This window comes from Arvicanthis niloticus, chromosome 7 (assembly GCF_011762505.2).
Source record: "Arvicanthis niloticus isolate mArvNil1 chromosome 7, mArvNil1.pat.X, whole genome shotgun sequence".
Taxonomy (NCBI): domain Eukaryota; kingdom Metazoa; phylum Chordata; class Mammalia; order Rodentia; family Muridae; genus Arvicanthis; species Arvicanthis niloticus.
Window position 1 is genome coordinate 71,927,072 of NC_047664.1, and position 288,358 is coordinate 72,215,429.

The 288,358-nt window shown below is 36.0% G+C and overlaps 1 protein-coding gene across 2 annotated transcripts; it reads right to left on the reverse strand.

The window, feature by feature from the left end:
• Positions 1 to 27,849: 27,849 nt before the first annotated feature.
• Positions 27,850 to 145,446, reverse strand: Gabra2 (gamma-aminobutyric acid type A receptor subunit alpha2). 2 transcript variants are annotated; one of them, XM_076938622.1, is made up of 11 exons: positions 145,187 to 145,264; positions 144,663 to 144,718; positions 144,110 to 144,197; positions 141,509 to 141,624; positions 89,463 to 89,530; positions 72,978 to 73,198; positions 71,270 to 71,352; positions 66,617 to 66,760; positions 65,247 to 65,399; positions 39,529 to 39,731; positions 29,608 to 30,049 (listed from the first exon to the last, which is right to left on the reverse strand). In XM_076938622.1, the coding sequence occupies exons 3-11, from the start codon at positions 144,178 to 144,180 to the stop codon at positions 29,753 to 29,755; spliced, it is 1,356 nt and encodes a 451-aa protein (XP_076794737.1). In that variant the 5' UTR covers positions 144,181 to 144,197; positions 144,663 to 144,718; positions 145,187 to 145,264; the 3' UTR covers positions 29,608 to 29,752. The 2 variants fall into 2 exon arrangements, with proteins under 2 accessions (XP_034365187.1, XP_076794737.1); XM_034509296.2 differs by lacking the exon at positions 144,663 to 144,718 and having other exon boundaries at positions 27,850 to 30,049; positions 145,187 to 145,446.
• Between the last annotated feature and the right edge of the window lie 142,912 nt (positions 145,447 to 288,358).

The following is a 288,358-nucleotide window of genomic DNA, read 5'->3' on the forward strand; positions in this document are numbered from 1 at the left end:
TTCATGTCATCTGGTAGTTGAATCTTTGTTGTTTCACCTTTTTGGGCTAATCTCCGCTTATCAGTGAGTAAATACCATGTGTGTTGTTTTGTGATTGGGTTACCTCACTCAGGATGATATTTTCTAGTTCCATCCATTTACCTAAGAATTTCTCAAATTCATTATTTTTAATAGCTGAGTAATATTCCATTGTGTAAATGTACCACATTTTTTGTATCCATTCCTCTGTTGAAGGGCATCTGGGTTCTTTCCAGCTTCTGGCTATTATAAATAAGGCTGCTATGAACATAGTGGAGCATATGTCTTTGTTATTTGTTGGGGCATTTTCTGGGTATATGCCCAGGAGTGGTATAGATGGGTCCTCAGGTAATGCTATATCCAATTTTCTGAGGAACTGCCAGACTGACTTCCAAAGTGGTTGTACCAGCTTGCAACCCCACCAACAATGCAGGAGTGTTCCTCTTTCTTCACATCCTCGCCAGCATCTACTATCACCTGAGTTTTTGATCTTAGCCATTCTGACTGGTGTGAGGTGGTATCTCAGTGTTGTTTTGATTTGCATTTCCCTGATGACTAAGGATGTTGAACATTTCTTAAGGTGCTTCTCGGCCATTTGAGTTTCCTCAGTTGAGAATTCTTTGTTTAGCTCTGTACCCCATTTTTTAATGGGGTTATTTTGTTGTTTGGCGTCTAATTTCTTGAGTTCTTTGTAAATATTCGATATTAGCCCCCTATCAGATGTAGGATTGGTAATGATCTTTTCCCAATCTGTTGGTTGCCTTTTTGTCATGTTGACAGTGTCCTTTGCCTTACAGAAGCTTTGCAATTTGATGAGGTCCCATTTGTCGATTCTTGATCTTAGAGCATAAGCCATTGGTGTTCTGTTCAGGAACTTTTCCCCTGTGCCTAGGTATTCGAGGGTCTTCCCCAACTTCTCTTCTAATAGTTTCAGTGTATCTGGCTTTATGTGAAGGTCCTTTATCCACTTGGAGTTGAGCTTTGTGCAAGGGGATAAGAATGGATTAATTTGCATTCTTCTACATGTTGACCTCCAGTTGAGCCAGCACCACTTGTTGAAAATGCTGTCCTTTTTCCACTGGATGGATTTAGCTCCCTTGTCAAAGATCAAGTGACCATAGGTGTGCGGGTTCATTTCTGGGTTTTCAATTCCATTCCATTGATCATCCTGTCTGTCTCTGTACCAATACCATGCAGTTTTTATCACTACTGCTCTGTAGTACAGTTTGAGGTCCAGAATGGTGATTCCCCCAGAGGTTCTTTTATTGTTGAGAATAGTTCTTGCTATCCTAGGTTTTTTGTTATTCCAAATGAATTTGTAAATTGCTCTTTCTATCTCTATGAAGAATTGATTTGGAATTTTGATGGGTATTGCATTGAATTTGTAGATTGCTTTTGGCAGGATAGCCATTTTTACTAAGTTAATCCTGCCAATCCAGGAGCATGGGGGATCTTTCCATCTTCTGAGATCTTCTTCAATTTCTTTCTTCAGAGACTTGAAGTTCTTGTCATACAGATCTTTCACTTGCTTTGTTAGATTCACTCCAAGATAATTTATTTTATTTGTGGCTATTGTGAAGGGTGTCATTTCCCTAATTTCTCTCTGCCTGTTTATCCTTTGAATAGAGGAAGGCTACTGATTTGTTTGAGTTGATTTTATATCCAGCCACATTGCTAAAGTTGTTTATCAGGTTTAGGAGTTCTCTGGTGGAAGTTTTAGGTTCACTTAAGTATACTATCATATCATCTGCAAATAGTGAAATTTTGACTTCTTCCTTTCCTATCTGTATCCCTTTGACTTCCTTTTGTTGTCTAATTGCTCTGGCTAAGACTTCCAGTACTATATTGAATAGGTAAGGTGAGAGTGGGCAGCCTTGCCTAGTCCCTGATCTTAGTGGGATTGCTTCAAGTTTCTCTCCATTTAGTTTGATGTTGGCTACTGGCTTGCTGTATATTGCTTTTACTATGTTTAGATATGGGCCTTGTATTCCTGATCTTTCCAAGACTTTTAACATGAAGGGATGTTGAATTTTGTCAAATGCTTTCTCAGCATCTAGTGAGATGACGATGTGGTTTTTCTCTTTGAGTTTATTTATGTAGTGGATTACATTGATGGATTTCCGAATATTGAACCATCCCTGCATTCCTGGGATAAAGCCTACTTGATCTTGATGGATAATTGTTTTGATGTGTTGTTGAATTCGGTTTGCGAGAATTTTATTAAGTATTTTTGCATCAATATTCATAAGAGAGATTGGTCTGTAGTTCTCTTTCTTTGTTGGGTCTTTCTGTGGTTTAGGTATGAGTGTAATGGTAGCTTCATAGAATGAATTGGGTAGTGTTCCTTCTGTTTCTATTCGATGGAATAACTTGAAGAGGATTGGTATTAGGTCTTCCTTGAAGGTCTGAAAGAATTCTGCACTGAAACCATCTGGTCCTGAACATTTTTTGGTGGGAAGATTTTTAATGACTGTGTCTATTTCTTTAGGCGTTATGGGACTGTTTAGGTGGTTTATCTGCTCCTCGTTTAACTTTGGTACCTGGTATCTATCTAGAAAATTGTCCATTTCCTCCAGATTTTCCAATTTTGTTGAGTATAGGCCTTTGTAGTAGGATCTGATAATTTTTTTTAATTTCCTCTGTTTCTGTTGTTATGTCTCCCTTTTCAGTTCTGATTTTATTAATTTGAATGCTGTCTCTATGCCCTTTGGTTAGTCTGGCTAAGGGTTTGTCTATCTTGTTGATTTTCTCAAAGAACCAGCTCCTGGTTTTGTTGATATTTTGTATAGTTCTTTTTGTTTCGACTTGGTTGATTTCAGCCCTGAGTTTGATTATTTCCTGCCGTCTACTCCTCTTGGGTATACTAGCTTCTTTTTGTTCTAATGCTTTCAGGTTTGCTGTCAAGTTGTTGATGTATGGTCTTTCCACTTTCTTTTTGTGAGCACTTAGAGCTATGATTTTTCCTCTTAGTACTGCTTACAATGAGTCCCACATGTTTTGATATGATGTGTCCTCATTTTCATTTAAATCTAAAAAGTCTTTAATTTCTTTCTTAATTTCTTCCTTGACCAAGTCATCATTGAGGAGAGCATTGTTCAGTTGCCAAGTGTATGTGGGCTTTCTGTTGTTTTTGTCTATGTCAAAGACAAGTCTTAACCCATGGTGGTCTGATAAGGTACTAGGGATTATTTCAATCTTTTTGTACCTGTTGAGGCCTGTTTTGTGACCAATTATATGGTCTATTTTGAAGAAGGTACCATGAGGTGCTGAGAAGAAGGTATATTCTTTTTTTTTTAGGATGAAATGTTCTATAGATGTCAGTTAGGTCCAATTGGTTCATAACTTCTGTTAGTTTCATTCTGTCTCGATTTAGTTTCTGTTTCCATGATCTGTCCATAGCTGAGAGTGGGGTGTTGAAATCTCCCACTATTACTGTGTAGGGTGCAATGTATGCTTTAAGCTTTAGTAAAGTGTCTTTTATATATGTGGGTGCCCTTACATTTGGGGCATAGATGTTGAGAATTGCAAGTTCCTCTTGGTACATTTTTCCTTTGATGAATATGAAGTGTCCTTCTTTATCTTCTTTGATTACTTCTGGTTGAAAACTGATTTTATTTGATATTAGAATCACTACTCCAGCTTGTTTCTTGGGACCATTTGCTTGGAAGATTGTTTTCCAACCTTTTACTCTGAGGTAGTGTCTGTCCTTTCCACAGAGGTGCGTTTCCTGAATGCAGCAAAATGTTGGGTCCTGTTTACGTATCCAGTCTGATAGTCTATGTCTTTTTACTGGAGAATTGAGTCCATTGATATTAAGAGATATTAAGGAAAAATGAGTGTTGTTTCCTGTTATTTTTGTTATTGGCAGTGGAGATATGTTTGTGTAGCTACCTTCTTTTATGGTTTTTAGAAGATTACTTTCCTGCTTTTTCTAGGTTGTAGTTTCCCTCCTTGTGATGGAGTTTTCCACCAATTATCCTTTGAAGTGCTGGGTTTGTGTTGAGATACTGTGTAAATTTGGATTTGTCATGGAATATTTTGGTTTCTCCATCAATAATGATTGACAGTTTTGCTGGGTATAGTAGTCTGGGCTGACATTTATGTTCTTTTAGGGTCTGTATGATATCAGTCCAGGATCTTCTGGCTTTTATGGTCTCCTTAAATATTTTCTTCACAGAAAGATGTTACTTCATTGTTCCCCTGACCCACAGGAAGCATATGCATTTCTGGATTTTGTTTCTATTTCCATAGATTTTAGGAAACATATAATTCTGAGGAGTTTGTTGTTGTTATTTGTTTTTGTTTGCTTGTTTTTATTTATTTGTTTGTTTTCCATAATCATTTGGCTCTTAAAATAATTAATTATCCAATTCAATAAGCAAATCTATATTTTCAAGAGATTTTAGAAGTGCAACTGTGGACATTGTATAGACTATTTAGGACCAGCCTTCTATCAATGCTTTCAATCTTTTCAATAAATGTATCTTTCAATCAATCTGTGCTTTCAGTAAATTTGCTTAATGGTTAATGAACAAAAACAATTTGAAATAGTCCTCACCCTTGCCTTCAATATGTGCAGGGTTAAAACTGGACTTCTACAGAGGAATTAACAAAGATGCTTAATGTGTTTAATAGCTAGGGCAATATTGAAGACTCTTTGCTCTCTTGGAACATGCTACAAAAATGGCGTGGTAGAAACCACGTTTGGTCACTTTCTCTTTTCTCTGCCTCAAAGAGAACCACTTTAGTCAGCGGTTCTTATCTTGTGGGTTGAGACCTCCTTTGGAGTTCAAAGGTCACATATCAGATGTCCTGCATGTCAGATATTTACATTATAGTTCATAACAATGGAAAAGCTATAGTTATGGAGCAGCAATGGAACGAAGTTATGGTTGAGGGTCATCACAGCTTGGGAAACTATACTCCAGAGTTGCAGTATTAGGAAGGCTGAGAACTATTGATTCAAGCAGTGGCCAGTCCAGTCATCATGTGTTATCCTAATCTGAAACTCAAACACATGTCTTTAACAACTTTAGTCTTAATTCTGAAATGTAATCTTGATATAAGACTTAAAAATGTGACACAAATAAACTCCTTTCTCTTTATGCCTCAGGTATTCTGCTATTACATCACAAAACTGGCTAACAATTGGTATTATGAATCACAGATCTGTCTTACTGAATGAATTTCAATCTCCATAATCACATGTTCTTTCCTTAGTCTTTCTCAATGTGGTAGATAAAAATTAATGCCCCAAGCCTTAAATGATTGACATATATAACTTTAATCAATTTTATTTCTATTCCTTGCCCTGAAAAATAGCATCAAACATGGCTAACTGTCTTATGTGTAGGATGGCATAATGAAATGAGTTGTAAGTAAAACAATTCTTCGATGTCTACTATAGCTTCCTTCTTTGTCATAGGATATTTGTCACATAATTTTGATGATTATAAACCTTGTAATCTATTTGAATCAGATTTTTGTTTGTTTTGCTCTAGGTTTTTGGCCCATCCAGCTTCTGGTCCCTGGCCATTCAGGTGGTGTCAGGCATGAGACTATACTTAGACCAGTTGTTGACTGACCATTCCCACAAGCTCTGAGCGTCCATTGTACTAGCATATCTTGCAGGTGGGACAAGTTGGAGGCTGAAGGTTTAGTGGCTGGATTGTTGTTGAAGTTCCATGACTGGAAGCCTTGCCTGGTTACCAAAGCTGGCTGGTTTAGGCTTCATAGTCTCCATTACCAGGAATCTTCACTCAGTCACCCTCATAGGTTTCAGGAAGCTTCCACTGTAGTAGTTTTCTACATCTATCCAGCCAAATGACCCCCAAATTCTAATTGTGTCTCTTTGTACTCTCTCTCCATTCCTCTCTCTCCTCCATGTGATCCCTCTTGTTCCCATCCCCAACTGTCCCCAGTCTACCTGCAAAATCTATTCAAAGGGAGATCCATGCATCTCTCTAGGCCCTCATTGTTACTTAGAGTCTGGTGGTCTATAGATTTTAGCATAATTATCCTTTACCTAACTGCTAATATCCATGTATAAAAGAGTATATATTATATTTGTCTTTCTGGTTCTCTGATTCTATCTGCTGTACTGAAACTCAATCCAAAAAAAAAAAAAAAACCATTTGTTGCATGTTTATTGATGCTACTGTATTTTCATGGTTTCTTTTCAGATTCCCAAGGACCTAGAATATTGGATTTCATTTAGACTCTGTCAAATAGTTAAACTTACACAACACTTGAAAATTGAAAACCCAGAGGGAAAAAAAGGCTTCCTATGCTTTTCTTGTTCATATTTTGCAAAGCATGTTGGGTAAAATTTGTTATTACTTGCTGGTAGTAAGATCAGGAGTCTGGTGCTTCCAGGACTTGAAAGTAATGGCAAAAATGTAAATTTTACTAATTTTCATTTTGGCAAAAATATCACATGTGTTTCTACATGTAGACATATTAGTCTGTGATAGTGATGGTCAATTTTAATAGGAATATTAGTGCCACCTCCATTATAAAAAGACACTATCTCTGTTTGGGGTCATGCTGCACTTCTTTGAGATTGTCATAACCTCTCCTTTTCATGGCCTATCAATGATTATGTAATTCCTCTCCAGTAAACCACGTATTTACGATCAAAATTGAATGAATACTTTCTTTTTAATATAAAATCTTTTGGGAAATGAAATTTTTAATGGATTTTTAAGCTTATGGTTTCTCATGGAAAAGAGAATTTGGAGTTAAGTAAATTAATTCAACTTTAAGTCACCAATGTTCATTCAGTGTAAGGTCAAAATGTGGATAGCCTGTGACACTGAAAGACAATTATGTAATTGGTTACTTAAAATCCCAAATACAAAAGAAATTCTTTTAATTTGAAGACTAAATATTCATGTTCTATATTTTAATTTAGGGTTGATGTAAATGAAACTAATTATTATCCAGACTATAAAAGACAGATAATCCAGGTATTTTTTTTTACAACTCTTAAGCCTAGATTGGGCAAGTTTGGAAGTATTCTAATGCATTTCCCAGTCACAATGTCTCTTGTTACTTGTTGTTTTTCTGGGCCACATGCTCATAATTCATCTCCTTTTAAGGTGGCTTCCTCCAATTTTATGTTCTTTCTTCTCCACATTTCTCTCCCTGCAACCCTCTCACTTGATCCTCAAGTCCCATCTTTCACCATCTATTGCCCAATCACAGGATCTAGCCTTTTATTGACAAGTTAAATTGAGGAACAAGGTTTATACAGCATGACTTGGTGTATGTGAGAATCTTCTCTTTGGGGACAACCAGATCTTGAGAGGCAGAACTTATCATCAGAATACAAGGTGAATAGAACCAACCCACTACAGGTTGTCCACATATTAGGCAAGTAGTTTTCAACCAGCTATCACACTGATCTGCTTTAATCTCCTAATTGTATAATATCACCTATTTAGACCTTATAAGAAAATAACTTCATGTATTTTAAAAGCTATCAACTGGCGAGATGGTTCAGTAACTACCAGCAGTCACTGCTCTTGTAGAGGACACAGGTTCAGTTCCCACCACCAACTTGATGGCTTACAACTGCCAATAACCTCAGTTCCAGAGGATCCAATTCCCTCCTGTAGCTTGTGCAGACTCATTCATGAATGTGGTACACATGACCTCATACATTAAAATAATACATTAGAACTTTAAAATTTTCCAAAGATGCTGTGATGCTATAACTCTTTTATTCTATGTACATCTTTTATTTTATCAGTATCATTGCTGTTTTTATTTTGCTTTGTTTTCAAAATTATTAGTGTTAAATTTTAGTGTAAATAAACTTTAGAAAGTTAGCTCAACATAGTCTTTTGCTTATTAATAAAAGAAAATAAATTTCCTGAATAACACCATGCTTATACCTATAAACCAATCCTCAATTACTGCAGACTAAATAAATCAAAGCAAGAAAGGAAACAAAATAAGACAAAACAAAGAAACAGCCATAACTACAAGAAAACCTCAATAAGTTACATTTTAGAAAAAAATAAACAGAATACTCAAGCTTAGGGATAGGAATGTTCTCTGATGAATACCACACTTTATTTTAGAGAAAGGTTTCATCCATTATACAGTAAATAAGTAGGCATGGCTGCTACTTTTATCTTCCAATGGCTGTTCACAATACAAAAATATTTTAATTTTTATTGGTTATTTTATTTATTTACATTTCAAAGGTTACCCTATTCCCTATTCCCCTTCTCCTGCTTCTATGAGAATGTTCACCCACCCACTCCTGCCTCCCCTCCCTCACATTACCCTACACTGGGGCATCAAGCCTTCATAAGACCAAGAACCTTTACTCCCATTTGTGCCCAAAAAGGCCATCCTCTGCTACATATGCAGCTGGAGCCATGAGTCCCTCCATATGTACTCCTTGGTTGGTGGGTTAGTCCCCGGGAGCTCTTGGCGGGTCTTGTTGGTTGATATTGTTGTTCTTCCTATGGGGTGGCAAAAACCTTCAGTTCCTTCAGTCCTTCATCTTACTCCTGCATTGGGGTCCCTGTGCTCAGTCCAATGGTTGGACTATATCTGTATTTGTCAGGCTCTGGCACAGCCTCTCAGGAGACAATGATATCTGCCTCCTGTCAACATACACTTCTTGGCATCAGCAAGGTGTTTGGATTTTGAGCCTGCATACGGGATTACAGATTCTCTCTTCTCTTTGTTGGGTATCAGCTTCTCGCTCTTATACCATGTAGATTTCTGTTAAAATATTCTACAACTGTATGCTACCTCAGTGAGACCACTGATCGGTTTGACCAGCGGCTCCGCATCCACCTATTTAACTGGTCTCAAGCAGCATTAAATTGAGGATGTTAAAATGATCTCTACAAACACTCCTCATATTTACAAGTCATGATTATTTAAAAATTCAGCAGAGGAATGTTTAAAGTGATTACATCTAATGAATCAATTCTGATTTTACTTTTGAACTAACTAGAATTGTTATGCGTAATTTTAGAAGGCAAGATAGAAATGGGATAAGCATTGCTCATTGATATTCTGACTATAGTCAATTGCCAGAATTTTAAATCATGAAGGTTTTCTGTGGGTTAAATATTCATTTTTATAAAGCCTTAATAAATATTAAAGTATAAATATTTCATAGTCTGATCAACACATTTTACAGCTAAAGACTTAACAAAACTGTACAATTTAATGTAAAGAAAATATTAAGAACATAGTTTTAGAAAATCATCTGCCTTTTCTCAGATTACACAAAAGACAGACCAAAGACATGGGAACCTCAATAAGAGGCTAACAGACAAGGAAGATATTGGGAGAAGGTTCTATTCCATATGTACAAAATAGTAGAAAATGAGTGTAGGTATAAGAGAATGCTTTCAAGAAGATTGATGTAGCTCTGGTCATTTAGAATACTACAGACTAATGGAGAAAAAAATGTTCAGTGCTTATGAACAGCATGGAAGCACAGAAATAGTTCTGGACTAGGCAAGTACAAGTTTTAATAAAGGTGACTTTGAGCTTGATTCATATTCCATATGAATGGCAAGGACATGACTTACCTTTTATTTAACTTAATTTTTTATAGTTATTCAAGTTGCTTTTATTATCAGGATGATAAAATGCCCTAAAGAAAAAACATAAGAGAGGCAGCATTGATTTTACTTCTGTCATCATTATTAGCCTAGTACTCTGAATAGATACTATAATCAAGACAACTTCCAAAAATCTTAATTGAGGACTTGCTTAAAGTATCAGTGAGTGAAACTGGATAACCACCATGACCAGAATCGTGAGAAACATGGCAGTAGACAGGCTGCCATAGCATTGTAGCAGTAGCTGAAAGCTTGTAGCTAATCTTTATACTGAAGGAAAAAAGGGAGGAAAAGAGAGAGACACACACACAGACATGGAGACAGAGAAACTGAGAGAAAGACTGAGAGACACAGAGAGACAGAGAGACAGAGACAGAGAGGTAATAGTAGTAGTAACTGAAAATAACACACCTTTTAATACCTCTAAGCACAAGCCCAGTGACACACCTCCTCTAACAATATCCTACCTCTTAATCTTTCCCACCATTCCTCAAATTATAGATCAAATACATGAGTTTATAGTAGCCATTTATGTTGAAACTACCACACCACATCTGTAGTTATATTTCTTACTTTTTTATTAGATAATTTATTTGTTTACAATACAGACACTTTCTTCATTTCCCCTCCCTAGAAACCCACTATCCCATCCCCCCTTCCCCTTTATGCTTGAATCCCATTTTAATTACATGCATGTATTAAAGTCAGTTCTAGGTTGAGGATCTAGCAATACAATCGATGCTAATAGTCAAGGAACAAGCAAGACAATAAACAAAAATAGCCAAAGAACAAGCAAGGCAATAAAGAAAATTCTGTTAACACTCCCATGATCACTGTTTCTAAGGGCTTATAAGGATGACCAAAGGATCTGAGCCTACTTCCCTGTCCTAGCCAAAAGTCATTTTCATGTCTGAAGCCTACTACCTTGTTCTACCCTAAAATTTAGATTCCTGTCTGAAATTACTTCTTTGTTCTAGCCTAAGATTTAGATTCCTACCTGAAATTACATCTTTGTTTTAGCCTAATGTCAGATTCCTGCTTGAAACCTACTTCCTTGTCCTTGACCAATGTTATCTTCCTGACATGCAACCCATTTCCTTGTCTTTGGACCATGTCAGTTTTTTGCCAAACAACCCCAAAGACTCTCCACATCTCCCTCTTTTTTATTTCATTAACAAGACTAAGCCTGTCTTCAGTTGGTCTGACAAGAATGCCTTTCTTACCCGTCATGGAATATGCATTATCAAAAGCAATGTACTTCTGTCTTCTCTAAGGCTCTGTGCAGAATCTTACTCGTCCTTGGCTTGCCAGCCTGTTAATAACTCTGTGTGGGGGTGCATTATCAGGTTCAAGCCATGTAATTTGGCTGGCAACATGTTGATGTTGTTAAAGAAAAGCTTTAACACAATGGGCAGGAATAAAAGTATTCCCAGGACAAAAAGGGGCTAGCATGATCATGCTATATATACCATTCTCAAAGCTTAACCAAAATAGAAATACTTACCTCAGGCCATGAGTAATTTTATCTGGAGTATCAACCGCATCAATGCTCAGCAGAACTGCATTCTTAAAATTCATAAGCTCCCTATGTATCACTAAAACATCCTGAGAGGTGTTAGAATTATACCAAATACATTGCAACTGTCATTAAACTTCTTCCTAATTATAATGACTGCTACTGTGAATTGAAGAACTAACATGAATCCAATGGTATTTGGCATGACACTCAAGATGGCTCCTTACCCTTAAATTCTGAACCTTTTTTTTCCCAGTAATGTGAATAGGATAAGAGTATCAATCCTTTCTTCCAAATGCTTATCTAAATCCTCTTGTATATTCAACACATTAGTAATATTTTTTTCCTGAATTATTAACAAATGTAGCTGTCTTAACTTCTTGTGTCAGCAATTGCAGAAGCAGTGGTACTAGCAATTAACATAATTAAAGCTGTTATACCAGCAAAAATCAAGTCCACTACCCTCTTGCCTGACTCATTTCTTCCAGTACTGGCAAGCTATCCTTAGAATACCAAGGTTCTGTGATACTCACGGCACTAAAGTAAAAGCTGGTTGATAGAACTCTATAACTGACATGCCACATTTCAAAACACAAACTGAATTAGAAGGTGTACAATCAATGCAACTTAAATTAATTACTGTAGAGAAACAAAATTATTTTTAACTTGACAATTAGAAGAGCCTTAACACATGTGCTAACACCTGTTTGAAATCAAGATCCTATCCCAACCTTATCTCTTGCTAACATAACATCATAGAGAACTGCAGCTAATTTTCACATATGTCTCTGAAAACCAGACTTCCAAATGAAGACTGTTATTTCCAATATTGGATTGATTTCTATACCAGTCCATGATCGAGTCTGAATATCTGCTCACATTTAAAAACAATAGAAGAGGCATTAAAACTTTTCTTTTTTCTCTTTTCCATAAGGTCTAAGAACTTGAGGCAAGGCAGCCTGTCCCATTGGGGGTATAGGTAAGCAATGGTGGGTCAGAAACTTATGTCCAATACAGCTTCCCATTCACCATTGTCAGGGCACTCAGCAAGCTCACAGATCAGCATCATTCTTTGTCCTGGCATCAGCATGTCTCACCCATTGCTCTGTTGGTCACCATGCTTCTTCAGCATCCTGCAGAAAAAAAAATACACAAACATGCCCTCATCCTCATATTTAATACCTGATCAGTATCATGCCTTATGCCAGTAAGTGGATACTTCCCTTTCACCTATGCATAAGTATGCCTAGTTGTAGAGTGCCATAGTCACTCAGCAGAAAGTTTCTTTGCATCCAATATTTTTAAAAGACATTTAAAATAAAAAGTACATGATATAAATAAGTTTGTGGTGGACAGGAATCTATCTTCCCCTTTTTTATTTTATGAAGATCTTGTTTTAAAGTTCCATGGGCCTATTCCACAGTCTCTTGTCCTTGACAATTGTAAGGAATCCCTGTAATATGTGCAATGTTAAATTGCTGCTACAAGGTCTCAAATGTTAGACTGCCATAGCCAGTTCCATTATCTGTTTTTATTTGTTTGTTTGTTTGTTTGTTTGTTTAATTGGGTACTTACCTAGTTACATTTCAGATGTTATTCCCTTTCCCCATTCTCCACGCCCAGAAACCCCTTAACTCATCCTCTCTCCTCCTATTTATCTGAGGGTGTGCCCACACCCATTCACCCACTCTCACCTTCCCTCCCTTGAATTCCCCCTCACTGGGGCATCCAGCCTTCAAGGGACCAAGCCCCTCCTCTCACACTGATGCCTGACAAGTCCATCTCTTCTACAAATACAGCTACAGATATGGTTCCCTCCATGTGTGTTCCCAGGCTAGCCTTTTAGACTAAGGGAGCTCTGGTTGGTTGGCATTGTCACTCTCCACATAGGGCTACAAACCCCTTCAACTCCTTCAGTCTTCTAACTCCTTCACTGGGAACACTGTGATCAGTTCAATGGTTAGCTGAGAATATCCGCTTCTGTATAGGTCAGGATCTGGTAGTGCCTCTAGGAGAAAGCATTCCTGTCAGCATGTACTTCCAGACTTCCACAACAGTGTTTGCATATGGTGATTGCATCTCAGAGGGATCTTCAGGTGGGGCAGGGATGGTCTCTCCTGCAGGTTCTGCCCCACACATTGTCACATATTTGCTCTTGTTAGTATTTTGTTACCATTTCTAAGAAAGAATGAAGCACCCACACTTTGGTTTTTCTTTTTCTTGGGCTTAATATGGTCTGTGAGTTATGTCTGGGTATTGTGAGATTTTGGGCTAATATCCACTTATCAATGAATGCACACCATGTATATTCTTTTGTGATTGAGTTACCTCACTAAAGATGATATTTTCTAATTGCATCCATTTGCCTAAGAATTTCATGACTTCATTGTTTTTAATAGCTGAGTAGTGCTCCATTGTGTAAATGTACCACATTTCTGTATCCATTATACTGTTGAAGGACATCTGGGTTCTTTCCAGTTTCTGGCTATTATAAATAAGGCTGCTGTGAACATAGTGGAGCATGTGTCCTTGTTATATGTTGGAGCATCTTCTGGGTATATGTCCAGGAGTGGAATAGCTGTGTCCTCAGGTAATGCTCTGTCCAATTCTCTGAGGAACTGCCAGACTAATTTCCAGATTGGTTGCACCAGCTTGCAATCCCACCAACAGTGGAGGAGTGTTCCTTTTTCCCCACATCCTTGCCAACATCTGCTGTCACCTGAGTTTTTTATCTTAGCTACTCACACTGGTGTGAGGTGGATCTCAGGGTTGTTTTGATTTGCATTTCCCTGATGACTAAAGATGTTGAACATTTCTTTAGGTGCTTCTCAGGCATTCAAGTTTCCTCGGTTAAGAATTCTTTGTTTAGCTCTGTATCCCATTTTTCAATAGGGTTATTTGGTTGTGTGTAGTCTAATTTCTTGAGATCTTTGTAAATTTTGGATATTAGTTTTCTATCAGATGTAGAATTTTAAAGATCTTTTCCCAATCTGTTGGTGGCCGTTTTGTCCAATTGACAGTGTCCTTTGCCTTACAGAAGCTTTGCAATTTTATGAGGTCCCATTTGTCAATTCTTAGCTCCTTTGCAAAGATCAAGTGACTATATGTAAGGGGTTTCATTTCTGGGTCTTCTATTCTGTTTAATTGATCCTCTTGCCCATTTCTGCACCAATACATGCAGTTTTTATCACTACTGCCCTGTAGTACAGTTTGAGGTCAGTGATGGTTATTCCCCCAGATGTTCTCTTATTGTTGAGAATAGTTTTTGCTATCCTGGGTTTTTGTTATTACAAATGAATTAGAGACTTGCTCTTTCTATCTCTGTGAAGAATTGAGTTTGAATTTTGATGGAGATTGCTTTAAATCTGTAGATTGTTCTTGGCAAGATGGCCATTTTTACTATATTAATCATGAAATCCATGAGCATGGGAGATCTTTCCATCTTCTGAGATATTCTTCAATTTCTTTCTTCAGAAACTTGAAGTTCTTGCCATACAGATCTGTCACTTGCTTTGTTAGATTTATACTGAGTTATTCTATATTATTTATGACTATTGTGTTGTGTATCATTTCCCTAATTTCTTTCTAAGCATGCTCATCCTTTAAGTAGATAAGGCTACTGATTTTTTTTAGTTATTTTTATATCCAGCCACTTTGCTGAAGTTGTTTATCAGGTTTAGGAATTCTCTGGTGGAAGTTTTAGGGTCATTTGGTATACTATCTTATCATCTGCAAATAGTGAAATTTTGACTTGTTCCTTTTTAATTTGTATCCCTTTGACCTCCTTTTGTTGCCTAATTGTTCTAGCTAGGACTTCCAGTACTATATTGAATAGGTAGGGTAAGATTGGGGAGCCTTGTCTAGTGCCTGATCTTAGTGGGATTGCTTCAAGTTTCTCTCCATTTCTTTGATGTTGGCTACTGGTTTCCTGTATATTGCTTTTACTATGTTTAGTTATGGGCCTTGAATTCCTGATCTTTCCAAGACTTTTACCATGATGGGATGTTGAATTTTATCAAATGCATTCTCAGCATCTAGTGAGATGAGCATGTCATTTTTTTCTTTGAGTTTGTTTATATAGTGGATTACATTGATAGATTCCCAAATATTGAACCATCTCTGCATTGCTGGGATAAAACCTACTTGATTATAATGTATGATTGTTTTGATGTGTTCTTGGATTTGGTTTGTAAGAATTTTATTGATTAATTTTGCATCAATATTCATAAGAGTGATTGATCTGAAGTTCTCTTTATTGTTGGGTCTTTGTGAGGTTTAGGTATGAGCATGATTATGGCTTCATAGAACAAATTGGGTAGTGTTCCTTCTACTTCTATTTTGTGGAATAGTTTGAAGAGAATTGGTATTAGGTTTTCCTTGAAGGTCTGATAGAATTCTGCACTAAAACCATCTGGTCCCAAGTTTTCTTTTTTGATGGAAAGACTTTTAATGACAGCTGTTATTTTGTTAGGGGTTATGGGACTGTTTAGATGGTTTATGTGCTCCTGATTTAACTTTGGTACCTGATATCTGTCTAGAAAGTTGTCCATTTCACCCACATTCTCCAGTTTTGTTGAGTATAGGCTTTTGTAGTAGGATCTGATAATTTTTTAATTTCCTCAGTTTCTGTTGTTATGTCTCTCTTTTCAGTTCTGATTTTATTAATTTGGATGCTTTCTCTGTGCCCTACTGTTAGTCTGGCTAAGGATTTATCTATCTTGTTGATTTTCTCAAAGAATCAGCTTTTGGTTTTCTTGATGTTTGTATATTTTGGTTTTGTTTGTTTGTTTTTTTTTGTTTGTTTCTACTTGGTTGATTTCAGACCTGAGTTTGATTAACCTAATTAAAAATTTATATAAAGCCCCCTACCTCAGTTTTTTCTTATCCATCCCATATCTTCCCATATTCTATAGGATTGATGTCTGATAGCATAGAAATTGATGCTTAATATTGTCATTACAAGTTCCATAATGTATATACTAAACTTCTCAGCAGAATGTGACATTGTAAGATTGAGCTTTTGGCACACTATAATGTAATGTGTCTTGAAAAATGCTAATTGCTTCCAGGATCATGTTCTGGCCTATAATAGGATTCCAGATGAGTCTCTGAGCACAAAATAGAGGACAGGGTTTATTACAGACTCATAGAAGATGGGCACTGCCAATGGCCAAGGGACTGTTGAAGACAAAAACCCTCTCCCTGTATGGCAATGGGGAGCATTGACAAAGGGAAAAGTGTGCCATCTACTTACTATCTTCACATTGAGGATAACTTTTAAAATCTTCAGATCAACACATCTTCCTCAGGGATATTTTCTGTCAAAGTGGTTGACAGATGTATTTGGATTAATATTTTCTGGTAGAGGATAACAGTATTGGTTCTTTACAAAAAAGTCATTGTTTTACCTCGGGCCAGAGAAACAACAAATATAACATTTTTTTAACCAAAGCATTATATAAAAGAGTGGATTTTTAAAAAGCCAAATGAATAAATTTCAACATATAAAAAATATCTGTTTCATTAATGTCTTACCAGAAATAAACAATGTTCCCTTATTTGGTCTTGAATAATGTCATGTTACCTTAGCCTTACTCCCTCTCATATGATATTTAAATGTCTCAGAAGGGAAAATTGTGATACTTCCACTTTTTAAAAATTACTGTGTTAACTAAGACAGATGAAATGAGTCTTAAATTGCTTAGGAGGAGAGATTCCCAGCCTCAAGGAGCTTCAAGATGGCTAATCTCAGTTAACTGCTGAATAAATGAAACAAACAAAAACTAGTATAATGTATTTTAAATAGTAGATGAAGTCATTATTTGTGTACCAAAATTAGAACTACATTATCATTAAATAATAATAAATACAAAATATATATTTAATGCAATAGATTAATATTGAGACTAAATTCCAATATCTAGCCATGAAAAGCATAAAGTAAATATTTTGAGTGATATTTCTTTTTACTCAGGTCACACAACCAATTATTTAATGACTGTTTTCTGTTACTGTTTTTACTTTTTTTTTTAAAGATTTATTTACTCATTGTATATATATAAATACACTGTAGTTGTCTTCAGACACATCAGAAGAGGGCATTGGATCCCACTGCAAATGGTTGTGAACCACTATGTGGTTGCCAGAAATTGAACTCAAGACCTCTGGAAGAAGAGTCAGTGGTCTTAACCACTGAGCCATCTCTCCAGCCCTATTTTTTTCTTTGATAATTTTAGAATAAGGTTGTTTTATAATATAAATAAAATATAAGTACACCATTTTCTTCCTTCTCCTTCTTTCAGTTCCTCCCTGTGACCTTCCATTTCATTCCATTTAAGATGTATGACCTTATTTTCTTTAATTATTTTTGTTCATATATATGTATGTGTGTGTATATATATATATATATATATATATATATATAAAAATTCAGCTGTGTCCATTTTCTGTTGCTTGTGTGTATGATTTTATGGCTTCCCACTAGTACCAGAAATCTAATTAGGAGACTTACTCTTGTGGAAGCTTAATTCTTCCTTCTTTAAGCAGTTTTTAATTAGTAGTAGCGCTTCATCTAGTAGCAGGATAGCATGAGATTGCCTTTATATATGTTAGTATGTCAAGTATTGTTGTCAGTGTTAAATTCTTGATTCAGTAGCCATATTTTTGAGATTTCTTGGGCGCATCTTCCCGGTCTTATCTAGAACACACAATACTGCCGCAGTCTTTATGACCCTCTGGCTCTTACAACATTTCTTCTTTTTCCTCTGTGATGTTCCCTAGCACACACATAATGTATATGTGTATACATATATGTATACTATATCAGCTGGACCATATATAATACATATATGTATTATATACAATATATATGTATAATTATATGATATATATCATATATATATGAATGATATATATATATATATATATCAGAGCTGAACACATTACAATTAATTTTCTTTATTTTGGCTAGTTGTGAACACATTACAATTAATTTTCTCTATTTTGTCTAGTTGTTTCTTTGGTTACGGTAAGAGCAACATTTCTCTGTGGTTATAAAGATCCACATAAAAATACTTAGAAATTTTAGAAATTATACTCATTTAGAAAAATGGTTTTAGTAGGCTTTCCTGTAAGATCAATAATTTCACTACAACAATGTTGTGTTTATTTCTCACAGGATTTACATATTATTTTTCCCTGACATCACTGTGACTAAACAGAAAACCATGAAAATAAATAATACTGGCACACTGAATATTCTTGTTACACAATAGAACATTCATTTCCCTTGTCACAATGCCTTCTAATCCTCATCCAGTTCTGCTTCTTTTCTTAGCCAGGTTTCTAATATTACTACTTGTTGATTGTAATTCATGTGCAATATTTCTTTTCTTTTCTTTTCTTTTCTTTTCTTTTCTTTTCTTTTTTTCTTTTCTCTCTCTCTCTCTCTCTCTCTCTCTCTCTCTCCCCCTCCCTCCCTCCCTCCCTCCCTCCCTCTCTCTCTCTCTCTCTCTCTGTCTTTCTTTCTTTCTTTCTTTCTTTCTTTCTTTCTTTCTTTCTTCCTTTCTTTCTTTCTTTCTTTTTCAAGACAGGGTTTCTCTGTGTAGCCCTAGCTGTCCTGGAACTCACTCTGAAGACCAGGCTGGCCTCAAACTCGGAAATCCGCCTGCCTCTGCCTCCCAAGTGCTGGGATTAAAGGCGTGTGCCACTACTGCCTGGCACAACATTTCTTGCCAAATAACTTTTTTGACCTTAGATGTCTACATATTGTAGCCCTGGATTTGACAGAATAGGAAAGGATGCCCTCTAGAGCCTTGTCTACTAGTTCTGACCTCTTTGGTTGAGCCCCAAACACCTTTCATATTTTTGAAGTGTCTACACTAACATGGTTCAGTGTGGACAGATGTTCTTGTGTAAATAAGGACTTTAAAATTGAAAGTACACAAACCATTCATATACATACATCAAATTATAGGAAATATAATACAGGAAAATTAAATACACAATTGCTTTATGTCATTATTAAGTAATTGACTTGTGTCAAATAGAAACTATGTACATTTGAGGTTTGGCGGTGTAGTTTCTTCTTACCATGTTTTCAATTTTCATTTTCACCTTTGGAATTTTGCAAAATCAAAACAAAATATGTTTTTAGTATTCTACTCAACATTTCTAAGTATGTGGAGCCTTTATACTTACTTTCTTAGTGGACATTGTCTCTCTATGTGAAGGAGTGACCAAGTGCCTACCCATGTCCTCTTTATTCACGATAATTCAGGAGATTGGACCAAACTACTTATATCAAGCAATGGATTTTATTATTTGATTTCAAACATAAAGTCCACAACCTAATTGCATTCTCTCTTGAGCTGTAGAATTTCCATTAAATTATACTTACATGAGGTATCTTTTTTTTTTAGGTGACCTTTTTTCTGTGTTTCAATTCATATGAGATTTCTCCTACTTTCCTTCTATAAGTAATGGGTAGCATAGTGAAGATCAGTAGACAACATATGATCCGAAGTGAAGCCTTCTCAGTATTTTTAACCTTATCTGAGAGAGTCATGATATTCACTGACAGTAGTCATATTTACTATCATTATATCATAATAGGAATACAGTATGTGGCATAATCTGAAAATAGAAATTTTATATTTAGAATAGTTGGTTAGATCTCAGAATGCCATGGGCTTTTCATCTTCCTTCATGACCTTTATTTACAACCAATAAAATCCTTCTGTGTCTGAGGTTACAGATAGAGTGGTTTAAATACAAGGAATACTGAATTTTGAGTATTGACATTTGCTTTATTTTTCCACTTATTTGACATTTCATATATATTTTACAATGGAAGTAAAGACAGTGTTATGGTCTGGATGTAAATTGTGTTAAATGGCTCAGACATGTAAGCTTGGTCTCACATTGTGGTATCATTGAGAAGCAATTATTTCAGGAGAGTACATATACCTCATCGAAGGGTTAATCTGTTGGTGAGTTTTCAATAGGTTTTAAGAAGTGCTTGCTGACAGGAGCTTGATATACTTGTCTCCTGAGAGGCTCTGCCAGAGACAGACAAATGCAAAGGTGGATGCTAACAGTCAACCTCTGGACTGAGAACAGCGTCTCCAATAGAGGAGTTAGAGAACGGACTAAAGGATGGCCTTGTTGAGAATCAATGGGAGGAGAGGCCCTTGGTCCAGTGAAGGCTCGATGCCCCAGTGTAGGGGAATGCCAGGGCAGGGAAGCAGGAGTGGGTGGGTGGGTGGGGGAAGACCCTCATACAAGCAGTGGAGATGGGATGGGGGTTTCTGGTGGAAACCAGGAAAAGGAATCCCATTTGAAATGTAAATAAAGGAAATATCCAATTAAAAAAAAAGATACAGGGCATAGACAGAGGGAGCAAGTCACAGGATCTGAAAAGTCTGTCTTATTTGTCTTATCCCCAGACACTTCATCTCTGACATCTTGCTTCTTTTGTATCATGAAGCAAGCATCCTTCATTTGCCATTTTTTACTTTACTACTGACTTTAAAGCAGTGGAGCCAGTGGACACATGGATTAAAGCTTCATCACCTCAAGTGAAAATACAACTACAAGTTAAATTTTTAAGTCATTAATAGAATAGTATGTTCCACAGGTGAGCACAGCTAATGTTAAATTCTTAGTCAGTTACTGATGCATGAAAGAACGTTCTCCTACTGAGGATTTTTTTCATAAAAATGTTACATTTTCTCATCAGAGACTGTACCCCCATTACTTGTTTATCTAGATTTCTCTGTGCACCTGAAAATCTCTCAAAGGGAAAGGGTTCAAGGATATAAAACCTTTTTAAAATCAACCTGCAAGCATTTTCATGGTGTGGTTATTGTTATGAAAGTTGTATTCTTTGTATCAGGATTTTCTTTGTCATTTCATCTGAAAGGTGTTACAAAGCTTCTAACCCCTCTGAAAACCTTGAAGCCTTGGGTTTTCTTTCTTTCTTTTTTTTTTTTTTTTTTTTTTTTTTGAGTTTTTCAGAACAAAGGTGACACGAACTTTTCTATTTATAGCACACTAATAGTTAAATGATTTAAGAAAAGCTAGACTGAAAACCGATGTTACAGAAATGAATTATATTCTGTGAAATCTTTTCATTTTAAGAAGGCTGCAAAATTTACAAAAATTTGAATTTGGGGATAGTAATTTCTCATTTCATTATTTGAATTGATTTTGATTCCAGGAAAATATTAGCAAAAACATGTCAATGTGACTATTGAAAATGTTTGATTAAAAGTTACAGGGCAAGGAGGACAAATATATTCTCAAACTGTTCATATTGATTATTAGCTTTATTAAACACAAAGAGTGAGTGAGAAATTTCAATGGCTTATTAAAAATAAAAACTAGAGCTAACGTCATCCCTTTGGGTCCTGGGAGCCTCTTGTTTTTCTGGCATCATGGACTTTCTGGCTGCTACCCTCAGTAAGCTTAAATACCCAACAAAAGGGGAGAGAAAAACCTATAGAGACCATATCCAGAGGTCAGGAACAGCCCAGGTTGAAGGATGGGGGACTAAGCTATCTCAAAAATATTAACTCAGTATTGCTCATGTCTAAATGAACTGCAGGAACAAAGTGTGGACTTTGGACTGAAGGAAAGGCTATCCAGAGACTGTGCCATCTGGGGATCCACCCCATATGCAGCCACCAAATCCAGACACTATTGTGCATGCCACGAAGTGCTTGCTGACAGCAGCCTAATATAGCTGTCTCCTGAGAGGCTCTGCCAGAACCTGACCAATACAGGTGTGGATGATTGCAGCCAACCATTGGATTGAGCACGAGGTCCCCAGTGGAGGAGCTAGAGAAATAGCTAAAAGAGCTGAAGGGGTTTGCAACCCCATAGGAAGAACAACAATATCAATGAACCAGAAACCCCAGAGCTCCCAAGGACTAAACCACCAACCAAAGAGTCCACATGGAGGGACTCATGGCTCCAGCTGCATATGGAGCAGAGGATGGCCTTTTTGGACATCAATAGAAGGGGAGGCCCTTGGTCCTGTGAAGGCTTGATGTCCCAGTTTAGGGGGATGCTCAGGTGGTGAGACAGGAGTGGGTGGGTAGGGGAGCACCCCCATAGAAGCAGGAGGAGGGGGATGGAATAGGGAGTTTTTGGAGAGGAAACCAGGAAGGGGGATGACATTTGAAATGTAAATAAATAAAATAACCAATAAAAAAAACCTACAGGAAACTGATTTGTTATTATGATTTGATTGTACATCTTGTTGACTGTATTATGTTAAAACTTATATCTATTTATTTATTTACATAATGTACCTTTCCTTACATAGTATTGACTTAACCAAAATCTAGAGATTAGCAAATGGAGGTCTTTTCATATTAGAAAGAACTGTTACCTACATGTCATAAAAGAAGGCACATAAAATAACCTGTAGAGTGGAATTCCTGGGGAACTTTTTGTTTTGTTTTATGTAATTTTTCTGCTTTTCTCTTAAAATTCTGAACTGGAGAAGCAAAGCTGGAGGATCTCCAAGACACAGGGCAACAACATGCTATCTGGATGGTTTCCCTGTGAAGATCCAGTATTGACAGAGTAGCAGAAGGCAGAAGCCTCTAACCAAACCAAAGACTAACGTGATGAACATTTACAAGTAAAGCTGTGTAGACAAAAAGGGTGTCCTTTATGACACACAGAGACACAGCACAACCTCCAAGGTTAGACTGTTTGCTCATCTGTTTTTTGTTGTTGTTGTTGTTGTTGTTCGTTTGTTTATTTGTGTTGTGTTTCTCTGTTGTTTTGTTTGTTTGGTGGGGAGGTTGCAAGGGCAGAGGGGTGACATTGAGGAGCAGGGAGATGAGTGGGGTGTATGATGGAAAAGTCAGGCAGAGTCAGGAAAAAGTTACAAAAAACTCAGCAGATTTTAACAACCGTCGTTAAGAAATGCTCTGAGGAATTTAGCAAGTTAATACCGGTCATTTTGTCTGTCTACATTTTTGATATTTGTAAATATTTTATTGAATTGATCTTAGCAATAATGTTTTATCCAAGACAGTAAATGGTTTAAGTAAGATTGATTTTTAAATTAGATCTAAGAGAAACTGACAGGTTTCTGGGATTCCATACAGAAAAGAAGATCTTTAGTGTGTTGTGTGTAAAGGAGTAAAGGACATGTTCATTTTATTTTTATATGTTTATGCAAACCTGGTAGTTGATTGTAGAAGGCAGCCAATTTTCTGGGTAAACTTATATTTTCATAGTACCATTTTATTTTTAAATTCAAACTACCATTTCATAATTTCCCTTCAAAAAATTAGAGGGAGAGTTATATATTTTCTCACTGCGTAGCTTTTAATTTTTAAAAGATTGAGAAACTTATAACATTTAAAATCACTATTATGAAGTATGTTATATTTCAAAACAAAACCATATTTACAATAAATTATATTCTTGTTATCTACTCATATAATAACTAGGTTATAAATAAACATGAATTTCAGATCAAATGTATTTAAATAAATGTTACTGGATATGAAAATAAATGCTTAGCTTAAGTTGTGTGTAACTATTATTTTTTAAGACATTGAGCATAATGACACATTCAATGCTGAACAAATTGTTTACCAAATGTGTAAAAAGCCATGTCCTTTTTCCAATAATAGTAAAGACACTAATTACATATATTGATTAGCTCTTGAATATGTTCTCCATCCTGGAAATCAACTCTTGAATTGCAACACCCAGAAAAATTAAAGTACATGCAGTTAGTAAGCATTTTTAATTTTGGAGTTTTATGGTTTGTTCTCCATGTATGTATACATGTGATTTTTATATTTGACTTGAATTTATGATAATGGTGGTAGGGATAATTATTGATAGAGGAGTACCTTCATTTACAAATATTTATTTTCTTCTATCCAAAAGAAATGGCTGGTGGATATTTAGACTTAGCTTAGTAAGCATTAAATTAAACAAAAGATATATCTCAGGGACAACTGAAAAAAATAACAAAAATGTGTAAACTTTCCATGCAAGGCTCCTCCTAAGAGGGTTCTGCCTTAAAGCTTCTACTCCTCTGTGAGAAGATCACCAATGTGTGCGAATTTGTATCTGCTTAGGAAATACTCCAAAGCAATAATACACTGTCAATAAACATCAGACAAAGAAGGACAAAGACACTAAGGACCAACAAGGAAACAAAGACAGACAAGTTTAATCTAGGACAGTGGCTGCTGAGTAGTGGAAAGTCATTCTCTTTGTTCATTAATCATCTTGTAGATTTAAAGTCGAGCCCAACTTCTGCCTCTAGTAATATAAGGACAAGAGGAATTGGAAACAGACATGTGGCATTGCTTCCATAATAATTCCTTCATAGACATCCATTAACAGTGGCCCACACATGGCAGTCTGTTGTAAGGAAGAAAATCTACATAGGCAGGAAAACTAAAAGTACCATGCCAAGAGAGACAATCCCACTCCATAGCACAGGTAGAACATTCATTTGGGATCTCAATTTAGGCTTTGTTTGTTTGTTTGTTTGTTTCTACAAATGATGAGTTACAACAAAAGGATTGATAAGAATAATACAAAATCCTTTAAGTCCCATAGGTCTGAACTTCACAAAACTAACAATATGGAAAACAAAAATACTGCCAAAATTAGGAAACATAAAGAAATACACAGAGTAGCACTGGGCTTGAGAAGTTTTAAAATACTTGATGAATACCTATGAACCAAAATAAGAAAAATTCAAGAGTTTCTTAAGAATGAGTTAGTAACCAAGGTTTAGTGCATGGGAAACTTCATAAACGTGGATGAAAGATATATTTTCCTTGATTTTTTTTACATTGTAAAGTATGTAGAGGCTTCAGAACTGGATATATAATCTTTAAAATATAGGAACATAAATGGAAACCAAAGGGGGAAAACCCTACCTTACTTTTGTTAATTTTCTCTGACCATATATGTTGACTGGTGTATTTATCATATAAAATTACAGCCTTGCAGAACTTCTTATCAGATGGGGATTGCAGTTTTGCAAATATTGAGTGGAGTAATAGGGTAATATTTGGTGTGTGTGTGTGTGTGTGTGTGTGTGTGTGTGTGTGTGTGTACGTGTGTGTGATTTTCCACTTTCTTATGAGTTAAAGGGGAAAGATACTTCCGTTATTTCAATTAATAATGCCCTCATTTTTACCTATAATATTTCTTATCATTCTGCTTTTTGAATTCGCTAAAAGTATGAACTGTTAAAAACTAATAGAAAATGTAATAAATTCAACATAAATATTAATATTATTTTTAAATCAATGCACGTTTTCATTTTAAAACATAAAATTAATAGAGAAATATCTCATAATTTGCCTTGTACACATGGCTGTAGGTACCTTTTGTGCTGTGTTCTTGATTGTGAATATACATATGTTAAAGGTTGACTGTATGCCTCCTCATTTTGCACTGTCTTCTTTAAACAACTTCAGGTGGGGAAATTTCTGGGTATAAATTAGTAACTAAACCTTGTGTTTATTGTATTGATATTAATCTTTGCAAATCGATCTGTCTTTTTTATATGAGATAATAACTTCATGTGTCACATTGTGCCATAAACTGTGTCAATAAAATATAGTTTACTGCCTTTAAACTAACAACAATACCCTCAGGCTAATAGATGGAAATTGAAAAGTATTAATGAGATATAAAATGAATAAAAATAAGTGGTATTTTGAGTCAGCATATTATTTTTTCATGCTTCCCTTGATATTTTGAATCATTTCAAATGAAAATGTATCTAATAATTGCTTCAAAATGTGGAAATAAATATTTGGATCTATAAGCTTTAATAACAGGTATCACATATTTAGGATTCTGTATCAAGATTTCAGCTATGTAAGAAATGTCTCTTTCACGGGTCAGTGTCTAAGGGTATAAAACACACATGAGCACACAGAACAAGTCCTTTGCAGCTGCTGAGACACCATCACTTGACAAAAGGGTACATGTGGCCTTCTTCTTTCTCAATAGAATGATGACAGGCCATCCCAAAGAGCAAAGTATCCACACAGCTTCTGAGAAGTTGCACCCAGCAGCTGACTCAGACAGATGCAGATACACACAGTCAGACTGTAGCTGGAGTTGTGGAAGAACAGGAGGAAGTAAGTTCTGAAGGGAATAGAAACTCTCCAGGAAACCAACAGACTCAACTAACTTGGGCAGTCAGGGCTTTCAGAGGAAAAAAATGCCAATTAAAGAACATATAAAGTCTGGACCTAGGCCTTGTGGCTCATATGTAGCAGATATGCAGCTTGGTCTTCATATGGGTCTTGAACAACTGGAGTTGGGTCTATCCCAAAAGCTGTTACCTGTACATGAGATATGTTCTTCTAACTGGGCTGCCTTGTCTGGCATCAGTGGGAGAGGATACACTTAGCCTCACGAAGACTTGATGTGCCAGGGTGGGTAGGTAGGTACATAGATAGATGATAGGTAGATAAATAGATGATAGATAGATACATAGATAGAGATGGATATAGACTTGATGAAAAATAATAGCCAAAGAAAATGTGAGTGAAATAATGTTTTGTTTATTTTAAATAAATTGTGAACTATTGAAGGGGATTACCCAAGAGTTTAGCTATCCAGATGTGTTTGAATTTGTAATTCTTCCCTGAAGTTATCTTGGAATATTAGGATTGTCAGGTAAAAACAAAGGATATTTTATGTTCACCATTTCTCCCTATTTTATTGTTAAGGGAAGTAGGAGAAAAGGAAGCACAGTCCCATTTTAGCAGGTATATAGCTCATAAACTTTCAGTATTAACTTAAATGACATCTTTATATAAATTAGGTGTTTGTAATAAAAAATTATATGTTTACCTGGAGTCTGTGTCTGCAATATGACAGATATTTTCATATCAGAATATATAAAAAATACACCAAAGTCAGAGACCCAATAGGAAATTCTGAATAACACAATTGGGAAGTCTAATCTATCAAAATGTCATCAGACTCAAATATGATTCTCATGACTGAAATGAAAATTTTCAGCTACATTATTTCAATGAGTAGCAGTAACATTAATTTTCTCCACTGACTGCCATAAATAAAAAACAAAATTAATTAAAAATATAGCGTGAGTACTACCATCAACGGAATCCCTACACTTTGTTGAAGATACAAATGGATCTTTTCTGTTTACCTGTCAAAATTATTTAGAACTCTTTTTATATATGTACATATTTATAATAATGTAACCTATAATCAGACACTGAAAAAGTGGGACAAAAGGATAAGCTACTCATTTTAAAGATTTATTTTCTTTTTATCAATTATGTTGGATTATGGGGTATATTAACACATGTGTAATGCTATCCAAGGAGTCCTAAAAAGAATGTCAGCTCTCCAGGAGCTCGCATCACAGGTAATTGTGAACTACAATGTTGGTGCTGGGAATTTGAAATAAAGTCCTCTGCAAGAAAAATATGTGCCATTAGCCTCTGAACTCTCTTCTGCCACCCTAAATTGCTCTTAAAGTATTGACAACATACACAATAGAAAGCATCTTACCACTTCCCTTCAAATGTCACTTCTGCACCCGTTCGGAACCTATCCACAAGAGCCTTTGATGTACATACGTATTTAAGAAACCAGAGTATATTTCATTTCACTGAATGGGCAATATTCACACTCTAAAACTCATTCAGATGATAAAGAAGATGTTACTGAAAGGGAATTAACAAAATGCATTTATTGGCTCATGTAATATTTTTATTAGGGTTGATGGATTACTTTTTATTTTTGTGAGGAAGGTTTTAAGGTCAAGGCTGTCTTCATAGTGAATTCTGTTAGTAAGGTGAGGCTGTGACCCTTGTATGGATACAGTCATGCAAAGCACATAGTAAAAATCACACTAGAACAGAAAACGTAGAAATCGAATGAGGCAAAGAACAGCGGGTTTTTGTTGTTGTTGTTGTTGAGAGTTTGCTTATTCCCAGAAGATGCCTCTTTTATTGATTTTGTGAACAGACCTGGTTTGCACTATACTCAAATACTGTACAAAATTGCAAGAAATGCCACAATTTGACTACTTAATTTCTACAAAAACATCATCGTGAAGGTGTGTTTAACTTTAAAAGTCAACTAATAACTGCTAATGTACACATCTGTCATAGGGAAATTTAGTTTTGACAGAAACACACTTAACTTTAGCCTCTTTCAAGGGCATATTTCAGGGGTGTAAATAGTATTTAATATATTAAAAGAAAAATGAATTTTACCCATTAATAATCAGTAATTTTATAAAATTGAAAATCATGTTTTCTAATTTAGCTACGTGGGGTGTGTGTGTTTGTGCGTGCGTGTATGTGTGTGTGTGTGTGTGTGTGACATAATCCATAATCTGTTGATGATGTCTTAAATTCATTGTTTAAAAATGTTCAACTCTTACCAAAACCTCTTCTGGTATACAAAGCTGCTGTAAATTGGAGTCAATGAAATTGAAAGTTGTGATTTACAAAAGCGGATTTACATTAATTCTTGTCTGAAAAAAAGCTGCTTTCCAGACAGAAAAATGTGCCAATTAACTGCCCTTTCCTTTAAAATTAGCGGCTTCTGAGCCCTGATGAGAAGAAGCCTTAAGGCAGAATTTGCAGTAAACAGGAAAGAAGAGAATCATATAAGTGCTCAACTGCACCTGGGACACCTATGAATTCTCATTGCTTGGAGTTTTTGGCACAGCTTTCTAATCTGATATGAGTGAACTTTGCTCCATTGCAGCCAAGACGGCCGCTTTCTTCCGTTCTCCAGCACCAGAAAAATTCAACTGACAACACATACCTGGAAAAACTAAGTCCATATATCTTCTTCTTAGGTATTTTTTTTAAATGTTAAATAGTTTCCAGTGATTGAAGTGAGCTGAAAATTTTAGTTACTATGTTCAAATGAACTCTGAAGCTAAAAATATAATGACTGTGACATTCCAATAGTTATTAAATTTAAGCATAATTAACATCCGTCATGGTGACTTATAGTTATTTGAGCTTGTCATGCTTGTAATAGGTACATGGCTAAAGATGTGCTACATAGTAATTAAATGCTGTTTTCACATCTCCAGCTTTCTCCTTATGTGTGTGTCAAGCTTCCAATTACACTAGCAGGGATTCTGAACACTCCCGAAGCAACCAGGCCAGAGGTTTAGCTGTTTCGTATATTTGAGTGGCAATATTTGATCATCCTTAGGCAACAGTAGAAATATTTTTTCGATGTAATATCTAAATCAAAGGTATCCCAAAGTGTGACATAGGAGCCCAACTTTCATCATAATTAGAATATTAATAAATAAATTATGGGATTTGAAATCCACTTTAAACTAGGTCCTAGGTAAATGTGGTAAAAAGGCAATGGCTCTTTTGGCACGGGAAGTTTTCTGCCTGTATTTCCATGAGTTAGCAAACGCAGGTCTCCTTTAGAAGTCTACTGGTAAGCGCTACCATTATATACATACTATACATATTGGGTCATAAATTAGCAGTTATTAGTCAGACTGTACAAAGCAAAAACAAAACTAAAAAAACCAAAAACCAAGTGTAACATTACTATACAGCCTGAAAGTAACCAATGTCTAGACTCATGGACTGACCCCTAATACAGGCTCCCGGTTTAAATAGGTTGCCCAATAAACTAAGTTAAAAGTACCAAACAGAACTGGGAATACTATTCTTGACATTCTGTCAATTTTGCTGACACTGTTGAAGGTTTTCTTGGCTTCAGCTGGCTTGTTCTCTGGCTTCTTGTTGGGCTCTGGTGTCGTTGCACTTTTGGAAATGGTAGAGAGGACAGGATCTTTGGAAAGGTTCGGGGCATAGTTGGCAACAGCTACCGCATAGGCGTTGTTCTGTATCATGACGGAGCCTTTCTCCTTTTTCTATTGGAAAATACAAAGGTTGATACAATGTGTGTTTAGCCTGCATCTTAAAATTTCACAAACTACAGTTCAAATTCTAAAATAAAATATTACTCAAACATGCATCATTATTAGTAGGCAAGAAAAATTAAGGGACGTAAACAAAACTAGTTTAATAAATCCTAAAATCTCTGAGTGAAGAAACTTATAGAGCACAATACGAGAACTGTTTTACTATAAAACAAATTTCTGTAGTTTACATGGAAAATGAACACTAAAAAATATAATTTTAATAAAATTTTAATAATAGTTATACCTTAAAAGTCACTCATCTTTTTAAAAACAGTGAGCAAATAAATAAATCTAAAGATTTTAAAGAAGCATTATGATCATCAACAATGAATGTCCACAAATTTTTCCAGGTAGCAGAAGTCCACTCACCTTATGGTGACCTTATAAGTCAGTGTTTTAAGACTGCAGGAAATTGTAACTTTATGTAGAAGTTAACAGATATAGAAGAGGAGTAGCCTGCAAACCACTAATGTAATAAAAAGATATGAATTCTATATTTTCAGCTTCCCTAAACCCACCATTCCCTTTCTTATTAATGAAGAATTTTTAGTTCAGATGGCAGTAGCTTTTGTTTTGGTTCCTATCACTTACTCCAAACAAGTCCCTTCTGTGTTCTTTTACTTTGGCATAACTCTTTCCCGTCATTAGAAACTATTGCTACAGGGAGAGACTTAGGAACCAACTTAGAACCCAAGTCCTAAGCTTAAATCTCTCCAACAGAAGCTCATGGAATGTAGGATATAAACAGCATCTTTTAAAACAATTCTTCTCTGTGTTCACTATGTACAAACCCCTGTGACATAAGTTTGGTGTTCTAAGTATTTGCCAGCTAGGGAGCCTTGGGGCATCTCATTTATTTTCATAGGTCACCCTCAATTTGAATGTAATCCACGGAATGCTTTGTCTAAAATAAACGTTGTTCCCTACATGGTCCATCTGACAGAACTTAAATTTATTTCTGTCATAACATTTATTAAAGTATATAAGCACTTAATTTGCCATGTGATTATTTAACTGACATTGTCTATTCTCATTAGGATCTAAGTTAAATGATGGCTGAAGGAATCTCAGTCTTCCTGACCTTTATAAACTTAGCACACAGCATGAAACTTTCCCACAAATATCTTTTGTGGGGTGAGCATAGCATACATATGACAAAAGGAACCTGAAAGTATAAATACTGTTCGTCCTTTTATTCTAATATAAGTATATTATGATTTAGCTACATGTCAAAAACTGAGCCAACAATGAGTTACCCAAAATGGAGCAAGCATTTTCCACTTTAGCTCCATGCTATTAGTTTAGGAACAGTGGTCATAGCCATCTTAAAACATGGTAAGGGGTCCCATCTATGAAATAATTGGGAAAAAACTCATAGCAGTTAAATATGTCAACCTCCCAAACACCTGCAGTGAGTTTCTGTCTCAAATTTTTGTTGAAGTTTGAAGTATTTTTCCTCAAAAAAAAAAAAAAAATCTTAGTTGAGGATTATATCATTATGCCCAACTGAAGGAGGGGCTGTCTAGAGACCATTCCACCTGGGTATCCATCCCATGTGCAATCACCAAAGATAGATGCTGATGTGGATGTCAGGAAGTGCATTCTGACAAGAGCCTGATATAGCTGTCTCCTTAGATGTCTGCCAGAGTCTGACATATTCAGAGGCAGATGCGCACAGCTAACCACTGAACTGATCAAGGGATTCCCAATAAAGAGTTAAAGAGAAGGAGCTGAAGGAACTGAAAGGGTTTGTGGCCCCATGAAGAGAGCAAAAATACCAACCAACCAGAGCTTCCTGGGTCTCAACCACCAGCCCAGTCTGGGAGCACATAGGGACGGACCCATGGCTCCAGCTCTATATGTAGGGGAGGATGACCTTGTTGGGCATAGGTGGGTGAGGTGATCCTTGGTCCCATGAAGGCTGGATGCTGAGTGTGGGAGAATTCAAGGGTGGGGAGGTGGGAGTGGCGGGGGGTAGGTGGGGACACATCCTCGTAGAAGCAGGAGGAGGGGGTATGGGATAGTGGGTTCCTGGGCAGGTGGGAAATGTGGTAAGGAACTAACATCTGAAATGTAAATAAAATATCCAATAAAAAATAAATGTAAAGAAAGAAATATTTTTACTAATGATCCTTCTTTACTAAACGTTACTTTTACTCTTAAATGTATAAATTAATAGTAAAGTCATTTAAGAATGAAAAAAGTGTGCAACGTCCAAAAATAGCAAATATATATATAAAGATCTCTGCCAGTAGGTACTAACCAAATATCAGCACTGGGAAATTGTGTGGCACTGTTTGTTTGATCTCTATTTATAATGTACAGTTTTTAAAAAACCACAAACCACAACCACAACAATCACAGCTACAACAACAATGACCACATCAAAGCAACATTTCCAATATGTATTTGGAATTACTTTGCTCTAAATATACAAAACAGTGATATTTTCAGTATAGAAAATATGGCTTTGATAAATATAGTACAATTCACAGGAGGTCTAAATGTGAAACAAATAGTTGGGGTGACTTCAAAACACTCCCTTGGACATTAGAAACTATCATTTTCCTATCAGCAGCAAGGAAAGTCTAACAGTAACACATCCAGTCTTTCCAGAAACTTACTTCTGCCAGGCAAACTCTAAAAAGTTCACTGAATTAAGTGCAGAGCATCCATATGACGTCACATCTCCTCTAGCTGAGCCACAGCAGAGCACAGCTTTCCTGACTCATGATATTACAAATTCTTATTTAAAGAAAATTGGTTCCTCTCGGTGCACTTGAAAAATAACAGTGATTCTAAATTCCAACCACCCCTCTTTGTTTAAAATTAACTGTACAGACAGAAATATGTTAGTGGGTTCATAGCAGACTTATAACATGAAGAAGCTTTAGTGAAATTAGATTCGCACTGACCAGGAGAACTCTTCCTTCATGGCTAGTTTTCATAGTGTTTACTATTGATGAAGAATTTGTCTCCCAGGGAGGAACATACTATTTTTACTTAGATAAAAATTTATACTATTAAATGTCCTTCTACATTTTTATTTTGATGCCCAGAGTTGTGTGCTGCTTTTAATATTAAGTTTTTTTCTTTGTTTCATGGTCATTGATTAATGCAGAGACTCATAATTGATCAAAATGTTGAGGCTAAGTGAACAGGAGTGTTGATTCTTAAATGGGGCATCTATATCAAATCTTCTTTTCCAGGACTCAGGCAATATCATAGAAGAAAGGAGGGAAAAACACAGAAGTCACTGGATAGAGAATTAAGGGACGTAAACAAAACTAGTTTAATAAATCCTAAAAACTCTGAGTGAAGAAACTTATAGAGCACAATACGAGAACTGTTTCTTCTTTCTTTCTTTCTTTCTTTCTTTCTTTCTTTCTTTCTTTCTTCTTTCTTTCTTTCTTTCTTTCTTTCATTTCTTTCTTTCATTTCTTTCTTTATTTTACTTCTTTTTTCTTTCTTTCTCTTTCTTTCTTTCCTCTCTCCTCCCATCCATCCCTATCTTTCTTCTTTCTTTCTTTCTTCTTTCTTTCTTTCTTTCTTTCTTTCTTTCTTTCTTTCTTTTCTTTCTTTCATTTCTTTCTTTATTTTACTTCTTTTTTCTTTCTTTCTCTTTCTTTCTTTCCTCTCTCCTCCCATCCCTCCCTATCTTTCTTCTTTCTTTCTTTCTTTCTTTCTTTCTTTCTTTCTTCTTTCTTTCTTTCTTTCTTTCTTTCTTTCTTTCTGTTTTGTTGGTGTTGGTGGTGGTGGTAGTTTTGTTTTTGTTTGTTTTGGGGTACTGGAAAGTTGATTACTTATAAAACAAAACCAGCTTCTCTGACCAGAGAGTGCTTTCATTAACTGACTTACCATCATGACCGAGAACGTTTATACATACAGGAGAGTGTGTGGAGGTTAAATGGTCCATCTGCTTTTTCCCAAGTACTGTAAAGGCTTTGCATGGCGTAAGCTGAACCATGAGAAAACATCATACTTGGACCATACTAGTTTAGCTCCTTGAAGAATTGCCTTTAGTGAATTGGGTGTAATATAATGCCTTCACCTTACATTAAAGGGACTACAATAAACATTAATATGAAGTTCATTGAACCATTTACTGTGAAATAGTTGGTATCACTTGCTAAAGCAACCAGATCACTCTATCATAAAAGCAATTCTAATACAGAATAAATATTTTCTTTATGAAAGTTTAATTTTGCTCTTTTTGATTAAAAACATAACTCCCCAAACCCACCTGCAGATCTGTTGAACAACGACCTTACAATGTGAAAGGCTGTGAATTCTTATCAATGAGCCAGCTAATAGAAGATAGGTGAACTTAGTTTTCTTTGATTCTAATTTCCTTCTTCTCCTTTATAATTTTATTATAAAATATTATAATTGTATTTTATAAACTCTTTTAAAGTCATCTGAAAATTATAAATTTTTTTTTGAAATAAGATGTTGTCAAAATGTGATGAAGGGACTGGAGAGATGAATTAATGATTGAGAGCACTGCTACTCTTCCAGAAGACATGGGTTCGATTCCTAACACCCACATTGAAAAGAATAACCACCTGTAACTGCAGTTCCAGGGATATCATGTGTTCTTTGGTCTCCCTGGGCACCATGCATCCACTGTACACAAACATACATGCAGACAAAAATATACATAAATAAAACAAAATAAAAACTTTAATTTAGAGGTGAAAAACAAATGAACAAATACACTTTAAAGTGTGGTGTTACCTGCAAATTATTAGGGTGGATCAAAGAACAATGCCTCATTCCATAAGTTTGTGTAATACAATGTTATATCTGGGTGGTTTATTTATTTATTTATTTATTTATTTATTTATTTATTTTCTGCGTGTTTTCTGCTCTGTTGGCCAGTTTGAACTTAATGTGTGGGATTTATAAATGAAAACAATCTCAAGAAATTGAACTGAAGCAAACAACGCTTAAACACAGAGCTAAGAGCAATGTGCTAGACAGCATGGTAGGTGACAAAAATCACAATCACTAACTGTTGCAATCGAGTGGTAAAAGCAATTATTTACAATAAAATCATGATTCAATAAACTGGTACAAATGTTAGTGTCAGTCGTTCTTGGAAAGCAATGAAGGGGCTCAATTTATGTAAATCTGGAAATGTTGAGGTCAAGATAAGACATTTTAGGTAATTTGAAGTCAGAGAAGAAAAGAGGCTATTGCACCAAGGAGGGGCAGCCTGTCTGATGTTAGAGACATGAAGACACATAAGATTTCTAGTGATTTAACTATGATTTGTTATATGAAGAGTTAGAATATGAGCACCAACCATGGAGAGTTTGTATTTCAGTTTCAACACTTGTAAAATGTGTGTCCCTGACCAAGTAATTTTGCTAAAATAACCCTAGACTTAAATTAAAGTTGTTTACAAGCATATAAATGCATAACACTTTTAGAAATTCTACTTATCATTCATCATATAAATAAATCGATGAGAAAACTACTTATGTGTCCATATTAGTCTTGAAATTATACCTTCAGCAGTTGACTATAGAACTGAAAAGAAAAATGATCTACACTAATGTTTTAGGTTGCCTTAAGATGACAATGTGCATTTCAAAAAACATTAAAAATAGGAGGCAGTAAATGAACTATAAACTAATAGTGAGATACAGCATAAGGTTTGTAAGAAGGATAATGAGTATAATTAGTAGTAGATACTAAAAATAAATGTCCTGTTTGTTGGAATGTGATATTTTGTCATGCCCCTAACTGAGGTATCAATTGCTGGTAAGTACCTATATAAAAACAGAGAAAAGACAAATAAGGAGATAAGGTTGGGTTTTATTTGTTTTACTGTTGTTGTTGTTGTTGTTGTTATTGTTGTTGTTTTCTGTGTCTTCTGGGGGAAGGCAGGGTGTAGAGGTTGATAATAGCCATGATTATTAATTATTACATTATTGCCTAATTATAACAATTTTACAGACATCGCTGTTACACACTAACACTAGGAATTCCAGTGTTTCAGGACTCCTGAGTTAATCTAGGCTGAGGTTACTGGTACACTTTCATTGTTAAGAACATTGAGTCAAAAGACTTACCTATGCTGGACAGTTGGCCAGACACATAGCACAATCAGTTACCCTGTCCCAGCTTTCTAAGTCCTTGACTTTTTAAAATTAAATATTTATTTATTCATTTGTCCATTCATATTTTTTGTATCTGATATGTATGGGTGATATTCTACATATATACAGGTGTACTGACTGTGTTTCCAGGGCCTGCGGGGGCCACAAGTGGGTATCAGATCTCCTGAGATTGCAGGTTCAAAAAGCTGTCAGCTAACATGCAGGACCTGGGAATCCAAACTTTGTTCTTCTGGAAGAACAGCCAGAACTTAACTGCTGACCCATCACTTCAGCCCTAGTCTTTGACTTTTTAATCAGAAAATTTGGAAATGATTTTAAATATCTGAGTGTGGGCAGTTCTCAAGGACTGCAATATTAAATCAGCATAGGTACTTCTCAATGATTGCAATGTTAGATCAGGATAGGCGGTTCTCTACTGGTGTGACATGAACTATAAGGCAAGAGTATTGATATTTTAAAATATTTAAAATTAATTATTAAAATATGAACAAGGCAGGTAAATGGGAGCAATAGAACAAAAAAGTAACAATGGAGAAAGTCTGAGAAATTCTCCCACCAAAGAGGCTTCAGCAACAGAAGCTTAAGATTAGTTTGGGGATAGAGAAGAGCCAGAGGCTATACATTGTTTTAGAAGTACTTGGATGCTCTGTAAAAAGACACTGTGTGTCCTTTTAGAATATGACTTTTTTCTTTTTAAAAAAATTTTTATTGGATATTTTATTTATATTTCAGATGTAATCCCCTTTTCCCATTCCCTCAGCAACCCCTATCCCATCCCCCTCCACCTGCTTCTATGAGGATATGCCCCCACCCACTCTCCCACTCCCATTCCCACCCACGATTTACCCCACACTGGGGTGTCCATCCTTTACTAGACCAAGGACTTCCTAACCCACCTATGCTTGACAATGTCATCCTTCCCTAAATATAAAGCTGGGGCCATGTGTCCCTCTCTATGTGCTCCCAGGTTGGTGGTTTAGACCCTGGGAGCTCTGGTTGGTTGGTATTGTTGCTCTCCCCATGGGGCCACAAACTCTTTCTGCTCCTTCAGTCTTCTTTCTAACTCCTTCATTGGGAACTCTTGATCAGATCAATGGTTAGCTGTGAGCATCTGCCTCTAAATATGTCTGGCAGACCTCTAAGGAGACAGCTATATCAGGCTCTTGTCAGCATGCACTTCCTGGCACCCACATCAGCATCTAACTTTGGTGAGTGCATAAGGGATGGATACCCAGGTGAACAGTCTCTGGAAGACCCCTCCTTTCAGTTTTGACTCTTTGATCAGATGTATACTTTTAGAATTAAGTTTGCTTTGCTAATGTCACAAGTGAAGCTAAACCTGATATAAAGGTCCATCAAGATCCTAGAGCTCAAAGTAGCTGATGCATAAAGATCTTTCAAGATCATTTGTTCATAATCTTTCATGTAAAGCCCTGATTCTAGACACACAAAATTTCAGTACACATTTCTTGTTTTCAACACATATTAAAAACATGTATAACTAAGTATTTTTTTAACATGGCAAGCTAATATTTTATTTCATGAGTCATTGAATGAGCTCTGGATATTCTCTGTATTGACTGACAACAAACCTGCATTCTCTTGAGTTATAAATGCCGAGAGGAAGGACTGTCCACAGACAACTGACTGTGAAAAGACAAAACCTCTGTATTTTATTTTCCACAAACTATTGAATCTAATAAAATCTGAATGGCGTATTCAGAAAAAACACTTATGAGGTTTTAAATCTTTTCAGTTGAGATAAATAAATTCACTCATCAATGTACTACAAAATTTATAATAAAAACTTCAGTCAACCAAAACTCTGAAAGAGCCTGTGGTGCACTGTCATAGTCAGGTCATCTACAGAGAAAGTGTATGTACAACCAAATAGCTAAAGAGAAGTAATCACATACAAAGAAGAGGGAATTCACTATATTGGAAATGAAAGCAGCAGAGATCAAGAGTACTGGAATCAACTAGAAGTTAAGCATAGAAAATTGAGAAGTCTCACTCAATATCTTATACCTACTCTTGTTAGTAAGCAAACACAACTTACAAACAAACTAGCAACTATAATTAGAACTTCTATAGCTTATAACTGAGAAAAAAGGACAGGTGTCTTAAACTCTATCATTAAACCTTTGCATGTGCAAACTGTAAAATAGGTAGAAATTAAATATATAAATATTTATATTCATTCAAAAACAAATCAAAAATAAAACCACAATAATGGTGTTCCAAAATTTATGGGAAATTTTAGATACTATAGTGTTTAATGGAACTTTCCAAATAGAAGTTTCTTCTAGTACTTAAAATATTTATATCACATAAAAAATATGTACAAAGTTGTTTCCTAAGGCAGATATCAATTGATAAAATTGGACAGGAAGCCACCAGTGTATCTATGCACAAATATCTCATTAGCCTAAGGACTTGAAATATGAAAAGATATATATATATCAATAATCTTAAGGATTAACACTGAAAGTGAGTTTCCCCGATTAGACTACATGACCAACTGAAAATCCTTGGATATTTCAGTATTTATACATTTATTTCATATTACATTAAAGAGGAAAATTCTACCTTCACTTTTACAAAGCAGTGACAGAGATATGACTATGTGAAGAGTTGTTGACCCATTAACAGAGCCATGAAGTCTTCACTAGATAAAATTAATGCCCATTGTACTTTCCAAGGCCCTATTATAATATATTGTTGGTGGTCTGAAGGCATAAACTTTTTCAGAAGACAGAACCGGGTTCCAGTAAATGTACTGGTCAATTATATGAGCTGGAGCAAGTCAACACCTTTGATAAACTTGATATTATTCACTGTGGAAGATTATAATTAAGAGGAGACCCTCCTTACTGCAAAGATTGAGGGAAGTCATGTGTGAACCCACAATAATGTTGTACACAGAACTCCACAGAAACTGAGGAATTGATTTAAAAGGTGTCACTATGACAGGAATCCTTAAAGGATTTCAGGCAAGAACAAACTTCTCAAAATTGATACTTAATTTCATTTTTTTTTCAAAAAAAATTTTGTAATGTATTTATTTTATATGTGAGTACACTGTTGCTATCTTCAGACACACCAGAATAGGTCGTGAGATCTCATTACAGATGGTTGTGAGCCACCATGTGGTTGCTGGGAATTGAACTCAGGACCTCTGGAAGAGCAATCAATGCTCTTACCAGCCCCCGTTAATTTCAGTTTTTAGGAAGGATTCTTCAGCAGGTCTGAATACATTCAAAATTCTCTTAGATAAGATTAGAAGGGGCTCTCACTTACCTTGTCATTAACTACACTCTTCCCATCCCAAGCCCATCCTCTTTTCGTGAAGTAATTAACGGTTGCAAATTCAATTAGGGCAGAGAAGACAAATGCATAACAAACAGCAATAAACCAGTCCATGGCAGTGGCATAAGCCACTTTGGGGAGGGAATTCCGAGCACTGATGCTTAACGTTGTCATTGTTAAAACAGTTGTTACTCCTGTAAACGAAGAGACAGACACCAGAGCACAATCAGTGATTGGGAGAGAGACTAGCCCAAAGTTATTCTTTTCTTTCCCTTGAAACAACTTTTGTTGTCATTTCTAATCACTAGGCAAGTGTTAGAAAACAGAGCAAGACCATTATTCTTAGTTATCATACGTCTTGAAGCAGAGACAACAAACAGACCCTGAAAGTGCCTTTATTTTTTAACTTCATTCTGTATCAACTCCACTTTCTCTTAAGTACATTTGTTATTTTAAAAGACTGGTAGTACTAAAAATCACTAATAATGAATAATAAAAACCATTAATTATGATGACATGCAGGCACTTCCGAGTGACCTGTTATTCATCAGCTCAATTCGTATTAAAAACTCATCCACAATACCTCACAATCTGTTTTTTTTTTTTTTATAGATGAATCATGCTAAGGCACCTGGCCAAATCCTCACAGTTATTATAGCATAAATATGATTAGAAGCGTTTAAGATGTTTCTCCTTTAAGGATGGCTGTGTAAGTGTGGAATTAACTCTGCTTGCTGAGCTTTGAGGAGGCGGCTTCTTGCAGCATCACTTAAATTTTGTCTGAAATAAGACAAACTACTAAGCCAAAACTTTGTAAGATAGAAATATCCATTTTAAAATAACCATAAAGCCCCATTCCATGGCAAAAAAAATTTCTGGGAGTCAATTGCTATAGAAAAAAGAAGAACCAGACTTCTCCAGGAACAAGCTCCTGACAGGTAACGCAATGTATGTGTTCATTTCTAAACACATACATATATAAGCAACACAAAATTGACTCAACAGGCTTTCTCTTTGTGTCTGTCTTTTGGTTTATATATAACAATGGTTTTAAGAATCATAAATTTGAGAGGAAGTGGTGGACATAAGAGGATTCCAAAGGGTTAAAAGGACAGGTAGAAATTATGGAAAAATAGTATTCATGTGTGAATTTTTAAAAAACATAAATTAAAGGATAGTTTATATATTTTGGTTCCTTCTTTCTTCCCCAAAATATTTCCTTTCTCCTAAAGCTCTTTTTGCTGGTGTCAAGCAACTCGCATTTATGGGAGAAAGAGAAGACAGTAAGCACTCAAATGGCTATAATCAACTCAAAGTCCAAAAAAAAGTTTAATTGCATACATCAGGGATATTTGAAAGAAAAAAAAATGGCTTGAATATTTTGCTCAGTGATACAGTAGTTAAACAGCATGAATAAGTCCACATCACCAAGAAAACAGCTAAGTAGTATGCGAGATAGTTTTATGTCAACTTGACACAAGCTAAAGACATTCAACAGAAGGAAACCTCAATTAAGAAAATGCCTCCATCTGCCTCTAAATTGGGAGGGAGAGAGGGAGAGTGGGGAGGGGGATCAGGGATTCAGGATCAGGTGTGGGAAAGAACAGGTGAGATGGCTAGATGGCTATGAAAATGATTGGAAATGTGCAACTGATAGGAGTGAGGAAGTGGGAGGCATCTCCACAATGAGACAGATATCATCATGAGGTATGAGATCAACCCAATAATCAATGGGTGACCTTAAATGTGACTCACAACATTGAGTATGTGGAACATGAAGAGGCCACCTTCTGTAGCTAGGCAGGAAACTTAGTGAAGTGATAGAGACACCAACCCACCCACAAATTTTCAACCCAAAATGTATCCTGTCTACAAGAAATGCAGGCATGGGATATGGAGCAGAGACTGAGGAAATGACCAACCAATAACAGGACATCCCATGAGCAAGAACCAATCCATAACATCATTAATGATATCCTGTTATGCTTGTAGACAGGAATATGTTGTTCACTGAGAGGATGCCTGAGCTGACTCAGACAGATGAAGACATCCACACCTAAACAAGTGGATGGAGCTTGGAGATTCTTATGAAAGAATAGGAGGAAGGATTGTAGGCCCCAAAAGGGATAGGAACTCCACAGGAAGACCAATGGAGTCAACTAACCTTGATGCTTGGGTCTCTCAGAGTCTGAACCACCAATATAAGAACATAAAGAGCTGGAGCTAGACCTCCAAGCACATATGTAGCAGGTGGGCAGCTTGGTCTTCCTGTGAGTCACCAACAATTAGAATGGGGTCTATCTCAAAAGTGGTTCCCTGTATATGGGATATCTTCTAACTAGGCTGCCTTGTCTAGCCTCAGTGGGAGAGGAAGCTCCTAGCCTCACAGAGACTTGAGGAGACCAGGTAGGGGGATACCTAGGGGGCCCCATCTGCTCAAAGGAGAATGTGAGAAAAAATGGGGGAAGAATCATGGGACAGGGTAACCAAGAAGGGTATCCACAAGATGGTTGAAGTGTTGGAATCTCTTGGAGAAAGGATCAGTTTGACAATGACTGGACCATACAAATGTTGCTCACCAAATGCATTAAAGTAATGCATATGAGAGTTTGACTGAGACCAAGCCAGAAAAGAAAAAAGAAAATAGGCAAGCAGAACAAGTAAGAGAAAGGAGAGAGGAGAGGGAGCACAAGACCCAGAAGAGACAGAGAGTTCAAGGCATGTCCTTGAATAGCCCTGGCTTTCTGTCTCACTATTGATTTTATCAGGAAGCATTCTCAACTATTCTGATGTCATATGCCATTAGTCCCTCACTAGAAGCTAAGCAAATGGACCCACCTCATCTTAGACACTGAGACATCAAAAATGAACTCTATATTTATAAAGTATATGGATGCCCATTTTGTTAAAAGAAACAGAACATTTTAGCATTTTATTTTGAACTATTTTCATAGCTGTTATCTTGGGCACTAAAATTTATAATAATATAATTTACATTAATGAAAACTAAATATCAACAGCATACACATTTTGTCTTACTGTAATTCCATCACATATGATGCCAATATATATTTATGCTTGTTTCATAGGAATATATAACTCTCACATTGTGTATTTCTCATTAAAATCTGAGTAAAACAAGATGGCAAAGAAAAAATATATAGTTTAACTATTTTTTTTTACATTTCTCACATAGCAATGTTCACTGTTAGTTTTTTTATTTCTGTTGTGGATTTGAGTTATTATCCAGCAGGTTTCCATTCAGGTTGATGATATTTTACTCAAGTTTTTCTAATAACAACATTTACTGAACTTTTATATAGATTTCTGAAGTTAACTAGATGCTGAGGATAAAATCTGATACATCATACATATATTTACTTCATATATTTTCACTCTTTTTATTGTTGTCACTATTCTGATAAGAGCAATATTTGAATTTTTAGTTAAATTGCAAAATTTAGTTTTGAAAATTTAGAATTATTGGGAGACATTCTTTCTTTCAACATCCTGACCATGAGATCTGAATGTCTTCTGGTCTCTATCATTACTTACAACTGTTAAATGGTAATTATGTTGAGTACCTCTTTCATGTCAACATCAGTTTTGCTTTTTGTTTTTTAGTGTATTATCTTAACATCATCTATTTGTTTGTATTCATGTCTTAGTTTGGGACACTGAAGTCTGTTTGTCAGCTTGGTGGACACCTATCTTATGAATGCAAAGTTTCCTAGAATGCCTAAAACCAGAAACACTCTAATCTCTCCCAAGCATCCCCATGTATAGTTTAATACATAAACACTGTTTTTCAACATTCAAAGACAAGTGTTCTTCTTGTGTAGACTCTTAAAGTAAAGCAGAAATTAGAACATCTTTTCTTTTTACAGATGACTCCTAAGTATACATATAACCCTGGCAGTATGTGACCTTACAGACTCTAAGAAAGATGACAGTGTTAGTTACACATATTATGTACAACTTATTCTCAAGCCTTCCTTCACAATATTTGTGATTGATTCATGGTTTGCTACAATTATTTTTTGTTGCCTTGAGGAATTCTAAACCCTAAAGCCTATGCCTGAAAATATTTTTACTGTATATTCTCACCCACCAGATTCTAAATTTGACATCAGGAAAGTTTTGAGTTGGGGAAACAAATACACAAAGACCCCTCTGGAGTGGTCTTCCAGGGACTCACTATGAAGTATATACAATGCTTATCTCTTTTGTGTATGAATAGGTGTGTGTGTGTGTGTGTGTGTGTGTGTGTGTGTTGTATGCATGTATTCAATGCACGCGCAAATACCTTTGTCTGCACTATGGAGACAGGTAGATACCTTAGATGTCTTCATTTAACTTTCCCCATCCTACTTGATTGAGGTTGGGTGTCACATTGAATCTAGAACTCATCAATTGTCAAAAATGGATGACCAAAAAACCCATATAAATCTTTTTGTTTCTACCTCCCACCACTGGACTTTCAGAAACTTTCTTGATGCATGGGAATGTGAATTCAAGTTATCTTACAACAAAGATTGTATTCACACAGCCATCCTTCCATCCCACTCATTATCTCTGAATGATGTTTTACTTTCTCTAGCTTGAAGAAGGCAGATTGTTAAATTTATGGTTCACATTTAGCTGGGATGTGAGCAAAGAGACCTACATACCATACATTAGCTCAAAGCTTATTATTCTCAACAATATCTATTCTTTCTTCCTTAAATAAGTGTATCCTGGATTGCTGCTACTAGGTAATTTCCAAAGTTCTGCAAATGTTAATTTTCATGAATTTTGATAGTTCTTTTAAATGGTTTTTATGAATAGGTATAATTTCAGAACTCCTTTCCATTGTTTGTAGTTGTCACCTCTCCCAACATTTTAAAAGAAATTACCCTGTGACATTTCCTTCTACTTCTAGATAGAACAAAGCCATGTGGATCACTGTTTCAGGAGGCTAGGCACTCAGATGGCCCCACTTCTTAACCTTGTATTTACTGTTTGTCACCAGTATGGCTCTGATAAAGTTATATAAAAAAGTTTATTCCTTTTTCTTAGGTAGAAAACAACTATAATTTTAAAATATTTCAGTGTAATATGGTGAATGACACATCACAAAGTCTGGTTCACTATGTATAAATGCTACTTTAATGTTTATTTTTCATAATATAATAATCTTAGACCAATATGTATTACCGATATGACAAAAGGATAAAGCATAATTAATTCAGGAATACAATTGTATAAACAGTTCTTTGAAAGAAAAGACAAATTGACCTTTAAAAAACAGATATTGAAAAATTCTAATTTATTTATAATATGAACAACAGGACATTGTGGCAATGAGGATATAGAGCTACAAACTGATTATGTCCATGAGACAGTTTGGTTAAGGAAGTGATACTAATTAAGTGTAATGAGAGCATAGTCAGTTCTGTTTGTATGTTGACACAGATATGTCTCAATGAACTCAGTAAAAGAAATTAGACTGAACACACTACAGAAATTATTTTAGAAAAGAATACAATACCCCGATTTAAAGTAGAAATGAAATATATCTGATATTAATATTGTAGTACTTTTTATATTATCACATATATTTAAATACTTCTACTAGATAAAAACAAATGGACCATATAATTTTTATACTAAAACGTAAGCTGAAAGTCATTGTTAATTTGAATATTCACACATTTAATTTTATTCTTTTATTAAGAATTTTAAATAGAATATACCTTCATTTCCCTCCTTCTCTTTTCCCTTTCCATGTTCCTTCCCTCAAATTCCTCTCATGTCTCACACTTCACTTTATCATAAATTGATGTTTCCTTTAATTATTATTGTTACATGCACACATATATATGTAATTATGTATAAGTCATATGCATATAAGCCACATACTATTAGATTAGAAGCATACATATGATTCTAAAGATATAAGCTTCTAAATCTAGTAGTGTATGGGTTGTTCATATACGAGTTAAGGTTTGATGACTCGGAATTGGATGAGTAACTAGGTGCTCATGCGTGGAAGAGGCTAATGTTCCCTCTAACAATTTCTTAGTTGCCCATAGTTTTATATATATGTGTGTGTGTGTGTGTGTGTGTGTGTGTGTGTGTGTGTGTGAAATTACTTAAGATTGCTTCCTTCCACTTCAGCATCCTAGTGATATTGTTACTGTCCAAGTAATTTTTAGGCAGCTGTATTGTTGAAGAATCATGGGTACAACTTCCTTGTCATTTCTAGAAGACATGATTTCACAGGACATTTCCTGGTTCTCTGGCTCTTACAATCTACCTCTCCTCTCTCCAGGGATGTTCCCTGAGCTTTAGGGATTGGAGTTATGCTGAAGCTGGGTTTCCCATGATTCGTAGATCTGGACATTATGATCTATTGTGGTTTCTGTAACAGTCTTCATTTACTACTATGAGAAGCTTCTTTGACAAAAGAAACTCTTATCTATGGTATAAGCATGCATTGTAAAATGAAGCTAAAAATTATGCTGGTCTAGAAACATGCTAGTAAAAGATTCTCCTCTAAGATCTGTGACCTCTTCAGCCCTGGATCATTGGCTAAGTTCCATATCACTCATGATTTCTATCCTGTTGAGCAAGCCTTAAGTCTAAATGACTACAGTCAGTTACCATCAAGATATGATTGTCCCTGTTTTACTCTTAGGGTTAGCTGCTCATTGTTATAGCTCCTTGTTTTAGTGGTGTAGATCTGTTGATAGCTTCCCTTCCTTGTCAGCTGACATAGTACTTTTTGCTACCATGGAAGCCACAATGCAGGAAGGAGGTTCTCAGGTTAGATCCAGGTCAAATTGTCTGAGTTCTGTGGTTGAAGCATGTGGTTTCCTCAGCTATAGGGACTTACTTTCAGCCTATAGTAGGAAACTAAGGGAAACTACAGTAGAGTATATTATTCTGGAATCCATGTGGGCTAACCTGACTTATAATTCCAGGGGAAGCTTCTCCTGCCTGACAGTAGAGTTTTTGGTAGATACTCCATGTCTTTGGGTCAGCCTATGTGGCTTATGTTCAATTAAGAAAAATATACACACAAACACACCACACCACACCCACCCAAATACACACACACATACACACACACGTGTGCACACACACACAGAAAGAGAGAGACAGAGACAGAGACAGAGAGACAGAGAGAGAGACAGAGAGAGAGAGAGACAGAGAGACTCACAGGTACACACAGGAAGATAGATAGATGATAGATAAATGATAGATAATACATTTATATATAGAGAGATAATAAATAGATCGTTTATAGAAACAGATGGTTGATAGATGATAGATATAGATAGATGATACATAGATTCATAGGTAGGTAGGCAGATAGTTATCTCCCAGTTAGACCACACATCCTCATTTTTCCCATTTTCTTTTTATGCTTCTAAAATAAAGAGAGGAACTGTAGAGATAGGTCAGTAGATAAAAGTATTGGTTGTCCATCCAGAGGACCAGAGTTCAGTTTGTGGCACCAACATAACACCTCATAGGCATTTATAACCCATTTCCAAAGTATTCCATGCAATCTTCTGGCCTCCATGGGCACCAGATATACATGTGGTCTCATATGTACAGTAGGCAAGACATTCAAACAAATAAAAATAAATAAATAATTAGACATAAAAGTTAATATAAAGTAAAATATTAAACTCTATAAAAATAGATTATAAGAGGATAACACTATATATTATATTTTATATTTATTTTTATAATTCTATAGAAATGTATTAATTTTATAACTTTTCTGGCAGTGATCTACTTTATATTGTGTTTGTTTGCTTTTTGATTTTGTTGTTGCTATTAATTAGAATAAGTGAATTAATCTCAAAATGGGCATTTGATCTCATACTTCATTTCTAGTTAAGTATAACTCCTGACAATTAATGGATATGTTAATATTTACTAATGCTAAGTTTATTTATTGCAAAACTCACTTAGCTGTAAAGAGGTTTGGGGTTGTACTAGAGAGGGAACTACTGTAAAAGTGGTACGGAGGGAGAAAAGGGAAAAACTGAAGAGGGAGTCTTTAATTGGAAAGTTGGAAGAAAAGTCAAATAGAGGAAAGGAAGAGGTACAGATTACTCTATACTGTTAGATTAAATCTCAAAAGTCATAATTTATACCTATCTAGAATGATATAATAGAGGACAAATGTGCATATATTTATCTATGTGTGTACATAAACATATATAGCTACACATGCCACATAAGCAACTCATATTTCACACAAGAGCCTTCACACGAGAATAACAAAACCTTAGTACCAGTCATGAGAAATCTTCCTTCAAACTATAGGTCAGAGAAGTTCGCTTAACTTATAAAATACTGCTGTTCTTTGGTTGCCTGTCACAGATTGAAGGTGAGCTTCTATTATGGAAGAAACCACATACGTCAAACATAGAGCTCAGAGATTTGACCTGAATCTCATCTAAAAGCCCCTTTCCTGCAGTCTATCTCCCATAGTCCCAGAAAATACTGTGAGAGTTGCTAAGACAGGAGGTCATCAACTGTTCTACCTTGTTAAGACATCAAAAACTATAACAATTACCATCATGGTAAGCTCTCCCTAAGGATGCACCCACCGGTGACATTCTTTCTAGGACTTATGTTTACATACACAGGAAAATGTTTCTTTCACCACATGTTAAAGAAGCTCCTCTTTGCAGTAAATAAAGACTATTATAGAAAACCACAATAGGTCATAATGCAGAGGTCATTGGAAACCCAGGCTTGGTGGATACACCAACAAGAACTCCCACACCTAAGGCTTAGGTCACCTCACAGAAGAGTGAACATAAAGAATGTAAGAGCCAGAGAAACAGAAAATCAACAGGGAGACTGTTTTTCCTAGAAATGACAACGATGTTTTACCTATAATAACTCAACAATGTGGTCTCCCAGACAAGACCTAGATAATAGCAATGTCATTGATTTGAAATTCTAAGTTGAAAAGAGGAATATCATGTGTACTTACCTATAGACAAAGAACTACAGGCAACTAAAGACTGCTAAGAGAAGGAAAATTGGACTTTACAGAGCATGAACCCTAGTTGGTTATCTAAAAAGAATGGTCAACCCTAAAATCATATGCCCATAAGTCAGACTTTACAAATTCTGAAACATGTAATTATTTAGTTACACACACACACACACACACACACACACGTACCCACAATAATTAAAGGAAAAGTGGATATTAAATTTCAAGGAAGTTTGGGATGTGTCTGTAAGGGTTTGGAAGGAGAGGACAAGGAGGGGTTGGGAAGGAGAAAAAGGAGGGAAAGTGATGTAATCATACTTTATTAATTTTTTTAAAAAACTAAGTATCATTCAAATGACCGAAAATCATAAGCTTAATTTTCTTTCAAAGCTTGTACTCATAGTTAAATCTAGTGTCAGGTCTATTCACTGAAGTGAATACCCTGTGACAGCCAATTCAATATGAGTCTTCCATACAGACATTAGCTTTTTACCGTATTCAAACATTTCCCCTATGTACCTTTCATTTGCTTTCAGAGGGTTTTTGAATTTGACAAAGACAGTGTTCACTTCATCTGCAAAGTGCCTTCCTCTTGCCCTCCCCCAAATCTCTTCCATTTTCCCTTTCACGAGAAGGATGAGATTTTCATATGCCAGCTTTTCTGTCTAATGGTTCAACCCAGATGGTTCTCATTACAATGTAAACAGAAAGAGCAGAACATTAAGAAGTGATGCACTTATCTGGAAAGCTCAAAAAGTTTGTAGTGTCTTCCAACAGTGTCATCTTGCCAGCTCATCATGCCCTCTGTAAATGACTGTTCTCATAACATCACTTCAGCGATCTTCCTTCTCACCTTGGTGTGACCTCTGCAATGCACAGCTAGTTCTCTCTCTGGGAGAACTAAATGTTTCTCAGTAAAACATGAAGGCAAGGACCTTAAAGTGCTTCATCATTTAAAAATCTCTGCATATACGTGAATATGTGAGTTATCCTGGTTTCGTTTTATGTAATAGTATAAGTAGTTATAGAAAAATTGTTAACTTGAATTAGTATTCTAATTCCTGAGTTTAATAAAAGGCCTCTAAGCAAGGCAACCCTAAGAGCTGGGAGAAAATGTATGTTGAAAGAAGAAAGTTAAATCTGAGAGAGTGGTTTCAACACCACTCAAGGACGAGTTACCACTGCCAGAGTTGCAAGCTGTGATTTTGGGAGATTTTTGTTGTTGCTTCTTCTTTTGTTTTGATCCATTTCTTTATTATTTTTAAGTAAGGATTTTACATTGTGCTCTAATAGTGTTGTCATTGAAACCAAATTAATGAACAGAGTGTGAAGCTGGGTCTTCTAATTTCAAAAGATATATCTGCATATGAAGAAAGAATAAGAACCTTTAGGTGAATTCAAGAAATTAAATAATGTAAAACTAATTGTAGTGTGTGTGTTTGTGTGTGTGTGTGTGTGTGTGGTGTGTGTGTGGTATGTGTGTGTGAGAGAGAGTGAGAGAGAGACAGAGAGACAGAGACAGACAGACAGACAAGGAGAAAGGTAGACAAACAGGAAGAGAAAGAGTGGGTAAGCAAAGGGACAGATTAAGAGAGACAAAGAGAGAGGAAAGAGGAGAGGGAAGAGGGTTGGCATGTGTAGCACAAGTTAGAAAAAGAAGTCCCAAAAATCAGAAGCAAAAACTGCAATAGAAGATATGTAAAATTGTTTGATACCACCTGCTGGCTACTACTAGACATCGCAGAAACAAGAATCTGGTAAAAAAATGTTTTGATTCTGTCTTTAATCATCACAGTGAACAAAAAAAAATACTCAAGTCTTATTCAAATATAATAATGTTCTGTATATTATTTTTAATTTCTATTTATTTATTTATTTTTATATATATTCATTTATTTATTTTTGGTTTTGGTTTTTTGAGACAGGGTTTCTCTGTGTAGCCCTGGCTGTCCTGGAACTCACTCTGTAGACTAGGTTGGCCTCGAACTCAGAAATCTGCCTGCTTCTACCTTCCAAGTGCTGGGATTAAAGGCGTGTGCCACCACCGCCTGGCTTTGTATATGTTACTACCACTGAGAAAGTTACAATTGAAACATAACATAATAATGTTTAGAACACATTACTATCACACTGAGAAAGGTTACAATTATAACTTACAGCTCCTCTACAACTGTCCATTAAAACACTGAATCTTCTATATCTTAGAGACAATCAACACATTTATCATTATTTAAAGCCTACTTATATCATACTTTCTTAATCCACACTTTGTGAGAACACAGAAACAATTGTGGCCTAGAAGGTTCTGTTTACAGCTTGTGCAGCTACAATATGGCCACAGGAATGACATGTTGTGCTTCTGGCTTATATGAGCAGGTCACAGATTTATCATATCCAAAACTCATTTCCCGACTCACATACTTTGCTTCTTAAAGGTCTCTTTTCAAGTGACAGTGACTGCAATCTAAATGACACCAATTTCAGATTTTAGCTTCAAGGGCAGACGCATAAATGTTTTGTCAGCTTGGGTAAATGTACATACTTTTGCTTGAACTGTATGTTTTCTCTTTCCTCTTATGCACTTCCTTTACATTCCTGTCCTTCACTTTTGATAACACATGCACATTCTTGTAATGAATTATTATTGATAATTACTGAATTTTAATTTGTAGTCACTTGTGAACACACAAGTTAATAAAGAGCAAAGTCTCTTGTCTCTGTAGGAGCCATGCTATGAACACTTCCCTTGCATTCTTTTCCCTGAGATCATCTGTGACCTGTGTTGTACGTCCTTCTGTCATTGTCTGCCTTGCTCACTTTACACTCACTTGCACAATCCTATTCCCCAGTAAACAGTATGGATTATAGCCCATCTGTCTTCTCTCCAAAAATGAAAACGAAAGGGAACAGCTACTGGAATGTAGAAACTTACTCCACAGTTATTGAATATATAAATAGCTATTTAAACTGCTCTCTAGTGATCTAGAATGGAAAAGCATACATTTATTAGCATAACATCAAGACACCTATCACTTCTTTCCTGAAATAATCCCCACATTTTGGACACAGTGCAACAAAACGAGAACTCTCCAAGAGATATTAAAATGTGACAACACAGATGTTTCCTATGTACAATTGGGCAAGCTGCTTGATAACCGATAATAGGTTATAAATGCTTTTGCTTTACTGAAGTTTGAATACTTACGGAGCTTGTTTTTTTGTTTTGTTTTGTTTTTTGTTTTTTTTTTTTAAGGTACATATCATTCTATGTAGTTTTAGCTGGCCCAGAACTTACTTTATAGACCAAACTGGTTCAAATTTGCTGTGAGCCAACTAGATCTCCATCAGGTGGAGCCTGGGCTCTCAGATGTATAGCATCACACTCGGCTTTCTGAATGTTCTTCATACATTTGTACTTATTTCTGCTCTTGGGGCTTTCTGAATGTTTTTTGTGGTTTGGTCTGTAATTAGCATTCCTAAGTTTTCAGCCATTATTATCTCAAATATTTATTTTATATTTCTACTTCCTTTTTGTCTTGTGTTCCAACTCTGAATATTTAGGATATGTTGAAGTTGTAACAGTTCTCCAACTATTGTTTCATTTTATTTGTCTGATTGAATTAAGCTGTCTTAACTTTACAATGATATGTACCTAGAAACTCAGTCGTCTTTCTTTTCTTCAGTCAGCTTACTGCTGAGCTTCTTCCTTGAATCTCTGTTTCCATGCTGTGTTTTAATTTCAATGGTTCCTATTGTTACCTTTTTAATTTTCGCTCTATTCTGGGGAACTCATGCATGCACACAATAAAATCTATGTTTCCTTTTGATTATTACTTAGTTACATCCATCTCGGCCTGTATTACTCAGCTCTTTCTTGTCCTTTATGCTTACCAGCAGATCCATTAAATATTAATGGCTGTACCAAACAGTTAAACTTTCCATCCAACGATTCCAACAACTAAATCATGGTTTTGTGTTGGCTTCGCCACTTTTTGTTTCTATTTTTATTTTACCTTCTGTCATGTCATGCAATTTTATTGTTATTATTGTCACTGAGTTGGGAATGGGAACTTAGGTGACCTTGTAGTGCAGGATTTAGTTAATTGTTCTCCTTTAGTTTAAAGTTTGCTGAGTTGTGTTAATAATGCTTGCTGTACTTATAAGTGCCCACTTGCCATGAATTCCAGTGTTCTGTTTTGTTCTCTTATAGATCGTTGGAGTCCAGAACTGCTGTGATTAGCAGCTAAGGGGAGGGCTCTAGATATTCACTGCATCTCTCTGCTAGTCAACCTGTGTCCCAGGTTACAATCCTCACAAATATTTCTCCATTGCCCTAGCTGCTCAAATTGCTACAGCATTCATAACAAATTTCCATGAATCCCTGATGGACAGACTATGAATCATCACCGATTTTGGCTTAAGTCAGAAAAGTTAGATGGGCTGGATAAAGAAAGCTTAATTTTTATCGCGAGGGAGAAGTTCTAGCTAACCAAGTTTGTTTTTCTGAAGCTTTTGATCTGAATGAGGTTTGGGGAAAGCTCTTATATATTAGTTGCACTGACCCTGGTATAATTCTCAGATCCTCTTTGAGTATCTAATAACAGTATCTAGTTAGAATCTATGAACCTGTGATGCTTCAGGAACACTATAGCTTGTTAAGTGTCTCATTCTCACAGTAATGCAGATTCAGTCCTGAGCAATTCATCAAAATTACTATGACAATGTTCCAACCAGCATATGGCTCCCACAGCTTCTCTTCCAGGTAAGAGCTCTTGGCCATGTCTCTCTGAGTTTGCCTGCCTCTTCGCAATTTGGGATGACACTTTGGCTGTCATCGTAGTTCACTGTGAATCCAACGAGACACCTTAGTCTTCCTGTTGTTCAGCTTTGGTTTGTTTTCAGAATAAGAGAGACAGATTCCAAACTCTGCACATGTCAGCACTGAAATATGAAGTGTTCAGCCTCATAGCATTAGCACATGATTTTAAATATAAGACCCCTATTATTAGTCAGATGCCTATCATTCACTTCTGGGGGATTTCATTTTGTTCTGGGTATTCATAGCTGATTTGCAATCAGAAAAGCTGTATAAATGCTTACTAGCATAATACACTGATATTATATAGGCAACCTTTGAGAATTAAAGAGGAGGCAGATGTAAGTTATAGTAAGAAAATGCAAAAATACCCCGTCATGGTCTGAAAATTTAAGTAAGAAACTTAGATATTCTATTGTACCTCTGTGTTCCGATATCTTACTTTTAAGAAACAACCCGTGAAAACAAGTAGAACTGGATGTCAGTGAACTATAACCCGTTAGAAGGTTGATCTATAACTTTTCCTTTGCTGTTTTCAAATAATTATCCAAAAAAGAAAATCCAAGAATTTGAACTGTTTAATAATTATGCTTCTGATTTAATCATTAAACTTGCTTCAACCTCACTTCAAGCCCCAACCCTTAACTATACTTTGTGAAAAGCTACGGACCATAAAATTATTTTAATGCTTTAATGCAACTTTTAACAAAATTATAGTAAGATTGAAAGTGCTAATAAGTTCATACAGATATATTATTTAGGTCAATTTAAAAATCAAAGCATGTAGCAACTCTTAAATTTAAGATATCAAAAGATTTTTCAAGACAGAATGAAATTCATTAATTAATCCACAGTATATTTGAAACTAAAAGTGCATTCATACACATACAGATCCATGGCTATTGTGAGCTCAGACATTGGCAGAGCCTCAGATACCTGATGAGGTTAGGGGTGGGACTCAAGTTCTGCAGTGAGAGTATTTGGGGTTGTCAGAGAATATTTTTCATATTAACAGCAAAGTTAATCAAATGTGTAAGGTATCTTTATCTGCCCCTCACTTCAAACAGAACACCAACTCTCTGAGGACAGATATCTCAGTTTTGCTTACTGTTACTCCTGAAAAGCCCATCAAAGTTTGTGGCAAGCATAACTTCTTTAGATTGAATAAATGAATAAATATAATATTTAATGCAGAGGTATCTACTTTGTGCATAGAGATGTAGAAATCTATAAACATGATGACTATTGCTTTTCCCAGAATTCATTGTGTTGTTCAAACATACCCTTTCTCTCTCTCATACACACACACACACACACACACACCCTCACACACTCATGCACATGCACATGCACACACACACAGAGAGAGAGAGAGAGAGAGAGGAGGACAGAGGGAGAAAGGGGAAAAAGGGAGAGGGAAGGAGATAGTCTTAGAAAAGAGGAAGAGACAGGCAGAGAGATGAGAGTTTACAGATAGTTCAGTAACCACAGATAGATGGAAGGCACACGGGAAAATTCGAAGGTTTTGGTCAAAGGAATCAAGAAGAAAGTATTTTTGTGTTTTGTTTTCATTTGTTAATGTAACATCAACACACCACTAAGATTATCTTTAATCCATTAACTGATGCAATAACTATAATATATAAGCAAGAAAATTGAAATAAATTGAGGTTCAGTATCTTACTGAAAATCAGAGCATTATCAAGTAGTAAATGTAAGACAAAATTCAAATAGCCTGACTTGAAACTCCACAATTCCTTGCCACATAGTTTAAAAAGCTGGTTTCTTACAATATTAGTTATAAATTAATATCATTTTCTAGAAGTACATTTTACTGGTGAAGCCTGTAAGATCTCTATTATGTTAAGAACATAGAATTGTTGGGACAGTTGTAATTGCTTAGGAAATGGGTATCCTTAGGGGAAAAATGAGTTTTAAAGCTGAGTGGGACTTTTTAAATCTTCTAACTGCTTCTGGAGAGTGACAATGGGGTTTAATTGCATCAAAATATAAACATCATTTTAACCTACATAAGATGATGGCTTTTGCGCAGCACAGCACAGCACTCCACAGTAAACCTTTTCACCTGAAAATGGAACTGATGTTTTCTTGGATTGCTGGGCTAGGTAGTGCAAGCAATACATCTGGCATTTGCACTTCCTGAACAACTATAGAGCTCTTCTTCCATCGTCCTTTTTTCATACTATACCTCATTGACATTCCTCTACAAAGGTGATTAAAATATACAGTGTATAGACTTTCAATGACAAACAAAAATAAGCCACATAGAATCTGTCTAATGCAGATTTCTATAGCTTCTGTTTGTTTGTTTACTGTGCTCCTTAGGCCCCCTAGATAAATGATGGATAAAGATGCTGAGAATGCAAACCAAGGATGTAAGAGTCCCATCTAGTGGTAGACTGCAAAAAACCAAAGAATATTGAATTACATAAACGGATTAAAAAAGACTCAATCGTTTTATTTTTCACCTATTCATTCTCCTCTTGGTGGAAAAATTACCATGTGTCATTAGAAAGGAGAAAGGGGGGGGGGAGCAGTTTCTTCTCCATTCTTTCATTGTTTCCACAAATGTGAGAGTCTTTTCAAAATAGATCTGTAATTCTGGATTAATTAAACCTTTGATATTCATGACTGAACTACTCTGTCCTTAGATGTCTCAAAGGACATGATTCAGCTCTTTAATTAGGCATAATTTGATAACGATTTGGATCCTGAAATGCCATCATCACTTAAGACAAAGCTCTTGCAAACATAACCTGCCAACTTCTAGTGTTCCTTATCGAAAGTGAAATTTCCAAATTTTAGCATGGCTCATGGCTAATCTCAGGATTTATGAAATGAGGGTTGTTCAGAACTGTCTGCACTAAGGTATAAAGTTGGATGCACAAATAGTCAGAAGCAGATGCCTGAGACATCTGTTTTCCTTTATCTGATATAGTCAAACTTGGTGTGACTACTCCTGTATTTCACAGTAATATTGTAATTTTTTTGAGTTTAAGATAAAGTAATATGGTTGGCACTATGACAATATGACAATAAAAGAACAGCAAAAAGAGCAAAAAGAGCTCTTTTCTGTACAAACTCCCCACTGTTATCAAATCCATTTTTCCTCCATTCTTGTAAATTGCATTGTCAAAAAGTGTAGGTTGAATGTTGAAATGTTAATCATTTGGGAGACTTTTTGTAGCTCCCAAAGGTGATTTAGCTGGGGAAATATTTTGTTATTTGTGATGAATAATGTATTAGAAAAATTTTCATCACAAAACTCATCCAATTAAAAACTATTTTTTTGATCTAACATTGAACATAACTAGTAGCTTTTATAATATTTATAATGACAACCTAAGAATGCACACTCTTACACCTACCAAGCAGGGGAAGAATCAAACCAGAGAAACTATTGTTCTCTACATTATAATTTCAAAGTGTAAGAACTGTAATTAAAAGATACACTTCAAAACCTAAGTCAAGGTAAAGCCAAAAGATACATCAGATATTTTGGAGGCTTAAGCAGGAGATAACATCCTTCATGACTTACCTGCTCTGCACAATACAGCCTGAGTCAACAAAACAAACAAAATTACAGTGAAAAACATCTTAGATACTTGCAGTCTTTCTCATACATTCTGTAATATAAAGATCTCATAGATGACTTTCAAGACAGAATGTATTGTACAAACCTTTGAGAACATAGTTGATACAACAATCAAATTAGGCTCAATTTATACTGAATTTCTAAGTGCTTTTCTGATGCAAATATGAGTAGATAATTCAGGATAATTTTGCTTTAAAATGTAAACTATAACATTTGGACAGGACAGATGGGAATGTGAAAATCTATTTTACTCTATCAGTCCTAGTCCACTAGTAGTAAAACTTCATCTATGGTTCAAAGCACCCAAAACTCCTCCAATTTCATCTGCTGAAAGCTAACAGAGATGATGAGAATACAGTTCTTAATGTTGGACTCAAGTTCTGACAAACTATCAATAACATGATTCTCAATAGGAATACACACACACATACACACATCTACAGATTGCTGTTTCTGTGATGACCTGATATTGGACAATAGAAAAATAGAATTGGACAATAGAAAAAGTGTAATGGAGAGTTTACAGAAGTTATAGGGCCTCAGAATAGCTCCATGGGTCAGTTTTCTGGTCTGCACATAGGAAGGCAATGTTATTATTTTAACTAAGAAATTGTTTCAAAATTAAACCACAAATAATTTTGATATACTAACCTCAGCAATATAGTATAAGTAGGGTGTTATACAGTGGTGTTTTTAGTGTTATTTCTGAGCTACAAATAAGAATAGCTTAAATGTCTTAAACAATTATGACTCTATTATGTTAAATTTTACAAGGCCTCATCAAAAAACTCTATATTGAGTTTTTTATATTATGCATTATATTATATATATATTATATATTATATATTATATATTATATATTATAATATATATAATATAATATATATAATATAATATATATTATATTATGCATTATATTATGCAAATGAACCAAGTAAACAATAGCATTTACTGAAAGATGACAATAACTTATTAACATTGAGGAAACTTTGGCAGGCCAACTATATTCCCAACAAATCATTTCAGCCCAAACTAGAACTGGAAAGGCTCTCCAATTTTCCTTGCCATGGCTTATTACTGTATTTTGCTTCACTCCCTTTCCTAATTGGCAGTGGGATGGCTGGGATGAGACTGTGGCAGCAGCAGGGAGAAAGGCTGCTGGTGGGCTGGCAGCTTGCATCTGATTAGCATGTGCTGCCTTGTGCCAAAGTCAATTCCGAGATGCCAGGTATGCCTCCTGTTAGCACGCACAGCCGGTGCCTCTTGGAAAACGGAGATTGGGAACAAACTCTGAAATTATCTCTGCCATGTACAGTCTTCGTGTTCATTATTTTCATACCCTGCCACCAACCACACATTCTACTTCCTCTAGCAGCTTCTTGTGAATTTTAGTGAAAATTATCGTTTTCCTGATAAGACTGCTCCAATTCTTTAGCTGCACAGACTGAAGTCTTTACTCATAATGGTCTCATTCCCAGATATCCACTTTTATTTTTTTCTTCCTTCCTTCCCTCCCTCCCTCCCATCCTCCCTCCCTCTGTTTTTGCCATGAAATTCTACAGTGCTCTTTCCTATAGCTGCCTGCTTTCATCCACAGACTTTAAATTAATATGTCCATGGAAACTAACCAGGAAACAAGCTGGGTAAGGTGAGAACTACAGTATTGAGTCTGCAGTAAATAAAACTGTAAGCTTACAGTAGAAATTTACTCTTCACCTTTAATTCAGTCAAGAGGGATTGGTGCAAAAATATGAGTCCTTCTACATTTAAGAAAAATCTTATTTTCCCCTTGTTAAAAATATTAGCACATAAGACCAAACCAACAACCAAAGATCATGCATGGACTGACCTGGGCCCCCTCCACATATACAGCAGATACTCAGTTTAGTCTTCATATGGTCCCTTACCAATTGGAGTAGAGTGGGGGCTGTCTCTGACTCATACTCTGTTGCTTGCATTTGGAACCCTTTGTCCTAGCTAGGCTTCCATGCCTGGCCTCAGTGTGAGAGAATGTGCTTAGTTCTGATGCAACTTGATGTACCAGGGCAGGTTGATGGGGGTTAAAAGGCTCCCCTCTTCCTTAGAAGAGGGAAGGAGGGAAGAGGCATGGCTGGGTAGCACTGGGAGGAGAGGAGGGAGGGGGTGTGATTGTACAGTGTAAAGTGAATAAATAAGTTAATGAAAAAATTAGCACACACACACACACATAGAGATGCACACACGTGTGTAATCAATACCTGAGTTAATTTTGTCTAGCTAACTACTACTACCCATAAGCATCTTTCACAGCCCATGGTACTCAATAGAATTTGCAGATATACTGATATAGAAAATATATGTTGGTCTTGCACTTGTTACTTCATGTATCCTTCTAGCATTTCCCTAATACAGATAGCATGGGTTTCCATTTACACTGGAATCAGTCTAGCATGTACAGAAATTAAATGGATTTTCCTAGCTAGCAATGGAGGCAAAGCAACACAAGCTTTCTTCAGGACGGGTATAATATTCTGTCCACAATGTCATCAGTCTTAGTATTGCTTAGTCTATCAGTAAATGATAGATATACAGATATATGTATGTGTATGTGTGAAGAAACATGTGTGTGTTTCCTTGCTTCAACTCCTCATGGTATCTTTAGTAAACTGCAATAATGTCATTATAAAGAACTTTCAGCACGCATACTGATTTCTCACAAGTTATAACCGGTCTTTCACTTCTACCAGTGATCTAATCATGTGCCTTGTGTGACTATGCCGGGACCCTGGATGCTTTTAAAGATTACATGCAAATGGGTGTGTTTTCAATACATAAATTCCATAGTAAAGAAGATATTTTTAACTTTGCATTGCTTCTTTTTATTAATGATGACTAAATATCGAAGGCACTGGTGATATCAGAGATGGAGGATTAGGTCAATAGTATTCTTATGCAGGTGAGAAGGCCACAGATAAGAGGGGGTGGCCACACAGGAACATTGGTAGCAGATGTTTTTCTGTTTAGCAGCTGAGGGGAAGGAACCTATGAAATTCCAGGTAGGTCTGCATTTAGCTTTTTCATTCTTCTTATTCAAGCTAAAAGCCAGGACAAGGCCAAGCTCAGTTACATGTAAGTGAGATTTAAGACTAGGTCATGAACCTATGTGTTGGTTCCTTTCTCTAAAGCAGGCTCCAACTATCCTTTCTTTCTGAGGAAACATTCAAGGTAATGAAAAACATATAGAGACTGATGATTTGCTGGACTCACCTGTTGTCTAGGAGGATTGCATCCATTCTGAGCACAGGGGCTGTAGCTAAAAAATGAGATTCAATGGTGGTGTTTCTTCGATGGTATGCATTTTCTAAAATCATGCTTCTTACCGATATTAAACTGGCCCATGGCTACTAAGAATGAAGTAAACAGGGGCCAAGAATTGAGTTGAATTAAATATCCCCCATTGAATTGAATTTCTCTAATTGTATTGAAGTGAATTTTGCTACTTGAATTGTACTACCACACTAAAGTGAATTCACATGGCTATAGTCCACACAAATAAAGACTGTCAAGGATTCAGACATGCTCTTCAAAAAACCCATCCTCTGGTGATTGGATATCAAAGAACTTAAATTCTAGCTCAGATCAATTGTTGCTAGATCTCCACAGTTTATGATTCCTCAAAGACTCTGTCTCATGAAGGTGAGTACTGTTAGTCTATTTCAAATGGGCTGGCCGTCTTTTACACATGTCTTGACATAAAGAAGAAAGCTGGGTCAGAAACCAGATAATAATGATTGCAGATACTTACACAGCATTTATCCTATGCTACAAGCATGGTTAATGTTCTGTACAGGCATGTATATGAGGGTATTGTGTAGTGCTATTTCCCTAGGCTCATCTATAAAGATACGATTATTACATGTACAGTTTTATGGATGGAATAAACTAAGGTACAGAGGAGCTAAGAACCCTGCCAGGAGTCACTCAACAATAATAACAAGGAAAGGCCTGAGCGAGATACTCTGTATCTAAAAATTAAGCATTGCTCATCGCTTTGAAACCTTTAACAACTATGTGTTTTAGCTTTGACAAAACATACCAACAAATAATATAGAACAAGGCCATCCAAATCAACTGAGCAATGCTCATATGAACTCACATAGACTGAACTAGCAAACACAGGACCTACATGGTTCTACACCAGGTCTTCTGCATATATATTATTGTTTTCAGTTTAGTTTTTCTATAGGATTCCTGCAAATCATGTATTTTTTTCCTCTCTCTCTCTCTCTCTCTCTCTCTCTCTCTCTCTCTCTCTCTCTCTCTCTCTCTCTCTCATCTTTGTACCTCTCTGTTTTTTATGTGTTGGTATAGGTATGTGCTGGCAAAACATATTTATGCAGGTGTGGATGGATATGGTACATGTGTGTAGAGGCCAGAGGGCAACATTAGGTGACATTCCATAGAGACTTCTTTTATTTACTTTTCAAATATTTAATGTGTGTGTGTCTTTTTCCAACTCCTTTAGTATTGCTTTTTTATTTTATATTTTACATTTAGCACCAACTATTAAAATATTTGTATACTTTTCTAGTCATTTTACATAGTGCATTTTTATATTGGCAGCCTTAACACTAACATATTTCTCTGATTTGGAGTTGAATATTAAGGTATTCATTATACATATATTTAAATGGGTATTTTGTATGGATTTCTTATAAAATCTGCAAATCTATGTTTTATGCTATGAAAACCTTGTATACACATTAGAAAAATATCATTTTCCTTATAATCTGCACTAAACCAATAAACTATAATGTATTTTAGACAACCTATCACATATTTATATAAAACATCTGTAGTGTGCCTCTTGTACTTCCTGGGTTCTGTTTTCCATTACTATGTTGTTATTCTCAATATTCTTCAATATTTTTCTTTGAAAGTTATACAGCCTAACTTTTGAAGCCATTAACATGGCTATTTCTGTCTATTTCTGGAAACATCATGTTTTTTTATTTTAATTTGGTAATTTTCAAAATGGGAAATGCATATCTGAGAAAAAATTCTCTGCATCTCAATTCTGAGAAATAGGTGGTTTTCTAATTCAGTGTTGGCTTTGTTCAGTCATGAAGAGGGCCAATGGCAGAGCTACAGAAGCTTGACTTGCTTCACCACTGGATCCATCTGGTAAGGGAATTTTCTCTGTTTGATGTGTCCAGTTACTTCCTGAACTTATTTCCTTATTCTTAATTTCCTGAGATTGTTTTTATGGGGTTTTTGTTAATTTGTTTCGTTTATCCCTACAAATTCATGCCATCCACATTTTGTAACTTGTTGATATGGCCATGTCATGTTGTTCTCTCATGCTCTGTTTACATTCTATAAAGTTGAGAGTAAAGTCTCCTTTGCTTTTAGGTTTCTGTTTTTATTTTCCCCCTTTGACTGCTGGTTTGCCAATATTTAAAAGCAACAGAGCTTCAGATTCTGGTAACTTAAGCTACTGCCTTTATGTCATCTGCTTTTTATTTCTTCTCTATTCCTATTTACTTCACTCTAGATGCATTTTGTTTAACTGTGTTTCTTTTCTGATCTTACATGGGAATGCATATAATTTACTTATTTGCATCTTTTTCCTTGTTAATACAGATATTAATTACTATGATTTTCCCCTGAGCATTGCTTTTCCTGAATTCTAAAATGATAATCAAGCCTCAATACACTGTGTATGAATGTTCTCCTCTCCATACATAGTCTGATTTCTTAAGTGGCTCACCATTTGTATAGCTGGTTCTTTGAGTATTTGTTTCATTCACACATATTTCCAATTTTATTGTTATTTATTAATTACTGTGTTATTGATATATTTGGAATAAGGTACTTACAATGATTTCATTCACTTCCTACATATTGAAAAGTGATTTGTAAACCCAAACTTTACATCTTCTATATAATATTCACATATACTTTACAAAAGTTTGTAACATTCTGTAGGATAGTGATTCCTTTAATTTTTCTTTATCTTTCTAGTTTGCAATTTATTATTATTCGTTTTCACTACTTCATATCAGTTTCTGTATCCTTGCCCATTTTTTGCTCATATTGTTTCCATTTCTGAAATGTTCTCTTAACTATTTTAACATATCTATACTTTATAAATAAATATCCTCTTTATAATTTTTCTCATGAATAGTTAATGTGGTTTTCTTTCACTTTTTTGGTACTCAGAATATCTACTGATGCTTGGAACAGAACACTTTCTTGCTCTGATTATGTGTAAATATACTGTGAGTTTAATATCAAGGAACTTTTGATTATTGTAAATTATGTTAATATATACTATTTATTTGGTATACATTTATCATGATCATGTAGAACACGTGTTCCAAGCCCTATGTCAGAAAGAATGTGCACCTACTTTTCAAATGACACATGAGACATGCTCAAAACTAAGTATAAGTGTATTGATATATGACTGTGTCATGATTTCATATATACATACACACACACGCATGCACACACACACACACACATACACACACATACACACTATACCAAAAGAGTAAAGCAGAAGTCTCTGTAGTCTACAATTGAGTTGCACTATCAGTGAACTTCTAGACTATATATAATATAATTTTTCACACACCATGTAAAAATATTGAACTAAGTTTGTTTTTGGAAAACAAGCAACTTATAAATCAATTTGCATAAACCACTTCAATTGTTTGTAATAAAATGGAATTAATAATAGCACGTAATATTATTGCAAAGAAATGATGACTGACATTAAATAACATGTGAATAATTTTAAACCGCAATTGTTTCTGTGAATAAATCTTGATTTAAATTTTATCCTCAAAAGATATTTATTCAAATACATATACATTTTAAAATAAAAATTGCTTGCCCATTCTATTTTTGCTTACTCTTTTCTTCCTTTAAGTTTTAGTTTTTTGATACAATATATTTTGATCACAATCTTTGCACTCCCCTAATTAGGTCTTCTTCACCTCAGTACCCATCCAATCTATGTATTCTCCCTCCCGTCTTCCTTTTCCCAAGCCAGTATCTGTCAAATATAAAAACAGCAAAAAGTAAATAAATAAATATTTTTAAAACACACACAAGAAAACCATAAAGAAGAGAAGAGATGAAAGAGATGAGGAGGGCAATAGAGGGGAGAGAAAGGAAGGAAGGAAAGAAGAGAGAGAAACAGACAGAGAGAGAGAGACAGATACAACAAAAAGACATAAAGAGAATAAATCAGTAAGACAAATGGTACCATACCAATAACATTCTAAGGAAACACTCATTTCTAATTGGCTAACCCAAAATAGTAATTGACCCTATTCTTAGAACATACTGTGTTTAGTTCTTTCTAGAACAGTACCATAAAATCTAAAGAATGTTTTACTATGATGGGGTAGGCTATATCTCAAGAAAAGATTATATGTTTAGCTCTTTATATGAACCTGTTTATGACAGGGTGAAATTTTATTTCCTCCTTATTTCTCTGTTTTTTTTTAATTCAGTTTTTTAAAGTTTCTAAATTTCTTAATTTATGGTGGATAAGGATCCTTTTCCCTTACCCTATATTCTCCCAACTGATTTATCTGCTATGTAAATGCAACATCCATAAATTCTGTTCCCTTCAGTAGAATAATGTAAGTGGGAGGAGGGGGTGGTATCAAGTACACCACTTAAGTAGATGATTTTCTAGGTCTCTCATATAAAATCCATAGATTACATTTCTTCATTTCAAAATAAAGCCAAAATAAATATAGAAAACCTAAAAACATGATATCCTCTACTTTACATTTTAAAAGGTCCATTACCTTTTAATGAAAGTAATGAAAATCTAGCTCAACATTTTCCTTGTTTTCTAACTTGTAGAACTGACATTACCTTTGTTCATTAAAAAGGGAAAGTAAGAAAAATTATCGTAGGGAACCTTTAACTATAATATTCTTCTCCTCTGAATTAAAATCTAACAACAACAATTAAAAAAACAAAAACTTCTATTTTCATAGAGATAAGTGCTAAGTGTAGTGTGATTAAACAGAAATTAATAATAAAAAGAACAAACAAAAATGCTTCTAAGTATAGTTCTAGAGTATTTCTGTAGTTTATGCATGTGCTTAATGTGTGGTACTGATTATAGTTTACCATTCTGTTATTCTGTTTTATCATCCAAAAGCTAGAACCAATGTTTCCTGCATAAAGCATAGAGGTGACTAGCATCAAGAGAGAGAAACTTTGAAACAATATGTGCTGTATTGCAGCCTCTCACTCACCAAACACAGTTCTTGCTGGTACTGATTCTCTGTTCAGCCAGAATGACACTTGAGAGAGAATGACAGTCATGATGCAAGGCAGATAGGTCTGAATCACAAAATACCCAATTTTTCTTTTCAAGTGGAAATGAGCTGTCATTACAGTATATTCACCTGGAAGGAGAATTTAAGAAGCTTAAGGAACTGTAATTGTCAACATTCAGAACAATTTGGAAATGGAAGGGATTACAAGAAGAATCCCTGATAAAAAATAAAAAGTAGAAGAAAGAAAAGATCACATACATTTAATGAAATCCAGAAATGCTTTGCTAGAACAAGATTATTTTAAAAAAGAATTACACAGTATCAACTACATTCTACTGCTATGCCCCCATGACATGGTGTACATTTTTCTCTTTAGCTCATGCCCACTCCCCAGCATGATTCTAAAGACTCTGGTAATGATTATCTTATTGGCTTAGGTGCACCATGCTGTGGCAGTAATTAAGTGAACTCCATCCTCCTGGGTCTCCAAAGCACTGGGACCTGGAGTCATCATAGATGCTGCTCTTTCATCCCAGATTTTCACTTTTAACTCTGCCACTGATTCTGACTGTCTATCTGCTTTGCACCTGCTGTAATTTGCTTCAGTCAGTTTTGTCTAATTCTCATACCTTCCATCTTGGGTTTTTTCCTTCTTCCACAATTTTAATTAATGCCAGATGTGAGATAATCAGTCTACACAGGTGCCCTTTTCTTTACTGAGGACAGCCTCAGAGAGGTTTACATGCAGGCCACTGGCAATTACCCAGAAACCAGGGGTTGAATAATCATAAACTATCCACAATAGAAAAAAATTAATGAGAAAACTAGAAAATATGTTATCTCCGCTTTGAAGATAAATGCTAAAGTTGACTGATCTGAGAAGACAAACATTTTTGAGTATATGATACATTTTGTTTTAAGACATGGCTTCTCAAACTTGCACATACATATGGATCGCCTTGGAATCTTGTTAAAATGCAGACCTGCTTCAGTAAAGGAGTGATCTAAGATTATGAATGTCTTAAAAAGCTCCCAAGAAATATGTGTTATTAATCTATATATCTCAAGGGTAAACTGTTTTCAATCATATACATTTTTAATGATTAATTTTATTTTATTTTATTTTTTATTGGATATTTTATTTATTTACATTTCATATGCCATCCCCTTGCCCCATATCCCTCCCTTAGAAAGCCCCTATCCCATCCCCTCTCCTCAGTTTTACTTTTATACCATTTTTAATTACATGCAAGTATTAAGGTCAGTTCTAGGTTGAGGAACTAGCAATATATCCTACTAGATTTGGGGCGGGGAGGCATTAGATTTATTTTTAAAAGATTACTAACCTGTGCTGGATTTAATCGTCTCCTTCCCAATTGACTGGCCCAGCAAATCATACTGATTTAACCTAGAGCCATCAGGGGCAACCTGAACGGAGTCAGAAGCATTGTAAGTCCAAATATAAGTGACTTCTGAGGTTGTGTAAGCATCTGTCATGAACAAGGAACAAATGTTGGAAACACTTGAATGAGTAGCACTAACAGAACAGTTCATCTACAATTGTAGATTCCATACAATCACTGTTTCCTCACAAATTAACATTTAGTGATCGCAGAGTTAGAGGAAAGAATGTCCCTTGAATCTATAACTGTACAAGTATATTGATGAAGAGCATCAAGAGAGCCAGTCACGAGTGAAAAGACTTTCATTGGTACCATTTTGAGAGTTGAGTAAATTTCTATTTCTAGATGGTAACAGACAATTTTTTCCAAGATAGTTAAAACATTTCCTAGGTCCCCAAAGTAGCAGACAAAGACATTATGAAAACAAGCAATGAAGTTACTTACACAATTCATTTTGAAATAGTGACCACCCATGAACTAAAAATTATGATCCAAACATATATTGCTCTTTGAACATTGAACTTATTTAGTTAAGATCTAATAACTTTAGTAATCATGTATAAAGGCATTTTGTTAGTTAGGACAATGAGAACTAATTATAGACATTAAAAATATAACAGAATATTATGTAGTACTGTCACATTATAAATGTGTTTTTAAACATATTCATTTATAAACTAACCAATGAACACCAAGGTACTTGTATAGAATCCCAGACAAGATGAGTATTAACAAAATGGAGAAAGGTAACATCATTGTATTTGAGCAAAAATGGTGGACTTATCAGAAGTGAGCCACCTCTGTAGTTGATCAGTGGTCACACATTTGGCATTAGCAGTTCTCTGTGCTGATATTTCCTTTGCCTCCTGGGTCCTGTTTTGGACCATCTAAGTCTCCCTGTCCCTATGCAGGATGTCTCTTCACAATTACAAATAAAAATAGAGATAATTCTGCTCTATTGTGAGCTTTTGGAGAACTTATTTGTAATTTTGTTTATATGGCTGCTTAGGAAACAAAACTTAGCATGGTAGTGAAGTGACATCTTAACTAGGAAGGAAAACTAGACCAGTTTCTTCTACCATTATCTCTGCCTTCGGTTCACCATGACTCTAAATTAGTTTATTTGTTCTGTTTAAATATTTTGCACAAAATACCAGGGTACTAACATGGCCCTCCTACTGAAATTAGGCTAAGGTCTATCTATTATGAAATTGATTTCCTTTCAGGTATCAGGTGCAACACATTGAATGATAATATGTATGCTTGTCATTATCTGTATGATCTTTAAGTGATATTCGTTATATTTCTTTCTGAATGCTGTTACTAAAATCATTATAAGAGAAGATATTCCTTATACTTATATATGGATTTATGCATCCCCAAATAAATTATGTTATGTAAAACAATTTTTAAATTGGGATTCTAAAAATAGGTATAGATACGAATACATATTTATAAATGTGGTTGTAATACTTTCATAGAGACATATTTATTTGCACATGTAAATTCTAGGTTTTCTAGAGTCTAAATTGCCAATTAGCTAATTTCAATTAAGGAATCACTCATTCTGTCACTGAAAACATTAAATAATAAGTTAGCAATGTAGTTAACTAAGCACTCATTTGTAGATCATCAAGTGGTTTGCTTTGTTTCTCTCATGAGTAAACATCACGACCTTTTCCACAATAGCATTCCCAATGCTGTACAATTGAAAAGACCAAACAACCATTGTTTGAATCTTCTTATTACCACTCACACATAACTAACAGAAATAAAAATTTATAAAAGTGATGATATTCTTATAAAAAAATTATAAGATACATATGGGAAAAGGATATTTGAATAATTTTGTAACTATTCACAATTTTCCTGTTCAATTAGTAACTGAGATGTATATATTACAGTAAATCTGTAAATCCAACAACAGTCCATGAACACATTATAGAAAAATAAAGTCAAATGAAACACTACAAATAATGAAGAAAATGAGTGGTCTTCTATTTGTCTATTTTTAAAAGCATGTACTGCATTTCATTAATTAACAATCTATATGATCTGGTTTATATATTGTTTAGGGTCCTGAGAGGACAAGAAATAGAATGCAATGCAGTGTATTCAGAGATACTTCTTTTCGCTCAGACCCACAAGTGAACCAGAGGGATCCTATGTTGATCAATAAAGCTTAAATGAAGAAGGGAGGCGAGACACATGTTCATCACTTAAGAGCAGGTACTACTCTTGAAGAGTACCAGCATGTGGTTCTCAGCACCCACACTGCTAGGCTCACACATTCCTGAAACTTCATCTTCAGGTGGATCTAATGCCGTTTTTTGCTTCTGTAAACATCTGCACTCGTGTATGTTTACCCCATGCTCCACAAAAGTATTTTTTTAAAAAAGGCAGAAGTCAGTCTGCTTTACAAGTTGCTTTACAAATCCCACTTTGAAAACAGCACTTCACAGAGTGCTTTTATTTAATTTAGTGAAACAAGCTATGTTTGAAAGCTATTATGCATTATACACATGTATATTCAGACTTAATACTCAGTAATCAATAAATATATTCCTAAATCACTTTAGACTACTAACTTTTAACTGAAAATGTGAGTTTTCTATTTCTTTGAGGCTAATGTACAGAATCCCACTATGCTTACATACAAGAACATTCAAGTCAATTTGAAACGTTGAAAACATAAAGATGTAAGGTGATCAGAGTAAAACAGGAATGGATTTTAAATTGTGCAAATACAGAGAAGAGGATTACAGTATTTGAGGAGAATGATAAAGTTCCAGAAATTCAATTCTTTTTAGGGTGATGGTACTTGTAAAATAGATAAAGAAATAACTTCACAATAATGTCATGGTTGCTTCTGACAAAATTGTTCTGCTCCAGCACATTAAGGTTGTTCTCTCACTTCAGAACGCTGTCCACACTGCTAACACAGATGCTTCAATCCTTGCTATACACTAAGACAAGCAAGAGAATGAATAAACTGCTTGTGCCATGTGTCAGAATATGAATGTGAAGGAAGAGAAATAAAATAAGTAATAATTACACAGAGAAAGAATAAGGAACAGAGACTTGTGTGTTAACCATATGCATCCCTTTGCAGAGAAAACTGTAATAATCTCAAGCACCCGAAATCCCATTACTTTGTAACTGCACTCTGTGAAGCTTTTAATTTGAGATCAAACACTTCCAAGCAAATTCATTTCATTTTCAGTATTGAGGCATCTTGCCACTGACATCTGATGTCATAGTAACAATACCTCATCTACTGAAAACACTTGTCCTTCCCATATCATTACTGCTTCTTGCATAAATTCTTTTTGGTGCCAAAGCTTCTCAAGTTTTCCTTTAATGTCACTTATGCAATGCAAATGAGGTTCTCTTCTGCATCTGCTCTGGTTTTCTCAACACTGTGTTTACGTTGTATAACATGATTGACTATCTTAAATAATATTGGAAGAAACACCAGTTTTAAAGAGACGGTTCCCATGACAATAAAGAAAGGCTTGTGGCTAAGCTCAGAGGATACTCTCAAAGAAAATTGAGAACTGACACCTGCTATAAGGACACACAAACCAAACAAGCCAGAACCTCTCAGCAAAAACATCATCCTTAAACATCAGCTGAATCTATATTCTCTCGGTGACCATTCTCTTTTCGTTTGTAGTTTGTGAGAAGATGCACTCTTCTTCAGTCAGTCTTACATTTAATCAGGTTAGAAGTGGGCACTTCTATTTAACAAGAAAAAGAAGAGCCTGAAGCTGCTCAGAATGCACGAAAATGATATGTCAGAGACAGCACAGATTCTAAAAAGGTCAGGGATGAAGGCGTGTTCAGACAGAAGGAGGCTGCCTAGCTGCAATGATGAATTAATCCTGAGCCTGCCTGGAGTGTCCTGTGGGCCTGAAAGGATGACCTGACTTTGCCCTTTCCATTACTCCATGGTGTGAATTCTTCTACTTGACATATCAGATAAAATTCAATGACCTAGAGAATGGCCAGAGGCACAGAAACTTTTAGAAATGTTCTAGGTACACTGAAGACACTCACGTGGAACCATCCAATTTTGCCATCTTCATTAAATGTATTCTAAGGAGAAAAAAAGAACTTCTTCCATCAGGGTAGGGATAGACAGACAACTTTACAGGCTTCATGACTTTTTCTAACCTTTGTAACAGATCAATAGGAATTTGTCATATATAATTCACTCTAAGCTGAATAATAACTTATTTTACATTTTTAACATGCTAGCATGAGGAGAAAATATGAATAAATTATGGTAGTGACTCTACAACAGCCCCTGATTTAGTTTTATGCTCAAACTAAAACATAGTGTTCTTTGTTAGTAGTGAAACAAAAATAATATAAACTCTAAAATAGTACAAAAAAAATAAAATATTTGAGTGAGCCTTAGGAGATTCCAATTAGTTCCTACAGGACAAACATCGTAGCTTTCACTTCTGCATCTTATTAGTTCATTATGAAGCACTGCATAATATGAGAAAAATAAACCACATGATCCAACAGAGATGTTGTCTACTGGTGATGTTGTTGATTCATAAGATGTATGTTTGCTGTTATACTTACAGCTTCCAAATTTCAGTGGGCACGAGTGAGCATCCATTGGAAAATCCTCCAAGTGCATTGGACATTCGGCTTGAACTGTAAGTCTAGAAACCAAAATTCCACTCTTGGTTTAAGTGGATTTGCTAGTCAAGATACATCACTTGATACAGTTTTAAACAGAATTAGAGATTTATATTAGGCTTGAAAAGGTTTAAACACAGTAAAAATAAATTTTATATGTATTTGAAAAATGGTTGCCATTAGCATCACTATAAATATTTAATACCTGATGATATTTAAAGCTTTATTATGGAAAAGGCATCTTTTTTATTATCATCTTATCAAATATAGAGAAAAGTTGATATAATACATTAGGATTCGCTTCCTTAAAGAAATGCCCCTTTTAATATCTTCTGTATATATAGGTAGATATGTATTTAGAAATAGACACAAATATAGACAGATTGATGTATCTCCTAAAAAGTATGTTGTTCACATACGTTGCTTGCTAAATTATAGATACAAGTCCATAACCATCAAAAATATATTTTCCGTATCTGAATATAATATAATAAAGTATAAACACTGAAAATCTGTTATAAAGAACATTTCTAATTACTTCCATTTCACATGAAAACAGAGTAAATAAACAGGAAGTAGATTGAACTCAAAGAAAAATCTTTACTAATTGAGCTGAGAAAAAAGTGGTCATCAGCCAACTCTGGCATAAACTTTTAACACCATTTAAATAGAACACTTTGTGATTGTTCCTGACAGTATATGATACCTGAACTTAATCTATAGGAATAAATGGTTTAAACATGAAGTCATTTAGTCTGTACTAGCTAAGTTTTGCACTATTCAGGAAGAGGAAAAAGAATACCCATGGATCTTTTTGCACTGTAGCCAATGATTATCTAGAAATAAGTCCTCCACCCTTGTATCTCTTGCTCCCACCAGGTACACGAGAAGACAATGTTAATTAATAAAATCTAATTCTTAACTTTGCATATGATGTTATAAGATCCATCAGATGTTTGGAACACAGTATCTGTACATGTGCAGTGCTAATGGCAGTGTTTTGTTTTTAAATCCACCATTAAGCACTAACACTTGATTCTACATCATCTTATTAGGTATAAAAATTTGAGTTCTTATGTAATAAAGTTAATTTGTTTTAAAATATTCATGAGACTACTTAAAATGTAATTGTAAGTGTCAACAACTACACATATTTCTGTATTTGCAAGAAAGGATAGAACTGCACGAAATTGATATTATGTGACTATTTTTAATCATGAAATAGGAATTTTATATGGTTTAGCCTAATGCATGATTTAAGTTAGCCAGTTTAGTTAATACAGATAAACTATGTTAATACAGATTAAGATGAGTACTTAAGGTCACTTAAAATTAGATGGCTACTAGTTAGGATACAGAAAAGCAAATTACAACCTTCGGCAAACAAATTGATAGTCATAAACTAAAATGAAATGGGAAGAGTACCAAAAAATCAGTTTTTAACAATCAAGACATTCTTTAACCTTAAAAAGTAAATTCATTTTAAATTCACTTTTTACTCATATGCCCAAACTTTTATGAAACCAAACATAAAATAGTTAGCAGTTTCAAGGAAATTTTCCAGCTGAGCAAATATTTACCCATATGTTCCCTGGCTTTTCAATGAATGATTTTGTAAGGATATCTCTAGTCTCTCACAACAATGTACCTCATGGTGTACAGCAGCGTCCCATCATCCTGGATTCGGAGAAGCTTGTTTGGCATCGTCATATTGTGAGCCACTGATTTTTTCCCGTTGTGAAAGAAGGTATCAGGAGTCCAGATTTTGCTAGCCATTAAATTGTTAAGTCGAAGGATATTCATAGGACCTTTAAATTTTAGACGCTCGTCTTTCCATTTTTGCCGAAAGAAAACATCTATTGTATATTCCTAAAATATAAATGTACAATTCCTTTGAAAAGAGTACACGTTTTAGAAATAATTAAGGTCATAAAATTCAAGGGACATATTCAAGGGAATAGCTTACAGAAAACTATATTGAGAGATACACATACTTCATAAAGATTAGTTACTTAGGTTATTAAGAAATGTTGCCTCTTAGAATGGTATAGAGTATATCTATTTGCATAATTAGCTACACATTCTTGAGAAAGAAGGGAATAAATTTATCTTGTCTTTTCTCTCTCAGTTGAATACTATAAGTAATTGCATTATGAGGTGTACAATTTAAAAGTGCTTCCTGGGGGTGCATGCATGAGCAGGTCTATATGGATTGTTTTATATTACTCCGAGTGATTGAACAGGAAGATTTTCAGTAGTAAACATTAAAAAGATGTATAAATATTATATATATATGTATATATATATATATGTATATATATATACATATATATATATACATACACATAATTTATTGTCAGATATTCAAAAGCCATCATTTTCTGCTGACAGTGAATGTGTAAAACATCATTTTTAAAGTTCTTAACCAGTGGTGATGCATCATAATGCTAGCCAAGTATGGGTTAGTAAATGATGAATTCAAAACATAGTAAACAATTAGTAAATCTGTTGAAATACAAAAATTTTAAAACATTAGACCACCTAGACTCAGAAATTTTCAAATAAAATTCATGCGAAGCATGATTTAATGCACCAGGGCATGATTACTGTTATCAGTTTTCAACATTTTAGTTTTGCTGAACTGTGTGCCTCTCAAATTCTCACTTCCCTCTCTTCTGATTGCATACTCTCATATTCTCTCTCTCTCTCTCTCTCTCTCTCTTTCTCTCTCTCCCCCTTTTTGCACATCTCTTTCTGACTCTCTTTTTTCTGTCACTCTCACTGTCTCATACACATACACATAAGATGAAATACACAAAATGGTGAATATAATTATTGATAATCTGATAGATTTTTGTTTTTTCACTATCTGTATGTTTGTGCAAACATATATAAGTAATAGAAATGTTCCATTATACTCCACAAATTGTAAACTCAGAAACAATCTATTATGTGTAAAATAAAATCATCATATGCTTGAAAATTAGCATTCAGAAGTAATGGTTTTACTTAAAGTTATCATTATAGTAAAGGATAATTAATAGGATCTTATTATACAAATATATTGCTTAAACTAGTATAAACCAACTGAAAGTTGCCTAATGATTCATCCAAGGGTCTGGTTGAGGATGGTAAGAGTCTCACATCAGAACACCAACAACAGATGAATAGTAACTCATATTCAGGGGAACAGTGCATAATAAAAAATTACCATAACTCTATCTTGCCTAGAAACTCACTTTTTAATGTGGAATTTCATTTAAATGAAAATAGGAAAACTATATTAAAAGATAAGCATTTGCTTTATGATAGGCATCCATGCAAGTATTACTTTCCAAACACATTATCTAAAATTCCTGAACATGTGACATCTAATTTTTTTTTTTTACAAGAAATGAAAGACATTCTAAACTTTCACAGAAAACTTCAAATTTAAGTTTTCTACTTTTGGAAAATTGAGGTATGTTTTATATGATTCTGCTTTTTGTTTTTATGGTTTTTTTTTTTTTTTTGAATGCTTGTCGATGTGGTGATCATATACAGGAACCAACCCAAAAGGAAGTATTTAAAGCTTACAAACACAAAGTGAAAGGATGGCTTAAAAACAAGACATCATAGCATACTAAATTTTCTCATCCAATCTATCCAATAAGTAGAATATCTTGACATTCTTGCTTGCATTTCCTGAGGCCTGCCAAAACTAGAGGCAACAGTTGAGACCCCTACCTCTCAATCCCCTAACTTCCAGGACCACCTATGGCATGTCCAGCTGGGGTGAGAAACACCCTATCCCCTGCACTTCATTCACAGCCCATGACTCTGTCTGCATTTGCATTCTCACCTGCCACCACCATAGACTCCTCACACAATCTCAAACTTGCCAAGTTCCCCTAAAGCACACACAACAGCTATAAACTGCACTCTGACCCCTGAACTCCATTTTCTGGCCCACAATGTACCTGCATTCCTGGAGGACTGCCTGCATTAGGGACAAACAGATGGCTAAAGGTCAATATAAGAACCCAATCAATAAGAGCAAGGTCAATATGTCACCACCAGAGTTTACTTACCATACTACATCAAGCCTTGGATATGCTAACACACCTAAAGCACACAAAACACTGACCTTAAATCTCATGTTATGAAGATGGTACAGGCCTTTAAGGAGGAAATAAATGCCTGAAAGAAATACTAAAAAATATTTTCTCTGATCGGCTGGAACTAAAGCTGTTCTCTTTACTCCTTTTCAAAACTTTGCAGCCTTGAAAGACAATGTCCACAATAGTGTGTATTAATTAATTAATACTATGACAATCACCTTGTAACTCTCGTTAGAAAGACTACTAAAGGCTCCCTGCTTTGATTTACTCATTCTTAGTTATGGTCCCCTGGTTCTGGGAAGAACAATTTATCTTGAATTTGGCACTTAATATCCCATGTATGAGCTTACAGATGTAAAATAAATGTAGTCACAATTTAAATATTTGTACAAATTGTGTTCTTACATATATCATTAGCAGTATTAACTTACAATCTACAAATCACTTAGATTCATATTTACTCTGATAAAGCACTATGTTTGAACATTAGTTCATAACCTAGACGTCTTTCCTGGTCCTTTCATATTTCCTCTATTTATGGACGGTCATTGTCACAAACAATCTCACTGTAAAATTCTTTTTCAACCCTACCATACATAATTTTGAGGGCTGGGTACATGACTAATGTAAGTGCCTTACAGCACCACTGGTAGATGTATATAATTTTTAAATTAGTACAGTTCAATTGTCTTTTAAAATATTTTGATATTTCATTAATTTTTGCTTTCTTTAACTTACTTGTTTCTATTGCATGTTGACTGCTTTTTATAGTGGTCTAAAACCAGTTTATATACGTTATGTTATACAGCATCTGAGAGGATATATAACTCAAAAAAATACTTGAAAGATTCCATTTGACTTTTTGTAATTTTATACTGAAAACATTAACATTATGACTGCATTTTTGTATTTATAAACATTGGTTTACCATATTTATTTATAAAAATATTTATTTATTTACCATATGTATTTATAAACATATTGGTTTATTGATGATTTATAATTTATTTTAATTTTATTACAATTGACATATGAGACTAACAAGAATTTAGAATGTACTAAAGATTTTAAAATAATTTTTTGTAAAATCTAGTCATTTCTATTTTTTATGATGATTCTGTCCACTTACATTTATTGTTATATTAATCCTGGGTATATTCTTATGTAATATTGCTTTTAATGGACACAATTGAAATAATGAGACTAAAGAAAGACATAGGGTCTTTTTTAGTGAGTAGTAAAAACAAATAAGAGAGATATCAATAATATAGAAAAAGAAACATAAAAGAAATCACACATTCATGTGTGTGTGTGTGTGTGTGTGTGTGTGTGTGTGTGTGTGTGTGCATTCAGAGCATAGATGGAGTATTAGGCTACCAGAAGAGTCTAGAATTCCAAATTTCCATCCATTAAAATACTATTGAAAGATAAGGTAAACCTTAGGATTAGAGAGTGCAGATAATTCTGCAGCTTAACAGACTAGGTATTGTTCCTGGCCCCATAGTAATGAAGCATTGTGGGGCACCTCTTTGATTCAGCCTCCAATTGATGTGAGCTGGGATTCCCTTTGTGGAGCAGAAAATCACCTGCTATTAAGACTTTCAGCCCATAGGAACACACAGACAGCTCAGCTTGGACTCAGGTATTTCAACATTTCTCATCCTCTTCCAGGAAGCATGGGTCAGAGAAGATTATCTCCTTTTTTTATTTTTCAGAACAATGGCAATAATAAAAAACAAAACATGAAAAACCCATCTATCATTCATGAAATGATTCCTGGCAGATGTAAGTCACACACTTGAGTTGGCTGACAAGCAGAGTTAGAAACGACTTCTCTCAAGAGGGATGAATATATAGTTGAGTATGAGTGACATAATCATATGCGAAAAACTAGGACCAATAGACACTCTTCACAATGTAGCACAGTAGGCCTTTGAGAGAATAATAATAAAAAGATGCTGGTGAATGGATAGTTTGAGGACATCTGAAATCCCAATGCGGTCCACATGTTCTAATCTTATAGACACAACAGAGTATGAATGAGTACATGTAACTTTAAGCAAATGAACTGTATCTAAATAAAAAGCAAGCCTGTAAGCAGGAGTAGGGCAATCCATTTAGAATGGTGGTATATGGGTTAGAATAGGTATTTTTATTTTTACATTGTATGAAAAGATAAGAATTTTATTTATTCTATAGCATTAAGAATATATACATTTGTATGTGTGTGTGTGTATGTGTGTGTATGTATGTAAAGATTATATAACACATTTGCAAAAGATGACCATAGTGTATTTTCTGTAAGACAGGACCAAAAGTTTTACTGTATTTATTATGTTTTGATTGTGTTTACAAGCTTATCCATAGAGGAAAGAGGGCAATAACTGAGAATGGTTGAGTGATGTTCTTCCTTTCAGTGAACTGTGAAAGTGCCCAATTAGTTAAATTTACACTACATAATTTTGATTGAAATAACTCAGTTGAAGTGGAAAAAATGTTCTTTACAAACTAAAATTAAGACATCATAGCAGAAAATATTAATTAATTACATTTGACAAGTAGAAAATACAAACGTATGCTAGGTTTGTGCCTTCATAAGACACTTAAAATGATAAATGATCCCTAAAATGTATAAGTGTACGTTGTTAATGATTATCAATGATACTATTCCATATATAGGTCTCCATACAGTGTGTTTAAAGCTAAGTTTAGTTTTAAAATTAGTTAACCACAAAACAAAGCCATTGCAAATAGCAAGTTATTTTAAAATCTAAGCATCTGGAATGTGAAGACAAACACCTAAAATTGTTGGATAGGTGTTACAAATGTGCATCACAGCTCAGGAGCCAGAAGCCACTGCTGGGTGTATTCAACAATTAGGAAGAGAAAAGGCATACACATGTTTAGCACTCCTACAACTGAAATACGAGAGAAATGTAATTGAAGGTTGAGTAACAACACAGAGCTGAAGGTCCATGGTGACAGGGAACTATACTTATAGGAAACTCAATCATTTTATAGATGAGATAATAGATGAAGAAAATCAATTTCTTCTTTCTAAACTTTCTATGGGTAGAAGCCAAAATAAAAAAAAAAATGCAGTATACCCACAATAATTTTACAAACACTAAAATTCTCTATTTACTCAGCAAACCTCTTCAGTGTTATTTCCATAATTGGTCCTGCAAACAAGGAAATCATTTTCTTCAGCAAGTCTGTTATATAAACATAATTTCAAGGATACATTAAACTTAGAGAGGACAGCATATTCTTCAGTACATAACTACATTAATTATAAGTCAATGCTCATAGGCAATGTCTGAAGATTACATCTAGTCACTACAACAAGCAAATTTCAGGACTAATGGCAGAATGATTTCTCATTTACTTGGAATTAATAAATGTATTTAAGAGTACTAAACTTATTTCATTATCCCCTTCTTTTGCTACTGAAGACTAGCTCTTACTGAGTAAATCCCAGTCAGTATTGTGGCTCCCATGATGAAAAAAATATGTGGCTTATAGATATATAATAACTAAAAAATAATCCTTGAAATATACAAGAATATTTAAGCTCAGAGTCATGAGTTTGTATTTAAATAGACTTAACCAGCAGACTTGACAATGAATTAATATTACAAACACTTCAACAAGTAGGACACTTAAGATCATCAGAATGCCAATAAAACCAGTTAGCAGAGCTCCATATATAAACATGCTCAATTAAACACAAGTTCCAGAGCAGCACAGCTGTTCCAACAATTACAAAGGTGAAATACTTGGCTTTCCTTTTGCAGTTAATGGTCAGGTAGTTTAAGTCATTAATGGGAAAGAGATTCAGCACTGTTAGATCCTTACATTATATTATTAAAACAGACCCAATGAGAGGACTCCAAACCAGTCATCACTTGCAGAGATCCAAATCATTCAGAAACATTTCATATCATGTAAAATTTGTATTTGCTGTATTAAATATTCAAGTTATCCCTAATACTTAATGAAATGTTTCCGCAGCAATATTCAAATTTTCAGAATTCTAAATTTCAATTCAAACCCGATGCTTCCAAATTTTATAGACTTGTCAATTATATCATATATATATATATATATATATATATATATATATATATATATATATAATCAACAGTTATTTGAGGCAGGAAACCACAGTTACTCTTTCATCATGGACCAATAAAGGACCAGTGGTCACTGATGAGGGAAAATTTGAGGATTATGGGAAGTTACAGGAATAAGTACTGAAACTTGAGTTTTATAATCTCTGAATAGAAAATCTCTTTCACAATTTTGTTTTCTTTCCAGTGTTGGGGAAACTGGAAATACGGGTTCACGAGAATGAAAAGGGTCCTTCTCTTCCACCATAAAGAAGAAGTAATTTCAAAAGAGATGAGTGATGTGAACAAGAAAACATGAAAGTGCAAAATTTCTAGGGGAAAAAGAAAACTCAGGAAATCAACTATGGTAGACTGTTCTTCTATAAAAAATAATTTATTATCTAATACTTAAACAAGAAAACTCAGGAAATCAACTATGGTAGACTGTTCTTCTATAAAAAATAATTTATTATCTAATACTTAAACAATGTGCCAAATATTTAAGTTAAAAACAAATTTAAATATAGTTTAGTATATTTAATAAATATTGTTCAGTGCCTATATAATGTATAGATTAGGAAAAACTATAACTCAAGAACAGAAGAACACCAAAATTTAAATAGATGTCTAAAAATCCTAAATGTTGAGGTTTTTTTATATAAAATAGTAAAGATGGCTTACAAGTATATCAAAGGTCATTTAATATCATGAATCACTAGAAAATGAAAATCACAAAGACATATGAATAAGAGAGGTTATAAAAAAGATGATAGGTCATTGTTGGCTTAAATATAAAGAAAAGGAGCCCTGTCTTACACAGTATGTGTGAGGGATAAAATTAGTACAGCCATTTTGGTAAATAGAATAGAGTTCCTCACAAAAGATAATTATAAGTATCATCACAGTACATCATGGAAAGGTATCTTACTTGCACACCCAAAAGAAACTCAACTACTAAATGAAAAATTATAATAGTGGTATTTAATATGAAATGTATGCTAAGAACAGGCTCTTAAATTAGGTAGAACAAAGAAAATACTGGAGAACAGATTATTTATTCTGTTTTTATTTCAATTGAATTTTGGAAAAATATGATAATAACAGAACCAACCTGCTAAAACTCTCTAAAAAGATAAAGTGTGATATATGGAAATTCTGGGGAAAAGTTTGATATCAGGGACATCAACTGGCACAGATCACCTTTAAAATAGAAGCCTAAAAAGCCATAGCAGAAGTGAATGTTGACAAAGCAAAGGACCAAGGGTAGGGGCTATGTAGAACACATCAATAGAATCCTACCAGACAACATGTAGTTGACATTAATTTTTACAATTAACAGCAATCAGAAAAGAAGTCCCATCTGTGCCCAATATTTATATAAAAGATGTCTATTATACAAACATTAATTAATTAATCACTAGTAGATTAATCACTAGTAGAATCAGAGAAATAAGAATAGATTCTCCCCTTCTTTTTAAGCTTCCTTTTCTTTGCCTTCATTCTGTATCATCACATAAGATGAGAAGAAACATGGGTGGCCAGCCATTCCTCATAGTACATCCCTCATGTGTGGGAAAAACAGGAGTTAGAGAGTACACATAACATCTTGATGCATACACACACTAGCCTGATCTCCCTTAAGCTGTGGGATGGCTTGAGATGCTGTCACAGAGTGGGAGTATTCTGAAGAATACAGCATTCCTGAATTTGGTCATTTGAGTGCACAAACACTATTACAGCCCCCAGGTCTCTATATTAAATCTTCCTGCCTTCTTCAATCTTGCTCAACCAATTCCCTCCTCACACACAGCATGCAAACACATTGCACGTCAGCAGTATTGACATACACTCAAGCTTTTTGATGTGTCGTCAAGATTCCCTATGCTAATTCATTGGTAAGTGTCATCTTCACTCTTTGTCAGCTCCTTACATTTGACCATCTCCTGCACCATACTGAAAGCACAGTGAAGAATTTCCTTTTCATGACTAGGTTAACAATATCTAGCCAACTGCCTGGCTTACTTGATATAAACAAAAATTACTCCCTGGATGAATGTTAAGTGGATGGATGAGTGAATGAATGAACGAATGAATGAATGAGGGAAACCATGTGAAGTAAAACATACGGTAGTGAGGTCCTGAGCAGATGACAATGGCATCAACACAAGCAGATGTGAAAAGATAATGCAGATGTTAATGCAGATGTTCTTCCTATGTACAGAAGCCCTAATCTGTAATCCCTTGAGAAGTCCACGGTACGCACATGTGTATTTTCATATTGATTTCATGTGTCTCCTTTAAATGAGCCAGATCACACATCTGAATATGAACACATGACAAGTAAGCCATGGACAAGCTTGTTCTCTGGAGTCTGAAATCTATTGTTGTAAAGTTCTATTTGGAATATTTGCATACCTTCTGGACCTCATTTAGTTACAGCAGCCTTCCTGGGCAGACTGATGACTTTCCCACGCCATCTCCCTTGTGTACAGCTCTAGTAGTAGCGAACTTTTCATTTCACTAAATGTGGAGGGCTTCTACAATTTGTAATAAAAGAGTCCAATCCATTCTTCAGCTAAAAATTCTTCTGCTATACTTCCTTCCCTAGAAACCTTGAGAATTCTGCTCTGTCTGTATTCCCTCCACTAACATGCCTACCAATAAATTCTTTGATACAACCATTATCATACTATTTTAAGTTAATTTTTGAACCCTCCCATTACTCAGTGAATAATTTGAAAGCACACCCTAGTTATATGTCGATACCTCTGCTCTCAATCCTGTCATGGACACACCATCTACTTTTAAAAAATCTGTTGAAATATATGGACACAACTATGCCTTTTCACAGTCCAGACTGTAGCAAACAAGACAATGATATTTACAACACACACACACACACACACACACACACACACACACACACACACACACACTCTTAACAAAACTAAAAAGTGAAGTACAAGGAAAAGAAAAATTACTATTTTTTAAGACCTCCCCCCCAAAAAAGCACTAGAGAGAGTTAATTTTGATATTAGCCTTGATTACATTACAAAAAAAATCCAGTTGGCAAAGAAGTAGATCAGAATAATAAGTCTGGAGAAAAATATGCACAAGGGCAGCGAGCTGTTAGCAATAATGGCATGTTCAGAGAACAGTGAGAAGTTCAATGCAATCTTTAAAAACAAAAGCCTCATTGTGAGTTACAGTGCCTTATAACTGCTGTCCTCTGTGCCATCTTCTCAGCCATGCTGCTTAAAAATGTTGCCTCCACTCTCTCTCCACTTCCTCACTTCCCACATGCCTCCACCCACTGCAATCTGGTTGCTTGTACCACCATCAGCAAACACCTCCTTGTTCTTAATCTAATGACATATTTAAGCATTTTTTCCTCAGCTTTGCCATAGAAAAAGAGATAGTTTTCATCTCACTACTTAAGCAATATTCTTTAAGATACATCTTCCTCTTCTTGTTACTACAGTTGAGATCCCACCATAAGCTCTGAGACCATCTCATGCACCAGTCTATCTATAGGATATGCCTGAGGAAAAGTATGGGTGTTAACAACAATGGGTAAATTTAATTCTTCTTAATCTATACATGCAATTTCTGGATCGCTGGCCTAAAAACAAAGGTTCCTACAGAATTGAAATCTAGGAATTAAGCATTCTATCTCTGGATTTTTATTCACTTCTTTATGTTTAGAAAGAAAGCATTTATTTTGACTCACAGTCACAGGGTAAAGTCCATCATAATGGAAAAGTCCTGGTAGTCAGAGCAGAAAGCAACTGATGGTATTGTACCCACAGTCAGGGGGTAGATGCTGATGGGAACCAGTGTTAAACTCCTTTTCAGTCATGTCTAGATTCCAGTTTGTTTTAAATATGTGCATTTTGTAATTTATGTATATGTGTGAGTGTCTGCCACCCATATATCCATTTTTGCAGAGGCCAGACGACCTCTTAACTGACAACCCATCTCTCCAACACATGCAAATTTTAGTTTAAAAATCACTCTATTTCAAGAAATTTTATAGTATGTAACTTACACGACAGAATAGGGAGAATGGGAACTTTCACTCAGTCCATAGGAAACCAAGACATTTAATACAGATATTCTAAATTTACACACCCCTCACTGACCCCTGAAAAGTAATAGGTGGACTCGTTCTAAACTCATCTTCACTTATCCTCTTTATTGGATATGCTACCTAGTCCCCAGGTGTTCATTCTGTATTTTTTCTCTAATTTCTGTATCCAGTAGGTCATTCAGTCTTCAACTGCATGTGTAGTGAAGTTTTAAATAACTGCCATATTTCTCTTTTACTACCACCATTCCATCCTGTCTCACCTCAGCTGACAGTCATTTCTTGGGGGAGATAGTCTCTGACTAGCTCATTTTTGCTTCTCCCAACATCTCTGATATTTATTACAGGTTTATGTGGACCACACAGACTCTAAGACACAATCTACCAATGTATTATACTCTCAACCTAGTGCACATCAATTTGGAGAGGGACCTGGGAAACAACTACTTTACTGGAAACTTCAGACTATCCCAGTAAGATATTTATAGATCTTATTTTGAGAAGCATGTTTACATATGTGTTTATGGGTCTGGAAATATGTGATGTGTGAAAGTGGTCTTCAAGTCTAACCTTCTCACATCAAAGTACCAAGAATTAGCTTGAAACTAACTTTTTTTTCACTTACTCATTTTACATCCCACTTACTGCCCATCTCCTAGTCAGCTCCTCCCACATACTTACCCCATTTCCTTCCACTTCTCCTCTGAGGGGGTGGGCCCCCTCAGGTATCTCCCCATGCTGATACTTCAAGTCTCTGCAAGGCTAGATGCCTCCTCATTCTGCACTGAGACCAGACAAGGCAGCCTACCTACAAGAACATATCCCATATACAGGCAACAGCTTTGGGGGCAGCTCCTGATCCAGTTGTTTGGGACCCACATGCAAACCAAGCTGCATATCTCCTATATCTGTGCGGGAAAGCCTTGATCCAGTCCATGTGCATTCTTTGGATGGTGGTTCAGTCTCTGGGAGCCCCAAGGGAACATGTTAGTTGATTCTGTTGGTCTCCCCGAGGAGTTCCTCTCCCCTTAGGGGCTGCAAAGTAACTTTTAAATGCCAATTTTAAAATAGGCAAAAATCATAACGACGTCTGATACACAGTGCATCCTAAGCCCCCTAGACCAACTACATCAGAAAATGACAATGTAAAGAAAGGTTAACATGCAAGCCCCGTGTGAGTTTTTCACTAGACACTAGTATCTTAAGGTTTTCTGTACTTCTGAACTACACAGGACTGCATTGGCTTCTTGGGATTTTTACGTTGTACTGCATGTTTACAGAGAGGAATAAAAATATGACCCCAGCAGATCAATGTGATTAATACATCAAGGTCTCACTCACCCGAATGTCTAATAATATAAAGGATAACACAGTAGATGAGAACTCTACAAATTCTATTCCAAAGTTTCCAGTTCTGTAGCACTAACACTGAGCTAGGAACAATCACCTCAGCTGTGGTTCTTTGTACAGTCCCGGGTACATTTTGTAGCTACACTGCTAATGTCCCAAAATATGCACATGCAATAAAATGTCCACCAATACCGAAAAAGAAATTAAAACATGTATATGTTTTGTAGACGACTATTTATTTATATGGAAATTCATGAAGGTAGGTCAGGCATAAGAGAAATTGCTGTAGTGTGCACGCCTACTGCAAACTTTGCCCATTGTTAACCAGCAGTACATTCCAATGCTTAATTACCTCCTTACTCATTAATTTTTAAATGTTGAAATTAAAGATTTTTAACTTAACTGCAGACACTGTAATTAGAATCATTAATTATAATTCAGATCCACAACTTTCTTTGGACAATTACACTGGTTAATGAGTTTGTGATCACCAAGCGTGAGCATGTGTCTGCATGTTTATGTGCATGTGCACATGTGTGTATATGTGTGTGGTGTTTTTTTCTTTGGTTCTTAATTCTTTGTGCTATGCTGCTATTTTCCCTCAGGCTAGTGTCAGAACAAATCTACATCACTGACTTGAACAGGAGGACCTAGAAGTTTAGTTAGGTTTTGCTAAAGATTATGTACTACATAGAAAGAAGAGCAGTTACACTACCAAAAAGAAAATGAAATATCTCCATTATTTGTTCTTATTAATTAAATGTTTTTAATGAGCCATGTGCCTCCATATCTTATTCTACATGTAGGTTATAAAATGGATGTGCATTTCTTTCCCATTTGCTGCATGTCTGTTTAGATTACGTCTGTTTTCAGTAAACACAAGTTCAAACTTGTCCTCCTTATTTTTCTTACTTTTCAGCAAAAGGAGTATCCATCAAGAATAAAACATTTCGCCGGGCGGTGGTGGTGCACGCCTTTAATCCCAGCACTTGGGAGGCAGAAGCAGGCGGATTTCTGAGTTCGAGGCCAGCCTGGTCTACAGAGTGAGTTCCATGACAGCCAAGAGCTACACAGAGAAACCCTGTCTCAAAAAAACCAAAAAGAAAAAAACAAAAAAAAAAAACAAAAAAAAAAAAGAAAGAAAGAAAGAAAGAAAAGAAAAAGAAAAGAATAAAACATTTCATCTTGTCATCTTGAAAACTGAGTCATTTCTCATCACAAAGTTGATGAGGTCCTTTTTTATATTTCACTGCTTTCTGTTTTCTACTTTTATATTTTGGATAATTTCATACATGAGAGTTATATTTATATCATTTCCACTTTCTTTTACATCAGATTAATCTAATCTAGCAGACTTGGAGTGTGAGTATGTATCTTAATGTGATCTATAACTTGTATATATGTATAGTTTATTTATGTAGAATTACAGATAAACAGATACGTGTATGTATATGTATAGAAATATGTATACAGAATGCTTTTAAAATAAATTTTCTCTAATTTCATATTACTCTCCCGGACCTGGAAGTATGACATCAAAGCTTATCAAAGATTAAATTGACACTTGACCCTCACTTTAAATCATCTTTCCATCTTATGCTATTTTGTGTCCTAGTACTCAGTACTTTGTCTCACCTCCAAGCCTATGCCCTTTTCCCTTACTTAGATTAGGAGATGGATTATGTCAACTTTTGTTTTTGTTTTTGCTTTTTCGATTGTTTGGTTGGTTGATTTGGTTTTCTCAGTTATGTAGTGCCAGGTCCAGTCATATGAAGTATTTGAAGAAACAATTCAATGTCATGTGAAGAAGAGGAAGCTTTAGTTCCTGACTCTTTTCTGGTGTTTTTCTCTGGCAAAGTTTTTATGACTGGCATGCTGGTAATTTTCAGCACCAGGCATGGTAGTGCTGGGAATCATACATCCCTTCACATGTTTCTTCAGAAGCTGCATGCTAGGTTTTTTGACTGCTGACCCTCTTCATTGAGGATTACATTCTTGATCCTCCATCATTCCCTGCTTCAAGTAGCAGCTCCATGTGCATTCTCTTATTCTCAGTTATTTTGCTTTAAGTGCTGCTTTAGCCCTTTAAGTATTTAACAAACCTCTTGGTAGTTAGTAATGCTTTGTATGATATTTTCCTGTTCACATTGCTCTTATAGGTCCTATCTTCTTAAAATTATGTTTGAAATGGAAACAGGATTGCATCACCTTCCCTTTCCTTCCCCTCGTTCCTGCTAGCCTCTCTCAGGTCCACCCCCTTCATCGGCTCACATGAATCCTACATACACTCTCAACAGCCTCTTTTTTTCCCTCAGTTATTATTGTTACATAGACACACATATACATACACAAATATGTCTGTGTAGGTGTGAGTGTGTACAGAGACAACAAAAAATCCCTGCTATTTCTGTTTTGTGGTTGTTGTGTATATGATTTCCAGGCTAACCACTAGAATTGGCCAATCAGTAAGGGCATCTATGCCTAGGGAAGGCTGTTTCTTCTCCCAAGAGTCAGTAGATCTTTGCCTGTGAGATTTCATTAAATTTCAGGTGAGATTCCATTAAATTTCTCCCTTCTACGTGAATATTCTCATTGGTATTTCTACTGGCAGAGTCCACCTCTAGTAGACAGACAGGGTTTCAAATGGAGGGACTGGGTTACTAATCTATGATCAAAATTTCTGACCCAGAATTGTTTCTGCCTAAAAGAACTTCAGTGACAAAAATGGAGAAGAGACTGAAGGAAAGGCAGTCCATCTCATTTGGGGGTAGGGGGCGGCACCAAGGCCGACACTATTACTGGTACTATGATATGCATGCAGACACGATATGCATTGCATCTTATGAGAGGCCCTACCAGCACCTGTGAGTAATATAAATACACCAACAACTGGACTCAAGCTAGAGACCTCTGTGGTTGAACTAGAGTATAGAATGAAGAAATAGAAGGAGAAAGAAACCTCATAGGAAAACCAGTAGTCTCAATTAACATGGACCCTTCTGAGCTCTCAGAGACTGAGCCACCAACCAGACAGCATACACTGGCTGGTCCAAGGCCCTCAGAACAGGTATAGCAGAGGACTGCCTGATCTGGCCTCAGTGGGAGACGTGTCTAATCCTGTAGACACTTTTGAGACTTCAGGGAAGAGGGATGCCTGGTGGAGTGGTGGGAGGGTGAGTACCTTCCTGGTAGAAGGGGGAGAAGGAATGGGATGAGGAACTATGGGAGGGGAGATCAGGAGGGGGAACAAAGGCTGTAATGTAAATAAAATAATTTTAAAAAGTGAAAAAAAAAAAAACAAAAAATAATGAATGAGCATGTGTATGCCTGTACATTCACACACACACACACACACACACACACACACACACACACACACACACTCACTCACATACACACACACACACACACTCACATACACACACACACTCACACACACATACATACACACACACTCACATACACACATACATACACACACATACACACACACTGACACACACACACTCACACACACACACACACATACACACACATCTAAAACATGTTTGCTCCCCAATATACAAAGAAATCTAAAACAATAAAAACTGATACTTTATTTAAATAGTATCAATTAAGAGTTTATCTCATTCCAACAACTTCCCTCTATTATACCTGCCATTTTAAAAAAATAAACATCAATTCAACCAAATCCAGTGATTTCAACATTATAATTTTCTTCTTTCTTTCTTCCTTCCCTTCCTCCCACCCTCTGTGACTTCCTTCCTTCCTTCCTTCCTTCCTTCCTTCCTTCCTTCCTTCCTTCCTTCCTTTTCTTGTTGGATGGGTTGATTTGGTTTTTCAAGACAGGGTTTCTTGGTATAGCCATGGCTATGCCAAAACTTGCTCAGGCTATGCATGAAGTCATGTCTGAGTACTGGGATTAAATGGGTGCAGTGTTACCTGCTTAGCTTCAACACTCGAGTTTTCCTAGGATTGATTTGCATGCGTGTCTTGTGTGTGCAAGTTGTATAATAATGAAAACACTCTTCTTCGTGACTGTGTGGATATTTTCATGTAACACTCACCAACCTTGTTGCAAAGCAACTACCCATAAAACTCCTCAGGCATATGGAAAAGTCATCACTAATAATGTAATTGTTCTTAAATATTAACTCTATGCTACTTTGCAGCTAAGTAGGTAAGTTTGGGTAGAAAAATGTGTGTGTCTGTGTGTCTGTGTGTGTCTGTGTGTGTGTGTGTCTGTGTGTGTGTGTGTGTGTGAGAGAGAGAGAGAGAGAGAGTATAGAGAGAAAGAGAGTTTATTTAAACATGGAGGTTGTGTTCCACAGAGCCAGAAACATATCCTCAACTTACTGTTGATGTGGCTAGAAACATCTTATATGCAGAAATCTATAACAATAAAATATGGACTTACTATAAATTACTGTCATTTCCCAATAGGTTAAAAAACATATTTTATAGTTAAAAAAAAGTAAACTCACCATATCTGTATCTGAGACAGGGCCAAAACTTGTCACGTAAATGTTAGTGAAGACTTCAGTAATACTGTCTAGTAGGAAGAAAAGAAAGTGGTCAGGATTTTACACAGTGAAATCTGTATAGAAAACAAAGTTGAGAATATGGCATAATACAGAGGTGAGTGAAAAGGCAGTACTGAGATACACTTTCCAAGCAAGCTTCACAACTAGCAGAACGTATGCCTAGAAGTACTTTGAGATTTTCCTCTAGAAAGACGCTTGATCAGAATTCATTTTTAAATATTGCATTGCTAATTATGAATAGCTTCTTAAAAACTGTCTTATGTAAATCAGTCAAATTTTTATCATTAACACTAAAAATAGAGTGAGAATTTTGTTTGATCTTATAAATCTGATGGTTAAATTAATATTTCAGATGCCATTTTGGTTTGGCTGAGATTAATAGTTTGTATACCAGATAAATTATTTAGCATAAAATCAATATCTTTCCATAAATAAAATAAAAACAAATTGTCCATTATTATAAATAAATGTGACTCATCAAATATATATAACCATATTACTTAATAGCTTATGAAGAAATAAAAAATAATTAATCCATACTGAACTATTTTTAAAAATGGGTCTATAAATGTCTTTACAACTTCCTGAAATGCTAGTGTTCAAGTGAATTGGATTCTAAAAATATATAAAATATGAACTATAGAAGAATTAACATTTATCAATTATCAGGAGAATTTAGACATTCAAAGTCAAATTAAAAGATAAAGACATCTTTTGTAAAGTTTATATTTTCACATGAATAATATAATAATATCTTTCCTATCTAATAATGGGCATTAATTTACAAAGGAGTAATTTATTCATAGAATTTTGAAACAAGAAGGCAATTTTTAAGTAAAAGAATTTTTAATACACAGACTTTTACAAACAGTTAAAACTTTTACCGAAACTATTCTTCAAAGGAATTGATATAGAATAATTTTCATGTCAAAGCTATCAAATAGATTCTCTGTTACATTCCTGTGGTATATACAATGATTCTCAGTAAATTATGAAACATTACCAGAAGACCCACACCAAGTATAGACAGAGTCCAGTTTTAAAACCCAAATACTCTGATTTCTGAGTCTTCTGGCTAAACCAAGGGATTGTACCACAATGGACAATAAATGAGAATAAATGTAGATTTGTATTATCTATATATTTCCATTTGCTGTATGGTCTATATGAAAACATGGTGAAAGTGCATCAATTAACGTATTTATTCCCCACTATTTTGTATACAATTTTATTGCTTAAATCTATATTTATTAACTCTATTGTATTGTACTTCAGCACATAAATTAATGAGTACCATTGTTCTTCCGATGACACCTGTCTGAAATACATACATAAGATCAAGTTTCTAAGAATCCAACTGTGCAGAAATACAAGGTCCCATACTTAGAAATGTTCTGTTCCTGAAATATTCCTCCTGCTTTATTAAAATTGGGAACTACTTTTTAACAAAGGTCAAGCATTGTCACTTTGAACTGAACTTTCTCAAAATATGTTACAATCACTGTATTATCTCCTATGTATCATCATGAAGAAAACCTAAAATTAAACTCAAGATTTGCCTGTAAGACATCAATCATGCTACTGCATTTATTCAATATATGAATGACATAAACTTCAGATATTATAAACATCTAATTAAAATGTTCCAGGGAAGAGAAATTAAAGTATTAAGAAGTTTTTGCTCTAACTAGGAAATATTGTTCCTCTTAGTCTGAGTAGCAAATTTGGGAAAGAGAGGCAACAAGAGTGTGCAATGCTAAAGATGTGAATATAATCTTTCTTATGTTTGTGACAAGCAATGGGTAAAGGGGACAGTCAGCATCTGGTAGCTGTCAAAATCTGCTGGCTAGGAGTAGGAAGGTGAAAATTAAAATAAGCCCCAGAGCACTATGTATGTAAGAGAAGCAAGACAGTCGTGGAATATAGGTGTATAGAGTTTCCTGAAAAAAATTACTTTATACTTTTATGTACCTTGCCAAATTATATATGCATTTGAAGGGATTGCCTCTGACTATGAACATTCAGGAAAAGGAAAGTCAGCAAAGGAGTCTCTGATGTTGAGTGTTAAATGCTTATCCATGTGATATCTGAGCCTAGGAAATGTGGCGTTGGGGCAGAGGTTTGTGCATTTTGGTGTAGATAAATGTATTGAGGTATAAACTACCAATGTGGATTAATGATATGCTTTGATGGCAATGGCAAAATGTGATACATCTAACAACATCTTATGATTCTTTGTCCAGATATCAATGTGTGCTTCTGATATGATCATCTATAAGATACGGAGGTAAGAGAAACAGAGTAAAAGAGAGATACAATTAAAGGGATAAAATTACAAATGTGTCATGTGACACTGATTTGTCAAAGGCAGTCTGTGTATTATTTCATGTTTTGTTTGTTTGTGTTTATCGATTAGAGCAGGGTGAAACTGAGTTATTGATGTATATTACAGTGTTTTCATTCATTAGACTGCGGATATCACAAAGTAAGCGAAGATACTTGCTGGCTAGCAGAAGCCTTGATTTCTGCATTTTAGGAACCATGAGTCATCCTCCCAAGTCCTCGGTGTTCATAGTGAACAGCCTTGGTGAGGTCCTGAGTCAGCCTGCACACTGGCATATATCCTTCCTCACTCAAGCTTGACTAATTGCTTCTCAACCGTGATGTCTCTATTTAACTGTTTCTCCTCTCCAGCCATGGGTTGTTAAAGAGGTTAACAGAGCCAATCATGAATTCCCCTCCTAGTGAGAACAATTGAAGTCCAATTAGACAGTGTTGGTTACAATGAAAATAAAGGTGCCACTGCAGTAGTATTGGTAATCTTCTAGGTCACTGGTGTGTTTGGAGGATCTACAACTGGGTAGGAATTTTGATTGCTTTCTCCCTTGGCAGCTTGCAATGCACATTTGGATACTTTGAGAGCGAGCTACTCTTTAGGGAGGAGGATTTCAGCACTGTTTTGGATTGATTCCACCAAGTTTGGTGTCAACACTGTGGGCTATTTTCCAAAGTAATCTTAACTTCTTGTTCAGGGACACAACCAAGTGCAATGGAGCAATGACATTTCTCTATATTATTTTTGGAGTCCCCGAGGATCCACTGACAAACTCACAGGCAGGTTTCTCTGTCTCTCTCTGTATCTATCTGACTCTCCATCTCTGTCTGTCTCTCTCTCTATCTCTCTCTCACACACACACACTTAAAGTTGTTTTAAAAAATAATGATTTCCCTGTTTATTTTCGCAGATGCTCTTAAGCGTCTGTTGCCTCTCCTTTATCCTCCTCCCTCTGAATTTTCTCCCTCTCACTCCCAGGAAAAGACAGCGTCTTTCTCAGTACCATTTTCATAACACATGTGCTTCTTCTCCCCCAGCACGCTCCCTTTCTGTTTTATATTTCCTATAGTTACTTCATGTTATTTACTTAAATGTAAAGAATTTGAGCAAGGATCCATTAAAAAAAAGAGGGAACATATGGCAATTGTTTTTCTTAATGTGGGTTATTTTACTCAGAACCCTTAAACCTAAGGCTCAGAGGAAAAAAAATCACACACACAAAAAAAGAGAAAAGCAAATATTATGAGAATCAGAGACCCAAGATGCTACTGGGAGGATAGTGTCTTTTAAATATGGCTTAGAAGCTGCACCCAAGAAATTTCAACAATATGGTGGTCTAAATAGCAGAGGTAACCAATGACTGATGATTGATGAAAAATTAGTTGTCTCCAGGGACAAGCCTCTTGTTTAGTGAGCCAATCCCAAGTGGGATTTTTAAATATATGGGTTGGTGGGGAGTTAGAGAGAATCTGGGACAAGTTGAAAGGTGAGAAACCATATACTACATGAAAATAATCTATTTCAATTTAAAATTTTAAAAATAAATAAAGATTGACATCTGAGAGTAAAATGTGTACAAAACAAAATGTCTCTGAGGAATGTACATCATAGAGGACAGAAAAATTAAAAGTTGTAGCATCAAGACAAGGTCACGTTTACCAATGGTAAGAGAAGCATTTAACAAGAGATATACAAGTGAGTTTCAGTCCTTTTGATGTTCATTGTGGAAACTATTCTCTAAGACAGCAAAATGAAGGGAATATATTTGAGATGGAATATCCCACATGCAAAGACAAGTCCAGCAAACACTTAAGCTACTCTCATGAATATAATCTGCTGCATATGCATATGAGTGCAACATCACACAGGAATAAAAAGCTGAAGTTTGTGTCAAAATAAGAACTGATCAACTATAATTAGGAGAACAAGGTCACTGTATTTATGGCATCATGGAACTGCCAGGAGGAAATCGAATTGTAGAATAGTATCTAATTGGAAATGCCATCTTCCCTATATAAATCTGGCTAAGCTGGGTCAGAAGAGTCTCTGTACATTCTAATCACTGCAGAAGATGTTCAGAGAAATAAATGAGTTTGAAAATAAGAAAAGTCAAAACAAACAGAAAGCCATTTTTTTTTAAAGTAATGTTAGTAAAATTGACTTTTTGATCTGACAACTAGAGACAGTTTTTCGGGACTGAAAATGAATGATTTCTGTAGATCTGTACCAGCATAAAAACAGGAGGCATGGGAAGTAAATGGATGCTGAGACATCAGGAGAGAAAGTAAACAACACTCCTTTTAAAAGCTTGTCAAAAGGATTTCCAATGAACTACTAGTTGTAGGCTTGTATTGTATAATACAGTATACAATACCACTCACTCTTGAAAAAAGAAGATACTTCTAACACATGGCAAGAGCAAAACCATGTTTTTCATAAAAGTTTAATAATGTCTGGGTGATTGTTCTCTGTAATGTCTCCTTTCCCATCCTTCCTCAACAGAAACAGATGAATTCAAAAATTATTTTCTCAAATAGATAGGATAGATTCAGGACTAGAAATAGTAAAGTGTAATAGCATAAAACAGTTCTGAGTGCTTTAACATACAGCAAATGAACTTACAGTCAGCAACTCTTTAAGCCTGGCCAAACAATTAACTCAGTGACACTGAAGATGCTTACTCCCTCACTTCACTGTTTTGGAATCTAGGGAACCTGGCTATATGTAGTTGAACCAGAAAAATTCATATGTACCATTTTCCAAAATGCATATTACAGCTTTTACACTTCTAATCTGTTACTAAATTATTGTTAACCAAATTTCAATAAATATTGAACAGTAGTGAACATGGAAGAATCCTGTTCAGCATAGTTTTCCATTTCATGATAACAGAAATATTTTCAGAATGGACACTTCCAGAAGTGTGTTAACCCTAACTGATGAACATAAACCAATTTTCTATAGTCTGTTGATAAGTACCTGTGACTGTAGATTTTGTAGAAAGTATTGTTTTCAGTCACTACAGAATTTTCCTTGGATGGACTATGAGGCTATTGTTATTCTCTCCCCTTCATGTGGCTGACACTACAGTCTTACATTTTAAAGGGTTTGTGAGGATCTAAATGACTTATCTAATGTGAAGTAGGAAGACTAGAAGGTTTTACTTACTTAAACATAGTGTCATTCAGATGTACATATAATGCCGGTAAAAGAGAATGAAGATGTAGTCCAGGGCATGCATGTTATGAACAGTAATTCTCTCACAGAAATCTCTAAAGACCTATCATGGGTTCCCACGTTACTACTCCAGAGCAATCGTCATAATGATACGAATACTGTTTCCATTCCTCTGTATTTATAGTCTACTCTTTGACTTTTAGTAAAATATTTATAGAGTTACCACTTAAATAACATGAAATTTGCCCTTTAAAATTGCACGACTCAGTGTTTTTCAGGGTAGTAGAAAGTCATACTTCTCCCTTCACCAAGGCTCTGAAACAATTATTATTTATTCGTTGATTGCTCTTAAATCTCTACATATATATTTTTTTGGGCATAAATGAAATTAGGTAGAATTTCTTAAAACCCCAGTTGTTTTTTTAGAGCATTTGTAAAATGAAATAAATTTAATAAATTACTTTTTGAGACAAGGTCTGCATTGCATCCCAAGCTGGTCTGGAACCCAGTATTAGATGAAGTTGCCTCTTAACTCACTACAATCCTCCTGCCTTGGCTTCTTGAATACTTGGGTCACAGGTGTGAGCACTGCTACAGTAATAAATGCATTTTCTCGGTTATATGTTCATTTCACTTATATTCAAATTATATTCTTAAAACTCCCATTTACTTTATTGCTCCAAATTTTGCCATTATATATGCTGAAAATGTATTCATGTGTGTGTATGTGTGTATGTATGTCTTTATGTGTGTGTATGTATGTGTGCATATGTGTGTGTGTACATGGGTGTGCCTCTGTGTGTTCATGAGTGTATGTGTGTGCATATGTGTATGTACATGTATGTTTACTTGTGTGTATGAAGGTGTGTGTGTGTGTGTGTGTGTGTGTGTGTGTGTGTGTGTGATTCAAACACCTAGGCACATGCATGGGTGTTTGAATGGGACTTCCTCACATTCTCAAAATAGTTTTAGTTTTGACTTCTAATTTTAATCTATTATGGCTAAAAAGTACACTACTTGTGATTTTTTTTTAATTTATTGCATGTGACTGTTGGTCTAAATTTAAAGCACTTAGAGAGTGATCCATGTAAGGAGTAGGTGATTGTGTATTATTATCTTGAACATGGTTATGTCAAAAACCCTAATGGTTCAGACTTATTGGAATGGCCAAGCCTTCTCTAGATCAGACTCTGGGGGGGGGGGGGGATGTGGAAACTACCTCAGTAAGGATGAGTAAACATGTTTACAACCTTTGATATTTAGCTAAAACCAATGTATGCAAACACTATAGGTAGCTTCCTGTCACTCAGATGATGACAAACTGAGTCAGCTCTCCTATAGAGACCTCCTATGGAGATCTAGCCCAGCTCTTTCCATTCTATGTAACAAACCTGAATAGTTTCCAGGCATCTCTATTAGAGTTCAAGGCCCACCAGATTCCAGCTTCTTTGGCATTTCCTCATTCCTGTTGCTCTAAGCTGTGCAGATCACGGATTTCTGTGCATTTAAATTTGCACTGTTCGAAAGTCTTCTATTTCCTTGGTAATTGCCAAACGTGAGAATGCTATATTTTAAATATCTTTTTTTCTCTTCTTAAATGGTTTCCTGGTGTGTCTATGATTAACAATTCTATTTTTTATTACAGAAGTAAGTTAATTCCATGTCTATGACAGAATTGTGAGTTGTTTCATTAGTTCTCAAACAGGATATTATTACTTTAGCCTCCTTAAAATTACTTAAATGGAATTAACATCAAATGAATTCTAATAATTAACAAAAGTTTGTTCCACTGACACTTTGCTTGAGTCAGGGAGCCTGCACGTTTGTGTGTCTTCAGATCACTAACTGCACAGCTCTAAGTTAAGGTAACTCGTTATGAATGAAATAGGAATCATTTAAAACAGAAAATTGTTCACTCAACTATTGTCTCAGCTACATAACAACTTTTTATTTGCTTTTAAGTGTGTGGAATGTTAAGTTGTTGTCTAAAAAAAAAGTGTGATGTCAAAGCCTCTCAAAGGTCAGTTTATTTTGTATATGAAACTGTTTCTCTGTTTCCTTGCATGGATTGAAACTTGACATTTTAGCTAATGTAATAAGGTAACTAAAAATTAGAAATTCACTCCACGCTAGCATTTGCTACTTTTACTTCTTTTCTGTTTGATATCTTTATAAGACCATTTCTACAAAGCTTATATTATTTTTACTGTGCATTTACTAAAATGTTAAGTCTCTTGGTCCAAAGATGGTTTGAGAGTTCATGTAGGAGATTCAATAATGTCTTCAACTCTACTGTGTGATTTATATCTCTGCCTCAGCCTTCACTTCCAGTTTACACAGAAATCAAGGCCACATTGAATGAAAGATCAAAACCTTGCCAGATTTTCCCCAAACTATGTGAAATAAATCTGCCTCTTTGTATGGCAAAGTCTCAGACCCAGAATTGTTCCTGTCTAAAAGAATTGCAGGGACAAAAACGGAGAAGAAACTGATAGAAAGGAGGTGCTGGGACTGGCCCAAATTGGAACACATCTAAAGGGGAGGCTCCAAGGCCTGACACTATTACTGTTGCTATGGTGTACTTACAGACAGGTGCCTAGCATGGCTGTCCCAACAAACAGCTGAGTGAGACAGAAGCAGATACTTGTACCCAACCAATGGACTATAGTCAAGGAACTTTGTGGTTGAATTAGGGAAAAGCTGGAAGAAGCTGAGGAGGAGGAGGGCAACCTCATAGGAAGATCAGCAGTTTCAACAAACCTGGACACATGAGATCTCTCAGACACTGAGCCACCAACCAGGCAGCATACACTAGTTGGTCCAAGGCCCCTGACACATATACAGCAGAGAACTGCCTGATCTGACCTCTAAAAGAAGATACACCTAACCCTCGAAAGACTTGAAGTCCTAGAGAGTGGGGAGGCATGGCAGGGTGTTTGGGGCTGTGGGGGCGTGGGGACATTCTCTTGGTGAATGGGGGGAGGGAGAATGGGCTGAGGAACTGTTGGAGGACAGAACAGGAGGAGAATAATGACTGGACTGTAATAAAGGATTAAAGATAATTAAAAATAAGATTTTCAGGAATATAAGTGAAGTTTTAAGTCCCTGTTCCTCCAACTATTATCTTACTTTCAGTTCCTTTTCTTTTCTTTTTCATTTTCTTTCCTATTTTTTTTAAATCATGTTCTTGTTTACTCCAGATGGTGTCTTTCATAAAATATCTGTAAACCAAAACAAAAACTACTGATTTTTTTTCCTGACACGTGTCTTGAGAATAGTGCTACCTGCACAAAGACTGAAGCGCCGAGTTAAATGAAGACAAATCCTAAGAATGGCAACACAATCGAAGAGCAACAATTCTCTGGAGATGGTGGGTTTTTGTTTGTTTGTTTGTTTCTTTTGTTTTGTTTTTTGTTTGTTTGTTTGTTTTTAAGTAGCTTCGTTTCATTCTGCCCCTGCAGTAATTTGTGGGATGTTGAATTTCATGATTTGAATAGTTACAAGGCTGGTAGTTTTCAAATTGAGCATGTAACACAGATAAGTAGACAGAATGATAAAAGTAAAAATGTCAGAGGAAACCAATTGATTTATTGTAATATATACATTTTTTTCTAAATAGTACTGGGATTGTTGCAAGCCTCTGATTAATATCTAAAGGTCTCTTAAAGCCAATTATATAATTTTTGTCACTGTTCTTGCCACTGTTTTTGCAGGGGAAGATTTCTTGACGACCTTATTATGCCACTCCACCAGTTTTTTAGCTACTGTCTCTTTTTAACTCAAAAATGAGACTGTGTCACTTCACTTTATGACCACCTAGAATCTATGTCTCTCACTGGAACCTAAAGTTATGCCCTTTAGATTACTAATGTATGCAACATTTGATGATCATGGGGTCGCCTTTTCTGGATTTCTGCTACTATTCATTGTACTGTTTCATTAATTTCCAGGATACTCATCAAGCATGGTTGGTCTTTGCAAGCATCTGAAAAATCATAGTTTCACATTTATACTTTGCTCTCTAACTTCACTGAAGTATATTGTGTTCCCTGTTTATTTGAATGAATATTTTACATGTCAGCCCATTTCTTAAAACTTAGCAAAATAATATTTTGAGCCTTTTCTCAGACATCAGACTCTTTTCACATTGAGTCATAACTTAGCACTGTAATTTAAGAAGTACCATTTCTTTATTGTCATTACTCCATTACTTTCTTCACTTTATAATATGAAAATTATACTTCCCAACATTTTGTAAAATTTGCTTACATACTACATTCACTGTTTAATATGAAAACACAAGAAGCAGTTGTACTTCTACCTTGTATGTTACAGGGTTTCTGTGAAACTTAAGGCTTCTAGCAGGATAGAGAATAAGCTCTTGAGGCCAGTTCACAGTGTCTAATGAGGTTAGGTCCCATTTTTTATACCATTATTTCATACTAAAATGGAGTCTGAGAAATGGATTGATTAAATCAGAGAAAGGTCCAACATAGAAAAAGAACAAGATTTCAAAATTTAAAGAAATCAGAAAAAAAGCCAAGAAATTGGATCAAGAAAGAAAATTCAGAGGTGGAGTAAAATAAAAAGCAGTACCAAGTATTGTACCCCAAAAATTCTGTGAACAAAAGTTCCAGGAAAGCGCTATCACCTCACACAGAACTTGCTACAAGCCAATGGACAGATGAGGAGAATGATGTGTAGAGGAGGCAATGTTGCAAATTCAAGTGCAAACTATATTAGGCTCTTTAGTCCACCTCTATGTCTAACTTAACATCCTGTGACTGTGGTCAAGTCAGTATGGAATATACAAACAGACCCCTAGCTTCCACCAACCCAAGGGCTAAAAACCTCATCACTTAGCATTTAAAGTCATTAACAGAGATTCCCTTAGGTTAAGCTTGGAGAACCCTGAAGAAGAAGAGGAAGAAGGACTGTAGGAGCCAGTAGGGTTGAGGACACCAGTAGAACACTTACCCCAGAGAATCAAGTAAGCAGGTTTCACAGGAGCTCACAGACATTGAAGCAACAATCACAAAACCTGCTATACTAGAATATATACTAGACTGCAGTCTGAGAGACACTGTGAATGGGACTAAAGGGTAGATATGAAGCTTTCTATTTATATCATAACTAGGCCTCCAGACCTCAATGAACCAATGAGATTGAGCCTCATTCCTACTTTGTCCAATCCCATGATCCCAAGTATACAACAGACAGACAACCTGTTCAGTGCTTTTAGATCTCATGTGAAACTTTGGATTGGTACAAAATAACCTGGCCACTGTTCATCAGGCCTCTACCTCACCTTCCCCTCCCTCTACCACCTGCCCCTACTTTGACCAAGACTAAGCTTTGCTTCACTGAAGAAAGAACTTTCCATCTTCTGAATTATAAACTAAAGTCACCCAGCTGGCTAGCAAATCAGTGTGAGAATATATAGTGGTGGGGTTTTTGCTTTGTTTGTTTAAGGTGTATTATAACTGAGCATACAACCTATAGACAGGGAGACTGTAGTAGACAGGGGAAGATCAAATATGTAAGGACAAAACGAGATCAACGACAAAGGATGACTCCTAAGTAAATCTCCATGACATCCATCACAAGATATTGGTGAAAGATACAGTGAGTAGAGGAGAAAAGCTTGATCCTGTTAGAGATGAGTAGTAGAAACAAAGCAGGTATTGACTATCAACTGACTATTAGTAAAAAGTGCCAAGAGCACAAATGGAGAGAGAATTGTTTCTTCAATCAATCAGATTAAAGGAATTGGCAAACTCTATGTAGGAGAATGAGCTTGGACTTTGTTTAAACCCTGACAGAAGAGACCACTCAAAACAGACTGAAGCCTATAATGATAAAATATCTAAGAGATAGGATCCTGTATTGTCCTGTATTCTCTTATAGATCCCTATACACAATCAACAATAGTAAGGAACTAGACACATTACCACACAGCTAAAAGCGACCTAGAAAAGCCAAGGATCAAATGGATTCACTGATGAATTATGAAAATTTTTTCAGATATTTAATACTAATTTGTCTTAATTTGTTCCACTGTGGGGAGGGTGGAAGGGATGAAAGTGAGAGAGAGAAAGAGAGAGAGAGAGAGAGAGAGAGAGAGAGAGAGAGAGAGAGAGAGAGAGAGATCATGCTATGAAGCCTCTATACATTATCCTGTTACCTGAAAGTAAAGACAAAGTAAAATACAAAGTAAATTAGAAAGTATTAAAGGTAAAGACCAATTTCTCCAAAGAATTCAAATACAAAATGCACAGCAAAATACTCGCTAAGTAAATTAAAAAATACATTAAGATGTCCATGTATCATAACCAAGTGGGCTTCATTCAGGAAATGTACAACAAAGTTCAACAAGCCTTCTTGATGAAAGTCTGAAAAGTATTAGGAATCAATTGAACACATCTGAAAATAGTAAAGGCTGCATACAACAAAATTACTATGAACATTAAAATCAATGGATACGAGCTGACGGAACTTCCTATGAAATTAGGAAGCAGACAGGATGGCTACTCCACAGTCTCCTATTGATAGAGTGCTCAAAGTCTTATCTTCAGAAATTAGGCAACCATAAAAAGTTTTAAAGGGGATAAAGGGGGTCAATTTTTTTTTTAAAAAAGAAGACATTCAAAAAAAAAAAAAAAGAAGAAGACATTCAGGAGGCTGATCTTTGTGAGTTCAAGGCTAGCCTGGTCACAGAGCAAGCTCCAAGACATCCAAGGCTACATACTCAGAGAAATCTTGTCTTGAAAAACCAAAACAAACAGGGAGAAAAAAAAAAAAAAAAAAAAAAAAAAAAAAAAAACAAGAAAAAAAAGGAGGAGGAAGGAACAGAGGAAAGGAGGAAGAGGGAAAGAAAGGCTATCTTTACTTGAAGATGAAACAATTCTACACGTAAAATTTCATATAGATTCAAAGTCTTATGACTAATTAACACAGTAAAGTCACAGAATAAAAATTAGACTGAAAAAAAAGCTAACATCTACATATATACTAATAATTAATTCTCAAAAATGAAATTTAGAAAACATTATCAATAATATACCAACAAATAGAACCCAGAAATAAAAAGAAGTGAAAAACAGGATGAAAGAAAAGAAGTAAACAGATTCAGCAAAGAAAATTTCAACACATCAAAAGGAGAAAGAAACGAGGTACTAGACAATAAAACAATCTTCCATGCTCCAGAATTGGAAGAACCAGTATCATGGAAGTGGATAAACCAGCAAAGATAATTTACGGATATAACACAGTATTCATCAAAATTCCCATGTCACAGTTCACAGATATAGGAAAACAATACAAGAATTCATATGGAACCACAAAAGAGCAGGAACATCCAAACTATTCTAAAGAGCAGAGCCGGACGCATCATGATGCTTGACCTCAGATTATAGTGACACAGATTATAGTGATAAAGGCAGCCTGGTGCCAGCATACAAACAGACAGAACAACTGAGCAGAATAGAGGACCCATAAATAAACCGAAGAAATTTGTGTTAAAGATATAAACACATAAGAAGATCAAATGATTTGCAAGGTGTACAACAGATAAGATGTTTGTACCCAGAGAGATATTATGAAATTCAGGCATAACAGAAAGAAAAAAGTAGTAGGTTTAAGATGAGAAAAAAATAGACTATACATTTCTTCCACAAAGACATAGGATAGTTAACAGTTATAATAAAATATAATTATCATCATAGAAATACATATAATGATCATCAAAGAAATGCAAAACAATACCACAAGACATCCTCCCACAGCTGTTAAATGGATATTATCAGACATATAAGTTATAATAAGCGTTGACAAGGATAAGAAAAATGGGGAACTATAATAGTCTATGGTAGAAGTGTAAATTAATCAGAAATTTGGAAAAATACGTAAATTTCTTAAGAAATATATGTAATCCATCACATCGTGCTCTGAAACATCTTTGGTTATTTTTTTATCAAACAATAGATTCTTTTTAAATAATTAATACCTTTAGCCTACTGAAAACATGCTACAGACAGACATTAAAGGTAAACTTAGGCTTGAGAGTTTAGTCCCATATAATAATGACTGTCTTTGAAATCTGTGCCATTCTCCCCTTTTCTCCTTTCTCTCCCTTTCCCTCTCCCTCCCCCTCCTGATCCCTCCTCCCATGCTGTGGTGTGTGTGTGTGTGTGTGTGTGTGTGTGTGTGTGTGTGTGTGTATGCTTACAACAGTTGGAAGACTATTGCCATGCCCTGGAAATGCAATATAGTTAGAGAAGAGGGAATGTTTTATTCTCCCTGTGAAATCAGTCTAAAATGTAGATTCAGCCTACTGGTGAGGGAGTTATATTCACAGACCTTCCCAAAGCAACAGTGAAGGAAATCCAGGAGGAAAGCCAGAAGAGATCTAGCACATATTGTTTTGCATTACCAATGTAATAGGACCATTTAGTTCCATTTGGTCCAATTAACAAATATCTACCAAGGGCTTACTTAGTTTAACACAAAGACATCCCCTGCCTGATTGTCAAGGCAGAGAACACTTTCACTGAGGAAAGATGTATGTGATATAACAGGCCATTTAGAGCCCAGAAGGCATTATTTTATCAATGATTTGTGGCTTCTTCAGCCTAGGCTTTTACAAGCACAGAAATTAGGTTGTTTTAGGAACCCAACTTTTTAATATTAGTGATACTCTCCTGGAAAGAGTTGCTAGTGACTGCCATTCACCAAGTTGTTACAGATAAGATCTTGAGCACATACACTAAGCTACAAACCTAGTGGCCAAAAGATCAGTCAGAATAACAGCTACAACAGGTCAAGTGCATCTGGGTTTGATAGTAGCTTATTTATTAGTGCTGGTTTTGCCACTCCCAAAGACATGCTAGTAGAAACTAGATTAACAACTGAGTAAAGAGGATTCAAACATAAGATCTATGTTGACATATATTTTACCTGCCTCCAATATTCATAATAATGAAAAATATTTTGAATAGCCAGTATGTAATAAGGATTCTTATGTAAATAAGATGATAAAATATTTTACAAATCAAAGCACACTGGAGATCTCAAAGTTCTAAGATCCACAATTATTTGATGCCACTAATGTCAAGGGTATGTATACTTAGAATGTACACTAAGTAACGTTTATAATGTTTTCATTATGCCCCCATAATATTACCTCTAACCACATCTCTGTCTAGCTTGAAAAAATGTTTATTTTCAATGCTTGAAAGAGTTCAAACAATACAATGCTTACCACATATGCATGAAGAGCAGAGTTCATATGTTCAGTACCTACATGAATATTGGGTACATTGGTATACCACTATAATCCCAGTGCTTGGGACAAGGAGAGAGGAGGATAGGTAGACAGCAAATCTAACTGAAACAGCAAGCCCACTACACAGTCCCAAAGCAAGGTGGAGACTGATTGAGAAAAACACCTATTGCTACACATCCTACTAGATAGCATACAATAAGCATAGCCTTAGTGTTGAATGGAAAATCTCAGTACACAAGGCTGACTAGGCCACATAGACTATTTGCTGAGCTACAGGACAAATAAAGATGATATCTTAAAATTAAGACTGACTGCATCTAAGGAGTTACAGAAAGGCTGCTCTTCGGTCTCCACATACATGTAGGCATGGACCCACCATCATTCACAACACATAATAAGTAAATAAATCATTATTGAATAATACAAAATAATGTTCTAAGAAGAGTCCTTTTCTTTCCAAACTTCCTGTCTGAGGTAGAGTATTCCTTTGGATTTTCTTCTTGCTGGATAGTATACTCTAATCAAGAATAAACAAGAATTGATTAAATGCAGGAAAATTGTTTTGATGACAAATTGCTCATCTTGTGAAGTTGGGAAGAAGTCATCTTGGAAAAAAAAATCTTTTAGTGATGGGAGTCTAGTACCTAAGTGATCAGGACCATAGGTTTTAATGGCATTTACTTTGTTTCAAGTAGAGCTGAAATTTCACATTCAACAACCCAGTGATTTTCATATCTAGCTTGCCAAAGAGAAATGCATGCAGAGTCTTGTTGGCAATATTAAAGCTGTTGCTATCTTTCCCTGAATCTCCTGGATCAGCCTCTAGAAGAAACTGTGCTCATAACATGGTGCCACGGAGCTTATTGACATTCTCATTTGATGATGTTATCACTTTCTCCTCAACAGTAACTTCAGCTTAAAGAAACACAAAAGGAAAGAAGCTAGGTGTTGAAGTAATTAACTTCAACACATACTTCGAGATGCTGTTTCCTGGAGCTATGTATGTTGGGAAATATTATGAATACTCTATAGCTAATATGTAATTAGGAACTTTCAGAACCTTAAGTCACAACTCTGCGTTCGTCATATCTGCTCAATACCCAGTGTGAGATAACAAAAGAAATCTGCCACCTCTTAAGCTTTTCGAGTATGCTCTGCTAAGTTAAATTTATTTCTATCGTCACCTTATAAATTGCATGTCATTGTATTTATTTTATCTCTTTACAAAGTTAATAGGTAAAATGGGCACAGCTACACTGAAGTGTAGTACTCTTGATTTATATTGAGTACTCATAAGCACTACAGCAATAAAAGGCCATTTTTAAACAACCAGTAGAGGTCTGGAGATATTGGGTACTGGTAGCACACTTGCCTTACGTGCACAAACTCCAACATTCAGTCTGCAGCATCACTTGAAATTGGAATGATGCAGGCTCCTGTAGCTCAGTTACACAATTAATGTTCATTTAATGTCTCAAGCAAACTTCCCTCTTTTCATCTCTATGTAACGTAATAGATATCTAGTTTATGCTTTCAGCATTTATCTAAAGAACACCTTTGGAGGGTCCTTGTCTCATATGTTGTGCTATGGCTTTTTTGTTTGTTTGTTTGTTTGTTAAATCTTATTTTATTTTATTTTATTTTATTTTATTTTATTTATATATTTTTTCTCTTTTTGCCTTGTAGGTCCTGTGGGTATATATCATGGCTTCTTGTTTAGTGGGGTTTTTTAAATTTATTTTTATTGGCTATTATATTTACATTTCAGATTTTATCCCCTAACGCCCCTTCCTTCCACCACCCAGGAACCTCCTATCCCATCCCCCCTCCTCATGCTTCTATGAGGATGTGCCCTCCCAACCCCCCACTCCCATCTCCCCACCCTCGAATCCCCCCTCCCACTCGGTGTTCAGCCTTCATGGGACCAAGAATCTCCTCTCCCACATATGCCCAACAAGGCTATTCTCCCCTCATGTACAGATGGAGTCATGGATCCCTCCCTATGTGCTCCCGGGCTGGTGGCGTAGACCTTGGGGAGCTCTGGTTGGTTGGTATTGTTGCTCTCCTCATGGGGCTCCTTCAGTCTTCTAACTTCTCCATTGGGAAACCCTTGATCAGATCAGTGGTTAGCTGTGAGCATCGGATTCGTCAGTAAGCAAATAAATGAGTGGGTCTCTGCATTTAACATCTGTTTCTTACACCTATTCTTGGGTTCTTCTTCGTCTGTTTGTTTATTCTGTCAATTCTGAAGTGTTAGTTTTTTTTTACCTTGTTATTTTATGTTCTTTCATTATTATCCCTTAGAATTTTACTTGTTTACTAATTAATGACAGAGAGTGGAGGATGGGAGGGGGTGTGGGGAGGAACAGGGACAAAAGAGGGAAGGAAATACGTAATCAAAAAATATTATATGAGAAAAAATTCCATTTTCAGAAAAAGAAAAGAATAAAATAGTGAACATATTTTAAGATATGTATTATGAATTTATAAAATATGTTTAAGTATAATTATAAATATATGCCATTTTGCTCTTAAAATATAAAGCATATATCTATGTATAATATAGATATGATTCATATGTTAATTTTGGTACTGAATTGCCTCACATTCAAATAAGAACAACTATAAAATTATTTAACCATGTAATTTCTCAAGAGTGACAAGTATATACAGAGATAAATGAATGATCTTTTTTATCCTTTTATTCCTATTTTCTTTCTTTCTTTATAAATAAATAAATAAGCAAACAAACAAAATCCATTCTGAATGCCTGTCATACTCTTCCCTATCTTAGATAAAAGACAAAGAATGTAGCATGTGATCACCAGGATCTTCTGAGGGTAAAGAACCAAGTGAATGCATTAATGCCCATAAAGTATACACAGATATGTAGAGAGTTGACATGGGAGGTAGAAGAGAGGTGTCAAGTAAACAGAGATGTAGTGAGCCAAAGATTGTGCAGAGCTAGGAAGATAAAACTCAGACACACACCCCACATTACATACACCACCACACACATGCAAAGAAGGAAAGAAAACAAAACAAACAAAAAGAAAAATTCAAGGAACAAAACACCCCCCCCAAAAAAAAAACAAAAATAAAAAACAAAACACACGCAAAGAAGGAAAGAAAACAACCCAAACAAAAAGAAAAATACAAGGAACAACAACAAAACTCCCCCCCCAAAAAAAAAAAAACAAAAATAACAAAACAAAACAAAAAGAACTTTTGAGTTGAAAGCTAAAGAGACACCAGAATAGGTAAATAAATACTTCCCTTTACTTACAGTATATGCTCCTTTTATAAGAAGAAAAATTATCACCTCTCCTCATTTACAGAGTTATCATGGTTGTAGCTTTGTAAACAAAGAACAATGAAGAGAGAGGGGAAGGAAGGGGAAGGGAAGGGAGGAGAGGGAAGGAGAAGGGAGGGGGGAGGATGAGAAGTGACTCATTCTAAATTGATAAGCACATATGGAGAACTCCATGAGATTTAAAATTCTACATAATGAGAAATCCTCAAACGTAACATCTGTGCCTGAAATTGAGTATTAAAATTAATAGGAAAAGGCTTAACCACAACAACAAAGTTTTTACATGTCAGGGAGAGGTGAATCAACCTAAACAAGGTAACTATGACGTGGACATGATAGTGGGATCCTGGAGAATCTTCCAAACTGTTGTGGGACCCACACCTGGATAGTATCACCAAATGCTAATATTGATTTAATGCACATTCTCAAGCTCAGTAGTCTTCAGCTAATACACATTCATTTCATTCTTTCTTCCCTTTTAATTTTAACTGATAATTTAAAATTAAATGGTTTTAATTTTATTTTTGAAAATAAAGTATATATGGATCATATCCATCCTCCATTCCTTCTATTTCCCCATAGAGCCCTCTCAGCCTTCCCCCTCTACTTCTTATTCTCCTTTTTATTGTTATTGATAACCTCCAAGTTCAATTAGTTCTCCCCATATAAACTTGGGTGTGTAGCTCTCCAGTGGAGCATGAGTAAGCTGCCAGCAGCCACACCCTCAAGGCAGATGAGTATCCCAGCCATGCAGCCATCAAGAGTTAGTAGCTCATGAAACAAGGGTGAGGCTTCAGGACCTCTCTCCAAACGTTGCAGAGATTTTGACTGGCTTGATCTGGTGCAGGTAAGCAGAGGTGTGTTGAGTTGATGTATACCAAAAGCTATTCCTGAAGTCAACATTACACTGCTGTCCTCACCTACTATGCTGATTATATTAAAGTATTTCCACCCCATCTTCTGTGAAGTCCCCTGAGCCTTAGAAGGCAGGTTGTTACTGGTGACCTAAGCACAGCTAAGCAGTCAATGTTAAACTTCTACTTTTTTCTAAAAAATATATTTTTAAAATTTATTTTTGTCTCAGCTCTTCAGAACAATAATTTTCATTTTAAACATTTTCCAGTAAAAGGACTAGAGAGATTTGAAATGTGTTTTTATAAACAATATTCTCAAATTCTCAAAAAAAAAAAAAAGTCATAGTATTTGAAAAGACAAATGAAGAATAACATTCAAGACTGGTCCATGGAAAACTGATAATCAAAGAAAAATATTGCTTGAAATTTTTGAAAATGTTTTCTATTCGTTCTTCTAAAACCTCAATTTTCAGCTGCAGCCGTCTTATAAAATATTTTGCTGTAAATAGTCTTGTTGTTTTGCTCTTGTTTCATTTGCTCTTAAACTTTCATTTCTTGTTTCATTTCATGCTCAGATAAACAATAAAGTATTAGACTTTTCTCCCTTCTCATATTCAGTTTGCAGCATCATTTCTTACAGAAATGTTTACTGCTGTCTACACTTGTAAATTAATATGTTTGGGGTTTTACAAGAAGCTAATTCCCACCTGCTCAGTCCTGCTTGTTTGTGCCTACCATTCCTGATAGTCTTTTAAACTGAGATTTCAGCTCTCCAGCTAGTTTTTAAAGGGAGCTGTGCTACAATCCCAGCTCACAGATCAAAGTCTTTCACCTCATGGTTGCCCTCACTGCATGCAGAACTTGGAACTATTTAGGCTTTGCTGTAAAGGTGGAGAATCACTGTCAATGAGCCTTTGGTACTCAGGCCATCACAACATATCTGGAATACAGCTCAGAGACAGTAACAGCTAAATCAGGCCATTCCATTTGTGCCCTGGTACTTCCCACCCACAGCTCCTGCTTGGAAGTGACACTGCAGCTCTGAACTCTATTTACAACTGTTGAACCTCCACGATTTTGCTTACATTTGTGACTTTACTGATAATGAAGGGAAACAAGTTAGGAAAAGTGAGATACATAATTTATTTTTCCTTTCATGGTCCCAGAAATAATAATGCTTGCTTCTCCTCTCAGAGTGAAGTATTTTATATACTCCATCTATAAATATTCACAGGGATATAAATCTGATACAGAAATAAAACTTTTCATTTCCTGGAAGCATGGTGGCAGTTCTCTGTAGATTGTAAGGATATAGCACCACAAGAAGAGGAAAGATGAGATGCCTTTTTTGTCTAGGGAAGAAAAATTTTAGACAGATGTCTAGGGATTTATTTAGTCAGGTAATTTCACCCATTGTCCATTTCTATGTAGCCAGAGAAGAGTGGGGCAACATAACTCTCAGTGCTCTTAAAGTAGAGCACTGTGTGAGATCGCAAAGGCTGTGCCAGCCATATTGATTCTGGTGGGTGACTGATGCAAAGTACCTGAGAGGGATTTTTAAGAGAAATGAATACACAGAGCCAAACCTTAGAACCTAGCAAAGGTTTTCGTGAAAGTCTTATTGTGCTGCTGTCTACTGTTTACTCTGAGCAGAATCGCAGAATCATCTCCATATCATTCAATCCTACAATCAGAGTTTATCTAACACCTATTCTGGATAGATAGATAGATAGATAGATAGATAGATAGATAGATAGATAGATAGATAGATAGATAAATTGAATGTGTTTCTTGAAAGTTGAAAAATGGTTAAGCTCACTGTTTTATTGTTACTATTGTTTGGTTTTGCTTTCGAACTGTGCAAATCCAGAAGGCAAACATTATAAAATAACATTAATCATATTTCTTATTACCCTTCTTGGACCAATTATCTAATTAAAGCAATTATCCTGGACTTTCCTCTTTCACGAATATCCATTCCATGAAGTCTGTTGACACTACCGTCAAAATCTACAAAGGATACCCTTGCCTCTCCAGAACTCAACCACCACAGTGTCTCACCTGAGGATGTGTGGCATGTGCACGAACCCTCTGCTGCTTCCATCTTTACTCTGTGCCAATAATGTCATCATAATATACAAGAGTGGCTTCATAGGATGTATGAAAATCACACGAGGCTGCACTTGGTGTTCAGAATGCTGCTGTGGTGTACCACTTCACTGAGCAGTAAATGTTAGATTTCTTACAGTGGCCAAGAGGGTCCTGAGTGATGAGTCACACTCACATGGACTCAAGTCCTATCTATCTTGCTTTCCATCATCCTGGCCTCTTTTCCCTAGAAATACATTGTACACTCTTAAAATTGCCTGTGCTGCCTGCCATCCCAGAGTCCAAATCACCTTGCAGCCACCCTTAAACTGATTTCTTTAACCTTCAATTCCTAGTTAAAATGTCAGTATTTCAATGAGACAAACAGGCCCATGTGAACGGAATATCCTAATTCCATTTTTACCACTACTCACCCTCTGCCTTATCTTACATTTACTTTTAGTTTCCTCAAAGCATTTTTCACTCTCCTACAAGCCATGTATTTTACTTCTTTCATATGCTTACCGTTCTGTTCCATTTACCAAAATGTATAAGAGAAACAGGAACCTGTTTTTGCCTCCGTCTAATGGAGTTCAGTGGATTGAAAAATGGCATATACTTGGTGCTGCTCAACAGATACAAGGTAAGAAAACATGGATTCATTCTCTTATCTCCTCTCACAAAATATGTGATGGAAGTATTGTTCTTATTGGCTGCTATAGAAACTGATATTCTACATTTTGTTTGTTTGTTTGTTTGTTTGTTTTGGTTCAAGGTTGCACAGGATGTAAGTGCCATTGGCAGGGCAAGAAACTCACCCCCCCACACACACACACGAGAAAGCTAAAGCTTGGATATTAACTGTGTGTGATATGCTGTAAGTAGCAACTTGTTTCTCTACACAACTATGCATAACTATGAGACTGTTATGTGTAGAAAATAGTTTAAGTTTTAGACCGGAGAAAAAAAAGAAATTATCCAGGCTTATGTTATTGCAGACTATAATCTATATTTGGAAACATCTTTCCATGACACTGGCTCATAATTTTCACAAAGAAAGGCAAATAAAACACAGAGAGCATGGATTGATTTTAGAATAGATTTACATTTGTTGTTATCTTATTTCTCTCTCTCTCTCTCTCTCTCTCTCTCTCTCTCTCTCTCTCTCTCTCTCTCTCTCTGTGTGTGTGTGTGTGTGTGTGTTTGTGTGTGTTTGTATGTGAGTGTGTGTGTGTGAGAGAGAGAGAGACAGAGAGAGAGAGAGAGAGAGAGAGAGAGAGAGAGAGAGAGAGAGAGAGATCTTGTGTGTAATGTATATGTGTATGGTCCTTGAGGGCATTGGTTTTCCTGGAGTTGGAATACAGTGGGCTGTGAGCTTGCTTCCTGAGGAGGAACTGGTGTCTGAAAATGAGTCCACTGCAAAAACAAGAAGGCTCTTACCTACTGAGCCATCCTTCTAGCCAATGAATAAATTTTTGGTTTATTATATATTTTCTAATTTATTCCATCCTATCCTTATTCTCAGTTGTCCCACAGAGATAATTCCTAAGAATATCTAAGACTTGACTTCAATACTTCAGGATCATATAACCCAGCTGATTAATTGACCACCAGTAAGTGTTACTGGTTTCTGACCAGTTTGACCAGAGTCTCAAGAATAACACTTGAGCCCTTACTTCATAAAAAACAGAGTCTTTAACTTCCCCAGTACAAAGAGTAATGTAAGCACTTGCCCCTTTATACGCATAACCTTATTTCAAGTTTAAATTTGTCATCCAGCTGGAGGATAATTTGTACCCATCTGTGTCATGTGTCATTCCTGGCTCCATTTATGTCTTAGATACCAAGCTTCCCTGGAAGAGGGGCTGAATACAATTAGACATCCTAACTCTCTTTATACTGACCTCACAGGCAGCCATGTACCACGTAGACTCTTAATGTGTGCATTCTGATAAAAATATCCTATCTACTCCCTGCTGAGGCACCCTCCACCCACGCCAACACTTCACTTTCTTTTTCATTTGGTGAGTCATATCAGTGCTAGCAATTTATATTAAATGCTTCAATCCCAATTCCTGACTCTTCTTTTTCTCCACTTTTTTTTTCTTATCTTAAACCTGAAAGGCCTCAGAGTGGTAATTGTTCATGGCTCTGGATAGAAACATGGAGAAATCTATACACACTAAACAGACTTCAAGCACCTCAATGGACAAACATCATTTTCTTGTTGAATTAAACATTCATCATGCTTTAAAAATGCCCCAATGGATTATCTTTCTAAATGGCTCTTTAAGCAGCAGTTGTCCCTTCATTTGTAAGTTCTGTGAAGACATAATACATCCTGTGGGGTCAAGCTAAGTTCCATTTTCCCTACAGTCACCATTTTAACTACAAATAACGTTTCTTAAATGTATCCTAAACTTTCTTTTTTAAATCAGAGTTATTATTAAATTAAACAAGAGAAGATTTCGTGTGCAGGAAAAAAATTACAGAATGAATAGCTAAGCTACCTGTAGGGAAGCTCTTTTACATCTTCAAGGCATCTGATTCTACCACTGTCAAAGATATTTTTGAGCACATGATCTAAAATAACCATGCCTATACAGCAGACAGAACTGTCTCGGATTTACTGGAGAAAATAAAGCAAAAATGAGCTGCAGATCTTCATGTGGTTTTCATAAACTCATTACAACAGTTCACATTCCTTTAGAATAATACCGAACTAATTAAAATGTCAATTATATAATAAGAATCTCTAGGGATCTTTAGAAGTACATGCTCTATCGGTTTCTTGGATGACTGGAGTCAAATGTGATTTAACATAATTGTATTTATATTTTCCAACTATCAGGCTCACTATGTCACCAAGATTTTACTCTATCCAAGAGACACTGAGCTTATCTCCATCTTCATTAAAATTACTATAATGTTAACTTTCCTTGCTTTAAAAAAAAATATGCCAAGGTACCTGTATCATGGTACTTGGTGCCTTTACCTCATTAGTTTTATAAGAATGTCATTTCCCTCTCCAATCCCTTCTTAAAGTCAATTTCATCAACCACTGCTCTCTCTTACCTTCCTCAGAAAGTTTTCAAAGTTCCAACATCCTGTCTGAAATCAAGTCCGATGATTCCTTTTGCTCTGATTAGCATCTCTTCCCAGAAGAATTCCACTTTGATCCTCCTATCCAGTCTCTCTCCAGATGTGCCAAAGTAAATCCTGATGCTGGTGGTCTACCTGTTTTCTTAACTGCCATCATACCCCCTGTCATAAGGGAATTTATTTTCTAGTAACTATCAGTAGGTCTAAACAATTCACTGAGTACAAGGCAATTACTCCCAATGTTATCTCTCAAGCTCTTGTGTCAGAATTTGGGTCCCTTTGTGAACTTATAGTTCACACATGAAAACCATGTCCAAAGTCCACAGAAATTTTGTTATTTCAGAGGTGTCAGCATATGATCAAGAGAAAAGCTCAACGGCTCTAGGCTTTACATATTCCACATTATGTGATATTAAATGAAAGAGTAAGACACACCTATAGCCCTACAAAGATAAGGCTTAGTGGGAAACATTTGTTTTCATTCTTGATATATTCATGGTTAGTTCACCTCCCTAGGGTGAATGTTGCTGAAGTAACTCCCATGTCTACTCACCAATTGTCCAGATATCTCTGAGTGAGCAGTAATTTATGACAAGGAAGTTAGAACAGAAACTGAATGTGATCAGCTCTACCTCACCAGCATGCTTAGGATCTCTGCCCAGTTGTGATTTTTCATTTTTGCTTCTTGTAGTAAGAAATCTGTTTGCATCAACTTGTCATCCAGAAGAGGTCTGTAAGAGTATACCTCCTGGATGTGTTATCAGTACTCTGCATATAAAACAATGGTCAAAAACAGGCCTTCATCAATCTATACCATCCCTGGGCTGATGTATTCACTATTATGTAGAGTTTAAACCACACTCTCTAATCTAGCTTTATCAACAATAAAACTTAAAAAAAAAATCTCTACACTTCCCTTTTCTGTGTCTAGTTGGCATTTGGGATGTTAGTATTGGTAGTTGGACTTGGGTTTAGAAAACAAATTAAGGCACTTGGATATGGGCCCATGGCCTCTCAAAAGTGAATGAGACAGTTATGAATGTTTCTTGCTCTGCATGTTGTAGTCTATGAGAACCTCATAAAACAAGTAGTCTTCCATCTAAATATTAACCTTTTCCACTAATGTATTTACAACATTGAGCATGTATTTAAACTCTACGATATTTAGTTTCTTAGACATGAGGAAGGAATATTCAGATAATGTTTAACAAGTACATATAGTACATTATGCACTGTCCTAGAGTTTGGGGTAAAAAGATGAATGACCTTCTCAACTTTACATAATTTTCCACTAGGTAACATTGAAATAGTCCTATAACATAAGATCAATATAAATACCACATGGTTTAGTATATGAATACCTGGAACAAAGTAAGCTTTCAGCGAGTGCTAGTGATGATGAAGATGAAGATATGGCTGTGACTATAATGGTGATTACAATGATGGTGATGATGGTGGTGATAGATGTGATTATGATGATGACAATGTTGATAATGATCAATACTTCACTGAAGGAAGCAAATGATATCTGAGCAGCAATAGTTATTAAAGTAATTATTTGCTGTGATTTTTCTCTGAGATTGGGGACCACCTAAAATATTTTAAAACTTTCCAGCTTCTTAGAGAAGATATTTTTCAAGGAATGTTGTGTCATGGGAGAATTATTTTCTGCCTTTAGAGGTACAAAGTGTTCAATTTTAATTTCATTTGTTTGCAACATTCACATAAAGTACCTGCTATATGATATATTGTGGTTTGAGTTACATTGTGATAGGAAATATTAAATACTTAATTTTCACTGTGTTGGTTTTTAAATAAGAGGCTACCACTAATAATTGTACTTATTTGTCATGAGGGTGGGGGCACTTACCAAATCTTATTTGGCCTGTTATAGTCACAATCTCAATCACAGCACTGGACAGATAAAGATTTCAAACTTAAGTGTTTATTACTTTACAATACAGTGTATAATTGTCTGCACCCCTGACCTTAGGTCCATGCAAGCCTACTGTCTCCATCAGAGTGACCTTTCATATGTGTATAATGTCAGCTGTAATGGTCTCATGACCTGGCTTAGCATCCTGGTACAGTCACTCTACTTAGATTCTATCTATCCATTTATCTATCCAGCCCATTTATCTCAGTCACATTACTATTCCATACAGATAAGAAATGACAGATTATATGTACAAAGAATCAACAACTATCAGCAAGCTCATTTATTTATCTATTCAGTTGATCAATATAAATATGTGTCTTTTATTTATCAAATACTAGAATCTTCAAATTCATCTTTATTTTGAAACAGAAAATCAAAACAAGAGTTTAACTATATGTGGCTTATAAAAAGAATAAATACCAGATAAATTAATCAAAATATATGCTCCAGATATTATGTTTTTTAACTACAGACATCAGACTGAAAAATGTTTTCAACATCTGCCCAATTATGTTGTAAAATCCATTAAAAATTTATTACTCCAAAGTTAAGATGATATTCTCACTCAAAATCTTTATGGAATCTAAAAGTCTCCAAAACATTCATCCACTAAAAGTCAAATAAAATTCACTAACCCAAAATAAACAGATATATTGATGAATAAATCATATGTTTGGGAGAATTGTGTGTCTGTGTTCATGTATGCATGCATTGTATATGTTTATATATATATATATATATATATATATATATATGTGTGTGTGTGTGTGTGTGTGTGTGTGTGTGTGTGTGTGTTCATGTGTCTGAGTGTTCATGTATGTGTGTGTGTTCATGGATGAGCACATGTTATGTGTGTATCTGTCTGTCTCTCTGTCTGTCTGTTATTGGTTCTTAAGATAAAAGTCACAGCATCATTCATGCTATTTATGCACCTGACAGCTACACACAGAGAAACTAAACTCTTTTTTTACACTAACATTTTAGATTCTAAGTTCCACTGTGGATGTTTATGTTTAGAATACATAACATTTTCTGGACTTAACAAAATAAGCAATCAGCCCATCCTAAAATTGTGAAATATAACATAATCACAAGTGTTGTCTTCCTTTATTTGAAAATTTGTGACTAACATATCTACTATTATCATACTGACAAATAATATTGAAACATTTTTGCTGAGACCTCTAGCTTTGTCCTAGAAAACCAATTATCTTTGACTTGAAAAGGGCCTCTACTGTAATTAGTGATCTTTACCTCTGCATTATAATGCTAAATAAACCAAAATTCTCAAGATTGTAAGAGGCATAGATGCTCTCTCTTCAGAACAAGTAGAGCAAGTGAGATAATGAATAGAAGAGCCCCATCATCTGTCCAGCTCATCAGGGAGCCACACAAATCTATGTCTTCTAAGTCTTCAGAATTGAATTTTACTAAAGGAATGCAAAGACTTCCCAGCTACAATGGGACTTCTGCATCATAGTTCCTCACAACAAGGCTTATTGACCATTTCAGAATAAGCAGCAGAAAATTCTTAAGAACCAGAGTACCAAGAAGACTGATATTAAACATTGTCTACTGGACAGGACACTCATGAGCATAACAGTTGTACTTATCTGCACAACATTATCCCAGTTAACATTCCATCACAGAGGGGTATTCTAGCAAGATTTCTGATGAATAAATAAAACACTATGGCCAAAAGCAATCTGGAGAAGAAAATTTTATTTGGCTTACAGTCCATCATCGATGAAAGCCAAGGCAGAAACTCAAGTCGAGAACTATAGCAGAGGAGTACTTCTTACTGGCTTCTTTATTGCCTTTGTCAGCTTGCTATCTTAGACATCACTTATACAAGACCACCTGCTCAGGAATGACACTGCAAAATGGGCCATGCTCTCCTACTTCAATAATAAAGAAAAAATTCTAATGATATGACCAGAGGATGAATCAATGAAGGTAAATTCTCAGTTAAAGTTCTCTCTTCACAGATAACTCTAGCTTGTATCAATTTAACAAAAATTAACCAGCATAAGGTAGGAATGTTTCAAAGCTCTTATAGACAACAGTGAACCCATGATCATATTCACAGTGCAAACTTGATATATTGGATTATAAAAGTATAGTTATTTTTTTTCCTAAATGGATGTGAAGTTGGGTGGAATGGAGGATAGGACTGGTGGAATGGAGGCTAGGACTGGACTTGTGATGAACAGGGAAAATAATGAAAGTATAAATATTATGAAAATTCATTGTATACATATATGAAGTTCTTAAATGATTAATAAAAATATTGAATTTTTAAAAAATGCAAAACAAATAATGATAGCAAAGCTTACTTTTCACCTCGATTGTGGTATTTCTATACTGGTATTTTTGTGTGATTGAATTCATCAGAATATACAAAAACATGCATTTTGTAATAAGTTCTACCACAGTCACTTTAGGTAAGAAAGGCATACATGAATATAAAGTCATTAGTTTATAGAGGAGATCTTAATTGACACTCTTAACATGAAAAATCACAATTTATATATATAAATATATAAAATTCTCAAAGAATAAATAAAAATTATTTAAAGAGAAACTAAGGTGGGTAGAATCATATCAATAATACTGAACTTTTGATCTTACATGAGATTCAGTCTTCTCCCTTTGTAGATGCCACTACTTAGTCTGAGGTTTAGACCTGAATGTCCTCCAAAGAATCACAGATCATAAATCCTTAAATCCACTCCCCACACTCCTAGCTTGGTGCCATAGAGAAGAGGCAAAACCTTTGAGAGGCGGGGCCTCCTAATGGTCTTCCTATCAACATAAGAGTACTTGGAGTGGAAAGGAGAAGAAAGAAGAAATAAAGCCAAACAGCAATACCTTTGTGTTATCTTAGTTTCTCTCCTTTACCTCATTTAGTAAAAGAAGTTATAATTCTACATTTCTACTACCTCCAAATTATTACCCAAGGTTTGTGTTTCACAAATATGCATTGATTACAAATAAAATCAATAATGAGGGCTTGGTATGTGGCATGGCTGCCAGAGTATTTGACACCCAGGATCACCAAAACTAAATCACACAAACACACACACACACACACACACACACACACACACATACACAATGGAAGGTAGTGACTAAAGAGGGAAAGAAAAGAAAGAATAAGGAGCAAAGAAGAGGTCTGTGGCACGTGAGATGTAGAGCTGAGGGAAGTACTTATTAAGTACACCTAGGAGATGTTTACTCTCGCAGAGCTCAAGTGAAATTTCTAAGCTAGAAAAAGATTCTTAAATCATGGACCCAGGAAGCAACTAGGTATTTAAGAAAAGATGAGACTGCTGAAAATTAAACAGATGAAGAGTCATCAAGGAACAAAGACAGAAATATATTAACCAAAATTATGATGAGATAGTGGCCTGTTGGAGAATATAGAATGATCTATAACAAGCTAATTGAATAATTTTGCAAATAAATGCTTAAAGAAAAACTAGATTTTGTTAGATAATATTTCTAATGTGTGGTGGTTCAGTCCTTTAGCTATAGAGTTAATATTCTAAGAATATTTAATGACATATTTAATAAAGGCTTATAAATATTAACAATTTATAAATGCCTTTAAGAAACATTTATTGAATGTAGGAAAAGTAATAAAAATAAAATTTAACATTATAAATGTATCAATAATATACTTTTAAAATAAGCCATTTGTACTATGCAATTTCAGTCAGATAAATGATAGCTTTGAGCTTTAATTGACACCCCAAAATTATTGAATTTAATTCAACTTCTCTGTGCTATTTCAAAAGGAAAATTCACTTACACACAACGATTGAAAACTGTAATATCCACAGCTAGTAATCTTATCACATAAATACCAAATTAAATTTCTTTCTTTTTTCCCAATGAGCATTCGGAAATATAAAGAGCAAGACTCAGTGCACAGCAAAATCTGACTCTGTAAATGACATTTTATAACATCTATAAAATATCTGTCCCTACATATTTAAGGGACATGAAATATACCAAGCCTTAAAAACATAGAAGTCAAAATTCAAATCTGAATCATATACTGATAATTTTGTGTCTGCAAATATTATCTAGATTATATGAGTTTAATTGTTTAATGTATTAAATAGTTTAAAGGATTAAAATACCTATACTATAATATTTTTAAATAATTAAATAAGGTGATGTTTTTAAGTTTATTAATTTAAGCATTGAAGAAACATGACTTTCAAAAGCTATATTAACTGTCTATTGCTCTGAAACAAACTAGTACACAGTTACTGAAGAAATTAGTATTCATGTTCGGTAGGTCAAAAGTCCCCTAAGGAGAGACACTGTTCAGGATCTTAGAAGGTTGAATTCATGGTTGACTGGATTGTGTCATTTCTGAAGCCTTGTGTGGCTGTTGGCAAGTCAGCTGATACACCTTTAGATGTAGAGTGTTCATTTCCTAGGTAGATTTCAGGTCTCATTTCATAAAGGCTAATTGCATTTAGCATCACTTGTCCTCTATCAGTGATGAAGACTCTGTCTGTGTCTCAATTATGTCTGATTTCCCTTTTTCTGACCTCTACATTCAGTTTAAAAGCCTTATATGATGAGGTCAGGCCCACCTTGGCTCTTCTTTCTTTTCCAGACACAACTGTGTTACATGGTGAATGCTACCTATGAGACTGTAATTGTAATCAAAGTCCTCGAGATTCTGCGAGACCTTTGAAAAGTCTATCAAGGACGAAGGGGTAACAAGGCCTTTGAATACTGTCTATCACAATAGTTGTGATAACAATCATCATAGTTCTCCAGTGGATAGTACCTCTAAGCAATTTTAAAATTATCTTACCTAAAGTTTGAATAAATGATATATGATTATGAATGGAACTTAGTTTATGTTTTTATATATTTAATGCTTAGTTTTAGATAGATACATGTATAGACACAGCAGGAGGCTACGTTTCTACGTCCTAAAAAAAAAAAAATCTACTGTATACTTGCCTTTCTGATGATTTTTAAGAAATCCAGTTTTGGTTCTAATTTATATAAATGTAAGCTCAAAAACTAAAAAAAAAAAAGCCTTTTAATTCTGATGTGAGACAAGGACTCCTGTACAAATCACAGATTTTATGAAATGTTCATTGATAAAATACCACTGGAAACAGACCCTGTTTAATTACAGGTAACTCTTGAATAAAGACTTACACGATGGTAACAAAACTCTGTGAATACCCTTAATAAATCTATCCATGTGTCCTGTTTACAAATGACCACTGCTTTTAATGCACCACTTCTTGAACTAAGAATAGGTCTCTACATTATCAGAAGTGACCAAAATTTAAGGGCACATAGGAGAAAGCTGTGAATGTACACTTATAACATGTTGCCTACCTTCATTACTTTATTAGAATTTTACATTAGAATATTACACACATTTCACCTACTCTTTGTAACCTTTTTGATAAATGAGGTTTTAATGAATGGAAAAGCTAAGGCTTAGAGGAGTTAATCAATGTGTATAAATGTCCAGCTAATCTGGACTCTAAGCAACAGGCAGAGATATTATCATTTCTATTCATTACCTTTGGTAGATTTAGAGATTATACATGAAACTTTGGGTAAAGAGACTTTAAAAATATGCATTGTGTGGAATGCCAACTCTTTTTAATAATAGCTTAATGACAAGAGAGAATTGATCACTACTTTTCACAATCTCTGGGAGGTTATCAATTTACTTTTCTCAAGGGATTTACAAAGAACAAATCACAGATATTTAATATTGCTCCTAACACCCAAAACATATGAAATTATAACATTAATTTGATATTTATATTATAATATGTAATTACATAGTCTCTTTATGCATAAAACTAAAAATAGCTTTGCAAAATCTCAACACAGGTACACATTTTAGTCTTGGATTCTGAATTCTGGATTCTAAAACACACTAGTGAATATAATTTTTGTTTTCCATCGTGTTCAACTAAGGACACTTCTATATGCTTCCTGGTTGTGTTAGAACACTGTGATGAATGCTCTACAAACAAATGAAGCCATAGAGTCTAGTATGTGATTATTGATTACATGTTCTGAGACTCTGTAAGAATAAAGGAAGTGAATTTTACCACCTGATTATGTTAAATTCAAGATCATTCTAGTGACTTTTACATGCTATTGAACATAATGTTAAGTACAGTGATTGAGCTCATTACAGTAATGGACATCGTTTCTAAGAAGAATGCCTAATTCCAATAAGTATCAGAAGTTAGAACAACCAAAATTTAGAAATAAAATTTAATCTTAATAGTCCAAATATCTGGAAACCTAATAAATCCAAAGTAGGTGTGCCATGAACGTTTTATTCAAATAATTATTAAGAAATAGTAAATGCTAGACACCTGTATGTTCACACTAAGAGGACAGGAAATGACAAGGAAAGCATGATCTCTGTTTCTCTCCACTCTAACTCCTCTCTCCTTGGGAATTATTGGCACAAAAAATTGAAATTTTAGGCTAACAATTAAATTATTTCCCTGAAAAATGACTTTGAACTCATATGCAATTGATTGTGCCAAAAGTCCCCACTATTTTGTAAATCCTCTATGTATTTTATACACAAATAATAGTTTTGCAAGTACAAATGCTCAGTTGAAATACCATCTATGTCACCAAGCAGTGTGAATGGTTTTTCATTACCAGGGTGTCTTAGAGCTTTACTGCTGTGAAGAGACACCATGACAAAGGCAACTCATAAGGACAACATTTAATTGGGGCTGGCTTACAGGTAAGGAGGTATAGTCCAGTATCATCAAGGTGGGAGCATGGCAGCATCCAGGCAAGCACAGTGCAGAAGTAGCTGCGAGTTCTACATCTTCATCTGAAAGCACCTAGGGTGAGGGTATTTAAGCCCATTCCCACAGTGACACCACCTATTTCAACAAAGTCACACCTCTTAATAGTGCCACTCCTTGGGCCAAGCATATACACACAGAGCAATGGGTGGTTCATGATAATTGTGACAAACATCAATCTACTTGCCAAATATTCCCATTTCTACTTCTGATTAAGGGTTCTCCTTCTAATTACAAGGTTCCTCATTTCTTCTCTGTCAAAGTTAATCATATTTTATGATTTCTATTTAAGGAATGTCTCCATGTGTCTATAGCTACAGTCACCAGGATTTAGTGAGATTCTGAATGCTCCTGTCTCAGAGACTGTAATATGACACTGTATAAAAGAGTCCAGTTGTAGACATTCATTCTGTCTCAGTGAGCAAGTCTGGGTTATACACAAGTTATATAAAACAAAAGAGAAACTAAAACTTTTTCATTACAGCAAAAACTTGTTTTCTATGATGCATTTGTCCTGTTAGATGAATTACGTCCACATCCATATGAAACTGAAGACAAGTTCAGAAAATTGGAAGTCAAAGACTACCTGGGCAACAGAGGGTATTTCAAGCCGACTTTGTCTGGTAACAGATCATGTCACTATCCACAGTGACTTTTCTCCATTACTTAAAAGGATACAAATAAAGTACTTTGAGAGGAAGAGAAAAGGACAGCACAATTTGGAAACATAAGCCTGGGGACAGATGACAAGATCCAGAGTTCAGACCATGTATGTGAAATTCAAGAACACTGATGAAGTATGGAATACAGAACCAAACATGTATGATAATATATCCAAAGATTTGTTAAGTTTCCATTTTAAAAGTTTGCTAATTGATTCTCACATGTCCTTTATGGGAAAAAAATTGCTTTCAAGTCAGAAACTAGAAACGACTTTTCAGATTTTTTTTGGTTTGTTTGTTTGTTTGTTGTTTTCTGGGATTTTTGTTTGTTTGGTGTAGGCCGCCGACCTGACTTGGCTGGCCAAAAGGCAAGGCCGCCGACCCGACTCGGCTGGCCAAGATGGCCCCGACCTAGGCCTCTGGTATCAGCTACCAGTGCACTGCACATGAGCAACTCAGTTTGGAGGCAGCCCCTCCCGAACGGGGTATGCTAATGAGGTACCAATAGGGTACCATGATCCTGACCAATCACCCACTCCCGGGTGAGGTATGCAAATATGGTATGCTATGAGGCACTGCAAACTGACCAATCACGCACCTCCACATGCTTCCCCCCCTCCCCCGCCCAAGGCTGAGGGTATATAAGCAGCTCACCCTGGGCATTTGAGGTCTCTCCCTGAAATCTAAAAGAGCGCTTCTACAATAAAGGCTGTTGAGAAGGATCCAGTTGTTCGCATCTTCCTTGCTGGATGAGTCGGGCGCAACAGTTTGGATTGGCGTTTTTGTTTTTTATTTTTTGGATTTTTGTATTTTGTTTGTTTTGTTTTTCATAAGACTGGGTTTGTTTTTATTTTATTTGAAATTTGTTGATATTTGAACTAAGTCTTCAGGTCAAAGAGCTTGATCATCACAGAAAGACTTACCTGAGGACTTGAAAGTGAAACAGCACTAGTTTCTACAAGTTATTTTTTGATCTCCAGTAAACCTCCTGTGGCAGACACACCAGACACACACACACACACACACACACACACACACACACACACATATTATCAAGAAGAAGGAGGAAAAGTGAAAGAGAAAGAGACGACAATGATAATGACATAAAAACCGAGACATTTTTTCAACAAAGTAAAAATTTTCAACAGCTTTTGACTACAGAAAATCTGACATCAAAGATATATTTCAGCCCAATCAGCTAGACTCAGCCCATTCACACTCACTAGCATATCCTTCATTTATCCTGCCTCCAGAAAGCTCAACTCAGCACATTTTTGATCTGCTCTTGGGTAGCAATTGAATAGGCTCTCCTTGTTGTTATTAAATGCTATATCACACAGACTGGAGATTATACTCCAGGGATAACAAATTGAGGAGGAATTCTGAGTCTGGATTGCATAATTTAATCCAATTTAAAAATATGGTAACATGAAAACAGTCATGGGTTTGATGGATTCTACCTCAGTAATTCTTGGGGCAATATAATATGTGATGGTTGAGGGATTCTGACTGAATTAGATCTCTAAAATACACAGATTTCTCTAAGAACAGAAGATATTGCCCAGTTACAATAAATTACTGTCAAGAAAAGTTATATACATATAATGAATTTTTTTAAAATGAGGCAAAAAAAATGTGCATTATTGTCGGAAATATCCTGATGTCAAATTTTGTAAGTTAATTATTTATTTAAACTAAACAGGCCAATAAAACAAATTGATGCCTTAAACTGTAGACTAGCTAATTAGGACGAATGACGTGTAAGAGTAATACAAATGGAAAAGAAAGGCTCTTCAGAATTGCTTAGTTGTTGTAGCTTGACAACTGCTAATTCCATTGACAACACAAAAGCGTCATAACAGGCAACGTGCTTTCCACTGTAAGTATGAAATTCTCAAATAGAGATGTTTAAGGGGACGGATTGAAGGAGCTGACGAAGATGGCAACCCATAGGAAGAACAATAGTATCAACTAACCCAGACCCCTCAGAGCTCCCAGAGACTAAGCCACCAACCAAAATGGGCTGATCTATGCCCCCCCACCCCCCGCACATATCTAGCAGAGAGGACTGCCTTGTCTGGCCTCAGTGGGAGAGGATGTGACTAGTCCTGTAAAGACTTGATGCCCTAGGGAAGGGGGATGCTGAGACAATGAGATGGAAGTGGGTGGGGATGTAAGGAGCACCCTCTCAGAGGCAAAGGGGAGGAGAGTGGAGTAAAGAACTTCAGGGAGGAGGGAACAGGGAGGGGAAAACATTTGGAATGTAAATAAATAATTTAATAAAAAACAAATCAATGGTCCTCCATGAAAAACATATTAAAAAGATATGGTCTTCATGCTGATAATCAATAAATTAATATATAGAATTAAAGATATTAGAATATAAAATACTTGAAATAAAAAATTCTGAGTAGAGCATATGAAAGTTGCATTGGAGAAATTTACATAAGAAACTAGGCAACTGATCTTTGAATCCTTCTAGTCAACAAATAATTAGTGTCTAACTTTTAGAAGCATGCAAGCTAAGGATAGAAAAGTGGACAAGAAGTAAGAAATTTCTGCATTTAGGTAACTTGTATTCAGTATAGGAAATATCTTTACCAAGAGTAGGAACTCGGTGATTTAGTCAAAAGGAGTTTGTGGATTCAGAGTGCTGTTGGGAGTCCAGGAAAGATTCCCAAAGCAGTGGCATTTAAATTAGAACATGAAGAAAAAAGACATGCTTGAAGCAAAAACAACAGCTTCTACAAAAACTCAATGAATAAAAAAAGCAAAATATACAAAAAACAAACACTCAGAGTCCATCAGTCTGGACTAACAGCTAAGAGTAGAAGAGATGAACAAAAGCCAGAGGCTATATGGACCACTTTAAAAGTGTTCTATACTTGATCCTGAAAGAAATGTGGGTAAGAAATCAGGGGTCATTTAGACAACAATGAGCAAATATATATCAGAAAATGGTGTGTGAACTAGTAACTAAATTCATTGAATTGGCTTCTCATTTGTTATTATTTTCAGGTAAGGGCTTCAGTGAGATTGTTCTGGGAATGTCCTTGAAGTACAAAACCTCAGCACTCAGTTAAGATAAAGGAATAGATTAAAAAAAAATCAACAAATCTAGAGAGGAAAGTGGAGAATGAAAAAAAATGAGAAAAAAAAAAGAATCATTTTTGGGGAGATTAAGGAAGTCCAATGGAGCCTGGAGGTAAAAGGGTGAGCTTGGGAGAGATGCTGCCCTTCAGATCACATGCCTGTGGGGTAGAGCATGATTTAGAAACATAAAGAGTGGTAAGCGTGACTTGATACATTTATCACTAGCTCTAACAATCACTTCTGCTTCAAATTTTAAGGAGATCTGAGAACTCTTGGGTTTCATTGTTATTCAATGGGGGTTATGTATTTTATACAAACTCCTGGTAGCTAAGACTCAAACAAGGAAAGCAAACTGTGTGCTTCCAGCCTGAACAGGCTTCAGAAGATGAAAGCCTTATTCTGCTTCCTTGTATTGAGACACATATTCTCTTTCTGTTTCTCTTCAATGAAAGAAAAACAACCCTTTGGATATCTGTTCCAAGAAATTTATTTTCTACTCTATTAGCCTTAAACAAATCTAAAAAGAGAGAAACATTTTAGATGAAGGAAACATATTCAATCATTGTCTATAGGTCTAGAATCTTCATGTATTAGAAACCAAGACACAGAAATAATAATGATTTATTAAAGCCTGTTGATTATTTGATATATGCTTTTTGCATCTAAGAATCTATCTGTTTTGTTTAGTACAAAAAGTACTAAGCACAGCTTTAATAAAAATCATTTTATTTTCTTATACAAGGTAAGTGGGTTTTAAAATATATACTTTTCCATCACAACTACTTAGATCAAATGAAAAGCCTGTATTTCTCCAAATTCTTGAAAATAAAAATATAATTAGTTCCTTACCAATAAAGAATCATCCAGGTTCAAAACTCTAGTTTCTTTCATGCATTCTAACATAATATATATATTATATTTATAAAACATCATTTTTATTTCATCAACATGTAAAATTGAACCAGTGTGACAGGAATGGAAAAGAATTTTAAGAGGCTAAACATGGTGGCATTAACTATAGTTCCAAGTAGACAGAAAGCTGAGAAAAGAAGATTGTTTGAGTCTAGGCATTCAAAACCAGATTTTGTAACTTAGATTCTTTTGAAATAATAATAATTATCATTATTTTCATTTTCAAAAAGAGCTTTCTAATTACCTGTTGTTTAGATTATATGTGTGTGGGGGGGGATATCCTGTATAGCATAATTCTATATTTAGTATTTCAGTCATTGTAGTTCACTATTTATATAAATTTAGTTCCCAACATCAATTTTAATTTTAGTTAGTATCTCCCTACTTAGTTAACTACACTAATTAAAATATACTCATCAAAAACCACCACCATATCATTATATTTAAAACTAGATCTCATGTATTTCAAACTGATTTTGAACTAACCATATAGTAAAGAATGACCTTGAACTTCTGATTATCCTGCTTCTACCTTTCAGGAGCTAGGATTGCAGGCATGTGATAAATTGCCTGGTTTATGTGGTGTTGGGTTATTGACCCTAAGACTCTGTGAACACTAAACAAGCACTTGGCAACTAAGCCACATCTTCAGCCTCAGTAATATTCATTTTAGTTTTTCAAGACATGTGTCAGTTGTAGTATAATATATAGCTATGTGTATTTATGACTAAATAAATTATATTTTATATTACATAAATTATTCACCTAAATTAATGACCAATCTAACAGTTACCAGCACTTTGCAAAATACTAGCATAGGGAATGAATATATCTATGATTATATTCAGATGAAGATGAAGAACGAAGCACCAACTTTTAGAAGGAGAAATTAAGAATATATAACGTCAAGGGGAAAAGATATTAAAAACAAAAAATAATAACATTTACAAAGCGCTGAAGGCACCTCTGTATTTGCATCATATTTTTTCTGAGTACCTCATGGGATTGTGAAATGCAATGTAACATTTCTTAAACTCAGCCCTTTGGGAGCTTGAGGCACTTCCCCATTCTCAAAATGTCAGCCAAGACTGACAGAATGGGAATCATGGAGACCTTGCTGGAAAACAGAATGAATCCAGGAAACAGAGTCCAAGACATTTACTCATTTTCCCAGATATCTTTCTACCTTTATAAAACTACAATCAAAGTAGAAATCAGCTGCAAGGGAAAGATTTCTCCTGACAATAGGAACAGAGTTGTTGATTGGTCCCTTATGCAGTCTGGGTAACTATGGTGGTTAGGAGCTAGAGCTCCTATAAAAATCCTGAGATCAGTGCAGAGTGGGCTGTTAGGCAGGAAACTCTACCCCTAGTCAAGAATCTATTGGCAACTGAGAGCTGCTGAGAAAGTAAGGGTCAGTTTTCATTAAGCATATAACACCTATAAGTTTACCACACTCCAGTGGAAGGCTACACATTCAAAGATATTGAGCAGCACAAATTTCCCTTAACAGGGGAGTAGAGACCAAAAAGTTATGTGGCAATGGAAAAGGAATGAATCCGAAAAGTGTTAGGAAGAGATGGTATAAAATTCTCAAAGAAATAACAATGAAGAAGATGATGATGATGATGAATGAAACTCTGAGATTATGAAGAGCCAAAGGCAATTAATGACAGCTGAAAGAGGGAGACTCAGTCTTCCCAGAGATAAAATCACCAATTAGGGGTCCAATACGAGTAGTCAACTTTAATAATATATGCATACTACAAATTAGAAATACTACATAGACTCAGCAGGTTGTATTTATATATTTATATGTATACATATAACAAGAATAATTAAAGAAAAATAAGAAGTAGTGCATTTAAGGGTAATAGTAAATACTAAAGATGAAGATTTTCTCTTTAGAAACAGGATCTTGTTTTATACTCCCAGTCCTAGCTGACCTGGTATTTACTATGATGCCCTGACCATCTCCCTGAAGTTCTTATGTGCCGGGATTATGAATGCACAACCACTCCTCACTGAGTTTGAGCTCTTTATAGAACCTTTGAAGAATAGATTGGTGACAGGAGCCACCTACTACTATGTTTCTTGTTTGTATGAAACGGATTTCCACAACAAAGTCAATATAGATCAAGTTTGTAAATATCAGGTTAGCACACTATTAATTGTCAAAGGTGACCATGATTTCATTCCTTCTCCTATATTGGATTATCAATTTCCAATGCCAGTAAGATCTTCCCCTTCTTTGCAATTATCTTTAAAGATGTAGTACAAAAAGCTACTTGGGAATACCATGTCTTCTGATGTCTAAAGACAGACACATCTGAATGTCACAGCACCCTATCTAAGTGAGTGAGCAAATTACAGAGATGACAGGCCACAACACAGCTCCCTGGAGGAGAAAAGTTTTGATGAAGAGCCATCTGTTTTCTGCCCCACTAACTTTTAGATATACTCACTTAAACATACACCTGCCCACTTCCGCATCTGCTGATAGATTTTTGTTTCAAGACAGCTGTTTCAAGACAATGACAACAAAAGCCGAAATTGCAGCTGCCTCCTGCAACTGGTGGCAGTCTGGGAAAGAGATGCCTCTGTTAGACACTGTTACCAAAAATGACAAAATCCAAAATCGTGTGCAGCAGTAGATAAAAAAGCACAACAGGCCAGTGATTTTACAATTCAAGAGGCCCCAACATGGAAATGTCTCCATCCTGAGTCAACAGCTAGATCCCATGAGACGTCATCACCCGTGTGTTCCACACGTAGTAATGTAAATCCTAAGTGACCCTCTCTGTTAAAGCTATGAGTCAAACCCCCAGCTTGGTGACAGCCAAAAATATCTTCAAGAACCTCACGGATTATGTGGGATGCTGAAGGGAATGAAAGCTAAAGGGAACCTTCTGTTAAAGCAATATTCTGCTCACTGTTCCATCTGGCTCATGCTCTCCTTTAAAGGATCCAGATACTTGGACCTAGGAAGATAGTTCAGATGTTAGTGCTCGTGCTTGTCTTGAAATTACAAGGACCTATGCTCAATCCTCAATATCTACACATGCACACACACACACACACACACACACACACACACACACACACACACACACACACACACAGGCATGATGGTGCACACTTGTAATCCCACTGTGAGTGAAGATAAGTGGATCTCTAATGGTCATTGGCCAACCAGTCTAGGTTAACTACTGAGCATCTAGTTAATGGGACTTTTTTTCTCTCTTATACACACATGCACACACACACATACAGAGAGAGAGAGAGAGAGAGAGAGAGAGAGAGAGAGAGAGAGAGAGAGAAAGATAGAGAGAGAGAGAAGCATGAACACATACATATAAGCATTACTGATAATATGGATTTATGCAGATTTCCTTTGATCCTGTCTCTTTCCTTTTATACATAGTTACTTTTGATCCTCCAATCCTGTAGATTGTACTAAGTCAAGAGCTCCTGGTAATCAAAAGATACCTCATCTTAATTTTGACTCATCAGTTGACATTGTCCTCTTAATGATATTTTCATTACTCCCTTGGCAGTGACCAGAAATCATTCACCCTCTTTCTCTCATAACCCCATCCCCACCTAAGCTTGCCCCATACAGTTTTCAAATACGCCAAGTATTTCCTTACTCATGTAATCATTTTTATATTCTCCCCAGTATAATCCCGTTTCACAATTTTTTTGCTTCAGTGATTACCCTTACATGCCCTAGATAACTAATTAAATCTACACTCCCATATTCCCTTCTACTCGACTGAAACACCAACCTTGAAATTCCATTTTCTTTTAATTAAGACTTCCTTTCTGGGTATGCAAATTTTAATCTTCCTTGTAAACCTGTCGGGTATTTTAGCCCACTGTTTCATTTCTTGGGAATCTGAAGAGTTCATGTATGTAATTAAGGTAACAGAAATGAATTCACTCCATTCATCACAATTTTCTCTGCCTGGCCTGCTTAAATTTGGTGTAGCAACTTCTAAGAAATTCATATAATAAAAATATACTATAGACCTCTAACGCAAGGACCTTAGTAGTAGTCCATCATATTTAGCTTTGAAAGTCTTCTTACAAGTGATTGAGAATAGATCAAAAACCCTTCCTCTCTTTTTAACTATCTACCCAAGACATAGATCTTTGCCTTCAAAACCACTCCTACAGTTCAAGTCTGAAGTCCTTCTCTGTATCAGAGACCTTTAAATACACATCACACATCATTTGGAGAGCAACCAAACCTTTGACAGCCTTTCTGCTTTTCCAACCAGGAACTGGCCCCAGGATATTGTGCATCCCTGATTGTTGCATAGCACATGTTATCCCTGAATTTATTCTGTTGTTCAGACTAAACTTGAACTCAGGATCTTCCTAGTTCAGTCTCCCTAGTAGCTGCGTTACAGGTCTGTGTCATCGAGCCCTTTGTCCTCAAATGCTTATCCACATTCATATTAGATTACTCAGACATCACCACCAAACACAATCTAAGCAAATGTTTGAAAATATTATTAGGATATACTATTGATTAGGAACCCTGTTGAGACATACAGAAATATAACCCTTCTATCTTTTCTAACTTGGCTTCTCTAATTACAGGTAGGGTCTCATTGCCGTGTGCATCATTCCAAATGTTTGAAACACTCGAAGAACTCTTCAGACTTTATTGCCCATCTTTACAAACAGTTGAAAACTGTCTCGTGTTAGTTTTCTTACTGTTTTATGGGTATTCATGCAAACTACATGTCAGCAAAGGAAGATTTTTACCATTTTATTTATTAGATTTTAAATGAGGCATCTTCATTCTTTATTTTTTTCTTCTCTGAGCCACACAGGATAAAGAATTGTCTTGGGCCACATGCCACATATCAAATCTGTTCAGTAATACTCTAATCAAACAAGATTTTTTAAAGAACTCTGAAATGCTTCATTCCAGACAATGTCACCTCAGGTAGTGCTGGAACACATTGTAATTATTCCCTTAAGAAGCTGATGATATTCTGAATTAAATAAAGATATTTATTTCCCCCTTTCTAAACAAAAAATGCTGTTTTAATATAGGACTGCTTTTGAAACTTTATATTTAGCATTTTGTTGCCTTTAAAATGCTTTAAACACTGATCAAAAAATAACAACTATAAAGAAGATTTAAAAATAAATTTTACCTACTACCAAATTAAGATGTAGATAAACCTTCTTTTCCTATGGTGGGCTTTGAAATTATTAAAGGCATGATAAATATAAAAAGCATATCAAAGCCACTATATATTGGCAGTTGATAAAATTGTAAGATCTAATGAGAATTTTGAGAACTATATCTTGCAATATATTGGTAAACTAAATTTGATGAGATCTGTATGAAATATGTGTAAGTATTAAGTTCATTCTTACAGGTCAGTATATGAAAAGAGCTCTACCTTAAAAAACTGAGAGTATTTCAATATAAAAACAAGTTTTCAGGATTTTATGTTGTATCAAAACTCAGAAAATCAAAAGAAATAAACAAGCTGTTTAATAAATTGGTTCCCCAGTATTTGTTTTTATTTTACACTTCTTGCATAGCTATTTTTCAATGTTCCTTTAGATCAAAACAACTTAAAAGAAAAGAGGACATGTGTTTTCCTTACTGTAAATGAGGAGTATGCAGACGTTTCAAATGGAATTGTACTTGACTTAGTATCTGTAAGAATCAGTCTCTAAAAGAGAATACTGTAGAACCTAGAGTTAGGTTCTAGAATAGAATTCTGTCTATTGAAGACAGAACAAGACCTGCTCTCTGAGGGTCGCAATGTTCTGCAGGTTCTTAGATTTCAGATTGGCAGACAATGCACAAAATTTCACTCTATCCTCCTGAGAAAGAACTTCTTCAGAAAGGAAAATACGTGATTCTACAATATCCTTAATTAAGAAGATAAAGGGGCAGTTTTTAACAATATATACCTAGGTATGAGAAAAGAATGATATCATTTTATGCAAAGCCTAGGCTTTGCTCATTACAATACTTCTAGCATTTAAATATCAGAAAATCCTCATAGATTAATATGGATGGCTAAACTGTATGTGTAGCTACAGGTTCGCTCAGCTCTATGTTATGAGCAAAAAAAAAAAATTGATTTGTCTTGATTTGTCTGGACTTTAGTAATTTGTCCTTTTCTTAGAAACATGTGACACTCAGAATAATTTTAAGAATGGTAGCACACATGTCTATTGTGTTCCCCACCCAAAGGAACCTCATATCTATGAGACTACCAGCATCTTTAAATCCTGGGATTTCTTTTCTATCGCATGACTTCAATACACATTAAGGAAGAAAATAGTAAAATAATTACATTTGATCCTCTCCATTAAACAGTATTAAACTGCTAAAACTATTCAACTGGCTATCTCCACTGATTCTGATATTTTAAAATATGATTCAGGTAGAGTAATAAAATGTACCATTAAAACAAATGGGTGGTTCATGTGTATATTCACTCAATCCATTGGAGTGTTGACAAGGGAGTGGGGAAGCTTTTACAGTACTGCACCTAAGTGCTAGAAATAAATAAATCTAGTAAGTAAGGTGTGTTTGGGACTTCAAGAAGCAAACTAGTAATAAATAAAGCGTTAGTAGTATTTATGGGTCTTGTTTTTCAATGATGTCACCCTCTGAAAGCACCATGCTACCTAGTCTAACACACACCATTGCTATCATTCATTTAGTAAGCTTTTTCTGTAAATAGTCATAAGCTGTGCAAAAGAACAAGGTTACGTAAAACTCTGCACCCACTTATGAAGTACCCTGTCTTGTCACCTTCTTTCCAAGATGTAAACAACAATGCACAGTGTTACGGAGGGTATCCAGAAATGCTCTGATGCTGTCTAGTTATACCTAATCAATTACTAAAAAGAATGCAGAATGTTGTATATAACATTGCCACTGTTTTTGTTTGAACCTAGCATACATTGGGATACATTTGCCCCTAGCCTTGGCCCATACAATACTGAGAGACCCAGGAAGGTCCTAGACAAGACTGAAATGATGTCCAGAGTAGGCATCTACCTAATGGAACTGCACCACAGGAAGCTAGAGGCTTAGGCATTCTACAGCCTCCTACAAAATCTTTTAAATAGAGAATAGATGATGAATGACTTGATATCCTGCATATGCCTGGGCTTTAAAGAAATTGAAAGGATGCATATGCTACAGAGAACAAAAAAGGCTCAGAAATCTTCCTCAGGCTTATTCTGAAGGTTGTCCTATTAGAGGCTCTCTAGGAGTCTCTACGAGTCTCAGTCACAAGCAAAATCTGGCCAGATACATGATTCTACTGTAGAAGCACTGGACTCAACCTCAACTGTATCGGGAATGAAGAGGCTAAAGCCAGACTTCTAGGCTTTTTTAAAAAAAGCAGAGACCACTGACTTCTGTAGTTTACACTGTTTCTAGCTGGGATTACAACTTTTTAAAAGACCAGCTAAATCTCCTTTTTTTCCACACATACTGCAACCTATCTTTCCTCTGTCTTCCCCTTAACTCTTCCATTCCATATGCTTGGGTCTCAAACCATCATCACCACTAGGCATGTTGTGAGAACCAATGCTTTCCATTCAAGTTTCTGATACTACCAAGGTTACTTTAGACTTGGCAACTGTCTACAACATTATTTAATGAGCTTTGTGTGAATTCAACCTTTTTCATAAACAAATCTATTTTCATTAATTGATTATTCCACATTGCTACATTTCATGATAGTCACAAAACCATCAAAAGAGAAATTTCCTTTTATGTACTGTTTTGTTTCTAGAGACAACTTAAATATACAAAAGTATGTCGACAAAATAAGAATGAATGAATACTTAGGAAACACACGTTATCTTCTTTCATTACCACTGCATAATATCTCCAGGTTAGACATGGTGCATTCCTTTAATCCCAGGAATCAAGAGACAAAAGATCAAGGCATGATTGTCCTATACACCAAGATTCAGGCCAACCAAGACTGAACAGTAAGACCTTCTCTCAAAACCAAACCAAAACCAAACAAAAAATTACATTTTATCTGCTCAAAAGTAAATAAGTTTTACAAGTCACGTATCATCCAAAGCAAGTATAATACTGAATATTGTCTGCACTGCATATGAAATACAACCAGTAACTATCATACTATCAACAAATATTGACTCCATCCTCTTAACACTGCACAAAGGCCTCAGATGTACATAATAAAATAAGCCCCCAATGGACAAATATGTCATTCATTTTATCTCTGTTTTAAAAAAGAAACTTCAAGGAAAGGTTGAGTACCATACCAAAAATTATTCAGGAAACATCTTATGACAACAGAATTCAGAACCAAGGAAAAGGGATTATCTAGGTCATTATTGATAAATAAGTAAATACATACATACACATAAATATATATAATAAAATCAAAATGTACTATAAATTTTTAACCCAAGGACCTTAGTAGTAGCTCATCCTATTTTGCTTCTAAAATATCTTTACATGTGCTTGATAATAGAACACAAACCTTTCATTTCTTTTAAATTGTTCCCAGAGTCATAGGCCCTTCCCTTACAAACAATCTTACAGGTCACTTCTAATGTCCTCTCCTTTGAATACACATCACACATCATTCTGAGAGCACATGAACCGTTGCTACTAACAACCTTTTTGCTTTCCAATCAGGTACTATACTTAAGGTATTGGGAATCTCTGAGTTATACTTCCAGCCCTGTATTTTTTAATATTTTTATTTTACTATATAGTTTTGTTACATAGAACAGGTTATCCCTGAGTTCATCCTCTTCTCCAGACTAATCTTGAACTCACGATACTCCCTGTTAGCCTCCCTAGTAGGTGAAAAATATCTCAACTTTTTTTCTGTATAAGTTGAATAGCCCATGTTAATTTTTTTAATAAATTCTAAAGTAACACGATTTATAGAAACATGCTATCACAAATCTCTCTGCAGTCTAAGGATAAGACTGAACTTATAAACTGACATTCAGGCCTGAAATCAATGACTCGACCGCACGTCTTTCATAACTGCTGACACTAAACTTCTTATGATTTCAGATCATAAAATAAGAACCCTAGAAAAATATGTTCTAGTCGAGCTCTTCAAAACAACTTTTCAAAAATGTAGTTAAGCATGGTACTCAATCTAGATTTCACAGACTGCATTCATAATTTAAATGTCAAGGCTTGTCATTTCTAATAGTTATCATTGCTGAGCAGCTCTGTGACTGTTAACTGTCATGAATATATGAGGCCTGTCTACACACTGCTTCTGCCAATGACCCCAGACAATTGATCTAAAAACAAATGTTGGTCTTTTTAGTAGGTTAACAATTTGAATGATTCCTCAGAAAAGTAAAACTATCAGTTTACCTAGGTTGCTATCTCCAATGTCTAACACAAAGATAAAGGAGTAACTTTATTCATGTACTAGAAAGTGCTGGTTAATTTTAATGTATATTCTTGATTGACAAGATTATGGACAATTCTATCTTGGGTCTCCAATCTTGTAAATAAGTAAGATTGCAAATTTTCAGGACCTATAATTATTTCATTGGTATGTTTTTTTTTTTCAAAAAATATCACCTCTTAAAAGATAGACTTCATGAAGAGATGACTTCTGATATTTATACAAATCCTAATGTGCTTCCCACTGCCTCCCAGAGGTATGTCATATGATGCTTTTTAAAGACTCTATGGCTAGCTTACCCATAAAACATATATGTGAGAGAGAAAGTCGATAAATAGGACTCCATACCCCATCTCACAGATGGGAAATAAGGCTAGATTGAAGACAAGACAATCATTTCAGTTCATGCTTTTAGCTTCTTAAAGAATCATTTGGTTTTGAATAATGTGGTAGCAAAACTGCTCTGACCCACCTAATTGTTCTGTAAATATGTTGATGGAAATATTGAAAGGACAATATGGTAATCTGTTTGAAATTATTGCATTTCTCTTAAGGGTAAAAGTAATATGTATAGGTAATTATTTTTCTAATTCATTGGAATTAAAGTTAATTCAAGAGATTCACAGGTGCTTATCTGAACCATCGTTCTGAAAGATTAGGACAGATATAACAGTAAATCATGCAAGAAAATTTGCAAAAAAAAAAAAAAAAAACTTGACAATCTACATGTGTCTTAAAAAGAGACACAATTAGCAATTAATTTGCAGTAATAAATAAATTAGCTTGTATATTAAAGTGTCTATGGAATAACGAAAGTAGGTAAGAGCAATCAAGATTGATGGGATAGTCATGATATAGGACGTATTAGGTTAGCCACAGAAGGTGATATCAATGAGTATCCCATATGCAAAGAAAACACCAACAAAAAATCCCCCACAGAGTGTCCTAATGTGTTCACAGAACAGAAAGGATGGCAGGGTTATGGAAGAGATATCTACAAACAGGGAGCTGTGTGAGGTGAAGTCAAAGAATGAATGAAAGTTAGATAGATCACTCAGGGCTACATAGATATCCAATGCAGGATGAACAGGGTGTGATTGCAGAGCTCAGAGCAGGCAAATATGATCTGACTTAAATTTTAAAAAGAATCTACCATTAATTATTAAATCCATTAAAAATGTATAATCCAATATATTGCATAACCTGTGCCTTGTATCTTAATTTCAGTACACCATCCTTCTCTCAGAATTAAATATGACCACTTACTTCAATTTAATATCACTCCCCCCCCTTAAAAATATCAATTCTTGGAGAGTCTAAGAAACTTCTTGGTGTGAGATCTAGTAGTAAAGAGAGCTGAATAACTTTACTAACTTATTGTTAAAATATGACTTCTCTTTAGATAGATAGATAGATAGATAGATAGATAGATAGATAGATAGATAGATAGATGTGTTATAAAAGGATAAAAGTAGCACTTATGATTAATTTTATCTAACTAGCTATCAATGAAGATGTTCATTTTAGTGTATTATTATTGAATTGAATACAGACCATTTCCTATATTAATTTATGGAATGTGACACATTATTTAACTGAACTTTCTATTTCAGGTGACTTTGTACATTCAGGTTAAGACTTTTAGGTAGAGAGGTGATTAGGCAATAAATAGTATATGCTATTCTCAAAAGAGGACAGGAGTTAATTCCCCAGCACCCAAAAAGCCTCCTGTAATTCCAACTCAAGGAGACTCTGACATCTCTGACCTCCAAGAAGACCTGTACTCAGGTGCACACACACCATCCAGACATAGACATAATCACAAATAAAAAGAATATACATTGCAATGTAAAAGTAATCATGATAATTTAAGTTTGCAAGAGTCTACTTAGAAAACTTTCACTGGCCTTCAATTATTTTCAATCATTTTTTTTAGTTGTCAATATGTACACCATTCTGCAATATGCAATTATATATGGCATCATACTCAACATTTGTCAGAACTGTGACATAAACCTTACTTTCAGGAATAATAAGTGTGCATCTACAGAGGCAGAATATTTAAAGTTTACACAAGTGCCGAGGACCAGAAATGGTATGTTAAATCTTCTGAGCAAGAGGCTCTTTTTCCTCAATGAGTCACACTGCTATCCTAAGTACTCATAGCTACAAAGGCACCTAGGTACAAGTATTCCCATTTTCCAGGTGGCAGAAACTTAATCAAGAAATCAACATTTATTTTATGGCCACAATATGCTAATTAATATTCAGTGGCAGAAACCACAGAGGATTTATGATACAAATCCTTACAATCTTTAAGATAATAAGAGGCACATGGAAATGAAATAAATAATACAATAAAATATGTAATAAGTGAGATATAGACACAACAACTGTTAAAGAAATTCAACAGATAGAATTGAATCTCAATATTTCAATTCTTTCAAGAAGGTCTGCACTAAAGATCACTAGTGTCGTAACATATTTTACATGAATGTTAGGCTTTCAATCAGCTGAGAAGAGGAATAAATGTCACTCTAGTAACAGGAGAGAATATAGTCAAGGGCCAAGAGAGCAGATGGAAATGGATTGTAAAAAGAAAATGGTGAAATCTGAGGTGCCAGATAGATGAGAACTGACTTAACATGAAAAATGTACCCCGAAAAGCAGACTGCAGGAAACTTGTTTTTCTTCTTAATGTGTTTGTGTTATTTTGTTTTGTTTTTGATCCTATGACAGAGAGGAAGAAAATAGCATTTGCTGAAATATTATGTAGCTGGTGTTATTGTGCAACATTCAAGTTATAAAACAGAAAGGTACAAACAGTGCCGATACACTTTTAATCAGAGGAAACAAGGCTTCTCTGCTCTGGCACCTTAATAGGTGGGGCATGGAGAACACCACTGTAGATATAGGTCGACCCTCAGCCTATGAATGCTCCATCCAGTATCATCAACAGTATCTATCAAATTGGGAACCATCGAAAGTATGGGATTGAGAGAAGAGAGTGGCACACATAAAGCAGTGTCAGGTAATAAGAGTAATCAGATCTTGCAATATTAGTACATAATCATTATAAAGGGATTGAGGAAGAAAAAGAGTAACACAAGAAATGAAAAAAAAAATATATTCCATTGAACCACGTGCCAAGACAATTGGAGTCTATATTTAAATGTGAGTAAATGGAATTTTAATGTAAGAGATCATATTTAAAAATTAGGAAATATTTGAAAGAGAAAATAGGTAGCTTCTCCAACCCAGCCATGCAACCCAAAAGCAAAATCATTTTTGAACTGAAAAACAATGAAGTTCAAGGTCTAGCTTTTATATTTTACAATTTATTTTGCACCAGGCAATTTATTTAAATATATAATTTTCTATGTTTGTGATAAAAGAGGGGCTCTTGTGCAATCCGTATCATAAACTAGCATTACAGATTAGGACAGTTTTGTGTTAGACTTGTTTCTCTAGCATAAGGATGGTAATAGTTTATTGGCATATTTTCTACCAAGATTTCTAAGCTGTTATGTTCCAACTAATTAGAAATATCTAGTATGAAGGAAAAACAGTCTCCCTTTTTATGTTTTCTGTTAGAAAATTAAGTGTTTTTCTTTTTCAAGTTTTCTCCTAAAAAAAAAAAAAATCTCTTGGAAATACAACCTATCACTGTGTCATTTTTGAAATATTGTTCTTCCCTGGGCCCTCTTTTAAATTTGAGGTACCACTCAAGAATTCACGTGAATAATAAAACAAAATTAAAAGACATTTTGTTTAACAAGTTGGATCTGTTTGTCTGTTTTTCTGCCACTGTCAAGATATTCTGTAAAATTTCCAAAGATATCCTGAAAACTAACAACTGATCTTTATTGAAATAATTACTGATATAAAAATTCACACATTGATTTAACATAAAGTTTTGATTAAGTCACAGGTACCCCAGGCTAGACCAGAAACTCCTTGTGTAGCTAAAAAAGGCTTTGAACGCCTAATCAGCTTACCTCGATCTCCCAAATGCTGAGACCACAGGTGTGTGTCACCAGGCCCAACTTAGTACAAATCTTATCAGCAGTGTTACAGAGCTGTAAAAGCTGCAGCCACCACAAATTGCACTGACCATTGCCTGGCATGGAATGTTCAGCTAATTTGCCTTACTTTTGAATCGATTAAGCACGGCAATAACTATGTGTACATGGACATACTTATCACATGTAGTTTCATAGTAGCTTTTTAAGTAACATATCTATATCTGTACAAATAGATAAGCGTTAAGCATTGTTAAAACTCATGAGTAACAATCCCTCGGCTTGGAATATTTTTAGCAGTCCCACCTGCATGCTTACTTGTATCTAAGTAAGACTTTAGTGTCACTTAGCAATCCTGAAGAGTAATTGTCATTTAACACACTAGCCGCCTCTAATTTCCTTTACTTTCTCAGATTTAAAAGAAAAATTTTTTACTTGAAAATTATTGTTGAAGCTTCAAATTCACCTGTGTGACAACTCTGTAAAGTAGGATTATAGCCACTACATATTTACAATATCGTTATATCTCATGTTATTGTGTATCTATGCTGATCTGAACATGAGCATTTGTAAAAGTGGTAATTTAGTAATAATTGATAACTACATAGGCACATCAGATAAATAATATAAACAGATATATTCTCTGCATAGAAAACAGGATGTTTCCAATCAATTAACTATAGAACTGTTCACACACACACACACACACACGTCCCTATATGAATATGGGGCATTCTACCATTCTACACAATATGTAACTAAACAGGTTAGACATGTACAATGGAAATTTATAATTATTTTGTGTTTTTAATTTCCATTATCTAGGACTTCAAATGCTTGACAATTCCTTCATGCATGAAATGCACTGAGATGAGAATACTACCTTTAACTTGTAGAGTCATTGTTTTTTGAAGGTTTAACATAAAGGAGAACTATTTTTACCTCCCAGTCCTGGTCTAAGGCGATTATCGTAACCATCCAGAAGTCTGTCTAGAATTCTTGTAAAGATGGTGATGTTATTTTTAGCCTCATCTTCTTGGATGTTAGCCAGCACCAACCTAAACAGATAATTTTACATATTTATTTATATCATGTATGTACAGACAGTGTTTGGCTAAGGGTCCAAATGATCTTTCTCCTTGATCTGAATTTAACTAAATTTAAGGCTTCTTCAGCCATTAGTGACACACATTTCTTTCTCTTTTTTGCTCTATAAATAACACTAAATTTATAGGGAAGGTAAGCATACTGTGTCAAAAATGAACAGTAAATACTAAGATATCAAAAGAACAATGGTAACACTTTTGAGACTTCCAGCACTTGACATTCTGTATGAACTATAATCTTAAAGTCTATTCTTTTGAACACACCATGTTTGTAGATTCTCATAAGCAGAAACTATCAGCAAGATTGTTTTGCAGTTAGATTGATAAAATAACTAGAGAATCTTCTGAAGTAATTCTTCAGTTGTTCTGAATATTACTTGGAAAATAAACTGTTATCTTAGTGGCACAAAATTTCTCTATCATTTTCGTACATAGCATTATTGTTCTCTTATGTCTTTCACATTTTTAGAGGAAGGTAATTTCCTCACTTAGGGTATACCTCCACCCAATGGCCAAATATAATATAGACATCAGGGGAACTCCACTGGCAGGTTGCCAGGCTCCAGTGTAGCCAGGAGATGGAGGTGGGTCCTAAAGGCAGAAGCAATACACAGCCTCACAGACACTATGAAGGCCAGGTCCTTTGAATGGTCTCAGAGGAGTGATAAGGGGCTACATAAAAATGAAAGTGTCCAGTTACCCTTTCTCTGGTGATAAATTTGTGGCAAGAAAAAGAGGTCTTAAAACACCCCCAACAAAGCTTTGAGACAGGGCTTTTTGTCCATTATTTCTGTCATAAAGAAACCTGATTTTCTGACAGCAATTTGGTTCCAAAGAAACTGAATGTATAAAACAGAGTGTCCCCTTTCATTGCCACTTTTTTTCTCAGAATGATTCAGAGATTTAAATTACTGTCCCCAAAAAAGAATCATTTATATAATAGAATAAAATACTGCCATGAACATTATTGGTCAAATATAGAACAGAGAATGAGTAGACTGATATTTAGTTAAGCTGTCAGTGGTGGTTCTTGATGCTTATTAATCCATAAATCGACTGTCCAAACCTTTAAAGTCAATGAGCATTTGCGCTTACATCCTCGTCAATATATCATGGAAAACATCACTGACAGAGATCATTTACATTTGCATGAGTGCAGAACCGGAAGGTAACAATACTCATATTACACAAAACAATGGCAACAAACTTCAAGTTTGCATTCTGAAGAGCAGAGTGAATGTTGAAGTGTGGACAAGAAGACAAACATCCTCAACTTACGTAAGAATATCAATTCATACACTCTGCCTTCAGAAGTTTCTCATTCTGATTTTAAAGCCAGTCCCTATGACAGTCGCAAAAGTCTAGCTGAGGTGTTTCACCTGGAGGTATTTGTTTCTCAGTCATATTTCAGATTCTCCTTATAAAGTCAATATACAGTCATAGTGGGCACTTTCTAATTAAGTGAAGTATTTCCAAATAGATTTCTTTTCTGTTCCAAAATATCTTAAACATTATTTGGTAAAAACTCATAAAGGGACTAATAAAATGATATAACACTCATTTAAAAGTAATGGCTACAGAAGAATTCTAACAAAATTTGTATTTTAATTTTTCTTGCATTTAAAACCATTCCCTACATGCATTCAATAAAATATACCCACTGCTGGTTTTATATAAAAAAAAAAAATCAGAGAAGACGATGATCACTATTAAATTACTTAAAGCAATCAAACTAATTTCAGTGTAGATAATAGGCAAAAGAAAATTCACACATTTGAAGTAACCAATCTTTTTATCACTAACCATCTAAAAAACAAAATATCTCTAAATTAACAAGATGAAAAAGTTGGTTCATAAATTAGCTTTTGCTTTATTGTCTGTGATTGTCAAGTTGTATGCTGCCTCCACCTAGAGGTCTCAGACTCACATATCAGTTAGGTTTTCTATGTTGTCAATAGAGGCCCCACTGACTGAGAACAAAATGCAAAGAAAGAAACAAAAAGAAAAAAAAAAAACTAAGTTGCCACTTAAATGATTTAGCTGATTTTTTTGTTTGTTTTTTGTTTGTTTGTTTGTTTGTTCCAAGGAGAGTTTGGCCACTTTACCAGATTTTGGTATAACTATGTGTACCTTAACTACAAACATTCTTTGGACTAATATATTCCTGATAGGGTAGTCTCTTCTTCAATCAAATGTCTCAAACAGGAAAAAAAAAAAACTTTCACTTTTGTGTTTGGTTGCTCAAAAAGAAAAAAAAAAAAAAAACAATCAGCAAACTTTTTAGAGTTGCAGACACTTAGTAGGTCAATTTCCTGTACAATCTATTTCCACTAAAATTAATTCCTCAAAACACCTAGTCTTTTAAGGAATGTGTATATGGTTATGTCACTTACAAATCACTCCTAGACCTTAAATGAAGAAATCAAAAACATCTCACCTGGCTGGGTCCCACACTAGGACAACAAGCAGCAGAGACCATATGTTGCAGGTGTTCAATTTTGTCTTCATCTTCCTTGTTGGCGAAGCTATGGAAGAAAAACAAAATTAAATTAAATTTGTTCTCAGTCCTGCCAAGCAAGTTACCCAAAAGAATTCTATTTCAATTGGGGGTGGGGGGAAGGGAGTGTTACTCCTGTCTACTAAGTGTAAGGCTGGATGACAGGGAGGGAGGAAGGATTTTCTTTCTTTCTTTCTTTCTTTTTTTTTTTTTTTAATGGCAAGACGACACCACTAATACATTTTCCTCTGCCCGTAACTTCCCCCCAACCCCATCCTCTGCAAACACTTCGCTATGCACATATGAAATGACAACACCGGGACTCTAAACTGACATAGGAGCTTATGAAGGAAAAGGTTGGAGGAGTGAGTGCGAACGAGGTGGAGAGACGGATACTCCACGCCTCGCCCTCTCAAGGAAGACCACCTCCGCAGCCACAGCAGGAGAAGCTGGCAGCAAGCAGCCTACTTTTCCATTAGTATCTTTTCCTTACAGTGAATTGCGGTCCTCGCGTCTCCACTTTGCTCAGCAACAACCACCACCCGCCCCCTGTCAAAAAAAAAAATAAAAAATCAAATCCAAGTCATTCTCCCTGCCCTTCCACATTTGCCCACGTCCATGTTCAAGAGGCAGCAGGGTGGAAATCAAGTGCTGCGAACTCCGTTTGACAGCTGCTCTGGAGCCAAGACTACCAAAAGAGCGTGAGGCTCAGGATCAGACGCCGAGCAGGCAGGCAGCGCAGCCGGTGTGTGCAAAGTTGGAGACTGTAAAAGAGCCGGGCCAGCGTGCAGCCGCCACCGGACTGGCTCTTGGATTTTTATTGTAGTTGCGAATATACGTGGCTGGGGAGGGACATTGGAATTAGATTTTGGAGGCTAGAGAGAATAGAAGAACCTGAGCCTCCGTGTGGAAGGAGCATGAAGAGTGGAGTGGGTTGGTGGGGTGGGGGTGGCATGCTGGCGAAGCAGAGGAGAATGAGCAAAGGTCCCCCGCTGCCACCAATATCTGCGACCCTACCTGAACAGCAAGCAGAAGTAGATGTTTTCCTCCAGTGGCTCTAATTCTGTCTCCACAGAAAACTTGAGAGAGAGAGAGAGAGAGAGAGAGAGAGAGAGAGAGAGAGAGAGAGAGAGAGAGAGAGAGAGAGAGAGAGAGAGAGAGAGAGAGAGAGAGAGAGACTGCAGCAGCCTAAAGAGCAGGCAGCGAACCGATGGGCTGGTGTAAGCTGGAGCAGAGCTTGAGGAGTCGTGGCCGCGCGAGGAGTAGGCGGCGAAGGCGTCCGTAGTGGCGGTGATGGGCGGAGGAGGAGGAAGAGGAGGAGGGAGTTGCGATCGCAGGAGCAGGGGGTGGGGGCGCGGAGGCGCGATGCGCGCAGGCAGCAGCGGGCACGAGCCCCGCGCCTGGAGGAGGAGGAGCCAGCCTAAGGAAGAGGACTAAGGAGGTTCCCGAGAATAGGGGACCCCCTACCCCCCACCCTAATCCTGACCAAGCGACCGCCGCCCTCTGGGCACCTGGGGTAGCACAGCCGGGGTGGCGCGGGGCACCCCAGTGCGCCTGGGAGAGCCGCTGCCCGCGCCCACACCGCGCTGGAGGAGTGGAGCCCACACCCCGCCCGGAGCTGCTCTCCGGCGGCAGTTAGCTTCCTGGTGTAAGGGTTAGGGGGCGGCTGCTGGTGAGTGTGGGTGCTGAACTGTGAGTGGCGTGTGTTTGAGAGGCCCTAGTTCCCGCGGGCCGCTCCCTGCCGCTGGTCCCCCTACATCATCCTTAGTGGAGCAACGCCTGGAAGAGGTAACGATGTATGGCTCCCACTGGAGGGCGAAGGGGCTAATCACGCCTTTACTTAGTCATCAGCGCATCCACGCAGGACCATGTTAAACGCACGTTACGTGGAATTACACAGCAGGAAGTTTCTTTGATTTCCTTAGCCCTCTGGATGTACCTCTTTCCTCAGTGTTTTCATAATTAGGACCAGTTTCCCCTCAAGCTAGGAGGTCTGGAGACTTGCCCATAACAGATCAGCGAGGGCCTTGTGCTGACCTTACACTTCGTGAACCCCTCTGCCTTCTTTCAGCAATGCTTTTGCCTAGTCTCTTTGTCCAGCCATTCTCCTTACCTGCTGATCAAGATTCAGTCAAGACTCAGCTATAAAAAGTTTACATTAGCCCGGAGCAAAGGAACCCGCTGCCTTCTTTCCATTGCAGACAGGAGCGAGATGGAGCAGTTTGAGGTTTCCCCCTTTAGGGCTTTTTCTTGGCAGGGACTTGTAATTCCAAATCTATCATACACTTTGAGAATTCTGTGTTTGATCTGTCTGATTTTTTTTTCTTCCGTTTTATCTGGTGCGATGAAATCGAACCGTGCAACTTGAACAGAAAAAGAAAAGGGAAACCAATGAAAAAGAAAAGAAAAATCTTTTCCTTTTTGTACTGTGCAGGAGACTGAATCTTAGGAACATTCTACTCAGGCAAACCAGAGCCGCTCTTTATCCTTCTCCCAGAAGTTTTTTATAAATGTGAGATACCATAAAAGGAGAAAGGGGGAGTTTAGTAAGCTTGTAACGACTCTATTATTTTAAATTCAGAGTCAATATGTGCCAAATATATCATTTTAGTAGTTGGGCACACAAAAAATCAGATGTTGTTTGCTAGACGGTGCAGTTTTCTTAACAGGCAGTGCTACTATACAGTACATTTAAGCTTTGCTTCGAAGATTATGGGAAGAGAGGAAGACAGTTACAATAGAAATATTTCAGGCTGTTCCTTTTTAAACCGTCAGCCACCACTTCGCCAATGAGCGTTTAACATCTTATAGCCTAAGCAAACATTTCTTCTTATTTAGCTGGTCCTATGAAGAAAGGAGCAACATGCAGCCTTCTCCTCCTCCGTCATTAATATTCCTTTCCTGGCTTGTCCATTGAGGAGCCTAATTGAAATTCACAGAGATAAAAGACATGCCATTTAAAACCTTGCACGCAGGGAATCTAGAGCCTTTTACTTGGTGAGTACACTCCCTACTGCCCCTTCCTGTTCCACTCCTACGGGTCCTTTGCTCTTAGGAGAGCTCTACGCTGTTTACATCCCTGCTAAACTGTTTATATATTGATCAGGGCCACCATATTTGCCCTATCTCCCTAAGATTTCTCTTTCATGAACTTCAGTCTTTGTAAAGATGTTCACATAGTATTCTGAAACTTACTTACTGCTATTTTTTTTTCCTCTTGATGTTGATATGGGAAAAAAAATAGACTCCGATTCTAACTGCCCTCTTCCATTTTAAAACTTTTATCAACTGAAGTGATTTGTTTTGTTTTGTTTTTTTTTTAAAAAAAAAAAAAACAGCTTTGTCTGTAAACAGCCTGATTAAACTTGTAATCTCACTCACATACAATCTGCATTTGAAAAACGTTGTCAAGTTCAAGCAGGCTGATCCGGGTAATTCCTTTCCATCACTTAGTTTCTGTGGAAGAGTGTGTTGAAACAGTTCAAAGATGTGGATATACATTTATGGGATCTAGAGTATAACTAAAAATCTTTTAAGTCATAAAATTTTGATTTTTAATATTTCCTCCCAGAAAATGTTTTATGATTTCTATTGATGTTGGACACCTATGGTTTACACTTCAAAGCACATTGAAGGAATTGGAAATCAGAAAACGCTGATGGTAGATAACAGTCATCTGCCTCAAAGCTCTATTCACACAGATATCTCCCTGTAGTCTCCGAATGGTCCAATCTCCTCAAACATCTGCATGCAGCCTGGTTTCCCTCTCAGCTCTTTATGGTAGTGTGTGGATAAACAGCCTGAACTCGGAGAACCTGACCTGTGGTTGGTGACTAAGATTTTTCTACCTATTTCCTTTGGAACAAATCCTGGAGAAGCTGACACTGAAAAAAAACGATAGCTAATTGGTTGCCAGTAAATCCATTCCCATCCCTGCTTGGCCAGTGCAGAGCCTCCTGAGTTGAACCCATTTGATTGACTTGTCCAAATTGGATTGGGGCAAGAAGAACATTACACGTGCAGCATCCAAGACCTTGTAAAGTCCAAGAATAAAAGAAAGCAGGAGAATCTGAAGGTCTTTTATTTATGTTGCATTTTTCTTATATCTCCTAATACTGTATGATTTTTTAATTTGTTACAAAAATGTTATTTTTCCATTTCTACAGACCAAGTTGGGCACTACTACTCCAAACCCTCCACATGCCTTAAGAACATCACAACACTTGAAGCTTTCTTTTAAGAAAGCAAATAGTATATGTGTCTGCATGTATAAACATACATTAAGAGTGTAATGCAGAAGCTTCCTTTGACAGTATAGGGTAACCCATATAGAGGCAACTGGTCAACTTGCAGAGCATGAGACTGTGGAGTGCAGGGCTATAAACAGGCCAGCTATATCACACCACTCGTCTCAGGGACAGTCACAGGGAGAGCGTGGAAAGACTGTGAGAGCCAGAGGTAATAGAAATCTAAATCATCAGAGTATTTTCTGAACAGGACAAGACTATTGAACATATAAACTCACAATAGCTTTGACTGCAAACACAAGACCTGCAGAAACAAAATACTAGCTTTCATTTTGGAAGGAGAACATGACATGAAAGCCTTCTCTGAAAAACTATTGGCAATTGATAGCTGCCTGTAATGGAGATTAATTTTTCTCACGGATTAGATGCCTAAGAGACTATTCGTGCTGAAATAGATGGTCCTACCACCAAGTATATACAGATCAGCATTAAGTGGATTAATGGATACAGTCGGTTAAAGAAAAATAAAAGTTCATATGAAGTTAGGGAGAAGAATTGGCTGGGGAGACTGTGAAGGAATTGAAGAGTTGGGAAAGGTGAGTGGATTTGATTGAAATATATCACATTCGTGTACAAAATTGCCAAACAAGTTTTCAAAAATTATAAAAAGAAAATATATGAACTTTAAAGCAATTTATGTGTAGTAAACATCTATGTTGGGTATCTGAATAAATAAAATCAATAAGAACATTTTAATGTCATTTCTACAAACTTCAGCTTTCCATTTGATTCCCTATACTTTGGAATAATAAACCAGAATTACTTTATTAAGAATAGCATTGTGCCATATGTAAAATGTTAGTGTAAAATAGCATTTTATTCAAATGGGGATACGTGGCCTGTTGAAACTGTTTATCTGACATGAGGAAGGATAAGGACATGGTCTTGAGTTTGATTTCCAGGACCAAATGGTAAAAATGAGAGAAGCAACTCCCCCATGTGCATAGCATGACACATCCCCTTCCCCAAAATATGTAAGAAAACTGTTTCTTTAAAATATATAAATACCCAGAAAAACCTCAGGTGAGGATGCAAGTCAGGAACTAAAGGATACAACTTTGTTTACAAAGTGAAAGACTTTTCTACATGAGTACCTTCATAATATCCAAATATTCTTTGAGTATAAATCTGTTTTCTCACATTAACTGAGTTAGAAAAACCAAAACAGAAATGAAAGGAAAACTGGAGCAAACACCCATTTGGCAATTCTCAAGTCAAAATTGTAGCTTGATCAAACTCTATTTTCCTTGAAAGCTGTATTTAGATGGATGGTTAGACTCCCAGTTTCTTGAAAGAAAAGCAGCTGTAAAGTGGGAGCAACTAGTCTTAGAAAGAAATAAACTCTAAGCTTCTCCCTCCCACTAATGTATCTGGGTCACATTTCATTAGAGCTAAATGTATCCTGATATACTAGCTAGATTAAGCTGTACACATTACTGTTTTCAAAGATACTCTGTAAATTTTCATAAAGTAGTTTTACAAATTCTTATCCAGCTTTCAGATAGAATGTACCAACCATTTAGTGTATATTGGTGGTTTCTGGTATTTTTAAAGCTGACTTCCATACAATTAAAAACATATAGAATAGTTTGTAAGACATTTATTGCTATCTTTCTGTGGAATTGTCAATAAATTTCTTTTCAGTTCATTCAACTGTTCTGAAAACACAAATAGAACTTCAATAACTTACCCCAAAATGTTCCTAGAAAAGTGCACTATGAATTTTGTTCAGTCTTTGCCTGGGAATATATCTGTAATTACTAATGAAAATAATGAACTTGCAGGAATTCCATTTGTAGAACTGTTCATTTTATTTAAAAATGCTTTTACATATCAACACATGTAATCTTCAAAATTTTATGATTTCAAATTTATGATGAGAAAACTCTGAGTTTGCATTCTTAACTACTGTAGAAAGGACATGCATATATATTGAGGGGGAAAAAACCCACAACCAGGCTATGAATATTTTACATCAATCAGAGACATGAAACAGAAAATAGTAATCAATTATTTCTAAGAAAAAGATAAATAATCCATAGTAAGTTAATTATGGATATTAAATGATTTCATGTATAGATCATCATCCTTGGAGATTCATTGTATCTGCCAGAATGATTTGCTCATAGTTGCTCTTAAATAATTGCTGACATTTGTAGATTTAAGTCCTTTGAGATACAGATTAGGAGACTTCATACCAATATTAAAGGTGCTATGACCTTGGTTGTCTCATTAGATATGAGCATATGTAATATATGCTTGTGAGTCCCAAAAGTCCTTTCTAAAAAATGTACTGGCCATTACTGCTTAGACATCTATTTTTCTTCAAGATATTTCATTTCTATGTACTGTCTTCTATGTGCCATCTGACTTATGCCTCCCCCAATCTGCATCCTGAAAATTCTTGCTTTTTTAACACCCCATAATCACCACATAGGCACATTGGTTGTTGATGACAAATTGTTGATTACTGTTGCTATCCGTTGAATCATAACACATTACCAATTCCATACCCTTCACAATTTCAGCATTGGCTTGAAGTCTTTCAGTACCAATAAGTAGTAGGCTTCCATGTACTTTCTCTCTTTCTGCTGCATACTTCTCTAGTATATCTTTCTAAAGCCAAGATCTTGCTAGTACCAATGAAAGTGCCATTTGAGTCATTTAGAAATCTGTTTAAGAAACAATCCAAGTTAACAAAACTGTTTTGCACAGCACATTGGAATCTAGCTTCAATTCTTCCTTCCCTGCACTGCCCCAGTATATTAGCAACCGTTTTGTCACTGTGATTCGAAGCATGAAAAGAAACTTTAAGAAGAATTTTATTAAGGTAGCATTTTAAAAGGATAACATTGACTGCAGTGGAGGAGAGCATAGCAACCAGAGTGTCTTTGCAGCTATAGTAATGAGAACTTGTTTACACTTGTTAGGATCAAGAAACAGAAGAGGGGGCATGATGGCACTCAGCTGATCTTCTCATTTTCCATTGTATTCAGGCCAGGACTCAGCCCTTGGGTTAAGGCCTGCAATCGTTTCCCTTCATGTAATCCTCCCTACCCTAGAAATGCAAATGACTTGGCAGAAATAGTCAGAGGAATGCCACACTAATACCCTAGATTTTATTTAATCCAATCACATTGACCGTCACACGTGTACATCTGTGTGCCTGCAGGTGATTCAGACATGAAAGATGTCATCATTGTTCCTCCAAGAATTATCTCCTTTCAATATGCTTTGTATCTTCATAGCTCATGCCATTTCTTTCAAACACTAGTATTTCATATCCTTATGCCTCTGGTTCCCACTGCTTTATCAAACATAATCTCACTTTCACACTGTACCTGGTGAATAGCCCATGCTTTAGCCCTATAAGTTATTTACTATGTCTCCAGGAAAAAGTCATACTTGCATTTATAACCTCAATCAGTATAGCATAGAAACTTAGCATTGGACCCAAAATATTAAACTTAATTATTCTATCTCGTTTAGTGATGTTATAAAAAATACCGTATCCCAGAAAGCCTTTAAGCAAGATATCTCATGCCTACATGGTTCTAGAGGCTACAAAAACTAACACTGGGGCCAATGTAGTAAATATTTGCTGAGGAGCTACTTTCTTCTCACCATATCTTCACAAAGTAAATCATGATAAAATATAATTCCTGGGACCTCTTTTAAGTGGACCTAATTTCATTTGTTTAGGCTGAATTCACTCCCAAGACCTGAATATCTTCTCCTCAATGATCCCACCTCCAACTCCTTAGAGGGTAGATATTCAGTGTGTGAATTTGAGCAAGACACAAACATTCGTACCATAAAAGAGGCTTGTTGGCTCTCGTCTTGTCTTCTCCTTTTCCCATTGTATTCAACTCATGACTCAGCCCAGAGGGCAGTGCCTCCAACATTCTACTTGTATGCTTACTTTAGATGACTTCATCAAATGTCCTTAAAGGTAGGAGTCTTTTCCCAATCATCTCTTTCTTTTGTTTGGAGCAGATTGAAGCAGATATTTATGGTTTCCCAGAAAAATCTTGGGGAATAAATGAAATAAATCAAAGGATAAACAACCTACTGAATGAATGAGAGAGGACAAGAATTCTCATGCTTACATACATACATACATACATACATACATACATACATACCATATATATATATGTCATCAAACCTCTTTCAGTGACACTGAGAGACACTAGTTGTGCTAAGAATTAATAACCTTCTAATACCTACAGGAACATCTTACTGACACTCTTTCCTAACCATTCAGTTTGAGACAAATTCTTTAAATCCAGTGTCTTATTTTTCATTCACAAAGAATAAAAGTAGTTGCGAATCCTATTTCATTTGCTTGTCATGAAGAGTCTGTGGGTTGATATAAGTGCACAAAATATAACCAGCGGCTAGTAGGCAAAAGTACACAGTCCTAGGTGTTACTACAGAAGTATTTGAAAGCTGTTAGTTTCTTGTCTCTACATTTAGAAGATGGGATTCAGTTTTACTCACAGCCCTTGACTACACCAAATCTTTTGATTCTATCTTTCTCATGAGTATGTGCACATCCATGTTGTCTTGCCCACAGTGAAGATTCAACTCTTACAGAACACTCCATCAGAGTCCAACACATATCCACAGATTTTTCTTCCTCACGACTATAGTGTTTTCCTCGCCCACTTTTTCTACATTTTTCTCCTGCTCCTCTCCTTATTTAGTACACCATGCTCTCTTGTTGTTGTTTTTACCCAGCTACCCTGCATTTCCATCTTTTTGTCATTCTCTAGTGGTTCCTTTCCTTCACCCTTCCTCATAAGAATTCATACATAGCATGAGTCCACACTTGTGCAAGTACTTGTCTTTGACATGGGAAACACCATGTGCTTTGGAGGCATGCAGATAAGGTGTTTAAGTAAATAGGATTTGTGTGGGTGTCTGCTGCATGGGCACATGAATTCATGTCTATGTTTCTCTATGTGAGTCTCTAAATGAAATACACTCAAGTGTATTCTACTAACCTATTGCATTAAAATTCAGGTGATTATTTTTATTTGAATCAGCCATTAATTTTTCTAAAATAATATAATTGCCACAAATGAGATTTGAGGAAAGGGAAATAAGACCCATATTTGTAGATTTCAAAGAGTCAAAACCACTTGGCAACATAGAAGCATCCAGCTGTCCTATCCTTGTCACATCCCCAAATTAATGTGACATTTGGAACAGCAATGTACTTTCTGATGTTAACTTACAAGAGAGACAGGGAAATCTTCTGCATGAGGAGTGGGTATTTAACAACTTATTCATACAGGGCTTCATTTTTGAAAAAGGAAGAAAGTCCCTGAGAGAATAATAAAAGTTATTTGAGCTCCTCAGAAAATTTTGTCAACCTAAATATACAAATACCTTCTGTCTAATTGCTGCCCTTGAAATTAGAGGGGCCAGTAGAACTCAATCTGACCAGGATATGTGAGCACAGAAGAGTGGTTTCTGGTGTGGATATGAATCAACATGCATTATAACTTCAAACATAAACAATATATTTTAAAAGAAGAAAAATAAATAACACAAAAATGTATTAAAAAAAAAAAAAAACAAAAAACAAAAAAAACAGGGAGCTGGGCAGTGGTGGCACACGCCTTTAATCCCAGCACTTGGGAAGCAGAGGCAGGCGGATTTCTGAGTTTGAGATCAGCCTGGTCTACAGAGTGAGTTCCAGGACAGCCAGGGCTACACAGAGAAACCCTGTCTCGAAAAACAAACAAACAAACAAACAAACAAAACAGGGACTAGAAAAAGAGGCTGAACTATGACAGCAACTCCTAACTAAACGAATAAGAAAACTGGATCTGAGTAGAAAATAAAGTGAAGGATATAATCCCATCTGCACTACATGGAGGAAAAACAAAGGAAATCAATTCTAAAGTAAAAATTCAGTGCAAGCACTTGAAGCAATTTTTATAGATGTCTGACAAGACAGAAAAGGCCAACCAGTCACAGGTTTAATATGAATTCTATTGTCGTCACACGATTCACTGGAGCAAAATTTTCTCACTTTAAATTACTCTTAGCAAGTCAATCAGCATCGTTCAAGTACAAGTCATTGCAGCAATTTAACATTCAAATTACCAGAAGAAAAGTTTACTTATCTTTAATAAGTTCTTGGGGGAGCCAAAGATAATTTAGATCTCTTTCTATGCTCTATATTGCTTCTCATGTGAAGGACACCCAGTAAATGTTAATCAATGGAAAGATGTTTAAGTGACTAAAACATATAAATAAATTAATAAGTGAATGCCACATTGTAAAGAAACCTTAAAAATTATTTACAAATAATCACATGTGTCTCACTTATCTGTCTGACGTTCATGCCACTCCAATCCTTAAAGCTCCAGTGCCCATCAGGTTAAGACCCAAATCTTTATCATAATAAAATCTCATATAATTTAGCTACTGCCTTGGCCTAGGCCACCAGTTCCCTCATTCCATCAACACTAGCCTATTTTTGGTTCTTAGAATGTTCCAGCTTCCTGGCTGCTATTTCTCATCCTGTCACAGGATGTTGTATCACTCTTCTCCTGTGTTGGAAGGCTCCCTCCACCTCTTTCATTTCAGTTGTATCTACTCATCCATTCTCCATTAAAAAGGAACAGGAACAAGAAGCACTTCTCAAAAACACCTCCCCAGCAGCCTACATCCACCTCTGCCCTGTTCCTATGTGATGTGTGCTTCCTTTCTGATAACTTCTCTTTGTTTTGTGATATGATTAGCATCTGCCTACAAGATACATATGTTGCATAATTTCTGGTCCTGAGCTTATTTTTGGATAACATTGACTCTCCTTAAATGTGTACATCAAATGATTCAGAGTAAACACCAAATAGATAATTGCTGGGGGGAAAAAAGAACAATGGGATACAAGCACTGCATTTGTTATTTGCAAGGCCAATCACTCCTAGTCCTAAATTTAAATCTATTAGTTCAAACACTGAGATAGTTGCCACAGTGACAAAGAACGTCTGCAGAGTAAAAAGAGGAAGACCATGACACTGCTTTTGTGTTTATGTAAAATGAGAAAGGATACATTGTGGTAGTAGCAAGTTCATGTGTAGATCCAGGTGGGACAGAGAATTCAATCAAGGTAGCCAACAAAATGAAGTATTTCACAAACTGGAAGACTTAGTCTTCAGGTATAAGTTCCTGATCCAGGAGATGAATAGACTCCTTTAAAAGGTAAGGTGCCATGCAAGTCTTTGTCAGTGTTCAGTGAAAAAACATGCTTTGTCATTTGTGTCTTAAAGGGGATGATGTGATGTTACTTAGCAGGAGTGTAGATTCATACAGACACAGGTTTAAAACTATCTCTAAATAGATTGGCGCTAGGAAGGAGTGGTGATAGAAAAACCAGAAATTAGCATCTTTGTTTTTTTGTTTGTTTGGTTGTTTAGTTTTGATTTTTTTTTGGGGGGGGGGTTGGTTTTTGTTTTTCTTAAAGTGTTTCTCCTTATTTTTAGGAAATTAAAATGAAGTGTGCTATGATACTATACAAAAGAAATTAAAGGGAACATTAAGTATCTAGGAGGACTCAACACCAAAATTTCTAAAATCTAACTGTAAGTAGTAGCTACTCAAAAAAACTACTACTTGTATTTAAAAAAAATACATTTTCTCTACAAAAAACCTTATCAGCTATACAAAAACCTGCACCAAGTTGGTACTGATGTTAATGGTGAGCTGCACTTGAATTTTACATTCTTAACAAATAATAAATGATGATAATAATAATAATTGATATATTCTCTCATATGATATATCCAACCAGAGTTTCCCATCCATCGAATCCTCAAAGTTCCCCCTACCACACCTGTTCTCCAGATCTGATACTCCTCCACTGCCCTTTAAAAAAGTGAAACATCCCAGGAATGTCAACTCAACATGGTGTAGCAAGTTACAAGAAGACTAGGCATATACACTCATATCAATGAATGAATGAAGCAACCCAGTAGGAGGACAGCAGTCCCAAGAGCAGAGAAAAGTGTCAGAGACATCCCTCAACCTAAACAACCATAGCATGTATACAAAGGACCTAGTGCAGTCCCATGCCTGCTCTTTGACTGACACTTCAGTCTCTGTGAGCCCCCATGAGGTCTGCTTAATTGATTCTGTAGGCCATGTTCTCATGGTGTCCTTGACCCCTTTGGCTCCTACAATCGTTCCTCCTACTCTTCCATGGAGTTCCTTGAATATTTGGCTTTGGGTCTCTATATCTTCTCCCATCTGTTTCTGGATGGATCTTCTGTGATTACAACTGGCCTAGGCACCAACATATGAGTATAGCAGAATATCATTAGGAATCATTTCATTGACTTTTTTTTTTTTTTTTTTTTTTTTTTTTTTTTTTTTTTTTTTGCCAGTCATGTTTGGCTTTATCATAGGTCTTTGGGTTATCTAGCCTCTGGTTTCTGGCCATCTAGGCAGTGTCAGGCATGGGCTCCCCCTCATGGAGTGAACTTCAAGTTATACCAGTTATTGGTTGGCCACACCCACATGTTCTGTGCCACCAATACTGCAGCACATCTTACAGACAGGTCAAATTGTAGGTCAACGACATTGTGTCTGAATTGGTGCCCCAATCCTACCACTAAAAGCCTTGCCAGGTTACAGAGGATGGCCACTTCAGGCTCTGTGTCCCCCATTACTGTGAGTCCTCTCTAGGGTCATCTTCATAGACTCCCAGGAGTTTCCACTGCATTAGGTTTCTACTTCACCCCCACAAAATGTCCCCCAATTATAGTCTCATCTCCCTGTACTCACTCCCTCTACCATGCTTCACCTGATTCCTCGTGTTCACATCTTCACCCACCCTTAGTCCACCCTCCAAATCTATTCTATTTCCTGTTCCCAGGGAGAACCATGTATCTCCTTGAGCCCTCCATATTACTTAGCCTCTCTGGATCCTTGGATTGTAGCACGGTTATGCTTCACTTAACAGCTAATATTCACTTATAAGTGAGTGTATACTGTAATGTTTGTCTTTCTGGGTCTAAGTTACCTTGCTCAGGATGATTTATTTTTTTTAAGTTCTATTTGTCTGCAAATTTTATGATGTCATTTTTTACTAGCTGAATAAGAATCTATTTAATAAATGTACCACATTTTCCTTATCTATTCTACAATTTTCATTCCTCCATTTTCCTAAATCCTAAGCTCTTGCAACTGATAAACTATTTCTCTGCCCCATATTCCTATAAATCTTGACACATACTCAGAGAAATGTGCTAATATTTTATAGGTGCATAAGTGTTTAAATGAATACCTAGACTCTGCACACACACATATACAACATATACATAATATATATACATACATATATAAACATACATATGTATATATATGCATAATGCACACATGCATATATGCATATATATACATATGTATGTTTATATACATATAACATATCTTATATATACATATATATGAATATATATGTTATATCTTATATATACATATATATGAATAATATATATATACATATATATGCATATATATGTATATATAAGATATATATGAATAATATATATGTATATATAAGATATAACATATATATTCATATATGCATAATGCACACATGCATATATGTATATATGAATATATTATGCATATATATCTGCCTGCATGTATGTATGTGTGTGTGAGTGTGTGTGTAGAATAATAAATACTAGTCAATTAGGCCTCAAGACTGTCTGTAGCCTTTTTCTTATTGATATAAAGCATTTCAGGACCAATGTTATTGATATGAAGCTTTTTGTGACCAAAACTATGTTCCTTTTGAAGTAAAATTGTAATTTAAGGGGTATTTGCATGATATAATGTCAGAGCTCGGTATCTCTGAATAAACCTATATGGGCCAAAGAACCTATTCTATTTCATGCTTCCCCTCAAAGTCAACAAATTCACTACGTTCTGGACTAAGTAAGGCTTAGGTATAAAATCTGAATAATGGATTAGAAAAGTAGTACTATAAACACAATCATTGTTTTATACATTTTAAACATTTAGTATTTAAAATTCTACAAAGAAAGTTATTATACAATTAGTACCAATAAGGTCTTGGTGAATCAGAAATCTTTTTTTTCTGAAAAAGGAATAAAACTGTTTTTATATAAAATTTGTAAAATATGAAATGATATGGTATATTTTAATTTAGAATGGAAATAGAATAAACTAGAGTTACCACTCAAGAAAGTGTTCAGTGAATGATTATAAAACCTAAACAAACAAACAATCACAACCACAACAACACCACCTAAGGGAAAAGCTCTAATGTACATCCCTGTGAGTTTGTATACTTTCTTTATATTGTCACCTGCTCCTTTGCCTGCACTGTTGCTCTATTGAAATGATTGACATCATTCTCCCCAATGGGACATGAACTCCTAGAGAGGAATAGCTACTAATTTATTCCTGTGTCCTTTCTGTGTAGCACACTAATGGATTCTTTACTAAGAATACTTTAGAAAACAGATCCATGCATCATTGACTCGGTCTAATCTATGTTGCTGCTGAACATGATTACTTCAGCCCCAGTCAGAAGATCCTGAAACAAGTTGACCTTCAGAGGCAATCGCTTCTATGTTGGAGAGAGATATGTGAGCATTCATATTGATGCTCCCTCTTCTTTATTACCTACCTTTAGCAGAAGAACATCTTTGTCTTTCCAACCAGTGTATTTCTGTCACACAGTTATTTAAAAATTGTTCCACTATTTAATTCACAACTGAAGACCAACTACAGTTTATATCAGTTGATTCTTATTAAAGTATATTAAAGCAGATAAGTTGAAGTGAAATCTAATAAGGGCAGACTGGATTGTTTTAAGTGACATTGCCTACCACTTGGGAAGCAATCACTTGACTAGAAAAACAAACTTCAGTGTGTCTAACCAAATCGCTTAGATGAATGCAAAGTCTCAGCCTTTGATTTTTATTTTATTGTATGTTAGAAGGAGTGTGTTTCTGAATAAAGCAAAAGAGTTTTTGTGAGGAACTGACAGAGATACAGAAAGGGAGTCATCAAGCTTCTCAAGATATATACTATGACTGTAAGTTTGCAGGTCAATATTAGAGTAACTAACGGTATGGCTTCTTAATATTAGTTAAGAAAGGGTAAGACTTTGGGGAGAGAAGACTAGACAAATAATAGGAACTATTGCTTGTAGGTCATTTATTTGCATCCAAGAATGGATCCTACCCTGGGCTCTTAAAATAACTAGAGCAGAATAATGCAGTGTGCCCTGGAAACAGTTTAATGGGCAAATCTCAAGTCAGCCTGACTGTGATTTCTCTCTGAGCTGACCTTTTAGACATAGAAACAGAACATTTTGGTTGACATGAATCCTAACCAATGCTGGATTTTGATGAGTGCATGTTTTTTTCTTCCACATCCAATTCCTACTGTGGTTCACTTATTTCTTTTGAGATGTGCTTTGTCTTTATGCTCCTGGGACTAAAAAATACGGTCCTGAATTCTAAGTCCCTGTAATTCTCTTCTCATATCATTGTTTATTTTCTTATTTTGTATTCTCATAAGGTTTTTATTTCTTCAGAAAAGTAATAGTTTAGTCTATTAAACTGGGAAATGAGTTGATGTCATATGATGTCTAAAAAATTTTGACTTTAGGGCTTCATATACTGGAGGGTTTAGAGGGTGATTACGTGCCATTTTAACTTACCCTTCCATTCATTTATACTGAAGATAGTGTCTGACCTGTAAAGATGACCATTGCCAAAATACCACTAATTTGGTCAACACATAATTTAGGAGTTCTCTGAAGAACTCTTGCACCCTCAACAAGATAGTATATACTTTGTATTTTTTAATGGAATTAACTTTAAAATATTAGTATGATATATGAATATAGATAAGTTAAATTTAACTAATAACTTTAGGGAGCTTAATTAATTTAATAAAATTTCAATGTGAATCATATACTTTATGTTAATTATTTAGCATAAGACCTGTGAGAAATAGCTTTATTAAAAATTATATTGCGATTTGAGGCATGTGAAAAGTTGTAAGAAGTTTAAGAAGAACCAAATTCTTTTCAAACATAAGAGGAAAGGAGGGCTCATTCAAACAGTTGATTTGAAAACAGCCTTCAACCAGATTCACTAATAAGGCCACAACATCCTCTGATTCAAACCTCTAGTAGCCCATTTAGGATAAAGCCTTCTAGAACATTGTTGGTGCATTCATGGGCCTAAGATAAAAGAATGAAATTTTATAAGAAAATTCCATGGTTAGATGCTTTTTAAGCCTTTTCTGCTTTTCAACAGCAGGCAATTTCATAGTGAGACAAATGTGGAAGAAAAGAGACCATCTCTAGCTGAGAATGTTCGTGGTGCTCACCTGGCAGTTAGTAAAGGATCAAGTTAGCTTTAGCATTCTTGGATGTTCCAGATATATTAAAAGTAACTGAAAAGTTAGAAAATGAGAGAATGAAGAGAAGGTGCCGTTTGACAGTGTATTAGGGTTTCATGGTTTCCATAGGATGAAAGTGCCTGTAGTGTACATGTTGACTGGAATCAGCATAGAAAGAAAAAATGTCCTCACACCAACGTCTACCCTCTTCTGATAGATATGGGAGGGTGAGCTGTTTATACTACAACTAGATGAACTTAGAACAGAAAAAAAAAATTTAAAACAATTGTAGTTTATATGAAAACAACTGTTGAACATCTTTGTTGGATTATCAAAGTTAAAGCCTAGGAATGTTTTAGTTACACATTCCCCCATTAATAAGATGGAAATGCAAAGAAGATGGATATTGTAGCCCTGAACTAGAGAAAAAAGCAGGAAAAGAAAGCTGAACAGTTAGTAAGTGTAAGCTGCTGGCAAAGGAACCATCAGGTTCTCTTCTATCCTACACTGGGAGTGGGAAGACATAGTTAATGACTTCATAAGAATGCTACAACGTTTAATAATAAGAAAATTAAGCAAATCATTACACCATATGGCCTTGTGAAGATATGTAGTGCCTTCAATTACAGATGGACACTTTATAGCAAATTCTTTTTGAGATTAATGCTCAGATCCTTATCTCTCTTCATGTACTCTTCTCTCCAATAAAAGCAAATAACATTGGAAATGTTGCCTAATTTTTATATTTTTGCAAAAACTTTACCTGTCATCAATATATGTGACACACTAGATTGCTAGTTTCTTCATTCTACAATTCATAGTAGAAGCAAAATGTTTACAAGCATTCTCTTCTCACATTAAAGCATGTTTTCTACAGACACTTTTAAAAATCTGGCAAAAAGTATTCAGGGTGAGAGAGATGGCTACGGGACTCAGGATCAATTCCTAATATCCATATGGCAGTTCGCAATCTTCTCTCACTACAGATATAGGAGATCTGACATTCTTCTGATCTCCGCAGGCATTGCATACACACCAGTATCTTTAGATATGTACATGCAGTCAAAACATGCACACGCATAAAATAATGTTTTTTAAAGAGAAATATTTCCCTGCATTTAGGTAATGTATACATGATATTAAAGAGGATAGAAGCTAACCATGTTTCTGGTTCTAACTCTGTAATGAAATTTTCACTTTAGGTGGTAGACAGGTTCATGACAATATTTTTTAGTGAAATAAAAGTGCAAAATCTAATGAGAAGTTCCAAATGGTGACGTTAACTATTCAAAGTTTATGGAGCTGTATAGTCATTGTTTTAGATAATTTTGGTATTTTATCTTTGCTGTATGTGACTTGTTTTATCATAATGTTTAAAAACACGATAAAAGGTTTGATTTTTCACTCACTTATAAAACATTAGAACACGAATAAACATAAAGGAACAAAAATAACCCATGTACTCTTTAGCTCCTCATCTGCCAAGAATACCGACCAAGTTTAGCTTCGTGCCTAAGGTTAAACTGTTAACTTTGCAAAGGCAAGAATTGTATTCACAAGAAATAGATGCTACACAAATTTGCCAAACTCACACATTAGTTTCCTCCAGGAGCAATGTAACAAAAATGTCACCTTAGGTTTTATGTTTGTTTTTTAAAAAACCTTTTTGGCTTTGGTAATAGATCCAAATTATAATGGTCTGCTAAGATATTATCTCTGCTTCGAAGATTAGGAGAACATGATGTAACCCAGATGTTATTCCAAGTGACTCATTTGAAATGACTGAGACACTTCCACTGAAGCCTGAGAACTTCTGCCTTTGTAAAGGGCCACTTTCACTATAAAAAAAAAAGGAAACATAGAACTATAAAGTCGATCACAGTGTAAGCTGTATCTGCTGTTATATGCTCAGTATTATTACATTTGAATATTTCCTTTGGATTTTCAAAGAAACTAGCATGTTTCTGTGAGATCCTAAAATAAGTCTATATTCTATTGTGCATGTTTGCAGTGATTAAAATGTAAGTTGATCTGCACTCAGACTGAAGGACCAACAACATATTGGCCCTTCCACAGATTGCCTCTATCCTCAGCCACACCAGATTACAAACATCACGGTATTCCTCACCTCAAATATTATTAAAATGTTAACATAACTACCTTATCTGCTTAAATTCTACAAGCTTATAGGAATCAGAACACCAATTTCTTCTCCTCTTTCTGGAATATAATAGCTGGGGAATCACAGAGGAAACTGACAAGGTCTGGAAGTGCTTTCTCCAGAGTCATTGAAAGTCTTAAAGCCACAGAGAGGACAAAGATACCTAACCCATCTTTATCATTCATGTTTTCATTCCTGAACTAAAAGTGCCTGCAGGTGCATGCGGCTATTTAAAGGAAACTGTAAGTCGCTGTGATATCGTCCTAATAGAGTCAGGATGTATAAATAGTTGCATGTGTCAGATAATTCATTTATGCCAACACATTATTGTGCTTAGGAGCATCTGGGTATCAACTACATGGCTAAAGAGCCAAAGGATGTTATTGCTAACAAATACTACCAAGTAATTGGCAAAACACTTAGAGGTGAATATTTAAGTGACAAAAAGATTATGTTAAACTCGAGAAAATGAGTATGATCCATTTTTTAAAAAGAAAAGTCACAGAAGCAGACATTAAAAAACAAGTTATGCTTCATATGAAGGTTTCTTTGGACTTTATCATTTTAATACTTTCTTATAAAATAATACAAGTTAATAAATGCATTAAATGTTATATAAAGGTCCATGTATAAGTATAATTTGTAGCCTTATTATGCAGGCTATAATGATACATTTGTAGAAGACAATGTAAACAACAATATTTTACACATTTTCCAAGAGAAGTTTTCAGGTGCATAGTTGATTTAGTTCTAGTATGCTTTCAGTTCTTTCTTTTGTCATAGAATGAACTTTGCCCATTTTTGGAGACTGCCGAGTTGTCTGCCTTACCGACATTCTGGCTCCTCATTGCTTTGTTCTGCTTGATCATTCCTAAATGCCTCTTGTGACATTGAGACACAGTGTCTATTTGGGGAGAAGTAGAAAGTTATGCAATGAACATTACTCCCAAGTCTACCTCTAGAGAGGCATCAAAGATTCAAGGCTAAAGTTGACTTCAAATCTACATTGGTAGACGGACAGAGGGTCAACATCCCTATTCCAAATGAGAAAAACAGAGGACTAGAAAGAGTGATTGGCCCAATTTAAGACCAAAATTATTAAATCCTCCAACCCCAATGCCATCATCTGGTGTATATCGACTGCAGTGGAACATAACATCTTAAAACTGTGGACAGCACTTCCCCTACAGCTTGGCTGGCTGAGTGCCACATGGCAGCTCTCACAGGCTACTTTTGCACATTGCCTTAAACTTTCCTTGGCAGCTGTTGTATGTTGCTGGCATCTGTATCTTCCTGAGGCTGCATTATAATTTCAACCTTCTCTTCCATATACCGTGAATCACTTTTTTCATGGCTATTTACACAGAACCCACCAACAGCACACTCCCTCCATGGATAGGACTTCTAAAGTATTCCACATGCTGAAAGCTGTTATGACTTCACTCGTTTTTGAATAGCATGTTGACAAAATCATCACTGTGCAGATGAAAACAAAGTCTACCCAGAGAGCTGTATATAAAAACCTACTATTCAAATCACAGGTAATTTGACCTCTGAATGTCTTAACAAAGAATATATTAGAATTTGGTTGAGTATAGGCTTTTGTAGTAGGATCTGATGATTTTTTTTAATATCCTTGCTTTCCATTGTTATGTTTCTCTTTCCATCTCTGATTTTTATTAATTTGGATATTGTCTCTGTGCCTACTGGTTAGTTTGGCTAAAGGTTTAACTATCTTGTTGATTTTCTCAAAGATCCAGCTCCTGGTTTTGTTGATTCTTTGTATAGTTCTTTTTGTTTTTACTTGGTTGATTTAATCACTGAGTATATTAATAATAGATTAATTATTTTCTGCTGTCTACTCCTGGACATATACCCAACAGATGCTCCAACAGATAACAAGGACACATGCTCCACTATGTTCATAGCAGCCTTATTTATAATAGCCATAAGCTGGAAAGAGCCCAGATGTCCTTCAACGGGAATGGATACAGAAAATGTGGTACATTTACACAATGGACTACTACTCAGCTATTAAAAACAATGAATTCATGAAATTCTTAGGCAAATTGATGGAACTGAGTGAGGTAATCCAATCACAAAAGAACACACATGGTATGCACTCACTGATAAGTGGATATTAACCCCAAAGCTTGCAATACCTTAGATACAACTAACAGACCCATGAAGCCCATGAAGAAGGAAGACCAAAGTGTGGGTGCTTCAGTCCTCATTAGAAGAAGTAACAAAATACTCACAGGAGCAAATATGGAGACAAAGTGTGGAACAGAGACTGAAGAAAAGGCCATCCAAAGACTGCCCCACCTGGGGATCCATCCTATATACAGTCATTAAACACAGACACTATCGTGGATGCCAAGAATTGCATGCTGACGGAAGCCTGATATAGCTGTCTCCTGCGAAGCTCCACCAGAGCCTGACAAATAAAGAGGCAGATGCTTGCAACCAAATATTGGTCTGAGCACGGGGTTCCCAATGGGGTCCTCAATGGACAAGGTAGAGAAAGGACTGAAGGAGCTGAAGCAGTTTGCAACACCATAGGAGGAGTAATAATATCAACCAACCAGACCCAATAGAGCTCCCAAGGACTAAACCAGAAACCAAAGAGTACATATGGAGGAACTCATGTCTCCAGCTGCATATGTATCAAAGGATGGCCTTTTCAGGCATCAATGGGAAGAGAGGCCCTTGGTCCTGTAAAGGCTCAATACTCCAGTGTAGGGGAATTCAGGGGCAGTGAGGTGGGAGTGGGTAGGTGAGTGGGTGAACACCCTCCTAGAATCAGAAGAGGGGGCATGGGATAGGGGTTGGGGGGCGGGAAAGAGGATAACATTTGAAATGTAAATAAAGAAAATATCCAATAAAAAAAGAATATATTCCAGAAATCAATTTTCTAAGCAGGAAGTCCTGAGTGAAGAAGGTGCCAATTAAATGTTTCACAAAAAAAAGAGAGAGAGAAAAAGAAAGAAAGAAAGAAAGAAAGAAAGAAAGAAAGAAAGACCACTCTGAAACAAATCTGTATTTCTATACTTGTATGGATTAGTTATTTGTATTGTCACTGTGAAAATACCTGTCAGAAGATACAAAACCAGAGCTCATTTTGGTATACTATATATAGGATACAGTCCATCATGGTGGGGAAAGCATGGCAAATATGAAGGCTCCTCCCAAGGTATTTTGTAGGATGTGCCATTCACATCTGGACAGAGTAAGAAGCAGAATTTGAACTAGAAGGAGAGCTGTAATGCTCAAGGGTTGCATTCATTGAGCCAATTTTAGCTTTTCATATTGTTTTATAAACTCAGAATGCATTGCTTTTAACTTGGAACAAAGGGTTCACACACATGAACCAGTGTGAGCCATTTTATATTCACAGGATTACAGGGTGGCTTTGCAGATTCCTTCAAGGCTGGCCGGATATTTTTCTATCTTATTCAGTGCAAAATGCTTGTATCCTTTTCAATAAGGTGAAACTTCCATATCCCCTGTGGATGCCCTTTTACATGTGATTCTTTTCTAAACAATCTACAATATTACAAGGCTTTCTACAATGCTCCTTTTACTATGAATCTCATAAATTTGGCTATGAGTAGCTAGCATTGCTTCTCTTTATTCAGAGAAAAGATGACAGAGTTTTCTACTGTCCCATATCTTAAGCCTTTAGTTGCCTTTGTGTTGATATCTGTATGGGTCATTTGATGTAAGTCATCACCCAGCTTACGAAGGGCTTTGGATCTAGTTCCTCATTCTTGTATCCTTAAAGTACCACTCTCATAACTTGGACTCATGGATACTATTTTGTCTAGTTAAGTTTTGACATCTCTGGCTACGACTCCTCTGTCTTTTTTTCCACGAGCCTCCATTGTCCATGCTCTAACCTCGAGAGTGCTCAGGACTCTACCCTTCACACTGCAATTTTTTAGCCTACACTCACTCATTGGGAAATTATACTCATTTGTATGTGTAAATGCTACCATTATTTCTCAAGTCTAGATCTCTAGTTTTGACTTGGTCAAGTGTTATAGCCTCATTATAATCAAGTACTTGTTGGATTTTCCACTTAGAAGCTTATTAGGCAGAGCAAAACTATCAGATCTACATAACTCCTGGTTTTTATCCTGAAGTCTGTTCCTCTTGATCTTCTCACATTTCCATAAACTGATAGTTTCCTTCCTCATGGTTCTGCAATATAAATGAGACAGCGCTCTCTGATGACTCATCTTCTATTGTATGTAATCCACCTGATAACCCTTTGTTTCTGCCTCAAAGCATATGCAGATCTTTCTCAAAAGGACTAGGACTACTTTAATACAAACCTGGACCTTTTGGTTGGGATTAGAATAATTACTTCTAAAAGAACTCTATGTGAAATCTTCCACTTCTATCTCCATCTGTATGAGATTTTGCTGAGCTAACTGCTTAATTTATGTCATGTGACAAGCAGTAGACACCAGTTGTCTAGATACCATCCTGATAGCACATGATGTTTAACTTACAAAGGGAAATCTTGGTAACCTCACTGTAGGGTAAAAATATGGTATGTAGAAATATGGTATGTAGGTATCTAAACTAATGAGATTTTAAAACAGAGTAGCACATTGTAGCAGAAGAAAAATTTGTTAATTCTGAAGATTTTGTGTTTTATCAGGATCCCAGGTTCATTGCCCCTACCCAGGACTGGCAGAGGATACCACATCACATATTACAAATATAAAAAGGTATAAATTTTCAAACTCTGAAGTATTATTACAACCAAATATTCTGTATTTTAAAGGCAGATATGTATTAATCCAGGGATGTCCATAATATTCAACATTTTGGATAACTTAATCATTTAAGGTAAGTTTTAACCAGTGTTATGCTTACACATTTAAATATTATAGAGATCTTTAATTAAAACTTAAACCACTTATCTAAGATCATAGTTGCCCCATCTTGAAGAAAAGACATTATTTAACCCATTAGCTGCCTTCCCAAGCAGCTTTCCTCTCTAAATACAAAGATAAAGTGAAAAGCACACACAATGTCCTGATGAGCTTTGAATCCCAACATTATCCATAGTTCCTGCTACTTTATATGAAGAATTATATCCTTATAAATCAGCTCAACTTTTCTCTCTCATGGGCCTCTGTGTTTTTACTTCTAATTCTTGTTGAATCCATAAATGTTCACAGATGAATATAGTCTGTCAAACTTTTTGTACTAGAAGCAAAATAACATTTCTCCTGATATTTAAAGCATTTCCTTTTTGCAAAATTTTTCATTGCCTTCTATCATTTACTCTGTGTTCAAATGTTCTCTCAAGCCCAATGCTAATAATTTTCTTGATACAGTTTTTTTCTTACTGTTTCCTTTTCACTGATCTGGTGGTAGAGACTTCACTCTCCTTATTTTGAGTCGGATAATGTGATTTGGGACAAGAGGATTACATTTCACCACCTGTAACACAGAGATAGGACAAATTTATATACTGTGCTTAGAAACTGTGAGGATTAAATGAGGATCATCAACTAAAACTTTACCAAAAGGCATAAAGACACTGTTATCATCATTACCAAAAGTATAATGCCCAGGTTGAGATGTCAACCATCTTCACATGGCAAGCTTTAGTAGACAGTAGTTTTTCCATCAATCCTGCTTACTTGCCCCTCTGTGTGTCTAGTTAGAAAACAGTGTAGAGCCTTCAAAGCAGACTAGTCTTTCTACTGTGAAGACACTGACTAAGGCCTAGACTGTTCAATAAATGTCATTAAATCTTCTATGTAATCATACAACCTCATAGTTTAGTCCTTTTTATGAGTTGTAGTTTCATGTATTCAAGGTTGGTCTCAAACTTCTGATGGGAGTGCCTTTGTACCCAAGTACTAGAATTACTAGCTTACAAAGTACTGGGAGTCAAATTCAAGATTTCTTGAATACTAAGGAGCTACTCTAAGAATGAGCTTCATCCCTATACCAGTCTTATATTTTGAAGGCCTTATTCTAAATTATGGCATTATTGGAACCTTAAGGAGATAGAGCTTATGGGAAAGAAGTTGAGCCACATGACTATGTCACTAAAAGGAACATTGGGAAGCATATTTTTAGGAAGAGAATAGAAAACTTTTTACACAAAATTGTAAGGCCAATAGAAGGCTTTTTATTATAATTCAAAGCATTTGTAGGTTTTTGCATAATTGGCCATTCTAGAATAAATTGCTTTTCTGAGCCTGTTATCCAATCTAACAGAATCAATCCAAGCATCTGGACCATCCCCCTACATCTTCTACAAATACAAGACAAGACAGCTAAGTAGCTGATAGGATCAGAAACTCACAGTGCACAGTGCATGACTCAGCACTTACACATTGGCTGATTGACTTTAGTCCAAATAATTTCAGTATTAGTTTAGATCTCTTTGGCAATATCATTTCTTGGGTCTTATGCAAAAAGCAGAGCCCATCACCAACTCCCACTTGATTTATTTCAATAGCTGCATCCTCTGAGCTATGGCTGGTAGCTTCTGTTTCAACCCACACATATCAACTACCTTCAATCACAGACCTCTCACATTTCCTCCATTCCTTTTCAATAGTTAATTACTAGATGTATCCACTCTTTGAAGTCACTGATTTATACTTTGAGACATTACCTACAGGTATTCCATCTAAACTTCCTTTCCACTCACCAGAAAAATAGAACTAGAAACTAAGCATATCTCAATCATCTATTATTGATATCCTAGTCCAAACTATACCATTGCATATCTGAAAAACAATAATAGCTTTGTATCAGTCTGTTTTTAAATCTATCCACTGAGCCATTTATCTGTCCACAATAAAAACTACTTTCCCATTTATATTAAACTATTATCTACATGTACTAATTTATGAGTCCATAGATTCCCAATGACATCCATGGACTTACAATGTCAGGCGAAGCCATACTGTTTTCAAGGTAGCACAATAACAGCATCTATGCTGCCTCTTTGCTACCACAATTCCTGTTTCCTCTCAGCTATAGCAACCAGAATCCTCTTTTCCTTACCATACTACATACCACTTCCACATACCAGGCACATGGTATGTGTTCTGCCTTGGTCTCTCACCTTTACTGATTTTTGCTCAGAAAATTCTATCTCAAATATCTGCTATCTCTGATAACTAGCACCTAATTTGATATTCTGTCACCATATATACTTTGCTTTTCTTCATGACATCACAACCTGACATTATATTATGTATCCAGTCAGTTATTTATTTACTTTCTGTGTTCTATTCAAGAAACTGCAAGCTAAACAGCATGAATGCATTACTTTGTTCTAGACACTGTTGTATTCATTAATGGATCCCACATCCTAAACCAGTGACTTATATACAGTACACATCGAATAAATGTGTTTGAGTAACTAAATCCAGAGATAAGGAAGTAGAGACTGTGAGAGCATTCTCAAAGTGCACACTGAAGTCAAAGGAAAGACATAAAGATAGACCAAGTGTCATGATGTCCTACAGTTATCTCCTTTCATGGCAGTGCAGTATGACTCCTATTGTTATGGAGAAGCTAGAGTAATTCAAAGTTAGGCACCAAAATTGAGCAAGCTATTTCTACCAGCCATTGGGCACACAGTGTGAGCTTAGCACTTGCATGAATATTAGACACACAGACAGCATTCAGAAGTGAGTTCTAAAGGTTTGTAGTTTAAGAGTATCCACAAATAACTGTGGTGCACTGTGGTAAGTAAAATAATTGGTGTGTGAGTCTCATAAATACTTTGTAGAGACTCAAATTAGGATGGGAATCACACTGGGCTAGAGGGAGGAGCCTGGGAGGAAGCTTTACAAAGGATTATTTTGTCAAATTAGCCCTTGGGCCAAAACCTGTACTCAGTAAAAGTCTTCTAAATTCTTACAATATGATTTTCTGAAAAATCATAATTTATTCATAGAAATCTTAATTTATTCTTTGAAATGCCTTATTCTAATTAGTATTTCTTCCTGACAGATTAGAGACAAATACTCTTATCAGTCTATTCAAAAGAAATAGAGGAAGGAATAATATGGTTAGTCAAATAGAATACATGTCAGAAGCCTGACATAATCTAAGTTTAACCTTTTAATGCTGTTCACACAAAGCTCATTTAAGTAATTCTGAACACTTCAGTAGCACTGGTGGCTGCATGTGTAGCAAAAAACTCAATTAACCAGATCTTATATATTGAAACTGATTTTAAGCGATCAAATGAAGAGTGGAAATATTTTAATGACATCTTATTTTCTGCAATCTTTGAGAAAGCATATTTTAGGGGGAAAAAAGCTGATCAAAAGCAAAATTATTGCCAAGTGTCTTAAAACAGTGATTAAATTTTATTGTCAGCTGGCTTTGAAATTAAGATGGAGACACATCTCTGGCCATTACTTAGTCTGTTTCCAAAGAAGTTTTACTGAACGTGAAAGACTGACCTGGAATGTGGGTGCCACCATCCCATAAAATGAAATCCTAAAACTGAATAGAAAGTGGGGAATGGGGGCTGGATTCATGACTCAATGGATAAAAGTACTTAGTGCTCCCAGAGGATAGAAGTTCAGTTCAATTGCTTGTCCATCTCCAGGGCACCAGATGACCTCTTTGGCTTATATAGTCATCCACATACACAAACATATGGCATACACCCTACCCTCCACATACTCATACATTAAAAATGTTAATTTTCTTCTTTTGACACTTAATGAAAATATAATTGCATAATTTCTTCACTTCCTTTCCTCCCTTCAACAAAGGGAGCTGAGCATCCATATGTCTTCCCTACTGCAGATACACTAAGGCACTGATAGACTGTATCCATTTTTAAAACCATGAGATAAGTTATTTCTGTCAGACTTTAGGTTGCTTCTTGCCATGTAGTAGGTCAAAGCAATAAGAAAAGTAACTATTGTATACTCCCACTGCACATTTTCCTGAGTACTTGCCTTAATCATTTGCAGTTAGAGGAGTTTTCTTGAGGAGTTGTAGCAAAATCACTATATGTGCCCCTCCCTCTCAAATACAAAGGAAGCTAACACAGCAAAGAAAGGATCCCATGAAGGTGTATATAGGTGAGGCAGTATGTTTATACCGGGAGTATTTACATTAATGTGGATAACACTCAGGCAGTTGCGCCATCAGATACTCCTCATCCTCACCAGGAATGACTCAAAGACAACTACACAACTGAAGAGTCCCAATCCCTGCCCTCCATACCCTACCTCTTTCATACTCTAGAACTCAAATGAGCATGGTCAGGAGGAAAGTAATGATAGAATTTCAGAACAGGCTATTTTGATCCTTACTCCTCCTTACAAGGATGTTCACAGCCTCATTACTGTTATCATGGACTTGTCCATCATCTATACTGTTTTTATTTCATTGTCATGACTTCAGGTTAAGGTCTTATGTAGGTCATAACAACCATTGGACCTTTGATGTTGATGGTCATTTTAGGTCTGGAGGAAATGTGTACTATTGTTCTTAAACTTCTACAAATTGATGAATAAAGATACTAAATATGAATGTAATAAGGATAGCAATGCAGAACATTTGCCTTGTCAGGTGTGGTGGTGTATGCCTACATACTTAGTATCTAGGGACGTTGAAACAATAGTGCTGCAAATCTGGAGCTAGCTTGGATGAATAGCATGTACACTACCTTAAACTCTTAATTGAAATATTTTCAATGGTTTCATACTTATATTGAACAGCTTGTAATGGCAACAAACCTAGGATTGTTCAGTAGCAGGTCAGATAGTATCAAAGCTTGAAGATAGATCACTTGGTATTAATTGTCTCCATCATAATCAGCAGCTTGTAAAAACAAGAACTTAACTATAGAACTCTCATTCCTGGTTAAAATAATGCAATTTAAACTGTGACTTGGGCTCTAGGTAGAGACAGGATATTCTAAATTGCTTGGAAGTTCTTAGAACTTTCTAGTAAAGAACATAGAAATACATTTGCCTCCTCCAGTAAAACTCAATAAATATGGGCCTGTTAGTCACCTAGATAAGAAAAGAGCCTTCTTGAAAACTGTTTATTTTGGGGAAATCTTACAAAAAAGTAGAGGAATATCATACATGAGTGAAGTAGCCCAGAACTAGAAAGACAAACATGGTATATACTCACTTACAAATGGATATTGGCTATAGAGTAAATGACCATTGTGCTAGTGTCTGCAGACCTAGAAAGCCTAACCAACAAGGAGGGCTTCAGGGGAGATGCAGGGATCTCCCTGGGAAAGAGAAATAGAATAAATTTCACTGGTAGACAAGGAATAGGTGTTGGGAACATGAAGGATCAGGTGGAAGGGTGAGAAACTGGGGAAAAGGGCTGGAATTGGGCAGTATTTACCAGCCAAGGTGGAATAGAATCTATGGAATCCAGGAAAGCAACCCTAACAAAGACTCTCAGTAATGGGTGGCATAGATCCTGAACCTGCCATCTTTTGTGACGAGGTATGGTCTCAAGTAGAGGGACTGTAACACAGAGCACAGCTAAAAAAACCTTCAATCTATGGTTTATTCTGCCTGTAGAGTGTTATGAGACCAGAGCCTAGCAGAATTGTCATCAAAAAGACTAGAGAGACCTCATCAGGAAGTGATGGAAGCAGATTCATACATCCACAGCCAAACAGACTGAGCTCCAGGAGTCTTGTTAAGGGGAAGTGAATTAGAAGAACCAGAAGGGTCAGGGACACCACAAGAACATAGACTACTCAATCAGCTGACTGAGATTCATGGGGCCTCATAGAGATCAGGGACCCTGTAGGGGGCTTACCTAAGTCCTCTGCATTTATGCTATGGCTGAGTAGCTTGGTGTTCTTGCAGAAATCTTAACAGTGAGAGCAGGGATGTTCTGACACTTTTGTCTACTATGGGACTCTTTTCCTTCTATTGGGTTGTTTCATCTACCCTTAATGTAATGGTGTGTGCCTGATCTTATGGAAGCTTGTTATGCCATGTTTGGTTGATGTGTGTAGTAGTTCTGCTCTTTTCTGGGGGAAAGACAGAGGGAACTGAATCTGGGGAGAGGGGAAGTAGGAGGGAGGAGCTGGGAGGGAAAACCATTTAAGGGTATAACAAATGAGAGACAGATTAAAACAGAATGGAAAAAGGGAAGGAAAGAGGGAAGAAAGAAGGATAAAGGAAGGAGAGAAGGAAGAAAGAAGGAAGGAAGGAAGGAAGGAAGGAAGGAAGGAAGGAAGGAAAGAAGGAAGGAAGAATAAAAGGAAAGAATACAGTCTCATTGAAAGTGATAATTGGAAAATGATTCCTTCAGTCATTTCCTAGTCTTACCCTTGAAACTTTCATTTTACTCTGTAATACACTCTTTCTTTTACAATACAATTCTATGTGTTTTGCTGAATTTTTTCCACAGAGAGATTGCCAGGAACAGAGAGCCAAGCAGAGCTTAAACTGAGAGCTGGTAACAGTCTCTCCCACAAAAATATAACCTCTCATAGTTAATATGTAAAATTTCAGAACATCATACAAAGGTATCCTTTCTATAGTTAGATTTTCTTGTTGTTTTCTTTATTATTGTTGCCCATCTAAAATTTTCATTTTTGAGAATTTCATGCTTGCATACTTTCATCAGTTATTATATTTCTATCATGTGAATCCTCTTCTGTACCTTCAACTCTTCCAGTGCCTCCTCCAACTCCCTTTGAAATTCATAACTATTATTATTATTGCTGTTGCTTCTGCCACCGCTGCTGCTGTTGTTATTACATTATTTACACACACACACACACACACACACCCTACAGAGTCCAATTGTTGTTGCTCATACATACAACAGTCCATAACATGGCTGACCTCTTTAACTCAACAAACTCTCTGTAATTTTCTTTCTTGAGAATATTGATTCTCCCTCTCATTGCTGTTTACCACATAAAATTCTTCCTTTACAGTTGGGACCTTGTGACACTTCCTGTCCACATTAGCATTTCAATTGGTATTGTCATTCTGCATGTCTCCTGTAAACAACAATATTTTTGAGATTTCATAGGTGCAACTTCCCTGTCATGTCTGAAGATACCCGTTCACTGAAGGTATTCTGGTCTTCTGGCTCTTACAACTTTTCCACCCCCTTTTACTTTATTCCCTCAAGTCAGGGGTTTGGATTGTGGATGCATGCATTGGGGCTGGCCACCCTATGGCTACTTACTCTCTGCATCTTGACAGTGGTGGAACTCTTTAATAGTTTTCATCCTTAGGGTGAAAACTACTTTGATAAGGAGTGAGAGCTATCCTTTCCTGCTGTGCTAAATAGTTTTATATTAACTCGACACAAGATAAAGTCATCTGAGAATAGGGAACCTTAATTAAGAAAAATGTCTCCAAAAGTTTGGTCTACAGGCAAGCCTATGGGGCATTATTTTTAAACAAATGATGGAAGACTACTCAGCCTAATGTGGATAGTGCTATGCCTGGGCTGTTGTTCTGGGTTCTACATGAAAGTTGGCTCCTGATTCCTGGTTTCTGCCGTTTGAGTTCCTGTCCTGACTTCCCTTAATAAGGCACTGTTACCAGGGCAGTGGAAACTGAAATAAACCATTTTCTCTTCAAGTGGTTTGGTTGTGATGTTTTATGGCAGCTCTAACTAATAATACTTAGCTCTAACTTATAGTAACTCTAACTAAGATAAGTATTTAAAATCTAATTAGAAATCATATTGGTTTGAAGACATGGCAATATTACCTTCTACTCTAGAGTCTATGACACTTTCAGCCAGGCATAAATTCAGTCCTATTTCACAGGGTTTAGGTGCAGATAGAAAGCAGTTGGTTTCCCATGGGATAAAATTTTCACAACAGCACCTTTTCAGGCTTTAAAGCAGGACCAATCCTTGTTATGACCTGAAGGCTTTTGGGATATCCTATCCCTACACATATTGTATCAAGTGGCTATGATCTTACATTGTAAAATATTCACCATAATCAAAATAGTTTACATTTCTTACTTTTGACGGTTACTTTTAAAATATAAACAATTAAAATCTGCATCTTAGCAAATTTTAAGTATACAAAAAATATTGTGATTGTGTATATTCTCAGTCAAGCCCTCTCTCTCTCTCTCTCTCTCTCTGTCTGTCTCTCTCTGTCTCTCTCTCTCTGTCTCTCTCTGTCTCTGTCTCTCTGTCTCTCTCTCTGTCTCTCTCTCTCTCTCTCTGTCTCTCTCTCTGTCTCTGTGTGTGTGTGTGTGTGTCTCCTATCTCCCTTACCTGTACAAGGGCATGTACATAACCTTACTTCAAACAATAAATGAGAATCCTGCAGGCTTCTAGCCTCCTAAACAGAGACATCAAAGAAGAGAGTGTTCTGTTCCCCCACTAGACATGGACATTTTCAACAAAGGATTAGATCTGAAACCATCATCTGCATCTTACAAAAGACTTTACCCGGGGCATTACAGAAAGATGGAAGGAGTCTTGTTCCCAAAGGTGCATTGATTTACAAAATTAACTAAGTCTGAAATCGCTACAGATCTCTTAAGTTTTCCCTTTGTCTTTCACATGACAAGACTGTTTTCTTATTACTAAAGCCATTTCTGTTATGCATAGCTAATATCATGTTATCTGCTTTAGGCTCAAAAGGAAGCCATGTGAATTATCAAATTGTGAAGGATACAAACTTCAATTCTATTCACTACATATCAAGCTGAGATTTCTTTATCTCTATTTCTCACACCCAGATAGGAAAAATATACTGCAAACAGGCTGCAGCTGCTGAGTGACTCAGCCTGGCAAGTTTCCTGCCTAGAATTATGTGCTGCTATGAGTACCTCTCATCAATGCTCACCCCAGGAGCAGAAGCATGTGCAGTCAATAGACATTAAACCCACATAGACAAATGGAGACTGTGTAAGACAGCAGGCAGTGAAAACCCAGTCTCTGTCCTTGGCTCTGACCATCAAAATTAAGCAGAGCCACATGAGTAAATGAAAACTAAAAAGACACAAAAAGAATGTCAAAGTCAGGAAAACACTGACTGCCAATAAACAGTGTTACAAGGGAACTTGTATGAGATAATAAAGGAGAAACATTTTTGTTATAGGAATCAAGAAAGAGTCACAATTTACATCATTAAAGCAGGTTGGTGATGAGTAGAACTAAACTGATTGATTGAGTAGACGGTTGTGTTAAAGAAATTGCATCATTTTTTATATATTGCAAGTTAGTAAGTACAGATGATGGTATTTGCAGCTTGTCTATGGGCCAAGTAGAGCAGGGAGGAAAAAAGAAAGACTTCTCATTGGTGGTAGATTCACATGGTATTGTGGTGGACTAAGAAAGCCCTGTTCATGGACCATGAAATGGAAGGAGAGTATAAGAGAAGAGTCAGTGTCAAGGGAGCATTTGTATTTGGGTTGACTGAGCAAACCTTTGGGTACTAGATGCAGAAGTAGTCACAATTTACATCACTATGCCAAGTTGACACTGAAAAGACTTGAGCAAATAGACAGTTCCATTAAAGTAACTTTAGTGTTTGGCACATTGCAAGGTAGTCAACAAGATGCTGATCAGTTTTGCCCTTTGGAAAATAGCCATTATTGTTAATAAAGCTTCATGTCTAAGATACGAATTTCCAGTTGGTCCAAAATGGAAAATAATTGGCTTAATGCTATAAATTCTTACACTTAACTGTTTTATTTTATTGTGTATATTCAAGGAAGGCAATATGTAATTTTGATGTATGTATGTATGTATACATGCATGTATGTATAGTTAAGTAGTAATTACAAATAAGATAATCCAAAAGCACCTACAATCTGCCTTTTAACCAAACTCCTAAGTCCATTGAGTTATTATAGACTATAGTGTTCAACTTAGACACTAACTCTAATGCTATTCCTCTGTGTAGCTATAATTGGTGATTCCTTGATCTCTTTTCCACTCCACCTTAGTTTCTGCCCCCTGACAACCAGCATTTTTCTCTCTGTCAGTGTTCAGTGTTTTAAGATTCAATACGTAGCGGGTATTAGCCAGCATTTTTGTTCTGAGTTTGGCTTAATTCCACAATGAGAACATCTACCAGGCTCATCCTCCTTATAAAAGCAGCAGGATCTTTGGCTGTGAATACAAATGAGATCTCAGTTTTCATATGTAGCACAATTTCTTCAATTTCTTTCCCCATTCAACCATTGAGAGTTCTCAAGTTATTTAATAATATGGCTACGGTGAGTAATGCTGAAAAGAACAAGGGAGGGATACAAATATTTAATAGAGCAACAATTAAGATTTCATATTAGATGATATACCCAACAAAGAGGGTGGTGGATCTCTACGGTACTTTCATTGTTAATTTCAGTTAAAATCTCTATGCTGGTGTACTGCCTGGTTTTATGACAAATTGAACCACCTCGGGTCATCAGGGAAGAAGGATCCCCGGTAGACAGAAAATGCTTACATAAAATCCAGCTGTATGATTTTTTTCTTAATTGATGGTTGGAGGGCCCTGCCCATTTTGGGTGTACCAACCCTGGGATAGTGATACTGGGATCTCTAAGAAAGCAAGATGAGCATGTCATGAGGAAAAAAACAGTAAGCAGCACTTCTCCATGGCCTCTGATTCTGCTTTTTCCTCCTGAAGCCTGCTTGCTCCAGTTCCTGTCCTGAGCTGCTTTGGTGATGAACAACACTAGGGAGGTATAAGCTGAATAAACCCTTTTCTCCCCAACTTGATTTCTAGTCATGATGTTTAATTTTAGCATAATAATAGCACCAGGACCCGTCCTCAACAATAATGTACACAAACCAAACGCTCTTTAAATGATCACTGTTATTTCTTTCTCACATCAGTAAGACTCAACCCCAGAGCATAAAGCAATTTCTTATTATGATTTTAATGTGCATAATCCTAATGATTAGTGATTTTTGAGGATCCTTTTTCTATATATGTTGGACATTTTTACATTTTCTTTAGATAAATTTTATACAGGTCATCTGTTTATAATTTTTCTTATTTGGAATATTTAGTTTTATTTATGTTTTATGAGTTATTCTGATATTTGATTTTAAAATATCCCCCCATTTAATCAGCAGCTCTTTTAAAGTTTGTTGATTTTTTTTTTCTATACAGAATTTTTATTAGTTCAATACAGCTCCACATGTTTATTGCTCTGGAGCCTGATGTGTAGACAGGCATTTTGTTTGTTTGTTCGGTTCTGGGTTTTGTTTTTAATATAGGGCAGACCAATTTTAGGTTGAAAATTGTCTATTGTTTTCTAAAACGTTTTTGCTTTTATGCTTCATGCTTGGATCTTTTAAATGTCTTCAGTGATTTTTGTTGATTCACGAATGTAGATGACCCTCACGTACTTAAGCTGAAAGCAATTCGTTGTTCTATTCTTACTAAATACAACTCACTGACAAAGCTGGAAAAGAAAAATGTTACTTCTTCCATTTGCTCAGATTTTCTTTATATTTTTGCAATTTAAGTTTAATTATTTATCTAAACATCCATTCACTCATTTATACCAGTATTCAAATATATTTCATAAGTGCTAGCTATTAGGTACTTATCAATAAAGACACTAAAGCTATCATAAAGAAAGATGCTCTTTTTCTCCTTGACTTTCAGTCTTTGAGGAGGACCTAGTGAGCAGCTGGATCTCACGATATGATATGATTTATAATAATAAAAATGCAGGTTATATTGGAAGGAATACTACTCTAGATTTTAATTCTCACCAAAGATAATAGTTCTTCTATTCCTGAACTCCCATGTGATATTAAGCTGATTAACTAAGCTCTTCTACATAAGAGTTCCTCCACAATGGGATTCATGTAGAGTGAGTTTGCCTATCTGGTAACTGCTACTTAACAAGGTAACCTCTCAGTGCCTGTCAGTAATCACTCCAATTATTAGTTTTACTTCATCATTGTCATAACTACCCTGGATCATGGAAAAGAAGCCAAGTTTGCAGAAATAGCAAGGCAATATAATAGAAAAATCACTCTATGCAGATGAAATACTAGGTCTAATAGAGTAGTTAGATCCTATTCAGGAAAAAAAAAGTGTTTTCTAAGATGTCTGTTCAAAACCAATGTGTGCTGAGCAGCACTGTTTGTTTTCAAGAGTTCACTACTTTCTCATTCCTTACTAATTTTCCATTCCATGTAGCATGTATACAATGTATTTATTCCCCAGGCAGCACCTCCTGTGTCTAATCAAATAGTGTCATTAGAAGGCATGCTTAATCATGCACCCATCCTGGTAAGAAAATGATTCTGGTTTGGGGTTGACTTTAAAATAAGCTCTCATTGGGTAAAAACTTGAATGCCAAATGCCATTCTGTACATTAACTTAATGAGACAACTGCCACCTCAAACAGCAGATATTTACAAATTGCATGGAGGTGTAGTTCTCCATGTACTTTTAAACGTTTTTTTCTTTCTTAAATTTGAACTAGGGAGAGACAGTATTTTCATCACTTTTTCAAAGAGCTCTCCAAATCTCTCAAATTTTCTGTAAAAAAGGATGATAATACTAATCCATCCTTTAGTATATCCTCAGCAGCTAATTCATACATGTCCATACATTTTAAAATGAGTTATATGTCTTTTTATATTTTTAGATTTTTATCTTATGATATATTTTGGTGTACTGAATTCTACTAGGATATGCTTCATTATGAAAAGGCATCATTTCCATTTTTAGTAAAATATTTGGAACATTAATTTATATCTATAATTTATACTGTTATCATAGTTAGAGAACATATTTTCAATGAGAGATGACCTGTGAGAATCAACATATTTTCCCTCTAATATATTACATAGTAACACACTTTCAAAATAAAGATTTTTAACTATGTACTTCACAATAGGTAAAAGATAACATCAAAACGTCAAAATCTTATAGAAGTTGGAAATGAAAGAGACCTCATCAGTCATTTACATGAACTATGCAAGATGTTCCACTTAACTTGTATAGGAAATGAGGAAACATGATAATTTCAAAGGGACCCCTAAGACAGTGGAAAAGCGAAAGTGAGGAAAGAGAGATAATTTGGAATGATTGCTCCAGATAGTGTGCTTGCACAAGGCTAAGATGGAGATGATCTTCCTTTCAATGCGAATCCAACCAAAGCTAAACAGCAGAACCAATTCCCAGAGTCATCAACATTAGGAAAATTCCAAGTTGATTACAGGGAGATTCCCTGAGTCATCCTTGGTGTTACTAGGTAATTAAAGACTTTCTGTAGATGAAAATGAACAAAATTATGTTTGCATTACACTTCCAAATAAATGTTCAATATGATTATACAAGCATAGGAAATGATTCACAAGCTGTATCTATTAAACCACAAACCTCAGTTTTGAAATAGTTTACCTCTTTCACTGGGCTTTGTTAAAGGCAGACTCAAATCCCCATATGGCCATAAGAACACTTTAGCAGAAATTATCAACTAGAGAGAAATACAAAGCAAAATAAGCACAGTAACCTGATCAAATTTTGCCATAGTCTATTTATATCATGGTAAATTGGTTTATTCTTATGCAGGAGACCTACAATGTTAATGCCTCTGTAGTAAGGCCTGCTTGGAGAGTCCCATCTAAAAGACAGCAGACACTAGCTTACCGTCTGTCCTCCCTAAATTCTGTGGCTTCCAACAGTCTTGAATTCTGTTAATATCAGTTTTATTCTAGATACTCAAGCAAAGCATCTTATTCAGCTCTCTCTCTCTCTCTCTCTCTCTCTCTCTCTCTCTCTCTCTCTCTCTCTCTCACACACACACACACACACACACATACACACCAAAAACAAAACAAACAAACACAGAAAAAAATAGTAGTTCTTAAATGTTTACCATGAGATAGGCTTTATATAAACTAACCTGTTGATTTCTTCTGAGTGTGTGTGTTCCTCTCCATGAGGAGAAACACAGTATAGAATTGTAAATGTATGTACATGTACATATATGTAGATATTTGAAGTCTATCTCTAGTGTCTTTCCTCAGGAACTGTCCACCTTGGTTGGTTAGTTAGTTTGATTGATTGTTTGTTTGTTTGAAACAAGTTCTTTCACTGGCCAAGAGCTTGACTAGTAAACTAGGCTGGTTGACCAGAGACCCTAGGGGATACTTCTGTCCCTGCCCCTCCCCATACTGAGATTACAAATACACAGGACTTCACCTAGCTTCTTACATGGGTTTTATAGATTAGACTCTGGCTCTCATACTGGAACATCAGGCATTTACTAACTGATTTGTCCTCTCAGCCCTGTAGGTATTTATCAAAACAAAATTCTCAAACACTTCTCCTGATAATATTTCTACAGCACAATACAGAAATTCATTAATGAACAAAATCAGAATTTTGTAACCAATGCTATGAATCCTCATTTGGGTTTACTCTGCCTTCTCAACAAAACTCTGTCTCTTTCCAGCCATGCAACCCACACTGTAGCCAATAAAACAATTCTGCTTAGAGCCTAATGTATGAGCAAAAGCTGGGAAGTGGCGACTGTTTGCTGGAATTGTGAGTCATGACTGCAGAGCTGTAGGGTGAGGCTGGAAAGGGCACATGCACAAGATCACAAAGGGATCAGAGTCTAAGACAAAGAGTTTGATTTCCATCTTAGCAATGGAGAAGATAAGGACTACAGAGAGAAGTGTGTATTTCTAGGAGAATGCTTTTATTCTCACAATATTTTAATGACATTCTCTATAAAGAAACACACTATCTTTGGCTCTTTTTTTTTAACATCAGCAACAATAACAAAGTTAGAACTTATAGCAAAATCAAGCCTTTTTCTTTCAAGACCTAGAGAGTTAGTGGGGATTATGAGGCAGTCTGTAACAGAATCATTTGATTTCTCATTTTAAGGCATATGAGGCTGCAGAAAAATGTCAAAAGAATATTTTGGAAATTTTAATTAAAATACAGTTACTCATCTCTCTCTTTCTTCCCTCCCACCTCTTTCATGTCCATCCCTCCCCTTCCTTCCAAATTCGCTACATCCTCTTCTGTAACCATTGTTGTCACATAAACCCACGTGGGACTCAGCATATAACTGTAGCCTGCTGAGTCCCTTCAGTGTTGTCTTGCATGTACATGTTCTAGCCTGGACCATGTGGTATTGGATAACAAGTCAGGGGGCTCAATTTCCTGGAGAAAATTAACTCTTCTACAAAGAGGCTGATGAGATGGTTTACTGGGCAAAGGCTTTTGACAAGAATTATAATCGGAGCTCGATCCTCAGTAACCACAGGTTGGAAGGAGAGGAACACATACATTTCCGCGTGTTGTTTTCTGACCTCTACACATGTGCTATGATGTTTGTGTATGCACACACATAAATAAGCAGATATAAACCTTTAAAAAAGAAAAATACAATAACAGTCAACCCAATATGTTATGAGGAATTACACACGATACACCAGTTGCTCTATTAAGACATTTGGGGATTTTATTTAAAATGTTTCTCATTATGCAAAGGTAATTTTATTTGAGTTTATCAGTTCTTTGCCTTCTTAGTAAACTAGGGTATAATGAATATATTTTTGCACATATTTATGTTTATGTTTATAAAGATTGCAAAATCAAATGAAAATACTAAAATGTCTCCATTAATGATCAAAATCACATTTTTTGTCTTAAAATATAAGCCATGCTTTCTTTCATTTTAGGTTCTACAAGTTACCAACACACTGGTAGAGTTTATCAAAATGTCTTTCATGGAATCATTTCTCTTGGATTATTTAAAACAACATCCACACACATTGCAGAAGAGCATTGCTTACCCTGCATTTCACACATGTGAGAAAGACGACTAAGGCCCAGAAATGCCTGGATTTGGGAGTCAAAGAATCCGATGGGCATGACATTTTCTACCCAGTTAAAAATACACATGCATATGCCTGCATGACTCATTCTACACAACTCAAAATTGCTGGAGAGTGGGTGTAGCTATGAATATTACTGCACAATGTAGCTCTCAAAGGAAAATAAAACAAATCTGGCAGTTTCCAATCATCCTGGGAAACCAGATTAATTGAAGTTTCAATTAATAAAATATGTATTGAAGGTGTGCCAAATGAGAGAAATTAAAAACACATAGCCTAGGTAAAAACTATTGGAATGTGGCACGAATCTACCTATTGGACTATATTATAACTGTTAGGCCATGTCTGGGACAGTGCATTAGAATTGTTCGTTGATGTCATATTTCATTGTCTCTCAGATTCAAAGTGTGATATACCTGAATTGTCTAAATAGTTATTACCATTTCAAGCATGCTGTATGATTTTGACAAATTTATTAGTTATAAATGAACAAAGTTCTACAAATATAATGAAAGTTGCAATTGTGGGTTTTATGTTTTTTTATAATATCAGATACTATTATAAATGACTTTGCATTATGATAAACTAGTTTTTTACTATTCATATTTTTGTAGGTGAGAAAAAGACAAATAATATAGCATATTACACAGAGTTAGCATTAACAAAACTCAAAGTTCAGCTCAGTCATTTGTGAAGTTGGACCCTGTGTTATAACTGCTACCTTTTTTTTTTTAATGTAGGAAATCTTCTTAATAATACTCCAGTTATTCTGTATTTAAGGGCAACAATTGACAAATGAAAACTCATTAAATTAAAAGGCTTCTGTATAGCTAAGGAAACAATCAGTTCAGTAAAAAAAGAAACTCCAGAATATAAGAAAGATATTGTGAGCTATTCATCTCACACTGGAATAACATCCAGAATACATAAAGAACTCAAAAATAAGGAGTCAAGAAAGCAAATGGTCTAATAAGAAAATGGTCTGTGAATGGGAACATGGAGTTCTTCATAGAAGAAATATAAATGCCTTAAAAATACCTAAAAAGGAATTCATCATCCTAAGCAATCAGGGAAATACACATTTAAAAAAAAAGCCTGAGATTCCATCTCATCACTGTTAGAATAAACAACAACAACAACTGACAGCAAATGGTACAGAGGATTTGGGGAAAGGGAAGCCTTGTTCATTCTTAGTGGGAATGCAAACTTCAGTAACCACTCTGGAAATTAGCATGGAGAATCCATAAAAGGCTAAAAATAAATATATCATATGATCCAGTTGTACTGTTGTTGTTTTTTATAAAATGAGGCCCTGCCAAGGTGTTCCCCCTGAGGAACCAGTCATGTCACAGACACAATATAAAGAAGGCCTATTGGTGGGATGTGAAGGGGACCTGGAATAGAGGTGGGGCAAGGAAAGGGATAGAGACAGAGAAAGGAGAGGGACAGAGAAGAACAAAAAGAGAGAGGAGAGAAAAAGAATAAGTGGTCACCCGGGGGACATGAGGAAAAGAGGGAAAGAGAAACAGAAAATAGATAGATAAGGAGAGTGGTCTTATATGCTGGCTCCTGGCTCATACTTAGCTGTCTCATACTTAGCTGGCTCATACTTAGCTTAGCTGTTGCTAGGTAATTGTTGGGCAGAGTCTAGAGGACTTGCTAATAACCACTACTTGGCATATGCCCAAAGGACTCAACATCGCATTCCACAGATACTTGTTTAACGTTCATAGTCTCCTAGTTCGGAATAGCAAGAAAATGGAAATAGCCTCAATGTCCTTTGATAGATCAATGTCTATGTTGATCTACACAATGCAATAGACATTCAGCTGTAAAATAATAAAACTTGCAGGCAAATGAGTGGAACTCGAGAACATTATATGGAGTAAGATAGCACAGGTGTCATGTCCAAAGAAGACTCCAATTCCCCAAATACCAAAGACAGTCCACGTATCCAGAAATGGGCTCAGCTTGGCTTCTAGGAAGATTTCTAGGGGTTAGATAAGAACCAGAGTCCCTCAGCAACATGTGAAACCTGTTCCCCATGTACCAAAAGGAGTCATTTACCTAAGTCCTGCAAAAGGCTCTCAAGGTACATATACCTGTGGTACCTATCAGTATAATCAATGTCCTCCTTGCAACCTTCCAGGCTCCCTCAGTCCCTATGCACATGCATTTGTTATACATTTCAAAGACCGTTTCCCTGATCCTTCTCTCCCCTTAGCTACTTAACCTTCTTATAACCCAGCCTCCTGCTGTCTCCCTAGTTTCCTGCTTTTATTAATCTCATTAAACTTTCTCTATTCTCTCTCTCTCTCTCTCTCTCTCTCTCTCTCTCTCTCTCTCTCTCTCTCTCTCTCTCACACACACACACACACACACACACACACACAGATAGCCCAGACCATGTCTATTCTGCTGGCCATATGCAGTCTACTTTATGTCTCTGATTTGGATTCCTTGAGATGTCTCTGGCTTCTCTCTCTCTCTCTCTCTCTCTCTCTCTCTCTCTCTCTCTCTCTCTCTCTCTCTCTCTGCTACAATACAACATTCCCATACTATGAAGCAGTCATGTTGACAGTTTATACACTAGATGCAGAAAGACAAACATTATGTTTTCCCTCATCTACAGTTCCTAACTCCAAACCTTCTGATTTGAGCATATAGCCTGGACTAAATGCAGACAGACGAAAAATAAAAAAGGGATCTTTGTTATGTTTTATTAAATGGCAGAATGAGGGAGGCGTGGCTTGGCAGGCTCTGCAAAGGTTTCCTGCTGAGCAATCAAGCCATGAGATAGGCATAATAGAAAACGAAGTTTATTTGCGACCTGAGAACAGAGTAGAAGCAGAGGAGGTAGGGAGAGAAAGAGAGAAAGAGGGAGAGAGAGAGGGAGAGAGAGAGAGAGAGAGAGAGAGAGAGAGAGACCTTTTGTACTATGAGTTTGTACTGTGAGCCAGGTTTGTACCTGGCTGTTGCTAGGTAACTGCTGGGTGGAGCCTAGAGGAAACGCTAACACTCTTGGTGGGGGAGTAGAATGTGAATAGTAGTATTATGTGATTTGAATGGGGAAACAGGCAAATAGAGAAAGGTCTCTAATGAGAGTCACTACAGAACAAAGGGAACCAGGGATAAATGATATCAGGGATGCTTGATAAAGCCCCAAAGAATCATATTATTATATACATCCCTGAAATTTTATACGTGTGTGTGTGTGTGTCTGTGTGTGTGTGTGTGTGTGTGTGTGTGTGTGTGTGTGTGTGTGTGTGTGAAGTTATGCCAGTTGAGTTGACAATGACAAGAATGGCAGACTATCCGATCACTAATAAAAACTCGAGTGCTAGTCATGAGAAATCTCCATTGAATTATTGGTCAGGGGAATTCAAGTGACTCTCAAAACAATATAGACTATTTAGTTAAGTTGCTTTTTGTTACCTCTCAAAGGTAGAAAGCAAACCCCTATTTTAAAACACACTTCAGACTACAAACATAGAATTCGGAATATTTGAACTAGATGTAACCCACAAAACCAACTTCTGAGGTCTAGATTTCACATTAGACAGCACTATACAAGCTGTCAAGGAAAGAAATTCTCCTATCCTACTTTGCTACCAATGAACTTTAGCACTGACAATACAGAAAGCTATTCCTAAAGATGCAGTAATGCCACTCATCTCTTTACAGAAATCAAATGCTATGCAATTAAACCTGAGACCCACACAATAGAGAAGGCATTATGTCTTGTTCTAGAAACCTTGTGAGCTACAAGAGGCTAGTGAAATCATAGACCTTAGCAGAGAACACACAACGGTCACTTTATTAGACTAGCCTCCTTCCTAATTGCATTCTAAAATGGATGCTTGTACTCACAGATGAATGTTGTATTTACCCTCCATCAAAGAAGTTTCACTTTATAGAACATAGAAACCATTAGAGAAAACCACAATTTCATAATGTGGAAATCAATAAATCATGTGGAGGCCGGCTTCAACTGATACCTCTACACACAAAATAACTTCTGATATATCTACATACAACATAACTTCTGGTTTTTTTTATTTATTCACTGTACATCCTGATGGGTTCACACCCCTCTCCTGGTCAACTCCTGCTAGAAACTTTCTCCCAACACCCCCCGCCCCCAGAGGGTGCAGGTGCCACTGATGCCAGACAGGGCAGCCCAGCTAAAAGAACATATCCCACATACAGGCAACAGCTTTTGGGATAGCCCCCACTCCAGTTGTTCAGGACCTACAAGAAGACCAAGTTACAAATCTGCTATATATGTGAGTGTGGGAAAGGGGCAGTGTTCCAGCCTGTGTGTGCTTTTTGGTTGCTGGTTCAGTCTCTGAGTGCTGTAAAGATCCAAGTTCGTTGACTCCTCCGTTGATCCTCCTGTGGAATTTCTATCTCTTTTGGGGCCTACAATTCTTCCCCCAAATCTTTCATAAAAGTCCCCAAGCTTCAACCACTGTTTGGCTGTGAATCTCTGCATCCTTTTGAATCAGCTGCTGGATGGAGCCTCTCAGAGGAAAATAGTATCATTAATAGTGTCCCATGGATTGGGTCTCTTGTTGGGCTGGTTATTGCTGGTCATTTCCTCAGTCTTTGCTCCAACTCCAGTTCCTTCATTTGTTGTAGATAGGATAAATTTGGGGTCAAAGGTTTTGTGATAGGGTTGGTGTCCCTACCACTCCACTGGGATTCCTGCCTAGCTAAAGGAGGTGGTCTCTTTAGGTTCCATATCTCCAATGTGATAAGACACAACTAAGGTCACCCCCATTGACTCTTAGGTGCCTCCCCTATCCTCCCCTAACAAGAACTTGTTATCTGACAAGTTCTTGAGATCCCCACCACCTGCACATCCCATCAGTTGCATATTTCCATTCCTTGTCATGGCCATCTGGCCATCTTTCTTGTCCATCCCTGCACCTGATCCTGAACCCCCATTCCCTTCCCCATCCCCTCTCCCATCCAGTTCCCTACATCCATCTGCCTCTTATAACAATTTTATTTCTCCTTCTAAGTGAGATTCAAGCATTCTCAAATGTGCCTTCTTCTTGGTTAGCTTCTTTGGGTCTGTGGAGTATGGTATGAGTATCCTGTATTTTATGGCTAATATCCACTTATAAGTGAGTACATATCACACAAGTCCATTTGTATCTAGGCTACCTCACTCAGGGTGATATTCTCAAGTTCTATCCATTTACCTGCAAAATTCATGAGGTCTTTGTTTTCAATACCTAAATTGTATTCCATTATGTAGATATAGCACATTGTCTTTATTCATTCTTCAGTTGAGGGATATCTGGGTTGTTCCAGTTTCTGGCTATTATGAATAAAGTTGCTGTGAACATAGTGGAACAAGTGTCCTTGTGGGATGGTAAACAATGTTTGACTATATACCCAGGAGCAGTATAGCTGAATCTTGAGGTAGACCTAATCCCAGTTTTTGGAGAAAACAGCAAATTGATTTCCAAAGTGGTTATTCGAGTTTGCACTCCCACAAGCAATGGAGTAGTGTTTCTCTTGCTCAACATTCTTGCCAGCATGGTTATCACTTGAGTTTTTTATCTTAGCCATTCTGATGAGTGTAAGATGGAATCTCATAGTTGTTTTGATCTGCATTTCTCTGATGACTAAGGATTTTGAACATTTAAGTGCTTCTGGGCCATGCAGAATTCATCTGTTGAGAATTCTCTGTACTCTGTTTTTAATTTGGTTAATTGAGTTGCTGGTGTCTAAACTTCTTGAGTTCTTTATAAATTTTGGATATTAGCATTCTATTTATTGTAGGTTTGGACAAAACCCTTTCCTTATCTGTAGGCTGCCATTTTGTCTTATTGACAGTGTCATTTGCCTTACAGAAGCTTTTCAGTTTCGTGAGGTGCTATCTATCAATTGTTGATCTTAGAGCCTGAAACATTGGTGTTCCACTCATGAATTTGTCTCCTGAATGAATGAGTATATCCAGCCACTTTGCTGAAGGTATTTTGTTTATCAGCTGTAGTAGTTTTCTGGTAAAATTTTGGGGGACATTTATGTATACTATCACATGATCTGCAAGTAGTAGTGCTTTGACTTTTTGTTTTCCAATTTGTATCCCCTTGATCTTTTAGTTGTCTTATTCCTCTGTCTAAAACTTCAAGTACTATATTGAATAGATAGGGAGAGAGTGGTTAGCCTTTTCTTATCCCTGATTGTAGTGGAATTGCTTTGAGTTTTTCTCTATTTAGTTTCATGTTGTCTATTTGCCTTCTACATATTGCTTTGATTATGTTTAGATTTGTGCCTTGTACCCCTGGTCTCTCTCTAAGACTTTTAACATGAAGGGTTTTTGGGTTTTGTCAAAGGCTTTTCAGCATCTAATCAGATGATAAATGTGATTTCTTTTTTTTTCAGTTAGTTTATATGGTAGATTTCAATATATTTTTATATATTGAAAATCCCTGTGATGATCAGAGTGAATGATGTTTTTGTTTTGTTCCTCGATTCATTTCACAAGTATTTTTTACTGAGTATTTCTGCATCAATGTTCATAAGAGAAATTGGCCTGAAATTCTCTTTCTTCTCTAGATCTTTGTGTGGTTTAAAAGTATCATGATAACAATGGCTTCATAATAAGCTTGGTCAAGTTTCTTTTATTTCTGTTTTGTAAAATAGCTCTTCTTTGAAGGTCTGGTAAAATTTTGCACTGAAACGATCTGTCCCTAGGCATTTTTTGATTGTGAGGCTTTTGATGACTGATTCTATTTCGTTAGGGGTTATGGGGCTATAACATAAGTTCTTTACCTATAGTTCAGGAAACATTAAGGATGGTGGGGTGGAAAGATTGTAAGAGATGACCAAGAAGTCTGCAGTAAAGTTGTGCCTCCTACAAATGACTGGCAAGCCACACTCATGATTTCTAGCAATATAGCTGCCTAAAGAAAACCTACAGAATGATACTATCAATAGACATGATAACATTGAAAGGGAAAATCTCACAGGGACTTACCCACAGAGAAAGAACCACAAGTAACTGAGAACTACTGAGGGAGGTACAATAAGCCTTTTCCAGGGATAATTGCTAATTGGTTACCCAATGCAAAATCATCAGTCATTAAGTCATATGTACAAAGCCACACTAAAGAGGCTTAGCAGGTTGTATTCATATACTACGCATATATCTTTATCTCTGTCATCTCTATCCCTATCTGTGTCTCTATATACACATCTCTACATATCTAACAATAACAATCAAAAGAGATCATTACTTTGAGAGGAAGTCAAGAGAAAGTCTTGGGAGAAATTGAAGACAAGGCATATGGAATAGGTTGAAGAATAGCAAGGGGAGAGGTAAATAATGTAAATATATTTAATTAAAAATGTTAATAAAACTTAAATACATAGATATTGATATACATTAGTTCTTTGAGAACTTAGTTCAACCTATTTTAATAACATTCACACTTCATCTTCTCCAAGATCCAACCACCTTTCCATATTTACTCAATTTTTTATTCCTCTTAAAAGAAAACTGTCAAGTCTAGTTTGTGCTTCTCAAAAACTCTTGGATGTGGTGCCATTCCACTGGAACTTTGTCAAATGGTGCACTCAATGTTCTCTTGTGAAATCGTTGTTTCTCTTAAGCTGAGAATGTGGGCCCATGAATCTCTCACAAAGTGAGAGAAATAACAAAAGCACAGTTTTACACTTATATGTGAAGGTTAGTATAAATCATTATATCTATATAATCTACATCTATATCTATACCTATATCTAAATACAGATATGTAGTTTATGCATTGCATATTACCATTGTATATAATTTCTCATATAAACATTATAGGTAAAACAATATTAGTATTCTTTATTTTGTTTAATAAAAGTTTTCAAAAACATAATAATGCAAATTTAAGAATCTGCATTGGAAGCTAATTGGAAAGGTTTTTTATCTTTTAAGTTGTGATCATTTTTAGCTACAATCCAGGCCAGGGCATGACAGATTTTACTTTAAGAACATTTTTTTTTAACCAGATGAATTCAAAGGGTAAAGTGAAGCCAGACTGATTTTGAAGGACCCTACTTCCTGAGATGATGACTATGTGAAGTAGACAAAATGATGGCTTCTCTAAATACTGGCAAGCATCAGTGAGTCATTTCTGTGCCTGCGAATTGTCAAGGCAGCTTCTGCAGTGTTGGCTGAGGCTCTTGACCATGAACTTGGCATCATAAGCCATGGAGGCAATCCACACTCTGCTCTCATCATGCCATTGATTTAAGCACAAGGAGCCCCAATCAGCAAATATTCTCTTTGTACACACTGAACAGAGCGAAAATCAATGAAGCAAGCATTTCATCCCTTCCTCCCTGGTACTGTGGTCTTCCACCTTAGCCTCTTTCCCTGCTTTCACAGACTCATTGATGATATTTGCCTTTGACTCAAAACTGTTTCACTTTGATCAATCCAATGATCACCAGTTGCATATATCTCTCTATATCTAAACAATGATTATAATTTCTAATTTTTTATTTTTAGTGATTTTTTTCTCTGTGTTTCTCTTTTCCTCTCTCCTCATATAGGAAATATGTCCCAGATGGCAAATATAAGCTTTTTAAGAATAATTGATGTATTAAATTTACTTATTTTTCATACATTTGGGAATTATTTCACTTATTCAAAAAGGGTTATTATTGAGATATTAAGCAGCAGTACTATAACCTTTTGTTCTTTAGAAATAACAAAACATTTCTTATTCATATCTTCAGATTGTTTTCTGTAAAATATCTAAAAAATTAAAGTGAGCTGTAATTGTGATGAATGAAGAATGAAAAAAAAATCCCAAAGAGTTTCAAAATATGACCTGAAAGATACCCAGGAAATAGGGTTCCCTCATATTTTACAGCTTTGGTAAATGTTCAACTAGACAACAGAGCCCTGTTAGTTTCAACAAATGGTTTATTAAATATTTTATTAAAAATAAGTTACTTAAATGATTTGGAAAATAGGCTCCACGGGTGAATATGTTACTTTCTTTGCTAAGTTGATGTACTATCAAACTGCCTTTTGAATTCTTACTGTTTTGATACTAATCCTAGGGATAACATGAACAAATATCCACTCATGCCAATACAGAACTAACAACATAGGGTACCACGAAAGTCCAATTCTGTGAACCAATTATTTCATTGGGGTTGCTTACAGTAGTATGAATGAAAGTATGTAGAGGAAGAAATGACTCAAAGATAGCTGCACCTAAAATATACCCCAGCATGGGTGAGCTACAGCACAGGAGCTCACTACATGACTCATTATTATCAAAATATGTCAAAGAGTGTCTTTACCAGGCAACTCAGGTCTCCTCTCGAAAGTTTGGCTCAATTCCAATTTTCAGTCAGTATAGTTAGTACATATAACAGGCAGTTTGGGTGGTCTGCCTCTCCCAGGCTATTCATCTTATCCAGCCCCTTCTGGGTTGCTGAGCTTGCCTAGGAGTGTTTTCAGTGTTTCAAAGTCATACTGTTTGTATGACTCTGGGGAGTGAGAGGCCTAGTAAACCCTGGTGAACTTCATTCACCTACCTCCTGAGCCTTAATGAGCTTCCCAGTATGATGGAATGCTTCACCTCCCCTTTGAACATCCTGAGTCTTAAGGATCTTCCCTCCTTTATAGAATGTTGTATCTCAGAGTAAACTGATATGTGACATATAATTTCTATGCTCATAAAATAGAACAGATCTCAGACTCATTAGGAAAGCTTCTTTCTGCAGTGAGCAGTGGTTAATACAGAGACTCACAACTTGTTCAAGTATAGAGAATAGAAGTCGATGGGAATACTCAGCTCTAAATTTGTTATTTATATCATCATCCTGGTTCTAGGACTCTAGAAACAAAATTCTTAGAAAATAAAACAGGGAGATTGTAAGAAACAGAGGTGGTGTAAAAGGGGGGGGGGGTGCTTCTTTTTAGCCACTATAAGACTGCTACTGTCATGAACTCAACAGTTTCTGTGGTTGCCTACCCAGCATTTGCATAGGATCTAAATGAAGCCCCTTCTCTAACTGAGAAGCTGTTGACAGCTGATAGCTGCTGAAGGCAGAAGTGGGTTGTTGGGGGTTTTTTTCCCAGTGATATAACCCTTAGTATATTGATTGCCTTCATTGGATGGTTTCAAGCCATGCATATTTGGATAGAACTAATTTTGAACTCAGTGACTTATAAATTAATTTATTTTTTAAAGAAAAAAATGAAGTTAGTTGGAGGATTACAGAGATATTGGAAAATTTGGAGGAGGATTAAGGGAAGAATATGATCAGAATACATGTATATATGTATGAAATTCTCAGCTAATGAAGTTTTTAAATTTTTAAACAAAATTAAGCTTTTAAAATAAAAAAATTCAGTTACTATATATACATACACACACATATATGTGTGTGTAGATATTTGTACATGTATACTAAACTGTATTAAAAATATCATGAATGATTCATTTGGAAGTGGGGATATAAAGGGTAAGGGGATCAGAGACCGGAATACGAATGTGAGAAGAGCATTCTTTGACTACTGATGACTCAGGGTCAGAGTGATTATGACTAAAGCAATTCTTGTTCATGAGAAGTCAAGAGCACAGAGAGAAAAACAAACATCAAATACAAGAATTCATCTTGTTTATAGAAGCCAAAAGAAAATTAAATATACTTACAAGTGAGTAAAAGTAACAAATGTATATGTTTGCAGTTGGTGTACAATGACTGAAATTCTCTCTGATAAACTAGCCTACTACTGTCATCTTTATTATGTCTTATATTATATTACATGCCTATCTATCTATCTATCTATCTATCTATCTATCTATCTATCTATCTATCCATCACTTATATTCTATCTATCTGTCTGTCTGTCTATCTATCTGTTTATAATGAATTTCCCATTCATATATCTTTCAGTTACTTATCTATACATTTATTCATCTATGTCATCACTGAAAGAATGTAACATATGACATTCAAATTCTGATCAATTTTAATTTATAAACATTTCAGTGTCATTGGGATGAATCCTCTACCTTAATATGTTGAAGACACAGTTACCAACTTCTACTTCAGTCTTCCTCAACCACAAAAACATTATTCTGTGAGACAAAGATGTATTCTAGTCACTGATTTCAAACTCAATAGTTAAATATTTATATTCCATAATAAGAAATAATTTATAGTTAAGGTGTACATATTAAATCATAACATGCCCCTAAATTTACAAAACTCTTAAAGACATTAGTCATGTGTTTTAGTCGTGTTGAATTATTTACAATAGGAATGCAAAATGTAGCAATTAGAATGGGTGTAGACATTGAATTAAGGTTATAGTAAAATGAAAAGAATGCATTTTCTGTGAAATACAAATATGATGTTTTATAGCTCAGAAAGACCTTTCTAAAACCATCTTCCCATGATAGACATTCTCCTATTGATTATAATTCTCTCATTTATTATTTCAATTACAACAAACTTATTAAAATTCTATTATAATTAAAATAATTTATTTTTTTACTGCAAAACAGTAGTACATATACCTGCACAAGAGCAGAATATTTTCAAAGAACAGTTTTTTCATAGATTTTTTTCCTGTTACTCTTTTAGCTCAAAGTGATTAGGGACCATAAATCTTAGAAAGCACAGAGCTGTTGATTGCTGGGTGCATAGCTCATTCATCAGTTAATAATACTCGCTGCTCTTGAAGAGGACATACTGTTCTCTCTCTCTCTCTCTCTCTCTCTCTCTCTCTCTCTCTGTATACACACACACACACACACATATATGCCCATACACAAAAATTTTAGAAAAATAAAGTGCTGATTATTATCATTAAAAGTTACTTGAACATGAAAACTTAAATGATTTCTTGAATGTATGGAACTCAATCTCTATAGATTATAACTTGAATAATAGCCTTTAATATACCTAATCCTTAACTATTTTATTAGTCTTTAAATACTGTAGAATTTATGTTCTGTACATCAAAAGTGTATGTTTTATCCATTAGTTTATAAACTACTACAAAGTAATAGTGATGATGTTTAGTAATACAGTATATTTGAAAGTTTCTTCAGAGGATAGAACATAAATCTTACAACATACATATAAGTGATAATTATGTAGAGATGATAGATCATTAATAAGCTGGGTTGTGGTAATCATTTTACAATGGAGATGTGTATGTGTGTGTGTGTGTGTGTGTTTAACACTTTAAACATGTAATTTTCTGAACTGAGGAGATAGATCAGCTGTGTTTGCATTGTGAGGCCTTGAGTTCATTTCTCAGCACCTAAATCAAAACTCCAGGTCCTGCAAAGTGACTTACAGTCACAGTGCAACAGGAAGATAATTGGGGTGTGATGGCTATCCAGGATAGCCAAATCAATGTGTTCCAGATTCAGTGAGAGACCATCTCTCAAAGATTAAAATGGAGTGAGTGAAGTAGACATCCAATATCAACTTCTGATTTCAAGAAAGCACATGCAGACATGTGGACACATATATACATGTGTATAATTATCATGTTGATAATATTCTGATACAGCTTCTCTAATATACAAAAATTGTTCTCCTCTCAGCATGTACATGAAGTTGTTATCTAGATCATGCAGAAGTCACCAGAAATCATATTTGTATTTAAATGTAAAAAAGGCTTAAGTATATTAAGTCAAGCCATGCTGTCGCTGTCAGTTTTTTAATAGCCAAGTTGCTGCTGCTGCTCAGTTGAAATGGATCAAAGAACAATGGCATGCTGACTCAATATAACAGACAAGGAGGTATGCTACATAGTTAGTAGGTAGTTTACAATGCATATGAAAAATATCAAATGAAAGAACTCATCTTAGTGACAAATGCAAACAAACATTATGGTGGTTTATATATGCTTGGCCCAGGGATTGGCACTATTGGGACTTGTGGCCTTGTTGCAGGAAGTGGGTCATATGGAGGTGAGCTTTGAGAGACCTTCCTCCTCGATGCCTAGAAGATAGTCTTCTGTTTGCCTTCAAACATGATTTAGAACTCACAGATCCTTTCAGTGCCATGCCCACGTAGATGTTGGTATGCTTGCCATCTTGATGATCATGGACTGAACCACTGAACCTGTAAGGCAGCCCCAATTAAATGTTGTCCTTATAAGAGTTGCCTTGGTCGCAGTGTCTCTTCACCGCAATGGAAACATTATCAATGAAGGAAACAAAGGAATTAAAAAAAAAAGTTATAACCTGCCCCCAAGTTTATACTTTAATGAAAAATCAGGCAAGACTAATATTCAAAAAGGTGGTTTCTAGGTGAGAAACTGCAAATATATTGTATCTCCTATCAACAATAGAAGCATCAGAGTCTGTAGTGAAGATAAAAAATGCTTTTAGAGGGAAGAACATTTTGACCTGAATGACAACGACCTGGGTAAATACCAGTGAAGTAGATGGGTTGTTGAATAGAACATAGAGAAGACAAGATAACAGAAAAAGAAATAAAAGCCTTAGAGAGTATTCAAGGCCACTTACGCTGCTTTAGTTACAGAGCTTTTAAAAATAAATTTTAGGGACAAGTGCTCAACCCACTTTCATAAAAGACTGGTAGTCTCACAGATATTAGTACCCCATTTTCCCCATGTAAAGAATTTAATGTACCTGAGAAATGCTATATGTAATAATTCCTCATTCTTAACTAAACTTAGACATGTTTGTTTAGTATTTTTCTGTTTGTTCACTGTGTAAGTTATGTGGTGTTACTATAAATAATTACTCAAAACTGGGCTCTTTCTTTAAAATTTATTTTAATGGATAAACCTACTTCACTGATAGTCCTTGTGGTTCAAAGGTTCCCATCCTATCATGACATTCTTGCTGGTATAGTCCTAAGGGGAACAAGGCATCGCACAGCTAGAAACTGGAAATTCACATGTGTATGTTTCATAGTCAGTCATGACTCCATCTATCATAATAGTCACTTTATTCCAGTCAGCTCTCGAGTCTTAAGTCTTCATGCATCAGAGTTACTGTCTATCCTTCTACTACTTACCATAGAATTAAATTCATGCAAGAACTCCCGGAAAACATACTCAAACCCACACCAAACACTCATTTACATTGCTTAAGCCCATTGCAAAAGATAAATGTTACTTTTTAAATTTGTTAATCATTTTATTTGTTAACATTTCAAATGTTATCAACCTTCCTGGTCTCCCTCCATGAACCCGCCACCCCATCCTCTTCCTTTTTGTCTCTAAGAGGGTGCTCCCCCCATCTCCCACCTCACCCTTCTAGCTTTCCCCTACACTGGCACATGGAGCTTCCACAGGACCAAGTGCCTCCTTTACCAATGATGGCAGATGAGACACTCCTCTGCTACATATGTAGTGGTAGTCATGGACACATCCATATATACTCTTTGGTTGGTAGTTTAATCCCTAGGAGATCTGAAGGGTCCAGTTAATTGATACTGTTGTTCTTTCTATGGGGTTACACTTCCCTTCAGCTCCTTCAGTCCTTCCCTTAACTCTTCCATTAGCATCCCCAGGCTCAGTCCAATGGTTGGTTTTGAGTATTTAAATCTGTATTAGTCAGGTGCTGGCAGGGCCTTGCAAAAGACAGCTATACCAGCACATTTTGGCATCAGCAATAGTATAGGGGTTTGGTGTCTGCAGATGGAATGAATCCCTAGGTAAGGCAGTCTCTGGATGCCCTATCCTTCAGTCTCTGTTTCTTTTTTTTTTTTGTCCATGTCTTTCCTTTGGAAAGGGACAATTCTGGGTTGAAAATTTCTAGATGGGTGGGTGGCCCCATCCCTCTACTGGGGGCCATGTCTATCTACTGGAGGTGGTCTCTACAGGTTAATACCCAACAGCAGGGAGATAGAACCTGAAAAGATAAATGGTTTTCAGTGCAGTAAAAATTACCAACAACATTGAGACTAAGCACATCTTCCACAAGAGACTATTAGGATAAAATACTGTTTCAAGTTGGAACAAATTAGAAGTATCCAGATGTAAAGAAAAAGGAATTGTGTTAGGAAATTAGTGGTCTGCTAATGAAATTGTGATGCTGAATATGACAAGGATGAGAGTAAACATGACAGAAGAAATGGTAGGAAGACATCTGATAGAGAAACAATGAGAGAAATGATAAGAAATGTGGGTTGCTTATCCATAAAGGAATGAACAAGAGGAAGAGACAAAAACAGCTGTGTGTTAGTAAAAAGCTCCATTTTTTTCCCTCTTCATTGTCTTCAAAACCAAAAATAACATAAAATTACCAGGAGCAAAAACAAATGTTCTTAGAGTAGATGTATTTGTGCTTTAGAAAATAAATAAATTCAGGAAAACATAGTTAATAAAAGTGCATATATGAATGTAGAATTGTCACATTATTCATATTTATATAAAGCCATAATAAATCCATAGTATTCACATAATTAGATTCTAATAATATTTCATATGAGGTCATATATATATATATATATATATATATATATATATATATATATATAATTTTTCTACTTTGAATTGTATGCTCTGGGACTCAAAAGGAAATTTTATATTAAATTATTATAAAACACAATAAACATAAAATAAATACAAATGTTAGAAGCCAACATTTCTAATAATGTATGGGTTAATGGTCATTGAAAAAATGTTTTTCCTCTGAAGGCTGTGATATCAAACAGTAAAGGAAAAACTGTAGTTAATTTTCTCCCCACTGCCAATCCCAGCTTCCTGTGGAATGAAGAATGGGAGAAGTCAGGCAGTAGTAATTTCAATCACCTTGAGATTGATTTATTTTCAATTGCAAGTTCCGTCTGGTGAAAGGTGTTATAATGACAGCTCAAGATCCCAGAAGTGAAGTAGAACATGAGAAGCAGTAATTTAAAGTGTTCCAAATGCAGACGGCTACCTTGACCCCAAGAGCCCAGCTGTGGGCATTCAATTATTGCACTCTTTTCCTGATTACACTAATACTACTTATCTTGTATCTTGTCTGGAGAATGAAAGGTCCTTTGTGTAGTTCTTTTCTATGCCTTTGGCAAATAAAAGTAGAGTTGCATTGTCCTCCCACTACGGTTCTGTGGTTCTGTAGTGAGAAACAAGGCATTTCTGTGAACAATGCTGTTAACAACACATGTAGAACTTAGTCACATCACAGAATGCTCCAATATTACTCTTATTTGTAATTAGCAACAAGATTATAATTAAATTGACATAGATGAGTGTTTTCTCTGCGACTGTGCCAAGAACAACACAGTTACATAATTCACACTCGTACTTTTGTATCTCAGATCAGTAGCATGCTGATGTCTGTAAGGTCTTACATTTTTAAAGACCTTATCAGTTTCATTAATAAAACAGCAGTGTGGACCTATTCTAAATGATTGTAGTGATCTGATAAGTAAATACTAATGCATTTCTACTTCTGTTTCAGAATCAGTTTCCAAACCATTATTTACTAAGTAAAATCCTGAAGTAACATTAATATTAATCATAATTTCTTGAACTGAAATTCAAAGGCTGAGATTATATCCACAGATATTTTCTTAGAAAGACAAATATATTAGATTCAGCAAGTGGAGTCTACTGAAGCTAATATAAGAAAAAAAAATGATTTCACTCCAGCCATAAAAAAAAGCAGGAAGCCTAACTGCACATCTTTCCTTCTCCCTCCTCAGCCTCAAGTCCAATCCCTACATTCTCACTTCCAGTTCTGTAGCAAACCACTGCTGCTGTCTCCCCTCCCTCTATGCCCCTATCTCCAGGATATCACATAAACCTTCTCCTCCAACCTTCCTTTCTTGTACCCATCACATCAAGAGTCACCATCATGCATTGGGAAGCTGCAGGCTACTCCAATAAGGGAAACAGGTAGGCTACTTGCAAATCTACACTTCCTTTAATTTAATACCCCAGTCTCATCCCCAGTGATACAGCAGACCACCTGAGGCCTCTCCTCCTGCTATGCCCCCATCTCTAGCAGGTGATGGGTCACACAGATCTTCCCCTCCCATCTTCCTTCCCCCAAATTATTGCTTTATCCCAACCCCCAATTTCACCAGATACTCGAAGCAAACCTATCAGAGAAGCTAGTAGACCAGAAGGGCAGGTAGGCAAGCTTCAGGTCTTCATGTCCCACTTCTCTCATGTAAATCCAATTCCTTAGCCTCATCCACAGCTCTGGAGCAGACTACCTGTTGTGGCCTCTCCTCACTCTATACTCCAATCCCCAGGGACTAAACTGATTCTGATAGAACACCATGCTCCCCTCCTTTATTTGGGTACCTTCAGATACTTCCCCCTGTCAAGGGTTAATTTTTAAAAACATTAATGTTTGTTTTGATCTTCAAATGTTTTTAAATGTCTTCCAATAGCAGGTAAGACTTGGGCATCTACGTCTCATATTATAAATCTAGTCATTTAAATGCAGTGAATTTAAATTGATTACACATTTATCCTTATAATGTTTATTTTACATAGACTTCTCTCTTATTTTCCTATACATTCAAAGCAGTAATACTTCCCAGTTATATTTTCACCAATTAGATATTTAGTCAATTTTGATATTGATGCTCTTTATGTATACATTCATATATTTTAACCTCTTACCAAAATAGTGTCCCAAGACTATAAAACATTAGTTGACCTATATTTATGTAACACCTAAAGAAATTCTGATTCTCAATTCTTTTTTAGAGTCACATATTTCCAATCAATAAGCAGGGGGATGTGTCGCATCCTTTCTAAAATTCATTAACATTTTTATTGTCAGTGGCTCAGTTCAATTCAAGAGTTAATAAATGAACTATCTTAATTTAGACAATTTGCTGAGCTAGTAGGGATAGCCTCATTGTGATACAATTTTGTTTGAGTTTCTTAAGAATTTATTAATAAATATCTACTGCTGACTGGAGTTGGCTCTTATCATGTCAATGTTTTATTGTTCTTTCTTTCTTTGTTTGCTTGTTTAATCACTACGTACACAATCTTATAGGAAATAGTAGTAAAAAGGATATTGCAGTGGTTTGAATATACTTGGTCCAAGGAGCTGCACTATTAGGAGGTTTGGCCTTGTTGGAGGAAGTGTGTCACTGTGGGGGTGGACAATGAGACCTTCCTCCTAACTGTGGCAGAAACAGTGAGGCTGCTGCTATGTAAACGCTGGGGGTCATGCAGCCACAAAAACATCTCCTGCAGGAGAACCTAACTGAGGACTGCCTGAGAGAGCAAGGATTGCTGGTGCACACAATGCCAGCCAATCAGGAACTACTGTTTAGAAAAGATGCTTTCTTGGGACCAATGGGGGAGTGGGTACAGGGTATTAAAGGAGCTTGCAGCAGTGTTCAAAGAGCTTGCTGCAGCGTTTCTCATCTGCTCCCAGAGTCTGTGTCATTGATTCTGTGCCACCTCACCTTTAATCCCTCAGGGCAGGTAGGGTCAAGCCACCAGTAGTCTAAGGCATAAGCAACACATAACCACTTGGTAGCCAACTTTCTCCTATCAGCCTTCAGATAAAGATGTAAAACTCTCAGTTCCTTCTGCACTGTGCTTGTTTGGATTCTGCCATGCTCCAGCCTTGATGATAACGGACTAAACCTCTGAACCTGTAAGCCAGCCTCAATAAACGTTGTTCTTATAAAAGTTGCCTTTGTCCTGGTGTTTGTTCATGGCAGTAAAACCCTAAGACAGATATATCAGAGATCTATTTTCATGTATTTTAAATTATAATAAAGTAACACACAATAAGAATAGAAAAAGACAAAGAAACAGAAAAAAAAAAGCAGATAATGATGGATATATAGAGAAAATAAACCAGACACCTGTGGTGGAAGTTGGCCATGAGATCATGTGACATTACACAGTGGAGTCAGGAAAGCTCTCTCCTAAGATGACATTCATGCTGACATCTGAATGACGTTGTTGACAGCCATGTGAAAATCTGAAGAAGGGCTCTCCAGGGAAAAACAAGTGAAGAGTCTTTGATGACAGACTGAGTTCAGTATACCCACAGGACTGAGGGACAAGGAACATGGCTACAGTTAGAGACATAGGGGTTGTGGATTAGCGAGACACTGGGAAAGACACCAGGACTAAACAGTCAAAACGGCCCGGCCTCTTACTCTGCTTTGATCTATTCATACAGTAAATAACTATCTGGAACTAATAAAACAGTATTCTTAGAAATCCTCCAAGGATTTACCTTAATTTCCCGAAGATAGCCATAATATGTATGTACTGTGAGAATTTTAGAAAGAAGCATACACTAAAAATCAAAATTTTACTAATACCAAATCTACATGTAAAACTATATGAGACTCATGTGTGTGTGTGTGTTTTATTTAAATAAAAGTTTGACAAATGCTGTTAAAGACTATTAAAGACTGCTGTTTAGTCTTTATGAGTGATCTTGTCTCTATACAGATAGCTCAGCTATATTGTTCCACACAGAACCAATCACAAATATATGTAAGACAAGAATTCTCACCACTTATTCAATAAAACTTTATAGAAATTATGCTATTTGCTTTTAATAGAGTTTTTCACATATAATAAAATATTATGATTTTGACATATTATAACCAGTTAGTTAAAGACGTTTCTTAGCTAATAGGTTATGCAGATCATAATTGCCCAAGGCCATATCAAGTTAACCTTTAGTTTAAAAACAAAATGTAGATACATATGTATGCATCTGTGATATATATATATATATAATGTATATATGTATATATGCATATGTGTGTGTGTGTGTGTAGAATGTACATGAAAAAATGAAATGTACAATCATACAAGCTTTGGAATTTCTTATGATTACTAACATTTACTCTACGGCACGATTTTGCAGTTTCTCAGATCTCTGTGGGATTAGTGACTATTACTGGGCACACTGAGAAAGGAATGTAAACTTCATGTCTCAGGTTGAGCACATACAGATGCTGCTGCAGGCAGACAATGTCCTGAATGACGACTTGTCACAGGGCCCTGTTACTTCCACAGTATATTTTGCATAAACAGATGTTTTCAAAGATGAATCTTTAGAATTCTTGATTACAGATTAAACACTAATATAATTCGTATTCTAAAATACCATGAGTGGCTGGGAATACTGCTCAGTGGTAGATACATGCCTAGCATGCATGAGGACAGAAGATCAATCCCCAGCACCACAAAAATAACATCTGGGAAAATCATTTTTTGGAGCAATATATTTTCCCATTATGTAAAAGTTCAATAGAATGCATGCCAGCAATCATTTGACTAAATTTCATATGTGTTACTTTCCAATTTTGTCTAATATATGTTCTAGTGGAAATAATGGTATTTTCATTTGTGTGTGACAAATTCTAGAAATGTAGTCTTTGAGATAATGTGTTACTTTAAGGCTCATTGCTATAATTTTCCCAAGTTATTCAGCATACAGTTTGTGTTATTTAAGATTATTGCTGGTCACATGTGTTCTGTAAATATTCTATTATGATGAGTCATTTTGAGTTTTTTTTTAATATATAATAAATAAGGTGGCATTTCCTTGTTCTACTTTTCATTTTTAGCTACTAATCATCAATGCATTTTCATGGTGTTTATTAGCCCTTGAATTTCCTCTTTTTTTAAATAATAATTTTCTCTTGTTTTTGCTCCCTGTTTTATTGTGGTTTATTTACTGGTTAATAAAAATTATGTATGAGCAAAAATGTGATCTACCACTCTGTATCCAATTTATACATTTATTATTTCATATTTCAATTTATTTTATTCAATATAGTAATATAGTATGTTTTTCAAATGTATATAAATTTGTAATCCTCTTTGTTCTCAATTATTTGATTTTAGTTGTTCTTGTACATACACTATTCTTCTGCATCCTGCATCGGACACATAGTTCCAAATATTTCTATTCTTCATGTTTCCTTTTTATAATTTAGAGCATGCAGACTCCAGGCACCCAAAGTTGTCAGTATATTTATCCACAGAACTTGCAAATCTGGTGTTTACATGACTAGCAAAAGGAGTTTACATATGTGAGTAAAGATATGAAGAAGTCATCTCATATATTCAATAAAATACTCCTAAGATGAAGGCAGGCATAAGATCAGGAGAAAAATGTTAGCTAGGTATAGTGTGTCATCTTGTAATGCAAACATTTGGGAGGCTGAGGCACAATGACTGCCATAAATGTTAAGACCATTCTGGGCTACACAGTATGTTCCAGACCAGCATGTGTTACAGAGTGAGTTCTTTTTATTTTTTTCTCATTAACAACAAACAAGAGAGAGAGACCCAGTAGTTAAAAAACAGCCAGTGGAGAACACAACTGCCAGTGGCTCCTGGCATCAGGAAGGAAAGAACCAGTTGTGTTCTGGGGCTTCCAGAAGGAATTCAATTTTGTTGACATCTTGATTTTTAGATGGCTGCAGCCAATGTCAGAGGTCAAATGTCAGAATTGGAAGAGAATAAATTTGTTGCTTTTTAAGTCGTAACTCGGACAGTAATTTGTTACATCAGCAAAAAGAGAAACCAGTGTTATATAACGCCATGAGGTTTCTTCACATCGGTGGGATGATGTTGCTTACATGCTACCAGATGTGGCTGGTAGTGTGTAGGGGAACACATGATTTCTCAGGGAGCTGGGAGTGTCCAATAGCAGTGTAATTAGAATAACAAGAATGATAAAAATTTTGAGGGAAATAGCTAGAAGTCCTACTGGAAATTTTAATCAGTTTAAAGTCAATAATGTACACCAATAAAAACGGCTCTTATGAAACTTTGACCCACAAGTTTAAGTTTTAATTTGTCATAACAGATGACTATAGTATCCTATTAAAAAGTGGCCCAATGATTCTAGTTTCTCAGAAATCCTCTCCTTATCTTGTCAGGTACATATAAGATTCTGGGATTGTCAAGCAAAAATGCAGATGCAAGTCTCTTAATGTGTTTTAAAGTTAATTTTAACATTTTTTTAGACAAAGAGGACAATTTCACAATATAAAGAGGTACCTGATATCAACTCAAGGATTTATGTATGTCCAATATCTTGACTGTTAGAACATGTTATTCCTCTTTCTACTTCATGCTTGTATGAATGCCTATTCTTTTGTGCATGGGCTTCAATAAGTGAAAATACTCATCCTCCCCCCCCCCAAAAAAAAGAGGCTCTCTGGTGTGTGTGTATGTGTGTGTGTGTGTGTGTGTGTATGTTAGCAATGTGTTGCCAATTCTGAACCTTAATTTTCTCATATAGACCATGGATAATAAGAATATTAATAAAATATTAATAACACCATATAAGAATATTGTTAAATTTAAACCAAATAATAATGATAAAAATATTTTGACAGTGTTAAATGTAATCTTCAATAATTAATGTCAATAATTTATTTCTTTTTATCTAAATAGCTTTTTTTTAAAAAACTTACCTATACTTCAGTGGACACAAGTAATCCTAACAGTGGGAATGCAGGGTTGAAGGGTGTCTGACACTTTGCCTGCTCTTGGAGCCCTTTTGTCCTACTTGGTTGCCTCATTCAGCCTTGATATGAGGACTGACACCTAGTCTTACTGTAAACATGTATTAGTATTACATGTTTAGTTCATATTCCTGGAAGACCTGTTGCTCATTCTTTCTTTCTTTCTTTCTTTCTTTCTTTCTTTCTTCTTTCTTTCTTTTTTTTAGGGAAACAGAGGAGGATCTGGGGTAGGGAAAATGGAGGAGGAGGGAAGAGAGAGGAACTAGAGTCAGGGTGAAATGTTTGAAAGATGAGTTAAAAAAAACTTATCTGGGCAACTGCATGACTCAATATTCCCCTTTCTTCCTGACACATTTACAAAGTGCTGTATTAAAATCAGAAAAATTATCTCATTAGATGTATAAAAGTTGGCTTCTTTTTAATTTTTAAAAATTATTTGCATCATTTTTACTCACTAAGGATATGTTTAATAGTTACTAATTGCTGTGTTGTTTGAACCAGTTACAGTTTTCACACATGTAAAGTTGAGATGCTAACAGTACTTACACATGCTTAATGTGAAAATTAAATGAATTATGTAAAATGTGTGGAAAGATCTGGAAGCTAGGAGTGCTATTTTTTTCAACTTCAATTATTGTTATTATGCATAAAATTCTGCAAATGGTTTTAACATGACAAAAAGACTGTGTGGTACACTTGTTTAAAGGTCCTTTTGCTTCAGCTATCTTACAACTGCAATGTGATGTCCCACCCAATGTAAGTCCACTTTGTGGAAAGATTAATATGTAGGCACAGAGTCATCATCTCCTGAAAAATATGATGTGTGATTAAATGCATGAATATAAATTAAAGAAGAAATAAATAGGAATATTCAAACATCTTGCTTTTTCTACATTTAAGCAATTGAGAGGACTGGCAGCTTCTTCTCCATCAAATATCAGCAACTACAAATGATCCATATGACAAATAGCTGAGAGTGGCAAGCACCGAGCCCTCCATGCCGTGTTCATCCATACACCCATGCTAATACTCAACAACAAATGCAGTACAAAGGGGGACCCGGATAAGCACAATGGCTAGGATTTGTGCCTAAGAAGGGATTCAGTTTGTAGACTATGAAAGACGGTTCTTTTTCTTATAAAGCCATGGGAAAAGGTGGAAATTTCTCAAAAGCTGAGGAATTTGAAAGATGTATAATGTGTGAAGAGGCCAAACAGAAATTTTCTGGAGATAAAAAGAGATACCTTTTAAGTGCACATTAATTATCAGTGCCCAGTTATTTTTAATTTTTTTTACTCTCAAAGGGCTGCACCTTCCTAGATATTTCTGTTGGCCAGAAGGCAAAAATCAGTCTAGTTAGTGTATGAAATGTTTCCATTATTTCATGTAATAGTTTACAAACCTTGTCCTGTATCGTTAGAATGTTTGACTGAGTTCATTATTTTCATTATCACTCATGCATTATTAGTTTGGTTATTCAGTAAACATGAGTTGACTATGAGTGATGAAAGATACCATGTTAGATTTTCTTAAAATGTGCCTACAATTAATAATAAATATGATTGTTATTTTCATGATTATAGTAAAACTGATAACATATTAGAGAGTTTTTGCTATGAATAAGATGTAAAATTTTTCCGAGTAATTGATTCTCAGAAACAAAAAAAAAAAAAAAATGCCATACTGGAACACTACTAATAATGCAGAATTACAGACTAGGTATTGGGACATGAGAGATCTTCTTGTCCCATATACTAGTAAATATCATAGAGGATATGACACAGATATGGACCTTTAGACACCATGCTAGGATGTCTCTGGAATAATCTCAAGCTGCCCAAAATTTTACTCTGATACAAGGAGGCAAATAGTCATGAAGGAGTATGGAAAAAACATAGTAGGAAAAGTGCATATGTTGTGGGACAATCATGTGAGGCACATACAGCTCAAGACATCATTGTGAGAAAGAGTACCAAGCTGAGTCCTGAAGAGTAATTAGACATGGAGCTATGAGTGTCAAGCTAGGAGTTGCAATGTCCTAAAAGGAGGAAACATTCTACCTTAATATGAGCTGGTTTTAAAATCTCCTCTGGAGAAGTAAAGTCAAGTTCCATGCCACTGTAGACAGAGATGAGAGCAGTGAACCCAAGAACAAAAAGAACTTTATTCATTGAACTTGGATACCAGCACAGCAGACCCTCCAGAACTTTCTCTTATGGGGCTTTCTGTGTGTGACCTGCGTTTCAAGGAAACCTGGGCTGAAATGTGCATGTGTGCTTGATTGTGATATTAGTTTTCTAAGCAGAAAGCTTTCAGGTTGCCAGGGAGACAAACCAAAAATCTCCATCTCTGGACCAATCTGGTAGCTTGTAGAGAATCACCCTGCTTCTCATTTGAAAATAAACATTTATGAGGAATCTTATGTAGTTTTAAATAAAGGAATGAGGTCAGAATGTTAAATGGAGAGATTCAGGTTTAGTGGCTCAGCTATCCTGTCAAGGTGTCAGAGGGTGGCTAAGAAGCTTACACGTGATAAAAAACAATGATTTAAGAGGGAAAAGGCAGGGCTTTCAGGAGGGAAGTCAAGATTCCATAAGGCTGCAGAAACATTCAATGGGGAGAATAGGGACAGAAGAGCAAAGAGTAGGAGACTGAAAAGAGAACAGGAAAAATCAAAGTGCAAGTGAAGTGCAGTATTACCAGAGAAAAGCATCCAGAAAAATTCAAGACAACAACAACATAAAATGGAGTAGCATGGAAGAGAAGGTTGGACACGGACTCAATATTTTTAAAATAGACATGAAAATAGCAGAGAGAACGAAATTTAAAATCAGACCATGTTTCTTTTAGAAGATAGTGTCACATCAACAGCAATAACATATTAATTGAAAGAGATTAATCAAGAGCCTACAAATTGCCCTGTAGAAGGCAGTTCATAAATTGAACAGACATATTGAAATTAAGTTAAAATTGGTATTATTTTAGGTTTATTATCCTAGTATTTGTTACTGTTTTTCTTTTTATCCCTTCTAAAAGAAATCAAAGGGGGGGGGACCTTTGTATGAAAGAATCATACAGAACAGGTGGAAAGGTCAGCACAAGAAAAATATTCATAAAAATTGTACAGTAAAGAACTGAAAGAAAAACATTGGAGCCTGGAGGCAATGGGCATCACTAGAAACAGATCACAAGACTCCCATAGGCACCTCGCTGCAAAGGTTTTGGCAAGCTTAGCAAAGGCATGACACACAGGGCAAATGATACAGCCGAGAGCCCAAAATAGCTAATTGTGAATTTCAGAAGAGATCTGAAACGGTCCCAAAAGAAGTGGTAGGGGAATTATTGATGAGTTTATTGAAAAATACAGCTATGATGACTAGCCATAAATAATTTTTTCTCTTTGAATTAAGAGCCAAAGTAATGTTTTACATACAAGCTACTAGAATAAGTGTGAAAGTTGCATGTCAACGTGATCCATATGCCAATGGCCAACATGTTAGGAAGAAATAAATTAATGTGACAAAGACATTGAGACAGGTACCATCACATGGTCTGGCATTCTTTTTATTAATGTGTGTTCTACAGCCCCTCACAAAGAACATCTGAGAGAAGGCAAATAAAGATGGTTGTTAAAAAAGATTTACCATCATAGGTTAATAAACCCATGTACTTTGTATGTTTCTGTTAATAGCAGAAAAGCCAAAAATAAGAATATCTGAAAATCTCAACAGTGCATTCGAAGAAAGCTGAGGAAAAGGAAGCCCATTTCTGTCTGTACTGTGCCATTAGTGGGATAGGAAGCACCTAGCCTATCTGAGACTTGCATTGCCATGGTGGAAAGATACCCAAGGGCCCCCACCCTCTCAGAGGAGATAGGGAAGGGGCATGGGAGAAGGATTGTGGGAGGGAATGACCAGGAAGCAGGCAGTGAGCGAGATGTAAAGTAAGTAAAACAATAAAATTAAAAAATTAAAAATAAAATAAGGAAGACAAAGGCCAACCAGATAAGATGGAAAATATCAAAATGTGGGCCACTGACAATGTCTGACTTATTCTGGAGAGGGGGCAGATGTGAAATGATATGGGTAGTGATATTAACAGAACAAAAGATGAAAATCAACAAAAGGGATCTGAACGTTACCTGGAAATAGCACGCCTACAATTTAGCCTTGCCTGGTGTCAATCTGTCTTTGCACGTTTCAGCTCCCCATACCTACATTCCGCTCCCTCATGAATGGGTCCTGTTGAAGTCCTGTAGAACAAATGATGGGCAAGACTGTAATGGCACTCTTTACGGTGCTCTTCCTGACAGGATGGAAAGGTCAGAGGTGAAGATTTTCTGTCCTTAGTAGTTGTACATTTTTTCAAATATATGAAAGGAACAAATGAGTTGATGAAAACTCATTTGAGAAAACTGGGAAAGACTTGAAGCTTCATCTGCAGAAGTTTAAACACTTCATAGTCATCAGCTAGCTCAAGTCTTGGCAGGTCATATACCTAATCAGACTACATTTCTTTACTACATAAATAAGTGATAATCTCTCTCTCTCTCTCTCTCTCTCTCTCTCTCTCTCTCTCTCTCTCTCTCTCTCTCTCTGTGTGTGTGTGTGTGTGTGTGTGTATGTGTGTGTGTATGAAGTTTTGATCATGTAATTGTCAATTGTCCAAATGTTTTGATAGAATTTAGCAGAGATAGCTTTTCATAAATGTAATGTTCAGAAAGGGAGAGAAAATAAAACATCATTTTTTTTTATTGTTTAATCTTTTTTTACAATTCAGATTTTGTCCCGCTCCTGGTCTGCCTTCTGACTGTTCCACATCCCATACCTCCTTCCCCCAACTCCAAGAGGATGTCCCTACCCCCAGCCCACCAGACCTCCCCATTCCCTGAGGGCTCAAGTCTCTTGAGAATTGGGTGCCTCTTCTCTCACTGAGGCCAGACCAGGAAGTCTACTGCTGTATATGTGTTGGGTGCCTCATATCAGCTGGTGTATGTTGCCACATACCACAGGCGTCAGCAGCTTCTGTCCATTGGTTGGATGTAAATGTCTGCATCTGACTCTTTCAGCTGCTTGTTGGACCTTTCAGAGGGAAGTCATGATAGGTCCCTTTTAGTGAGCACACCATAGCATCAGTAAGAGTGTCAGGCCTTGGATCCTCCTTGAGCTAGATCCCAATTTGTGACTGTAGCTGGACCTCCTTTTCCTTAGGCTCTTCTCCAGTTTTGGCCCTACAGTTCTTTCAAAAAGCAACAATTCTGGGTCAGAGTTTTAACTGTTGGGTGGCAACCCCATCCCTCCATTTGATGCCCCGTCTTTCTACTGGAGGTGGACTCTACAAGTTCCCTCTCCCTACTGTAGGGCATTTCATCTAAGGTCCCTCCCTTTGAGTCCTGAGAGTCTCTCACCTCTCAGGTCTCTTGTACACTTTAGATGGTCCTCCCACCTCCTACCTCCTGAGGTTGCCTGTTTCCATTTTTTCTGCTGACCCTCAGGGCTTCAGTCCAGTTTCCCCACACAATACCTGATCATGTTCCCCTCTTCCCCTCTCTGTCTCCTTTCCCATCCAGGTGTCTCCCTCCCTTCCTCTCTCCCTACTCCTGTAATTGCTTTCTTATCCCTCCCAAGTGGAATTGAGGGGTCCTCACTTGGGACCTTTGGCTTGTCAATTTTTTTGAGTCTGTGGACTGTATCTTGGATATTTTATACTATTTTTTGGCTAATGCCCACTTATTAGTAGTATATATGATACATGCCCTTTTGGGTCTAAGTTACCTCACTTAGGATGATATTTTCTAGTTACATCAATTTTCCTGCAAAACTCAGGATATCTTCATTCTAATAGCTGAGTAGTATTTCATTGTGCAAATGAACCACATTTTCTGTATCCATTCTCTGTCATGGGATATCTGGGTTGTTTCCAGCTTCTGGCTATCACAACCAATGTCTCTATGAATGTAGTGGAACACGTACCCCTGTGGCATGTTGGGGCATCTTTTGCATATATGCCCAAGAGTGATATAGCTGGGTCTTCAGGTAGATCTATTTCCAATTTTCTGAGGAACCTCAAGATTGATTTCCAGAGTGGATATACCTGTTTGTAATCCCACAATCAACAGAGGAGTGTTCCTCTTTTTGCACATTCTTACCAACATGTGCTGTCACCTGAGATTTTGATCTTAGACATTCTTATTGGTGTAAAGTGGAATTTCAAGGTCATTTTGATCTCAAAGGAATTTGAACTTTTCTTTAAGTACTTCTCAGCCATTCAAGATTCCTCTGTTGTGAATTCTCTGTTTAGTTTTTTATGCCATTTTTTGATTGGGTTGCTTGGTTTCTTGGTGCTTAGCTTCTTGAGTTCTTTATATATTTTGGATATTAGCCCTCTATCAGATGTGGGATTAGTGAAGTTTTTTTTCCTAATATGTAGGTTGCCAATTTGTACTATTGGCTATGTCCTTTGCCTTACAGAAGCTTTTCAGTTTCATAAGGTCTCATACATCAATTCTAGATCTTAATGCCTGTGCCATTGGAATTCTGTTTAAGAAATTGCCCCCTGTGCCAAAGAGTTTTAGGCTCTTTCCCACTTCAGGCAGATGTAAATGATCTTTAGAAGATATAATCATAAGAATTATAATCTATTATTTACTTTGTGCTTATTAGCTAAACAAGGACCAGTTTTTTGTTGTTGTTGTTGTTGTTGTTGTTATTGTTTTGGTTTGGTTTTGGGGTTTGTTTGTTTTTTTTTTCAGATTTAACTGTATACACAGCCAACATTGCATAGAGTTTGGTTCAGAAAAAGTATTTAAATTGTGTGCAAGTTTTCTTACATGCTTTCTTGTTTATCATGGCCCTTTTCATACAATTATATCTAGACTAATAATGTAGTCATGTCTAGATGAATAAATTGAATCAAAAGGTATTTACCTAAAGATGTTTATGGATGGCAATGACACACTACGGCCATAGTCTCTTCACATTTCTTTAATAGAACCAGTGCACATTAGACATTTTTCTTCAAAATTTTTTTATAGATTGGACAAGATAGTAAAGCAACATGGATTAGAGTAATCAAGTAAAATATAATTATGAAGATTATTTTTCTCTCCACAATAGAAACTACCAAAACTGAATAAGAAAAAATGAAGCAAACACAAACAATGTCTGAGAAATGTTAATAATGTCAAGATGACATGCCTTATCTGTCCTTACAATGCTAGTATCACTTTGCAAGTAGCTGAATATATTAGGAACAGCACAATATTATACATTTAAAAAAATAACTCAACAGAAAAGGTTGCCAAGATACTGATCTTTTGTCTTGTGTAAAGCCTGCTCTCCCAGTTAGCTTTGTTCTGTCTACCCCATGTGACAGTGTTTGTTGCTATAGTTAAATCCAATTTTCATTTTCAGTGCTGTTGCATGCTGCTGCAGAGCTGCACAAAATGCTGGCAAGGCTGTGTCTTGAGGAGTAATTCCCCTGTTATTTTGAAACGTTAGTTCATTTACATGGCTATGTTTAAAAGACAAGATGGCAACAAGATTCCTTAGTTTGGGCCACACCCAAGTGTTTTTCAAACAGAACCCAGCTACATTCATTTGCCATCTCTTCATTCTTTATTGGATACTTTCTTTATTTACATTTTAAATGTTAACCCCTTCCCCCATTCTCCCTATCCCATCTCCCATCCCCCTGCTTCTATGAGTGTGTTTCTCCACCCACCCATGCACTCTCTCCTCTCCATCCTTAAATTTTCCTACACCGGGGCATCAAGCCTTCACAGGACCAACGGCCTCTCCTCCCATTGATGCCCAACAAGGCCAATCTCTGCTACATATGCAGCTTGAGCCATGGGTCCCTCCATGTGTACTCTTTGGTTGGTGGTTTAATCCCTGGGAGCTCTGAGGGGTCTAGTTGGTTATTATTGTTCTTCCTATGAGGTTGCAAACCTTTTCCGCTCCTTCAATCCTTTCTCTAACTCCTCCACTGGGGACTCCACTGAGGACCTCATGCTCAGTCCAACGATTGGCTGCAAGAATCTGCCTCTGTATTGGTCAGGCTCTGGCAGAGCCTCTCAGGAAACAGCTATATCAGGCTCCTGTCAGCATGTACTTCTTAGCATCCACAATAGAGTCTGGGCTTGGTGACTGTATATGGGATGGATTCCCCAGGTAGGGCAGTCTCTAGATGGCCTTTCCTTCAGTCTCTGCTCCACACTTTGTCTCTGTATTTGCTCCCATGAGTAATTTGTTTCACTTTCTAAGAAGGAACGAAACATCCACACTTTGGTGTTCCTTCTTCTTGAGCTTCATGTGGTCTATGAATTTTATCTTGGATATTCAGATATTAGCTCTTGGGTTAATATCCACTTATCAGTCAGTGCATACCATGTGTGTTCTTTTGTGATTGGGTTACCTCACTCAGGATGATATTTTCTAGTTTCATCCATTTGCCTAAGGATTTTGTGAATTCATTGTTTTTAATAGATTAGTAGTCCTCCATTGTGTAAATGTACCACATTTTCTGTATCCTCTGTTGGGGGACATCTGGGTTCTTTCCAGCTCCTGGCTATTATAAATAAGGCTGCTATGAACATAGTGAAGCATGCGTTTTTGTTATATGTTGGAGAATCTTTTGGGTATATGCCCAGGAGTGGTATAACTGCATCCTCAGGTAATACTATGTCCAATTTTCTGATGAATTGCCAGACTGTTTTCCAGAGTGGTTGCAAGCTCACTCAGTGGTTAAAAGCACTGACTGCTTTTCCAGAGGTCTTGAGTTCAACTCCCAATAACCACATCGTGGCTCAAACCATCTGTAATAGAATCGGATGCTCATTTCTGGTGTGTCTGAAGACAGCTACTGTGTACTCATCTTTTGCCATCTTCTTAAGGAGTATTTAAGAAACTCCCTCTGCTTTAGTAAAGCTATCCCGAACTCTTTTTTTTTTTCAACTAAAACTCCACATGGAGTCTTAGTTGAAATTCGTATTTTATTTATTTATTTATTTATTTACATCTCAAATGTAGCTCCCCTTCCCTGTCCCTCCCTCACAGAGTTCTTCCCCCCATCCCTCTTGCTCTTCTCCTCAGAGATTGGGGTACCCCACTCTGGGTATCCTTCTACACAGGCACATCAAGTCTCTCCCAGATTAGGTGCATCTTCTCCTACTAAGTCTAGACATGGCTGCATGAGCTGCATCTCTGCCAAAATTCTAATTGGATTATCTAGAATCTCCTATCTTCCCTGTCTTATCATTTGTAACTTTTTTCCCATTTTCAAAATTTTATTTTTGAGATTCTAATATAATTGCATCATTTCCTGCTTCCCTGTTCAATCTCCAAGTTGTCTTATATACTTCTCCTTGCTTCCCCCACCCAAGATTCATGACCTCTTTTCCCATTGCTCTTACATGCATACATGTATATAAGTGTATATATATGTACATTCCTACATATAACCTGTTTATTTAGTATGAATAAATAATTGATATGCTCTTTCCTGCAGAAGACCATTTCCGTCACTCTTAGTACTTCCTACTGCCTGGAGTTCTGTGTGTAGGGTGGAGGCCTCCTGATCTTTTCCTTACCTATCTTTGTTTGTTTGTTTGTTTGTTTGTTTGTTTTAGTTTAGTTTAGTTTAGTTTTATTTATTTTGTTTTGTTTTGAGACAGAAGCTGACCTGGCATTTGCTGTGTAGCTGAGGAAATCCTCAACTTTACATCGGAAGAGGCCTCCCTTCCTCTTTGCCAGGCTTCAGGTATTTCTAGGAGTGTTGTGCCCTCATACCCATTGCTCATCTTAATATCTGATCACACGTCTCTCCACTATACCAGGTAATAGCTGACCCACCTGGCTTTCCTTCAACATGATTTCTGTTATATTGGTTAATCTTCCTCTCTACTTCATGTTCACTTTCTATTTCCCTAATCCCAACCTTTACCATAAGTCTCCATGTTTGCTCATTCTACTGTAAGTTCTGTCTTTACTGCTGAAAAAAAAAAACTATCACAGTGGACCATGCACCATTTTAAAGATGCCTGAGTAGAATTTGCCTATTTGTTCTGAAACACGTGTTGTGAATAATTTAATTTTTAGCAGATGAATTCCCCCATTTGTCTTATGCAATATTTGTTACATGTAGCACTGACTACATATTGAAATATGATTTAATACTCAGATAGAATCTTATCTTCTTAAGGCTTTGTTATAGATCTCTTGTTACCTGCTTTCTTCATAGCCCCCTTTATATATGCATGGAAGTTGCAGCCTAAAGGGGTAACTGAACTGAATAAGAAAATTGCAATGATTATTTCTGGGAAGGGAACAATACAGAAGGCAAAATTTGTGTTTCATGGATGTATTGTGTAAATTAAGTATACACAAGTCAAATTACCTGTGCTTTTCATAGACTTCTTTAATTTTCTCATCAATGAAATGTCCTAGAAAAACATAATTTTTTTTAGTCTAGTATTTTTGATATCTATAGTGCTTTGGAGAAAAATTACCTAATTTGGGGGCAGAGTGTATAAAGGACATTTCTCAAAGAAACTAATACCATTCAAAAACAGATTTAATATCTTTCCATTGATATCCAAAGCTATTTTCTACATCTGTCTCTAAGCCTTTCTCTGTTCTATCTGCCATTGAAAACACCTCATCATCATCATTAGAGTAAACAGCATGTCTTCCAAGTTTCTGTTCACATGATGCATGCCCTTTACTGTTTCATGAGACAACTGAAATTCCGTTTCTTTGAAAATCTTTCCTGGATAATCCCAGTATATTATTAAGCCATGGTCAGTTTATAGGATAAAATAGTCATTAACAGAGAGCAAACGCTAGAAAACCATGATTCACATATGCAGTTAGGTGCCAAAATCTGGTAATACCCTGTCACCAATCATTTTACACACAAAGTCAACTTGCCTACTATGATCCTTAGAGTATAGTAACTGTTAATAATAAGCTAGTAACTTATAATAAGCTAGTAACTGTTCTAAGACTAAATGCATCTTGTCTTCTGTAAAGAAAAGTAGTAACAGGATGGAGAGATTTTTCTCATTAAGTTATTTATCCCTTAGAACAGTGGTTCTCAAGTTTGCTAAATACTGGACCCTTTAATACAATTTCCCTTGTTGTGGTGACCCCCAACCATAAAATTGCTTAGTTACTACTGCATAACTGTAGTATTGCTACTGTTATGAATCATAAATTAAATATATAATAAATATATATTTTCAGGTAACTAAATAAAAATAAATAGTTTCAGGTGACCCATGTGAAAGGGTCACTTTACCCATCCCCCCAAAAGGGTCAGAACCCACAGGTTGAGAACCACTGCCTTAGAGGCTCCTACCCATTGCATTTTAATAGATGATACACCAGCCCAAATTAACTCATATGTAGTGTTTTAGTTGGTTTGCCTTTGCTTTTAGATGGCAAGAGCAATGTCTCAGCAGAGACATTTTTCATTCCAGAAATAAAGCTTTTCAAGTTACAAATGAAGCTACAATCTAAGGTAACCATATACAGCATGCTTTATTATGGTTGTCCCTAACCATAATTAGATAATTCCAGAGTTTTCAATCTGTTCTCCAATCCTTCTCACTTCTCTTCATTGTCTTCTTCAGGGCATTGCTGTCTAAATGCTTTACCCTGATGCTTAGCAGACTATTGTTAAATTTCCCTAGTTTACCTTCTGGGAGAGGAATTAGAACTTGGACCATGGACCATAGAAAAGCTCATAGACAATATACTAAGAAGTATATTGTTCACAGATATCACTTGTATATTATTAATTATGAAAACTAAGCATAGACTCAACACAACAAACTCACTAAGTCCTCTTTTCTAAAGTAGATTGTGGTGATAAGAGAATCAACTTATACATTTAACTTCATAAGGAGGGATCAGGGAACAAAAGAAATGTTCCTTGATTTTCTGGAGAGTGTACTTTATAAATTGTTAATTTTATTTTGATCAAATTTCTAACATTTGCTGATAGTTATGGAACTAGGCCAAAGGAAACAACAAAACAATTGTAAAAATTTTCTTGAAGAAGAGAAGATGAAATGCTATCTTTAATTACAGACTAAATTATTGTTAATGACTTAAGCAAGAACAAGAATACTACTGGAGCTAAGCCTTTACAACATTGTGACAAAAAAATCAAGTTGGTCTTTGTTATAATATGTGACTCACAGGAACATGGAGGCAAATTATGCCTTTCCAGACCAATTAAGCTTGATTCCAAAGCTGAAATTAATGTTCACTTTGTATGTTGGGTTAGATGATAAAAGGAGTACACAGTACCTTACTGCCTTGGAAGCTAGCTTAGATACTGCACTCTGTGAAGAGTATACTGTTCAAAGCAGCTTGTGAAAACTAATTAATTGCAGTCTTGCTTACAGCATAGGGTAAGACCATGACCACGAGAATGAGGAAAGTAATAACAGGCAGGTAGATACAGCATTGGAGCATTAACTAAGTGGTTACATATGGTCCTCAAGTAAGAGAGAGAGAGAGAGAGAGAGAGAGAGAGAGAGAGAGAGAGAGAGAGAGACAGACAGAGACAGAGACAGAGACAGAGACAGAGACAGAGACAGACAGAGACAGACAGAGACAGACAGACAGACAGACAGAGAGAGAGAGAGAGAGCCTGGAAATGGGCTTTTGAAACATAAAGTCTACCCTCAATGACATACCTGTCCAACAAGAATATACCTCCTAGTTCTTCCTAAAGAGTCCACAAACTGGGAACCAAACATTCAAATGTATTAATCTATGCAGCCTATTATCAGTCAAAACAAGACAGGGCCTTGTTTTTAAAGGTAGTGAAAAATAATTCTAAAGAGCCCCTATAAGCAGAATATTCATATTTGATGATTAAGTATAGTAAGACACCTAAGTTTTATTCATTTATTTTCTTGTTCATGATTCCACCAATCATGAACCAAATCAAACATATATATGAGATTAAAGACTCATATCTCTAATCTATGAAAACTAACTTCTTTCTTTTCTTCTCTCTTTATTTCTTGCCTCTGATGACCCCTAAGTGATATTTTTTCACTTAAATATTTTTGTGTTGTGTGCTATCATAAATGACCCATTCATTTTCTTAGCTTAATGATAACCCCTATATGTGATGCACAGGTTTTCATGATGGTGCCTCCTCTCTGATTCCATTATTCTATTCCTTTCACTGGAAAGTTACTTTTGAGTCTATCTGTTTCTTCTCTGTTCATTTTCAGTATGACAAAAGTTCCATGTATTTATTGTAATTAACACTTACACTTGAATGTTTCATAATTTCACTCACAATTACATGGTTTCTAGAAATCTTTAGTTTTTCCAGAACTTCTGTTGCTTACTTACGAACCATTTATTCTAAGCTAGTAAAGGAACAAAAATAATTACTATCTCCTGTATATTCAACACACACATATATACACATGCACACACACACATTCTCATTCTCTCTCTTTCTCTCTCTCTCTTTCTCTCTCTCTCTCTCTCTCTTTCTCCCCAACGCAACATGATCAACCATCTTTGTGTCCTTCACAGAAAAGAAATTTTACTGTGTTAATGTCAGTAAATACTAACACTGTGAAGAAAACAGATTTCTGGAGTTTATACATTCTTGTATTTATATCACTTGAATCAGATCAAAAATTAAAAATATGTTTAAGAAATATCTTCACCTCATTGGGTAAATAACAGTTGTGGACAATGAACATTCATGACTCCTCAAGAAAACTATAACAGACGTGAACTACCAGACATGTGTAACATTAAAAGCCATCTGTAATGGTTTGAATATGCTTGGCCAAGAGATTGGCACTATTAGGAGGCATGACTTTGTTGGTATAGATGTGGCCTTGTTGGAGGAAGTGTGTCACTGTGGGAGTGGACATTGAGACCCTTCTTCTAGCTGCCTGAAAGTCAGTCTTCTCCTGTTTGTTTTCAAAACAAGATATAGAACTCGCAGTACTTTGAGCATCATACCTGGATCCTGTCATGCTTCCCACCATGATAATAATGGACTCAGCCTCTGAACCTGGAAGCCAGCCCCAATTCAATGTTGTCTTTTATAGGAAATGCCTTTATCATAGTGTCTTTTCACAGCAATGGAAGCTCTAACGAAAACACCACATATCTCATAGAAACCCTTCAAAGAAATTCTATTTCTATAGTATTTAAAAATTTCTTTGAATAATCTTGGACCAGAAGGTTTTAATAAGACAAAGTCCTGTAACTAGTCATACACTATCCAATAGAATTTAGATTGAAATATGGTAAAGGCAAATGACTGAACTTCAATCTTCTTTTCTTTTTTTCTTTATTTAACTTTTGGATACTCACAAAGCTTTAATATTATTTATAACTTCATCTTTCAATAATTTATTTAAGTTTTACTTGAGCAAGTACATTATAACACTCTACTATGCTCTGGATCTTTCCATGTTTTAAGAAATGACATGTACCTTCTTAGTTTAGCATTTATTTAGATAAAATATGATAATAAAGAACTTGTCAGGCCCACTACAAATGGACTTCTGCCGTGTGGCTACTAAACAATGACAACAAATTACAAATTAAACTTGACAAAAATAATTCAAAACAAAATATAGAAGATACCAACTAGTTCACGTCCAGGAAGATTGAATAATAAAAATTAATTACTGGTACTTAACATTATGATAATGCTGGGAAAAATTTAAGATTTCTCAGGTGCCCATTGTGAAAGTCTTAATGGTAGTTGAAGACTCTGGCTATTTCCTGTAAGATAAACCTAATAAAATCCAATGTTTGCTGAAGATTTACTATATGGCAAGTGCAATTCTCAACATGTTGCATGGATTGGCTCATTTAATCCTTATAACAACACTGTGGAGCTGCAATGAAAATCTCATTACTATTTTTAGATGAGTGACTGAATGAAGCACAGAAGGATTAAGTAATTAGGTAAGGTTTTTTTTGGCCAGAATCCAATGTACGCTGCTTAGTTTTATAGCCAAGGTTCTTGACCGCTCTTCAAAATGGCCCTCAAAAAGAGAAGAATTACATTAAAACCAGAATAGCACAACTGCAAGATGTTCAGGAGACCCAAAATTACATTATCATCTTAATAAAAATCTCTTTCTCCAGATCAGGGCTATGACTACAGATAGCCTCTAGTCAAGGAGTAATAGAACTGATGAAACCTATAAAATCTCCAAGTGGTCTTGAACCCTGTCCCCAGCATATTCACCAGAGACCTGGTGAGAATGTAGAAAACCCACAAGAATAATAGCTTTGGATGAATTAGATGAATAACACTCTGTTTGCATAGACATCATTACTGGAAATGTGTGACACTGAAATCCGTATCATGGGAAGTCTTCAAAGGAAATTGTTAACAGCCCTCTAATAAACATGCTTAGCAATTAGAAGAAAAAGGTAGACATGAAAAGAGAAATCTTGATGCTAGTTACAGATTGGTTAACATCTTGGTCTGACCCTCTGAGGATTGTTATTAGCAGTAATGATGAAGCTTGATCTCTTAGCAAATGCTTGTTCCTCACTTCTCAATCCCTCTTCATTCTGGGGCTGCTAGCTATCTTTCAACTTTCTTCTCACCCAATTCCTGTTTACGGTTATCAAGAATCCCATTTGCATGTGTTTCTAATATAAATGTGCTCTTGATTCTATTTCAAACACTTTCTATTCTTCTTCTAGTCTTTTTTTTTTTTTTTTTTTTTTTTTTTTTTTTTTTTTTTTTTTTTTTCTGTAGTCAGTAGTTGCTTCTCTGGATCCTGATGCTTACTTTTAAGATGTGCTGGAAATGCAGAATGATGTTAGGCCTCTCAGCCACTCTCAAATCAAAACATACAAAGATACTCTCTGGGGTTTTTTGATGAGACAGTTTATACCATAGATAATAAACCAGGGATTCTGGCAGCCTCTAGCCTTGCTTAGCTGGACTTAAAGCCAAAAGAATTGATATAAAATACTCTTATTGTCTATCCTTTACCTTACTGAAGAACCTTGACTTAAGAAAAAATATGATGCTTGTCATCAGATTAATCAGGACCAGCATGTTGACTCTGCTATGGCACAAGGTGAATCATGATAACATGAGAATAGCCTATAGATTATATAAGTTATCATAGAAATAATAATAGGCAAAGACATAAGGAGACTTCTGAAGTTCTGCCCATTAACCCTGCATCTACCTATAGCTATCCATTTCCTCTCCAGGAGGAGAGTTGACAATGTTCTGGTTCCTTTTCAGATGTTTACTGGGCTGTGTGAATAGCAGCTAAGATCATGAAAGAGACCCAACATTTGCCTTTTGCTTTATGATATGCTACCTCAGTGAACTCAATCTAAAACTTTGGAAGCTGTACATGAAAGACTCGGCCAACCAATTGGTTCCTTCCCCTGGGAAATCTATGTGGAAAACTGCATTGGATTTGCTACCAGATTGTTCATTTCAATACTTACTGTGTTCAAGACATCAATTAAGTCATTGAATGAGACATCAAAATAATCAGAATTCACTTCTATTTTTAATGCCCTTAGAACAAAAAAATAAAAACAATATTGGAAATAAAATGTCAAAAGTGAGCGGGGAATGGTGGCACATGTCTTTGACCCCAGCACTCAGGAAGAAGAAGCAGGTGGACCTCTGTGAGTTCAAGACCAGTCTGATCTACAGAGTGAATTACAGGACAGCTAAGAATACATAGTGAGAACTTATCCCAAAAAGGAAGCAAACAATCAAAAAGTTCCAACACACACACACACACACACACACACACACACACACACACACATGCACACTGGCACAAGATTTAGAAGTGTTGTAATGAAATGTAGATAAGAACTGGTTAACCATATTAGGGGTCTGTAGAGAAAAGTAGCCACTTAACCAGAGTAAACTTTCCATTTGTCTCCCTCCTTCCGCACTAATACATTGTTCGTTTCCCAGGGCAGAAAACATTTATATTGTTGCTTCCAAATTTTGAAATGAGCAGAATTGTCTTCAGGCATTCATCTTAATGCTTTAGACTGCCATATATGCTCTACTAGTAATGTCATTTACTAAGACATTAGATCCTAGAGCTTTTGAGAAGGCATCTAAATACCCTCAGGCTACAATGCATTTAGAGTGGGAAGGCAGGACCTCTAGTCTCAAATTCTTCAAACTTATTTAGAATTCCACTGTGCTTCATGGGTGGAGAAGGAAGACAGAACACAGAGCCTTTTCCCATGCTGCATGGTCACAACTCTTCCTCTTGCACATATCTCTCCTTTCCATGTCAGAGTTTGATCAGCAGCTTCTTATCCCTATGCTACTCGGTGTTAGTGACATAACCTTTATGTAGTCAATCCTAAACATCTAGTTGTTGATAAGCAACTCAGGATTAAGAACTATTTAAAAGCATACTTCTCGCAGATAAAATTTTTGTTTTATGAATGTTATTTGAAAATGGAAGGTAAGTTTGTGGTTTAAAAGCTTGGTTCATATTAAGGTATACTTTTTGAAATCCAATATTCATGCATACTAAATAATTTGTTTTTGACTCCCATGGAAATCAGCCCATGCAAAGCTTGAGAAGTTTCCATTAAACTGTAGGGGAACAGAATGGGTCCAATGATTTATGCAAATCAAGGCAGAAGATTTAAGAAAGCAGAACATAAAAAGATGAAAAGGAAAAAACAGAAGACATGAGCAGCAAGTGCACAGAGAAAGAAATGGGAAAGACCAATGCACATATGTGAGAATACTCACCTTCTATCATACAGAAAGAGATATGAGGATGAATAATCAAGGCTATCTTAGTCCACTGAAAATTGACACTATGCAAAGTTGGCCAGCAGTCTAACAGAACTGCTCATATGCACTATGGTCAGTAGAACAGAGGAATATAAACCCTTGCGAAAATAATCTGGATAAAAGATGTCCAATTTTCTGAGAAACCACCAGACTAATTTTCAGAGTGGTTGTACCAGCTTGCAATCCCACCAACAATGGAGGAGTGTTCCTCTTTCTCTACTTCCTCACCAGCATCTACTATCACCTGAGTTCTTGAACTTAGCTATTCTGACTGGTGTGAAGTGGAATCTCAGGATTGTTTTGATTTGCATTTTTCTGATGACTAAGGATGTTGAGCATTTCTTTAGGTGCTTTTCGGCCATTCGAGTTTCCTCAGTTGAGAATCCTTTGTTTAGCTCTGTACCCCATTTTAATAGGGTTATTATTTGGTTATCTTGAGTCTAATTTCTTGAGTTCTTTGTATATATTGGATATTAGCCCTCTACCAGATGTAGGATTGGTAAAGACCTTTTCCCAATCTGTTGGTTGCCATTTTGTCCTATTGACAGTGTCCTTTGGCTTACTTCTGTATTGCTTGACAATTTTATGAGGTCTCATTTGTCAATTCTTGATCTTAGAGCATAAGTCATTGGTGTTCTGTTCAGAAACTTTCCCCATGTACCCAAGTATTCGAGGGTCTTCCCCACCTTCTCTTTTATTAGTTTCAGTGTATCTGGTTTTATGTGAAGGTCCTTGATCCACTTGGACTTGAGCTTTGTTCAAGAAGATAAGAATGAATTAATTTGCATTCTTCTACATGCTGACCTCCAGTTGAACCAGCACCATTTGTTGAAAATGCTGTCCTTTTTCCACTGGACAGTTTTAGCTCCTATGTCAAAGATCAAGGCACCATAATTGTGTGGATTCATTTCTGGGTCTTCAGTTCTATCCCATTGATCTTCCTGCCTGTCTCTGTACCGATACCATACAGTTTTTATCACTATTGCTCTGTAGTACAGCTTGAGGTCAGGGATGGTGATTCCCCCAGAAGTTCTTTTATTGTTGAGAATAGTTCTTGCTATCCTGGGATTTTGTTATGCCAAATGAATTTGCAAATTGCTTTTTCTATCTCTATGAAAAATTGAGATGGAATTTTGATGGGTTGCATTGAATCTGTAGATTGCTTTCAGCAAGATGGTCATATTTACTATATTAATCCTGCCAATCCATGAGCATGGGAGACCTTTTCATCTTCTGAGATCTTCAATTTCTTTCTTCAGAGACTTGAAGTTCTAGTCATACAGATCTTTCACTTGCTTGATTAGATTCACACCAAGGTGTTTTATATTATTTGTGACTATTGTGAAGGGTGTCATTTCTCTAATTTCTTTCTCAGCCTTTTTGTCCTTCGAGTAGAGGAAGGCTACTCATTTGTTTGAGTTGATTTTATATCGAGCCACTTTGCTGAAGTTGTTTATCAGGGTTAGGAGTTCTCTGGTGGAAATTTTGGGGTCACGTATATATACTATCATATCAGGACCCAGCTATACCACTCCTGGGCATATTCCTAGAAGATGCTCCAACATATAACAAGGACATATGCTCCACTATGTTCACAACAGCCTTATGTATAATAGACAGAAGCTGGAAAAAAACCAGATGTTTCAACAGAGTAATAGATACAGAAAATGTGCTACATTTACACAATGGAGTATTACTCGGCTGTTAAAAACAATAAATTGGAGAAATTCTTAGGAAAATGGATGGAACTAGAAAATATTATCCTGAGTGAGGTAACCCAATCACAAAAGAACACATATGGTATGCACTCACTGATAATTGGATATTAGCCTAAAAGCTCGCAATACCCAAGATACAACTCACAGACCACATGAAGCTCATGAAGAAGAAAGACCAAAGTGTGGGTGCTTTGGTCCTTCTTAGAAGAAGTAACAAAATACTTGTGAGAGCAAATATGGAGACAAAGCATGGGACTGAAACTGAAGGAAGGGTCATCTGGAGACTGTTCCACCTGGGTATCCATCCCATGTGCAGTCACCCAATGGTAGACACTGATGTGGGTGCCAGGAAGTGCATGCTTTTAGGAGCCTGATATAGCTGTCTACTTAGAGGTCTCCCAGAGCCTGACCTATACAGAGGCAGATGCTCACAGCTAACCATTGAACTGATAATGAGGTTCCCAATGGAGAAGTGAGAGAGGACTGGGGGAGCTGAAAGGGTTTGAGGCCCCATGAGGAGAGGAACAATAGCAACTAACCAGAGCTCCCAGGGTCTAAACCACCAGCCTGGGAGTATTTAGGGAGTGTCCCATTGATCCAGCTGTTTATGTAGGGGAAGATGGCATTGTCAGGCATGGGGGGTGGGGAGGAGAGGAGGTCCTTGGTCCAGTGAAAGCTGGATGCCCCAGTGTGGGGGAAATTGAGGGTGGGAAGGTGAAAGCGGGCAGGTGAGTGGGAGCACATCCTCATAGAAGCAGGAGGAGGCGGGATGGGATGAGGGTTCCTGGGTAAGTGGGAAATGAGAAAAGGGGATACCATCTGAAATATAAATAAAATATCTAATTAAAAAAAATTTTAAAAGGGAAAAAAAGAAAAGAAAAGATGTCTGGCCTTAAAACTGTATATCATCTTTTACGTAATAGTCCCATTTTAGATTATTTTAAAAATAACATGACGAAAACAGAGATTTCTAATAATAATCAATTCTTTAATTTACAATAATATCATAAATAAAACTATAATGTTTCCTATTAATTATCCATAGAATTGGATTTTTATAACTTGCTTAACAGATAAGTTTTTTAATAATATATATGTATGAACTATATATAATATGCACTACATGGTATAATATATATATATAGCTTTATACACATATTATACATATGATGTGGACAGTGATTATAATTATACTACATGCTATATGAAATTCACGAAATTCAATGTCTACTAAATGATGGTATTTCAACCAATTCTATTTTTTTATCATTTGTGTATTCTTCCAATATGCTAAAAAGCAACAATATTACTTCTATGACACAAAATTAATTTGAAAAATAATAATAAGCAGATAGAAAACAGCAAGGAGAAAATGGATATTAAAGTTTTACATCTTAGCACAAGATAAGTTGGATATGATTAATTTTGGTATTTATACATACTTGGTCACTTTTTTCAGACCTTATTATCTCCAGTTCTGTAGAACTTAATCATTTCAAAAGAGTCTCTGAATCTCATTTTAATTCATTTATCTCTTAGAGTACTAATTTTATTTTTATAACAGTCTGTCAACACAAGTAGATATGATATACATGACATCTTACAAGCAGGGTAAAATAGTACATTCATGAGAAGATAAAATTCAGAGAAAAAAGTCAATGAGACTCTTACAAAAAAAGGAAGATTATATTACAAAGGAAAATATATTTTCTTTTTAATTAATCTTATGAGGTAAACTGGAGATATAAAAAAGAGAAGTAAAGTAATATTTATCCCATGATTTTTCTCTTATATTTCAACTCATATTTCACAGTAATCACAACATAATAAGATGAAAATTTCTGATGCCCATGTCCAGACAGATAGTGAGCTGGTGTATCATGGTCAAACTAAAAATCAGGTGTTGGGGGCCGACTTTTAGAAGAAAGCGGCTATCAGCTTTGCAGCCATCTTGAGCCATATACCATGACATGAGACTTGGATTACAATAGCCTACAACAGCTGAGAATACTCTGATAATCTTGGTTTAGATACCTTGAGATTAAAGGTGCGTGAGATTAAAGGTGTGTGAGATTAAAGGTGTGTGACTTAAGAGTATGACTTAGAAGTATAGAGATCAGAGTTAAAGACAAGACCTAAGGGCATGATTAAAGGTGTAACTTAGAGGCATGGCTTAGAAGTAAGACTTATAAAAGGCAGAGACAGAACAGATCAGAAATCAGACTATAGAGGGAGAATCAGACAGGAGACACTTAGAGGAAGAGAGACTGAAGAATAAACAGGATTGAATCACACCCTGTCTGGTCTCCATTCTTTGAGTCTGCCCTCACCCTCGTTCTTGCTGAACCCCGACCCGCAGACCAGAGCAGCAGCTTGGGCCGGGATACAGTGGCCGCCCAAACGTGGATCGACCCGGGCCTCAACATTTTGCTTGGGCTGCAACACTTATTTTGGCCGCCCCAACGTGGGGCTAGTGTGGACCCCAACATTATTTTGGCGCCCGAACAGGGACTTGAGTTTGGGCCTCAAGAATTTGGAATCACAGGAACATCTGAGAGGTAAATTGGGATAAGATCCACCCTGAATGTCTGTGCCATCTCTTTGTAGCAGACCAGAAAAAAAGAGGCCCAGGGGAAAAACATTGGATAGTGCCTTTTTTCTGTTGAGACTCTGCAGTAAGTTCATCTATAGTATTTCCACTGCCACCACAGTAATTACTTCCCTTTAATGACATTGGAACCAAGCTTTACTGGGCTCTCATATGGAGTGAAGACCCAAGACCCTTTAAAAATCCAACCAGGTTAGAATTGCTGAGACCTCCACCCTCATGGACTGAAAAGTTACTGGCTTCTCAGCCACTCCATTAGGAAGACACTATTGCTAACTTCCAAGGCCATATCATGTAAGCCAATTTTAAAACAAAATTCTCTTTTAAAAATATATTCAGTCTTTCAGTTTTTTCTCTGAAGAACCTTGCTTAATACATACAAGAATTCAAATTATGCCCTTAGATTAAATTAAAAGAAAAGAAAATCACAAGGACATAAGGAGATAGACATACTTTTGGCTATAATAAAGAAAAATTAAGAATTTAAATTAGCCCTGGAATAACTGCTCATGCACAATCAAAAATAGTGCCTAAAAGTCTATAAAACAGGTACAAAACATCAATGTTTGTAGCATTTCAAATTCCTTGAAAACTTTAAGACTAATTATTCATTTGGTGAAAATCTGTAAGAGTAAATACAGGGCTTTAGATGAGTAATTCTAGTATCTAATAGTATCTGTGCATATACATAGGTGCATATACATCAGGAGAAAGGAAAGGGGAAGGAAGGGACAGAGAATGATAATGAAAAAGAGAGAAAATGCAACATGAAAAATCCTGGAAAACATACATAGTGAAACTGACAAAATACATAACATGTTTGTCTTACACCTTGTTTCTAGAGTCCTCCCCCACCTCAATTTTCCTAGAAATGCCCATTCACATTTGTGCCTCATTCAACTATTAACAATATCATGTTTTCCCTTCAAAATGTCTCTATTTTGCTAATAAATTACATAGCATTCTATGTAAGCACACACCCTATTAGATACCACCACGAATATAAACAGAAGGATGGAATTCTCCGTATTGAGTTACTGGATGAAGGTGGAATTCATGAAGAGTTCACTAAAAGAGAGTCTTTTATTGGCTTGAAAAATCTCACCATTAGGAAAAAAAAAAGCAAGTGTGCGAGGTTATGTACTCAGTCTTTAATATTCCATCAAATATCAATTAAGATATCAATTAAGAGTTTGCTGAGCACACTATAAAATCTTGGTCAGCATTTTGAAAGGCAATTTAGAAACTTTGTAAGATACAGAATTTAGCCCTCAGTAAAAAATGAAATCTAAAACCGTACACTGTGCTAGCACATCTCTCTATTCTTGTCTCATGGACAATCTATAGAGAGCCACACAAAAGTAAACAGGCCAGTAGGTCAATGGCAAGCTCATCTCCTGGGTAGCAGAGCTGGAGGATTAATAAGATCAAGTTGCAGATTATTCCTTGATATTAGGTCATCACTCTAAGGATAGTAAAATATACAGATTAGTAGAAAACTTAAGCTATTTAAAATTCCACTGAAACAAAGGCATAGCCCCATTTTTTAGTCTATGCCTTGAAAAAATAGAATGATCTGGGGATGTTAATGAATTCAAATAAAGCTGATTTAAGATTCTGAAGGTAGACTGAAGGGGTGCTGTTTTCTTCCTACTATTAGACTGATCCCAAAGATAATGCATGGATTAGATACTGGGTTTTTTTTTTGTTTGTTTTGGTTTTTGTTTTTTGTTTTTTTTTTTTTTTTTTTTTTTTTTTTTTTGAGTGGAAACAAGATAAAGCAACTTTAAACTGTAGCGAAAATGAGAAATCAAATTACATTATAAAAATACTAATATAAAGCTGTGTTATAAAGATATCCATCTTAGTCTCTTCTCTCTTTAAGTCTGTTAAACCAGAATATAAAATTTCACTTTTCCACTATTCTGAGACATACTGAACTCTATCAGCTTGGAAAATAAAGTTGTCTAAATTTTAGTAAAACATCTAAACTTTTCTGTGTGCCATATAGCCAGAACCAAGACTGCAAGTTGGAGAACTGAACAACTATTTGTAAAGCAGCTGATACTGGGGAGGAATAGGCCTAATTACAAAGCTCGTTAAATTCAAGAGCTCTGACTGGAGCTGTTCACATACTGCTTGGTTTTTTTCATGTGTGAAGTGGGAAAGTCGATGCCATTTACATAGGGAAATAGGCAAACTGTGTGGAGAAGAACATCAGTGGAAGAGTGCCGAGTGTACTCATTGAGTGAACTGACACTTGGAGAAAAAAAAGTCTTGAGAGAAGATTGTTCAACACTGAGAAATCAGCTTCCTCCATAACTCACAGGCAGATGTACTTGGAATGTGTCTATATGAAAAGAAACCCTCTTTATTTTATAATAAACTACAAGGTATTAACTTATGAACCACTATATGCCATGAGAACATTGGGAAAGATCAATTGCCCTTTCAATGAATCAATGCAAACATCAAATATGCTGCTCTCCAAATATTTGAAACGCCCAGTGTTTGTATTTAACATAAATTCCTTTTTGAAATGCTACCTTTTGATTCTGTTAAAATATTCTTGTTTGTTAAATAATAATCAGCATTAAGAAAGTGGCTAAATGTGTATAGTCATATAATATTTGAATATATCTTTTATAATATATATTAGATTATATTCTCTTAATTTGAATTTTATTGTTCTATATGAGTTTTAAATTTGAGGCTACATTAATGTAAGAAGTCATCTATCTAAGGTAATAATTGTATTAATCTCCAAAGGAAAAATGCAAGGTAAAACATTTAGATAAAATTAAATATGAAAAATAAAATTTTATCATCAATAAATAAACTGCTACATGACTCGTTTTTTCTCAACTGTTTCCATATTCATTTTATTTACTTCATAGTAATAACAAAATTGACATGTCATATTGTGTATTCAACATATATTTTCAGATTTTAGTTTCTAAAATCTAAAATTTTGGTATTTCAACCTCAACCCAATGTTAATTCTCTGACAATAATTGTAAATGTGCATAGAGTTGTAATGTATGCCTTGCAATGGAATGATTGCGTAAGTATTCCAAATTTTCTATATTGCAATTTTCTGTGTTGTATTTTTATTGAAAATAAGCAAACACAAAATGAAATGGGCACTGGAAACTGTACTTGGAATCCAGTCTCAGTCATGAAAGAAACTAAATGAACTTCAGCAGGATCAGAATGGAGATCCGAGATGTTTTCATTCATAAAGAGAAACTCTTCAAGTAGTCAGTGCATAGGAACACAAAAACTAACTTTAGCTAATTGTTCTGTACATTATCAGGATTCAAACACATCGGGGATGACTCTTTGTCAGAAGCGGTGTTGACTATATAATGCCACATTCTTATCTACATACCACAATCTCCATAAAAACGGTGAAAATTATAGAAATTTGCTTTGGAAAAAGAAAAATTTTCTACATTCCAATGTCTTACAAATACCCCAAATCTAAGGCTTTGGATTCATGACCTACCCCCCAAAATTAGTAAATCTTTGGAAAGAATGAGAGACAATTTCTTTAACCAAAGAGAGACCTAGGAGAAGTTTACAACCGGAAGTTGAGTCAAATGATATTGTTTTCTTCTCTTGAATATTTTCCATGGCTATTTCTATATGTGAGTCTCGGAACTCTCATATGTCTAGTCTTACTGTCATAAAAGTTTAAGTAGTTAGCAGATCTTGGCAATCTCTTACTGCCCTTATTTTGGCACTATAGAGATTTCAGATCTGGCTCTCATAGCATATGGTGTTATAATAATGTCACTTCATCAATGAGTGTGATAGCATCTGCAAGATCATATATTATCAGCAAGAAGGATTGAAAGTTCAAAGTTCTACATATGTTTGTATATATGTCATGTGTGTTTGTGTCTTTGTATATTCCTAAATATATACAATACAACCTGCTCAGCTGATATAATGTTACTTACAAATGCATATTTTCAGATAAAAATTTGTTGGGCCCCATTACAGCCCTGGTTTGGGACTTGTGGACAAACCTGAGCCTCGCTTGCGATTTGAGACCTGTCTTAGTCAATTCTGTATTGGGTCACTCAGCAAGACTTGTTTGGCCCTGCCTCTGCCCTGTCTTTGCTAATGTGGAGCTTTACCATTGGCCCCTCACCCCTCATTGTCTGTTACCCTTCCTTGCCTCCTACATCATCTCACCCCACCAAAAACCTCCTCCCTATACACTGAGTTTATATAAGTGAGAGTCTGATGCAATAAAGTTGAGTTCCTGCTTCAACAAGACTCCCTGCCCAGTGTGTTTCTTTTGGGCCTTAGACATACTCACCATCCCACTCAGCCCAGGAGAGACCTGGCCGGACCAGGACTGCTCTCATCTTGCCTGGACCTGCAAGCAAAGAGCTGACAAGAATTGTTTCTTTCTTTTTGGACTTTACATATGATGCAGTCATGAATTATATACCCCCCTTTTACTTTTAGTTTTGAAGAAAGTTCTCACTGAATATCCCTACTGCTCTTGAATTCTATAACACAGAAAGGTCTTGAACTTGGATTTTTCTAATTCAAGTTCCTGAGTAGCTGAGATCATAGAAGACACAGTGTAAATATTCTCAGATAATTGTATGAGTTTATAACTCTGAAGAAAAGTGTAGTAGATATATAAATGGGACAGTATTTGATTTAGAGTTGTTGGCTGGTGTCTTAAAATAGATATTACCTTATGGAGAGTGTAAGAAGACCAATAACAAGAAAAATACTCATGATTAATGATATTTAAAAGGCTAGAAACTAAAAAAAAAAAAAAAAAAAGAAATAAGATTGAATAGTAACATGTAAAAAGAAACCATAGTGCTATATTTAAAAGCAAAAGACAATTTTAACTAGAAAACTAATGTGATTAGCTATAATCCCCTAGGTTCCCTGTGGCAGACGTTCTACCAAAGTGAGAGTTTCACTAAAGAATCAGGAAAAGTATAAAAATACAAGCAATTGGCATTCTTAAGCTTTAGGGAAATATTTATGTTAGGAATAAAGCCTGAAAGACTTCCAAGTAAGACCAAGAGGGGATGCCTCAGTTCTACTTAGAACAAGTAACAAAAACGCTCAAGGGAGCAAATATGGAAACAAAACATTGGACAGAAACTGAAGGAAGGGCCATCAGGAGACCACTCCACCTCGGTATTCATCCCATGCACAGCCACCTAGGCTAACCACTGTTGTGGATGGCTGGAAGTGCATAATCTGAGAAACATGATATAGCTGTCTCCTTAGAGGTCTGCCAAAGACTAACACACTCAGAGGACAATGCTCACAGTTAACTGCTGATATGATCAGGGGTTTCCCAATGGAGAACTTAGAGGACTGAAGGAGCAGAAAGGGTTTGCAACCGCAGGAGGAAAGCAACAATACCAAACAACCAGAGCCCCCCAGGGTCTAAACCACCAGCCAGGGAACACATAGGGAGGGACCCAAGACTCCAGCAGTATATGGAGGGGAGGATGGCCTTGTCGGGCATAGGTGGAAGAGGAGTTTCTTGGTCCCATAAAAAATAAACACAGAGTGGGGGGGGAATGTGAGGTGGGGAGGGGATAGTGGGGGGGTAGGTACGGTCACTGCCTCATAGAAGCATGAGGAGGGGGATGGGATGGGAGGTTTCTGGGTGATGGGAGGAAGTAGGGTTAGGGGATAAAATCTGAAGTGTAAATATTACAACCAATTTTCAAAAGGAGGAAAAAAAGAAAAGTTGTTAGAACCAACATCTTTAAAAAGAATGTCAGCCCCCCCTAGGGGGGGAAAATTTTTTTTTTCTTGATTCTAAAACTTGTTCTGAGAATTGTATATTACAGAATACACAGCCTTGGTGTATCTACTCATCAAGCATACTGAGCAGACCTGCCCAAACCTCCAATGTCCTGGAATTCCATCTGGATTCAGTGAAGACACAGCATCAGACAGAGGCTTATCAACTTACTCTTCCCCCCACCCCTCTTCTAATATCTCAACTTCCATAATCAGCTTAAAGAAGTTAAAGAAGAATCTGCTCCCCTATTCCCTGGGCTTGGGGACTAATGTGGTAAAATAATGGTCTGTCTTTCTATGGAAAAGTAGTTGTCTTGTTGGAACAGGGAGGATTAGCTAGGACTTACTGCATAGCCATAACCTATTGGTAGAAATCTGTATAATTATTATCAAGATGAAGTTATAAGTTCTTAAATGGTACAAAACTTACTTTGATTTCAAATTTAAGGTTTTCATTGGCACGAGCTTCTTATTAATATAAAAGTGAGATGAATATTGATACTCTCATGGACAATGTGCCTGTATAACACATTTAGGAATACAAGGCCTAGACCCAGTCCTTCTCTAACTTTTTTAACTGATTTGGCATTGTTAACCTATGAGTTAAGGGACTATAGCAAATTCATGGCTTTGAGTTTATTGTTAGGAGGTTTCCCATATTTTATTTAGAAATAGCTGAGAGGAGTGAACAGACAACAGTCCAGGTGACCTTACATGGATAGTTGGTTTTCAAAAAGTCAGAAGTCCATAGAATTGACGCTACAAATATTTCTATATTAATGTTTATTCTGACTAGAGACCTGTCTGCTCCTGAGAGCTTCCTGTTGTGGATTCTAAGAAGAAATTGAGCATCCTTGGTGTTATGCCAGTTGTGTGGTGACAGCCACTAGGCAAGAATTGCCTCTTTCCATCTACAGACAAATTACTGTCCAGAAGAGGACACACTTGCAGAATAGTCAACTGATTATATCTGCCTAGACAGAGTAATCAGCCCTTAATAATCCTGCATCACTAAGGCCCGTCAGATTACTCTGGGCCAGAAGGCTGAAGATTTGATGCTCGAACATTCGGTAATATAGGGGCTTTTCAGGTGTTCAGTGGTCTCTATAAATTGGCTAAGTTTTAGAAGCTACGTTTAGTGCTTCCCATAACTTCAGTTAACTCAGTCATTCTGGATTTCTGACGGGGTTGAAGACCTATAGTTTCATAACCAATCCTGGCTATTTACTTTGAGAGAAAAGATCTGAGTATATAGTTTTCAGCTGACATTCACTCTAAAGCCAAAAAAAAAAAAAAAAAAAAAAAAAAAAAAAAAAAAAAAAAGCCAGGATCAAAAAGTAAGTGTTTTAGTTAGAAGAGATGACAGAGCTTCTGGTTAGTCAACAAAATGATGGACTGGGTATTAGGACTATCTTGTACCTCACTGGTACAATTAGGAATAAGTATGCTCTAACTGTATTTTGAGAGAAAAGTTTTACTTTAACAGGAAGAGTGATATGTAGGAGGAGCTAAGTGGGAAGGAGTATTGAGAGGAAGAGATGGAGTAAGGAGAGAAGATGAAGGAGAGGAGAAGCTAAGTGATGAGAGAGAGAAAGAGAGAGGGGGCATGGAGGCACATGGTCACAGGTCTCCACCAGTCAAAGATAGTTTTTATATCTAGGTTGGGTATTGGGTTACGCTTCTGATTGAGCATTACCAAACTTATAAATCCTTTGATTAACATTTTAAAAAATATATAAAAGCAAATAGGAAAGGGGGGGCATGGGACAGAGGTTTTCTAGGGAGGGGAAATAGGGAAAGGGGAAGGCATCTTAAATGTAAATAAAATATTAAATAAAAAAAGAAAATGCCATATTCATATACAAAGAATGTACTGGCTATATTGGGATATTCTGACTTTTGATGTTCAATGCACAGTTATATATGAATGTGTATATAAAATAACTTATAAACATATAAAGCATATTTGTAAAAAAAAAAAAAAAAAGACTTCCAAGTAATTTTAAATTGTAAATTTTGGGGAAAGGAAGACTTCTGAAACATTCCTGGATGTGTTTTGGTAGAAGGTCCTAGGTACACAACAGAATGTAAACACTTGAAGTTGAAAAGATGTCAAGTAGGACAATTAACTACTTTTCCACTAGAATACAGACATGTCATCTAAATACCGTATGTTTTGGTAAACACATACAGAATACGTTTGTTCCAGTCTAGATGGGACCATTCCTTCAGCCCAAACCAACTTTCTTTTGTAGAAATAGAGACAATGTTTGGGTACTTTATCAGGCAGACAATTTCAGATATTGAAGAGATTGGCTGGAAGGAATATATATTTCAAAGTGAATACAGAAGGAAGTGAAGACAGGAAGCAACAAATGAACAGGGTAAATCATGAGATTAGATTATCTTCATTGATACAAATGAAGCAAAAGAAATAAACATGAAAATAGTTGCATAAATAATCTGGAAAGTCAAGAAGTTGAGAGTGGTCCACATTAGTTTTTTTGTTTGTTTGTTTTCTTTTTGTTTTTTGCTTTTGTGGTTTTGTTTTGTTTTCTTTGTTTTTTAATTCTTTTTGTTTCTTGGGGGGTGGGGGGGTTTTGGGGTTTTTTTTGATGTTTTTGTTTTGTGTTTTGTTTTTTGGTTTTTTGTTTTGTTTTTGTTTTGATTTTTTGTCAACTTGACATAGAATTATCTTGGAAGAACATACCTCAACTAACAAAAATGTTTCTACCAGATTGGCATATAGACAAGCATGTAGGTAATTTTCTGTATTACTTATTGACATGAGGGGGTCCAGAACAGTGTGAGCTATGCAGCCCCTGGGCAAGTTGTCCTGAGTTGTATAAGAAAACCAGGTGAGAAAGCCATGAAGCAAAACAAGTAAGCAGCATTCTTCTATGGTCTCTACTTAAGCTTCTACCCTGTGGTTTCTGCCTCACTTGAGTTCCTCCTTCAGTTTTTCTCAGTGATGGACTATGATTAGGAAGCATAAGCTAAATAAAAAGTTTCCTCTTCAAGTTGATTTTGCTCATGCTGTCTTCATCACAGCAATGAAAAAATACAATGAAGACAGAAAATGATACCCAAAAGAGAACTATAGTTGGGAAGAACCACTAAAATAAAACCTATCCTTTACTGGAACAATTGATTCTGCTAATCTGGGGCTGAAAATTTAATGGTGATCAATAATAGATGATCATCCTTGAGGTGAAATCTTTTATATTTCCTTAGTTTTGCCATACACCAAATATGGTCTAGAGGAAGCCAAAACTGAAGCTCATGCTATCAGCCAAACTTGATACTATGTAAGAGTCTCCTACATGGTAAAGCTTTTCAGAGCTTGAAAAGGTCATGAAGAGTAACTGAGGCTTCACAATGTCAGAGGAGTGGGCAAGCAGCTGTGCCTGCAGCAGAGACCTCAAGATTGAAGTAGACATGAAGAGAAGTTAAGGCTTGTCACCATGTGACAAGAGTCAGAGGAAGACCTCACAGTGAAGGCTTCTAATGAAGGTGGAGCCACAGTTGCAGTAGGGACCCTGTGGGGAGCCGACAGAAGGTGGCTATCAACCTTGCAGCCATCTTGATCCATATACCCTAGCAAGAGACTTGCTTACAAGAGCCTACAACAGCTGAGCATACTCTGATAACATCTTGTTTTAGATACCCAGGATCTTCCCTTGGGTGTGTGAGACTTAAAGATGTGATTTAGCGATAAGACCTAAGGGTGTGACTTAAAGGTGTGGCTTAGAAGTGAGATATAAAAGGTGAGAGGCAGACAGAAGAAATTAGATTTTTAGACACTTGGTACTTAAGACTTGAGACAGAGAACTTGGAACTGTGAAAGAGACTAGCAAGTAGAACTAGGAGAAGGACTTAAGACTTATTACAAAGGAACTAGGAATTAGGACCTGAGAGTTGGTGCTAGGAACTAGGGACATGGAACTAGGGACTAGGAGAGAAGAAGAGAGACTGACAAATAAATGTGATTGAATCACACTCTGGTCTCCATTCTTCGAGTCCATCCTCTCTCTCTTGCTGAACCCTGACCCGCAGACTGGAGCAGCTTAGGGCAGTGTGGGCTCTAACATTTTAGTCCCCAAGGCTTTTGGCAGTGCAAGTTCCAATATTGACAGAGTGGTCCCCGACATTTTGTTCCCCAAGCGTGGGGCAGAGTGGTCTACGACATTTTTGGCCCCCAAACATTGGCTAGTACAGCTCTCAACATTTTTGGTGCCCAACGTGGGGCAGCTCAGGCCACAACAGGACCCCAGTCATTGGAAGTGCCAGGACTTTGAGATGACGTTGCACTGAACATATAAAACAAGCTGCATGTACTCTGAATATCAGAGCTGGAGAAGTAGATACCCAAGTCCTTTCAGCCTTGATGTGGGATAGTGAGCTACAGGATTTAGTTACACTGCTCGAGTTCAGGTATGCTTTGGTGTGACAACAGCTATGCCCTTGTTCTTCCTTTTTACAGTAAGAAGTATGTAATTTTTAAAAGTTATTTTATTTACATACCAGCCATTAACCCCCTCACAATGCCCCCCCCACACACACACACACAGTTCCTCATCCCATTCCTCCTCCCCCTTCCCTGCACGAGGTATTTCCTGTCCCTGGAGCCAAGGTGCATCTTCTCCAACTAAGGCCAGACCAGGCAATCCTCTGCTAAATATGTGCCAGGGGATTTGGGACAGCCCATGTTTGCTACCTAGTTAGTGACTCAGGCTCTGGGAGCTCCCAGGGCTCTGGGTTAGTTTAGTCTGCTGGTCTTTCTATAGGGTCTTCCTCCCCTTCAGCATCTTCAATTCTTCTCCTAATTCAATCATAAGGGTCTCCTACTTCAGTCCAATGGTTGGGTGTAACTATCTGCATCTGTCTCAGTCAGCTGCTGGCCAGGCCTTACAAAGGACAGTTATGCTAGGCTCCTATCTGTAAGCACATTGTACATTAGTAATAGTGTCAGGCCTTGGTATCCCCACCCTTATGGGATGGATCAGAAGTTTGCCTGATCACTGTACCACCTTTCTTTGAGTCTCTTGTCCATTTTCTTTAAATCTTATAGAGCCTATAGTTAAAAATAAGTGATTTGGTGTTTTTGAGGAGCCTTTTAATTTCAGAGAGATATCAGATATTTTAAAGATAATGAACTTTTAAAGACAAGTTATGGCTTGTTAGTAATGTATTTGTATATAACATTGATAAACTATTGATTTTCAACTTGACACATGATAGAGTCATCTAATAAGAGGACAACACTTCAAATGAAAAAATGCCCCCAGTAAGACTGTGGGGCTTCTTATTGATTATTAATGTGAAAGGGGCCCCACCTGTTATGGGCTGTGCTGACCCTGGGGAGGTAGTCCTGGGTTGTATATTTAAGCAGCTTAAGCCATGGAAAGCAAGCAAGTAAGACGTATTCCTCTATGGTTTCTACTTCAGCACCTGTCTCCAGGTTCCTGCTTGACTACCTGCCTTGACTTCTCACCATAATGTACTCACATTTTCTTATCTTGTTTTCAAAACTAGCACTAGAGTTTTTGTTTGGGTTTATTTGATTGGTTTTCAATTTCTGCTTTTATGCTGGTCATATTTAGGTTTTTAAATATGACTTTCTTCTTGTTACAAAAGGTCATTCAGTCTTTTAAAAGCAAGGGAAGACCCTGCTGCCTATATCAAAGAAAGATACTATTGTCCACTCAACAATCCATTTGTAAAGAGGGCAACTGGCCATTGGCAGTGCTAATTGTATCCAAGCATATTCCTACATCCTAGTCTTGGGAGGAAGCCACTGTCTACATGAGAAAGGGTGACACTGGCTATGAATTATCATGCCATTTTATATCAAAGCTGATATCCATAGACCACAAATGCTACCTAGGAAGCAGTTGGTTGCAGATGTCCTTTTTCAATACTTTATCCAACTTGACATCAGGAATCACATTGAAATGTGGTGGAAATGGAGGTGCTTGGTGCACTAACATCTTAAATAAAATTAAAAAATAAAAGCACGTTCTACATGCTAAGCAAGCACTAAAAGAGCCATGTAGTTAGGGGAGCGGAAAGGAATTTCACAAGGATAAACCTGAGAGTTAGTTGGAAAATGGGTTAATTTAAATTCCCAATTTAAGGGAACTGTAGTGGAAGCAGCATTCTCAGGAGAGCAAGCTGAAGGAAATAAGGAAAAGCAATGATTATTAAAGTCGATACTGACATCAAAGGGGTAGGTCCCTGTGCTGTGATCATAGCGAGCAAAATTTTCCAGTAAAAGCACTGAGGCTTGAGTTGCTGTCTTTGGCTTCTTTTAATTTGTAAATCTAAATATATTCTAAAATAGAAAATGCCAATGAGGCAACATCCATAATTCACAGAGGTAAAATAACCATGTAATAATAATCATGCACATTCATAGAATCTCCTAGTGAGCAAGCATATGGGGTTCTTATTTAGGTGAAAAGGAAAGCTACACAAATTTATGAAAAAAAAAAACAAATAAAAGGAGCATAGAAATTCTTAAAGAAACCAAACAAAAATGTACTATTGTTCTTTGTGAATTCTCCTTCAAAACTAAGAGAATCTCATCAGGGATTCTAGGTGCACACAATGAAAAGGTACCAGGAGCATCTTCTGTGTTTTATATTTGCATGTTTTCCCCATTATATTATATTAATTATATCATGTTGAAGTGATGTTTCCATCTTCATTCTATTCAAATGCTGATTTTTATACTAGAAAAGAGTTAAGTGCAGGCTGGATTTTGGTATTTTATGAAGCATCACCTTTTCAGTGTTTTGTAACATTCTTCTTCATCACTTCCTGATTTGCTAACAAGAAGCTAATTCAGCCTATGAGCTAGGCAGAGAGAATAGGGTGGGACCTCAAATTCCAGTTGGAGGGTCTCAGGGACATGGGGTTTAGCATAAGGAGCACCAGCAGGAAGGAAGAGGATGGCCATGAGGCAGAGGGTCCACGAAAAGTCATGATGCACAGGTCACCAAGGGATTTATTATGAGGATATGCAAGGAGCAGAGCAAGCCAGGGTGAGACTCAACCTGCTAGAAATATGGAGCCTGTAGCTGGGATGCTAATATCTTAGATGGTTAGAAGATCTTAGAGCCTGCCCTACTGGGCTTGCAGTTTATTAATCAAAATGCCAGGTCTCAGTTATTTGGGAGCTGGAATAGGCTGGAGTGGAGAATAGAGACACCCTGCAGTTACTTGGAAACAAAAGGGTTATAGCAACCCCCACCCCCGAAAAAATTCTACTATATCATATTATACTATAGTTTCACAATATTAGCATCCTCCTCAGAAAGTCCTGATCCATGTGCTCTTCTGACAAATGCAGATACACCTATGACAGTGTACTCTCATGTCACTACTGATTCCATTTCCTGAGTTTCTCATCCTTTTATGAATTTGGGTTTTCTCCTGTTTACTTGCAGTAGTAATATTTGTCTTTGGGGTTATCCAGAATCATCTACATTATTGAAAATTTATATAAAACCACATTGCATCTACTGTCTTACCAATCTTCTGTGCCCAGCTGCACTGTCAACAATAGACCACTAGCTTTCTACAGCACATCTAGCTCAGTGTGAACAGTAGCTCTCTCGGGCAGCTGTGGGTACCTCTAGGTGATGTTTGCCACCTGTTTCTTTCTGAAGACAGTCACGAATCGGAATAGATTCCCTAGTTCCCTTTGTGGGAAGGGAATATATTTAGTTTCAGGCTTATTGATAATTCCTTTTTTTTTTTTTTTTTTTTTTTGTCTTTTGTTTGTTTGTTTTGGGTTTTGTTGTTGTTGGGTTTTGGTTTTTGTTTTTCTTTCACATGTGATACAGACTTCTTCCTGATTTTTCATAATAAGGTCTAGAAATCAGAAAACGTAGTCTGAACTTGGAAACCTTATGTAAACTATACTTATATGTGAAAATTCAAATATTTTGAGAACTCAAAGGTGTTTTTGTTCACAATAAAAGATGAAAGAAGAAAACTCTATTGTTTATGGAAAGCCATTTCAATGGTTAGTTGGTTTCTCTATTATATTGCTTCTAATAGAGAAACCACATTAGTCTTTTACAAAGGCCTTTGTTGTGTATGGTTCTAAGAGATGATTGGATTACCTCTAAAGACATGCCTGTCTATTAAATTATACATTTGATATCTCTCCAAATCCATTTAGTTTGACGGACTGTTTACAATCATAGTCTATTATAAAATGAAAGCAATAGAAACACTAGCAAGACAACTTAGTACACAATTGTTAAAAGCCTTAACATACAAGATGGCATGCAAAGCAGAGAATAAATATTTTTAATAATTCAATAATTCAAGAAATAATTATTTACTTGTCTATTTTGGAGCATACATAACAGGAGACTCCCTTGGTCTGAGTGATGCTAAAGAAGTTCAAAGAAAGGTCTGTCCTTGATGGAATTAGATAATAGCCTTTCAGAACTGGCAAAATGCCTCACCAGCTAAAGGAGATTGCCACACAAGCATCACAACCTGAGTTCAACCCCCAGGATCCAAACAAAGTGGGGAATGAGAACTCACTCCACAAACTGTCTTCCTTTAATAACAGCCTTGGCAATAAATGAAACAATAGAACTCTCATCTTTCAACCTTATCATAATAGAGTACACTAGTGTGCAGAATCAGGGGGAGAGGACTGGCTAAAGGAACAGTTCCATAACCTACATTGAAGTCCATTTTGAGACAGACATTGAAAAAAGTGGAGAGTTCAATGTGGTAGATAATAGAAGATCTATTTTTCTGTAATTGGAAGGTCATATCATGAACTTCAGTATACAAATCAAACACAAAACATTCATAAAATATTAACTGGACTATAATATAGCAGAAATATTAGGAATATTGACATATTTGTATAAGTAGATAAAATAAAATCATATTTTATTAGGTTAAATGGATTTTGATATACTAGTTCTGCATTGAATAGTTTCTTTTTGTGATTAAAAAAGAAAAAAATAAAATAAATTTCTATTGAAAAATAACTATTGAGTTATTTTTATTTAATTATATGAACTAAGTTTATATGCTACTAATAATCTCAAAATCTCTAGGCATTATTGTGAACTGGTAGATTAAGTTTTGATTTTGAGAAAATAGGTAATTATTCTACAGGAAGAGGATAGATATGGTAAAAAAAGAATTTAGATTCAGATATAGTTATTTCTAAAGTACATGTTCCATCACCATAGAACATTAAAAACACTATCCAGATATTTAGACTATTTCTGAATTTGCTATCTCTGTGTTACTGTTTAGACACATGCTTACATATCTACATATAAGCCTCTGACAGTTTTGTAACTGCTCCCATAAACACACAGATATCTGTATGTGCCTATTCATATGCACATGGGCACAGTGATAGGTCTCTTTATTCACACATTTAATGAGCCAGTAATTCTTGTGAGACAACTCATGATGACTGACAAATGTGAAGATAAATCCATCCTTTCAAGTAGTTTGAAATTTAGCAAACATTAATGCCAAACTTATGTGGAAGGGAATTTGTTTATGCAAAGGACATATGCATTAATGTACTCAAAGTTTTAGGCTGTGGGTTTTACATATATATATATATATATATATATATATACACACACACATATATATACATATATATACATGTATATATATGTGTATATATATATGTATATGTATATATATATATTTTTGTATATGTGAATGTGTGTATGTATACATATAATATACATATAATATACATATAATATGTATGGTATACATTTACAAAAATAAGTTTTAACATTTTATAAGATAGTTTTGGTTAGAATATAAAATAACACTTTTATTCCATAAAACTGCTTTAGTGCTAACCGTGAATTAAAACTTACAAATCAGAATATAAAGAAAACTAATGTCATAGATACTTCACAAGTCACTTTATGCAGAACATCCAATTTCCCCCAATTGCCATTTGCCATCTTGTTTAAAACACCCTACCATAGGTGCCAAATACTTTTCAGACTCGCAGTCAAAGAAAAAAAGAGCACCTCTGTGATTTTTGGCTCTTGGAGAGCATGTCTCCAGCAGCAGCTCGTGGCACTGATTTGCCTGGTGGAACATATCTTCCGGAATGAGGTTGAATGAATCACTTTCTTAGCTTGATTCTTCCTTCACACATCACCTTGCATTATTCATGGTTGATTTCATTTTGTTGGCTAGAATTCTAGGTCTTTCTAGGGTAAGATTAAATTCAATTGGCTGCCTTACAATTTTTTTTATTTATGAATAATTATAATTTAGGCCAAGGACATTTCATTTGTTTTTTTTTCCGTATATTTAAATATATTTAAATTTTTTGCATGAAATTGCCTTTAGATGACTAAAAGAAAGGCACTTGTGGGGCAATATTTATGAAACAAATGTAGAAAATGAATACACCTGGATTTGTTTTCTGGTTCTGGCATTTAAGCTTTATGCTTGATAGCCTCAAACATATACACTTCTCTAAGTAAAAAAAATCCCTTATTAAAAAACAAGAAATGAAATGACACATTTTATTAGAGCAACTGTAAGGATAAGAGAAGAGAATACAAGTCCCTAGTAGAGTCCTTGTCACATAGTAGTAAGGCTTTAATTAATAAGTAGTGAGCATAATAATTTGTCAGACACTGTCAGGCCAAGCAACCAAAACATATATAGAGAAATAACTCAAGTTCAAAAATACATTGGTTTAAATCTATAAAGCATAATAATTTGTCTATGATTCTTGCTCTTTGAAATTCAGAGTCATCATTTACTTTCATATTGATTGAAATTATTAAAGGAACAATTGCTATATTATGTATATTTGGTGCTTTATATATTTCTACTTGAGACATTTAAATATATCCAGGCAGGGGCATCAGGATACACAAGCCTTTGGATAATTCATGGGAGATATTTACAGTCAGTGTGTAGTAGAAAGCAAGATGAATGTTCTTTAATTTACAAAGAAAGAAATTAAGATATAAAACTGGACAGCAAAGGGTTTATGACAGATTTAGGACCTTGAAAGATAGTACAATTTATGTAGTACTAGACAAAGCTCTATTTGGACAATTTCTGAAGGAGTAATTATATTTGTGTCTCACAGAACCTTGGAGGCAAGAATACATACACACTGGTTTTGATATTGAAATGCAGAAAGCCTATTTTATTTACAGGATGCTTACTAGTAACTGCAGTAAAAGCTTAACTGAGATCCAGTTTCCTCCAGTTCCAGTTCCTTTCACTGCAGTTTGTTGAATGAGCACACTTCTAAAATCTTCCTGAATTATTCATATATGGAGAATCCTATCTTACTCATAAGTCCATTTCTATTTCTAGATATTGACACTATTAAGATTTTTCTTGTATTCATCCCTCCCTGTGACTAAGTCTTGCATCATCAGTTTCAGGTGTGCCATAGCTATATCCAATTAATTCATGTAACCCAGCTGTGAATATTGTTCCTCAAATCCACATTCTATGATCTCACTGTGGAAATTGGAAAACAGCTATGTAGGGATATGTATGCTACCGAAATAAGCACATTCTACAAATGGGGGGTTGGCTTGTTTGTTTGATTTTTGTCTAGAAATCCAGATGCTAACAATTTCACCAGCATAATCTTGGTTGGAACAGCATACTACTATACACAACCTCACTATTTAAATAGGTAAAAATATGAAAGTATGGTTAATGTTAGGTAAATAGAGTTTGAAACAAAGTGACATATAGAAAGGCCAAAGAAATATCTTTGAGAAAAGGTAGCAGAAATCATAATAAAATTATTCCATTTTTCCAGACAGTTCTTCCATAAGTAAAACAGAATTTTGATATAAAATATATATTATATTTCACAATTGTAATAATAATCATAAGTATCTACATAAACAAATGAAATAGTGAAACAGTCACCTTCCTGCCATGCCCTTATGTGGCCTTTTCTGCCTATGCACATCTTTGACATCTCTTCTCATTCTTAAAACAACACCAGTCATATTGAATTAGAATCCACATGGATAGCTTCATTTAACTGAGATCACCTCTGTGGTGTTTTGAATAGGTTTGGCCCTCATATATTCTTTGTTTGAATGCTTGAGCCATGGGGAGTGGCACTTTTAGGAGACATGGCCTTGTTGGAGTAGGTATGTCACTGTGGTTGTGGGTTTTGAGGTCTCCTGGAGCTCAATCTGTGTCCAGTGTGGAATTTGAGTCTCCTCCTGGCTGCCACTGGAAGACAATCTTTTCCTGGCTTCCTGCAGAAGAAAATTTCCTGTTTTCTTTGAATCAAGACGTAGAACTCTGAGCGTGTTCTCCAGCACCACATCTGCCTGCTGTCATTTTTCCTGACATGATGATAATGGACTGAACCTCTGAACCTGTAAGGCAGCCCCAGTTAAATGTTGTCCTACATTATAAGGGTTACCTCAGTCATAGTGTTTCTTCATAGCAAAGAAACCCTGACTGAGACAACCTCTTTAAATCGTCTATTTCTGAATAAAATTGCATTCTGAAGTATATTGGAGGTTGGAAATTCAATACATACATCCGAGATACTGGAACTCCAGGTAGTCTCTACCTCTTGCTGTATTCACCCCTTTACTGTTGAGAGCCCCATAAAAAGAAAGCAGTTGATTATTATCAAAGATGTGCAGATGTGTGTAACATTTGGTGAAGGCAACTATCTTTAGAAACCCAGCTCACCAAAGAAAACTAAAGCTGCTGCTTGTATAGCACTAGTTTCCTATTCACAGAGATGGCTCCCAGGGACCTAGATACCCAATATTAAAACTGCAACAGCTCTTACCAACAAAACACACTGTGTTCCACTAGTCTCCAACATAGCAGATAAATTCTGAGAGAGTTTTTAAAATTGGGGATATTTTCCTTTGTTAAGACTCAGACCCAGTTTATGAAACTTTTCTAGGGAACTGGATGTCTCCTCCCCTCGTCTGTTGTACCTCACAAAGCAAATGAGTTGCATTGATACATGGGGATTGGATATTTATGACAGAGACACATAAACAGGGCCAGATGATGGTTTCCATTTGGCTTGTCACTTATGCTCCAGCAATCTCTCAGAGAAGATTTCAAGAAACTGATAACTCCCCTTACTTCTCTTGTAGATTAAACCACTATAAAATATGTTAGGCCCAAATTGATGAGCCAAACTCAGCTCATTCATAGTCTAAAATGAACTTTCCCATTTTAGTTTAGTTGGTCAAATTGAATTCAGCATTCTGACTTGTAGCATGCAAATGAATGCTTATCCTCATAGTCAGCTGAGTTTTTTTCCAATACTGTGTTATATATTGCTATGGTTGGTAATAGCCTATTGTTATAGTCTACACTTTGTCTTCCTGAGTTCTGCCACATCTCCTCCCCCATGTAAAAGAAGACAACCTGGGTGTATCTATTGTTATGGAGAGACCATACCCAAGACAACTTACATAGGAAACATTTAATTGGGGGCTTGATAACATATTTAGAGGGTTAGTTAAAAACAAATGACTATAGATCTTATGGACAGGTACCTAGCAACCTGTTCTGCTCTGTTCCTTCTGCTAAACTTTTCACCCAGCCAACATTTTGTTCTTGAGAACACCTACACTCCCCCCTGAGAACACCTGTGCTCCCCAGAAACAAAGATACCCTATGTCATCCCCCTGCCCCATATCCTGCTTCTATGTGTATATAACCTGGTATGGGAACAATAAAAATTTGACAGCTTGATCAGATCTCTTGACTTGCTGTCCATTCTTTGCGTGCCCTTGTCCCCCAGTTCTCTCTTTCAGGTGGTCCCCCAGTCCCAGTTCACCACCCAGCTGGACGGGGCATCTGATGCCCAACGTGAAGCACTGGGGGTCACAGAGGAGAAAATACAGCTCTTCAGAGGAGGGTAGGCATATCCATCTGTCATTTTCAGGAACTCCCTAGAGCGACTCCTGAAGTGCCTGAGAGCAACTTCACATTCGGCAGACACTCCAAGATCCAACTCACTGTGAGACAGTCTGGAGAATCATAGAGTGGCGAGTCCTTAAGGTAAGGCATGGGACAAACATTTTCTAAACAGTTATTCTTTGTGACAGGGCTCAAGAAGTCCATCAGGACGTGAGGAACTAGGGTTTAAAAAAAATCTTTAAAAATTTGTTGATTTCATTAGTGTTGTGTCCCAAGAGGGGACTATTGATAAGAAAATGCTACAACTCCTAAGGAGGAGATAATAGGAGCAATTTTGTTTTCATTTTTAATTGTGTGTGTGTGTGTCAGGGTGCATGTGTATGTGTTTGTGTTTATGTATGTCTCTGTGTGTTTGTCTTTGTGTATGTCTGCATGGTTTGTGTGCATATAAGTACAAGTTCTAGAAGAAGCTAGAAGAGGACATTGTATTCCCTGGGGCTGGAGTTACATGAAAGTGTGAACTGCCAGATGTAACTTCTGTAACTCTAACCTAGTTTCCCTGCAAGAACAGAATGTGTTTAACTACTTAGCCTCCTTAGTAGTCTCAAGAAAACATCTTATAAAACATTGATTCTTTGGAAACCTCTCCTATTTTTTGAATATTTTAATTAAAAATGTTTCCATACAATGTATATTGATCATACTTTCACACTTTATCATATTCATATTTAGCACACACAAAGAAAACAAAATAACAGATGAACAAACAAAAACCCCAAGTAGCATATACCAACCCCCCACCACACACACACACACACACACACACACACACACACACACGAAAATCAAAGTATTCCAGCAAAAGACCAATAAGAGATTAAAATAAATAGTTCACAAAAATATCAACAATTTCATTTTGTGTTATTCTGATAGTCCCAATCATGGGACTTACCCTGAAATGTGGTTTATATTCCCAGTGATTCTTCACTGAAAAAGCGAATTACAGGAAAACCAGCATCCACTTCCCCTTCTTAGCACTTTGACCATCTTGCCCATATTTTATCTACTTTCCTGTTGTTTTGAAAAGAATGTGAGGATCAAAAACTTACTGTACAATATTCTCAAGGAACTAATAAAAATGATTTTACAAGTACCCTTATATAAGGAACTTAAAGGAGCAAGTTTGTTTTCAGCTCACACTTCAAGGTACACAGCAGAGGACATCAGGCAGCAATAGCCTGAAGCAACCACCCACATAGTGTACATGGTCAGTCTACAGGCATATATCAGTGAATACCTGTGCTCTGTCCACTTCCTCTTTTTATACAATCCAGGACCTCAGCCCAGAAAATAGTACTATCCAAAATGAACAGGTTATTCCCATTCCACCTTAATTAACCTAAAATAGTCATCCACGGGCATATCTAGAGGTCATCTCCCAGGTGATTGCTTATCTCATTAAACTGAAAATTCAGACTAGCCATCACACCAGGAAATTCCAAATTAGATAATGCTAATTATTTGATTTCTGTACTTTCTTGAACAGTTAGTCTTAGATACATTTGACAGAGATTTTGATGGAGAATATTTAAAGAAGGAGTCATACATCAAGTATAGTAAACAAATAAAATTATGAGATGCATAAAGCAGCCAAGATCCTCTTAATAGTCATTTATTTACACCAATTATCCTCCATGCTCATGATTCATATTAATGAGAAAGATCTACATAAAAGTTTGCTTTCTAATGTTGATATTTTCAGTTTCTAAAAAGTTAAAATACAAAGGGTTGCAGAACCCTATAGTCTTCTAAAAGAAAATTTAGCAATAATTAAAAGCAAAATACTTATCTGATGGCATGGTAATTAGCCAGAAATGTAAAAATGTTAATAAAGTTTGACATTGTGTTTGTAGGTAATATGAATTCCAAGGCCTGTATATTCATTTTCCTTTCCCTGAATGCAAAGCACCATTACCTGGCTTGACAAGCTCAGATTATGTGCCATTTATTAGATGAGTAATCAGGAAAAACTTCTTTATCTTGTTTTGTAGTGATGTCTTTATTTTTAAGCCAAAGACTGTCAACAAAGTAATAATTCATATCATAAAGGGTTATTTTAAGATATTAAACTCAATGCATAATTACTTTTTGACTATTTTCTATAGTCTGTCAGTACCAAACATACAAGAATAGAGACATTCACAAAGAGCCAGTCATCATGATGCAGTTTTATTCTAGAAGGCACCAGGAAACAATAAACAAAAAACTTAATAAAATTAACCAGGATGTGTTACATACTTTAGAACTATAAACATCATGAGGGAAAACCAATCAAAGAAACAGTAAAATAAAGTAAGTGATAAAGAAAGGTATGTATTATTTTTTTTATTTGTTTGTTGACTTTTGTTTTTTTGTAACAAAGTCAAGGTCCTCCAGATTTAGCAGTCTGAGTGTTGAGAGTTACAAGTAGGTGGCATTGCACTTGGCTTGAGAGGTATCATAACTTTAAATCAGTGTGTGGAAGACATTTCAATGAGAGATGGCCTTTTGAGGATCTCCTGGAGAAGGTGATGGCAGAGGCACAGATGTGTCTGAGAAGGGCATTCACTATTTAGAGAGTAACCTCAGACTTTTTAAAAAGAGAACAGGAGACAATGACACTGGCAATGACTTACTCAAGTTTGGATGAGTCAAAGTGTGATGATGTTTTAAAAACCTGGAGACTAAATTGGAAGATGTGGTTTTTAGAAAATTCACAATATTACTTCAGTGTCTGCCAAATGTGATATCCCACAAAAGTAACTCCAGTATCATTTTAAAATAAAAGAATGTGCTGACATCACAGATTACCTCTACTCATGACTGTTCTAAATAATTAGAGGTCGTAAATTTTTAACTTTATTCTGAAGAAGAAAGAGCTCAAACTCTCAGTAGCCTTTCTATACCAATAAACAAAGCTATAGTCAGTGCTAGACACTGTCTATACTAACCACTCTTGAATATGAATGAGATCTGTAGTTTACTTGAGAAGAATACAATACAGTATACAAGACTACACTACTTAGGGTTTAAACCCATTTTGCTATTTAACTGTTTTCCTTATTTTCTCTGAAAGGTAGACACTTATGTCCCCAGCTATGATATTTTAAAGGCTCCATGACAAGAAATTCAGCATGGTCTGTGAAGAACACACAGTAAACACAAGAGCTTTCAATTTCACAAAGCAAGAAGTCTGCACTGTGAACATATACATATGAAGTCATAAGATAATCCTGGCTCAGTTGAGCTTCAGATGAGAAGCATTTGCCAAATTGCAGGTTTGAAGAAGACACAGGTAAGTGATTCTGACATGCATGGCCTACAGAAACTGTAAAATAGCATATGTTGCATTAAGCTACTATATCTGTGGTAGTTTTTCACTTAGTGCTAAACAAGTAATAACTTTATCTGCCTTATTTTAGACGTATTTAGCATAATTTATATAGAAGGGGTATAAGGCAATTATGGGGAAGGTAGAACTCAGATCTGCTTTAAGAGAAGCTTCTACCATGAACCAGAGCCACCAGCAGTAATTGCTTCTGTGTTGCATCCCCATTACACCCTGGTTCTTCACCCCTACCCCATACCATCCCCACATAGAAACATATCACCAATGACTGAGCAGTGACTGATGGTATTATGGCTATGGAACACTAGTTCTCACTATGTAGCTCTTCTAAAGGCCAATGCTTACTCTAGTAGATACAGAAGTTCCATAAGATGCAGGGTATTTATTCTTTTCTCCCAATGCTTCATAGTAATAGGGTGACATTTTTGAAACTATAATCTCTTTGTCTCTGTCTCTGTCTGTCTCTTTGTCCTAGTCTCTCCCTCCCTCCCTCCCTCCCTGTCTTTAAAATGATTTTGAAATGAACACAAAGACCTTGGGTATTTTACAGCTTCTTTCTTCAGAACTTCGACCCTAGCCTAGGGTAGAAGGCTGTGTCTTATGGTAAGAAACGCATAAAGGTTCAATAGACACTCAACCTCAATAAGTTATAATCAATAATCCATAGTAACTGAGCATGACTCTATTTTGGGGCTTTGCTATTATTTTCTTTCTATTTAACTTTTTTTCTAAGTATAAAAAGAAATGCAGTAACCAAAATAACTTTAAAAATAAGCTCAGTTACAAAGGGTAGAGAGTATAGAAGTTAGAAAAAAGTAAATCCTATACAACTAACTAATTTAAATGACACTAAAAAGTCACAGTGCTGCACTAGTCATTTTGAGTAGTTCTGCATTCTGCTTGTGGATCCAGTCTTTCTGAAGCTGTTGTGATCACAGCAGGCTTGTGTTATGCCATTGGAAACCTTCACTGGGATTTCAGTTGTAAATTCCCCCATTCAGTTGGTAGTCTTCTTCCTTGTATCTCTTCTTCTGTGTTCACAGGAACACAGACTGCTTGCTATATGCTGATGATACACATTGTTCCTCTTAGGTTGCTGGTCCTTCCACAATTGTCTCTTCACAAGTTTATCCTTTCTCTAGATCTGCATATCTATCTATCTATCTATCTATCTATCTATCTATCTATCTATCTATCTATCTATTCAGTTTACATCCCAATTGTAATGCCCCCTCTCTTTTCCTGTGCTCAAAGACAAATAAATGTTCTTTTGGTTTGAAAGTTTCTACTTCAAAATTCTTTGTGGAAACAAATAAGATAAACACATAAATTCATATAAGAATATAGAACATTTTAAGAAACTATGAAATTCAGCCACAACATAAGATTTGTGGTGACTACTGCTGCCATTTTTACACCAAACCTTCCAACAGTAACTCTCTTCTTTTATCCAGAGGTAAATTTTGTCTTATAGCTACCAATGAATAGTATTTTGATGATGAGCAAGAAGTCTAAGTCTGTGAATTATATACCATAAAACAAAATGATAGAAGAGCTAATATGAGTTGGTATATAAAATGTACTTTGGAAAAATTATTGTCTTTCTGTTACAGTAAGCAATGGCACATTGAAATACATAATTGCATATGATACCATCATTATTCATCATGAATTCACCAAGATAAATTCATATTTTACAGGAGAAATTCAGTAGAACCCATAGTTTTCCTTCTAATTCACTTTAACATTTTGTAGTTATATAAGAACAACCAACATGATGAATTTATGACTGGTTTTATATTTTTCATATAAAACAAGTTCCAAGGCAGTATAAGATTTGTTTTTAATTAAAAGTATCATGATATTAATTAATTTAGAAATTTGGGGGCTTATTGTATTCTATATAAAATAATCCCCAACTGATCCAGTACATACCTCTAATAAAACATTCTAAGAAAACATTAATCTATGATGTAATTATCTATTTGAAAATATGCTAGTTATCAAAAAATACATTATCAGTTTTCAATGTGTGACTATACCTGTATACATATAGGTATATGTACTTTTTATAGTATAAATATATGTATATATGTTGGGAAATCTTGCGACTTATGGTTGCAGTCTAGCATGGCCTCTGAGCTCTAAGCAAAATGGAGGACTCTCTTTCCCAGCAGGGCTTCCCCTTCTCTGACCTTAGCTGGGAGCCTGACATACCACACCTTCTACCTGAAGAAGGTTGCATAGACCATGGAAAATCTACAAACTCAGCTTCCTCTTTCCCAATAAGAACCTGCCCACCAAGTACATGGGATTCTTGGACTGCTTCTCCATGCAAATGAGGCATTCCTAGTATGTTAAACTCTAGGCAATGATTTACATTCACCCTGAAAATTCCTTCTTACTCTCAAAGTTTATATATAGCCTTTGTTCACCCCAATAAAGTATATTCACACAAGCTGTTTCACTGAAGATCATCTATGAGCTGTTTCTTTGAGTACCATCTAAAAGACGTATAATACTAAAAAACTGGGAGAAGGCACCCCACTCTGACCCTAACACTCAGGGCTGCATTAGGATCCTGCAGACCCCACTGACTCCAGGTCCTGCTTCAAAGTATGGATATGCTAACAGACTTACTTATAAACACTGCTGAAGTTTACTGCACATGTTATTAAAGTTACTTCAAATACTTTGGTCTCTTCCGATTTTCCTTTATCCTTTATTTGTAGAATGAGAGTTGTGGTTAATCTATGGTTGATTTCTTCTCAATACTTAGAAAGAGATTGTCTAAGTCAATGGCACTCTGGCCTATGAATTAAGACATTTTCACTGTGGCTAACTGGAATGCGCCCTCTTCCAGGCCTGCGTGAGTCCTCCATATTTTCCTTTCTCATTGTGTGGGTGTTTTCTTTGTCCCTAGCCTCCAGCTGTTGTTTCACCTACATGCTTGTGTCAGTGCTCAGCTGGAAACACAAGTGCTCAGTACCTTGGATAGCTGCCCACAGCTCTCTTTGTGCATTCCTCCTTTATGATACCTTGACCTGTAGATTTTAGTTGCTCCCTGTAAAATTATTCATCAGCCATCCTACATATATTTAATGCTGGGAGCTCTCTCACTTAAATAACATTTCTATTCTCCTCCTACAGCAGCCCTGAAACTCCCTAGGCATGAGGCTTGGCCAATTTGAGGCTCACTTCTCTGAAGAATTATTCTCCTCTGTTGCTTCATATGCAATCATGGAAATTATTACTTCTATAATTAGCCTACGTGTTAGTGCTTTCAAGTGGGAGGATAAATTCAGTCCCTGTTAGTTCATCCTGGATGGAGGCAGAGGACTATGATGCCAGATTTTAAATGAGTTACACAAGGTAGCAAGTAATTTTTCTAGTGTTCTTCAGGTATAAACCCATAATTGAATATTTACTCAGTTCAAAGCTAATAAATAAAGGTCATTTTACACCAAGGAATATAACAGATGATTAATTACACAGGAATTATACATCATAGTCCCTATTTCAATGTTAATAGGAAGGAGAAAAAGAAACACACAAAAACATTACTTCTGTATTTATACACAATTCCCCTCTGTTACTGAACAAATTCTTATCTTTCACTTTCATTCTGTTTGATTATAGCTTTTACCTCTACTGCTTTTCATTTCACAGTATTTGTATTTTTACTTGAGTTAGTTAGGTAAAGCTTAATGTATAACCTGACCCGGGACTCTTTATATCTTTCTTGTGTTGGCTTAAATGGATGAGAACAATGTATAGCAATAGGTGTGTCTAAGTCTACAGTGTACTCAACATCCAAAGTGGTCTGCATTCAACCCAAGAAAGGTTTGTAGAGAGATCATCTTGTATATTGTATGGATGCCTCACCTGTCAATTAAAAAGCCTACAGCCTATCGCCTATGGCTTAGACAGAAAATCGAGGTAGGATATTGGGAGAAGAAAAAATTGAGGGAGGAGTAATGAGGCAGGGAGAGGAGTCAGAAAAGATGTGAGGAGACAGACACATGGTGCCTGAGCACAGGTAACCAGCCACATGGCAAAATGTAGGCTAAAATAAGTGGGTTTTCTTTAGTTATGATCTAGTCATATAGCCTAGCTATATGGTCAAGGAATTTGCAAATATAATTTAAATCTGAATCTTATTTCTGGGAGCATGGGACTAGGAGTCAGAACCAGGGCTTAACTACAATGAAGGTTTCCTTGTATTATTAAGTAGGATTTATAGCAACACCTTTGTGTTATAGGTGAATTTTCTAGAATATGTATTTTATTTATGTACAGATATTATTGTAGCTAGCTAAATAACAAGAAATTTCCACTTGGCCTATATTCAAGAGCTAATTCTGCATATTACCAACATTAACAAAGTAAAGACAGATGGTATTTTCCACTTCTTTAATACAGTAGTGTTTATTAATGCAATTATTCTATTAACTGAAGTGTGGCTTTATTTTTAATTAAAACCATTCTAATATTTACAAAAGACATTCAAAAGACTCCATATATACTCTGCATTGGTATGTAGCATACACTATAATACGGGCACTGGCTAAGCTGAAGAAAAGCATAGAACACCTAGAGATGCACAGTGAGTGTTATATTTTAAAAGTAGTGAATCCTCCATCACTTCCTTCTTTTTTATATAAATATGACCTTCAGATTTAATATCTAAAATCATGTTATTTTTCTAACATTTTTTCAAATAGTTCTTTTGTTAAAATGCTATACTAACAGTAGTCATTTAATTTTAAAACATTATATGTGGTATACATGAATGATCTTAATTATTTCTACAGCTTTGTGATATCAAACTCAAGATTTCACTGTAGATATGGAAACAGAAATACATAGTGTTCAATGAACATCTGAAACTCCTGTAATGAAGCTTTCCTGGAGAAGAAAATTCTAGAAATACTAATGCCCTAAATAATGTACTTAACAGTATATTATTTTTGTGTGACATTTCTTGGAAATAGAGGAGCAATATTTATTCATTCTGGGTGAGTAATGTACAGCAGAGCAAAGGAATAATTCTATTCAAGTCTAGCTTAGTATGACTGAGTTTATTAGACAAAGGATGAGAGATTACTTTTGGAAGCATGGGTGGGGTTGTTTACAGAAACATGTATCACCAACATGCATTATAGCAGTTGTATTACCAAAAGAGACATCTTAGTTTGAATAGTGGTGATTCATAAGATCTGCAACTTTTCTAGGAGCTGATCTCACTGTACAATTTACAGAGAGCTTTTTCAAAGTCTTTCCTTCCCAGGAATTATTACTGTTGTGGGTAGGGTAGGAGGAGGAAATATGAGTTTTGTAAGTTTGGGGAATAACTGAGACTTGTAAGTTTTCTTTTCTTATTTTCTTTTCTAATGAAACTGTGTACTTCCCTGTTCTATCCAAAAGGGAATATTTGAATTTAGAAGAAATTGTTGCATAATTATTTTAACTTTTATATGATGAAATCAGACATAAAAGAAAAGAGTAAAAGGAGAAAACAGATAGTAGATCAATAGGCAGAGAAGTCGATAAATAAACTGTAGATGTGATAAACAGATGTTCACTATTGTGCAGCTTATAGCAACATACAAGGAAAACACAATCTTTAAAAACCTCATTTTAAAATAATATGATGCATTTATCAATGTCCTATGTTTTCTATTAGGGCATTGAATTATATGTTTGTTGATCTAACATTTTCTTCATATAATTCTATAAAAAGTAATGATTGAAAACATTATGAATGTCATTTTATTTTGGAAAATTTATGTTCAAAACAAAAGAAAAGATTTAAAAGAAAATGAAAAAATAAAAACCAATAATTGACATGTCTTGTTTTCTTAAAGTAGTAACACTGCTCATTATTTCTAAAATGTGAAAATCACAAACAACTCAGAAGTTAGTTGTTACTATATGTTTTTGAAGAAAATAATAACATTTAATACCAATAGGATGAACATAATTTTTACAGAAAAAGAAGGGAAAGGAAATTGAAAATATACAAAGAGAAATCAATACAATAATCTTACCATAACAAATATAAATCCAAAATATCAGATATTGAATATAAAGCATATTTATGCAAAAAATAATCAAAAATTTGGAAAGAAATATTGAAAATATGACAATGTATGAATGTTTTATTTGAGAATATAAATGCTAGTTAACTTATCACTTCTTAGATAAATTAATTCTGTTTTCAATTCATACCAAATATGTAATTGGATGTGATTTGATTTTTTAATCTATATTCAGGGATAATAATTATACTTTAATAGGGTACCTAAAATTGAATTAAGATAATTTAAATAATACAATGGTCCACCTTAATCAACTGGATAATCTTAATATAATTGTTGCTCAGAAATAATATAATTGGGTTTTTTTACTCATTGATAAGCAGATATTAGCCCAAAAGCTTGGAATAGCCAAGACTCAACTCACAGACCACATGAAGCTCATGAAAGAAAAGAAAAGAAAAGAAAAGAAAAGAAAAGAAAAGAAAAGAAAAAGTGTGGATGCCTTGGTCTTTCTTAGAAGAAGTAACAAAAATACTCAAGGGAGCAAATATGGAGACAAAGTGTGGGACAGAAACTGAAAAAGGGGCCATCTGGAGACCATTCCACCTGGGTATCCATCCCATGTAAAGTCACCAAAGGGAGACACTGAAGTGGATGGCAGGAAGTGCATACTGACAAGAGCCTGATATAGCTGTCTCCTTAGAGGTCTACCGGAGTCTGACACTTTCAGAGGCAGATGCTCACAGCTAACCACTGATCTGATCAAGGGGTTCCCAATGGAGAAGTTAGAGAGAAGACTGAAGGAGCAGAAAGGGTTGGTGGCCCCATGAGGAGAGCAACAATACCAACCAACCAGAGCTCCCCAGGGTCTAAACCACCAGCCTGGGAGCACATAGGGAGGGACCCATGACTCCATCTGTACATGTAGAAGAGGATGGCCTTGTTTGGCATAGGTGGGAGAGGAGATCCTTGGTCCCATGAAGGCTGAACACTGAGTGGGGGGAATTCGAGGGTGGGGAGGTGGGAGTTGGGGGGGGATAGCTGGGGGCACATCCGAATAGAAGCATGAGGAGGGGGGATGTGATAGGAGGTTTCTGGATGGTGGTGGGGAATGGGGGTAAGGGAATAAAATTCGAAATGTAAATATAATATCCAATAAAAAAGAAAAAACAAAAAAACAAAAAAAAATATAATTGTTTTTCAAGATAAAAAATAGTAAAATTTTCAGGTATGAAAATTTATGAACCTAAATATGCTTCAGCTACTTCACAGATGGACAAACTCATTTTTCTACAAATGTATAAATCTCTCCTTGCACCCCTGAGCACAGTGATGTCTATGTGTTATTTCCTTGAATTTTAACTACCCTTTAGGATTCATAGTATGTGAATAATGACCTCCAAAAATGTCTACATCCCAATTCTTGAATCTTATAATCATGCTCATTTATATCTCAAAATGTAAGATTAATGTCATGAACATCGATCTTGATGTTTTCAGAAGCCTGGTGTGATCTCATGATTTTGTAAATGTGCTGAATCATTCATTTACTGCTGCCTTCAGATGGAGACAAAATAGTAAAAGAGAGACCAGAGAGAAATATAAAAACCCTGACCTTAACGATAGAAGGGAATCTGACGAAGGGATATCAACTACCTTTGGAAGATCCAGAAAACAGGGAAATAGACTCTTCCCTAGAACTTTCAGAAAACGAATAGTGAAAAGGTGTCTATATGGGATTTAAATCACATGTAACTCTAATACATTGAAGGGATTTTAATGCACTATTCTTGCAAAAATCTGTTTAGCAACTGTTGATGGATATTTGCTTCAGCAATAAAAAGAATCAATGCAGACTATTTTTATATTCAATTAACAAGAAACCATGTTGTATTGTTCCCCAGATAGTGCTGGCTCTGTGAGACCAGGAAAAGAACATTCTGCATTACTTTGCAAAAAAATATTAAATCTATCATGTTGCTTTGCTTATACTAGGTGGAGGTATTCATTATCTATTGGTTGTGTTTGTTCTTCTTTTCTATTCTAGTATTATATACTAAAATTTGTCATTATTTTCTCTACATTAGATGAATCTACCACAGTCTGAATAAAACATCATGCAATTTCTTATTGGGAAAATATAGTTAGGCTTTTAGTGTTAAGACTGCCAAGTAGCCCACAGGATGTGCTTTACAGGTCTTACAAAACCAGCTTCTCTGTGTGTTGACATTGTCATCAGAAGTAGAAGTGTAATACTATGCTTTACTCCAATATTATCCTCTACTCAATCATAAGTATTTCTCCCTAATATTCAATGATTAGGAATGGAGCTTGGGGAATCTTATGGAAGAGTAGGAGGGAGGAAGGATTGTGGGCCCTGAAGGGGATAGAAACTACACAAGAAGACCAAAAGTCAACTAACCTGGACCCTTGGGGCTCTCAGAGTAAGAACCACCTACCTAAGAACATGCATGGGCTGGACCTAGGCTTCCCCATTTATATGTAGCAGATGTGTAGCTTGGCCTTCATGTGGGTCCTGAACAACTAAAATGGAGGCTAACCCAAAAGCTGATGTCTGAACATGTTCTACAAGCTGGGCTTCTTTGTTTGGCCTTAGTGCCTAGCCTCACAGACACTTTTAATGCCAAGGTGGGAGTATACACAGGGTTCCTCACCTGCTCAGAGGAGAAGGGGAAGACGAGAATGGGGAAAGGACTGAGGGAGGGGTGACCAGGAGCAGGTCAGTGAGCAGGATATAAAGTAAATAAGTAAAAAATAACTAGCTATGTAATGCAAAAGAAGTAAAAATTATTCATATGTTGTATAACTTTCTTTAGACAAACATACGATTATTGATGTCAGAGAGCCATTATCAGATTAAATATCAGCTAGTCTCAAAAGATGTTCTATTTATAACAACATTAATCGTACACATTTAAAAGCTGCTAATCAAAACACAGTCATAGCACTTGATCCTGTACTTGCGCACATTCGGCAGAGGTGTAGAGGTAGTTTTCACATTAATATTACACAGATTTTAATAAATCTACATTTATGTGATAATTTAAAATGATTTTCTAGTTCTTTCAAAATGGCAGTTTAAGACTGTTATTACATAATATTAATTTTGGAAAGAAATTTTGGTGTCATTTTTGTCCAATCTTCAACTACATAAGAATCTAGTTTCTGGTTTCTGGCAGAGACAATGGGAGGAGAGGCCCTTGGTCCTGGGAAGGCTTGATGCCTCAGTGTAGCACAATGCCAGGGCAGGAAGGCAGGAATGGCTGAGTGGGTGGTTGAGCACCCTCACAGAAGCATGGGGAGGAAAGGTGGGATAGGGGGTTTTCAAAGAGGAATCCAGGAAAGAGGATAACATTTGAAATGTAAATAAATAAAATATCCAATTAAAAAATCTACTTTCTGATTTTAATACTGACTAAATGACTAAAAATATTTGTTATTTGTATATTATTTATAGGAACTAATCTAAAACCTAGAAATGTGAATGATACTTGGTAGATGACAGAGGGGTGAGGGAGAGAAAGATATTCCCAATTATGGAAAGTATAAATTATCATGGTCTGTTTTACTGTCCTTTTGCAAGTCATTTATTGTCTGTCCCTATGTGGATCCACCATCCTTACAATTATCAAAAATTGTAAAAAAAGAAAGAAAGTAATGAAGAAGAAAAAATGGCACAATATTAATTTAATAAAAACATAAAACCTGAGAGATTTGGTAAATGCTAAACATGACAAATATGAGAGGTCCAAGAACTTTAAACTATACTGTGGAGTGGTCTAAAATATGAAGAGAAAGAACTATATTCAATAAAATTTTATTATAGAAATTATTGATTTGTAAAGAAATTGTGAAGAATAAATGATAATAAATTTTAATTGTTAATTGAGTAAAAATGCCATCAAAAATTGTATACATTGCAAAGTAAAAGACAAACAAAAATATTTTCAAGAATGGTGAGGTTTCTCAGTGAATAAAAAGAAGCTATGCACAGGCCTGATAACCTGAGTTCCATTTTTAGATCCTATAGGGGAAAGGGTGTCAGGGGATAACTCAAAGATTTTTTTTTCCTTAATTCTGCATAAACTCCGGAGGATGTGTGCCTGTATTCACACAATGACTATATAAAGTAATTTTTTTCAAAAAAAGGTATTTTAAGATAAATTATGGGTGATATAATTCACCAGCAACACTGGAATGACAATAATTGCTGATGGAAATACTTCAGCAAAACATATACCATATATTATTGGCTGAACTCTAGATTCCTTTAAAGTTCATATTTTGAAAACCTGACCTAAGTACAACAGAATGTAAAATTACTTAAAAATAGGATCATTTTAAAAGTTGAAAATTTTGTATGATCTGAAGAGAAACCAAAGCACTGGGGAGAATATACTGAGCCATCCTAAGAGAATCAGTAGGGGCCTGCTTTCCTCCTTCAATGACTTTGGAGCCTTAGGCTATGTTTGTATCTGTCAGGCTGGATTTAGAGATGGAGCCTAGCATAAATGTCCTCTGAGAGCCTCCACCGAGAAGCTGACTGAAACAAATGTAGAGACCCACAACCAACCATTAGACTGAGTAGGGAAGCCCTGTGGAGGAGTTGAGGGAAGGATTGAACCTGGAGGAGAAAGGACTCCATGAGAAGACCATCATAGTTAGCTAACCTGTACCTTTGGAGGTTCTCAGAGACTGAACCACTCACCAAAGAACAAACAAGGGCTGGACCTAGATCCCACACCCCTACCCCACACATATGTAGCAGATATGCAACTTGGTCTTCATTCCTCCAACAACTGGAGCAGGTGCTTTCCTTGGCTTTCATGCCTGCCTGTGGATCCCATTCTCCTAACTGGTTTGCCTTGTCTGGCTTTAGTTAGATAGAGGTGCTTAGTACTGGTGGGACTAGAAGTCTCAGGGCGAGTGGTACTCAAGGAGAGCTTCCCCCTCTCTGAAGAGTTCTGCAGTAAGTTGGAGTGCCACAGTGGGTTGGTAGCTAGGGGGACCTCCCCCTTCTCAGAGGTAAAGGGGAGGGGTTGGAGGAGAGGCTGTGTGAGGGAGGAGAAGGGAGACATGATTAGGATGTAAAGTGAATAAATAAATTAATTAATAAACAAAATAGGGTTATTATAGTTGTGATCTAAGGTTAACTAACATCATAGTGAAACATGAGATATCAGATATCAGTGCAACCAGTAAAAAGGAAACATCTAACATACTGTGTCAGCAGTCATGTTAGTACATCTGAGAGAAAAGAACATGTAATATTGAGATAGTTAAAAGTACAGCTTTTCTTCATACTTGTCTTCATGTCTGCTGCTCTCAACTAATTTGGAAGGAAAACAAATAAAGCCACTGATGTTGATAAAATTATTCTAAAGAAATTAGAGGCCGGAAGGCCCAGAAATCTATGATAAATTTCAAACACAACTGGCAAAATAGTAATAGTAGTGGTAGTAATTTTAACAATAGTCAATAGAATAATATCTGATGATATTCTGTTATACTCATAGATTGGTGCCTAACCCAGTTGTCATCAGAGAGGCTTCGTCCAGCAACTGATGAAAACACATGCAGAGACCCACAGTCAAACATGAGGTAGCATTTGGAAAATGCTGCTAAAGGCGGGGTAGGAAGAAATATAGGAGCCAGAGGGATCAAGGACATCACAGAAAACCCAGAGAATCAAGTAACCTGTCCTCATAGGGGCTCACTAAGACTGAACTGACAATAAGGGGACCTGTCTGGGTCTAATGTAGGTCTTTTGCATGTATGTTATTGTTGAGTAGGTTGGTATTTTTGTGGGTATCTTTTCAGAGGAACTAAGGGCTGTTTTGATGCTTTTGCCTGCTTTTAGGACCCTTGCTCTTCTATTGGGTTTCTTTTTTCTGCCTTAATATGAGGGGAGGTACCTAATCTTATTGGAAATTAATTTGCCATGCTTAGTTGATATCCCTGGGAGGTCTGCTTTTTCTCTGAAGGCAAACAGAATAGGAGTGAATGGGGACAGAGGAAAGGGTGGGATGGAGGAGGTAGGAGGTGGACAAGGGGAGGAAACTTCAGTCAAGATACAATATATGAGATAATAAATTTTTAAAAGACTTAAAAGGGAAAATGACAGTAATGTTTCTCTAAAAGTCAACTAATTGTCCTGTATTATTATCATTATCATTATCATTATCATTATCATTATCATCATTATCATTATCATTATCATTATTATTATTATTATTATTATTATTATTATTATTATTATTATTATTATGTGGTTTTTGGAAGCCTGATCAATAAAGCATATCATGTGTTCTGCACTGTACAATCTTGCTCTTTACAGGAACAAGATATAGCTTATAGACTACTGAAAATTCTCTCTTCTTACTATGAACAAACAAGAATATAGAAGTCTTCCTGTGAGTTGTGGTTATTATTCTGACTCCGTTCTGCATCTCTCACTGAATATAAAATGTACTCAGCAACCCTCCATTTCAATGTGCTTGAACATTTTTGCTTAGCCTGGAATATTCCAACCCTAGGAATGTGCTCCCCAGCATTCTTGTTTTATTCATAGTGCTCCCTCCTCAGAAAAACCTTCTCTGAGAGCCTACCTTCCAGGTTCTCTCTCTCCTTAGTCATCTTTACTCAGGACTCAGCACTTCGTAGCTGAATCATGTTGACTGTTAAGATTATTATCATTCATGTGTTTGCTAATACAAATAGTTCATTTGTATATCACTTTTTCTTGGCGTGTAAAACCCATCTGCTAGACAATGTCTATTTCATAATTCTTACAAAAATGACTGAACAGATGAATTAATGCATGAAGGAAATGTCTTCAACCAAAGGTTGGCAGGAAGACTGGAAGGCTTTGATACAATTTCCAGCGTCGAGGCACTTTGGCAGCATCATCTACCATTCTTCAGTTCAGCAAATGTGTGCTCTCAAGGTGAAAGGGGGGAAAATATGAATTCTTTTTACATAAATGTATAAAATAGGGAATATTTTCATAATGACCCTTTGATAATGTTACTGGCATAACTCATGCTAGCAGGCATGGCTCACAGCACTCCTGGAAGAATTTCACTCAGGTTCCTTTTTACTCAATTCTGTGTTCATCACATGGCCTAAATGACTAACTATAATAATATCTAGCAGGTATATTTCAACTTAAAAAATAGGATTTCTGTTTTTAAACATGAATAAACTAAATTGAGAAACAGTAGATCAAGAGTATCTAATTAAAACAAACTGTACAGGCCTACACTTAATAAAAGGGAACTAAGTAACAATTCTCGATTCCTGATGGAAGTTGCGGTATGGCGGTGTCAAGAAACACATTCATTTTTTTTTTTCATCTAATTCTCTTTTCAGTTCATAGTTTTGTGCCAGACTGCCACTATGCACAGTAAAACATCTGCTTCTGCCTTCGGGGTTCTTTCAAGTTAGTAATTACAAGTATGAAATTTGAGGTTAGTCAGAGTAAACTTCATGCCCAAGTCTGGAAATTGCTGGTTATATAATCTTGTGGCTAACTTCACTAAGACATTTTAATTGGGGTGGATAATTATGCATAATTAGATAGATGTTATGATGTTTACAAGCAGTAATAATGTAGACATTCAACTAAATATTTGACATACTCATCAATAAATGTAAGATAACAAAAGACAACTACAACAACAAAACCATTTATATAGAGGATGATGATATTTTACACACTACATTTGAGGACTCTCTTCATATAAGACTAGGTACTTATACTATTTCTCAAAATATTTTTTTCTCCAATTCTCTACATGTTTTGTTTTTATCAGATACACTGTGTTGAATAAAGCATACACTATGGCAAAGCTGTTCTTCATTACTTTAAGAAGGATTTAGAGTCTGGAAAAAGAACCATCTCTGGCAAAGAACCTTCTCAAAGTTTAGTAGTATTGCCATCATGGTATTTCCTGTGAAACATCATAAAACCCTACCCCAGAACGATGAATCAGAAAATCCCCTTTTATCCTTTTCTTCATTCTCCTTATCTGGACAGAAAGTCTTATAACACACACGTGTCCTCTGATGACACTCAGCATTGTTTTACCACAAGCAGTTGCTCTGCATCATATGTGCTCGGTTTCTAGCTACATCTCTTACATTTTTGAAATTTGGAAATGGAATGTCAGCTCTTCGGTGTCAGAGGCACTGCCTGAGGCTATCCTTTGGTTCAAGTATTCTTATCTTCTCCTGTTCTTTTGCTTTGAAATCAGTAAGGTTATGTCTAATCGAAGAACAAATATAATGGCTCAAAGAATTAGTGGATGGTGAATCTAGGAACCAACCCTTCATATGTGACTTCACAAAGAGATTGGTTTTCATCTCTGCATGTCATGTGGCTCATCTAAATGAGAACTACAAATGTTTTCAAAGGCACTCCGTATACAGTTCAATATGTAAAACAATGGTTAATAAAAATGAGCTTTTGAAAATAGTATTATCAGTTGTACCCACTTGTCTTCCATTGTACATCAGATACACAAATGATGAGATAAAGTTTTTCTTTAATTCTTTCTTATTTCTTAGTTTAGATTTATTGTTTAATTTTGTGTTGCTAGAGGGGACATGAGCAACAGTGCTTTTGTGGAGGGCAGACAACAAATTGCAGACAAGAGTTCTTTCCTTCTACCATGTGCTTTAAGGATAATAATAATCACAGGTGCCTAGGCTTGGCAACAAATGCCTATATTCAATAAGCCATCTTGCCAGCACTATTGTTATTGAGCTTTAATAATGGTTGCTCTACTGGATAGAGCTAACAATATTTTCATGATTGTAACACTTAAATAGAAAATATGCAGAATAAGAAGACTTAGTGCACCAGCACATATTCACTGAATGCTCTATGGAAAGTACTGTGGGCACTTGGAGGAGTCAGAAAAATAACTAACCGTATTTGCTCATCTCAAGATTTCATTATTAAGTTGTAGATAAATAAGACTGAAATCTTTGTGACTATAGTTTCCAAGTAATCAAAGCACAGACTAAAGGCCTAAATTAGTTCCTTTAGGAAACTCCTACTCTGTAAGCTACTATTTTCTGGCCAATATCCTACATTAAGTAGACAGCAATTCTTTTTTGAATATAGCTTAAACACAGGGCAGAAGAAAGTTTAGTAGTGAAAAAAAATCCCAAACATTAATGTGTGAGATTGCATGTATAAACTGAAAGTTCTGCTAAATTCCAATGTTTTAATGGATGTTCCCATCTCTCCCCATCTCTTGGAAACAAAAACACATTCAGTCTAGGCCTCCCTCCTAAAAGTGTAGATACATGACTGTTGTCCAACAAGGTTCTCAGTGATGCTCAAGATTGTTCTCTTTGGGACCCATTATTGATTTTGTTACCTTCATACATTTTCATCTCTGCATTTGTTCTGCTAGGTACTGCCTTCAAATGAAATTTGAATTTTGTCCAGAGCATGCTGTTATGCTTTCCCTTAGTTCTCTTGTATTATTAATATTTTTTCTTTTTCCATTTTTGCTGCTTACATGAGAAATACAAAGTTCATCATGACACAGAGCTTAAAGAAACACCTTTCTGAAGCTATTACCCATAACATGACACTTGGCTTTTAACGAGGAGGCTTATGCAAAGATGGATGTACCTAGGAAGAGTCAAATAAGTTCCAACAAATTGAAGTGAAACAGAATATTTCAAATAGTGTTCTGAAGATATTACAAGTGTCTGATGCATCTCCACACAGTCAATTCTGATTTGGAATGCTGTAGTTATGTATTTCTGTGTTGTCCTGGAATTATTTCATGCATTATAGAGAGCCTGATAATCTTTGAAGATGGAGAGAGAATTAATGAGGAAAGCAAGGAGGAAATGGGTGGATAATGCCCATAAATATCAGTGGTTCTCCACTCTCCACAGACAATAAGAGGATGTAAGCACTTCAGATTCAGTTCAGCCTAGATACAAGTTCCCCTTTATCTTTCTACCAGAAATGCTTGGAGATGTAGAGAAAGTGTATGTATGTGTGGTGGTTATGAGTGTGTGTGTGTGTGTGTGTGTGTGTGTGTGTGTGTGTGTGTGTGTGTGTATGTATGTGTGTGTCTGTGTCTGTATGTATGCATGTATGTATGTATGTTTGTATGTATATATGTGTGTGTGAGTGGGTGTCAGTGTATATGTGGGTGGGGTATGCATGAGTTTTTCTGTATTAGGGGATGTGGGTTTGTATTGGGGAATGTGTGCATATGTTTGTGTTTGTGTGTGTGTGTGTGTGTGTGTGTGTGAGTGTGAGTGTGAGCATGCACATAGCTGGACACCAGTGAATTTCTAAATAAGGTAAACTCATGTTTTGCTGTGTGCTTCTGTGCAGACTATGGGGATTGGATTCAATCGCAAAGTAATGAAAGCATACAGAGAGGAGTATTACTATATTAAAGAATAAGCTTTCAAATATATTCCAATGAACACAGCAATGGACTTATGGGAAATCTCATTCTACTTGCTAACTTTTCTAATTCAGGTCAGGTATATAACCTGTCTCCTGAGAGGATGGAGAAAGATTAGCTGAATAAGGCTGAGCAAAGGAAGCCCACAGTGAGCAGAGAATGATGAGCCCTTTCTTACCTTTCTCATTTAGCAGTGATACCAAGGCTAAATAGTGAGGTATTTGCTGAAGTCAGTATCTTAATAGACTGTGTTCTTCAATTTCCAGTTCTAGGTCATATTTTACAGGTATTTATCTGTGATATTGCAGGCCTCTTCCTTCATCTAGTCCATCTACAGGTTTTTTGTGTGCTTATGTTCCATCTTTCTGATCCCTAGGCATTCTAGGTCTCCTCAGCCATACCTCCCTTCACAACACTTGTGTTACTACTCTCTATTCTATAGACATAGTTTTACCCATTGTTTTATTCATTGATAGGAATGAGAGAAGATGCCTTGAGGAGAATAAGAGGCCATCTTAAGACAGAGACCTTGATCAAAGAGCAACAATGAATGCCCCAGGCTTCTTCTGAATTACTGAGTGTGACTTTACATTGGTAAAGGGGAGATAAGAACAGCTTTCTGCTGGACTACACAGAAGTTTGAAGAATTATCCATTCTTTAGAACTTTCTTAAGAGAAACAAACTATCACGTTCCAACAAAATAGCATCACTTACATAAGGTAAACAAACAAACAAGCAACAACAAGCCTTGAGTCCCAGCATTAAACACACTCACTGATGCCCAATCATCAGATGGGAATTCCTTTCAGGAGGGCTTCCTGTGTCTCCCATTTCTGTCTTTCCTGGTACATTCATATAGTGAATGCAAATTTTCTACATCAGAAAATGTCCCCGTTCACATAAATAATTGAAAGCTCACATCATTCTTTCATTTTATTCGAGAGCCATTAAGATAATAAATGCCTGTTATATTTTTTCCACAATAAGCATGGTAGGTCAAAGCTGCAGTCCTGCCCTGTATGTGGCACAAATAAAAAGACAGCAATCATAGGTGAATGCCATTCTCCGTGGTTCTGAAGACTGAATTATAGATGCCAACCAAGAGCAATGACCCTCCACTGGTGAATCATAACAGGCACTGAGTACATTACATGGCTACTCCTAAATCCACCTCATAAATCAGTAAACCCAGGGACAAAGCACTATTGTGCTATAATTTGCTGATAGCTTAGTGCAGCTGAACCCAACATTCTATTCTCCAGAAATCCATAGGAAGTATCTCTCAAACTATAGAAATTTTAAAATATAAAGGCATTTTAATTTTAATATTTTATCCAATTTCTGTAAGAAAATCTTAAAATCAAATAAAGGAGTCAAATGAACATGTCACCAGTAGCAAATATGAAAAAGATACAATCATCTTCAATCATGTCAACTAAACTATTTTATTATTTCTCCATTTCAGGGGTAAGGAGGCATCAAAACTAGGGTCTTAACTGTGGCCTAAACAAATATTATACTTTGAAGGGGCACTCCATCACAAGTTTTGTGGTTTTCATTTACACTAACATCTGTAACAACACTGTCCTGGGGCTCTAACAAAACAGAGTTCTACAAAGAACACCCCACATTCACTTGTCTATCAGAAAAAGTCTTGCACACGTCATTTCTGAGTGATCTAAATGAATTAGCAGGAAATTATTTTATGGAAACTAAACAATATGTTGCAATTTTGATGAATGTAAAAGAAATAACACACACATACATATATATATATGTATGTATATATGTATATATACATACATATATATATGCAGAGAGAGAGAGAGAGAGAGAGAGAGACAGACAGAGACAGACCCAACCGGCAAGAGTGAGCATTTATAAAAGTGTGGAGTCTCCCAGGAAACTTAAGGAAGGTTGAGTGAGTGTCAAGTATGGGAAGGTGATCGTGGAAGCCAGAAAATGATGATGGATACTATGTAGCTCGAGGTACAGGTGGTAATGAACTACCTGACTTGTGTGCTGGATCCTCCTCCAGAAGGTCGGTGTGTACTCCCTACCACAGAACCAAATCTCCACTTACACAGAAGCCCTTTTGAGTGGATATGGCCCAGTTGGACTGTCATGGACATTAATTATATCTTAGAATTCAATAATCTCTGTGTAAAAACAGGCTGTATTATGAAATAAATAGTAGACCAGAAATTATGATTAGTTGGAATTGAACCTTGAGAATGATTTATGTTCCCTAGAACCAATTTTTAAATTTTTATCTTTAATTTTTACTACCTATCAAAGAGTATATTAACAGATATCAATGTCATAAGACATTTAAGTGAGAGGATTTATACAAATATATATTTCAACATCTTTGATATTACCATTAGAATATTGATGAATATGCTCTATTATTGTAAAATTTAGAATTGATATGGCTTTGAAAAGTTTAGGTTTGATGATTCTTAAAATGACCTTTGGATAAGGAATGCTGCAATTTCAAATTATGTCAGTTGTCCTAGAAAGCTCTAACACATGGCTGAAAGTGGATGAATTGTTTTGAGAGTTCATTTTTAGTTATATCTAGCTAGCTACATATGTAGATAGGCAGGCAGGCAGGTGGGCAAGTAATTAGTAGGGGGTCACATGCTTGCTGCAGTTCTCTTGTAGAGATTAGACTGCAGGCGTCAGTTCTCTCCTTCCACCATTGGGTCCCAGAGAACAAACTAATGTTACCTGACTTGGTAACAAAGCATCTTTCCCTGCCATCTCAATGTGACACGAGGTGAATTAGTATCAAGGAGTCAATCAAACCAGCAAAACATGGTGAAATAATTGAATGGAAAAATGCTTTAAACTTAAAGTTTATGGGTGGCCTCGGGGCCTCAGAATTATAAAAAAGTTAACAACCAAGGCGAGGAAGTTCAAGAAACGTAAGTGATGCAGAGACATTTACATTTGAAATAGAATCTCACAATAACATTTAATAGTTCCAATTAAGCTAGAAGACAGAGATTCAAAGATTGTAAGCCACTAAGGAAAGAGCACGGGCTTTAAAGCCAGACAGCACGTTTCCTTATGTCAATTGTATGACAATGTCTAATGTGTTTAACCCTTTTGTCTCCAATGGATTTTATATAAAATGGAGAAATTAATAATGCCTAATCAAAAATGTCAACTTGAGAGTAGCATATCTGCTTTTACTGATGCTCCTGAAAAGGAGGGGCTTTGTTAATATTACTAAGCTTCTGTCACCATTCAGATGCTTGCCCATTCTTAAGCTTCACAACCAGCATACAAGGTAAGACACTAAAAAGCACTCTTTCTCTATTAGTTAACTGTACAGTACACACAGGATTCCAGAGCTAAAAGTTCAAGCATGCACTTCTGAATCTCAGTAACGCTGACGGTGTCCTGCAGACATCACATACACACCACAGGTCTGAATCCTCTTTTCATGAATTAGTACAAAGACTCCAATGCAGAATGCTTTACATACCAAGCAACACAGTTACACCCTCAGGCTAAAAGCTTATGCACCAATAATAATAATGATAATAATAATATTTAAATGATAATTAATAGCTGTCAGTAATTGAACCCTTGCTTATTAGCAGGGAAATTAACTTATAACCTAAGCTTCAAAAACCATGGCACATTTTTTCTCCTTAAACCAATTTTTTTTCCCTCCAGGCTTTTTCATTCACTCTACTCGAGCAAGTGTGATGTGACTTAGCTGATTGCTAAACTTAGAAATTATAACTCCAAATGTGGTTCGGTTGCTTTTCTCCTTTGCTCAGTGAGAACCCATCTTCCTCTGCCTACTCTGCTTTGCATTTCTCATGACTGAGAATATAAGCATACTTCTGAGACTCTGGATTCCTAAGCACTCCATGCTCACCGGCCCATAGCTCTATTTGCAGCCTGGCCTATGATAGTATTATATCTTTCATCCAAGGGTTTGTCTGTGTATTTTTATTTGTCTTCATTAATTTTCTTATTTTAACCATCGATAGATGGGGAAACAATTATCTTTTATAGCTTCATCAAACAACATCTAAATACACACATCAGAAATGATAAAATTTAAAAGATAAAATAGGGAGAATCTTTGTGTGAAAGAATGTATGGCTTGGCTCTTGGTGTAACATATTCATGATCTATACATGCCATTTTCCTGCCCAGATAGGTCTGAGACTCTGTAGCTGACTGAACTGAGTACTTGAGTCTCCATCCATGGGACACTGAGTATGGTAGATGATCCCAAGTTATAGTGTTTTGTCCAAATAAAAGTCTATTGCACAGGAGGCAGATGTCTAATGAAAGGCTCCTGGCCTTTAGCAAAGGGTACCAGGGAGAAGAGTAGTAAAAGTGATTGGCTGGAGATAATTCAAACAATGGAAAACATAGGTTAGACGCTCGGCAAAGAGAAATAAAGTCACTTATCTCCTAGAGGGAGCTCAGTAACTAGAAGGGAGATTCAAACCTCCAGGAAGTTGATTAAAAACAAGGATTCAGATAATTTATGAAGATATTGGCTTCAAAGTCTCCCTCATAAGAATACAGCTTTACAGTTCTACTTAAAGGCACTGCTTTATCCATCTGATTTCTGCTACTTTTAAGTTGCTGGGTCGAGTGCACATGCCTCAGAGCCCTGGAGAGATTTTAGCTTTAAATTGTTATTGCCAGGCATTGCTAGGCCAGATGCTCCAAGTGACATTCTGCATAGAGAGCCAAGAAAATAACCATAAGAGAGCAAGTCGGTAGGAATAGCCAGAGGACCAGCAACTCTATTGCAACCTTGTGAATTGGGGATGCAATAGATTGTTTACCTTCAGGTTAAGAGCAAGACACTTTGCAAGGTAACTGAATCCTCAGCAGAGACGCTGAGATAGCTATTATGGTATGGGATTTAAAGTGCAGGCTTACAAAACAGTATGCACCTGGCTGCTGACTGCTACCTCTGCACACTTCTAAACTTTATAAGCAAGCTAACCGTAACTCTTAGACAGGAGAAGCGTGTGTAAATAGATTATCCCACTCCAAATATGATTGCATAGTCCAAAATTAGCTTCTTGCTAGGAGAGTTTTCCCAGTTGAGTTGAAATCTGTACATCATGGATTCTGAACACCTGGAATGGGCTGAATGGGTCCTGACAAGACTGCAATGGGAAATGTCAGAATTCAAGGTCACTATCCAATCAAAGTTCCCTTTTCTGGTCTTTTAAGAAAGATTTTTCTGAAATAACAGAATTTAGAATTGATATTTGGCTTCTAACCTTCATTCAAGAGATATAATGATGTTGGCTTTTTTAAAATTATCAAAATTTTTAAGAAGTTATGCCATAAATATATCTGTGACATAATTTAGACAATATCATGCCCTTAAAAGAATTTGATTTCACTAGAAACAAACCATATAAATATAGTGTTTGTAGAATATAGGTTCAAATGTACAGAATCATTTTAGCTAAGACTGAACTGAAAAAGTCACAGAGAATAGATTTAATGTATCGTTTTATCACTTAATTTTTGGGTGATAAAGGTATATATAATATTTTGCCTTTCTTTTCTTTGCAATGATCACAATGAAATCAAATTTGCATTTAAATATTAGTACCTTGACATCTGTATATTCTAATATCTTAATGTACTGGAACTCACAGTATAATTTCTGATAACACAAAATTGTATGGCTGGACAAATATTTAGATAATAAATTAAACAAGAACTAAATTTGTGCCTGCTTACTGAATAATCTTGGATTGAAGTGAACTAATACATAATTTTTTTATCTGCTTTGGAACTTTAGAAACAAAAATATATACTGCTTACACATACACTGTCTACAGCATTGGAATGGAATCCTGAAAATGGGATACTTTGCACATACGCTAACTTTCTGTAAAAAAAGACAGTTAGATTTTCATTTTGTTGAGCTTTTTGTTTGCAGGAGCAAAGGAGCAAAGAAGGTAGCTTCTTTCCTTTTCTGATTTTTTGGGGATAGATTTCATAGAAATATCTCAGCCTTTGCAGTCACTCACTACCTTTAATCCTCCTCTGAAAGTAGCAAGACCCATTCCTTCCATCACCTTGTAGCTGTTGCACAGTGGAATTTTCTCAAGCACTTCATATCTTCTCTCTCCCCTCTAGCATACAGATATTGATTGTCCCTGCTCTATAAAGCCATGAAGATCACATATTAGGTGATAAGTAAAACATTTAGAGAAATGCTTGCCCATACAAAGTACTAAATAATTATTAGCTATTATCGTTTGTGCTTTTCTTCAATTTTCTTTCAGTGTATATATGCCACTTTTCCTGAAGCTCCTTCCACACTACATCTGTTTTGTAACCAAAGGACAATTAACCTATAAATTATCTGAAGGCATCTGTGAACAAAGTATCTAGGAAATACTGAGACATCTATATAACTGATCCTTTCGTTAGAAAACCTTTTTCTGAGAATAGAAAGAGACATAAAACAGGCATGTAGAAGAGTAGTGTAGTGAACTACGTGGAAAATCTCCTAAGTTTTCCAGGTGACTCCAAGGCTAACTTGAAGGGTGTGGCTGAGAATAGAGCCTAGCACAGAGTCTCAGAGGTCTTAAAGAGCTGCATTTGTGAAGGATGACTGTGTTCACTGCCATTGGCAGGAAAACATGAGGATGGCAGAGCCTGGCAAGGTGCAAACTACTCTTTTCTTTCTAAACTTCTAAATTTAAACACTACAAGAAATATATTCAACAAGTATACTACGATCAAGCAGACTTTATTTCAGAATTATCACAAACTGTGTCACTATAGGTTCAAAATGAGCCCATGCTAATAAATACTGAATATACTATATATACATTTTTCTAAAGCTTCAACAAAAATTATAATAAAACTAAAATAGAAAAAAATCCCAGTAATTATTACCATAGAGACATAAATTTGACTCAAAGCAGGGAGCTCTCTGAATTCTAGGCAGGTTGGTTCCATTGTGTTTGGTGAGCTGGGTCTAAATAGTGACATTTTGCCTCAAAGCTACATGCAAAATTTCTCTTAATTTTAATATTTTAACTTGGATTATTAAAAACAATATACAGCTTATGGGATGAATGTTGTGGATGATGGACATATTCGAATAGTTCCTCCAAGTCCAGTAAGATAAAATATTTATGATTAACATGAATGAAAGACAAAGAATTTTCACTTGCTGAAGTTTATCCCTGAATTAGAAAAATACTTAGTTATTGAAATATTTATCAAATGTGCATGTTCTTAATCATTATTTGACTTTGTCTGACAGTTTAAGTTTTGTAAAACAGCGTGGGGGGGCATGTACACATTAAAAAATTTCATTTCATAGTACAAGTCTAGAATCTATATGTATAAAGTCTTAATAAGGAACATAAAACATCTGTGTGGCCTCAGTCCTAGTCAGGGTTCCATTGGTCAATAGGAGCCCGTTCTTGGCCAGAAACTCTTAGCATTACTAATACTGGAGCCGATCCAATGTTCTGGGTAAGTGTCAACTGTATTCTAAAAGAAACTTAATAAATCAAGGTTCTCAGGAAGGAATTTGAAAGCATTTGGGTTTAAAAAATTCTCCCAGTTTATATTTTATAAGGTCCCAATAACCACCAAAAAAAATCTTAAGCAAACCACTATAAACAAAAATTTCCTCATCAAATATCACAAGTTATCAGCCATCCATATTTGGGGATCAATACATCATTGGCATTGGAAATAGAAAATACATTTTTGAAAATCAAGAAGTCAGTCCTAGGCACCACACATGGAACCTACTTCAGAGGTGTGCATGGCCAGCCTTGCCATTTTAGAAATCATGATGGCCATGAATGCATGACTGGAATTATCAGTTTTATTAATGTGAATTCCCAATATATAAGGTGAGTAGAAATAAAACAAGTGTGGCACCATTAGCTAACTATATTTAAAAAGAAAAATGAAATAAGGAAAGTGACTATGATAATCATATAAATATTTTGGACCACTTAGTATATATTTATAGAAAAATGACTTAGCGTGTCCGAAAGCTTAAAGCATGCCCTCTGATGATGAACAAGCAAGTAGCATTTAGGCATGAGAATTCATTCACATTCTGCAAAGTCAGAGGAATATGAAGTAGTTGTTTGTAGCACATATAATCCATGCTTTTTGTCAATGTGCTAAATAATTGTTCTGTTTGTAGAAGGCAGGAGGCAATTTTGTACTTCTTCAAATTTAGTGGGCTCCTGTGGGTGCCATGGAAAGGGCACTGCCAATATGCTCAAGAAACGAACACTTCTGGTGAAGACTTTAATGTCTATTTGCTCATCTTCATAGAGAAACATACTAAAGTGATGCTTTTATGTTCATATTGGACACTGAGTATCATAAAAGTTCACACGAGTATATGATCTGGGTATTTTGCCTTTGGCTATGAGCAATCTTATCTCACATATATTTTCTTAAACTTTTAAAAGAAAGTGACATCTAATGCACTTACATAATTCATCAGGGCAGCACATGCTTTGAAATATTATTCATCGATGACTTTGTATAAATCTTTGTGCATTGTTTACAATCCGAGTTGACCTTCTTAATAGTTCCAACTGTTAAAATGTATTATAAGCTAGTTCCCTTTGACTTATATTCCTTTCTTCAGAAATCAGAGCACTACATAAATTATTGTGTTTTAACGACAGTATTCTTGGAATAATAGACTCAGGAAATGATGCAAAGGCTCACTAGTCTCTACTATGTAAATTATGTGTCTATAATGTGTTTTCTTTGTCTGTTTTGTGGGGTTTTTTTTTGTTTTTGTTTACTGACATAGATATATCAGGTTAAAGGCTGACTGTCCTCCTACAGAAGAAGATTATTTCCTGCAGTTATAGAGCTCATGTTCGTCACCTTTAGCAGCAGAATCTGAATTCCTAGCAGAGAATGCAGACCAAGTCAGGAAATACATGTCTCCACACGACCTTTGACAAAAACATTAATTTACTTAAATATCACACACAGTTGTTCTTTGTTCTATTTAAGAAATACTGTGACTGAGTATATATGTACGCATATGTGCCCTACTATTTATACACAAGGAATTCTATATAACCTTTGAGTTTTATCTCATTTAATTTATCATCATCTTTCCCATGAAAAAACAAAGACAATTAGAATTTTTTATGTATGTGTTCTCAAAAATTTATTCAGTGTCCTGCTTAGCCATCATCAGAGAAGTTTTCTTCTGCAGCAAATGAGATGCAAGCACAGAACCACAGCCAGATACTGTAAAGAGTGAGAACCCTTGGGACACTCTGCCCTAAACCATATGTCTCCATCAAATCTCTCCCATCAGTGTTCAGAAAACCCTGAGGAAGAGGAAGCAGAAAGAATGTAGGAGCCAGAGAAGATGAAGATACCAAGAAAAGAAGTCCCTCTTAATCAATATGATCAAGGAACACATGAACTCAGAGATGGAGGCAGAGTGTACAGCACCTGGATAAGTCTGAACAAGATGAAGTCTTAGGCCTGAAAGTGGACACATTCCTCCATCCATAACCCAGAAGAAATCTCTAATTGATAACCACTTGCAAAGAAATATTTTGTTTTCTCCAAGGGATTCTTACTGAGAAAACAAAAAAATATTAGTTTGCATGCCCAGCAGTAGATGGTCAACAGAAAACAAACTCAAGGCCATGTTGGGGGGTTCTTTTTCTTATAATGTTGTGTCAGAGCTCTTGCTTTTTAAAAATAATTTATCTTATATTTTATTATTTTATTTATATGTGTTTCTCTCTTTTTATACTACAGTTCCTTTTTTTATATATATATTATGGCTTCCAATTTACTGTTTTAATGGTATTCCTGAATGTTCATCTAGTGTGTCTCTGTTTCTTTTGTCTTTTTAAAAGATATTTTCTTTTTTTATTGGGTATTTCATTTATTTACATTTCAGATGCCATACCCTTTTCTCATTTCCCCTCCCTAGAAACCCCCATCCCATCCCCCCTTCTTCTTTTTGCTTTTATACCATTTTAGTTCCATGCAAGTATTAAGATCAGTTATAGGTTAAGGGACTAGCAATACAATAGATGCAAATAGTCAAAGAACAAGCAAGGCAATAAATAAAATTCCGTGAACACTACCGTGATCACTATTTTTAAGGGCTTATTAGGATGACCAAACTATCTGAGCCAAATTTCCTTTTGTCTGTTTCTTTAGGCCATTCTGATGTGTTTGTTTTTATCTCAAGGTCAAACTCAGGCCTCTACATCCAGGTACACAGATATGCATGGGCAACAAATATGTGTGTATGTGTGTGATATATGTGAAATTATTTTTATAATTGTACCTTGGCATAAAACTAAGATCATACTACCAGTTGAGACCTCTGATAAACATCCTGTAATTTCAACCAATTTTTTTTCATAACTTAAGAATAAATAATTATGTCTTCATGTGTTAAAAAGACCATTACTGTGAATTAAGTATGATATACATTAATTTATGTAGTACATTTTTAATTGATTGTGGAAATTCATAGACAGCATCTCCATATGTTTATCTTTGAATATCTACAAATAGAAACATAGCAATGATGAAACAAAATCTGGTCTTATTTTTAATGTCAAGGGAAGAAAAATGATACTTATGGAAAATCTACTATTTTGTCATTATTTAAATTACTTATAAACATAGTTATCATATTATTTCCAGCTACAGAAATATGACAGATATCTCCTTAACATGTGCTAAAAATAATTTGGGCTATATAACTGGCAAGTTCTGTAATAGTTTTTAAGTAAGGTTCCATCTCAGACTTCAGATGTTGTCAGAAAGACTTCAAATTTTCTGTCCATCTCTCAGCTCCACTTTCATTATAGATTTTAGCATTTGTTCAAAACTATGAAAATTCAAAGTTTATATAGCTTCTTGTAATTTACTTTCAGAAAAGCATCTCACATCAAATAACTATATTAATGACCACAGCATGTTCTGCTTGGACCTCCTTGGTGCAAAGATCACTTTGGCAGGAAATGCAACATTTCATGTCCACATCCGTCAAAGGTTATCAGGGATATCCTTGAAACTAAAAGAAAGCAAGCAAATCTTTAAGCGAAAAATATTGGGTTCTCAAAATTATAAAAATGGTAATATATTTCAAATAATAATACATAAAGTATGTGGTCTATTTGTAGAACATGATGTTTAGAATAATTTGTATAAAATTAAATCATGTCGGGCAGTGGTGGCACATGCCTTTAAACCCAGCACTTGGGAGGCAGAGGCAGGTGGATTTCTGAGTTCGAGGCCACCCTGGTCTACAGAGTGAGTTCCAGAACAGCCAGGTCTACACAGAGAAACCCTGTCTCAAAAAACCAAATAATAATAATAGTAATAATAATAATAATAATAATAATAATAATAATAATCATTATCATTTCAATTTGCTGATATGTAAAGCATTTTCTTAGATATAACAATATATGACAATAAGTAACTATGATGAAACATATATTGCAAGAGTGGGAGAGGAGTTGAGAGTCAAAACTTAATATAATTAGTCACGAGTCAAGATATATTTAAGACAACTGGTTCATGATAGAAAACTGGACTCAGATTCTAAATACCCACACAGTTCCATTTCAGAAGTAAATAATTAAAGAAATGTCAAACTGTGTAATCATACAAGACCATCCAAGAAAAGGAAGACATTCCATTGCTGAGTACAAAGGAGATTAATAAAATGTGAAGAAATTAATAAAATGTGTTTGGTAAAAAATATGCTTTAAAAAACTTTTCAAAGAGTCCAGTATCAGGAAAAATAGAAAAATGATATTTAAAAAGAGAACAAGATACTTAGAATAATGGGTATAAAATTAAATAATTTACATTTGTTTCTATGTATAGGTTTTTCATGGATATAACAATGGATGACAATTTTCCTTAATGAAATATTCCAACATCACCATGGAAACAAGATTTCTATTTCAGAAAAAAAAAAAACATTTTAATTCAAGGCCAGCCTATGATACATAGAACCTTTTCTCAAAAGTGAATAAATAATAGAAAATACTAAAACAAACTTTAAAGGTAAATACATGATTAACCCCCAATTATTTCTTATTATTTTATGTGTTTTCTAAAAACATAATTAAAAGTTCAGTGTCTCAATGGATTTTAATTCTTCTGAAACTAACACAGAATTTATCCTATGTAACACAGTTCAACAATACTTTTAAATCATGTCACACAAATCTAGTAGCCAATTAAGGGAATATCATAATTTACTTTATGAAATTCGGGAAGAAACTTGTAGATGAAAGAAACACATCCTTAAAAACTTAGATGTAAAGGATCCCCAGAAGCATGTCAGATACCCAAACATTGATGACTGTATAGACTAGTATGTGTAAAATGTGGCATATAATAACTATATGTGGTATATACATGTTTTAGAATTGCTATGATGATGGCTTGCTCATTAAAATTGTGCTTAAATATTTGAGATAATTATAGTATCAGAAATGATTGTTTCTGAACCTCACCCCACCCAATCACGTATGTTAAGTAATGTGAGAGAATCCAATGTTCTGTGCTTACATTTTTTATATTTTAAATATGCTCCACTATGTTCATAGCAGCCATATTTATAATAGCCAGAAGCTAGAAAGAACCAAGATGTCCCTCAACAGAGGAATGGATACAAAATATGGTACATTTACACAATGGAGGACTACTAAGCTATTAAAAACAATAAATTCATGAAATTCTTAGGCAAATGGATGGAATTGGAAAATATTGTAAGTGAGGTAACCCAATCACAAAAGAACATATGTAGTATACACTCACTGATAAGTGGATATTAGTCCAAAAACTCACAATACACAAGATGCAACACACAGACTACATGAAGCTCAAGAAGAAGGATGACCAAAGTGTGGGTGCTTTGGTCCTTCTTAGGAGTAACAAAATACTCAAGGGAGCAAATATAGAGACAAAGGGTGGGGCATAGACTGGAGGAGGGGCTGTCCAGAGACTGCCACACCTGGGGATCCGTACCTTGTGCAGACACTGTTGTGGATGCCAAGAAGTACATGCTGACAGAAACCTGATATACCTGTCTCCTGAGACACTCTGCCAGAGCCTGACAAATAGAGAGGTGGGTGCTTGCAGCTAACCATTGAACTGATCATAGGGTCCCCAATGGAGGAGTTAGAGAAAGGACTGAAGGAGCTGAAGGGTCTTACAGCCCCATGTGAAAAGTGACAATACCAACCAACCAGAGCTTCCAGGGTCTAAACCACCAGCCTAAAAGCACACATGGAGGGGCCATGGCTCCAGATGTATATGTAGGAAAGGGTGCCCTTGTCCGGCATCAGTGGAAGAGGAGGTCCTTGGTCCAATGAATACAGGATGCTCCAGTGTGGGGGAATTTGAGGGCAGAGAGGTGGAAATGGGTAGATGCGGGGGGACATACCCTCATAGAAGTGAGAGGAGGGGGAATGGGATAAGGGGTTTCTGAGGACAGAGAATTGGGGAAAGGGGATAATATTTGAAATGTAAAAAATAAAATAAAATATGCAATAAAAAATTTGGATGCCAAGGAACTTTTTGCTGAGTGTCTATGGCAACCTACAACTAGGCATACTCATGCATAGTGAAAAGGAAGAATCCACTTAGTGGCATAAGACATGATCCCCATCAGGTATTTAATATGGGGAAGAGGGCATGTTTGTGTTTTTTTCTGCAAGATGCTGCAGGAGTATGGTGGCTGCCAGAGTGATTATTGAGACATGCTGATGCTGGGACAAAGAAGGATGCTGACCTGTGAGTTTGCTGAGTGCCCTGACAATGGTGACTGTGAAGCTGTATTGTACATATGTTTCTGAAACACCATTGTTTGCCTATATCCAAGATCTGACAAGCTACCTTGCCTCAACTTTTTAGACCTTGTGGGAAAGAGATTCAAAAGGAGAAGTTATATTGTCTCTTGTATTTTTTCTTAAGAGTGACCAGTTATTCAGACTCAATCATGGACTGGTCTTGAAATCAATCCAATTGGAAATAACACTCTTCATTTGGAAGTCTGTTTCTGGACATTTTCAGAGACATATTTGGAAGTTAGCTGCAGTGCTCTATGATGTTATATTAGCAAGAGATAAAGTTGGGACAGGATCTGGATTTCAAACAAGTGTTTATAGCATGTGTTAAGGATCTTTTAATTGTCATGTTAAAATTACATTTGTTTCTTCTGCATTATTTAATGTAAGTTGTATTGATTGTATATCTTCTAATTGTGTTAGTGTGTTAAAAATCTAGCATGTCTGTTATGCAGGACTATCAACCAGCTTTTGTTTTATTGTCCTGAGCATTATAGGACCTTGGTATTCTGAAAAAAGTTTGCAAATACTGAAAAAAGTGAGTCAGGCTTTAAGCAGAAGCAAGATGGTAGTGGGCTTGATTATTGCTGGTATAACAGCTTTAATTACCCTAATTGCAAGCACCACTGCTTCTGCAATTGCTTTGACAAAAGAAGTTAAGACAGCCACTTTTGTTAATCATTTAGCAAAAAATGTTATTAATGTATTGAGTAAACAAAAGGATTTAGAGAGGACTTTAGAACGAGGGATTGATGTTTTTTATTCTCCTCAAATTATTAGAAGGAGGTTCAGAGTTTAAGAATAAGGAGCCAGCTCAAGTGTCATGCCAAATATCAATGGATTTGTGTTACTTCTAAAATTTACAATGATAGCCATTATAATTAGGAAAAACTTTACAGACACTTGCAGGGCATTTGGCATAATTCTAACACCTCTCTAGATGTTTAAACTTTGCATAGTTAGATTATGAATTTAAAGCGTGCTGCTCCACTGAGCATTGATGTTGCAGATACTGCTGATAAAATGATCCATGGCCTTAGGTTAGTATTTCCATTTTGGTCAAGTTTCAAGAATGGCATATATAGCTTGATCATGCTAGCCCTTGTTGTCCTAGGAATACTTTTATCCCTGCCCATTGTGTTAAAGCTTTTCTTTTTAACAACATCAACATGTTGGTAGCCAAAGTACATGACTTGAAACTGACAATGGACCCCCAGACAGAGTTATTAATTTAACAGACTGGCAAGCAAAGTATGGGTAAGACTCTACACAGAGGTTTACCACCCTAAGACAGAAGTACATTGTTTTTGATAATGCATATTCCATGATGAGTAAGGAAGGCATTCTTATCAGAACAACATAAGACAGGCTCAGTATTTTTATGAAATAAAAAAGGGGGGATGTGGAGTGCTCTGGGGGCTGCTTAGCAGGAATCTGACATTGTCCAAGGACAAGAAAATGGGCTTCAGGCAGAAATCTGACATTAGGCTAGAACAAAGAAGTAATTTCAAGCAAGAATCTAAATGTTAGGCTAGAAGAAAGAAGTAATTTCAGTCAGGAATCTAAATCTTAGGTTAGAATAAACAAGTAAGCTTCAGGCATGAAAATGACTTTGGTCTAGGACCAGGAAGTAGGCTCAGATATTTTGGTCATCCTGATAAGCCCTTAGAAACAATGATCATGGGACTTTGGTTTTTTTTTTGTTTTGTTTTGTTTTTGGTTTTTTTTTTTTTTTTTTTTTTCCTTGCTTGTTCTTTGACTATTTTTTATTTATTGTCTTGCTTGTTCCTTGACTATTTGTATCTATTGTATTGCTAGTTCCTCAACCTAGAACTGACCTTAATACTTGCATGTTATTAAAACTGTATAAAAGCAGATTCAATTAGGAATAATTATGCACTAATTGTATTTTGAGAGAAAAGTTTTATTTTAACAGGAAGGGTGATATGTAGGAGGAGCTAAGGGGGAAGGAGTACCGAGAGGAAAAGACAGAGTAAGGAGAGGAGAAGATGAAGGAGAGGAGAAGCTAGGTGACGAGAGAGAGAAAGAGAGAGAAAGAGGGGTGGGGGCATGGAGGCAGATGTTCATGTGTCTCCACCAGTCAAAGATAGTTGATATATCTAGGTTGGGTATTGGGTTACACTTCTGATTGAGCATTACCAAACTTATAAAGCCTTTGATTAACATTTAAAAAATTGTATAAAAGCAAAAAGGAAAGGGGGGGCATGGGATAGGGGTTTTCTAGGGAGGGGAAATGGGGAAAGGGATGGCATCTGAAATGTAAATAAAATATAAAATAAAAAAAATTTTAAAAAAATGTAAATCTTTTTCCACTTCTGTGTTCTTTCAGAACACTGTATTTGGACCAATCTCATGACATCCTCTAAAATGGCCCTTCTGCTTTGCATCCTACATCTTGACTTTGTACTTTGTTTGCATGGTTGTACCTTGGTCTTGATTCTCAGTCTTCTTCCCATTTGACCCTTCTCATCACTTTTGACTTACCTGTCTAGAGCTTCACTGCTTCATGACTTTGCATTACCCCTGCTGGCACCTACAAACTGCATCAGTTCGTTGTGGAGATCAGTGTTTTTGACTAGGGCAATAATGTATAGAAAGACATCACATAAACCTTAAGCTATTACCTCTATGCAATGTGACTAATGACTGCTTATGAGTAATATTCTAATTCTATAAAACAATTTTTATTCAATATTATTACAGAGTATTAAAATGCATAAAATGTGACACTGCCACAAGCGAGTAAGCATAATGGTTCAAAATCCCCCACAGAAATGTACAGCATGTAGGGTTGTGAATTATAACAGTCCATAGCTCACTTGTCTATTTAGTTTCCCCTGTTGTGATTATCACTTCTTTTGTGATAGAAGAATGTATAATTATAAATCTTTGTTGGCTATAGTGTCAAAGCAAGATGACACTGGGGAAAGAGTCAAGCCCCTGCTCCATTGAAGCAAACACAGACAATAGCATCAATCTGACCCTTGTATAACCTCATTCTTTAGGCCTCACATTGTTGCCCCTCTGAAGGGAACTGAGAGCAGATCCACCTATCATGTGCTCTTGTTTTTCCCCTCAATAAAGTGGCATGTGTTTTCAGAACATCTTGTTTCCCTCTTATTCATATTTTGACTTGGCATTTATAGCAGTTGGCTTGGGAAAAAAAAAAAAAAAACCTCGGATTTGTCTGCAACAGACAGTCTAATTAAATTGGAGGGGAGGGACAGATGTACAAAGCTGCTGAACTGCTCATAATACAAAACATGGCAGCTTCAGTTGGAAAAATCTGGTAAGATGGTGCCAGCAATTCTGCTCACTGAACTAGCTGAAGTATGTAATTATGTTACGATCCCTTGTTTTAATTCTAATTTCACATACACCACTGCTGCATCTGAAAAGATCTGAGTAGCCCATTATTTGGGCTGTGATCAAAGGACGATATACACATGATTCATAAATGCTCTAATTTCCATCTGACTCAGATTTTCCAGTATAAAAAAATGTTATTTTTCAAAATAAATATTGATGCATAGGATTTTTTTAAAAAATCTTTTGAAATTTCTCCTATATGATTCAAATCAATAATAATTCCCCTTTGATTAATTTGGTCTCCTACTGTTATTTATAATTTGCAAACCTGATGCAAAGCTTTGTAAACATGTTCTCTTATAAACAGAAGCACAAACTGCCATAATTTTTGGTGCCAAATACAACCTGTCAATCTTTGTACAGTCTACCCTTCCACTGGAACATCACTCATCCACATTGTTGTGAGCGTGCCTGCTGTTCCTATACTCCACAGTTTGCTGCTCTCGTGTTGGTGTATTTCATTGCAGTCGCTCGAGATTTCACAAAAGCTGCAGATTATCATCAGCTTTCAACATTAAAATTGTCTGAAAATATTTGTAGCTAATATATGCCACACACAAATTCCACTTCTTAAGAATAAGTTACAAGGTTTGTGGCCCCTTTGGGGGCATTCAGAGATTCTGTGAAATGATTACAGCAAATCTACTTATTACCTATGTAAGGGATGACAAAAAAGACTAACAAAATGAATTCCTGCATGAAGAGGGGAGAAAAAATACCATGCCCTTTCTAGGCTTACAACTTAAACAAACAATGGATTACAACAGCACAAACAATGGCAAGAAAACATGATTTACCAATGACAGAGGTTACCAATAACCAGTAAGCAAATACAGAGAGGCTTCAAAGTGGGCTTCACAATAAGTATCCTGGCCTTTCAAAAGTTATTGTAGAAAAAGTCTATAAGTGGATAAAGGAGAAGAAACATTTTGAGAGATGAAAAGGAGATGCTATATGTGCTTTATGCTTAAAGTATTATAAGCCTTTGCTTTCACAGAATGTATACACTCTGTGAAAGCAAAGGCTTATAATACTTTAGTTCAATTTTAGCACATAATAAAAAGTATAATAACTCCAACCAATTAATCAAAGGGAAAATAAAATAAAGAGTACTGCATGGTTTGTGCTCAGCTGACACTTGGATAAAGTACATTTTAGAAAGCAGATCTATGTGAATGGTTAACGAAATCAAGAACAAAGCAGAAGCAGCCTTCAGTTCTTCATGAAATCTCACTGAAGACGGGCATAAATAAATGCAAAGAACAGAGACAGAAACGTGCTAAAAGCTGAAAACAGAAGAAAATGGCAAGTAACTTAATACATCCAAGAATGCTAAGTCTTGATGTGCAAGAAGAAAGACACAGACTCTCTCCCCACACCCATGGCTCAACAAAGAACAAATGAATCAGAACTGCCAATTTCAGACAAGGTCCAAATTGAAACAAAGATGGTGTTAAAATATTAAAATATGCAATATGAAAGCTTATTTAAATCCCAGAAGTTTCCTTCTTTCCACAGCTGAGAATTTGGTACTTCACACATGAAGCCCACAACACCCCACCACTCATACGCACATGCACACGTGCGCGCGTGCACACACACACACACACACACACACACACACACACACATCAAAACACATTGTTGTGCTTCAGTAATTGTAGACAACAGATCTGCATAATTCTTGTTAGAATTAGGACCTGGTAGCACTAAAAATCTGAACATAAAAAAAAGTCGGACAAGTAAAAAGGCAACTTACTGAATAGGAGAAAACCTTCACCAACTATAAATCTGAGAAAGGATTAATATCTTAAATATGGGAAGAATGTCAAAAGAAATAAAAAAAACACATCAGGAAAAGAAATAAGTCAATTAAAAATAGATGGTAGATATTTGCAGAGAATTCTAAAAAGAAGGATATTAATGGATATAAAATAGTGTTCAACCACATCAGCCATCAGGAAGCTGAAAATGAAAGCATCTTTGAGTTTGATTTTCACCCCATCACAATGGGTATCATCACACAGTCATAGAAACAGAAACACCAATGAGAAGAAATGGGGAAAGAGGAAACTGTTATTCACTGTTGGTAGGAGGAACAACTGGCACAACCACAATGAAAGTCTATGTGAAGATTCCTCAAAAAATGGGAATAGAACTTGCATGTAACCTAGTAATTTATTTCACACCTGACATACCAAGGATAGCATGCTAATCAGGTACTTGCTCATCCATGTTTATTGCAACTTTAGCCACAATGCCTAGGCAATGGAATCAGCCTAGATATTCATCAGCTGACAAATTGGTCATGAAATTGTGGTGGTATGTGTACTCAATGGAGCTTTATTTAGCTATAAAGACAATGAAATTTGCAGATAAATCAATGGAACTGGAAAACCCAGGCAGAGTGAGGTAACCCAGACAAGGAAAGACCAACACCATGTGGTCTCTCTCAAAAGTGAATCATAGATTTAAATATCTAATTTGGGGTTTTCAATGTAGAATTTCTGTAGATATCAGAAATCTAAGAAGAACCAAAAGGAAGGTAAAGCCTCAAGGGAGTGTTGATTGTAGATCACTGGTTGTATGAAAGAAGAGAATGAGAATGTGGGTGTGGAAAGGTTTGTGTAAGGCTGAAGGAGGTATAGCCTAGATCAGGAAAGGGGCTACTTGGCACCAATGAACTATTATCTATAGACAGATTCAGAGAAATGAGAAGTCATTGGCATCAATTGTATAATCCCTAGTAATCCCACCATGTTCTAAAAGATATTTCTACAGATCATCTTGATTAGTCCAAATGGATTATATAACAAAATCAAATAAATATGGAAAAGGGATGGACAGGGGGAGGCATGGTTGATAGAAATGGGGGGGGGAGAAGCTAAGAAAGGATGAGGAAGAGAATATTTGATACATGAATGAACCTGTCAAAGAATTGACAAACAAACAAACAAATATTTTT

Coding starts and splice junctions, on each gene's coding strand:
- Gabra2 (XM_034509296.2), bottom strand. CDS start 144,180: ATGAAGACAAAATTGAACACCTGCAACATATGGTCTCTGCTGCTTGTT. Junction 39,732..65,246: donor ACCAGCAAGAACTGTGTTTG/GTGAGTGAGAGG, acceptor CTTCGTTTACAG/GAGTAACAACTGTTTTAACA. Junction 30,050..39,528: donor AGAGTGTAGTTAATGACAAG/GTAAGTGAGAGC, acceptor ATTTTCCAATAG/AAAAAGGAGAAAGGCTCCGT.